This window comes from Amblyomma mixtum, chromosome 1 (assembly GCF_055824585.1).
Source record: "Amblyomma mixtum isolate Tamu chromosome 1, ASM5582458v1, whole genome shotgun sequence".
Taxonomy (NCBI): domain Eukaryota; kingdom Metazoa; phylum Arthropoda; class Arachnida; order Ixodida; family Ixodidae; genus Amblyomma; species Amblyomma mixtum.
In genome coordinates this window covers 289,487,738-289,776,095 of record NC_143012.1, presented here as the reverse complement: position 1 = coordinate 289,776,095, position 288,358 = coordinate 289,487,738, and the positions used below count along the sequence as shown (strand labels likewise).

The 288,358-nt window shown below is 45.9% G+C and overlaps 5 protein-coding genes across 13 annotated transcripts in view; 3 read left to right on the top strand and 2 right to left on the bottom strand.

The window, feature by feature from the left end:
• Positions 1-20,501, bottom strand: part of LOC149372000 (cytochrome P450 3A14-like) — a 25,119-nt gene extending 4,618 nt beyond the window's left edge. Inside the window, exons 1-11 of the mRNA XM_089566361.1 lie at positions 20,368-20,501; positions 16,598-16,694; positions 16,353-16,405; positions 15,311-15,407; positions 13,051-13,176; positions 12,105-12,342; positions 10,586-10,716; positions 9,735-9,822; positions 6,288-6,357; positions 4,387-4,495; positions 3,854-3,945 (exon numbers count right to left, since the gene is read on the bottom strand). Of these exons, the coding sequence (XP_089422487.1) occupies positions 3,854-3,945; positions 4,387-4,495; positions 6,288-6,357; positions 9,735-9,822; positions 10,586-10,716; positions 12,105-12,342; positions 13,051-13,176; positions 15,311-15,407; positions 16,353-16,405; positions 16,598-16,694; positions 20,368-20,426 (1,160 nt within the window). The 5' untranslated portion in view covers positions 20,427-20,501. The remainder of the gene's footprint in view (positions 1-3,853; positions 3,946-4,386; positions 4,496-6,287; positions 6,358-9,734; positions 9,823-10,585; positions 10,717-12,104; positions 12,343-13,050; positions 13,177-15,310; positions 15,408-16,352; positions 16,406-16,597; positions 16,695-20,367) is intronic.
• LOC149371999 (uncharacterized) lies at positions 13,875-83,407 on the top strand. Its single transcript, XM_089566363.1, has 4 exons — positions 13,875-14,063; positions 14,808-14,857; positions 82,926-83,012; positions 83,109-83,407. Exons 1-4 carry the CDS (start codon positions 13,969-13,971, stop codon positions 83,270-83,272), a joined length of 396 nt encoding a protein of 131 aa, XP_089422489.1. The 5' UTR covers positions 13,875-13,968; the 3' UTR covers positions 83,273-83,407.
• Positions 83,408-85,769: 2,362 nt separating this feature from the next.
• Positions 85,770-94,321, bottom strand: LOC149371998 (chymotrypsinogen A-like). The gene is made up of 6 exons (XM_089566360.1): positions 94,163-94,321; positions 91,957-92,140; positions 89,773-89,902; positions 88,517-88,652; positions 87,440-87,579; positions 85,770-86,064 (listed from the first exon to the last, which is right to left on the bottom strand). Exons 1-6 carry the CDS (start codon positions 94,221-94,223, stop codon positions 85,864-85,866), a joined length of 852 nt encoding a protein of 283 aa, XP_089422486.1. The 5' UTR covers positions 94,224-94,321; the 3' UTR covers positions 85,770-85,863.
• A 24,472-nt stretch (positions 94,322-118,793) lies between these two features.
• On the top strand, positions 118,794-150,758 carry Stim (stromal interaction molecule). 8 transcript variants are annotated; one of them, XM_089566353.1, is made up of 14 exons: positions 118,794-119,122; positions 121,270-121,397; positions 125,057-125,171; positions 126,628-126,739; positions 128,914-129,029; positions 134,018-134,189; positions 135,629-135,707; positions 136,497-136,763; positions 138,589-138,689; positions 138,802-138,983; positions 141,207-141,278; positions 141,821-142,030; positions 143,850-144,099; positions 146,669-150,758. In XM_089566353.1, the coding sequence occupies exons 1-14, from the start codon at positions 118,966-118,968 to the stop codon at positions 147,069-147,071; spliced, it is 2,364 nt and encodes a 787-aa protein (XP_089422479.1). In that variant the 5' UTR covers positions 118,794-118,965; the 3' UTR covers positions 147,072-150,758. The 8 variants fall into 8 exon arrangements, with proteins under 8 accessions (XP_089422479.1, XP_089422478.1, XP_089422477.1 ...); XM_089566352.1 differs by having other exon boundaries at positions 138,802-139,019; positions 143,850-144,078; XM_089566351.1 differs by having other exon boundaries at positions 138,802-139,019.
• A 7,099-nt stretch (positions 150,759-157,857) lies between these two features.
• Positions 157,858-237,407, top strand: LOC149371996 (apoptotic protease-activating factor 1-like). Of its 2 annotated transcripts, none has more exons than XM_089566349.1 (21): positions 157,858-158,022; positions 164,517-164,686; positions 169,214-169,387; positions 171,559-171,936; positions 174,596-174,839; positions 179,577-179,809; positions 180,922-181,086; positions 183,976-184,218; positions 187,808-187,995; positions 196,731-196,857; positions 197,623-197,785; positions 203,666-203,832; positions 205,877-206,045; positions 207,740-208,057; positions 208,569-208,771; positions 214,260-214,406; positions 215,623-215,742; positions 219,000-219,122; positions 220,454-220,585; positions 223,173-223,301; positions 232,308-237,407. In XM_089566349.1, exons 1-21 carry the CDS (start codon positions 158,013-158,015, stop codon positions 232,668-232,670), a joined length of 3,966 nt encoding a protein of 1,321 aa, XP_089422475.1. In that variant the 5' UTR covers positions 157,858-158,012; the 3' UTR covers positions 232,671-237,407. The 2 variants fall into 2 exon arrangements, with proteins under 2 accessions (XP_089422475.1, XP_089422476.1); XM_089566350.1 differs by lacking the exon at positions 232,308-237,407 and adding an exon at positions 223,060-223,080 and having other exon boundaries at positions 223,173-223,294.
• The last annotated feature ends 50,951 nt before the right edge of the window (positions 237,408-288,358 follow it).

Here is a 288,358-nt window from a genome sequence, read left to right as displayed (position 1 = left end):
TCAAATCCAACGTTTCCACAGAGTTTTCGCGACATCTGTGCGGGATTCGTCTTGTGTTTTGAATCAGTGATGTGTCATAACCTTTTCCGGCCTGTAAGCGCTGGCGGCCTCAGTTTAGTTCAACTAAACTGCATGTCCGACAGATGGTTTCACGTTTCATGTTTTTCTGGAACACTATAATGCTTTGCCGAGCATTATTTTATTTTCTAATGTTTCTGATCATCCGTGTTTGTGGGGATTCACGCACGAGGTGCGTTTGTCTGTTCGTTTCCTACTTGTTTGTTATTCTCCACAGTTTCTTTTCTCAGTGTGGAGGAAACGGTTGTACAAAGACTTGATCTTTATGCTCTTTCCTCCGTCAATGTATCCTCTGGGTATTTTGGTTCACCGGGACATGACGTACTCAAGAGAGTACATGAAATGCCTCTCTTGCCATGTACAAAAACATTTTTCTTTAAGCTGCGCACTGAGACATTACCCGTTAAAACATGGCTAGAGAAAAAGGGTATTTTCGTGTCTACGGTGAACCGTCGCCTTTGTGATGCTCCTGAAATGATTGAGCGTTGTTTTATAGAGAGTAAAGATGCATTACTCTTCTGGGACATCATGCAACGGACAATAAAAAAAGACCCTATCTGGCGCCGCATTCTATACGATTTCTAACTGCGCTACCATTTGTTGATGAACCCTTCGATATGTTATTTTTAATTGCATTACACAGCCTGTGGAAAACACGTACGCATGATGAACCGACATTGTGAATCTGTTGTTTATGCTGAAACCTTTTCTGTAGAATGATTGTACGCCTAAAAGACTTGTATCACCAGAACGAGTTTGAACCGGGGTGGCACTCACTCTTAGTGTTTTGTTGTTCACTGCCTTTTTTCTAGTTCTTTGTTGCTTCGATGTGTCATATTATGATGTATTAGCTATGTGATCCGAATTGATTCTTTTCTCGTGCTTCGTTCCTTGTGTGTGTTGATGTGCCACTCTTTTCTTCATCTGTGTAGATAACTCATCTACATAAAACATCGCGCCATTGTAATAAATACCACGTTGGAAAACAAAACCGACAGCATAGTTCTCTCGTTCAGTGGCCAGCGAAGCTGATCGGTTCGCGCCGCCATGGGTTCGAAACTCAGTCGCGGCAATATTTATTTTATATCTGCAGCCTCAAGGTCAGGAATGCCGCTAGATTCTTGGTTGGGTTTGGCCCCTTTAAATATTGTTTTCGCACTAAAGGCATCGATGCCATTAAGTTTCTTCGAAGTAGAATCTACCACGCGCCAGCAAAGCAGAGCGCGGTGGTTGTAGGCCATAACGCTATTTTCACTCAGGACGCTGTGAAAAAGGAAAAACGCGCTCAAAATGTAGAACACATAAGAATCCGCCTTTAATTAATGACTCGTTTCTTTTATTTTGACAGCGGTTGGTTCGCTTGTCTGGTATCTTTCTTTACTTATTCTTCATATATAAAATTTGAAAACCTTGCTCTAGAAATGTGAAACAATTATGCTGATTTCGGTCTAATAAAAAATTGAAACTAGTTCTCTTTAAGAAAAACTTCTGCCTTGAATATGTTTATATTCCTGCAGTCGGTCACAATTTTACTATATCTATTTTGGCGTTTCTGCGATTTCCGAACACAAATTTTTTATAGAAAACTTCGCAAGTATTTTATTTTTTAAATATTTCCCACCCCTAGTGCAAACGCGACATTGTCTTCCTTTGATATTTGTCCAACCTATACGACATGACAAAGAGAAGGTTGCATAGTCCCAATGTTGCAGCTCCCACTTTTATAACGAGACACGTATACGCCGCGGCGTGTGTTGTTTCAGGTTATACAGGCGTGTTAAGGTTATCCTAGTGTACGTGTTTGGCACGCCTGTTGTCGGTGGCTGCAAAGTATAGCCCGCTAGTGTTATACTAGGCAAATACGCCACATTATAAAAAAGACAGCACAGTGGGCTTGGCGGCAAGCGTTCATACTCATTAAACCAGCGTGAAAAACATAGACACCGCTGCGTTAGTCCTCTCCTTTGGGTTCCCGTGCTTCTCACTGTGGTTTAACTCAGAAATAAGAACTATTCTGGTGAAGTGGCATGGAAACTCCTGCATCTGAGCGCGAAAACGCTCTAGGCAAAGTGATAACAATGCTTATGCACCCGAGACTGGCAAAATTATTTTCTTGTGAAACTCTGTAGTGTATTTCTTGGGCCCCAATGATATTATCGGTGCCGGAAATGCTCTACGATTAGAATATTATATACGGAAATTCTTGACATCTAAAACTTCTAGTGTAGTCTGGATCAGCTTAGTGATGGCCCTTCTACAGCATCGTGGGTGCCGGTCCTAAAAAGAGCGCGGAAGTACTCTTGGACACCTCTTAGTATTTTTTTATATGCGCACAAATTATCTGGGAAACTCGGCATGGTTCTACATAGCAGGTATAAAGAATTCATGCTTCTAATAAGATTAAAAAGCGTTGGTGTATGTCTGCACTGCGGTGTAGACCACAACATTTCCCTCGACCACCGAGCGGAAATTGCCGAATTTCATAGGTCTTGGTGGAAAATATGAGATTCTATCGTCTAGCGCTGCACAGCTTTGAGCGACCAACTGGCCCAATTAATAATCATGCATTGTTACTTGAAGCTTTTCTATTAGTGAAGTTTTGCCACCAGCATTCAAGTTTCTATGATTTGTTACCATCTCGTTGTAACTGTATCAACTTCATAGCAATGGCTACTCTCTGACACAAAATAGAATATTATTTCTGTTTGTAATCCGGGCTTCAGACTTCACCTGGCCTTCGCTATATTTTTCAGTATGCGTCCTTACTGTTGTGTACAATATTATAAGTACAACACACAAACGCTCATTATCTGTATCAGTTTCCACGAATTCCTGGCAAACGGGACTCTCCGGCAGGCCTCGCTGAAAGCCGTATGAATGGTGCTACGAAACAGCGCTGATGGACGGGACGGAAGAAGAGTCAGACTCATGCGCCGACTGTATCAGCGCATGTATCAGTGCGTATCAAGCCGTATCAATGCGAGGAGCCCGAATATTTTCCTACAGCTGTATCTATAACTGCTCTCATGAGCTAGAAAATACAAGGTCGTCAATTCCATTCCACACGCTCTCAAAAAGGGCGCGTGCATGAAGCTCACAGGTGTCATTCTACCTCGATTAGTGTGCTTTCTCGTGTATACTTGCTAACGACACCTCAGCTTCCTTCGAATATTCCATGAGGTAGTAAGCAAGCAAATCTCTAAAACCACTACTTCCTAACGTTTGGAAGGCAGTTCTCAGTTGCAAAAGCGTCGTATTTCTTGGGTTAAACAGACATTTTGCCCAAGCTGACACAAGCCTGCTTTGGATGGCTTGGCTCGGGAAGGAGCACAGTAAAATAAATATAGCGGCCGAACACTTAGATGCTTCTAAATGCCTTTTGTTTATATTTTTTGATATTTTTACGACTATTTTTTATATTTTTGTTCGAGTGGAACTCTTAAGCTGCCAAGTTGCCTTCTGCCAAGCCGGGGGGGGGGGGGGGGGGAGAGTGACAAGCAGACGGCATGTGCCGCGATGAGGCGAGGGGAGTGGCCACGCCCCTTTCCGCAGTAACTATCTTGCTTACTGATTGGGATGGCCAGAGCAATCCTGCCGCGCACCCGATCTACGTACGTGTGGTTGACCATCATAGTGATTCACTTTCTGCCCTCAACGCTGTGCCCGGATGTTACGGCAGAGAGTCGATTTTTATCACAGAGCAGATAGTGCGTCAGGTTAGGATTGCTTGCGTAGCACAAAAAAAAAGTATAATTTTTGAATTAGGCTTACGTACATCAATCCCGGAGGAAACAGTCGCAGCGTCTCGTCTACAACTTGACCAAGGTATTTCAGTTTTCGCATGACAGTTTCATAATCAAGGGAGCCCTAGAAAAAAAAGAGAGCAGTGCCAAGTAGCAGTTTATATTTCGAGAGTAATCGCGATGGAGCAGCGTTTCATTATAAGCTGTTTCTTTAAAATGCCCATTGCTGTCACGCTAAACAAATTTCGTGCTTGCGACTCTTTCCCTGAAACACTCTTCTGCAAGATATGTGGTGTTCATCACTGCAACGGCAACATGTATTGGCAAAATCGGTAGAATTGTTTTTGTAACACAGATTTTGACATGCAGACAGATGTAATGTTGTGCGTCTGTTTGATTTTGGGTGATAAAAGACTGCAGGCATTGAACGTCTCTCAGGCTTGGGACGTTTTCCTACGCAGCTTTCGACACAGAAGACGCACTTCGCATGCATTAAAATTAGTTTTTGCCTTTATAAAGCTGTGTAACGAAGATCACTGGCTACTTAAAAATAGAAGCCACTCACCGAATCTGAAACCGCTTCCAAAATTTCATCACGGACCCTTTCTTGAACATCCGGATACTTAGCAAGAACGAAGGTGATGTAGCTCAGTGACGTAGAAGTCGTCTCAAAGCTGCAATAAATGCATCAAACGAGGAAGCTGTGTATACTAGTTTAACTAACCAAGACTAAACAAGCCAAAATAAAAGGGAAAAATTAGTCAATAATGTGAACAGAATTACGCTGCAAAGAATGTTTCTATTATTTTCACTATCGTGTTGCTAACATCGCTGAAACTGCTAACTGGTCAAGTGAATGGACGACGTCTGTCGATTGCCACTGAAAGTGACAAAAAGAAAAATAAGCCTACTTGGCATGAAGCACGAATAAAGAATAGATTTCATGCCCAACTTTCCTACACATTCAGCAGCTAGCGACATCTGTTGTCCGCCGGAAGCGGATACCGCGTAACTCAATGGGGTTATTGTAGACTCCTCATTTTGAGACAACAGAGCCCTGAGATATTCTGCCGAAACATGATGATTATCATGCCGACTGTTCCTCCTCGTTAAAAAATCTCACTTATGCAAGTCTTCTTGCGCCCACACGAACTCTTACCGATGGCCATAGATAATCAATGGGATCTACCAAAAATTCCAAATTGTCGTGGTGATTTTGAGTGTTCAGCGCCACGCGACACGTGGTGGTAGTGGTGCAAACAAGTAGCGTTTATCCAGGTTTTCTGGACTTGAAAGGAAATGACGGGGTGAAAATTCGCTGCGTTACAAATGCGCAACGTCTGCACATCGCTTGTTACGGTCTAAGGATTCAAATTTGGCGTGGGCTATAATCTTTTCAGTTTTAATGAGCATCAATATAGGTCAAAACACAAGCGACTTCAGGAGCTGTGCAGGCTGGCTGAAATATTTTAAACTATAGATACAGCTTTTTACCCTCGCAGCAGCTGCAAAACATCTAACCGTACGTCCCACGTCATGCCAAGTGAGGTCTGTTTCAATAAGCTGCTGGCAAGCAAGGTGTTTTGAGCCGCCTAGTGTCCCGTTAGGATTAGCTCCATGATCTAGATTGCGCCATCTACTGGCGCACACAACACGCAATGTGCGCGGCTTCGCTAAGCGACATTGCTGCTTGTCTTCTTGTGTTCTTTTACTTACTTTATTCGGTACACTATTTACTGTACCGAAGTGACAGACGTGCAAGGGACTCTCAGGTAAGGTATGCCACACCTGCTGGAAAACTGGGCCGATTGAGCCCCACTGGGAAAAGCCTTCGTTCTGAACTGAATCAAATTTTCGGCCGCAACTGATACCGACTATAATGATGATGGCGGTGATAGTAGTATGCAATATAAATCGCGTCGCCATTCCCGCCGTTGTTTGTCGTAACTAAAAATCTTAACATTCGTTCGCCTGCTGACCAAAAGTAACGTTACCTGGCAGAGCACAGAGAAGGGCGCGAGTGAAAAACGTACTTTGCGGGCTTGCATAATCTATGAGAGTCTTGGTTGGGCGCTGTCATTAGGAGAATTGAAACTGGTTGTGCTAGATCTATTACACTTTTTTACCCCTAAGAGGAGCAATAAATTCTGGAAGGTTTTTCATTGTTGTCGTTGACTGAAGGTCGCCTTAGAGCTCTCAAAAGGTGACATAATCAGTTGACGTTATACCTGCCGGGATTAAACCATTATTAACACCGGCTACATTTTTCATTAAAAGAAAATATAATGTCCCCACGGCAGAATTTGTCAGAGATTTCTAAACCGCAATAGATTTACTGCTCCTTTGCTTTCTTCGAACAACTTTTCCACGAACCTTTATAGTACTTCGAAATGTTTGTTTTTCTAATCTCACACAGTGGAAAGAATGGCGAAAGTGAGCAGTTTTTTAAATCTCTTTAGCTCTTACCCGCCGATGAACACCACAGCTGAGCTAGTGCATATTTCATCGGATGTCAGTGCCCTTGACTTGGCAAAACCTGCGCAATAAAACACACAGTCACCACACCCCTTATCAGGCTGCGAATAACTGATGCAGAGGCCCTACGGCACATCATGGTGTTTAGTGCAATTTTCACTCAAGCTAAGCACCATTGCCGGATGGACGAGCTTGTTTATTTATTATTCTGGTTTATTCATCGCATAACAGAGCTCATAAATTGGTCGCATATAAACGCGACAGCTTTAAATCTCCCATTCTGAGAAAAAATCCTTCGTCGTCTGAGGCGGCAGCTGTGGCGTTGTGAGTGAAAAGATAGGTGGCCCACCTATCACCTAGGCGTCGTGACGTTGTGACGTCATCATAATCTGCCCACCGGATTATGAGAAAACTGCCCACCGTGTTATGTGCAGTTAAATTGATAACTGATCGCGAGAGGTTGCTCGGGAAGAGCAACCTGGACCTCACAAGTCCGACGGGTGGCCGTTCTTGAAACAGCCACCTTCCTGGGGCAGTGGCGCATCGCTTAAGCGTTACAACACTCGGTACGGAGACTCCATGCGATCTATGACTGTAAAGTAGAGAATTAACAATTCCGCACATATAAACATGTAGGCAGAACCTAGGCGACACAGAGTAGAAACTTGCGGGCAAGGGATCTCTAATGATATCGCATTGTACTCTTAAGGGTGGGTTAAGCGTTATGTGACGTTGAAATAAAGAACAGTATCAGCTTCTGCGAAATGAGACGCAGAGAGGCCACCACTCTGCTGAAGGGATCCGTTAACGCTACATCGTCATATCCTTGTTAAGGCGGAGCTTGAGTGTCCTCTCAAGTTTCTTTTTTTATTATTACTTGTAAAAATTGTAAGTCAGAATTCACTTACAATTTTTAGGCTTGTATTTCCGAGTAGTATTCCTGCCTGCTGTTTCTTTCTTTATTTATTTATACTCATTACTTTACAAGCTCCAAAAGCACCATCGCATAATGGAATTGTAAACGAATTAGAATTGAAGGCAGCCAAAAAAAGAGTGGAGTATTATCAAGGTACAAAAGCAGTTAAAGAATTGCAAACTAAATTCGAAAGCACAGAGAAGAGCGCAACTGAGGCTTCATGCAGTGTTAGGATTTATTTTTTATGGTGCAGTTACCGGAAGCATATAATTTGTACTAAAACAGGTTTATCCGACTCCTCACCTTGCATCAATGCACCACTGCAGTGCACCACTATAGAAGGCTAGTGGCGGCTCACAATAAATAAATAAAACTTTAAAATATTATCGAATAAGGCAAAAATGTAAGTGCCAAAGGTGTGATGACTGCGACGTCGTTTTCGCTTCGGCATAGAACTTTTTCGTATTTTCTCTTTTTTTTCTCTCTTTGTGATCGCTGGACGACACCATCATTCACCATCTTGGTGGTATAACATTTCTGAACCAATTGATAAGTATTCTATGCACTGCAAAAATGAGCAACTAAATATAAAATATGCCAAAGCAAAGTGCGGAACGTGCGTCAGATATCATCTCTACCTAGGAAGCCTGTTAACGCAGCAACCCCTCAGGTTGAATATCTACCATGAACCAGAGAAATTCATTGCGAGCAAGATAGTAAGAACTCCAAATCTTTTTTCTTCTACATAGGGTGTGAAATGATAGGTGTAACATTAGACAGGAAGAAAGCAGACGAGGTCAGGGAACAAACGGAGGTTAATGACATCAAAGTCTAAATCACAGAGAAGAAATGCGTTGGGCTGGGCATGTAATGCGAAGGCATTACATGGTCGTTAAGGGTGACGAACTGGATTCCAAGTGAAGGACATAATTATATTTCTTAACATTTTGAGTTTTATACATGCCCCTAAAGAATCAACCACTGGTATTTGTGCGTTGAAAACTTTTCGGGGTTTTTTGGTGCACTGCGTCCCGTATCTCGGCAGAGTGTTTTTTCTTTTTTCCAGAAGGGCTAACCAGCTACTGGAGATGTAAGTTAGTAACAGTGATAACTACAGAAAATCGAAATTATCTCGTGACCGTGTCGCGCACCTTATCCTGTTTTTTCATTTATTTCTTGTCGTCATTTCTGTTTTTGCAACTGGCATACGGCGAAAACATGTCACGCAAGGTCTACAGGGGCGGGCGCGGAAAGCATGAGCTGAACACTTGATAACACCGCCTGACGAGCGAGTTTATCTCGTATGCTGACTGAACGGCACTGAAGTAGGACACAGGTTAAGGCGATAATGCACGCACAATGGTGTGTCGTGTCTGTCTTGCCATTCTTCATGTTCGGCTTCCGTGCTGTGCAGGGAGGTTGTTAACCCTAGGCGATTCTAGTATATCTGCTTTCTTCACCCTTCTGGCTTCCTTCGTCAGTCGATTGACTACGCTCAAGTGTTTTTCATTGTTCAATGTAAAAAGGAGGCAATGATCAATAGCGGAGTTTTTTTGTTTCCATCCACGATCGAGATAACGCCCTGTCATATTGCAAGCAACAAATGGTGCAAATGTAGAAAAAAATTATTCACTCAGTTTGGTCGAATGCGAATTTGGTGTTGTAGCACTTCGGTTTTCACATCGGTTTATGTGTTAAGATCCTGTGCTCACGGATGACAGTTGTTGGGATAGCTATAATGGGTTAATGCTCATATATGCGGAATTGGTCGTTTTCTCCTTTACATCCATACATTCCTGGGAGTCCTCGCACCGCTCATGGCGCAGTGGTGCAGCGATCAAGCAAAGCGCCACTGCCCATCTATTCGGTGCTGGTATTCGGTGAGACTTGGGTTGGGTTGAAACCCAGATTACTCTTCCCGAGAAAACTCTCGCGATTTGTCTATATACGCACACACGTGGGCAGGATGTCCACTACGTGGTGCGCAGGGGAGCAGCGTGCTGCAAAGCAGGCTTCAGACAAACAGACAGACAGACAACCACAAACAGCTAAATGCGGGGAATGCTCTAAGTGCAAGAAATGTTTAAGCCCAAAGAGATAAAAGGGCTCTTTTAGCCGACGGGCACATTTTCATGTTGTAAGTAGTAAATATTATTGGTCAGAACCCCACTTAATTCAAACTGGGGGATAATTAGAAATGACACTTTTCTCTCCTTAACATCATTTGTATCAAGAATATTGAGATGAGCGTCTCATTAATTAGAACTCTGCCTGATTTCAGTCACTTTTCGGCCCTCTTCGAAGTCAAATTATCTAATTCCGTTAATATTCTTAGTGTTTACGCACTCTCCGGTGTTTTTTTTTTTTATATGGTTCACGCCAAAATGTAGCAGCCTTTGACAGAAGCAGGAGCACGTGAAGCAGCTCAAGTAGAATACTGGCGGTCAATAAGTGCGTCAACGACCTTAGATCAACAGAAAAACAGAATAGCTGCGCTATAAAAAAATGCGGATTCCGATTACCGTTCTTCCGCCTGGTGCCATCCTTCAGTTCGGAGTCCTCAACGTACTCCGCGTCGATGAGATTTTGCAGTATGTCAGGTTTTCGGAGCTGCGGGGGGGGGGGGGGGGGGGGGATATAAAAGAGAAGTAAAATAATACAGCGAACACACCCGCTAAAACGTTCTCACATGGGCAGCTTTACCTTAAAAAAGCTCCGCTACAGTCGGTCCAGAATATGTGTACGTATCGTCAAGAACAGGGTATTTGCTGCCACCAGCAGTCAAATTTGTTGACAGTAATAACATTCGTGTAGTACTTTACGTTTCTTCGAAGCCGTTTTTTACATAATGTATTTGAGTGTGGATTCAATGACGTCTTGAAGTAAGCTAGCATTGGTAACGACAGCAGACACAGAAATCATGGGAACAGGACAGGTTCTGTTGCTGGTCCTGTTGATGAAACATTTATAGCTCAGTAACGAGGTATCTTCAGCCGATGAGGGAGGATGGGCCCCGCGTCCAAGGCCCTATATTATCTTGCCGCTGCCGTGCACCAGGTGATTAGGTTTATTTGACCTGTCCGTCGTCGTTATTTGTGCTGAATGTTTGATTGTGAACTGAAATATTTATCCCAGCTGCAAGCTGCGCTGTAATGAAGTGTGGGAGTCTGCCCCAGTGGCTTGAACGCTTGTTTCTCACCGCTGCTTTGTACTGCACTGCGTAAGACGCAAATGTTTATTCCCTGGTTTCATACAATATTTGATGACAGGCGATTTATCTTTAAAGAAAGTAAACACTTCTCTTCCTTTCACAAATACAGTAAAAATAAGATGTCAACAGAGAAAAATGAATGGGGAGGAATGCACAATTTACCGACGGGTCTTTTTTTCTCATCTCAATAATCTTGGTCGTCTCCTTGCCGAGATCTTCAAAAGTGAACTTTCCAACGGCAGAAACGAACCAGTAGAACGGCTTCATCCATACTGTCAGCCTCGTAGTACTCTCTGCAAAGCAAAAAATGATATTACAAGTCTTGAGCGAACAGGAAAAGCGCAGTAACTTTATCACTAGTCGAGGACGCGCGAACCCTCTGAGAGAAGGGCAAAAGGGGCTGAAAACATCTGAAACGTAAGCCACCGTAGCTGAGGGCTGACGATTATTTTTAACCGGCTCGAGTTCTTTAAGGCTGCAATGCTGAGGTATTTATAACTTTGGTTGAAATTTACGATATTCCAGGATTTCTTTATTATATTTCCTTAATTCATTGCAGAACTGTAAAAAAAACTGCTAGGTTTATAGTTAAAAATGAATACACGATAATTAAGTTTTGCCTCCCACGAGAGAACTTAGTAACAAATAATTCCTTTATAGAAGAGCACGAAAGACATAATTACTATTTCGAAAAGGCAAGGGTTGCACTGAAATAGCGTAACCCTGTCGCAAAAGAATTTGTGAGTCGACGGAAAACAAGTCGAATTAGTGCCTAAAGTTTCAAGCAAGCAGTTTTGGGCGCAGCTAAAATGCTAATCGCGAGGCGCGGAATGAAGGTGTTTAAAAAACTATACGTACAGAATCAAAATACACGCAAAAGAAAGTATTTGTGACGAGTGATTTCTGATAATATCCAGGTTTTTATGTCCTGTACTAATGACAAAGCACGACGAAAGTTAAGACATTAAAAGCAACCCCATAAAAAGGTACCCTTCTGAAATGACCCCGAAGATCACAGGACGTGCTCAAGGAAGAAGGATGCACTATAAACGCTGCTAAATAATCTAGTAGTTCTTAGTGCATGCCTTGTATTTTCTGTTGATACCCCTTTTACATTTTTGTCTCTACTCTTTATCTGTTAGCCACAGTTGCTTGTGCGCCATAAAACTCCATATAACTAACTAACTATCTTTATCTGTTAAGCAAACAAGGGAAGGGGATGAGGGGCTCGTTATAAATATGACAGAAGCCAACAGCCACAGAAACCGAGGGGCACAGGGGATTTTTTTTAAGTTATTTATTTTGTGGTGTTGATCAATTTAGAATATTACTGAATATGTTATCGTTTAAAGATAACTGATTAGAAAAGCAGAAGAAAAAACAACCACCTGCCGCCGGTGGGATCCGAACCCACGACCTCCGAATTACGCGTCCGGTGCTCTACCTCTCCGGCGGCAGGTGGTTGTTCAGTTATCTTTAAACGATAACATATTCAGTAATATTCTAAATTGATCCACACCACAAAATAAATAACTTAAAAAAAATCCCGTGTGCCCCTTGGTTTCTGTGGCTGTTGGCTTCTGTCATATCTTTATCTGTGTGGTAACAAATGGCCATCTTTATGGCTTCTTAGAAAATAGGTCTTTCGCCTCGGCATAGAGTAGTCTGATGCGTGACGTACGTGCGATCACATGGAGGGCTCCCTTCATGATACCCCTGAACGTTTTCCTGGCCGTGTCAAAGAGAGGGTGGTCGGGCTTTCCCTGAAAGCGCTCCTTGATGCCAAAGGCCCCCCGAGCCGTGTAGTCCATCGCCAGCTGCTCGAAGAGGTGCAGCATATGTACTTCTTCGCCCGTGTCGGCGTACTTCTCCAGGGACTCCATGAAAATGTCAGCGTCTTCTTTGAGGCTCGGAATTGTCTGCGCCGTGAAGAAAACAACACTGCCAGTCAGTGCAAAAAGCTGGGCACACCTAACTGCTGTAGGGCTTCACGGCGACTTTATAAAGCCGTATGAGTGGGAGGAAGACGCTATTCCGATCAAGACTGGGCTCAGTTTATACCGGAGGAATTCTTCATTGCAACGTTGGTTTGCAGGCTTTAGGTGGTGTACCCCGACATACTTGGACGCTTCAAAGCGCGAGCCACACCGTGGGCAACGGAGGTACGTTGCAGTTAGGGTCGAGAGCAAAGTTCGGACTTGGAGTCGACAGGCAGTTCTGAGAGACAAAGCAGCAATATGCTTCATAGAATGCACCGTACTTGGGGCCTTTAAAGAAATAATAAACAAAATATTCCACTCTGCTGGAATGAAAGTGGGTGATAGGGCGCTTTAACGAAACACCTATTAAAAAAAAACTTAATATGACATATTTCATTGTACATATCAGCTGTGTGCGATGCTTGAATATTCACTACAGTTATTTTACTTTAGCTCGTTAAGTGCTGTACACCGTAGTTTAATCGTGATAGGCGACACAAAAATAGCTCAAGAGATTAATAATTAGACAGATAAATTAAGATAGTACTACAATACTGCAGCGTTGACTGTAAGTGCTAAAAATATGTACATAAAAAAAATTCATTGTTATCGTAAGTAGGCAAAATACGAAAGACGCCGGCAGCTTACCATTTTTAATTTTGCGGTGCTCATGCTGTAAGCCACTGCGCCTCGTAGGCTCTTCCACTGAGCGCCTTTGGCGTGCAGCAACGATTTCCCGATGACAGGGTGCATCTGGTCAGTCATCATCGTCAACTGCAAAGTCGAACGTGTTGCTTCTAAGCTACAAAACGGGCGATAAAATCAAAGATAACCCCCTGGTGGCTTATCTTCACTCATTGTTCATTTAAATGAGGGAATCTGATGAACAAACTTGACTGCATAATCAGTTTAGGTTAAGCTGCCGTTCTCTTGCAATGTGCTCAAGAATTTTTTAAAGAATTTACTTTTCTGTACTTTTGTGCTGCATTTTATATCGCATCGGGCACTATAATTTATATATTTGATGTTGATTTTGGCAGTATTGTATTTTTCAGTCACGACAGGCACTCAGTTTGCGTGGGCATAACTTTTTTCTGTCTATTATCGTAATCGTAAGCCAATCTTTCCCTTTTTCTATCTAGTCCTACCCACATTCTCTTAGTGTTGCAACCTCTTTCGTAACAACCGCTTCAGCGGGACGAGGTGTGTTGTACTATGCAAACACTTTATATATTTTACATATACTTTCGCAAAATATTTTTGTGTCTGGGCCAATAAAGTTAAGTTAAAGTTAATTTGTTCAGACAAGTGTGAGCGACGCTGAGCAATTTTAACATATGTACGTACTTCTCAGGATGCAATATTGAAAATTTAGACACCTATCCTAAATTGTAGGAATATTTTGGTACTGTACTTATGAAGGCGGAAATAGATGGTTTATTTCCTGATGCACGTTCCGTGTGAAGTTTTCCTTTTTTTTTTGAACATGGAACCTCGCGTGTAAATGGTTTTCATTATTGCAGGGGAGGTGTATCTTCATCGACCTGTCCGCACGATACCTTCGCAATGTCCAGCCCAACGGTACCGGTACCGGCCCGGTCTATATATACCCCGTCAACAGTGGTGGTCAACAACACGGCTTTACTCTTGTATGGCAGAACGTAAGCCCCTAAAAGCTTAAGATAACTAATTTTTTGCTTTCAAGTTAGTTATAGATGTAGTGTAATCCTTCTTTACGTGGAATTTGCATGCGCACTCATTTCTTAAGGAAACCTGTAAACGAGGCATGCTTGTAAGAGCCCTGGCGGCGTGAACGTCCTAAAGGCGCTGCCGATAGGCCCGGGGCAGCGTGAACCTGTCGAACAGTCCCCGACCTGTGCGCTAATATTATGGCTCTACGTCTGATAATGAAAATTCTCCCCTTTGTAGCATGCTGCGGATTATTATCGCCTAAAATCTCATGAGGTACCTGTGTTTGCATCAAAATTTTAAAGAAAATTGAATTTACGTGTTTGTGTGGGGTCATATGAATAAACATGCCACAGTATTATAGGCGATAAATACAGGGAACAAAACCCGTATCACTTGGAGAGATTCTTTGAGTTAATATTAATTTCCGTGTTTTCTCTTTCTTTTCTAAGCAACTTTGGGATAATCTGGCCGACCGGGAAGAGTAGGGACACGATATCAAAAATGTGGTAACTGCTTAGTTGGAGGCGTCTTAAGCACTTATAAGAATTCAGTGGATTAGACTCGCTCTGAAAAAAAAACTGATAAGAAAAACAGTATAGCGGTTTTCTCTCTATCTTTTTTTTTTTTTGTCTTTTTGAATGAAGACACCAACGCTGTACACCTGAAAGCGCGACTGAATTCACTGTTCCTTTCCTTTCGTGACCTGCGCACAGATGGAAGCTGGTGAAGACGACCGTGTTGGCCAAGGTCACCCTCATTCAAGGTCTCGTTATTTTCCCCGCCATTACCCTATCACGTGACTAACTTCAAAGGCTTCGCAACACACCGGCATTTTCCAAGTTAGGAGGAAAATAGGGCTTTCGCACGAAAAAAAAAAAAGAGACCAGCCGTCCAGGACAGTGTTATTGCCCTATGGTGAAACATACTGCGCGAAGATGCCCCACGTGACCAATGCTACGAAAAATCCTACGCGTGTTTATTTCGCATTTGCCACCGCTGTTCCTGAGCGAGTCATGGCGCTTAAGCAGCAAATGGTTAGCCATCGCAAGGGTGTTTTTGTTTCTCTGTGCCAAATAGAAAAAAGATGGTAATTTCTAACTCCTCCGCCTTCCAAATGAGTTGTGTGCATGTTATCCAAGTTTCATCGACGCGCTAATACGCGCTAATGCTAATAATAGGCAGCATATCATTTGGAAAGTAGGAACGATGCACTTACCCCACGGTCGGTGAAGTTATGAAAATTACGCACGTACACGTATTCTATGAAGTCGAGGTCACTGAGCACGACGAAAGGCGCATCGCCATTAAAGAACCTGCGGGAAGGAAACCATGCGAAACAAATCAGTGGAAGAGGACGTTTGTCAAGGACGTATTTCCCCTGAACTGAGCTGAGGCTACCTTGAACCGAGGTACTTGAGATACTCAGTTTTAGCCTGATTAAACCGCTAAGCAGTTAGGACTACTACTAAGGAACCAGAATGTAGATAATCATTTGCAAGGACGATCGATAGTGAGTGGAGAGTCTACTGCCGCACATCGGAAGTGCTGGTTAAAAAAAGCATTTTGTGGCCAAAGTGCTGTTTTCTCGTGAGTGTCTGTGAGGTTATTGGACGGCAACAACGTTATGTTTAGCGCTGAAACTACACTGGTTGATCTTTCTTCCTGCTTTGTAAAGATATAGGTCTCTGCACGCATTGCACAGCGCGAAAAACACGTAAGCGAATTGCATGTGGGATACTTACATTTTCTTACAGTATTATAGCAGCGGTGAAGAAGACTCGTTCGAATTTTCGTCGGCATCAGTTACCTCCTCACAGATGGCATTCTCAGCATCAACATTAGCCTAAGCCATTTTCACTGAAATACGTAATGTTAGGTCCCCTTGTGAAAGACGTTTTACAAATAAAATGAACACCAGTTGAATGTCATCAATCGCAGACCTAGCGCCCATCAGCCTACTCCACGTGACGCAGTTATAAGAGCTTATATAAACAACCGTTTTTTTTCTCTATTGTTTGCAGCACTCTATACAGATTTTGACTTCCAACGTTTTTTTTTTTTTTGTCATATTACTCGGGTATTGTGATGGTTGTCTTTTGCAATACAACGCCAACCTTTTCTAAGGTATAACATCTTTCTTGAGTTTCGTTGTTCACTACGATAAACAAAACACGAATTATGTGCAAAAATATTCCCCCATACAGCGTGAAGGAAGTTAAGTACACAACAAACGAAATGAGTTGACACAGGCACTTTACCCGAACACGCTGCCATATTTTTCGATCCACTTTCCGATGACCTTGTATCTTTCCTGTTGAGAAAAAAATACCAAGGCTGAGATCAATAGACATTGGTGCTTTATAAATTGTTCTAATATTTTAAGAACTATAATTCGACTATCACTGTATCTCTTTTCTTCCTTATTGCCTAAAATTTGTAGTTTTGTCGTACTTCTGTGCAATGTGAGAAAGAGAAATAAGCTTTATGTTCCGTTTCACCTTACCATGGAGTGGTATTCCCGAAGGTTTCCCCATATCAAGTTTGGTTCCGGGCCGGGTATGCCGATCTTCTTGAAGTAATTGAAGTGATTGCGCCGCCATCTGAAATTGGAACAAATGGTGCAAACTTCATGCCTGTGGCTGCTATGCTTATGCCCTACTGATACCGTACAGAAAATTATGACCTTGGACGGCGTGGAAGTCCGCACATTTTTACTAGGGTAGAATTTTCACAAGGATGTCAATTTCGCCTAGGAGATATGTAAAACTGCTGTACAGTGCCATAAGTGAAGAAATACTAGGAGCCCCTCCCTATAGAGTAACTGTGGTCCCCTGCCGCCGCATTCTTTTATGAGGCGCAGGCACTTCTAAAGGAGTGAATGTACTCCCATTTAAGAAAAAAAAACTAGAACCGAGCGAAGAATCGAACCTCCGAACTTTCACTTGCCAGCCAGCCGTGCAACCTCTTCATTCAGTTTTTCTTGTTTCTTTTTTTTATTGCCTGGCCGGACATATCTCGGAAACAGTATACGTAAAAAAAGAGACGTGCCAACCTGCTTTACTTCGCGCGTCGACACAAAATATTTTCGGAGCTGCCAAATCATTAGATACGCTCAACCATTCGGAGTGCATTCGTTGGGCTCTGGTAACTTCCCGCAAATATTTCACACTACCGGTGAAGTTTTCACACACACAACAAATATTTATGCGTGGCTCCCATTCTTTTCTTCCTCAGGCTGCGTAGGCTAAGCACCATAATTAAATCCTGTTAAAGCCCGCCGTCGTATTGAACCGAAAGGTATGGAATGCCATGAGAAGTTAGTGGTAGGTATTTTTTAAGTGCCTTAGAGGATGTCTCAGTGAAAAATGTCGTCCCAGCAACCATAAATGTATGTCCTATTTTTGCCAGCTTTTTTCCATAAAGTGAAATTGTTTAATCAGCTGATGGCTGATGTTTTTCGCGTCCAGCCATGTTTTTACAGGGAGCTTATCTGTGTGGGGCCTACGCAAAAAAACAATATTTTATCGAACACCTAACAGGCATGCTCTTTAGCCGTTTTTGAAATCTTGTCCTGAGTCTTTATGGTATCTGAACCTTTTTTGCTACACTTTTTTATTATTTTTTTTCCACCGGATTGATTCACGTTGTTGATGTAAACCAACCCGCCCTTTTAATTCTCTTAGTTGTGAACAGCTATATTTTTTGTCAAGCTACTGCAGCACAGCCACTAGCTGACAGTTTTGTAAATGGCCTATGCATACTGTCGCCCTTTCCTGAACATGAGCGCATCTAGTCAATGCCACATTTCGACTGCAACTGGGACGAACATCGTGGCTTTTAAACATATATATGCATTAACGGAGCTGCACTTCGAATCTGGCGTCTTTTTCCTGCGTGCATTTTGGGAACTCAAGTAATTTAACTAGTCAGCAATGGTCAGGTCGCTGCGGCGTTAGTTTGTAGGCGCTGAAACGCTGAAACGATCTACACGATAGCTGCACGCTTTCGGAAGAAATTTCATGACGTACGGTGTGTTGAAAGTTTGGCTTTCGTGAAATCAGATAACTGGTGTCATCTTAATTAAATGCATTAAAAATCAATGTAGCTTCACCAACGTCTACGTCGAGCATTCAGGTCACAATACCACTGCAAATATAAATATTCATAGTGATTTTTAGCAGCGATTTCTCAAGGTTTGCGGCAGTATAGTAAAGGTGTTCTCCTTGAGCCAAAGCGTCGGTCTTTTTTGCGAAGTGTTTTTTCTCGGAAGGTCGTTGTTGTAAAACAGATGAACAAAGCTCGAGTGCCACTTCAGAATCCTGTGGAATGTTTTCACTTTGCGAAGGAGCTGTTGTTGTTTCGCAGAAACTGCGACACCTACGAGGCAGTCTCTAACTTACGTACGCAAGTGCCTACCTTCATTGAATGATGCTTATTGAGAGCCTTTGATGATGTAGATCACTTTCTTTCTACCGGTCTGCGGGAGAGCTCTCTATTTACATTCAGCGAAATCACCGAAGTAATTTGCAGCGATGTAGGACACGGGTGACGATAAAAACTACAACGTTTCTTGCAAAACAAAGTAAGATTTCCTTCTGTCGACCCTTTTGCCTATCACATAAGTAAGTTTCATTAAAAACAAAGAATAGTCACGGGACCTCGGTTACGTACCGTTCTTATCTAAACACGCCCATATTATTACAACACAAAAAAACAAACACAGCTAAATGTACACGTTCACAAACACTGAAGTGCGAGCCGCAAAGATTTACCACAATATAAAATGTAAGCAGTGAGAAAAGCAAAAGGGAAAAAACAGAACATGAATACGCACAATCACACTGAATAGCTTATTCCATTGAATGTCATTTTCTTATAAGTTAAATAACACGTTACCTGCAAAAACAGTATCAGTGTCGTCTGTTGCCTAGTCATATCCCAGGCTGTGAGAAAAAATAGCGGTTCACGCACATTGTCACTGCGCACATGTTATGTGCGAAGAATGCACAGACGAGTAAAGAGAATGAAGGTAAGCCAGTGGAAACAGTGGTTGTGAACCAGCAAGATGTGCAAAAAACCTGCAATCTTGTTTTCAAGATATAATACGCTTGAAAAAGTTTCAAAGTGACTGTAGCTGAAACCGTAAGCGGGAGCTTCAGAATAAACCAAGCAGAACAAAATGACAAAGGCAGGACAAACGACGGGCGTTGGTCTCTGTCTGTTGGGCCGCCGTGGTGGCTCAGTGGTTATGGCGCTCGGCTGCTGAGCCGAAAGATGCGGGCTCGATCCCGGCTGCAGAGGTCGCATTTTGACGGAGGCGAAATGATAGAGGTCCGTGTACTGTGCGATGTCAGTGCGATGTCAGTGTCAGGCTCTTCAGTCCAAAATGGTCGAAATTTTCAGAGACCTTCACTACGGCGTCCCTCATTGCCCGAGTCGCTTTCGGACGTTAAATTCTTGTAAACGAAACCAAATCATCTATTTGCTATGACGTGCTAAGAGAAAAAAAAAGCTGTTTACGCTAGAAATGAAGGTTTTAAAATAAAATCCAGCGAATACCAAGAAAGCAACGACAGTCATCGCCGCTCAAGCCCATTTAAACGTCCAGTATTTTCTCTTTGGGAATACACCTGCTGTACACCTTCAGCGAGCGATCATGATTGCATTATTCTTAAAGTTTAACCTCGTCATCAACATCCCTAGTTCGAATCGAGTGGAAGGAAAAAATGTTTTTTTTTTTTTCAGATCTAAATATCTCGGCAATAAATACGTACTTTACTGTCGAAGGAACGTCAACCGGTCCGCCAAAAAGCCAACCAATCAAACTTAACTGAAAATAAAAATTGGTTTGCCCACTCATTACTGCCGCTTTAACGATAAAAGGTAGTCCAAATGAACGTTTGAAAATAGTTTCAATGTAAAATGCGGCTCAGTTCCCAAATACGCAGTTACAATTCGGTAAATACAGATACCACAACCCCGCGTTTAATTTATACCAGCGAGGATTTAAGCATAGAATGAGCAAGGCTCTGCCGACATCCGTCGATGCTGCGCTACTGGATAATAATCTGCATGGAGGCAAGGGAGTTTTTGTTGCAAAAAAGGCATGAAGGTAGCTAACGCGGGCAGCTGCGTTTGCATGCCATATCCTGCTGTGCCGTCCTTTTGCGGAGCTCATACCACCAATAAATAAATTCAAAACCGGCACTGAGTGTGGCATTACCCATTCTCGTAACAAAAGACGAGATCAGAGCTCTGTTTTTCTTTACTCACATGAAGAGTGCTGTGAAAAGGCACACGCCCAAGCCGAGTAGCACCACTGTCGCCAGCATGTCGACACCGCCGACTCCGCAGACGTGCGCCTGAAGCGGTACTTTTACGCAAGCTGCCCGTGTGGAGAGGGGAATACGCGGAGAGCGCAGATACGTGCTGCGACGACTGAGCATTCACTGCCGTCGGCCATTTATCTCGCGGCACGGAATACTTGGCCACTCGAGTGGTCGATGAAAAAAAAACAATAACATGTTCTCTCTGTTATTTCCATTTCTTGTACTGGCTTTGGCGCAAATCGGGCAAGTGGATAATTTGATTTCAGGATGATTCCATTAGAGAAGAGCAAGCAGCGATGAAGAGACCATGAGACCATCATGAGATCATGACAGACCAAGAATAAAGAGAGCTATATGCCATGCTTATGACGCGAATTGTATTTTTTGTGTTTTACAACTCCCGCCTTCTTATTTGCAGCCGTATTTTCTCATTTTCTGGAAGGCTAGAGCAAAATTCGCAACCCCGTACAAAGCAAAGTTCATAATGGGGTCTCCGGTTTGTAGCTGCCCCAGCGGCTGACGTCAGCAGTTTTCAGGCGTTCAATGGAACATTTCCAGCGCATGCTTGGGTTCTGCAGGTTGTCTATAGGTTTGACTAGCATTATAACCCACGTCTTAAATTTAGGGGCAAGTAGGGATAGCGATCTCTGACCCGGAAGGGCAAAAATTTCGAAGGGCACTTAAGGTTGTTTACGTGCTGTGAAGGCGAAAGCATTAATGTGTCATTGTGAGCGGTCGACCTTGACGCAGGGCGCGCTGAGAAATGAAACGAAGACGCACCTCCGAAAGTTGATTCAACTAACGGTGATTCAACAAAGATCACAGTGGAACACTCAGGCGCTCGGTTCGAATACCTACCACGAGCTAGCCTGCAACCTGGCTAACCACCCGCAGCTGTACAAATGGTTGCGTCGCAATTTTGATACGAAAATTGGTTTTGTAGGAAAAGGAGATGGCGCCTATATGTATCATATCTCGGTGGGAGATTTAAGACGTGATGTCTGGGAAGACATGCAATTCAAGGCGCATATGTCGTCGGTTCCAATGCCTGTCGCAAGCTATCCTGCAACTTGACTATCATGCGTAAGCTGCACCCAACGAGAAATAGTATTACACCACCCTGAAAGCTGTACGACAAGCGTTTGCGTCACAATTTTGGTACGAATGTCGCCCCATGAATGGCACCACATGAATGTCGGCCAGTGGCGGGTATATATAGACGAACGACATGTATAGGATTGTCTGAATTGGCGGTGCTCTGCTTGCTGTGTGCGTCGTATGTCTCCTTGATGACGTCACCCTTCTTGCTTGCCATCGCAGGGATTTTCTTTACCATCTGCGAGTACATATACACGCACGCACGCACGCACGCACGCACGCGCGCACGCATGCACACACACACACACACACACGCCGCCATATTTTCTCGTAATGGGCCTAGTAATGCTTTCGCCTTAAAAAGTGCACAAAGATTTGTTTAGTGACACAGCCTACTGCGCATTCATGGCAACAAAACAGGGCAGTGCACGCGTGCATTCCTTTAGGGTGTAATCGACAGGCATAGCATGGACTACATCGCAATTTGTTTTTCAATAGTACTGTTGACCAAAAGAGAAATTTGGTAATGTATTTATTATTTCGATTAAACACAATTCAAAGAAAGTAAAAGGAAAGACAACCACATGGCACTGGAGGGATCCGAACCCACGCCCTATGCAGTCGCATACGGTGCTTTGGCAACTTATGTACGACGGCACCTCTTAACTTCTACTTTCGCACTAGACCATTCGTCACCAAGGGGGAGCTAAATATTCACCGCTGTGGCTCATTTTCTGCCGCGAAAGCTGCAGAGAGCTCTTTGGGGACGAAACCGGTCTCTACCAGCTGAAAAAAAAAAACATTCATCACGGCAGGCCAAATGGTATGCAAGGAGGAAGTTGCGCTCGCCCATAGCCTGTCAACATCTCGTGGCACGCCATGGTCGCGCCGCCGGCATGGGCGCACACTAGAGCCCAGCAGCATTTCTGCGGCGGAGAATTTTCCCTCAGCCTTGACGCCGGACCCCTTGGTGTGATCGCATTATCACATGCCAACGCACTGTACAGTGCCCTCTGCAACGAAAGATAGGGGCCCCCTTCTCGACCTTTGTAGATGTGCGCGATTAAATTGCGCTGTCTCGGCACCTCGCTTTGTTCACGACTTCGCGCTCGATCTTATCAAAGGTGCACTCTAGGATATCGTGGTTTTCTTTTACCTCTTTACTTCATTTTTCGTAATGCGCCATCATTATCATCATCAACAATAGCAGTAGCATGACTACGTCCGCTGAAAAACAAAGGCCTCTCCCGTATCTCTCCAACTGTTTCCTATGCCAGCCTCGGCCACCTTATTCCAAAAACCTTCTTAATTTCATCCTCCAAGTTAAATTTCTACCACCCATTCCTACGCTTGCCTTCTCCTGGAATCCAATCCGTTATCCTTAACGATCATCGGTTGTCTTTTCTTCAAATTAATTGGCTTAGTCGTATGGCATTCAGCACTCGATGATAAGCAAAAAGGAGTCGCAAGCTCAAGACATCGCCTTCTGAATCTGATACCCTATGGCTTTTACTTGCAACTGAAGTTATCACTGAACAAAAGGTTAATCACCTGTTATGTTCGGATGCTTTATTTTATTTTTTATTTATTTATAGATACTGCGATCTTGTACAGATCATAGCAGGGTGGGACAAAACAAAATACAAGCATACAAACACACACAAATTCACAACATTTACAGGCACTTTTCAAACAGAAGTAAAGAATTTTGATTAACAGTCTCGCTATTAAGTTTATTCCAATCTGTAATTGTCCTCGGAAAAAAAGAATATTTAAAGCAGTTATTTCGCGCGTTCAAAGGGGTGATTGTTAGTGCATGCCTTTGTCTCGTGTTATAACCTGAGGAGTAAGAAAAATAATTAGAGGTATCAACTTTATAATGTCCTTTTATAAGCTGGAAAAAAAACTTTAATCGACAAACACGATTGCGCTCAGTGACGGGGGGTAACCCACTTCGCCTCACGAGCTCACTTACAGATGCACGGCCATATGAGTTAAAAACAAATCTAGCCACTTTATGCTGTATTCGCTCTAATTTCTGAATGTTTGTTAACGTGAAAGGGTCCCAAATGATTACGGCATATTCTAGTAATGGACGGATGAGAGAATTGTAGGCCAATAGACGAACACTAGATGGGGATGACTTTAGGGAGCGCCTCAAGAAAAATAGCTTCCGCATTGAGTTTGCTACTACAGCGTCTATGTGTTTTGACCACGAAAGGTTGTTAGTAATCCATAGGCCCAAATATTTATACTCTGTCACTTCTAATAATGATATGCTGTTAGTACCGTACACATAAGGAAGAGGCATTTTCTTGTTTGTAATTTTCATGAACACGGTTTTTTCAAAATTAATGCACATCTGCCATTTGTTGCACCACGCAACCACTTTCGCTAGGTCATTATTTAGACGCACCTGGTCGTCAACTGAAGACACCACTTGATACAGGATACAGTCATCCGCGTACAGCCTCACGCGAACTGAAAGATCTGCCACAATGCCATTAATAAACAAAAGAAATAAGAGTGGTCCCAAAACAGATCCCTGGGGGACGCCAGACATAACCCGGACACTGCTAGAAGAAATATTGTTCAGAGTGACGAACTGACATCTGTTCGAGAGATAAGCTTTAATCCATGCAAGTATCCTGTCATTTTTAATGTAATAACTTAATTTATGAATTAGTTTGTTATGTGACACCTTATCGAATGCTTTACGGAAATCCATGAATATTGCGTCTGTTTGTTTTCCCTGGTTAATCGACTGAGCAAAGTCATGCACAGTTTCAACTAACTGTGTACTTGTGGAAAACCCACGCCTGAAACCATGCTGAAAATCGGTAAGTACTTTGTGCTGTTCCAAGAAACCTAATATTTGTTTATGAATTATATGTTCTAAAATTTTACATGATGTGGAAGTTAGAGATATGGGTCGGTAATTCTCGATGTGTGTTTTTTTTCCGGTTTTGTGCAGAGGTTTAATCGCGGCTGTCCTCCAGTCATCCGGTAAAGATCCGTCATGTAAAGATCTGTTGAATATTACTGTCAAGTACTTTGCGCACCACTCCGCATAGCGCTTCAAAAAAGTGTTTGGTATGTTATCGGGACCTGCTGATTTTTTGACATCAAGGTTCAAAAGCAAGTTACAAACACCAGTCTCTGAAATTACAACATCAGATATGGCAGGGAGTGCTGCAGAAAAGTTGGGCAGGCATCCATTATCCTCTGTGAATACTGGCTGAAAAAATTTGTTGAACGCAGAACAAACAACAGCCTCATCACGCACACATTTGCCGTCTACTATGAATCCGTTCGTGGAAGAAGATTTGGGCGTGATTTGGCGCCAGAATCTCTCGGGAGACGTTTTAATGAACGAGGGCAGGAGCGTTCCGTAATACTTTTCTTTGTCGCAAATTATTTTCTGCTTAAGTTCCTCTGAAATTGCTTCCACAATTGGTTTTAATGATGAATTCCTGCTTGATTTCTTTTTTAACCTTTTAAGCCTTCGCTGCAAGCGTAACGTCTCCCGAGAAATCCAAGGATTGCGGTACACAGACTTTTTTGCAATTTTGGGAACGAAACGGGCAATACAATGGGAGACGATCATTTTAAAAGTAAGCCATAGGTCATTCACACTATCAGTGCTATTCCTAAAATTCTCATAACATGAATCAAGCATGTCCAGAATAGATTCGTCTTCCGCACGCGAAAAATTGGGAAAAAATTGCACGCTAGTTTGACGATCTGGGTACACATTTGACAAGCTCAGCAGCACAGCTTTGTGATCGGATATTCCGTTTGTGACTTCACAGGCTACCAAATTGCGGATGGCACCACTGACAAAAAATAGATCTAGAATTGATCCCGCGGCTCCTTGCATTCTCGTAAAATTATTTACTACTTGCAGCAGGTCAAATGTGAACACAATGTCGAGCATTACAGTATCAGCATTATGGGCAGAGAATGATGAAAAGGTGTGCCAGTCAATATTAGGCAAGTTGAAATCACCAGCCAGTATTAGTCTATCGTCTCTTTTTACATGGCATTGTAAATATGCTCTTAAGTTTTCCAAGACCGCAACAGAAGAGTTGGGAGGCCTGTAAAAAACACCAAGAACAAAGCGAACCCTGTTGATGTATGTTTTGCAAAATATGGCTTCAATGCCTTGAGCATCAGGCATCCTGAAAAGTTGCAATGATGATTTCATTAAAATTGCCACTCCTCCACCTCTTCTGTCACGGTCACTACGAAAAACCTTATAATATTTATGGTTCAGTGTAGTTTCTTGCTGATTTGTAGAACATCGAGGAGTTATGCTCGTCCTTAGCTTGCTTCCTACCTTGCAGATGCAGGTGCATGAAGCCTAAAATTCCACTGTATTGAACAGATTAGGCTGTAGTTCCGCTTGTCTAGCTTAGAAGACTTAGAGGAGCCTGATTTTTTTTTTTTTGCATGCAAATGCGCCCTTAGCGTGATGTCTGCTAAACACCTGTGCTCACTCAGAGAGCTAACGATGAGACACTGAGAGCCCTAGCGAAGTTTCTGCTGCCTCGTGAGACCTCAGAATGAACCAACCACTTCAATTATCAACTTTCTTAGGCGTCAAAACTGCTCTGGCGATTTTTTCTCAGTTCATTACGAAAGGGTACGTGAAATTTTGATTTTCTCATTTCTTTGTTGTAAACTTCATCCTACAAATACCACCACAAAGCACTGTAGCTCAACAATGTGAATGACGTTATAGGAAATACAAACAGTGCCCTAAAGTGCAGCACAACATCAATGTATGAAGAACGCATATATTACAAGATCTATGTTTTTCTCAGTAGAGCGACCAGCTCTGCTGGTGGAAAGGGTGTCTGATAATAATAAATGACGCTGAAAGTTCATGCTCCAATATTATCAAAGCAGCTTTGTTAATTACATTATTCATTGTTCTGACATAGGTATTTACTCACAAAGTGCCTACAAGCTAACAAAGGCTCTATGATGCACTCTAACCGGGAGAGACAAAGCTTTATTTTCATCCCATGCAGCTCCGCCAAATAGATTTTTTTTAGACGGGTAGAATAGTCCTGTATTTAGACACCAGTTTAAAAGATTTTTAACTAGCTGTCAAAGAAAAAAGTTTGCCTGCATTTGATCTTTTCATATATATATAGGGCGCCCACGAGCGCATTACACGCGACTGCCGGGTTTATGTACGTATTTAATTAAGCAATTTCAACTACGAAGAAGATGATGTGGTCGTAACCTTCTGCGTTAAAGGTGTAGTTAAAGAATTATTTAGGCACGTGCGGCGTGATTGGCTATAATGCAGTGCATAACGATCTTCACTAGCATTCATTGGTCTAAACAGGCAAGAAACCATTCTCAAAGGCCGATTAAAATGTGATAGATGCGCCAATGAATCACGCGGAATTCGACTCATAAATTTTGATTTCACACCAACCTCAGATAAATTCTAAGGATCTCGCTCAACACAAACTAGTCATGTGGCATTGATGCCTAAAACAGATGCTTGGGCAAGTTGGTAACTCATTTTCACCGGAACAGCGCGCACTAAGACACGGACACGAAGGGAGACACGACACACACGAGCGCTGCCGTGTGTGTCGTGTCTCCCTTCGTGTCCGTGTCTTAGTGCGCGCTGTTCCGGTGAAATTGATGCCTACTCATTTGACTTTGTGCCCGGCTTTAGCGCCCGCCAGTAAACCTCATCCGCGTGGACACTGCGAGGTTTTGAGGCTAGAGTCGCCAACTTCATGATAATTGGGCAGCGCTGCCGCGTTGTGCGGCATTGCAACGTCTTAGCGTTTCGTGAGCGTACAGTGGTGAGCAGCCTTGTCTAGAGCGCTCGGGCGGTGCACTTCCTTGCAAATAAATCCAGATTTTGTGGCAGCCTCTAGGGTCCAGCTGCAACGCTTGCATGAAAGTAGCGCAAGATAGCCTCGTAAGCAAAGCAGGCACGAAAACTTTTCCCTGTAATGAAGGGCTGCTCTCTAATTTCGGCTTTTGTTACCAAGTGCGCACTGCTCAAGCGCTCTAGACAAGGCTGCTCACCACTGTACTGTAAGATGCCGTACATTATAGGCGAGTACAAGGAAATTCATGTTTATATTAAGCGTGCTGCGGTTTATGAAGTTTTAGCAGTTCTTAAATATCTTTCTATTCGCATCGTACACTTCTTGCTCGAGGCATATAAAGTTCAATTCATTTCACCTGAGCACACAATGCGAAGTTTTAAGGCTGGAGCCGCCAACCTCACATTAGTCGGCGGGCTGCATTTTGCGCCATAGCAATGTTCTGGGTGTTTTCTGAGCATCCTGAAAAAATGTCATACGTCATAGGAGCGTTCAAGAAAATTTATTTACATATTAAGTATGTAGCTGTTGCAATGTTCTAGCAGCCCTTCAAACTCTTTGTTTAATGTGAAAGTTATTCCTAATCACTAGTTTTGTTCATGCAAAAGAGGAAACTTATGCGCTTAATAGCAATTCATAAGAAATAAGTTCTAACAGCGATATTAAATATAAATATTATAGTGAAACTACGCAGTTTATTTCTGCGCTGGATTAATTATGCAAGTTTGAAACCGGTTGCAGACTGTATGTACATGTCACCACGAATACACATTATGTACTTCAAACATGAAATATGATTCGCTTAAAATATACAGCGTGTTCAAAATTGGGCTGTACGGAATTTTGGAAAAAAATTCCAAGAGTAGTACGCAAAAGTCATTACTGTAAATGGGTTGAAATTCATTAATTAACTTTTTATTTACTGCTGTTAGCACGCATGTTTATATCGAAACATAGAGGCAGTGACATTCAAAGACATTTTAGTGTACAATTTTAGTGACACGCCTTTGTCCCTAGATATGCACGTCTAAAATACAGCCCAGGCCATGTAGTTACGCAAGCGAGACAGCGACATTCAGCGTGAGGCTCCTCCTTGGCGTGTCGTAGCTGTTGCACAAGGCGCTCCTCTTCACAAGAGTGTGGAGTTGCAGCCGACGGTGATTGCTTTTCGTTCTTGGCCAGGAAAACCAAATAGGCTGTGGCTAGAGTTCCGTCCAGACGGAACTACAATTTGCGCTAGAGTTCCGTCTAGACGGAACTACAATTTGCGCTAAAGTTCCGTCCAGACGGAACTGCATGTAGCGATGGGGTTCCGTCCAGACGGAACTGCATCTGACACCATACAGTTCTGTCCAGCATTATCTGCCACAAGAGTTATGTCGAGACGGAATTAAAGCTGGCATTAGGGATTGGGAAACCAGCTTGCTTGCAGACTTTTGCATGTCCATTTAAAAAAGTGGCAATCCTATTCCGCCTAGTGTGTGACAGGATAATCTGCTGCATCATTTTATTTTCCAAACAGTCAGTGAGAAATGGCAACAGAACGAGCTTTGGCTTGGGTTTGTTGGTGCGTTTGCATAATGCTTGTTGACCGTTTGTGTACGTCATAGTCTTTTTCGCGCTGCGTCATCGTGCAGCGCAAATAGCGACAGGGCTTCACATCACTTCGCGAAGAGTTTCTGCCCTCTGCTTCTAACAGTGTCATTTTCCCGATCCCGCATGCATGCACGGAAGTTATACCTTCGAGGATTTAACTAAACGCAATACGCGGACAGATATTTTGGTGCCGTATAAATGCATAGAGAGAACATCTGGATACAGCTTTGTCAACTTGTTATTCCAGAGGCAAAGAAATGCTTTGTGTGGGTAGAAATCACCCATTTTGTATGGTATGGACAATACGGACATTAGACAGTTCTAGTTTTGCGTACGTAGAACCTTCACGCACGTAAACGTGAGCGTACGCTCGTGTCGCTTCGTACAGTTTTAGCTACACGTACGGGACGCAAACTGTGTATATCTGCCATAGAACCTAAAAAATGCACTAGCATGTTGTGCCGCGCCATCTAGTACAGATAAAGAAAACTAATTTTGTTTAGTCGAGCTGCTTGGAGCGGAGCCAGGCCAAGCCACAGTGCGGGCGGTAAATACTTTCCCCCTTTCTTCTGACAAACGTTGAGCAATTTCAGTCCACCGAACCGTATTTTGCATGTTATCTTCAAAGGGGTTGCATTCCTTCACGTCCCGCAGCATAATTAAATCATCGCTTTTCGAGAAGCGAAGGCGCGCTGGTGTCCCACTCATGTTGACGACGTGCGCGTATGGAGCCAAAACGTGCACCTTTTTGCTTTTCCCGCTGACCGTGCCGAGGGTCTCGCGATATCCCGCGAGGTTTTGAGCTTCGCGTGGTCTCGCGAGACCGTCGGCACACTCATTGCTATGACGACCACAAACGCTTCTCCGTCAGGCTTAGGAGCTGCTGAAACGGATTTCTATCTGGAAAACAAAAGCTAGTTCTCACCTAAAACTTCATGCGAGAGCAAGAATAGACCAACTGAAGGCAAATACAGCAGTTTACAGCACGATACCACGTCGTGGGATTAGCGACGAAGCTGTTATCGTTGTGAAGCGGGCGGGCAGGGCGCCGCCATCTTGCCAACGGCACGCACGCAAGCAAGCAACGTGAAGGCCGCAACGCAAAGATCCGAATCTCACGTACGTCCGTGCGACCCACGCAGACACTTCACGTTCTGCGCATGAGCACTGGTGACACGTAAGCGCTCTACTTACGTGAAGCTTCTGTGTACGTGAAACTAAAACTGTCTATTGTATGGACGAAACTCTAGCTGCAGTAAATATTCCTTCTGGACGGAACTGCAGCAGCAGCAAATGTTCCGTCTGGACGGAACGCTAGACACTCCGAACCAAATAATCATTGTGCCTGCGGTGAGGAGTGAGAGCTATTTCTTTAAGTGACTGCTTCTAGAGTATACGTGATTGTTAAACGATTTAAACGACGAACGCCATTTTGAGAGCTTCCTAGCGCCACCTGTTGAACCCAGAGATGAGCACAACTGCTGGGCTGCCATGTAAGGCGATATGACACACGGCGCTTACGGCAGCAGCGACCAAACGACCCTTTGCAAACGCTGCACGTCACAGTAATTAAAGTCATAGTTTCTATTGATTGAGTTCATTATCCTGCGACTTTCGGCGAGGCCACTGTGTCCACTGGCGATGGCTTTTGCAGGCCTCCTGTCCGCTGTCCACCATCGGGGCAAATGCCTCCGGTGAGTGCAAGAAATGCGCATGCGATTTTATCAAATCACGTTTTGTTACAAGTCCGCGAAACGATGACGTAGGCTTAAATAATGAAACGAGCTTTCATACAAACTGTTCAACGCAAATGGGGCCTAGTGGTCTGAGCATCCGCCTCGCACGCGGGAGGAGCGGGGTTCGATCCCCAGTGCCGCAGGGTACCCACCGGTGACACAGTGGGTACAAACTTTCCCCTGGCCTAGTGCTCGGCTCCAATAAGGGTGAAATGCTTGGGAAATGGGTCTTTGACCCCATCTTGAGTAGAAGAAGAAAATACCTTGACGCTCTTTGGCAGCAGACTCCCTTGCGCCATAAAAATCTGTAGTCGTCATAATCATAATGTTCATCTGCATGCCGGCCCTGTGCGCAATAATGCAAGAATACCTGCACAGATAGTAAATCTCACAAGGTTTTGTCAAGCCACTGTCTCAAATTCTCCGAAGCTGGAACTTGTTGCGAGCCACGAATTACGAGCTTGTGTAGCTGTGATGTTACGAAATCCTTGATGTCGATAACTCGGCGAGCCCTGAAAGCGCGTTTCCCACTTACATAGCACGCTATCTATGAATGAAAGCCAGATGGTTACGACGAAAATGGGTTGATGGCTGATCGCCCCACTTGACCACATTCATTGATTTCTATCGGCCATACTCCTACCCAGCGCGCCAGCGGCGTAGCGTGTCGCATTGAGTGTCGGATTGAGAAACAGAAGCCTGGCTTCCACGCTATTCATTTAGTCGGGTGCACCCGGCGCCTTCGGTTTCTGATCGGCTTATCACTGCCTCAAGTTTCTTACACGCTCCGTGAAAATAAATTTAATTTAGACACTACTCTGTATATCCGACCACCAGGCAGAATATCTCTTCGTACTAACCACCCATTCGCCATTATGCCGTACAAATCTAGAATTGACATCTTCAAGTACTCTTCCTCCTGAAAACCATTGTTTGATTTAACAGTCTGGATCCGCACTTTTCTCACGATACCAATACAGCCGAGAATTTCGAGAAAAAACTGGAATAGTGCTTCTTGTGATAATGTGCATTTCTTATGCATCATGTGCCTTCATTCTGTATAAGGTGCCTTTCTTTTGTATTTTTCCCACCCTCTAGCATCCCACAAAGGTCTTACAGTATTGTAAATAAAAAAAAAAAGGTTCGCACTTGCTCTCAGCCACATGTAATGCATCGAGTTTTGCTGCTGATTTGTCTCCTCGTGCATCGACTTGAGATTGTCTTCGGCATTCCGTTGTGGCTGCACCACCGCCCTTTGCACAGCGATTCCTTTTGAGGCCCCTCACCTTCCCCTCTAGAAAAGTGTCAAGCTTGTAAAAAAAATATTTAACTCCCTATTGTAGAGGGACAGCTTAACGCGCTGTCTCCCCGTCTCCTCGAGGAGGCTGTTTGCTACCACCATTCCCTTCTTCCTCCGCCCTCCCAGTGGGCTGAGATGGGTCCATGCTATTCTAGGCTCCTGTCCTATTGGCTTCAATGACGAGAAGAATGATAGAGAGACAGTGTTGTGGTTTAAGAACACGAGGCCATGATGCACATAAAGTTAACGGTATTGAAATGCATGTAATTCAGCCAACGTCACCAACACAACGTAATAAGTGTTCTGGGTGGCCTTGTTTTCTTTAACACACAACTTCTTATCATAAACGGCCAGACTTTGTAGCACTATTCCTTCTGGTACGTTTAAAACGTGCGCAGCCGACGTACAGAAATTCTCTGGAGAGAAGGACTTAAGAACTTACACATGGTAGTTCCGAAATGTATATCAATAACATCTGATCATCTACTCTGACTCTCTAACGCCATCCACATTTTTCCGCCATGATTATTACGTAAGAAATTACTCGTGACGAAAGGGAATGGCAAAAATTCAATAAAAGCATTACAGCGTTTTGTACTCCTTGTAATTTCTTCCGAAGAACATCTTCAGAAGCAGCAGCGAGTGCATTTTTGCTGGTGAAGGAAACATTTGCAGCTATTCGAATTTGGGCGGAAGCGGAAAGACGTTCTTGATGCAGACCAGAATGGGCGGAAAGTATTTTTTATGCCTGCGGCATGCACAGTTTGGTGCGCATGGTTTCCCGTAGTCGACGGGTCTGCACTGGAAGAACACACATTGATATCAAATAAAGCGCTAACAACTTTTATCTATTTATTGCGTTATGATTACTGTGAACCTTAGCACTTGATACATCACTAATGCTTAAATCTCTTATGCAACCACACCGAAGGTATCGTTGCAAAGTATCTCTCTTCGCACTAGCGACGTCTACCAGCTGTACGTTATTGTACTACGACAAATTCAGTAAAAACAAGTTTTTTTTTTCTTAAGAATCGTTTTTTTTTTCTAAGGCCTGTATTTTCGTACCCTGTCATTTTATGGGAGAGGTTCCTCCTAAATCGACACCGAATGGAATAGTTTCTCACGGCGTTTACAGATAAAATTGGTAAAATTATTTCAAACCTAGACTTCTCTTTTGTGTAGTGACGGTTAGCTAAGGAAATAACACCTCTAGTATTTTTTGTGTGTGTGCCGTTGGGACATCTGCGCTCCTTTTTCGGTGAGTAACTTTGTCCTCGGCTCCAAGAGGCTGTTCATGCGACAAAATCTGGTCATATAATCAATGTAGCGTGAATTTACAGACCATGATCAAATTCCTGACATAGTTTGATTCTTTTGTTGGTGCACGACTCTTTTAATTAACATTGGCGCCGACAGCTGGCACTGTCTATAAGCTAGAAACATGTGGGCACACATCTGGCGATAGGGCAAGTTCACTGTAGGCAGTAGCTGGGGTTCTTCCGGTGCCTGTCTGTTGAGTTGGCGGGTTTTTGTAAAGCATGGATTTTAGAGTAGGCTCATAGAAAAATTGGACAAAGAAAATAAGAAAGCAGTCGTTTTAAACTTTGAATAGAAGAAACAAGTGTATTTGAAGCTCTAGCTGAAGCGGTACTAGAAGATGCTCTTCCTTCGCAATTCTCTTGATCAGACCGTCATGCATATGCACACTGTCACTCAAAGTGTAATAGTGTCGTCAGCAGCAGCTCCTTAAGCACTTCGTGCTCTTTTGCTCAGGGAACAGGCTACAAAGCTCCAAAGTCAAAAATTTCGCTTGCCCTGGTACAATTCATGTCTCAGACACACTGCCACCCCTCCATTAGCGTAAGATGCCTCCGCATCCCCCGGCTGCATTTAGTAATCCTCTGACACTAGAGCATGTGATTCATCTTTTCCGTGTTTTCATTGAGAGGTTTCTTGTGCGCGCACCCGTTTTCCCCTGCCTCGAAGTTATTTCCCATATCACAATATACAGTAGTGAACGAAAAGATATATTTTCAATTTCTTCGCACAAATTCTTAATATCATGGATATAAAAGAGTGATTTGCTATTTATGAATATAATGTTACGTAGCGGCCAGCAAAAGAATGAGACGAGTTGACTGATGGCAATGAGATGAATTAATGGCCTCCGGCCTAGCGCCAGCGCTCCGTCCCGCGCCACTGCCAGCTTCGTCTTCTTCGTCACATCACCCGGGGACATCGAGCGATCGTCCCGATCATTGAAGTTCAGAATGGCGCAAAACGCACAACACAGGAAAAATAGGGGATGACACATAGGGGATGACACAGGCGCTCTTTGTGTCATCCCCTATTTTTCCTGTGTTGTGCCTTTTGCGCCTTTCTGAACTTCAATCATGAACCAACTAGCCCCAAAGCAAGTTCTTCTGTCCCGATCATAAATAGAAGACAGCGATACAGTAATGGGCTTCCAGGGCAGAACAGAAATGGCAAGGTGGTGAAGTGCTGGTCGCCACGATGAGAGATATGAGCACATGAGTCCCGGTCCACGAAGCATCCGGGCCGCAGTATGCCAAGAGCCGATGGCCGAGCCCCTTGGACGCACAGAACGGCATGGGCAGAGGGACAGTGTATTTACTTGTCGGCGGCGTCTCGAGTCGGTCGGATCATAGGTTCTGGTCGCGGCAGTGTCATCAGTTCGTCGTGTCTTGTGGTCGGGGCGACGGACGGGGCTGGGATGAGCGACGAGGTCTGGTTGGTTGATTGGTGGGCCTCAAATAAAATGGCACATACCCACTACGAGGGAGCGGCTGGGCACAGCTTCGTCTTCTTCGTCACAATATTATGACGCAATAATGCCCTCTTTTTCCGTCTACGGGGGAGTGGTTGGGCACAGCTTCTTCTTCGTCACAATATTATGACGCAATAATGCCCTCTTTTTCCGTCTACGGGGGAGTGGTTGGGCACAGCTTCTTCTTCGTCACAATATTATGACGCAATAATGCCCTCTTTTTCCGTCTAGAGTTTTTGGGAGCGCAACTGTTTGCCTTCAGTTCTGTTTCCATTTTTATCCTTTCATGGGTGCTTCTCACTGCGTTCATTTTCCGTCTTATTATTAAGTTGCTGTCACTTTCAGGTGTCGTTATCTGCGGTTTCGTGTATTACTTCATATGTTCATAAGCAATGGGCAGAGTGTCAGGTTAACATAGCGCCATCAGGACTCCTCATATTGCAGTTACCTGCGGCAGCAACTATGTGATGAAACACCAGCAGGTTTTACTGGATTTCAGAGTAGCGAAATCCACGCTTACACAGGTTTTGAAGATATGTAGGCTCAGAGGAGGTTTTGTTTCTCGATATTCGCAGGAGACAAGCCAGAACGACGAGCCAAGTTGTTGAGAAAGACATTGTTCGCGCAAGCCTATAATTTCCAGACTGACTTTTATCGACATTTCAGAAAATTTCAGCCCATTATCATGCTCGAGAGTAAAATCCACTGACTGTGAGACGTCATGTACAGTGTGCTGAACGAAACGACAGGAGCCCAACTCAAACCCCGCACATCTGTGAAGTGAATTGTGTTTCCGGGATGATGTAAGATGATGCGGAAAAAAAAGAACTAAAGAGAAGATTAAATTGAAATTTTCTAGCTTCATGTTAGGTTGCTCAGCATGTTCAAGGACGGTGCAGGAGCGTTTGATGTAGGCGTTCATATCCATCGTTAACAGGCCAGCGATGGACAATGGGCACGCTTGGGAAAGAGTTAAAGGCCCAAAGTACATTACATGAGGGGCACGATAGAAATCGCAGGAGGTAGCGTACGAACGCCACCCAAAGTCACACAGTCACACAGTTTTTAGCACGAAAATTCAGAAATATGGCGTGAAAAACAAAAACTGGGAAGATTCAAGAAGATTGATCACCACAGACAATATAGCAGTGATAACAAACTAATAAATCACACAAATGGCAATTAAACACACCAAAATAAGTCAGTGACCGCACACCGAAATATTTTCAGGATGACTTATGGTAATAACTGAGCCAGGGATTTTCTTCTGTGAGGAAGGAAGCCAACAGTCATTGAAACCAAGGAAAGCATTAAGGAACTTTTTTTTTATTTTTCTGATAATTTCAGGGGTTGATCAATGCGAAATTAGAGGCGTAATTTTTTGCCTCAGAGATCATTTGTCAAAAAGTGAAAGAAAAAACATTCACATGTCACCGGTGGGATCCGACCCCACGGCCTCCGTATATCGCGTGCGTTGCTTTCCCAACTGAGTGCTGGAGTGGCCGTGATTTCACCGATCATACAACTGCTCTAAACGCTGCGGCACGAACGCTCAATTTGCGCCCGGGTATGAAGCGGCCAGATTAAAATCTCCAGGCTAGCAGTTTCGAGCTTACAAGCTGCGGTCAAATATATTTGCATTTAGCGGATTAAATTTATGAGAAATGTCTCTAGTACGATGTCTATATTATGTGCTCTACTGGAACAGAGTGAAATCAAGGCCTATTTCAAAGTTCTTTTAGCTGTAGAGCATGCACATCGTAACTCGTGGGATACGCTCGGGCTTCTGTCCCCTTTACTGTTGTCGGGTAGCTAGACCACAATCTCTGCTGTGCTCTGTGTTTCACGCTTCACTCTACCGAGACTTCTCACCAGATAAGCGAATGTCGCGTGCACAACCAGGCCATGGTTATTAGAAGAGCTAAAAGCGAACGCCGACATAGGCCTGGCCATTTTGGTCGTCGCAACAGCGCTATCTTAGTTTACCCAAATAATATGATGCCATCAATTCACCGCGTATACAGAGCGGAATATAATTGCACCACACACACGCTCGTCCTTCGATGTACGCGTATTATGCGCCAAATGTTCACATGGCTTCTTTCAAACTAGCGTGAATGCCTTCTCGCGGAAGAAATCGCGGAATCAAAGTGAACATGCGGAGCGGTCAAAATAAAGAATAATCCACTCCCAAAGTCTGATGTATTAACACCAATGGTAAAAGCAGGTGAGAAGTTGAAAAGCCTAGTCGAATCCGCAGATCGGAGAGTGTCGAAAAAACAATGGAAGAAATTCGTAAATGCGTGCAGTTTTGAAACGTTGCAGTATGATTCAGAACTCTCACTGAATCTACCCGTTGCAGAATGCATTCAAGGATTGCCCCCTTAAATGATCGCTCTGCCAATAACCGAGAGAAGCGAAATGTAGAAAATCACAGGACGAATAGGAGTAAGAGTGCGGGTGAGCAGAATGCAAGAGCTCCGCTACGAGCTGCCTGCTGGTAGCTTCCGGCAAATCTCGGCGCAGAAACCCGCGGCGCCGGTGAGTGCAACCGAAAGCGACCACAGCATCTATACCGCGGCGCCTCTTAATTATTCGATCGCTCCGCCAATCACCGAGCGAGGAGGGAGAAAAAAAATGTCAGCCGATTTGGAAAACTGGGCCAAATGCGGATATGTGCGCTGGCATGACGGCAGTTGTCGGTTGGAACTACGACCTACTAGGTGTTATCAGGCTACCACCTAATTACCACCCCAACTTCTTCCGTTTAGCCACTGTGCAAGCATCATTCAAATCACGTTCTCTTCCTAACTACTTCTGCTCATTCCGCTTAGCTCGGTGCGCTTAAGAGGCGGTGCCGCCTAACTAGCGCCCCAGGTTCTCGGCTGGTTACGACCGCCTACACCTTGGCAAGTAAGCCACCCAGCGGGCAGGTGAGCAGTGGCGCAGTTGTACAAGGCAGGTGCTATGGCAGGTGTCGCCATCGTTCCGATTTGAGTTGCTTCGGTTGGGTTGCGACCAAGGTTGCCCTTCCCGAGCCGTCACTCACGATTAAATAGGCTGCCCCCTGACACGGTGGGCAGGTTTCCCACCACCCGGTGGGCATGTGGGCATCCTGCCACGAAGCAGGCTTGAGACAAACAAGCAAACAAACGAACGAACACACAACAACGGTTTTCGGCGGGCTAGCTGGTGCACGATTTCTGTTGGGAATAGAAGCACGTGCACTACGGCTTCTACAGAAATGTGCATACAAGATCCATTTGAGCGTAGTAAAAAAGCGCCTTGAAAACACGTTATACCTTGAAATGGTACAAGCAAATAGAGATGAAAAAAAAAATGTCTTACAAGATGGGAAGAATGTCTTTTCAAATTTTCTGCAGACATGTGTGTCAGAGACGACTTTAGTGACGCAGGAAATTTGTGATGAAAGCATTCTGTCTTCGTTCTAGAGCGAAACAGATTGTTTTGAAATAGAAACACTGGTTCTTTTAGTTGCCACTATTTGTCTAAAAGGCACTCGAACTATTGTGAGCGAAACATGCAACAGTTTGCGGCGTTGTCAAGCTGTTATGAGGAAAAATTTTTAAATAAAGGGGGGAAGTGGGGTGGGGGGGACGGAAGAGCTACGAGTTCGCTATGAGCAATGTTGCGTGCTCAGTAACTGAAAGTATTGACATCGCGTCTACGCAGAGCTACGCAATGTATGGAGTTCATTCATGCTGTCTATTTTCGCGCGTCGCGCACGCCTATTCGCTAGAGCCACACTGCTGACGTCTATTGTCGTATCTCATGACCTTCGTGCTCCGCCGCGCCTTTAATTTCATTCAGTTTCGTCAGCTATTGAGAGAGGGCGCTAGCGGCGCAAGTCCATGCGGAACGGGTCTTAAGCTTTGAGAACTCGGAGCACGAATGATTGAGGATCTCGGCTCGTGAGGAATGCGGCCTCGAAGGACTCTCCCAGGAAGCACAACGCAGCCACAACAATAACAGAGAGTTGGAACTTCCGCAGAAGTGGAAGGAAAAAAAAATTCAACAGTGCCAATGCAACAACACACAAAAAATAAAATGCATGTGTAATGCTCATGTCCATGTTGCGGCACTTATTTTCCTTATCATGACGAAATTGTTCTGAAAATTGTCTTCTTGTTGTCCTAGCAAACAAACAAAACAAGTAAGGAAACTTAACACTTAATCTTCTTCAAGTGAACTTAATTCAGCAGGTTTGTAGGCAATTTTTCATGTTATTTTTTTTCTTTTCAACTGAGAAATCAATCGTGTTGGTCGGGGAGTTTTATTCGGTACACTTCTTTCGCAAGCCATGTGGAATTAAAAAACGTGAACAACACAAGAGCACAAGAGCCTCAGGTTGCGCACGGTGTCAGGTCTGTGATCTCTCCTACCAATTACACCTGTCTTTAGGCATAAAGAACGCATCCACTGCCGCACACAATAACCTTTCACAGTAAAGCACCCAGCAAAAGACAGTGATTCGGATTTTTTTTTTTTTTTTTTGGGGGGGGGGGGTTCTGCAGTGTTTTTTTAGCATGCAGCACTCCTTAACTAAATATTTAAGAAAAAAAGCTCAGTTTGTAGCCGTGTTGAGTCGCTATAAGGTTAAATTCCACTTCCCCGAAGCAGCCGCCGACTTCTTAAGTTTTAAACTCGCAACATGAACCACAATTTCTTTCTTGAATTCAATTCTTCGCTGAGCGAAACATGGTCTGTCTTGAATATTAGGCTTTATTTGGTGGCTAACGAATGTTAACAGCCATCAAACGTCATGTTTCGGTGCTTTCTGCTGACGTGCGCAGCGTGGAGCCAGCATTGTTATGGTTTACTCAATCATTAAATTTGGAGGCTGGGTGGTCTCTACTTTGCGCTGCTGATTATTTTTTCATTGCTGCTGGGCTTGCGACTGCTGACGAAATTTTCCTGCACATATTATTTACACGTGAATTGATCTTCATAAATTACACGTTGATTTAATCCAATTACCACGACTGTTCATTTTGCCGCGTTAATAACATGCTTCAAGGCGAGTACAACATGCAATGGACAAATTTTGACGAGGTTACAAAAATATTACCGCTGTCATACTTGTACTACTCGCTAAAGTTTCTTTAGCAAGAAACTGTACTATAAAAATTTTGGTTTGTTGGTATTGTAGTAGTCTATTCGCAGTTATGCGCTAATTGCGTTGTTCGCACTTGTCCTCTTGGTCCCATCGCTCACACAGTGGTTATGAGAGCTGAAAACGGCTCTGCGGCGCAGGTTTTTATACACTGAGGGATGAGCATATCAGAAATACAGCAGGACATCCCACCGAAAGTCACTAGATATCTCAGAGCTAAACTTTTGTTTTCATTTTCAAGAATAGCGATTTCTTCCCTTGAGAGTCAAAAAGATGGAACGTTCACATCCTCATCTTTTAATATTTCTAATTTGTCTGGATTCCACGATATCACCCGTTAATTGTTCTCTGTTCCTGCCTGCGATTTTGCATTCCTTGAAACCCGGATGGCACCCATCCGTCTTGCACTCCAGACAGCGCTCGGCAAGTTTCCCTTTATTGTTCGCAAGGCTTCTGTTATGTTCTCTAAGCCTCTCGTTCACGAACCAACGACGAACCAATTTGCCTGAACAGACGCGCTGATCGTATCTGTCGTTTCTCTGCCTTACTTGTACCTCGTTTTACATGAAGCGAATGCATGGTTCTTCTCACTAATCCTACCGATGGCATGCCGAAGTAGTGTCAGAGCATATACAACCGCTCCTGCGGCAAATACCCCGAATTTCAAAGAGTGCATAGCAAGACCTGCAGTCTGAAGAATGCTCCAGGCGACCTCTCTACTTGAGTAAAGCTATACTTGTCCGTGTATTTGCAAAAGATCTCTCGTGTGGAAAATGGAGCAAAATAACAGTTGGATAACAGAATTCCAGTGGGCACTATCCATCTTTTGGGATGCTAAGAAGTAACATACTACACTGTAAGGGATGCGCAGAGCAAAAATTATAGTTTTGTGTTTGAACACCACAATTTCCTAGTACGCAGAGCAGGATTCTTTTGCCCGCCACGTAAATGGGCAGTTCGCACTTGAGGGCGGTACTCGAGGGGTGGTACCTCTCACCTGCTGTGCATGCGTGGTGTCAGGAATTGCCTTGCCTGTTCGTTATCAATCTAGAAGCCCAGCTCTACGCATGATCAAGCTAGAAATCGAAGCGAATTAATAGGGTGCGCAAAAATTCGGAAGTTTCGGATTGCCAACCTAAAATCCTTCTAGTCCTTTCGCGCATGGGGAAAATTATTCGAAGCGAAAAGAATATGTTCTCAAGTTCTCGAATACTTTTCGAATAATTGGCACCGTGTTCGAAAATACTCGCCGCGGTTTTCTTTTACGACTGATTCAAAAACACCGCCCGCTCCAACGCCGCACAACATGCAGCCGCGATCAGAGTGCGCGTGATGGAATGTTCAGCGCCGCGACGCGGTACATTCGTGTAGCGCTGTTCAAAATGCTCATAAATGGCCTCAATGACTGGACGGCAAGAGACGGCAAAGGTAGGTTCAGCAAAACGCGTGCCTTGATGCTCGATCTCCGACAGATGCTAGGAGATGACTGCTAGGAGATGACAGCCCAGGGCTCCCAACTTGAGAGAGCAGGCAGTCCATGCGGTGGAGGTTCAGCGGGGCAGCCGAAAAGGATGTGGGAGAGTGTAGCGTGAGGGTCGCCGCATAGGAAGCATGCAGGGAAGGTGCCACAATAGTGGGGTAACAGCTGAGGGGATGAGAGAGAGCCGGTCTGGAGGCTTCTCCAGAGGATCAATCGGGAGTGGGTAAATGAGGAGTTGGGAGGAGTGTAAGTACGACGGTACAAACGGGGTATTTAAGTGAGCACTGCGAGGGTGAGCGCCCGCTCCATCGAGAAGCCTGTATTGATGCTGTCGTGAGCCCGGCAAATCAAACCTTGGGTCAATTTATCGGCAGCCTCGTTTCCGGGGTTCCCGGAGTGAGCCGGCACCAACCAATGGTATTTTCTTAAATATAATCCATTATTCTGATAGCAAAAACAGATATTTGTTTGTCCCAGTTTATGTAACCTAAACTGTTTAGAGGCCAGTATAGAATTCATAAGAAATAGCGTTCTACTGAACAAAGGCGTGCTTATCTAAGTTATTTTTTATGGCGCAGTGCAGGTCGTATAACATCTCGCTCATTAATGTTGAAAGCGTATGGCCACTTCAGGATGAAACTAGCATCTTTCAGCACAGTGCATTAGACCAATTGACGCAAGACAAGCACAATGAGACACACGGGGAAAACCACTGCTGATAATTTTTTTATATATATCGGCGTACACCTAACAGTATGCATATTAGTGCGTAGTGCTGATTATCCAAAAATCTGCGACAACCAGCAACAAGTTTGCTTGTACCTAGAGTGTTCACATACAAATCGTGCATACGTGTTACTTTAAAAGGGCTTAAGGGACCATGTAGCAACTGAGGACTAAAATTATCCTAATGCATTTCAGAATCAACAAAAATATGTTTTCAGTTCTCAGCTTTTAGATCATTGCATTGTCGCGCAAACTTTTTGTCCAAAGAGCTCTTCTTGTTATTTTTAACGACCGTAAACAATATCCTGTTTTTGCAATGCTTATATTTTAATCAGAGATATTTTCGAGAAGAATTCCGCGCTGTAATTGAAGACTTTTCTTTGACTTTTCTTGCTAAGTACTTCTCAGAGGTAAGCCAGTTTCAGAAGTTGGCCCCAAAGCTCCGCTTAGGCAATGAGGCTTGTAGGAACGGAGGGCACCAAATTACTTTAGACAACCTTGGTTTGTTTTTGACAGTGCAGAATTAAGAAAAATGGCCAGGCTGTTTTCTTGTTATTGTTGTCGATGTCACCGTCGCAGCACGCGGGAAAACTTCTGCGTCCGTCTGATGACTAGTGATCCAGTTACGTGCTGCGTTGAAAGAAAGTAATGCACATTTGACGTCATAAGTCGGCTTTTTTACTGTCCAAGAATTGCATTCTTTTTTTCTTTCAATCCGAAAATAACATTGTGTATTTGCGGGGCTTATGTTTTAGTGAAAAGTATATTCAGGATGAATTCCGCACAGTAATTGCTGGTTTGTTGTTCTTTTCAGTTTTCCTTGTTAAGTGATTCTCGGTATTGTATTATCCTGGTATTGCGGTTTCGTCAGCTTTTCGTCTGGGGTTGCTTTTCCTTGCAGCAGAATATGAATAAATATTGCCTTATTATTCATGCGAAATGCGGTATCTTTTGAGAACTTTTTGTTTTGCGAAAACTGTTTTAGATGCCTCCCTTCTGCTGCTATGGTATGGTATGGTATGGTATGGTACGGTATGGTATGGTATGGTATGGTATGGTATGGTATGGTATGGTATGGTATGGTATGGTATGGTATATGGTATATGGTATATGGTATATGGTATGGTATGGTATGGTATGGTATGGTATGGTATGGTATGGTATGGTATGGTATGGTATGGTATGGTATGGTATGGTATGGTATGGTATGGTATGTCGGGCGCGCGGGCTACGATGTATGCCGTGGTGGAGGACTTCGGATAAATTCCGAGATATAGAAATCTCTAAAGCGCATTATATTGTGACGGACTAGAAGACGACGAAGCGGGCAGTGGCATGGGCAGGAGCGTTCGTGCTAGGCTCGCAGCCATTAAACCATATCATCGCCGTCGGTCATCTAGTCCTGTATTCATCGCTTGCCGTCACGCAACAATATTACACTGCACAGTGCACGGGGATTTTTATTGCGTTCCACCTCCATCGAAATGAAATTACCGTCATGCTTCGCGCTTGGATTCAGCCGCTGAACGACGTATCCACTGAACTATCGTGGCTGGTTAACACTTCCTGGTCCAAGGAAGAACTCTGACTTCTGTGTGAGAAAACGTGATAGTTCATTCTTTTCTCGTTTTTTGCAACAGAATTTCCTTCCTAAAAAAAGGGGTTCCTCGAGCCTTCTCTGAAAGCTGCATCTTTGTGTTCTGTAGCGCTAAGCTATAATAATTTATCCTGCTTCCATTCAGTTACGTACATGAACTTACCTTTTATTTAAATAATCCGTGAAAATCTTTTTGCTGAAACTAGGACGCGGAAGTCGCGATGAGGCCTGATGGGTAATACTTCATTATGATTAAGCGAGGGTCATAGCGAGCATGATCCAATTACACGGGCCGTGTGTAATGTGCCCTATTCACCTTTGAAAGCTATCGCGCAGCACACTTTTCTACGGAGCCCCAATGAGCGGACAATATCAAACGCACACATGGAGCTACTCGACCGAAAACATTTGGTGGAGGTCTGTCTGGTTAGGGACGCAAATTTAAGTAAGAAATGAAGGCGAACCAAGTTCATCTAAGAAAAAATAAAGTTTCCAAAACCTACTCGGTTTCTTCATCAGGGAGTGACTGCGGATGAGTTGAAGCTTGGCTTTTAAGCACGCGTATAATAGCAGTGAGCGAAGCATGGTGGCCAAGCACTGTGAGCTATGTAACCGCAATACTGGTTTTGACGTAGCTTTAGTGAAAGATATCGAGCCAAATCCCGCAGAAGGCTGCTGCTTTAGTCATGGCACATTCAGCGGACGCGAGGAAATGCTAATCACTCCCTCGGAACCCTTCCTTACTCCTACAGTTACCCGACAGTTGACTATAGGTGTGTTAAAAAGCAAAGCTGCTACTGGCCCGCCCACACACCGCGACGAAGAGAGAGAGAGAGAGAGACTTTAATGAATAAAGGAGAGGTCTGCCTGGTTATGAGCCCAGCATGCTACTCCAGGAAGCAAGTAGGTTTCGAAACGTCATGTTTTCTAACAGGAACTTGGAGGTGTTCATTGCTTACTTAAACGCGTAGGGCAGCTAAGTCTCGTGTTATCTCTATCTTCACTTTTGACCTTCTCATTTATGGATTCCTGTAGCGCTCCAGGTGAAGAAGACTCTTGAGGGTGGCTGGAAATCTGTGCTCCCGCAGAGACTGGTAGCAGCGGCACATCTTTGCCTCGGGGATGAGCTGGAACAATAATAGCTTTAAAGACATCAGCCCGTACTGGTGTACCCAGCAAAATAACTCTGAAAGAACACGTCTGCCGCTGTTTGTGATGTCAAGGCGACAAAAATGATGGAGGGCTATAGCGTCAGACCGAATGCAACCACCGACGGCTTTTATTTTGTCGGTATGATATTCATTGCACGTGCTGCTGCCATGAGGTTAAAGTTAAAAAATTAAAAAACTTACAGTCATGCTTCAATTTTTTTTTCTTGAAAGCTGCGGACAATCATTTCGCTAGACACAGTCTATTCTATCTTGCACTCAGAGTCTTTCGCAGGACCATTGATCGCTTGCGCGGGCGCGCTGAATTATGGCATTCTTTATTTCCTGTTTCCCGTCGATGGATCCCTGGCCATATGCGAATCACTGGTAATAAGTTAGCACATCAGCTAAACCGCGCATTCACCCTGCACGCCAGTGAACCAATGGTCTCGTAAGTGGTCTAGGCCACTTGCAAGACGAGGGTGTGATCGTCAAGAAGACCATCAAGCTCACACTACGCACGCATGCGAACACACTTAGCTAACCTTACCCCGCCGCATCCGTCCCTCACGATCCGGGACGCTTGCAGACTATGCGTGCCGATAGCCTGGCGGCACCATTTAGAGTTCGCTAGGACAGCCTCTGCGCAATTTAATAGCTCATATTGCGCGTTTCTGTAAATACGTTTTGTTAAGAAACAAACGGTTCTTGGCCTCTGCAGTATTTTTTTTCTTTTTCACATTAGCGCCGTACGAGTATAGCGATTTGACTTGTTTTACGGTCACAGACGCGAGGCGCCAGGCTGACGCAATCTCGTTATTCGAGCACTGCCATATGACCACAAGGTATCTTTGCAGCGGGTGCTTCCGGATGGGAACGTGACATACGCGTGTCTATTGTAGCACCGAGGACATCCGGTGAGAACGTACACGACGGTCATCGCTGCAGCGAATGAAAAGCATTCCAGCTTGTTGACTCGGGTTGGATCATGCCTACTTTTCACATAGTGACCGCAGGGGCTGAATTTTGATGAGGACAAAGTGCAAAAGACTCCCCTCTGCTATGTGATGTCAGTGCAAAAGAACCCGAGGTGATTGAAATTTACCCAGAGCCTTTTACTATACGGCATATCTTTCTCCTTCCGTCCCTTACTCCTTCCATCCATTGCTTCACAGCGCAGTTTAGGTGTCCACCGTGGAGCGGCAGTAACTGCTCCCGTTCATTTCTTCAAAACCCATTCTTTACACGCCGCAGTGGCTCAGTGGTTACAGCGCTCGTCTACCGAGCCGGAGTACCCGGGTTCGAACCCGGCCACGGTGGCCGCGTTTCAATGGGGCCGAAACGCAAAAGGCGCCCGTGAGCTGTGCGATGTCAGTGCACAATAAAGATCCCCAGGTGGTCGAAATTATTCCGGAGCGCCACTACGGCACCTCTTTCTTCCTTTCTTCAATTCCCTCCTTCCCCCCTACCCTCACAGCGCGCTTCGGGTATCCACCTAGATACGCGAGACAGTTAGTACGCCATTTCCTTCCCTCAAAACCAATTTTCATTTTGAGGTTCTGCAAAACCAAAAGTTAGGTAAGTTTATGTACGTTCATGATGAAAAATATCGCGGAAAGAACAAGACGGACAGGATGACGCATACAAGCCCTTGCCTGCGTCACCCTGTCCGTCCTTTTTGTTCCCTTCGCGTGCGGAGGTCCAGATTATCGTAATTTTACAGTTTAATTCCGCTAAAATTTTGCTTGCCTCTTTCGAGACCATTCCTTCGGCAAAATTCCAGACAGCCGTTTCGCCGTCGCTAATTACGATCTTTGCTTTCGTTCCAACGCATGCGAGCGCTATTTCAACTTCCTCAGCTGTATCTATGTTCCGGCCTCTAATGGATCCGGCGGTGACTGGTACGCCACGGCCGTTGACCACCGTGGAGGCTGCCGCCCTTGACTTTCCGCTAGCCGCGTCTACATAGGCGACTTCCTGAGGTTTCTTATTTTCAGTCCCAGGCAATGAGGCAGCACACGAGTTAGCCCGAGCTCTCTACTTCCGGGTAACCGTAGGGCCGCCCGACTGCCGGGGACTGAATGAGCACGCGCAAACCTACACTGAAATCGTCCAGCACTATAGAGCCAGAAGAAGGTCTCTGCCACCACCGGACCGAACTTTAAGCAACAGAGAGGCTGTCGCTTGGCGACGCCTGCAAGCTGGGAATTTCACAAATCCAGTCTGGTTGTTCCTCACGCGAATAGACGATAGACTTGATGATAAGTGTAAAATCAGCGGAGATAGGGGCACTCTGGATCATATAATATGGCAATGTCCTCACTCCCCAGGCGTCAGGAAGAACATTAAAAGTAGAGATGCTTGGGAGGTCTTCCTGTGGAGCGAGTCCCGCGCCGAACAGCAAGAAGTCATCCGCCTGGCGACCGAAGCCGCGAAGAAACACTGCAACTTCGCCTGTCTTTAGTCGCGGAAGCCCCGCCCCCCCCCCCCCCCCCCCCCCCCCCTTGAGCCTGCGCGCCAGTGGCGGGGAGTCGGGGGTCTCCTACACCGGTGCAAAATTGTTGTTGTTGTCCTCAAAATTATGGCACGTACCCACAGCAGGGGATTGGCCAAGACACAGGCGTCGACTGACAGGTGCTCAAAATGTTAAATATAAAGTAAATAACCAAAAAATGTAAAGTTCTTCTTCTTCTTCCTCTTCTTCTTCTTCTTCTTTTCCTTCTTCTTCTTCTTCTTCCCTTCGCGCTATTTTTCATCATAAACTCAGGTTCTGCACCTTTGCTTTGCAGTGACGGAGTTTGGCTTGGTTTATTGGGGTTTAACGTCCCAAAGCAACTCAGGCTATGAGAGACGCCGTAGTGAAGGACTCCGGAAATTTCGACCACCTGGGGTTCTTTAACGTGCACTGGCATCGCACAGTGCACGGGCCTCTAGAATATCGCTTTGCAGTGACGCTCACTGAGCAAGAGTTCCCTGAACATTGCTACGTTTCTGACTTCTTGTCATTGGATGCCTCACGGTCCCGATTTTGTGAAATTGCTGTGGCCCCACTGGTGAAAACAAGGGGCTTACAGAACTGGGAATCAAAGCCCGTGTGTGTGCCTAAGCTGAGGCCTGCAACCGCAACGGCACTTGCTGCATCCATCTTCTGTGTTCTGGTACTCAACATAACAATGACGAAAATAATTCGCCTCCTGCTGGGCAAAGGACCTGTCATGTCACCTGATTGTCAACAGAACTTCTTAACGCTTGGGAAAATGTTCGCGCGGAGAAATTTGGGAGGATTTCCTGGTAAACGACGAGTTTTGAAAACAAGATGAAGAAGCTACTTGTATCCATCCAGCGCCAACGAGGATGAGCTCGAGCTAGTTGGCTTCCAGGAATGGAAAATGCCAGACGGCTGGTTCTTTCTCTTTCTTTGTTTTACAATGCCTTCTTGGCGCCGAAACCCGGGATTAAAGCAGGTACCTTAAGTCAAGAAATTGTAGGCGTAGTGGCAGACTCAGACGGAGTTACGAGCCTGGAGTTTTTGCTTGAGTAGTATAACCACCGCTGGACCCGCCAGGGTGTTTCAGTGGTTAAGACTCTCAGCTACTGAGCCCGAGGACACGGGTTCAATCCCTCAGTGGCGGCCGCGTTTTGATGGAGGCGAAATGCAAAAGGCCTGTGTACTGTACGATGCCAGTGCATACTAAGGATCGCCATATGGTCTAAGTAGATCTATGTGAAATCGGGCCCTCCAACACGGCAGTCCTCATTGCCCATGTGCCGGTGAACTCAGCTCAATAATGATTGTAATGGTGGCGCTGGTGGTTGTTGTCGTAATAATGAGGATAAATACAATACCAATAGTTACCTATTATAATGGAGTGGTTTCGTATCTCAGAAATGCCCAAAACAACTAGCCTACCAAAATACGTAACTGCTTGTCGAAAAAAAAAAAACACTCGTTACACCTTGGCACCATTTTATAACGGCGGAAGAAGTTAAAGAGCCAGTTTAACACACCACTTGGCGCCCTTTAGTATTTCTCTGAAAGCAACAAGAAGCGAGCACAAACATGACATTGGGTGCTAGATTCTTTGGGGCATAGAAGTCGGATTTATGTTAAAAGCAGAAGAGAGCCTAAGTGATAATTTGAGCAGGACATAGATTTTAAAATGTCCAGCTTTCTGGAAACCAACAACATAGCTTCATCCGTTGGCAACCAGTACCAACACCGTGTAGCTTAATGCGGATATTTTCAACTTGTAACGTTGGGAAAACTGGAGGGTCATTGGAGATTCTGCTCGAGTATTCTGGATATCATGGCCGACACTTCGTGCTCGCTGCAAAATCTTGTCTATAATATGGTTCCTGTGCCCACAACTATATCCGACGGCCGTAGAAAATCAACGGAATGTACCGAAAATTCGAAATACTTGCAGTAAAACAGATAAATATCAGTATCCCCTTTGTGTTGGGGTGATGAAAAGAGTCACGTAGTCAGGTAGCGAGCTCGTTCTATCGAGCGATCTCTCACCAAGCGTACGGAACGTCTTACGGTGCTGGACGCCATCACGCGACTCCGTGGTGCACTACGCGGCAGGTGGCAGTCTCACAGAAGCTACATACACGATTGGAGAACCTGGAAATACGCCATGTCTGAACAATTCAAGCAGAGAATGAATTTACAAGAGTTCCTGGACTTATAGAACAGCAACGCACACTGAGAGCGGACGAGATGCTAGACCAGAACATGTACGCCGTGTACGCCATGCTGGAAAAGACGCCCACAGTATTAACACCAAAGAACGCGTATTCATGATACTGATTGGCATAAAAGAAGATAAAAAGTGAGCGAACTATAATTTTAGTGCGAAATCACAACTCCACACGTACCAGCCCCGAGCAAGAATCTTGTCACCATGGCTTGTATTATGGTTCTTGTCTTGAGCTCCAAACTAACCAGAGCTTACCCAAGTTAGCTCGGGTAAGCTCGGGTTGGTTCGGAGAAGCGTCGTGCCGGCTGTAGCCAGTGGTAGGTGGCAGGTAAATTAATTATTTTCCGCGAGAGGTTGCTCGGAAAAAGCAACATGGGTCGCAAAATCCCTTCTGGTGGCTGTGATAGAAACAGCCACCTGCCAGTGCAGTGGCGCAGCGGTTAAGCAATGCGTAGACCCGTTGCCATATATGGATGTTAAGTTGGTTGGTTGGTTTATGGGGTTTAACGTCCCAAAGCGACTAAGGCTATGAGAGACGCCGTAGTGGAGGGCTCCGGAAATTTCGACCACGTGGGGTTCTTTAACGTGCACTGACATCGCACAGTACACGGGCCTCGAATTTCTCATCCAAAGAAATTCAACCGCCGCGGCCGGGATCGAACCCGCGTCTTTCGGGAGAGAGAGAGAGAGACTCTTTAATGAAGAGCAGAGAATTTAGCCGGCGTTTTAATAATCGCTGGCATGCTACTCTGCGTAGGGAGGGGAATTTGGGAGATAAAGACAGAAGGAGAGCAGAGTGGAAGAGGTAAAAAAAAAACGAAGATAAAATGCGGCCATGAAATGGGTACTAAGGATGCAATGGCGAGTATTGATGTAACCTATGGAGTGATGGAGTGCATAGTCCGTCAAATGGGCTGACGAAGTTCACTGCATGAAGAATGCATGAAGGTGACGTGCAAGTGAATTTAAAGCTTATCGAGATGTCCAATGTCTTTTAAATATGTGAATAGAAAAGTCATTGCAAGTCTCTGTTGCCTAAGGCAGGCTAAGGGACCTAAAACTTTGTCCATTGTAAGGGGCACTGAGCAGAGCTTCTGCATGCAATGTTCATAGTACGCACGCTCGTTAGCATACGCAGGGCACTCAAGCAAGATATGCTCCACAGTTTCTATCGCGGCACAGTTGTCACAGTGCGGACTGTCCATTTGTCTAAAACGGTATCGTAAGCCGTTTGTATATGCAGCATTAAGACGAAGTCGATGATAAAGTGTTTCCAGATGTCGAGGAATTCTGGGTGAGAGTCTTGATCTAAGATGTGGGTCGATTGAGTGAAGAAATTGGTACTGATATGTCGGCAAACTCCAAAGCCGATACATTTCTTCGGAAGCAAAACTTTTGGCCACCTGGGACGCATCAGCCAGCAGCCGAGCACCATAGCCAGTGAGCCACCGCGGCGGCTATGGATGTTAAGTAAAGAATGACCAATTCTGCATACATGAGGATTAACTCACTAAAGCTATCGCGTGATACCCTTAAAGCGGGGCATAAGTGTTCCCTCCAATTAAAGAATAAACACCTGCTTTCGCACGTCTTTCTTAGTAGCTTTCTTATTGTTACAGACCTCACCATGCTTCTCAGAACTGTTCCAGTCTTGTGCCTAAATGACGTTTTCGTAATTTTATACTGTAAGTTTGTACCGTTTTGATGTTCTCGGAAACACTTCTTGATTTCTACTTTTTTAAGGAAATATTTGTGCTGTAGCATTAAGTGACTGTACAAAGGGTATTTTATTTTTAAACTTACTTATTTAATCATTTGTATATATTGTAACGGGGGGTTTAGTACGAGGTACTGGGGCGACGGGAATGGCAACGGCAGCAGTCCGGGATCAGGTCGGCGAAAGACACACAAGCGTAGCTCTGGCCAAAGACTCTCGAGAGCACTGTCACCTCGTCTTCGTCTTTGCAAAACCATCAGACGCATCTTCTTTAGCCTTACAATCGCCCCGGGGACAAGAGGAGCCATCCTGGCGACTTAGGATGATGGCAAGACGGCGGGGTCGTAGTAGGGCTTGAGGCGCTGGACATGAACGGTCTCCCGTCCTCGGCGGCGGAGATCAGGAGACGGCGTGAGGGGTTCCACAACATAATTAACCGGAGAGGTGCGCTCCAGTACACGGTAGGGACCATGGTACTTTGCCAGAAATTTTGAGGAGAGACCGGGAGTGCCTGAAGGGATCCAGAGCCACACAAGTGCTCCAGAAGAATAGTTCGGTGAGGTTTGGTCTTGGTCGATGCGGGAGCGCTGGCGATACTGGGTGTCAGTCGTGAGTGAGCGGGCGATTTGGCGGCAGGCTCCGGCGTGTTGCGCGGCTTGGGAAACAGGCCGATATTCAGATTCATCAGGGTGGTAAGGGAGAATTGTGTCGATAGTAGCAGAGGGTTGGCGGCCGTAAAGTAGGAAGAAAGGAGAGAAGCCGGTGGTGGACTGCGTAGCGGTATTGTGCGCATAAGTAACGTACGGAAGAACTAGATCCCAATTCGTGTGATCAGAAGCGACGTACTTGGAGAGCATGTCTCCGAGGGTTCGGTTAAATCGTTCAGTGAGGCCATTGGTCTGCGGATGATAGGCGGTGGTAGTTCGGTGAATCGTGTTGCACTCTTTGAGAAGCGCCTTCACCACCTCAGATAAGAACACGCGGCCTCGGTCACTGAGCAGTTCACGAGGTGCACCGTGACGAAGGATGAATCGGTGCAAAATGAAGGAGGCAACGTCCGTCGCTGTGGCAGCCGAAGGGCAGCAGTTTCGGCATATCGTGTAAGGTGATCCACCGCTACAATAGCCCAACGGTTGCCGGCTGCAGTGTAGGGAAGCGGACCGTATAAATCAATGCCAACGCGGTCGAATGGGCGTGGAGGGCATGGTAACGGCTGCAGCTCAGCAGCAAAACGATGGGGAGGTGTCTTGCGACGTTAGCAGGGAATGCATGAGCGGACGTACTTCATGATGAAGGTGTACATTCCGCGCCAGTAGTAGCGCAGCCGTATGCGGGTATAGGTCTTGAAAACGCCCGCGTGACCACTGTGGGGGGCAGCATGGAAATATGCGCATATCTCCGAGCGTAAGTGGCGTGGAATAACGAGCAGCCACTTGCGACCTTCGGAGCTGTAGTTACGGCGATAAAGTAGGTTGTCACGAATCGCAAAATGGGCAGCTTGGCGGCGGAGCGCACGTGACGGGGAAGCAGCCGTCGGGTTGGCGAGAAAGTCGAGTAGGGAAGCGATCCACGGATCCATGCGTTGCGCTGAAGGCATGTCGCTGAGACGAAGCAAGGGCAGAGAAGCGCCGGAGGTGGAAAAGGTGGAAAGGCTGGCGATCTCGGCTGGAAGGGGGCAGCGTGACAGTGCATCGGCGTCTTGATGCTTGCGGCCGGTGCGATACACGACGCGGATATCATATTCTTGCAAGCGAAGGGCCCATCTAGCGAGGCGGCCGGAGGGGTCTTTCAGGTTGCAAAGCCAACAGAGCGCATGGTGGTCGGTCACAACGTCAAAAGGGCGCCCATAGATGTACGGTCGAAACTTCGCGAGGGCCCATACAATCGCCAAACACTCCTTTTCAGTTACGGAGTAATTGCGTTCTGCTGGTGTGAGTGTGCGGCTAGCATAAGCAACGATGTATTCGTCAAAGCCAGGTTTTCGTTGGGCGAGGACAGCGCCGAGGCCAACACCGCTGGCGTCCGTGTGCACTTCGGTAGGAGCGGCCGAGTCGAAATGGCGCAGAATGGGCGGCGCCGTGAGGAGACGGCGCAAGGTGTTGTATGCGTCGTCGCACGCTGGAGACCACAGTGATAAATCCGCACTTCCAGACAGCAGTTGAGTCAAAGGCGCACAGCAATGGACGCAAAGTTGCGAATAAATCGGCGGAAATACGAGCACAAACCCAGGAAGCTGCGCAGGTCTTTGATGGAGGTGGGTTTGGGAAAGTCAACCACAGCACGAAGTTTCGTTGGGTCGGGACTGACACCCTGCTTAGAGACAACATGACCTAAGATGGTTAATTGACGGGCGGCAAAACGGCATTTTTTTAAGTTCAGCTGCAGGCCGGCGTCAGAGAGGCAGGTCAAGACGTGCTTCAAACGGGAGAGGTGGGTGTCAAAGTCCGGGGAAAAGACCACAATGTCGTCGAGGTAGCAAAGGCATGTCTTCCACTTAAGTCCGCGCAAAATGGTGTCCATCATCCTCTCAAAAGTCGCGGGGGCGTTACAAAGCCCGAAGGGCATCACCGTAAATTCATACAAGCCATCCGGTGTCACAAAGGCGGTTTTGGGGCGATCGGCTTCTTTCATAGGAACTTGCCAGTACCCGGAACGCAAATCGAGGGAGGAAAAGAGTTCGGCCCCTTGCAAACAGTCCAGAGCGTCGTCTATGCGCGGGAGGGGATAGACATCTTTGCGCGTAATCTTATTAAGGCGGCGGTAATCTACACAGAAGCGTATGGAGCCATCCTTCTTTTTGACGAGCACCACAGGCGACGCCCATGGGCTGCTTGAGGGCTGAATGACGCCGCTCTGGAGCATCTTGTCGACTTGGTCTTCAATAACTTGGCGCTCGGCGACAGACACACGATAGGGACGTTGTCGCAGCGGTGCGTGGTCACCTGTGTCGATGGCATGGGTGACAGTGGAAGTTTGGCCCAAGGAACTTTGATGTGAGTCAAAGGAGGAGCGAAACTGATCAAGTAAAGTGAGAAGCTGTGCCCTTTGCGCCGCTGGAAGGTTGTCGTCGATGGAGCGAAGGAATGCTTCGGTTGAGGAGGGATCGGGCGCAGCAGTAGGTGGGCTGAGTGCGGCTATGGAGAGGTGCTGCGCGTCGTCCGCCTCTTCGCGGATGAGCAGAGACGCGAATGGCTGTACAGTGCCGAGACATTCACCTAGGCGCAAGGCGTTGGGGAACGAGAATGGGTTAGACACGAACAGTACGGAGAGGCCAGCGGATATAGTCAGTACGGCGTATGGCAGAGGCAGGCACTTGCGGTGCAGAAAGATAGAGGACGGAGTGAAGAGGACAGTGTCGTCGCGAAGAGGGCCGCAAGAAAGGGGTACGAGGACAGAAGAGCAGGGAGGCAGGTCAATGTCTTCGGCAACGAGGGCCTTAACACAGGCACCAGAAGGGGGGGCAGTGTCCAAGACAGCTTCGGGCAGGTGAGAGAACTCGATTTCAGCTCGAGCACAATCGATGATAGCAGCATGGCGCGATAGGAAATCCCAGCCCAGGATAACAGCATGAGAACAGCAGGGCAATACGACGAATTCGACGGCATAGATGGTCCCCTGGATGACAACGCGAGCGGTACACGCTGCTGACGGCTGGATGTTCTGAGCGCTGGCAGTGCGCAGTGAGAGTCCAGCAATTGGCGTCCTTACTTTTCTTAAAGAACTACACAGCTTTGCGTCCATGACGGAAACCGCAGCACCAGTGTCGACAAGCGCCATGACAGAAACGCCGTCGACGGAAATTTCAATGAGGTTAGCGGCTGACGGATGAGGCCTTTCGAAGTTCGTTGTGGACGCAGTTCTCGCCTCAGGAACTGCGGCGCCTAGTTTTCCTCCTGGTTAGCGGTGGGGCGACGTCGCATAGGCGAGATAGACCGGCGTCGTGGAGAAGAGGGCCGGCGGCTGGAGAGGGTAGAACGGTCCGGCGAGAAAGTACGACTTTGCGGCGGCGCAGCTGGCACAGAGTACTGACTCGGTGGAGGCCAGTACCCAGGAGCTTGGGGAGGAATTTCCGCGTCCGGGAGACGACGGCGGCAATGCCGAGATACATGACCTGGGAGACCACAAAAGAAGCAAATCGGCCGATTGTCCGTTGTCCGCCAATAATCGCTGACCCTTGGAGTAGGTCGACGGTAAGCCACTGGCCCTCGCAAATGCGCCGGAGGCGCATTATAGATTTGCGGCTGCGGTCTTGCGACGACATCGGCATACGTCACTGGAGCCGCGACAGGAGGCGGTCTCGCGACGTCTTCGGCATATGTGAGCGGAGCCGCCACAGGTTGTGGCCTGGCGACAACGTCAGCGTATGTCAGCGGAACCGTGACAGGTGGTGACGGATGGGCCGGTGGAAGAGCCTCAGCAATTTGTTCTTGAATTGTATGTCGGAGGGCTGGAGCCAGATATGATGGTCGGTCGTGAGCGCTCGGCAGAAAGGAAAGTTGACGTGCCACTTCTTCCCGCACGAAGTCTTTAATCTGCTGTAGCAGCGATGGGTCAGGAGCAGGCGTGAGCCCAGCAAGCGAGTGGTTGAGTGGTTTGTTGGGCGAGTTGGTTTGCCATAATGAAATATACCTGCGCTTACAAGACACGGACTGAAAGATAGAGACACACACACATAGCGCTGGACTTACAACTGAATCTTTATTCGGGAAACACTGCTCTTTATGCACACCAGCAGCTGATAAAAATGGAAGATGGTAACACCTGGATGATAAAAATCGACAAACTGTCTCGTCACATGTCCAGTCCTACCTTCCCTTTTGCAAAAATGCCCTTTCCTTTGATAGTAGTGAAAGGGACGTGCTACTCACGCATGCATCCCCACTGTCCGCTATGCTCATGGCTTCAATTATTTCACGCGCCGTTTGGTCACGGTTCCTGCTTACTATCTTCGTCTCGTTATAGGAAGGTACACATTTACACTCTTGACAATGAACCACCAAATTCCCATCGCTTTTCCGTTCCATGTTCTTCCGATGTTCCCGGAGCCGCTCATTCAAACATCGCCCCGTTTGGCCTACATATGCTTTGCCACATGTAAGCGGCAACCTGTATACCACTCCTTCTGCGCATGCGACCATGGGGACTTGGTGTTTCTTTTTACACCCCTTAGTTTTTCTTTCTGGGTACGTTACTATTTTGCATAAGTTTTCCAATTTGTCCGGGGCTGAAAAAACGACCCTAGTTTTTACCTCCGAACCAATTCTTTTAAGATTATGGGACACCCCATGAATGTACGGAATCACCACCGTTTTCTCCTTTTGTTTTTCTCCCTCCTTGCTAGGCACCGTACCCTTTTTGCCAAATTTCTTGAGCATGCTTTTTGCCACCGACACTAAAACCTGATCCGGACAGCCTGCTTCCCTTAGCCTCACCACCTGCTGCTCAAAACTTTCTTTGACTAATTCCGGGCAAGATTTCTTCAACGCATTTTGAAAGCATAACCTCACGATTGCCCTCTTCACTAATTTTGAATGTGCAGAGCTGAACGGAAGCAAACCTTTGTTACCTCTAGGCTGGTACATCCAAAATGTCCCATCAGACGCCAGTGACAGCTTGATATCGAGGAAGCGTATCGTGCCTTCGTTCATTTCTTCATATGTGATTATTAGTGGGTTAAGGGTTTTACTAAAAACAGCAAGTAGCTCTTGCACAGCAGAGTCATAAATACCGTCAAGGTGATTAAAGACCACTAAAAAGTCATCCACAAACCGGAACACTTTAACGCCAACAACTTTGTTTTGATCTCGCAACAGGATAGCCAACTTTCTGTCACACTGGGCAAGGAAAATGTTACTTAGAACTGGCGCGATACACGACCCGATGCAAACACCTTTCTTCTGCCGATAAACCGCATCATTCCAAGTGACGCACGTGGCAGCCAAATAGAAGGACAACATTTCCAGAAAACTGCTCACGCACATTCCCGTTTCATTTTGGAATGCTACACTTCCAAACTGATCAATGCAATCAGCCACGCATTGAAGCAACTCCTGATGTGGCAAGGAATAATATAGATCCTTTATATCAAACGAGCACGCCATGAACCGACTGTCTTTGTGATTGTCCAGAAAAGTTATAATCTGTTGGGAATCCTTCACCAAAAACGGATCATCGATACTCAGTAGGTTGAGCTTGCCTTTAAGAAATTCAGCAATTGACTTTTGCCAAGTTCCCGACTCAGATACGATAACCCTTAGGGGACAACCAGGCTTGTGGGTCTTAGCCGTAAACATAAATTTCAGACTATTGCATTCACTCTTGTCTATACTTGAAACGAGTCTAGTTAATTCCAGTTTTTCACATAGTTTCTTCCCCTTTGCTTTCAAGCTGCGTAAGGAATTACGGGGAAGTTTCTCAAAAACTGAATTCACAGCCTCCAAAGCTTTTTTACCAAACATCTCTTTCGTTAAACAACGAAACCACCGTCCTTGTCCGCAGTAAGTAAACATAAAGAGTCATCCCTCAGTGTGCTACCGCAAGCAGTCAGGGCTCTCTTCGGTGGTTTCGAGCCCTCTATGGGGCATGGCATGCGGATGTGCAGGATTTTGCGATCGGAGTGGAGGTGTCAAGTCCGTACATTCAGGGATCTCCTGCGGGTGCAGGTACTTGGCTCAACAGGTGCTCCTCGGGCCTTCAGAGTTCTTCGGGACTATCAACGTACCGCTGACAGCACGGCAGAATTTTTGTGGCAACAAGTTCTGCCTCATCTTCGTGCCTGCGTTCCTGCAAAATCAGTGACGGAAGTGAAAGCAGTTCACACCCTAGGCGACGTTCGCCTGCCTCAGGATGTGCAGCGGGTGCTCTCACTTGGCCCCAAGTTCGCCGTGGAACCACGGAAGACCGCGCCTGAACTGCTGTCCCTTGTGCGCCAAGTTGCAAGGTTCGCTCCAACGTCCGAGAGTGAACGATGCATATCGGAGGGAGTGGACGTTCTTTCAAGATGTAAGCCTGCGAAAACCAGTCTTCCAATAGGGCGGGTTATTTCAGTGCTGCGGGATGACTCTTTATGTTTACTTACTGCGGACAAGGACGGTGGTTTCGTTGTTTTAACGAAAGAGATGTTTGGTAAAAAAGCTTTGGAGGCTGTGAATTCAGTTTTTGAGAAACTTCCCCGTAATTCCTTACGCAGCTTGAAAGCAAAGGGGAAGAAACTATGTGAAAAACTGGAATTAACTAGACTCGTTTCAAGTATAGACAAGAGTGAATGCAATAGTCTGAAATTTATGTTTACGGCTAAGACCCACAAGCCTGGTTGTCCCCTAAGGGTTATCGTATCTGAGTCGGGAACTTGGCAAAAGTCAATTGCTGAATTTCTTAAAGGCAAGCTCAACCTACTGAGTATCGATGATCCGTTTTTGGTGAAGGATTCCCAACAGATTATAACTTTTCTGGACAATCACAAAGACAGTCGGTTCATGGCGTGCTCGTTTGATATAAAGGATCTATATTATTCCTTGCCACATCAGGAGTTGCTTCAATGCGTGGCTGATTGCATTGATCAGTTTGGAAGTGTAGCATTCCAAAATGAAACGGGAATGTGCGTGAGCAATTTTCTGGAAATGTTGTCCTTCTATTTGGCTGCCACGTGCGTCACTTGGAATGATGCGGTTTATCGGCAGAAGAAAGGTGTTTGCATCGGGTCGTGTATCGCGCCAGTTCTAAGTAACATTTTCCTTGCCCAGTGTGACAGAAAGTTGGCTATCCTGTTGCGAGATCAAAACAAAGTTGTTGGCGTTAAAGTGTTCCGGTTTGTGGATGACTTTTTAGTGGTCTTTAATCACCTTGACGGTATTTATGACTCTGCTGTGCAAGAGCTACTTGCTGTTTTTAGTAAAACCCTTAACCCACTAATAATCACATATGAAGAAATGAACGAAGGCACGATACGCTTCCTCGATATCAAGCTGTCACTGGCGTCTGATGGGACATTTTGGATGTACCAGCCTAGAGGTAACAAAGGTTTGCTTCCGTTCAGCTCTGCACATTCAAAATTAGTGAAGAGGGCAATCGTGAGGTTATGCTTTCAAAATGCGTTGAAGAAATCTTGCCCGGAATTAGTCAAAGAAAGTTTTGAGCAGCAGGTGGTGAGGCTAAGGGAAGCAGGCTGTCCGGATCAGGTTTTAGTGTCGGTGGCAAAAAGCATGCTCAAGAAATTTGGCAAAAAGGGTACGGTGCCTAGCAAGGAGGGAGAAAAACAAAAGGAGAAAACGGTGGTGATTCCGTACATTCATGGGGTGTCCCATAATCTTAAAAGAATTGGTTCGAAGGTAAAAACTAGGGTCGTTTTTTCAGCCCCGGACAAATTGGAAAACTTATGCAAAATAGTAACGTACCCAGAAAGAAAAACTAAGGGGTGTAAAAAGAAACACCAAGTCCCCATGGTCGCATGCGCAGAAGGAGTGGTATACAGGTTGCCGCTTACATGTGGCAAAGCATATGTAGGCCAAACGGGGCGATGTTTGAATGAGCGGCTCCGGGAACATCGGAAGAACATGGAACGGAAAAGCGATGGGAATTTGGTGGTTCATTGTCAAGAGTGTAAATGTGTACCTTCCTATAACGAGACGAAGATAGTAAGCAGGAACCGTGACCAAACGGCGCGTGAAATAATTGAAGCCATGAGCATAGCGGACAGTGGGGATGCATGCGTGAGTAGCACGTCCCTTTCACTACTATCAAAGGAAAGGGCATTTTTGCAAAAGGGAAGGTAGGACTGGACATGTGACGAGACAGTTTGTCGATTTTTATCATCCAGGTGTTACCATCTTCCATTTTTATCAGCTGCTGGTGTGCATAAAGAGCAGTGTTTCCCGAATAAAGATTCAGTTGTAAGTCCAGCGCTATTTGTGTGTGTCTCTATCTTTCAGTCCGTGTCTTTTAAGCGCAGGTATATTTCATCCAGCAAGCGACTCAACCTGCTGTGGCCGCTGGCGTGTCAGAATCCTCTGCTTGCGCAACTGCTGAAAGCTTTGACACAGCGTGACAACTTCAGCAACGGTACGCAAGTCGCGCGCTAGAAGCATCTGAAAAGCGTCGTCATCGATGCCTTTCAAGATGTGTTGGATCTTGTCGGCTTCCGACATACGAGCGTTGACCCGCTTGCACAAGTCGACGACATCCTCAATGTAGCTAGTGAAGCTTTCACTAGCCTGCTGAGATCGTTCGCGCAATCGCTGTTCGGCTCGGAGTTGCCTGACAGCCGGCCGACCAAATACTTCGGAAAATTTAGTCTTAAAGGTGGACCAGGTTTGAATATCTGCCTCATGGTTGCGATACCAGAGGTTAGCCACACCGGCGAGGTAAAAGATGACGTTGTTTAGCTTCGTCACATCGTCCCATTTGTTGTATACGCTCACCTGCTCGTACGATGTGAGCCAATCTTCAACATCGTTCTCGTCGGTGCCGCTGAAAATGGTCGGGTCCCGTTGACGAAGGGAGCCGGCACAGATGACAGCCTGGCCCACTTGTACGGCCTGGTGTTGGACGTCCTCAGGCATCTTGCGCGTCGGGAGAGCACGACTACGGAGCTCCAGGGCAAAGGTTGGTTGGTTGGTTGGCCTCGAGTAGAATGGCACATACCCACTACGGGGGAGTGGCCAAGACACAGGCGGTGAACTGTTGGAATGATTAGGAGCTTTAGAGGAAAAGGCGAATTAATAGGGTATAGGCTGACAGATTGGACGACGCAACGAAAGGGGTCCTGTTAGCTGGGAGATCGTAGAAGGGAGGACGGCATAATGTGCAGATTTGAATGCAACATCTGGAATGGTTCAATTTTGTATTGACTGAAAGAGAGGCAGAAAAAATAAAAAATAATAATAATAAATTAAGAGATTGATAATCAGAAAAATGAAAACAAAAAGGGGAAAAAATAAATAAATAAATTAAAAAAAAGTAAAAAAAAAATTAGCATGGGAGTCGCTGTGTTTCTAAAAGAAATTTTTGAACTGCACAGCGCGCACTCCTGTTGCTTCGTCCAAGCGAAGTAGCGCCAAAGGAAAGAACAACCTCAGTGGACACAGGCAGACCCAGCTGATGAAACGGAATTTCTAATAGGCGCCTCCTCAAAGAAGAGAATCGGCGGCAGAACAGCAGGAAGTGATCCACTGTCTCAGGCTCGGCACAAAATGAGCACAGTGGAGAAACCGCCAGACCAGATCTGTGAAGGTAGAAATTTAGCAGAGGAACTCGGCATCGCAAACGCGTGAAAGAGACCTCCAGTCTGCGCGAACTCCAGTCTTTGCTGCTCCAAGGGTACAGAAGATGCTTGTATTCGGGGGATGAAGTAAGCGCCGAGGCTGAAAATTCCTGAAATATTGTGTAACTGCGAAACCTCACCGCAGCTGTATATGCGCAGGTTGGCAGGACCGCAATTATTGGGCCACAGAGAGAGGCCCTTGCTAATGAATCAGCAACCTCATTTAACTGAATGCCCACGTGACCCGGTACCCAAAGCAACCTCACCGAATTTAGATGAAGCGGGATCAGCTGCTTAAAGAGGCGTAATGCCCGAGACTCAGAGGTTGATGATAATGAAAAGCAAATAGATAGAGAGTCCGTCATAACCATGACTTTGGAAACGGCAGGATCTAATTTACGTAAAGCTAGAATGACAGCTAATAATTCGGCCAGATAAATTGGAGTGAAGTCAGGGAGACGGAGAGAAAAGGACCATCCCAATGCAGGAGAAAAAATGCCCACACCTGCCTTTTCACGATCCTGCGAGGCATCGGTAGCAATGAGAATATGAAAAGGAAAGGATCTTAGGTGGTCCTGTAACAAACCGAGAAGGAGAGGAAAGGGCTGGAGCTTGGCATTCGATGGGAAAATGTTATCAAATGCAATCTCGACTGAAGGTGAGATGTTATGCAGAGGATGGATATCTGTGAGCTTAATGTTTAAGGGATCGAGGAGAGACTGCACGAAACATATCTGCGGAGTATGCAAACGAGACCAGGTAACATTTAAAAAGACTGCGGGCTGACTAAGAAATATTACATTGGATGTGTGGAGAGGAGAGTCGCACAAATTTAAAAAGGTTTGGACTGTTAAAAGGCGAAATCTGGCTAATAAAGATGGAATTCGCGCCTCAAGGTGCAGGACAACATTAGCTACATACTTCGGAAGTCCCAAGCAGAGGCGCAACGCCTCACGCTCCAAGAGCACAAGCGGTCGAAGTTTATAGGCAGGAGCTCCTGAGAATAAAACACATCCGAACTCCAAAATTGGGCGGACATACATTTTATAGATCAGCAGAAGTGTGTGCCTTCTCATCCCTGACCTAGCGCTGCAAAGACGACGCAGGATGCCAATGGCCCGAACTCCTTTTACAGAAACTTGCTCAATGTGAGGCCGCCAGGACATAGTAGAGTCATAGATCACTCCAAGATACTTCACTGTTTGAACCTGAGGAATTATATGATTTCTATAAGAAACGCAGATATGTACAGGATGAGAAACCGGGAAGACCAGCAAGGCGCATTTGTTCACATTGAGGGACAGATGAATACTTCCTAACCAGTTGTCAAGAATATTGAGGTAATCCTGCAAGATCTGATACAGAGAGTGAATATCTTTTGCAGAAGCAAAAAATGCGATGTCGTCAGCGTACACGTAAGTTGACACATTATGGATGCATGGAATGGAGCTTAGAAAGATGTTAAAAAGAACAGGGGAAAGAACTGAGCCTTGCGGAACACCTCTTGTCTGTCGGAATTTCTTTGAAGAAACACCATTTCGGCAGCAATAAAATTCTCTGTTTTCCAGGAAAGCAAAGATCCAGGCTACGAAATAGTTTGGGAAATTAAGGACCTGTAATCTGTGTAACAGCATCGAGTACTCGACGCTGTCGTAGGCTTTACTGATATCCAGTGTGACAAGCGCGGCAAACTGTTTAGTGCTGCGAGCTAATTTAATACGGCTCTCAAGGTCAGTATGAGCACACCAAATCGAACAGCCCGGCCTGAAACCAATTTGACAAGGATTCAAGATTTCATTTGCAGAAATGAAATACATGATACGACGAAGCAGGACCCGTTCCACCAATTTCACTAAATTCGATGTTAATGAAATCGGGCGTATGTTGTCAGAAGTGAAACCCTCCCCTTGTTTTTTAAGTATTGGAACTATTTCCGCAAGACGCCACTCATGGGGTATCCATGGACCTTTAAGGGAATGGTTAACCAAAGCCAATAGATCTTCAGGAGATTCGGTAAACAAAATTTTAATCATAGATGTAGTGACCTTATCGGGGCCAGGAGCCGCTGGAGATAGGCGCAAAACAATTTGCGAAAGCTCAGGCATAGTGACCTCAATGAAATCACTGGAGATGCATGAGAATGTAGGTGGATAATGAAGTGCAGATGTGAATCGACGTTCTAGGCCACCCGCAATTCCCTCTAAGGCCTTAGCGATGTCAGCAGGGGATTGAACGAGGGATTCAATATTGACAGCCGGTGGAATCACTTTCCTTCTCCTCATAAAATTAAACAGGGCCCGTTTATTCCCTGACTGAGAAAGAAAATCATAATGACTTGTAATATACTCCTCCTTCGCGCGGGAGATAGTGCGCTTAAATGTTGCTGCGACATACTTATAATCCAACCAATTTTTAGGGCATTGATTTAGGAGGAGTTTCTTCCAGGCTGCTTTCCGCCGTCTATAGGCACGCGTGCACTCTGCATTCCACCAATTATTGGTGATTGCATCCTTGGATCCTGTGACTATGAATTCAGACTTTTGCCTTGCGCGTTCCAACACTGTGCATATATGTGTAGCTTGACATTCGGAACTCGTAGTGGTGTTTCGGTCCGAATCGATTGTGAGAGCTGATTTGAGAGTGTCTTTAAAGCGAACATAATTTATGAAGGTGCGCTGTTGTCGTTCGGGAAGAGTTAAGTTACACGCAATCCTGAAACTGATCGGTAGATGATCACTGTTAGTCGCGCAGTCAACAGGCGCCCAAGACGAGACAGAGACTCCTGGGGAGGAAAAAGTTAAGTCTAAAACAGAGCGGCATAGACCACGTACAAATGTAGGCATGCCTGAATTGTTGCAGACTATGTTGTTGTCGCAAATCCAATCAAATAGTCTAGAGCCGAAACAATCTGTTTTAAACCCCCACGTCACGTGGTGCGAATTAAAATCCCCAACTAATAAAACCTGAGATCTGCTGCTAGACATCAATGAGTCAAGGGGCCGAGTGTCATGCACACCTGAAGGGAAATATGCGTTAGCTACAGTAAAGGGCTGTTGACCTGGGATATTGAGATCAACCGCCAGTATTTCGCACTGACTGTCCGCATACTGAAAAGAAATGAAGGCCCTGTGACAAAACTTTAAGGAAATTAGCAGCAACAACCCTCCCCCTCGTGAAGACCTATCTAGCCGGAACGAACGGTAATGTTTGAGATGATAATTAATATCTGAAGTAAGCCATGTTTCCTGTAACGCAATTACATCCGGTTGAAGTTGAGTACATAGGCATATTAAATCTGTTGAAGCTGAGGATATAGATCGGCAATTCCATTGGAGAACACTTAACGACCCTATCTTGGCGGGAGAGCTGCAGCGGCAACTGCCGCTTCGAGAATCCTGGTCTTAGGATTTTGTTTTGCATGACTTTTCTGGGACTTGGACTGGTGACAAGATGGATCCGGGATACTCAAAGGAGACCCACTTCGTTTTTGGGCGCGGGTATCGAATTCCATCTCAACACATTCATCAGAGGATGCGTCCTTAACGCTGTTCGGGAGAGATTTTTCAGGAGTCGTTTGTCGCTCATGCTGACTTTGGCCCTGTGGAGCGCTATTGATGTCCACAGATGGTGGAGGAGCAGCCGAAACCATAGAGGACAAGAGCGGAGCGGCGTGCGCTTGCAGCATATTAGTCATCTGGGTAGCTACTACCTGTGAGATGCACGTGGATACCGTTTCCATAATACGTTCCATTGCATTCGCCACTGCTTTTTCAACCGCAGCGGTAATTGCTTGTGTCCAAGAGGCGTCCATTGCAGGTGGACATTTGGCAGCCACACTAGAATAGCATGAGGCTCTTTCTTTGACTGCTGCAAAGGCCTCTCGTCGCGTGCATCGACGTTTATCTATTATCTCTAGAACCTGCACTTCTTGAGCTCGTGCAGGACAATCAGGACAGTTGGCAGAGTGGGCACCACCACACAGACAACATTTTTCTTGCTGTTCAGGGCATTCTTCTCTAGCATGGCTTTCGCCGCATGCACAGCACCGTGAGCCCGATTTGCACGCTTTGGCGCTGTGGCCAAATCTCCAACAGTTCTGACACTGAAGGGGACGAGAGTTAAATGCGTCAACTCGAAACACTAGTGGCCACACTTTGATCTCTGAAGGGCACACTACTCCTGCGAATGTGGCTATGACGGACTCTGTAGGTATTTTCACCCCCTCTACCATTCTGCTGCAACGATGGACCGCAATGACGCCCGCAGACGAGAGGTTCTCCAGCGTTTCTGAAGGGCTCAATCGAGAGTCAACACCTCGGACTAAGCCCTTGGAACATGCTAAATGAGGCGGAATAAACGCGCTCACCGGGTGGTTGGCGAAGGAGGTACACCTCAAAAGGTCGGCGACACAATCCTTGTCCGGCGACCTGCACAATATCCCACCCTTGTCGAACTGCCGCACATCTGTGATTCGCATGAAATGTGGCGATGTAGTCTGAAGGGCCACCTGCACCGCTTCCGGGTTATTCAAACGAATGGCGCTTCCATCAGCTGGAACTAAAGCCACAGGAATGCTGGTGACTCCACTGCGAAAAAAGACATCGATTGGAAGCTGGTCCTGTGGAAGAGAGGCCGACCAAGGGGAAAACCCTTGGCCGGGAGAAGAGGTAGACATTAAGCCGTCGTCCCGCGCCCTATCACCCTATAACAGGAGCAGGCACAGAAAACAAGAAGGACAAATTGGGCAAGCTAGCACAACACCGCCAGGTACTCAGCCGCTACCCCGCAGTGCAATATGGCCGCTTCAAACCCCTGGCGGCGCCGCCCAGCATTCGTGAAGCAGAGCGGATAGACTCTCGAGAGCACTGTCACCTCGTCTTCGTCTTTGCAAAACCATCAGACGCATCTTCTTTAGCCTTACAATATTTAATTATTGTTTATTTTCTTATGGCGCACTGCAGGCTGGAAGGCCAAAGCAAGAGTGGAGTAAAAAGACAAATAACAGAAGGCAAACACCAAAATACCAGCAAAACAAAATGCACGAGTGGCAGGAAGTGACTGGTAAATCAAAACGTAACAATGGCATGGTCATTTATAAGATCAAGAGACCGCACACAGTAAGCCGGTAAACTGTTCTAATCAGTGATTGTGTAAAGGAAGAGTACTGAAATAAATTGGTCTTGGCAAAGTACGGGGCAAGATAAAGGGAATGGGAGTGTCGTGTATGTCAGGTTCCACGTTTGTACTCAAATAACAAATATAAAATTTTCATTCGCAGGAATTTGTGCCGTGACTATGGCGTTTGTATTAAATTCGATATTTTTTCCCGAATATGCCAGAAATCATTTCGGCTCGGCTTACTTCCTGTAGAGGCGGAGATTAAGGAATGGCAGTGGTTTATTATCACGCAGGCAGGGTTAAGCCACACCGTGACTATTTACTTCGTTTAGCAGCTTCTGAGACGTCAAATGAAAATCCTATTTGGTCCTTCATTTTAATAAGCTTTTATTCTGCAACTACGGATGCAAGGTTTGTTAAAACTACAAAAACATGGGCGTTACGAATCAGTAAAATACAATTCACGCTACGAGCAGCCCCAGCGTTGTTGCGATCACAAGATGGCGAATGACCTTTACGTGTCCGCAATTGGCATTTTCTTACAGAAGTTAGGCCCAACTACGTTGTTCTGTTTTTCGTTGTTTTTCCTCTTTTTCATTCGTCGCCAGATATTGGATACTCTTTTTGCAGTTCAGGAGCGAAAATGGCTACGGCGCCTGTGAAGGCTCATCGCTACGATGGCACACAGGGCGACTTGCTGCGGTGCGCAGACAGCGGAAAAGACCTGTCCGAGAGCGACGACGGCTCACACGCAAACAGAAATGAGAGGTCCTTCAAGCTTGTGCACTAATTTTGTGTTTTCTATTTTCACCAGTTCTCGCGACGACAGAACTTTCAGAGTTCGAAGAGCACTAACGTTCTTACATAATAAACATCGCTTCGAACTATTATGCGCTTTTAAAAATTATGCGTTTTTCGCTTTCACCAACTTAAGATAGAATGCATATTAGATTTGAGAGCACTTTACTTTTGGATTACTGCCGCAGCAATTAAAAAATGGGGCTTTTCATAAAGCCCAAGTTTTCAGCAGCTTGATTACTGGCTAAACCTTTCTTTTCGAAAATATTTGCCCACATCTACTGTGCTTTGTTATGGCAAACGGCACAACATATCGAGCGACAAGATTAACTTAATTACTTTACACTCCTATTAATTTCTCGCTCCAAGTTTTATTCTTGAATGTGCACCTCATAAAGAAATTTGCAACGCCCGCCTACAACCTCCCACCTCATAATGACTTCAGTAACTGCCATTCTTTGTTATTCTTCACTAAAAAAAATCCTTTGTTATTATTAGTTCAAGACTGGTTTTTTTTTCTGAAAACGTAATCTCTTATGGAACCCTCAACAAAAAGCTTTAACTTCGACCCTCATGCGCATGTATGCACAAACACTAGTTTCCGTTTTGCACCCATTGCTCCTACTTCAATTAACAGTGCTCTAGGTACGCAATCTTGGTTTAAATTTTGCCGCCAAAACCAAAATCGCAATTTCAAATAATTTGCATACTTCTGAGCGTAGAAACTAGAAATTCATCGTCTTCCATGTCCAACATTCTTGGACAAAATTTTTGAATATTGGAATATTGTAAGGTATTGTATTGGAAATATTGAAGGTAATGGTGCAGTATTCCTATATGTCGCAAAATCTTTCTTTTAGTAGTGTTTCCATCACTCACATCAAGCAGTTAAGGGTGCCATAAAAAACCAATGGGGAGAGGGCTTAGTCGGGCTGGTTGGTACATGTTGAATGGTTCGACAAAACAGCGCTCGTCCGTCAGCGCTGTTTTGTCGTAACACTCACCATTGGGGAACGCTTTTAACGACAGCAAAAATGTTAATAAGGAAAACATTCAAGCCTGCCGACGGAAGATTGCGGATATAGTGATTTATACAAAAAATTGCGTTCATAAACTGGTTCCCGTTAAAGAAAGCGTTTGTCCAGAATTGTTGGGTATACGCTGTTCACACTGCAACAACGACTGTGCTAAGTATGCAAGTTGTGGCAAAAAGGAAACACGAAACGAATGCTCTACTGGCGTGGTTTCGAATTACCGTTGGTTTAACTTTTTTTCTGTACTCTTTTTTTACAACTATCACGGAGAATTGCTCAAAAGTTATTTTAGTGTGCAAACTATTGAACCAAAAGAACAAAACGTGAGAATGTAATTCTCCCGTCATTGTGGTAATTGACTGAGGTGAATGAAGCCTTCAGTCACTCATGTTGGCGTCCGTATTTTTGCTGTAAATTTCTAGGCTGTTTTATTTCTAGACTGCTCCCTCTGGCAGAATTTTTTTAGCAACCTGAGTTCCGACATACCAGTTTCCAAATCTCCTGCACATTCCGCCTAGTTACACATGTAAGATGATGACGATCAATGCAAAATTCATTCCCGGTGGGGTGTAGCTTTTACGTACCATTTAGTCCGCAACGCCTAAAGCAACAGAGCAAGTGGGTAACTTTTCTCCTTTCATTTCGGCTAGAGGAACCAAGGCATGCCCGACGTTCCCGGAGAAAAATTTTGAAAATCGAAAACTTGTAAGATTCTGTTATGGCAAGATTGAAGATAATTCATTCTCCTCAGAGGTAGCGAAATCTTTCTTTTAAAGTGTTTCCATCGATCGTGGCGAACAGCTAAGACTTCCATAGAAAACCAATGTGAAACACTTTTTATGATAGCAAAAGCGTTACTCGAAGAAAAAAATGCAAGACTACGGCCGGGTAATCTGCGGATATATTGGTTGTTACTGTGAAATCTAACATTATGTGCAAAAAATTGCGTTCATAAAAGGTTTCCCGTTCAAATATGCTTTTGTCCAGAATTGTTGGGTATGAAACGCCATACGTAACAGTCACGTCACACCAGGGAGTAGTTCTGGGCTGATCGCCATCATCTATCATGCCTAATTACACGTACTGAATTGGAATTCTGGGCTTCGATATGCCGAAACAAGGGCGAGGTGCGAAAATTCTACCAAGCAAAATAATACCAGAATGTGGCCGCCTTTCAGTTTCCAGCAACAACGTTCAGGCGAACTGCAGAGGCCAAAAGGTTCATTAACTTATTCTACTTAAAAGATTCTTACGGGAGATATTTTAGACGCTTTTAGTCCTTCTGGTGCCATAACCTATGTGTAAAAACTGGTTTTGTGTAATGCTGAGGGTCTGAGTAAAAAAAACTTCTGAAAGCCCAAATTTGAGCCCCCTGAAAAATATTTTTCTTACTTCAAAGAATCAACAAGGAAAATTTTTAGTGTCTTTCTTTTCTTTTTAACCTCCTGCGGGTGTCACAATCAACCATGCAAACAATAAAGATTCCCATCCATCTCGCAACAAGTGCGAAGACTTTCCTCTCTCCTTCAGGTTATAAAAGGCCTGGAAAATGATATATAAGAGATGGAGACACTCATGAATCTGCTACTGTTTTATGCTCTATAGTCCGGAACCCGAGGACTCCTTGCCAAGAGAAGGCATCTGAGCAGGAGACGACACATTGGTTCTCAGAACAATAGCCAGCAGGATGCTGTCTTACTTTCTCATTTTAGTTCCGTTCATCAATATATTTCATTTATTTATTTATTTATTTTTATACATACTGCAGCGCAATTTGTATGCGCTATGGCAGGAGTGGGAAAAACACAAAATGCAAGGAAACAAAATGCAGCAAAATGTACAAAGTGAGAAATATAAAAAGTTAAAATCACAAATGAAATATCAAACAATAAAGGAACTGTTAACAACAGGGTAAGAATACACAGCTATTATGCGTCTTCAAGGGCAGTTACAAAGTTTTGAAATGGATTAAAACGAATGGACCCAGGTAAAGAATTCCAGGCTTTTATTGAACGGGGAAAAAAACTGAATTTGAAAAAATTAGCATGCGCAAAATACGGTATCAAATTAAGCTCGTGATGACTTCTTGTAGATGATAATGGTGCAAAGTTAATGTAGTGGTTAGCTGAGAGCCTTACTGAGGAATTGACAACACAATGTAAGAATTTTAATGATTCAGTGTGGCGACGGGCAGACAGCGTGGTTAAATTCAATGAGAGAAGTGTAGAAGAGGGTGAGAAATCGCGATCATAACGATGACATATAAAACGCAAAGCTTTCTTTTGGACTGCTTCTAAGATGTTAATTTCGAATTGCTTGTACGGGTTCCACACTACAGCTGCGTAGTCAAGAACAGGGCGGATTAGAGATTTATACAACAGTAGCTTTGTGTCTTTTGGTGAATTGGGTAGCGTGCGTCGTAGATAACCTAGTTTTTTTAGTGCTTTATTACATACGTAATCAATGTGTTTAGACCAAGACATGTTATGCGTGAATATGACACCAAGATATTTGTACTGAGAGACCCTATCCACCACACGGCCATTGAAAGAGTAACTAAAATGGGAAACGGAAGATTTGTTACAGAAAGACATGAGGACGGTTTTGTCGAAATTAATTCTCATTTGCCAGGTACTACACCAACTACAAAACATAGCAAATGACTCTTGGAGGTGACGATGATCATTAGGGCCATTAATTACTTCGTATAAAACGCAGTCATCAGCGTAAAGACGAATGTTAGAAGAAATATTATGTGGCAAGTCATTTATATATATTAAAAAGAGTAGTGGTCCAAGGACGGAGCCTTGAGGCACTCCTGACGTTACATCAACAGCAGCAGAATGAGAAGAATTATAGGAAACGAACTGGGAACGAGATGAGAGAAAGCTAGAAATCCAATCAACCAAGTGAGGATTGTTTAGTATAGCATTTAGTTTAGCAAGAAGCTTGGAATGTAGAACAGTATCGAATGCTTTCGAGAAGTCTATAAAAATGGCATCAACTTGGTTACCGACATCGAGGTTATGTAATATATCATGAGCAAATTCTGTTAATTGTGTTACCGTACTAAATCCGCGCCTAAACCCATGCTGAAAGTTAGACAGCAGATTATTGGATTCAAGAAAAAGCATGATGTGTTTATGAATGACGTGTTCCAACATTTTGCATGACTGTGATGTCAATGAAATCGGTCTGTAGTTCGACAAGCACTGTCTATCACCAGATTTGAAAAGAGGGAGCACTTTGGCTAATTTCCAAGAAGAAGGAACGGTAGCAGATGCTAAGGACTTGTTGAATATGATGGTCAGATATTTTGAAGACCACATGGAGTAACGAACCAGGAACGCATTGTGTATTCCATCTGGGCCGGTACATTTCTTAACGTCGAGGTTTAATACAAGATTTAGGATGCCATCAGTGTTTACTACAACATCACTGATTGCTGGAGAAGAAATTATATTAGTGAGTGGCGGAATGACGTTGTTATCCGGAACGAACACCGAGTTAAAATATTTGTTGAAAGCATCCGATATTACAGCCGGCTCACTGATGACGTCATTATCTAATCTGAACGAAGTGGATGCAGTTTCACGAGGTAAGACGGATGACCAAAATTTTCGGGGGTTAGTTTTTAACAGATCGCGCAGGTGGACACGAAAAAAGAAATCCTTGGCCATGCGCAACTTAAGATTAAGTTCTTTTTTTGCCTTGTGAAATCTGTCTAAGGTTATGGGATCGTTGCTTCTTCTAGATCGCCTTAGTCTACGAACGCGACGAGATAAATGCAAAATGTCTCGAGTCATCCAAGGAACATTAGTATTTCTTTTCTTAGTTTTAATAGGAACAAAGCGTTGGACACAATCCTTGACAAGACATTCAAAGTAATTAGTAAGAAAATTTACATCGTGGCTTGCTGAGAAAGCAGAGAATGTATCGAAACGATCAGCTAAAACCTCAATAATTGAATTGTCGTCAGCACGAGTGAAGTCAGGAAAAGTAGTAAACAAATAGGGTGATTTGGAGACTGGACAAGAGAGTGAAACTAACACGCCTTTATGGTCTGAGAGCCCATCAATTACTTCACAAGAGAAGTCATTTTGGGCCAAAGTAGAGCTTAGAAAAACTAAGTCGAGGATGGAATTCAGCCTAGTAGCACTAAAAACAACCTGAGTTAGTCCAAACAATAAGGAAATGTTTATTAGTTCTTTACAAATTGTAATGTCACGACCAAATGCAGACAACGATGGCCAGTGGATGCCAGGAGTGTTGAAGTCTCCCAAACAGATAAATCTTGATGAAGTAATGTTGATCTTGGTCATGAAATTTGCGACAGCGTGAAGGACATCAACGGAAGAACCAGGTGGACGATAAATAACACTGATTAGAATACTATAATTGTTTAGATAAACTTTGCACCACAAGGATTCTGTATCAGGGGGAGAAGGCAAAACTGAGAATCGTAAATCCGATCTGATAAGCAATGCCACACCGCCACCAGTACTGCAACTTCTGTCTAAGCGCACGGTAACAAAACCTGGTGGAGTGAATTCGGAGTCGTAAATTCCACTATGCAGCCAAGTCTCCGTTATGCCAATAATATGGGGGGAGTGAACAGAAATAAGGGACAGTAAATCGGGAAATTTTTTAACAATGCTGCGAGCGTTAATATTTAGAACAACTAGCTTATCAGGACGGCCAGAGCTAAGTCAGGGAGTCGATGATGCGGCAGTCAAGGACACAGGCGCAGAACAAGCAGGATCATTGTATGCTTTTACCAACGAGTTAGAACTTTCATCCCAATTGTAACGAACCTTGTCAATGAAGACATGATCGAAACTTAACCTCACGACAGAACCGTTGTCACGAAAAGACACTGATGCGTCCCATAATTTTTTACGAATGGATCTTGGAGTCACTGCTGGAACGCCGTATGGAGAAACACAAATGGACGATGATCCCCATTATTTCAGACACCAAGACATCATAAAGGTAAAGTAGGAAACAGTTATCTTACCTATATTTTTCTCTATTTTTTTTCTTTGTGGAAGGCCATATCTTTATACAACGAAGAAAAAAAATGGCCTGGCTTAGCTTATGGTTAAGCCTAGGATGCGAAACATACCACCGGCGGAGGCTGCGCGTCCGCAAGCGAGCGCACGAGTTGAGCCCCAGCTTTCACAGCTGTTGTGACGTCAGCGCCCCTAGCGGAAGGAGCGGGAGTTAAGCCCCAACTACAAGGACACTTCCTGGGCGTACGCGCTCAGCGTCGGCGCTCTTGGCGCCGCGCAACGACAGGCGCTGGCAGCAGTACGCATCTCCATGGTACTAGGCGCTGGTAGCGCTGGCTAGCGCTGCCGCACGCTGCTCACGCTTGTGCTCACGCTGCTGTGTGGTTGCCAGACCTGTCGGCCACTTCTTCGGCCCCGGCACCACTTTTCTTTGCCTCCGTCGCCGCTTGATATATCCGGCAAAATTTGTCTCGTAGCGATTTCCACCGCTTTTGGGCTAGAGCGGAACCCTCTGCACGATTGAAACACAAGCGTTTTCGGGCACATTTCACTCAATCAGCACTCGTCACAAGCAAGATATCGGCTTACCTGTGCTTGGCAGGCTTGGCAGAATTTCCGCTGCCACTTCAAGCCACAATGCTGCCTTTATTAGCTTATTTCTATGGCTTTTATGGCTCGCCTGCCAGAGCGACGGCCACCTTTGTACTGCGGCGATCAGTCTTTCATTTATTATTTTATTTTGGGACATGGCGCGAACAGCCTCGGCACCAAGCAAAAATGTAGACAGCAAGTTTTGAAAAGCGCGCGAAAAGCCGCACCGGATGTCCCGAGAACCGCGTCCTTCCATTGGTGTATGTCTGCCTGAGGTACGCCCATGAGAGACGTGACGGTGAGCAGCTTCCGGCGCGAGCGCTGGCGCAGATATCTAGCAGTGACAGATATCGGCGCCTCGCCGAGGTTCGCTGGCGTCTCCTGCAGTGCGCATGCGCAGACCGGTTCTAGCGTACGCCAAGAGCGCCGACGCTGAGCGCGTACGCCCAGGAAGGGCCCTTGGAGTTGGGGCTTTAGGCCGCCGGTGGAGGCTGCGCGTCCGCAAGCGAGCGCACGAGTTGAGCCCCAGCTTTCACAGCTGTTGTGACGTCATATCACGTGGTGCGCCGATGTAGGTCAAGTGGTAGCTACGCGGCCGCGCGCGGCGCAGCAAGGAAGAGCTCGGTTGTGCGGCTAGTATGCTTCGCATAAAAACGCGGTCGTCGTCGAAGCATGAACTTTTTTTCCGTTCGTACTAGCCTAAAAATTTTGCCGTGAGAGCGTGTTGAGGCTGCAGAGAGCTCAGATACTTTGGAAGTGCTCTTTGATACGTTCTCTGGCCTAGCCGTGGCTCAGATTACCGATTGCATGGAAGCCGGAACTATGACTGAGTGAGTGAGTGAGTGAGTGAGTGAGTGAGTGAGTGAGTGAGTGAGTGAGTGAGTGAGTGAGTGAGTGAGTGAGTGAGTGAGTGAGTGAGTGAGTGAGTGAGTGAGTGAGTGAGTGAGTGAGTGAGTGAGTGAGTGAGTGAGTGAGTGAGTGAGTGAGTGAGTGAGTGAGTGAGTGAGTGAGTGAGTGAGTGAGTGAGTGAGTGAGTGAGTGAGTGAGTGAGTGAGTGAGTGAGTGAGTGAGTGAGTGAGTGAGTGAGTGAGTGAGTGAGTGAGTGAGTGAGTGAGTGAGTGAGTGAGTGAGTGAGTGAGTGAGTGAGTGAGTGAGTGAGTGAGTGAGTGAGTGATGATAATGCATTGCCCACGGAAAAATAAATGATGATGATCTACCTCGGGCAGGTAGTTACCGCAGATGAGGGCCACTAAATGAAATAAGTAGGAGAATAAGGATGGGGTGGATGCATCTGACAGGTCCTCTCCAATCGTGAATGACAGTTTACCAATATCCCTCAAGAAAAGAAGTAAATAGGAGCAGTACCTTAACGGTAACTCACCTATTGGGCAGAAACGTGAAGGCTAGAAAGAAGGGCACAGCTTGTACTGAGCACGACGCAGCGAGCTATGGAATGGAAAATGGTAGGTATAACGTTGAGAGACAGGAAGAGAGCAAAGTGCGTCAAAGAACAAATACGGTTTAATGGCATTCTAGTTGAAATCGGCTTGATGGGACGAAATGGGCTTGGGCAGAGCATGTAATGTAAAGACAAGATAATCAGGGGTAGTTAACGGTAACCGACTGGGTTCAAAGAGAAGACAAGCGTAGCAGGAGGCGGCAAAAGGTCAGGAGGGTGGACGAGATTAGCAAGTTAGCGAGTATAAGGTGGCCATAGCTGGCACAGTACCCGGTTAATTGGAGAGATATGAGAGACGCTTTTTCCAGCAGTCGGCGCAGTCAAGCTGATTATGATGAAGTTTTTGGATTCACTAGACTGTTGTTCAAGACCATGAAGAATGACGTGTTTCAACGATATCTGTCTTCTAAGTCGTCGTTCTTTGACATCAGCCGTGTTACAACAGTCTGAAGCGAAGTCACTTAAGCCCGTAGTTAAGCACAGATATCTGCGACTGCGGGCGTGGGTCTCATTACAATCACGCGAAATTTTAAAGCATCAAAACGTGCAGTGACTGGCGAGAATTTATCTGAAGCAAGCTAGCTTTCATTTCATCGTTTTGAGAGAGAATATTTTTAACTGTGGCTGCTAATGATTATATTTCATTACGCACTTAATCAGTTACAGCTCTAGACACCGAAAGCAGTGGCTCGAGCTCAACAAGGTGGGATTCAAAATCCTCAAAGCGGGAGTCAATTCGGCTATCTTGAGATTGACAATGTCTGGGTTTATGCTGTCATGGCCAGAAAACAGTTCGGCAAACATAACAGTAACGTTGTGCTGAGATTCAGCATCAGTGTGTTCGTCATTGGGATGGTTTGCAACCATGCGCCGATATGTCGGAGGTCGAGGCGACCCCGAATAGTGTAGTCAGCCTTGAGTCGATCTTATCGTTTATTCCTGGAGGGCCCTGGTTCGTCTCGGTATCACCACTCAGCAGAAGGTCAATGGACAAGGCAGAAGCACAAAGACATGGTCGTCAGGACAGAAGCCGTAAGCGTTATGAAGGAAACGTGTCTTTACGAAGGGTATTCAAGCAACGGGATTTGTTTCTTAATCGTTTAATGGAGAACTTACGGCGCCTTTTATTGCGCAAGAACTTCTGTCCTCACTTTTTGAGTTTTTCATTTTCATGGGTGCTGTAAGATCTCCCCGACACGGCTCAGAAGCGAACTCCGTTGCCTGGTTACTTTTATTAAAGACGGTACCTGTACGAAAAGCGGAGATAATCTTAGCATGGCTCCCATGTTGATGTCATCTTGCTCACTGAAAAAGCAAGCCGGTGCGGCGATTATTTTATAGCCACAGACGCCGATGTTGCACCGTTGGGCATTGCAAATATTAGCCAGTCCGTGCTGACGTAGTCGAGCAAAGAGATTTCTTGTCGGTGTTGGTCTAAGCATGACTATCTTCACAAAAGAAGATAGTGCAGGCCTTGCGCAAGCAAAATGAGTCTTGTGCAAGTCGCTCTGGGACCGAATACGCATACTGGAGCGCTGGAGGAAGGACCTGGCTGGTAGAGAAGGCAATTAAAAACAGCACGAAAAGTAGAGATCGTCTTAAATTGCTTGCATGGTTGCGGTCACATTGCTCAAAATCGTAGGTACCTTAATCCGCAGCGTTATTCTGCTGAGGCAACATTGTATGCGCCGCTAGTGGTTTGAATAGACGTATTTTATTCGCCATTATGTTTGCAAGTGGCGCTGGTGAACTCTATCAGGAATACAATGCATACTCAAGCATTTAAATACCAGCGAACGCAGAAATAAACTAACCAAGTCCTTCAAGCGATCGCCGACAAAATCTTCAGTATTATCCACGCAAAACACTTGACGTTTTGTTAAATTTTGGCTTGAAATGCGTGAAACATCTTTCGCGGCATTCGCGGCAATATCAAATACTCTACACATGAAGAGTTGATGTCAATTCCATATTATTTAGGTGTGGCAGATGACCTTCAAGTTTACTGTTACTGTGATGTATTAATTTTTACATAAACACTCCTGCAACGTCTCAAACCCGAGACAGCAGTATTTTAAAATGAATAAGTAAATAAATGTTACACACGCGAGTTTTAAAATTAGGAGAAATGTCTGCCTTTATTTTCTATCTCTTTTTTTTGTGGGTAGTCTTTGAAGTAGTAGCTCTCTGACTTCGTATTTCTGGGTACCGTGGCCATACGAGCACAACCACAGGCTGTAAATGTGAGATAAACCGTAGACTTCACTTTTGCTTGTTATCCTGGTAACATACGCACGGTATGGATACACTGCTACAGCAAAATAACGCATTTTACCGAACTTTCAGGCATTCAACCGAACTGAGAAACAGTGGCTGTATGGAGCCAACTTTCCACCTGAACAAACTGACAAATATAAATGTGTCAAATTCAAGAAAAGCGTTGTGTCTGATCAAGAAATGAACTTCACGGCTCACCGTTTGGAAGGCAGCGAACTGTAAGTACTGCAGTAAATCAACGGCCATGCTAGATAACGAGATAAGTGCTTTCTAAAATGCCTGTCGCCTTTCAGTTGCGGCTGCTTCATTATCTGGGACAGGGAATAAGATTTCATTAAATTAAAGATCGGCTCAGTTGGCTGTTCTAGTGTGGTCCCTTCATTGTGTAGAGATGTAACTCCTCAAGTAAACAAAATAAATAAAATGCTTCTGTCTGTAGAAGATTTTTCTTTTAGCTGGCTGCCTGAATATTTACTCCATCAGGAAAATTTCACAGCGCCGTTTTATGCCTGCTGAAAATTACCACCACATGCATGCTCAGGCTTCAGCCCCACTAACCTTTGTCTCAAAGCGTGTGGACGATGTACACAATGGCTTAAAAGAATGTATTTCGGCATATTTAAATTGATTTAGTAGGTATGAAAGGTAGTGCTGTACTGAATGAAGTTTATAGTTTGTGCGGAAACTTGCGGTGAGCTATATGTCTATGCTGCGGATCGGTATAAGTGTTTGTTTTTTTGTTTTTTTGTTTTTTTGTTGGGGGGGGGGGGGTTGTAATACTTGCTGCATGAACTAAGAAATGTTGGTGCTTAGCTGTCGAAAAGAGGAACAAACGCAAAATACGTAAGTCATATGTGTGATCAGCTCTGACAATTTTTATGCGAGAAAATGTAAGCTCAACCCTTTTAGTTACCCTCCAAGATTCTTCACTGTAGGTGAGTACTAGAAAGATACAACTGTTGTGTACTTTCTTCCTGTGGGAGACCCGTAAGGCGCTATTCAGACCTGGGAGTACAGCATCCCACCCCACTCTCATGCGCCTAGTTATTTCAGTGCAGTGGTCCCGGAAGGGAACAGCATTTTACCAGTGGCAGCGAGGTGCTCTTGAAGTGGTAAGGGAATACGTCTACTTCGGGCATGTAGTGACTGCAGATCCGGATCAGGAGAGCGAAATAATTAGAAGAATAAGAATTGGTGGAGCGCATTTGGCAGGTTCTCTCAGGTCATGAATCACAGTTTACCAATATCCCTCAAGAGAAAAGTATACAACAGCTGTATCTTACGGTACTCACCTATGGGGCAGAAACGTGGAGGCTAACAAAGAAGGTTCAACTTAAACTAAGGGCAACGCAGCGAGCTATGGAAAGGAAAATGATAGGTATAACGCTTAGAGACCGGAATTGAGCAGAGTGGGGGAGCGAACAAATGCGGGTTGGTGACATTCTGGTCGAAATCAAAAGGAAGAAATGGGTTTGGGCTGGGCATGTAATGCGAAGGCGAGATAACCGCCGGTCCTTAAAGGTGCACTAAAGAGGAATTTAAACTCGTATTTTTACCGCGTGAACTCGTTCCGAGCAGTCGTAGAAGCTTCGAATTATTTTCCTGTGCGGCGATTTCCGTAATTTAAATCGGATTAAACGTCCCGGCTCCCGCTTTTTTTTTAAATATTAAAATATTTTTTTCTCTGAACTGAACCTATAGTTGCATCTCAAACAATTATTCTAATCTTTTTCTGTGAACTGAACCTAAACTGAATTTCTCCTTCATAACTGACAGGCTAAAAAACCCCATAAAAGTATTAAGCCTCAGCACATACAGAGGTATTCCCTCATTTCATATAATACAGGGTGTTTCAAAATATTCAATACAGGTTTTTCGTTAATAAACCGCGAAATATCGTTGGGTACGGTGCCAGCAGTTCTATTTAGCGCTAAGGCGGACATTATATGTAATAGAGTGCGGTGAAAAGACTAATCATTAACTAAAATTAACTGATTAACTTTTCTTTTTTCAGGGCAGAAGGTTACATTGCGAAATTGAAGGAAGTCAAAATCGAAAAAAAAGTAGTTGTTTTTTTATTTTAGTGTTGGCGTCATGCTTCGAGATATCAAACGTGAAAAAAAAACGCTTTCGCGATCTCTTCAAGTTGACTTTCCCAAGTTGCATATTTATAAAATGGACTTTATTTGACTGAAATTTTCACGCAGTTTACGTATTTTGGGACATAGATGACATTGATGTGATTCCCGTGACGATACCACATGCAGCGACGCAATTTTCTTAGCATTTAAAACGGAAAAGCCGACCTAACAAACTGCCAAACGCGTATTTTCTACGCTCAATATCTTGCAGCACGATGGTGATTCAGAAATCTTATAAACTGTGTTAACCTTCAATATCTAAGGACTTCAATTTCTCATTAAAATCTTGTGTCCTAATACCAAAAATTAAAGAGTTGATCAGTTAATTTTAGTTAATTACTCGTCTTTTCGTTGTACTCTATTACGTAAATAATGTTCGCCATGCTGTATATCGACCTGCACCGACCACACATACATGTCTTTCACGGTTTTTCAAAGAAAAATCTGTATTTAATCATTCGAAACACCCTGTATACAGTCCACTTGAAAAAGGGACCCAATGCGTGATTTTTTTGCGAACCATCATTCATTCGTCATCAATATGGCCGACAGTCATCACGGTCACGAGACTCTCAAGCGTGTGTTTCATGTACGCCCTGTGGTTGTAACAGGGGGGAATGAGCCCTACCTCTCTCAAACATCTTTATACTCACACACTGGTAGAGAACTAAATCATAGGAAGGTTACGCCAGCTATCGTCATCTTTGGAGGTTTGCCAAAGCACTGCTCTGCCTTTAATCAGTTTTAATCAGCACGTTGTGACGACGTCACATGATTTCTCGTAGAGCATTCACAGAGATTTTTTTACGTCCAACATTTCCATCTTGTTTTGTGAAAGTAGAATTATGTGCACAAGAAAATCAATCATAGGCAAAACACAAAAACCTGGTTCGGATATGATTTCTAGTGAATTTTTTGCACTGTAGTATAATTTTCACCCTATTGATTCATTTCATTAACAGACGCTCGACTGAGTTGTTCGGAAAACTTTCTACGGATCAAGCTGAACCCTCGTATGCCATGCCGAATGAGCGGAGCCACCCCAACAACATCGAAGTCAGCGCAGTGCCAGGTATACTCGTTATTTTTTATATAATATAGCACACCTATAATGTCAGCAAGGCCTGAAAAACATCGTTACATATACAGCAGTGTATCTCAACTAGGGCCGCAACCTAGTTGGGGTTGATGCTGCTTTGTAAGGCATTTCATTTATAACCGATATAGGTATCTCTATAATCAATCAGCTTACACTGAGCAATACCGGGGTGCCGTACCTTGACCCTATCTTATTATGTGTTAGCCCTAAAATTAGAGCTACAGCTGGAGCCAACAATTCAGAACATGAATTCTCGAAACTGTTGGCGCGTTGGAAAGTTTCGTGGATCTCCAGCACTTTTGCTCCTCGCTATCGCGGCTGCTGAAGGGGTGAACCTGAGCCAACCGCCAACCGTTCTCAAGAACCAGACACGGACAGTGGCTCACTGGTTGTAGTGTTCGGCTGTTGCCCTGAAAGACGCTGGTTTGATCTCGGCCGTGGCGGTCGCATTTCGATGGGGGCGAAATTCTAGAGGCCCGCGTACTGTACGATGGCAGTGCACGATAAAGAACCCCAGGTGGTCGAAATTATGCGGAGCCCTTCCCTACAGCGTCCCTCATAGCCTGAGTCGCTTTGGGACGTCAAACCCCCATAATACCAAACCACACATATCTCATGTTACTTGCTGCTGGAAAACGGGAAGAGCCAACTTCATTTTTCCAAGCACTAATTTCTCGGAACAGCCACTTGGGGCGCCCACTTCTCTCACACTATGCTCATCGCTTGTAAGCAATGGAATAAAGGCATTTAATGCCACAGTTGTACGGCCTTTGTGTCGATTGTTCTCTTTGAGAGGTGGTCAAAAGTTGAGTGATTTACTTTATCATAATTAATTTCAATTAGCCCTCTAAACTTACACTATTTAATTAATGAAATTAGCACGAATTCTAAAGTAGTCATATTGGCTCTCAACAGCTAATAACTGTGCAAAATGTTTTAATGTTTTAAGCGAAGCGAGAGAAAATCCCGCACGCTCTTCTCAGCGCGGCAGTTTTTTTGGGTCGTCGGCTGGTCAAACGGCGTTCCGCATGCTGAGTATTAACAAAGATATAACTCTCTATTAACAGTAGCGCATGTTTTTCAGGTGGCCATGGGACAGACTTCAGGCTTATATATTCGAATTATCGTAACTGCTCAATTCTTCGAGTGCCATCTAGACTACAGGGTAAGCGAATACAACTCACACCATCTTGTGTTAGATTGGCAACATTAATATAATAAAATGAGCAATCACCCTCCATAAAACGTCAAATTAACTTCTCCGAGGTTCTACACGAGCACGAGGCACAAGCAATGTTAGGAGCAACAGGCCGACTGCTTCGAAGACCAGACGTGAGGTATTAATGCCTCAACCGTCCTGGGCGTTCATATGTGCAACCTCAAACTTTAGCCAGAGGGAGAATTCAGCGATAAGTATATCTTAGTGTCATATCCGGCTATGGTAAAACACTCTCGCGGCCAGAATCGGTTGCAAGTGCGCGTCATAAGCAATGATGCGGACCCATAATCTTAATGTACTGTCAGCATCAAATGAAACTCTAACAAGGCGAATGAAGTAATAACAGCAAAACGAAAAGATCTCAGTTGAGAGCTACTGAATACTTGAGCACTTGATTTCCGCTTCCATGGTCCCAACATTGACGCGCGGAAGCGGACCCTTCCTGTAGCTCCTCTTCAGTAGTTTTTTTTTTTTTCTTATTTTTGCGTTCCAGTTATCTTCTTCGCGTTTCATTTGACGCTGCCAGTACTTAATTTTCGTAGCCAGTTCTGCCCCTTGACCGTACTGAAGGCTGCACCATGGCCCTGCTCCTTTCTTGTTTTCTAGGTAACGGATGCATCGTTCTTCTCACCATTACTGCTGTTCATCATGGTATGCCATACTACTGCAATACGACTTACCAAAGCGCTTGCGGTAAGGAATACCCTTTTTACAAAGTGTTCAATGACTCATGCCCACTGACTTCAGATCCACCTGGCTGCTGAATAAATAAAACCCCTCTTTTTCCAGCCATGCCTGTATGTCTGACTTTCTTCGCTGCAGACGGCGTCAGCGTCGTAGCACTTCACAACAGAAAACTTCCGCGTTCATCTCCTTGCCAGTCAGATTGCTGTGTACAGGTGGGCCCAGGGAGCGGCCAAGCTGTAAAGCCTGTATCCTTTGTGGTCACGTGATGCAGGTCGTTCAGACCTATGTGGATGTAACAAATGGAATGTACGCTTAAACCAGACGCAAGCAGATGTGCCGCAAGGGATCACTGCGCGGCCGAAAATTCGGCGACATTTGTGGACAGCGGGATAGAGGGAGAAAGAGTCAGGTTGCAGAGCTTTTGTGAACTCATGACAGCCGTAACAATGTTTTGTTTTTCTTTCACACTGCGATTTTTGCTGCTCATCCTGGCAGGAAGGCGCAATTTGATGGGAGTGTCTTCCTGTTGAAGTGCATAATTTTCGTACTGGTGCATTGAAATCGGCAGTACAAACGTAAAAAAAAAACTATGGGCACGCTTGAGTCCCCTACGAATGGGATGCGATAGCATTAGATTCCACATTTTTGCACTGTTTCTGTTGCAACTTGTGTGGGTGTATGCAATTGTCGGTCCACCAGCCACCCCATTTGGACTGCTATCTGTAATAGTAGGTATTCGCTACGCTGTGACAGAGCCGACTTTTCTATAAACACATTTTTGCTGCATGTTTTCTTTTTTTTTATAGAAGGTTATAATGCCGTCAAAAGGTCATGGGACCTCTCTCGACTAATCAGCGAAGTTGATGACATCGACGGCGGATTTTCTCCTATCTATCCCATTTAAAGAAAACGTCAGAAGGCATAAAAAGTTGGAGGGGGCACTTAAGCTCCGTCTTAAGGTTGTGACGCCATAGCGTAATGGGTAAATTCTCGCATGTGCAGAAGGTCATTCTCTACTTTACATTCATAGATCCCGGCGAGTCCCCATACCCCTCCTGGCGCAGTGGTGCAGCGGTTAAGCGATGTGCCACTGCCCTGCGATGGCATTGGGACGTTAAACACCATAAATCAACCAACCATATATATATATATATATATATATATATATATATATATATATATATATATATATATATATATATATATATATATATATATATATATATATATATATACACACACACAGGCATAAAGAACCCTGAGCTTTGACTGGCGAGTTTGTGCACCTTGTGCTGATGTGAAGAAAAAGATTTAAACTTTCACTGTGACGCCAATAGCTCACCTACTGTCAAAAGCCTCCCGTGTCCCGTGAAAGAATAAGCTATCCAGGTTTAATAACGCTGCACACTTCGTTACTACCAAGTAACAGGGGGAATGTGTGGTAGCCTTTTTTTCCCGCACTGAGTACACGATACCGATGGCACTATCAGAGACCAAACATGAAAATGCCTGAACAGTGAGACCCACGAAAACTGTTTGCACTGACTACAGTGGGGCCCGTTGTTTTAACACTTTCTTTATTGGAAGAGTTCACCAAAAGTGTACAAATTTTATCTGACCATCTGCTTTACCAGCTCACGAAAAAATTTTCTTTGAGCAAAACAGTAGCCCTCCTTTGTATATTTTATGTTCTTTTTCATTTTTTTTTAGTTTAAAACACATAATGACAGTTATTACTGGTTTTACGTGACATAACGACTTGTTATGTTAACGGTCAAGGCTCAATCCGCTGTACGACACTATCAACATACTTGATATTGGTGATGTGTTTTCCTTATCCGTGAGTTCTACGAAGGCGGGAAACTTGAAGGTGCAAACATGCGATAAAGCACGGTGCAGCGAATTCACCTACTAGTAGAGCGCAAAGCAGGGGCCAAAAAATTTACTGTGACAGCGTCCGAACTCGAGCGCTGCGTCAAGGACTCGCGGCATTCATCATCATCATCCTGACTACGCTCACTGCAAGGCAAAGGCCTCTCTAATGTCTCTCTAATTAACCCTGTCCTTCACCAGTTGCGGCCACCGTGTCCCCGCAAACTTCTTAATCTCATCCGCCCACCTAACTTCCTGCCACCCCTGCTACGCTTGCCTTCTCTTGGAATCCACTCCGTTACCCTTAAGGGCCAGCGGTTATCTTGCCTTCGCATTACATGCCCTGCACAAGCCCACTTCCTGCTCTTGTTTTCGACTAGGATGTCGAGTAAACAGGTGGTGAATAGAATTGGCGAGATCGTGTCTCCCTGCCTGACACCCTTCGTTATGGAAATAAATTTTATAGCTGATCTTATGAAGTACTATGGTAGCTGTGCAGTCGTTATAGATATCTTCCAGTATTTCCGCATAAGATTCTTCTACATCCTGATTCCGCAATGCCTGCATGATTGCTGAGGTTTCCACCGAGTCAAATGCTCTCTCGTAATCAATGAAAGCTATATATAGGGTTTCGTTATATTCTGCGTATTTCTCTATCACCTGACCGATAGTGTGAATATGGTCTATTGTCGAGTATCTTTTACGAAAGCCTGCCTGATCGTTTGGCTGATTGAAGTCTAAGGTTGTCTTGACCCTATTAGCGATTACCTTAGTAAATATCTTGTAGGCAACGGGCAGTAAGCTGATCAATATGTAACTTTTAAACTCCTTGACGTCTCCTTGTCTCACGTCATTATTACTGCCCATTCATAGAAACATTAAAAAAAAAGACCGCCTGTTGAAGTCATTTATTTCATTCCGTATGACGCCTCGCTTCAAAGACCACTGTTTGTTCAAGGGCTGAGTGTCCGTGCCGTGCAAGCGATCACGCAGAGGCCGTGAGGAGGTCGCACTGTTCCGTGCCGGTGGCGTGCGTGTACTTGTCGATGAGGTCGGCGAACAGCGCCACCCGGGTGTGCAGCATCGGGTGCTCGCCCACTCTGCAACCCTTGGCTCCGCCCGACACCACGCCGTGCAGCGTCCACGCTCCGCCCACTTTGCTCATCACGGGACCGCCCACGTCGTGCTGCGGAGGGAAAGAAGTTTGCGCGCAACATTTATTCGCATAGGCTTATTCACATTGATGGTAGAAATTGTAACTGCAAGAAATAATATAATATAGCCAAGTTCTGAAGACAGACATGAAAGAGGGGTGACCGAAACGACTGTACAGTTTTCGAGCAGCTACTTTCCTTGCCAACTTCTACAAAGAAAATCATGATAACTCAGAGCTTCATTTAGGATATAAATACGAAAACAGTCAGCAGTCCGAAACCACGAAAACGTTTCACCCATAGGCTGTTTCAATCCCAACAGCATTTGAAGGTGTTCTGTCAAAGAGTGTTGGTTTCTTTCGTGTAAGTATACCAGACAAGTAGTTTTATGTAGAAAGGAATACTTGTTCAATCACCAATTTTGTTTGAAAGAGCCTACCCTTCTCTTTCTACAAGCAGCCTTGACATAATTTGTTTGCTTTATTTTATATTATTGATTTGTTTTTTTGTTATTGAGTTTTTTCTGGGCAACACTCGCGAGAGGGGGCTGATAGACGAATTACCTTCTTCGCACTCAAACACAGGGCGGTGACGTAAGGTTACCAGTTCCGGATTTAAAATTGTATTGGAACAAAAATGGCGAATTTATTAAAAATGCCCTTAAGGTGACGGATTGCCTACAGAAATGTAAGGGGAAAAAAACGAGCATGATAGAAACAGCCACCACCCCGCTTCAAAGGGCGCTCTCCTAACGGCCATCCATCCTCGCCACTATATTTTTTTTTTTGTCTCCTGACTATATGTGCCGTGCTGCTGTCTAGAACAGAAGTACCGAACGACAGGTTCACTTTTAGTACAATTATTTGTTCTTACCTAATGCATGCAGCTCTAGACGTTTGTACTTAACTTCAGGAGCTGTTGCGTCTTAGCAAGCGTACCGCGTACATCGAGTTTTCAGGTCGCAGCGTCTGCTTTTCGGCAGCATGCTCTGGCACTTCCAACGCCTACGAATCTGCCAAGTAAGGCTTTCAGAGGGAAGGAAAATACTTCTCTTACCCTCTGCAGAAACCCTGTGACCTGAGAACTTTTGGCGCGCCCTGTGCATCCGATATAGCTGGGATACATCATTGCGGACAGCGCTGGCGTTGCGTTTATTGACAAAATGTTATCTAAGTTGAGTGGTGGTATTGATCTCTTTTTATTGCCCCTTTTGCAAGAACTGCATCTGTATGCATGTCGATGCATCTCCTTTGTTTTAGGTATGAAATATTTTTATCTACTCTCTGAAGACATATTTGTGCAAAATTTTGTGACCCTTCGCTTGAATTTTGTGCTTTCTAAGCAGCTTAATGCTATCAGATGCCCAGCGTAGACAGAGCCCTAATCAAACTCGTCAAGACCACTGACCTTGCACGGGGAGCCATGATCGTAGACAGTGCAGAAGACGCTCCTTGGCACCTCCTCGTCGTTTTCGTCGTAGCACATGTTGTTGGCCACCGTCTTCACGCGGGCCTGGCTCAAGCCGCTCACTGGAGAGTCGTGGTCGTCTGTGCGAAAAAAAAGCGCGCAGATGTGAAGAGGTCTGCCGTAGAGGTGAATCGTGAACTGTATGACGTGAACATTCGCGATCTCAACGCGTTCAGTACGGCACAACGTTAACACCACATAATGGATTCAATGCAGTCTAAGTACACTATCTTACTCCCGCAGCTATTATAATAAAACCGCGCTACAAAATTGTCATGAATAAATTTCCAACCACCTCCGAAGCACTTCCATTTTTGGTAGAAACTCGTTGCTTCACGCAGCTTTGTGCAGCTACGAAAGCAAGTCGGCAGGACATACTTTGTATTTATGAGCCATCCCCGTCCCAACCGTACGTGAACGGGCAGAAGGGTGACAGGAATTTCGGGGGTGCAGAACGAGCAGCAAAGAGAGTGCACTTTTCTTGGCTGTCCGTACAGACTTCCGCTGTGGCCGTACTTAGGAAAGCGGTACGGTCCGCTTGCCTCAGCTGCAATGTGGTCGTGGCGATCATGAGATGCGGTTTTTTATTAATGTGTTGGTTCATAAAATGGCGACGAAGAAAGCGGGACGCATTATATATAGCAAAGAAATAATTCATTCGAAAACTCAATCATTGGCATCAAGTATGCTTCCCTCTCTTTATACTTGTACTCATCGAGGGAGCTCGGCAGCCAAACGATCTGCACTTTCGCCTACTACAGCAATGCGCATCTGCACCTCCCTGCGGCACTCTCTGCCACGTTTCGCAAAAGGCAAAACCCAAGTTGCCCACCTACCAAGGTTGTCGAATAGGTTAAGAAAAAACGTAGTTTATTGGAATTATCTCGGGACCTCCTACATCAACCCCGGCCGTGACCTACGGCTCAGCGACTCCTGACAGTACAAATTTGTCGCCAACTTCAAGACGTAATTTCGCACTGTAATTTACAAGAGCCGGGGTACGGAATCAATACTCACGGTGTGTGTGTCCGTAGCCGGTGGCGTACACGTTCCACCCGCCGACAACGGGCGCGTTCTTGTCAGGCAAACAAATAGGCTGGACGGTGTCGGTGCGGTTCAGCGGCGTCTTCAGCCTCAGGATCGCGATGTTGTTCTTACATGAAAAAAAGTGCGTTTCTTTACTGTCATTCCTGGAGAAACGCTGTTGATGATGAACATTCCTAGTCTTACGAAGGACACACTTTACGGAAACCATTAGCTGAGAGATCGACCTGATGATAAACTCCAATAATATTGCGACTATAAGTACGTTTGATACGTCCAAGAATGATTTGTGCCAGCACGCAACCACATTTTCTGCCATATGCAATCTGCTAATTTAGTTCTGCTGCTTTCCCTTTCATTCTTTTTTTGTCTTTTATTGCTCACATGTTAGTTGTCACAGATCAGTACAATCCAATCCTTGAATAATCAATTCATTTACAAGAGCTTTATATTCTGTTGCTAGTCATTTCTGCTAAAGGTTATTTTATTACCTTTAAGGGTTTGCTAAAAGTATTAAATTACTGGATCACTGTGTTGAGAAGTTGACACCATGCGCTTTAGTTTAGTCGCATATATGTTGACGCTATACCGAGCTCAAATTGCTCTAATTTAAGAGCCGTGCATGCAAGCTTGACCAGCTCAATTACGAATTAAATGACACAATAACGATTTCATTTTAAATTTTAATGTAAGTGCGACCGTAGTAAGCAACATTCCGGTTCTAAATACTCACATGGCGTTTAGCCTCAATTCAAAAAAAAGGTAATTGATACCCCATTCTACGCTACAGCGTAAATACAAGCGATAAAGGCTTACTTATCTGGATTATAATCTACAACATTAATTTCTTCCCATTGAGCTTTTTTTAAGATCCTTGTCTTAGATTTACACTCTTGTATGATCAGTGGCTCTAGGCCCTTTAAAAAAAAGCTATAACGAATAATGAAACATCTCTCTCCATGAAGACACAACTGGAAAATCCACTTTATGTAAATACGATTGTTGAAGCCAGTGTACAATGCCTACTTCTGAATTCCAATATCACGCTCCTCTTGTAAGGCTCTCGCATAAAAACTTCAGTAATATCTATGTGTTTAAGTCCAATTGAGGTTCTAAAGTTAGCATATTTGATATGTGTACACGTTGTGGACGACAGGTCAGGTAAACGAAAGACTTAAAATTAAAAGGCGCGCAGACAAAGCCTGTTTGGAACCGGCGTTCTGGCTTACCACGTGGCCGCCCTTGTAGCCCTTGTGAACACAAGCCTCGGCGACGTCAGCGCTCATCTCTCCCTCGGCGACCGAGTCCCTCGAGTGCGCGCCGGCGAGCACCCGGAGCTCTCCGACGTTCTTAAGTTTCCTGAAACCACAAAAACTCGTACAGGTTAGTGTGTTTTCGCAGGCCCAGTTTCCAATGGTTTGTAGCCGGCGGTTAGCTGAAGGTTCGGCGTTGGAAGGCAATGGGGTCAAAGATGCGCCAGCATGTACCTCTCGGTGTTTAATACAACGCAATGCATTGTGGGTTTGCAGTGTGGTGGTAAGCTGCTGTTTTTTTCTAATTTAATAAAAATTATTATAAAAGAAGGTGACGGCCGTTGTAACTGCCACACTCCTGGTGTAACGTAGAAGAGATAAAACATGAAAAAAGGCAGGCTCCAGAAGTACAGAAGATACAAGAGAGAAATGTTCCGTTTACACAATGTTAACAAATATGGATACGCACACAGGCACACGCACATGGAAATATGTGCTGACGCAATATTCGAGAGTTAATTCTCCCTTGTTTTTTTTTTATTTATGGACAAATTAAGATGTTTTATAACTTCAAACTCTGTACGAATTAGTGAAGCAATAGAATTTGATGAGGCCAACGTTCATGCAGAAAAAGCTTTTCAGGAGTTCTGCCAAGATGCGAAAGTTAAATGCTGCAAAGCCAAACAGAATTTCCAAATTATGGTGAGTTCCAGCAAAAACAAACGTAGCAAAAATTATTTTTCTGCGGCTGTAATTAAATTCTGCAGCAGCTGGAGTCGCAGTCACGGCAGCGATGAAGTGGAAGCTTTCCGGATGATGCCACGCACATATCTATAGCATGATCGCACGGGGGTCAGAGAACGTCAGAGTACTGCGCAGCGTATACAAGTACCCCACAGGCAGCGGCCGCCAGAGGTGAAGAGCAATGCCGTGACTATCGGCTATCTATACGAAGACGTAGTGTTACTCATGTATGCATTCATGTAAAGGATGCATTCAGGGATGAATTTACGTTTCTAAACTTAACATTGTATGATTTTCGTAATAAAATAACTCCTTACTACCGAAAGTTCTAACTATAAAAGACAGCTAGACGATTGGTTTTCTTGCCATACAAATTGAAATGATTTGCAGATGTCCATTATACCGCGACAACCTTGTCCGCCTTTAAAAGCCCTTCATAATGCTTACTTTACAAGAATTATTTCCTATTAATTGCTTTTTGAACCAGGTTTCGGCGTACTTTTCATTTTCCTTTATGTCCCTTTACTTTCCTTTATGTCCCACCGCCGAGGTGGCTCAGTGGTTATGTCACTCGGTTGTTGACCCGGAATACGTGGGTTCAATACCGGCCGCGGGGGTGGAATTTCGATGGAGGCTAAATTCTAGAGGCCCGTGTACTGTGCGGTGTCAGTGCACGTTCAAGAACCCCAGATGATCGAAATTTCCGGAGCCCTTCACTACGGCGTCCCCCATAGCCTGAGTCACTTTGGGATGTTAAACCGCCATAAACCAAACCAAAATTTGCTTCCCTCGTGTAGAATAACTTTAGGTTTTTGATCACAGCGAACCTCTTTGACTTTTTTTCTTCTTAGTTTCTCTCTCCCGATTCCGCAGTTCGACCAGTTCTAGGATGCGATCTGCCATGTCCTTAAAGAAGCAATAAAAAGCGTTGAGAAATGCAACCTTTCCTTTTTGCATGGGCATCAAGAAGGACAAAATGCTGAATGTCAGCTTGGGCATATAACCGAGGGCGCGAATATTCATGAGATAGGTGAATAGAGAGAGGCATTGTTTGGGCTCATTCATCGTCATCATTGCCGTGTTTTTCAATGTGAGGCGCATGAATATTCTTCCTTACGTGTTCAAGGTGGGCAAAGGGAACAGAAGTCGGTGGTTTGATTACACGTTCGCTTCGGAATGTACCGCTTCCCCTGGCTTAGTGAATTTTGTCCGGTAAAAAATAATGGGCAGGTTGACCCAAGCTGTACGAACACTGAGAGCATGGTTGACGCCGCCTAAAACTATTGTTCGCATAGAATGAGGATTGCCGCATCTTATTTCCTACTCGAAGTTTCGTGCAGTTCAAGCTCAGTGCAGTTCTCTTTGCAGGGAAATTTTTCGCATTCCTGAACGGGCAATACAGGCCCCCATCATTACCAGACGCATTGTGCAGCCGTGACCACATGCTCGTCGTCGACCAGTGCTCCGCTGCAGCGGTGGTGGCCGTCGCGTTCGTTGACCTGCACATGCCAGGGCCAGCTGCCGGGCACCGCCTCCTTGCCGCCCTCGATGCGGTCGCCAGCCTCCAGAGCGGGCTGGATACGGGGCACGCCGCACTCGCCTACGTACGTAAGGTTATACACGTGGGCTGAACACAGCACTCTCCACCAGCTTAGCACTCGGCACATAGAACCATTTGTAAGTCCACCGCAAACAGACACAGCAGTCCGTTCCAGGCTCCCACTTGTTGTTACCACATGCTACTACGACAGCCGAGCTTACAGCTTGCAGTGTGGGCGTGCCCACACCGTTTAGCGGTGGCAGCTATCCATGGCGCTTCCCTAGCATTCTCGTGAGGCTGTCAAAGGCGAAAATTAGTGCAAAGGCCGTCGAATAGTATTATGTGACACTTCTGGTCAATGAGAACACTATTCAAATGGACTGTGGGTGTTTTGGGAGTGTTTCCTGCTTGACATGTGATTGATCTACGTGGACCTGGTCCAGCACATTGGAGTGCCAGTTGTCATTGTAAAGGAAATCGGCGCCTGGTTGAGGCAAACGTATTTAGAAACTTGAAGAACAAGACTATCCTTTCAGCGCCTTATGTGCGGCGCCCCACAGCGGCCTCTCTCATGAACCTCAGTTGATAACGTGAGAGGCCTATGCACTGTGCTGATGTTGTTGTTCACAAGGACAGTAACATCCGAATACATATTATTTCAAAGAATGCGTCGCCCTGTGCGGTTACTTCAGTGGCTCATGTCCGTGCCTTGCATATAAGCACGCAAGGTAACAAATAATTTCATGCCCACTCCGCACAAATGTCACTAATTCACACCGTTTTGATTCAGTTTTTTTATGTCAGTCTATTTTTTGAAGTGTTTGCCAGGTTTAGAGGCAGCAGTTAAAATTAAATTCGTATTCTCCCTTAACGCCGTCCCACCGCTGAGCATTTACAATTACATTGACCCGCTCAGTGCCCGGAGCATCATCAGTGCTCAATGAAATCAGAACATTCTGATTACAAACTGGGGACCAAACATGTAATTATACTGAAGCCAGTTCTTATTTTCAGTGGGGTAAGGCTAGGCAAAAAAGATTTGCCAGTGAAACAAGAAGAGCAATGCTTCGCCTACACCTAGCATCTTTTAAAGCAAGGCATACGTTATATATTATTATTAGCCGAGACTTCAGACGCTCACACTTGGCGCGCGTGGCTTTCGCAAGGCTGGCTACGCGAGAAAGCGTGAATGCTTTGTTTTCTTTTGTACATGTATATTTGATGTTCACGTTGACATCTCGCAGTTACATACGGGATTGCTTCTCTTCCACTTACAGATTAAGTGTAAAGGTTCCGTCGCGCTTTTCTCAAAACTGTGCGTTCCTACTTTCGGAAAATGCAATTATTTCGCTTTAATTACCCACTCATGCTTTGCTGCCGCTCTACAGTCGGCATCAGAACACTGGGTAAGTTGTGAATTCAAACGATAGGTCTCATCCGCATAACAGCCACGTACGAGAAACGGATGAACAACTTCTCTCTCTTTCCACTTCCTCCTCTGTAATTCGAGGGCGTATTTAGGGTACACCCCACAACAAACAGACTTTCACGCCCAGGTTGCTGAGAGACGTCCGCACTATATCACCCTAAGTGGTGCTGCCAGCACAACTCGGCAGTCACAGTGATGCACAATGCCACGCCGAAGCAGTGGAAGGCAGCGCTGTCTAAGTTGGGAACCCGGACATCAGCTTTCGCTGGTGGAACGGGCTCATGCTATCGCAGCCACCTAGAAGCCTTGACGTGAGACTCCACCCATGAAAACTCTCAAAACTTTCAATGAGCAACCAATAAACGTTTGGTCTCGTTCTCTATAGTCTGGGCAGAGATTTCTTCTCTGGCTATTTCATACCAAATCGTTAATTTTTCATTGGTAAGTTTTTTTCGGCAACTTTTTTTATTCTGCTTAGTCTCACAGTTCCGTTCCAAAAATTTCAAGTGCTTCAAACATTTTTCATCGTTTCCGGATTTAATTTTGGCGAGTATTAAGCAGCTGAGCAAGGGGTGCGGGGAGGTGCGACTATTTCACTCGTTCAGGTAGCCGAACCAACGTACGTCGTCGCAGAGAAATGCGGATGGTCTTACCGACGTGATGCGCGACGGCCGTGCCCACAAGCAGAGCCAGGCAGAAAAAGAGGGACTGCATTTTTAAGTACAACTGTGTATACCGTCAGGACAACCACTGTGATCTGGGCGAGTACAGGTATATATACCGTAGTCTGTTGTTTACTTTCAACCCTGTACCGATAGCGGGGATGTCCGAACACGTGGTGCGGCGGGCACAATCGGCTCCCACCACGCCGTCATCATCAAAGTTCTTTTTTTTTTTCACTTGCTTCCATTGTGTTCCTCCGCGAGATAGGCTCACTGAGCCGGCGGTCTGTTTAGCTGACGCTGCCCTATTTAGACATATAGTCGGGGGCGCCAGACATGCAGACAGGCAGGGGTATGAGAGATAAGGAAATTTCCCTTGATATGGTGGCGGCCCCTGGAACAGGACGAGGCTGGTTCGAGATCGATGGGAGAGGTCCTTTGTCGCTGGTGGGCGTAGCCCGTCTTTTGCTGCTGCTTCTGCAGTTGACGATAACCTGTAGTACTTACATTCCTACTAGCGCGCATAGAACTGCTAGTATTATCATTTCTATTGGCGTGTACACGGTTCCGACATCGTTTTGAGAGGATGGCATTCATCATCACCTTCTAGCTTTTTTTTTATTCCCACACTTCATCAATACCTAGCAAAAAGGTTAGCCCCGCAAGTCAAAGTTGCTTTCTCATCATTGTGCAATCGTTTGAGTAGGACTAACAGTTGGTTTTTCCACGTTGTTCGCAAAGACGTCTTCAGTCTACCTGAGGTTCCATAGCGCAGAAGGCAGGGACAAGATAGAATACAAGCTCTTGTGTTCTGTCTTGTCCTTGCTTTTCGCACTATGTAACCGCATGTGAATTACCCACTAGCCCGAACAATCACTCTCCTCAGTCTATCGTCGCTTGCAGTGTAGCGACAACGGGGAACCGCCAGCACACGTGGGTCAGGTCAACCACCTCCTCAGGCCGGGGATGTCGAAGCAGTTTCCTTAAGGATATTTTCATTTATTATTAAAATTGGCTGTAAGTCTGTTATACGCAAGTGGTGCGGGCAGAGAAACTGGTTTTTTAGTTACTTTTGAGCGCCTCAATATAATGCTTGTCTTGAAATATCGTTCACAAATATTGTTTCTTTTTCCATCCATTTTGGTTGTTCGAACTTCTCTCCCACTCCTCGGCCACGCTGCCTGATAGTTCATGCGTCAGCAATGCCTTTAGAAAGTTGGAGCTCAAAAGGCAGAATATTTTTTTTTTATTTTAATACTAACATATCACACGCACACACGAACAAGACTATTATTTTACAGCGCAGCATGTCGCAGCTAGCTGAGTACCAGCCCGCGGGACATTTAGTTCATATGTCAGCAAGAATCGGTAAGAGCTACGTGGAAATGGTAAAGCCCGGCCGACGTAAGCGCGGCTGTTTGTACTACGCACCCGTTAAATGTCTACAGGCCGCAGGATTTTTTTGTATTGCGACAGTGTTCCTGTTGGCATAAAGTATACGCACTGGACTCTCGAACGATGTTTAGTAACGTCTGGTGGTGCCGGATTGCTTTTCAGCCGTGTAGTGAAGCATTCAAAGCACCGACAAGCTGTAAACTTCTGCGCAGCTAGAAAAACTGTTGCACTAGCCTTTCATGGCCTTTGATATTTAAGGGTGTATTTGGTGTAGCACTATGACGCTTAAAAGCAGACCATGTGACCGGATACTTTTGACCATGACTGTGCATTACATCCTCTTTCGCGTGCAACTGCTCGCTGATCACAAATTTTGGCTTTTCGTGGTTTAATCGCAGCCTGAAGAACATAGGATAGGAACTATAGCACTATACTTGCTATCATCAGTAAATTATTGTTATCAACGCTGTTATGCCATGCTAATGTTCAAAGCATAAGCTGTTAGATTGAAAGAAAAAGGGAGCAAAGCCGCTAAAGCACAGTGGAATAGCCTCCGAATTTTTCAGCACTTTTGAAGAGTCGTATTAGCCGCCGTAAACATGAACAGAAAGTCTCAGCTCAATCACCGAACAAGGCGGCAAATAAAAATATTTGCCCCCTCTCCTCCTCCTCTGCCGACTGTCACTGTACAGAGATTGCCTAAAAGTAGCTGTTGAACCATGCGAGACGATACTGAAAGACGTTCCGGCTAGTCTAGGCCACCTTCAGGTGTCCAGCATGTGCCAATAGCTCAGCTCACGGGTGGGTTGCATTGCCTGCATCTCAGCGCATTAACGATAATGGCCGTGATTGAGTCACCGTCATTGCACACAGTTGCACGACAACTCTCCAGCCTGTGGGCAATTGCTGGTCCGCGCTGATAACAAGCGTGTGCAATGGCCACAGCAAAGTTGCCACTCTTTGACTCCCCTTGTAAGCAATGACTGCCCATTGAAAGATAGCACTCGTGATCGCCTCCCGGCTGGTATGCAGCTCTAAAAACTTCGGCTGCGCGTTAGATACGGGAAAGTGGCAATCACTTCGCAGAAGCATGGCGCACCTCCCTTGCCGTAGTTTCTACCATTATCGACAACGTAAATGCTAGCGGGGCAATGCAAACGAGGTCAACAGGATAAGATAATCTCTGTGCAGTTATTTAAACAATAGCGCAATCCTTTTTTGTGGAAATTGCTGTTGTTTAGAAATTACTCTTGTGTTTCAGCCTGGACTGTGTGGCTTCCACATCATTTGCCGTCGGTACCAAGTACGTACCGTCTTTGTCAAAAGTAACTAGGCTTCATGGTTTGGTTCTTTGCTTCTTTGCTTGTATAGTGGAGCCCTTGTGGTTTTCCTAAAGATCAAAAGGTGTTGGAAGGTAAGAAGACCCCCAGTCCTTCCATTTAACGACCATTTCTCTGTAAGGGCTCCACTGTTCGAGCTAGAAGCAAACCATGCAGCCTGGTTACTTTTGACAAGGACGGTACATTTTCACCAATGGGAGGAGTCGAACAACCTTGGTACTTAAAGCGCAAAATAGTCGCGTATCGTTTAGTTCTTTCTCCTCTGAGAAAAGATAGATCGAGGTATTGTAAGAAAGAAAGAAAGGAAGAAGGAAAGAAAGAAAGAAAGAAAGAAAGAAAGAAAGAAAGAAAGAAAGAAAGAAAGGAAGAAAGGAAGAAAGAAGGAACGGAAGAAAGAAAGAAAGAAAGAAAGAAAGAAAGAAAGAAAGAAAGAAAGAAAGGGAGAAAGAAAGAAAGAAAGAAAGTAAGAAGGAAAGAAAGAAAGAAAGAAGGAAGGAAAGGAAGAAAGGAAGAGAGAAAGAAAGAAAGAAAGAAAGAAAGAAAGGAAGAAAGAAAGAAAAAAAGAAAGAAAGGAAGAAAGAAAGAAAGATAGAAAGGAAGAAAGAAAGAAAGAAAGAAAGAAAGAAAGAAAGAAAGAAAGAAAGGAAGAAAGGAAGGAAGAAAGAAAGAAAGAAAGAAAAAAAGAAAGAGGGAGAGAAAGGAAGAAATGAAGAAAGAAAGAAAGAAAGAAGGAAAGAAAGAAAGGAAGAAGGAAAGAAAGGAAGAGAGAAAGAAAGAAGGAAAGGAAGAAAGAAAGAAAGAAAGAAAGAAAGAAAGAAAGAAAGAAAGAAAGAAAGAAAGAAAGAAAGAAAGAAAGAAAGAAAGAAAGAAAGAAAGAAAGAAAGAAGGAAAGAAATAAAGGAAGAAAGAAAGAAAGAAAGAAAGAAAGAAAGAAAGAAAGAAAGAAAGAAAGAAAGAAAGGAAGAAAGTAATAGAGAAAGAAAGGAAGAAAGTAAGAGAGAAAGAAAGAAGGAAAGGAAGAAAGAAAGAAAGAAAGAAAGAAAGAAGGAAAGGAAGAAAGGAAGAAAGAAGGAAAGAGAGAAAGAAAAAAGAAAAAGAGAGAGAAAGAAAGAAATGAAGAAAGAAAGAAAGAAGGAAAGAAAGAAGTGAGTGAGTGAGTGAGTGAGTGAGTGAGTGAGTGAGTGAGTGAGTGAGTGAGTGAGTGAGTGAGTGAGTGAGTGAGTGAGTGAGTGAGTGAGTGAGTGAGTGAGTGAGTGAGTGAGCAAGCGAATTAAGTGTGGCGCACAGTGATACGGGAAGCAGAGTGGCCACATTTATTGTACAGTGAGCCCGGCCATGAACGAAAGCAGCGTGGCACAAGTCCCAGAGCTTGGCGTGATGGCTGCCGGGCGAGCGAGGCGCCACAAGCGTCCCGTTGGGCTCGCGCTCCAGGTTCTTCAAGTTCCTGGCGTGTGCAGAAGCGGTGGCGGTACAGAAGGAAGGCAAGAACAAACGAAAGGGAGAGGGTGAAAGAAAGAGGGAAATGATAAAGAAAGGAAGAAAAGGATGGAAGGAAAGAAAGAAAACCGAAAGAGAGAGGAAGAAATACAGAAAGCACTGAGGAAAGGCAGAAGCAAATAAGGAAAAGAAAGAAAGATACAGAAAAATAAAAAAATCTAAGGTAAAAGCAAAGAAAGGGAAAGGTATTATAGATAAAATTATAGCTGGGGCTCAACGTGCCTTGAAACTAGTTATACGAAAGAAAGCTCTGTTAAGCATGGTCCCCACCGCCTCAAATCAAAGGTCAAGGTAAAGGTTAAAGGGGCTGCGAAACACTCCATGGGGGGATACCGGCTATACTTCAGGTGCATTCTTTATGTCACACAGATGCTGACTTAAAAAGAATTACAGGAATCGATGCACAGGAACGAGAGTTATTCAATGAAGAAATTTCAAAATACAAGCAAGCAAAACGCTGCCCTCAACTCGATTTTGGCGGGGCTTCCCACTCCTATTTCGCTCTCCCAATGACGGCACCTGGCGCGACCAATCAAAACAGCCTGCCAGAGCACGTCGCGGAAATTTGCACTCCACGGTTGCCTGCCCTCTGTAACTCGTTCTTGCTGAGTCTGGCAGCGTCGTTTCCATGCCAGAGCCCCTGGTGGTGTATTTTTATTTTACTTGCTTTGCAGGGCTTTTATAAGACGAACAAGTTGTTTTTGTTGATGTAATATAGAACGCAGACAGGTCACAAAATTTTTCTCTATTTATTCACACAATTTTCAGTATTTTTACTGTTTGTACAATCATCAAGCTCGCGCCAGGTGATGTCATATCCGCTGCTGAAACCTGCCACTGTGTGGGGACACCATCAGAGCCATGAATTTGTTTTTGGGAGGATATTAAAATATTAAGAAAACGGAATATACGCGGTATTACCGACGCTAATAGCACCATTGTAACTTACTGTATGCGATCAACAGGCAAAATAGTCAACTAAGGTAGTGTTTCTGGGCCCCTTTAAGGTCAGGCGCACAATGGTCTTAGTCATATGATCACGTGGTCATACTACCATAGCTAGGGCCATACCACCACGCAGTTAAGTTCGGTTTCACCTTGTGAGGAATTGAAGGTCCTTGTATCATTCACATTAAAAACGGAAGTTCTACCCCGAGGAGTAGAACTCTCGCTCTAAAAATTACGCACCTTCATCAACCAGATGAATGCTAGAGCTTGTTACTGAGTCTGCGCGCATTGTAGAATCGTAAGCCAATAATTTTCCAGTCAGTCGTCGCAGTGGGTTGTTCAAAAATGTTTCTATATAACAGGTCTAGAAAGATAGAAGAGTTTGGGCTTTGTTCAAGGTCAATCAACACAAAGATGTGCCCTTCCGTACGTGAGCCAACCGGTCGATAAGTGCAGCCTAAGCTAGCCAGCCACGCCAGCTAGTGAGGACGAGGGCAAATTAAACAAGGATGGGAAGGTTTAAATGCCACCACGAAAGCCCGAACACTTGGAGTAGACAAAAATCCGGGCCAGTCGTTTTTCTCTTGCGTGACGACCAATGTGCTCTGGTTAGAAACAAATGTGCCTTCACTTAACGTCTACGAACGCAACTCTTTCTCTCGTAGCGTTCAACTCATAGCGGCAGTGTACACATAAATTTACACATAATTTAATCATTGCACAAACATGTTACACAATTCGTCGTTGCCTGAAAGTAAGCGGTTGTTGTTGTTTTTATCATTCCATTTGCCATTCTGCAAATAGCCCTTTTTTACTTTGTGCAGTTCACTTAGATAAATGGGCTTGTTATTGCGTTTATCTATATACGAGTAAATTGTGTGCAACATGTGGCAGAAGTGATTCCTAAAATTTTAACTAGACGCTCTTAACTGCCGAAAACTGACCATATCTCATGTCACGCCTGCACCCCGTGTCTGAGCGCACACTTTCAGATATAATAGACACCTTAAACATGCCATATTACCAGTACCGGAGTACCGGGAGCCCGCGCGCAGCCAATGCGCATACACAAATCGCCTTGACGGCGCCAGATGGCGCCAGGCACCCGGCAGCTGCGCGTGCGCCTGAAGCATCGGAACCAATCAGTGCGTGCTCACCGGCGTGGGCGGGCTTCCCGGTACTTCGGTAACGGTAACGGTAACGGTAACACGGTGCACTGTATGCTAAAGGTGTCTGTTTAAAATTGGCTCTTTCGTGGTAAAAACTTGGCAGTTTCTCGAGCAGCAGAGGACGACAGAATTGAAACAGATCCGAAGTGATTTTAGTAACTTTTCTTTTTTTTTACTGCAGTCGCCGCCATTGAGCGGCTATCTTCGCACATGTAGCGTGCCGGGGCGGCAGCAGACGCAGGGCTGAGGCTCGCCACTCCAGCTCGTGCGCTGCAGATAAGAGCTCGTGCCAGGCACTCGCAGTGACCCACGAGCAGTGACGGGTACTCGTGGGTGTGGCTGCGTGCGTTTTTCTGCCAGCCCGTTTCAGTGTAACGCCGGCGGACTACCACTATTCCATGCAGCGCTGCTTCAAAGATAATCGCGTTTTCAAAAATCCCAAAGCTCTTATGGCGATTAGTAACAGCCAGCTGCTATTTGCAGTGTTATGTATAACTGTAATAATTAGAAAGTTAACTAGAGGATCTTAGTTAAAAACGATCTTACTGATTAAAACTTTTTACCTGCTTGCTGACGTCCGAAGGCGATGGGCGCTTCACTACTATGTCGAAGAAATGACTGGTTTGCCTCAAAAAGCGTCTTTGAACCTTATAGAAAGGCTGCCCCTAAACACCGGGTACAGGCGTTGTACAAAGGGTGGTCAACTTTGACTTTTTCTCTCTCTTTGTTTTTTATTTTTTATTGTACTGTCGACTACGCCCTTCAGAACGAATCAAGGCAAGGAACATGGTCCTGTTTGGACCTATATACCCCGCATACCGTCAAGGCAGAGCTATGTGAAACTTCTCTTTCGCAGAATGAATAAGTGAGTAATCATGACGAGAACAAAGGCAACTCCAGTTCGCTCTTGCCCCCCTTCTGTAAATTCTGATCTCAGTAGGAGATTTCACTCGCGCCAGATGGAACAGATTTCCCCACAGACAGGGGTATCTGTCGGGGATAAAAATAATGCCAGAACACTTTACAGAAGGAGGCTCTGCAAAGAGCGTCCATAGAATTTATGTCCCTCCATGCTTTATTGTAAAAAATCCCTATGTTATGTTGCGCGGATCCGTTTTCCACTGCGTTCCTGGGCACTAAATATGTTAAATCCATATCCTTCAAACGCCTTCTCCTGCGGAGAAACACAGTGACTACACTCTCCAGCTTCAGGAATTAGGGTAACCGTACTGCAGCCCCACCCGTTCGCTGCTTCAGTCACAATCTCAGTCGTGCATCCCGTAGATACATCTCTCTATGTGGCAGCCTCTGCTACAGGCCAGTCGGTATGGACGCCTGCTGCAGAGTGACATGACAGGTTGCCGCCTCGGCACAGGAGAAGAGCCGGTACTCGTCCTGGAGATAAGGGTTTTCCGAGTAAGATTCACGCAATCATGTAATCATCTTACCTTTGCCCCTCAACTGCAAAAGTTTCTCCGAAGGCTTGTTCTTACGTTTGTCCTACTTCGTTCTTTGTTTTTCATCTGCCCTACAAAGCGTGTTCAGAGTATTGCGGGGAAAACGAGACAGGTGAGGGGGCAGCGAAGCAAGAATAAGTCGACTCGCCATGACGGGAAGAATTTCTGAGCTTCCTGCCGCAGAAAGAATGCCTCGTCGCTTTTTTTTTTTCTATGTGTTTGTCCTTTCTTATGTGGATCGGGGAGTCCACCTCTATTGGACTCATCTATTAACTGTGTTTATCCTGTAAGCATGGGCTCATCGTTTGAATGAGCTGATTTACTTACAAGGCATGCAGTTTCAAACCGACCATGTTTTTTTTTTTTTTTAGCACCATTATCGCACCAAACGTTTCCAACTTTCGATTCAAAGTTTTTTCATTGCTGATTTCGTTGTTGTGCTTAGAGGCATGTTTTCCTTTTTTCCAGATTCAGGGCATCGCATTTATTCACAGCATATCCCTCTTACGTTAAATTCGGAGATTCAACGCCGAGAATACTCGCTGAGGTTAACTTCACCTGACAGCTAAACGCTGTTGTTGTTGTTTATATATCCCACTGACTTCTAGGTCAAATAAAAATGAATGTTCAGGTCTGACGAAAGTCTGAACAAGAATTCTTGCTTTTCGTTTGACGATAATGTAAATGTGTGAAATGTTACTTTCAGTAAACTGGTGCTCATTTTGAAGTAGACGCTGCTGTTCGTAGCACGCTGGCAAGTGCGCCAGGCAGGTTCTAAGCTTCTTCGTCTCCATGCATTCGTGCTTGACAAACATTGGACTTTGCTCTGATGCTTAGATCCATGCTTTGTGGCAAAACGCAGTCAGTTCGGCTAAGCATGAAACTAATTTTTTTTTTACCTCCACAGTGAGTACCACATCCACAGAAGTATGTTTTCTACTTAAAGTTAAAAAGAATTTTATTTTCTTCATTTTTATCTGTGTGTGCAGAACAGAATTTCTAAATGCGCCGGCGGAAAATACATAGAATTGTGGCAGCAAATTATTATGTCACTCACGTATAATCGACACGGCAACTATCCATCAGCAAGAGCTTCAACAACGTGACATTCACACCCAGCCAACACTTCCCAGTGGGAACTTGTCTCGTCCGATGCTGTGCGACTAATTAAGTTAGCCTTGTGAATTGGCGCGGTCGATAGACCTACGCGGAGACGCAGACTATTTGTCACGTCAATTATTTTATCAACGAAATACAATAAAAGCTTGATCCTTTGCCAAGGTACGGCTCAGGAGAGACTTGCCTCGTGTGTGCACGTTATGTTGTCTCAAACATGAGGCTCTGCACTCTGTCACTGTCTTCGTTGTGCCGCAATAGCAAAATATGTCAACCCATTATTTGATCCCTCTGGGGTAACGGACAGCAAGCACAGCGGGCGAAGTATTGTTTTAAGGCAAACCTCAGTGACGGGATGCAAGCCGTATCTCGGTGAGCCATTGTGCTTTAAGGTAACTGACATCATTGATCTTTAAAAAAATGCACACCATCGACGCTGAAAACACACTCAGCGTTTGTTTTTGTCCCTTCTTGCTGAGCGAGGATGGACGCTGTAGGCTGAAGGTTTGAACGCGAGACCTCAAAGACAATAGATGATGATGAGCACGTGCTTATAGGGCGTTTTCTCCTAAATTAAACCAAATTTCGAAACTTGAGGGTTATTCTTGCCAAAAATTCAAGTTGGCTGGCAATGATACATTCCGAAACATATTTGACTTCTTAATCATGTAATCGTTCAATAATTTAATTAGTTTGACTCACTGCAGGTAGGGAAAAATTCAAATATAGGGGAGCAACCCTTAAGATCTTAATTATCGAGAAGGCATTAAATTCTTAAAAAACGCGCGCTGATAGCAGCTATGGGGTAAATTCTATAGACAACTGCTGTAACTACCGTTCCAGAGCACGTACTATAAAAAAAGGAAATAAATTGAACTCCGTTGGCCCTCTAAGTCGGTTTTACAGTTGAGCCGAGCTTCAAGTGCTTCCCGTATCAGCCGAAAGTGGACGACCAGACAGAAATGCACGAGGCTGATACGTGTCAGCATTGTATCACGCCCTTCTCTTCTTGTGCCGTCGTTCCCGTTCTGCTGATGCAGAAACTCTTATTCGAAATCAAATAGCTGAGTTCCTGAATCTTGATCACAATGGAGATGTGAAAAAAAAAAATCCGACGTATTGTACTGGGTAATTCCTGGATGAAATGCGATAGCATGTCCGAGCGTTTGGTGTTCTCTTTGATTCATTTCTAAAACTCTGAGAGGCACTACGTTCTGTAGGTGCGTTAGGTTCCCGTCAACTCGTTACCCAAATTTTTTACTGATGTTCAGAAATGTTTCTGCATTTTATTGTGAAAGCACTAATTAACACAGTTCCAACCGCAAATCTTGTGTGAAGCCTCGGAGTAACTCGAGTAAGCTCGGGTTAGTTCGGAGGTTCGGGAGTTCGGAGGAACCGGCGTCATAGCAGCCGCATCTTCCTGACGTCGCATCGCGAAAGAGTTCGATAGAGCTTTTCACGGCTCTCGGAGGAACCGGTTTTGGGGGCCATAGGGAGAGCGGGGGGGAGCTTAATCCTCAGCTCTTGTTCTACGATGGCGAGCAGCACGCGGCTATTACAATAATTAACAATGCAGATTACGAATGGGCCAGCTCTTCGATAACGTGTGCCAACGTCATCGGCGCGGAGGAGGCTGCCATATTGCCCTGGCAGTCGACCTCGGCAACCAATCAGACCAACCGCTCACAATCTTAACAGACTCCCAAATGGTTTGCCGAAACTACACATCCAAGGCCGTGTCATGGCGCAGACTGCAAACGGACAAATATCCGTGCCTGTATACATCGAAAATAAGACTCAGCCAACAGACTTCCGGGGGAACTGCCCCTGGTGCGGAGACAAACCAAAGCTCTATCATATAATGTTGAAAAATTTCCAGCGCACACAGGACAGGGACGAAGAAGAGGACACCACAAGCGCTGACTCGCAACTAAGCAAGTCAGCGCTTGACAAGAGAGGTATCAGAAGCCTATCATATCCACAAAAACCAGCCTACTTGTGTTAGTGACCCATCTGTTGTCCTGCATGAACGGGAATTTTCATATCTGGATGCGCCTGCGTGATTGCATAAGTTTTGATGTTTTTGTGTTTTTTTTCTTTTGAGCATATATTTTCTGCGTTTGCGAATAAACGCTTAGTTGCGAGTCAGCGCTTGTGGTGTCCTCTTCTTCGTCTCTATCCTGTGTGCGCTGGAAATTTTTCAACATGCTTTACCAACTCGCTCGAATGTCAGTCTTACTCTAGCATATAACATGGTGTTACGTTTCGCCTTCGTCCTGGGGAAGAAAACGGCATGGCTGCAGCGGAACGCCGACTAACCCCGAGACGCGCGTTGGGTGAGCGCCTGGATTGCCACGGAAGCCGCGTCCGTCTGCCCGGTTGAGCGAGCGCCTCCCCTACACGGCGTGCGAACGCACGTTCGATAGCATGAACTGCGCGGGAACGCCGCTCGTGGACATTCCGGCGTCTGCGCTACGTGGATGGCATCGTTCCCCCTCTCCCAGCGCGTGACGGCGGTGTGATCCCTCGGGAGTGTGTGTGTGTGTGTGTTTGTGATTGGTGCCACTGAGAACTTCCTTCCTCGGTAGGCCCGGCCCCCATATAGGGAACCTAGGGAAAGGGAACTCTTTAAACCCTCGGCAGCGGTACGGCCGAGTGAGTGAGTAGAGTAGAAACTTTATTGATTTCTAAGATTTAGCCTGCGGTGGAGGTCTTCCTCAAGTCTTCTCTTCAAGTCTTGAGGTTGCCTCCTTAGCCTTGGGTGGTCCCCTAGTCCAGGGCTCCACTGAGTCTGGCCACCTCGCTTGCGTGTGCTATGAGTGCCCTTTGGGCCTCTAGCTCGCAGCTGGTGAGCCGGCTCTCCCATTGCTCCGCACTTGGTGTGTCGTGTTTGTGGAACGATATGTTTCTATCGCATTCCCATGTTATGTGGTATAGTGTTGGCCTCGCTTCGCACCAAGGGCATGTGGCGCGGTATTGTGTCGGGAACATCTTGCTTAGTATATATAAGTTGGGGAAGGAGCCTGTCTGTAGCTTCCGCCATTTTGCGGCTTGGTTTTTTCATCTGATGGTCTCCTCATGTGCTGTCCTCATGCAGCGTTCCAGCAGTGAGCGTCTCGTTTCCGAGCTCACTTGTAAATAATGTAAATTTCGCTGTATAAAGTTTCTCTCCTTGTCTTTTCCCGCATCCTCGTCTCCGACGTCCTTCATTCCCTCTCCGGCGCCCGACCATGCTACCTCATCTTCAACAATGGGATTGCCCAGAAATCACCGAGCTCCCATGCATGAAGGAGCGCTCTAGAGAACCAGCTTCAATTGGTGACTCGAGCGGAGGCGGCAGCAAGAGAAAGTCGGGCCCTAAACCCAGGACTCCAACCGCAGCTCCAACATCATTTATTGGGAAATAGATTTTCTCCCTCTCTCTCTTTTCCTATTCTACGTGCACAGCCAACGTCTAACATGGCAGCGCTCTGCAACCTCTTTTTGGAAAGGCTTTGTTTTGCGCAAGTATTTCTTGCATTTTTTCACAGGAACCACTTTTGGTTATTCTCACTTTTGACTGCTTCTTTCTTTGCATGGCTTCTGCGTGCTCCTCTTTGTTTTTTGTGAACGGACGAGCCGCATGTGCAAGCGGAATCAAACCATGTATTTTATTTCGTTTTACAGGAGGCAGCCAGGTATAGGGACGTCAGAAGACGTGGATACCATGCAGCACGGGCGTGGAAGAAAAATCACGCGACATATACATGGCTGGCTGGCTGGCTGGCTGCGCGGTAGGTCGGTCGGAACCCGGATCCTCCGCTTAAGCAGCCACGTTAGTCTTTCCGAATACGTTTCACTGAGTGTTATATCGGGAACATGCACGCGCATTAAACGCATTTCGATGAACACGGACCAGCACGTTAATTGAGAAATGAGACGAGGAATTGTAATAGTTATTTCTTCTCTCCTTTTTTGACATTCTTGTCCTCCATGGCGCTTGTCCTCCCTATCTAAAATGACTTCACTGCACGCACTTTTGTGCTGCGGTAAGGCAACATAATTCACATCGTTTAGCGAGGAGCCGCACCAGCCTAAATGAAAATGAAAATTGGTTTTGAGGAAATGAAATGACGCAGCAGCTTTCCCACATATCTCTGTGGACACCCGAACCGCGCCCTAAGTGAAGAGATAAAGGAGGGAGAGAATGAAGAAGGGAAGAAAGAGGTGTCGTAGAGGAAGGCTCCCGAATAATTTCGGCCACATGGGGACCTTTACTTTTCCTTTTCCAGCTTTTAATCTCACGCTCCTGATCGGCGTTCTGTTTTTCCCTTTAAAGTGGTTTCACTACGCAACGAAGCGAGATTTTCGTCACATTATTGACATGATCAAAGGTATAAATCACATCTATATGAGGTTCCGCGTAAAAAACTGCTTGCTGCCACACTGTGCAAAATAAACATGCTAAGCACTACGCATAAACCAACTTTCTCAATCGCCGTCGCGGTGGCTCCGTGGTTATGGTGCTCGGCTGCTGACCCGAAAGACGCGGGTTCGATCCCGGCCGCGGCGGTTGAATTTCTTTGGAGGAGAAATTCTAGAGGCCCGTGTACTGTGCGATGTCAGGGCACGTTAAAGAACCCCAGGTGGTCGAAATTTCCGGAGCCCTCCACTACGGCGTCTCTCTCATAGCCTTAGTCGCTTTGGGACGTTAAACCCCAAAAACCAAACCAAACCAAACCAACTTTCTCAATCGAATTACATATCTGCACGGTGTTCTTTTACCCAAACGTAGTCCTCACCCTCTTTTTTGTTTCGTTCTTTTTTTGCCATTAGAAAGTAGTATCCGTGAGGACGAGATTTTAGTTCGTCTACTGGTAGATAAGAAATCAGAATGTACAACGTGTCCCGCAGTATAGATTTCGTAAGTAAATCGTCAACGCACTAATCGCAGCTTTTCCACCCTATTCTTTCGTGTTTTTCCAGGCCTGTTACTAAGACGCAGTTGCCACTTATCGCCACGCCTTTTGGTCATGTAGATATTTATGGAGTAGTAAGCAAGCAAGCATTCAGCGGGAGTGACGTGGAACGCCGGCGGCTGGTTCATTTAGTCAATTACATGAAAAACATCGTTTGTTTCAAGATATAACCTTTGGCTGCGCGTCAAAGTGGCTCAGCCGGGTGGTATTGTTCTCTCGGAAACTACGGATAAATAAGTTATCGTGGCGGCCACAGTTCTCGGCCTACTGCCAGAGCGCTGCACACAATGCTGAACAACAAATAACACGAAGATAAGAGGCGTATCCGCTGGAAACGGAACACACTTTGGTGATTTCCATGTATCTGTCAATCACCAACTTGCTAGTACACCTGCCGCATGCTGGGTAGAACTGAGCCTCACTTGTCTAACTAGCTATAAGCCTATCATGTACTAGACGAGCGGGACTCGACTGCTTCAGATTAAATTTCAGCCAGCCGTTCTTGTATGGCTAGGTTGACTTCTGCCTGCCGTAACTAATAATCCGTGAATCTTTGTGCGATCAGAAGCTGCATGTTCGCTGCCTCATCGTCCCACCGTGGAAAACTTTTTTGTGACCACTGTGAGCAGCGCTCTCCGGAAAGTACCGGGCTTGCATGCATGCAAGCTGGCATTCTCCCGAGAAGTACGTGCACTTGGCCCTTCGTTTTTATTTTGTTCCGTGAACATGTTGTGTACGCCGGCGCATTCAGTTGCTATAACGCTCCAGTCGGGTCATACGGTCCCCGCCACATCGCACGGTATAGCAAACGTGGCTGTGTATGTGCACACACGTTATAGTAAACATGGCTGTGTATGTGCACACACGTTGTCAAAAATGTGCAGATCATCAGTTTGGCTGCTTGGTCGCACCGTGAGGCTCTTCTAGCACACTTGGTAGCTGGCCTATAAACTTCAGGATGGTTATAACGAGTGTCCCCTTCAAAACGAGCCGCGGTGCACAGCCATCGCAATCGCAGGAGCGGCCGCCGTGGAAGGAGTACATGGTCGAAGTCGTATCTAATATCTCTGGGAGCTCTCAAAAAGGAGGGGGCAGCAGTGCGAGCACTTTGACGATGGCAGTCAGAAAAAGCAAGCCGGTTAAGGTTTCGAAAGTAAAAAAAAAAGAACGTTTTAAGCACTCGTAGCAGTGCGACACACACACAAGCCCATATCTGAGCAGAGAGGGGACTCTGTTTTTGTTCTTTGCTTCGGAAATTTTATTGTGTTCTCCATATTGTACATTTACCGGCACACAACCAAAAGTTCGGAAAGCGGCAAAATATATTTCAGTCATGTTTGGAATAAAAGTTATGGTATTTGAAGCTTTTGAGTCAAATCGGGGACACACTTTAAGCCTCGAGACAAGGAACGAGATTTTTGTCGGATGCTGTACGTGTATAGGTACATCCTGCAGTTACGTGCACAAGACTCCGCGCTCATTGGTGTGCGTGCGAGGTTGCTCAGCGGCACCGAGGAAGGCGAGTACGAACATGACTATGCCCGCCACGTTGACTCGGCAGCTATACGGCGTTCTGTCGTTGAGCAAGAATACGCCGGTCTGCATCCGGCCTCGGCGACCTCATTTGCATAGCGGCGAAGTGTAAGAACGCCCGAGTACCGGAATATTTGGCACGTGTCAAAGGCCGAAAGGTGGTTGAAATCAATACGGAGCCCCACCCACATACGGAGCGCCTCGTAGATCTTGTGTAAGCTTTGCATCTAAACAATTTTTTTGTTATGATGAAGGCAATGGTGATGACGGCAGTGACGTAAACAATTAGTCGGCAAGTGTAAGATGAGAGAAAGTTTAGAAGAAGGATGGATAGCTGGGCAAGTTTGTAATAATACATCGTGGGAGGGAACAGCGCGAACAAAACGACAGACGAAGCAAGAGGACACAAAGACTTTGTGTCCTCTTACTTCATCTGTCGTTTTGTTCGCGCTGTTCCCTCCCACGATGTAGAAAGTTTAGAGCATACAGTTAGTATACTACCGGGTGTTTCACCTAAAATGTCCTGCAATTTTTTAAAATAGGCTTTTTGATTTGGAAGAGTGCTTTTTTTCGGCATAGCATATTGATCGGTGTAGTGAATCAGAATACAGCTAAGACGTGCTAACTAGAATCCCTGTTAACTAATATTGAGTAGTTACCTTTCTAACTGTTGCTGTTAGTCTCCTTATTTAATTGAGAGGCGTGTAGCAAACTGCGACTAGTATCCGCATCAGTTTTTGGAATTTCGAAACCCAACAAATTCTGGCTACATCGCGCCAAAATACATGCGCTTTCGAAAAGCTTGCAGGCAAAGCAACCCCCCTCCCCCAGTGCAAGTAACTCGTCGAAATAGCGTATGTTCATATATGTTGTGCATGCATATACTCTATCCCTGAGCCGATTTACCACGGCTTTTAAACATTATTGTGTTACGGGCACAGAGTCGAACAGTGAATCTCCAGATGTCCGTGAGCTATCCTTTTCTCTTTTCTATATGCAGCGATCTGTCTGTCCGATATACGATACATCTGCAACCTGAAAAAAAAAACAATTTTGTACACAACACCTTCAACAGGGAGCACACGACGCATTCTGTTGTTTGTCGATCAACCACCCTTACTTTCAGCGTAAGAATTCGTCTACTTGCAAAGAAGCGATAACTTCTTCCGAGTCATAACCCCATGTTCATATCCACCACTGCTCGACTTTTTTCACGTTGTGCGAAATTCAGGGTGTCTATGGGGCCACTGCCTTCCCTTCACTGCATGACTTTTCTTTCTCTGTCATCCACCGATCCACTTTGGCCTAGCGAACCAACCGGATGGGCTGGACTGGGCCCATTCGGAGCATGAGAACTGAGAGGCATCTCGAGTGTGCAAGACTTCCGAAGCGACGCACAAAAGCAAATAAATACCTGCCATACTTGTTTTTACAGGCTGCAAGAGAATCGAATCGACAGACAAGGTGCCTTGCCAACCCTGAGCTCGTAACACCAAGTATGTTTTTTTTATAAAGGGAAGACTTGAATATATGACCCCGCTAAGGAGTTTTCTTCTGACAGCTCATGTCCTACTCACTAATTGAACAAGGATAAAACACAGCCACAATTTCGGGAGAATCCACCCCCTTCAGCATGAGAGATGATCTTATAGTTTTCCTGAAATCTAAATCTTCTTATTGGTCTTTTACTCGCACAGATATCCACAAAGCTTGCTACAGAGACTACTCAGAGAAACGGACCAATGCGCTCTCCTCCCCGTCAAGCTGAAAGAACGGGGCAACGCTCGACAAAATGAACATTCTTAGAAATTAAGTACTTCGAAAGCAGCTCTAAACCACTTGAATTGACACGTGATGACTTCTGAAATCTTGCAGCACTTCGTTCACCACTAGCGTTATCAACTTTTCTGAGAACGTCAACGTGTGATAAACAAATGAAACGAATTTTCGATAACCACTCCGAATGGCATGACGTTTCTTGCCCTCATGTCAAGTCACTAATTAAACTACATCGTTATAGCTTACAAAAGGGTCGTCACTTTGCAAAAGCTCCCGGTAATCGGCCAAGAACAGGGCAACCGTATTTTGCGACATCCTGGCCTTCTCAACAACTGATACAGTTTTCTGCTTCTTTTTGTAATGTTCGTTATGACTTGGTAAAATTAGGGAATCAAGACGAACTGTTTTCCACTGATAAAACCGATTGGGCAAAGTTGTCATCTGTCCAAGGAAGGCTCCAAGCCTCTCCCCTTCCAACCATCGCGTCTGAACGTGTTCATCACACGTGCTTGTTTGAAGAGCCGAACCGAATGGCACTTACGGCACTGTCTGGAAGGCCTTACCAGTGCCTCGAGACTTCTGCCGGAGGCTTGACAGTCCACGCTTGTGCGAGCAATGTGGTCACAAACCCCGGCCGTCACGTTTCCGTTAATGGCTACGGTCGCTTCCGAGCGAACGATTGCAGAGTCTGTAGGCCTTGAGCGGAGCATCAGGCAAGCGACTTGCACCAGGTATTGCTTGCACACACATACAGCGATGGGCCAAGAGCGCTCGTTTTCTAGTCGTCTAACGAACGTTAAACGGCGCTCGCCTGGCCAACTATACCTGAACGTATTTGCTTAAATTAAATAACACACCGAGCGACACAACCACTACCGCGCCGAAGGCCCGGCGGGTCCTCACGAGGCTTGAGTCTCTCCGAACTTGCCTCCTCAGCCTGGCCAGTCGGGCAGCGTTTCCCGCAGCCACGTAACATTCCAGTTCAGAACTTGGGGGCAATCACTAGAAGAACAGCTAAGGGAGACACGCCAAGACTGGAAAGCATCGCGCTGCTCTCGCTAGGTGTCCCGTTAAATAGAAACTGACGACAATTCCATCCAATTTTTTCTTCTTTCTCTTTCTTTCTTTCTTTCTTGGTGCGTTGGGTTTACCCCGGCGGAAGAAGACGCATTTATTGCTGAAAAAGTTGCGTTTGAAAATGTACTGCTGAAAATTTGGCTTTTAAAGTTTTCCAACCGCTGGATTAAAATGTGTGGCATCTACATCAAAAAGGACTCCGCGATCACCGTTTTGAAGTCCCGTTTTGAATGTAACTTGTATCGTGGCAATGGCAGTGTATCACAAAATATGTATCACAATGGCAATGGCAATGTATCACAAAAAAAAAAATTGTCGACGCACCGCAGTTTAATTTCGAAATCGGCCAGTGATGGCGACACTACTATTTGTTTTCGTGGGCCTTTTCTGGCTTATAAAATCTCCGTTTTCAATGAAAGCTTCGTCTTTGTCGTCAGAATCCGGTACCGTGTAGATCCAGGCCAATTCCCATTTGTCCTACGCAGAGGACATATTGAAGTCGAAAGGTCGATTGGTCGCTACTTTCTTGTGACAAAGAGGTTATTTTCATCCGAAGCGGAACCTTCATAAGCTAGAAAAGAGGGTAATCATAGCATAAGTCGTTTCTCTCTACTGAACTGAGATGACTTCGGAGGAGATCATTCCTTGCGAAGAGAAAACAATAGTTTACGAGCCTAGACATTAAGGTCTTCCCTTTGTGTCCGTTCTGTACAGAACTCGAAACGATCGATCACGTTTTGTTGTCCTGCCGCCGCTTCTCCTCTGTACAGAGGCGCGTACTAGAAAACCCGTTTCAACAGCGCGGGTTTTTTTTACCGGTGTTGCTCTTTCCCTTGCGGGTTCAACGTTTGGGCGCAGCAGCAGAAATGTGTGCTCCGTCATTCGAAACTTCCTTTTAGAAACCAAACTAATTTCCGAATTTCTACGTATTTCTGCTCAGCACAAAATTCTTCCTTAATCAAGTCATCCAATATTCTGTGCGTAAAGCCCGCGTCCCATATTCAATCACCCGTCTCACAGGAGCCGATTTGTACTTAATTTTAACCTTCCAATGTTCACTAAAACACTTTAACGAAAAACGCTTTTGATCTTCTAGCCGTCAGTTGCCGCCTATGTCCTGGATAATTCCCCACAGTCGGTATGCGCCATTTATCCTCTGAGGGCAACAATAAGTACCTTTTGTTTCGCAACCACCAATGTACTTTATCGCGCGAAGAAGGCGAAAAGAAAAACTAAGTGTGGAAAATGAAACAGAGCTAACGCACAACGCTCGACACCATGGCCAAAGCCACGGGTCTGAACCGGAGTGGCGAGAATAAATGACCTGCAACTCCAATTTCCAGCGCAATGGAACTGTGTTTTGGTGGTCACAAAACGTTAACAGAGGCAAGAAGAACTCAGAAACTGGATTTCACAGACTAAAAAGCCAATTGTTATTGCCCTCAATGTTCCCCTGAGATGCTGCTCGGCGCGGGGGATCGCTGTGGCCCGTAACTTCCACAGCAGTTAGATGTGGTAGCTGCAGTTACACGCTATACAGTGCCATGGCCGTGGCGGCGCAGGAGGGCTTGGCGCTATAGCGGCGCTACCTCGCCCGCCGACTCGCGTACATTTGTATCATTCAATGTGCGAGTCTTGAACAATTGGAACTGAATTTAAACGGCCATCCCACCAAAATCACCTTATTTAGGCATGGATCCCCACCAATTTAAGTCCGCCATCGCATATAATATTCAAGTGTTAAACGCCGTACTCGTGTCCATTCATTACGTAATTCCCGGTATATTAGCCTCTGAGGCGCAGTAAAAATGAAATGAAGCTACCTGACCACGACCTGAAGAACCTTCTACGTGACGCTGAAACTTAACACACACACTCTAGAACACGCATTCCGGCTGGGCTTCTAAACGTTCGTATTGATCTGAAACGCTGATGCGGAAGCATCTGCGCTGTGTCACGTGTGCGTGCGTGCGTGCATTTGCGTGTGTGTGTGCACATGTGTGCGTTTGTGTATGTGTGTGTGTGTGTGCGCGCGCGCGCGCGTGTTTGCTGTCAAGCTTCTTGCTTCATTTCCTGCAAATTAATTTCCTGCACAGTCAGTGTACACAGTTAATTACAAAACAAATAACGTGCCAGTTTTTTGACAAGACAAGCTCTGGCAACGACGAGGTCAAATCTCAGCTAAGTTTTTCACCTGCATCTTCGTGGATCACTTTTTACGTCGTTTTGACCCTATTTCAGCCGGGTAAATTAGTGAGCCAACATAGAATCAGTAAGTGTCATTGCCCGGATCGAATGACACGCGATGCAAAAATACAAAATCAAACAGTTGTTCAATGCTCCACAATAGAATACGTGCAGAGCAACGCAGTGAAGCAGGCGCTCGAGAGAGAGAGAGACGAAATATAGCAAAAACAAAAGACGCGAGCGAATAATGACAGCCCTATGTTTCCGCGCCAACGAACAGCTGTGCGCCCTCTTCGAGGCGACAGTCATGAAACCAACACAGCTGTTTCGGGCCTATGGCTCCGCTTAAGCGTGTTCAAAGAGGAAAACCAACAAACGGATAAGGAGGAACGACCGCCCAGGAGCAATTTTAGCCCTTGTACATGCATGAGGAAAGACTGTAGATGAGCCGACGGCGTCCACTCTAGTGCTCCTCTGTGCTTGCGCTGCTGTTGCAGCCATCAAAATATATCCTGCATTACAGCGCCCGCACCTTTCGTGAATGTTTAAACTGGGAGACACATCAATGCCAGCCGTGCCTATCAGACGACCGGCTAGCGAAGGGCAACTTTCAGAAACTTGAATAACGCAGACAGTTGTTTTTCCTAAATCGTAGAAGGCGTTCGACTCTGCCTTATTCATAATGGAAACAAAACGAGGAACTCATGCGAATACATAAGTATATGTATAGGCCACTCCGAATCAAGATGCCGAAATCTCTTTTTTTTTTTTTTTTACAAATGCTGCCGTCTCAATTGTGAGACATCGCTGCGTGGATATGATAATGGTCGAACGGCCAGAAATACAGAAACACATACATTTAGTAAGATTACAAAGCCGCCAATGTGCACTATCTCGCAGAATGACACCCATATAGCTGTCCCTGCAAAATCATAGGTCGCTTAGCAATCGCAGTGACCTTTAGTATGCTGTTTAGTCGAAGTCGAGCATCTTGTACGTGCCTATATAACAAAATAAAAGGCGGGAATGTTAAGTTTTCGCGATTAGGAAATTGATCAACAAACTTATTACCTATATCATTCACCGCAGGCACCCATCCATATCGTTCCACAATATATAATTAAAATACATAAAGACAAATTTAATAATAATAATAATAATAATAATAATAATAATAATAATAATAATAATAATAATAATAATAATAATAAGTTTATTTTCCATCGGTACAACGAAAGGAGCAGCCGCAAAACGCTGCTTCGAAAAGTAGCTTGACGGGGTCACTGCTCCCATAAAGCGCATCTGCCTGTTCTTTACTAGTAGACAGTGCAAATAGCTTTTTTCGCAATTTATTTACCCAAAAAGCCCTTCAATGCTTTGAAGGACTTCATTAACTTCGGCAGCCTTGCTCAACAATGTCGTTTCCTGCAACATTAGTCCTGTCTCTTCTGTCTGGCTTAAAATGCTAAATAAGTCACCGCCAAGTTCGGAAGTTAATTTCATAACCTTTGCTTTAAAAACAAATATAAATATATATTACCATATTGAGAAGTACGGCTGGGGCTGTCAGGCAAACCCTTAACGTGACGCGTGATATTTTTAAGCCGGTAGACTTATATGTCAACCCTTGAATGCATTTCAAACAAGCAAATCTTGCGGCGTGTTGGATTTTAGGCACGCAATATTGAAAGGCTTGTAATTAATATCGACTACCTGGTGTTCTTTAACGAACGCTGACAACGTACAGCCCAAGGGCGTCTTAGCATTAATTTCTTCGCCGTCGAAATGCGGCCTCTATCCCGCTGCTTAAATTGGCGCCCTGCTAAGCCGAACGCCTCTGACCACTCAGCCGCTCAGCCACTCAGCAACTCTTGTTATTCTATTATTTCAGGTATTAATTGGCAGACAAAAATTCCCTTGCTCTTTATCGGCCGGTCAACATATGAAACATGTACTAACGGCACAGCGAGCAAAAACTAAGCTGTGGTTTGGAAAAACAAAATTTAAAGAAAGGCGATTACAAAGAACGCGTCGATGCGTACAGAAATTATCTACAGAATACGTACATAGACAATACGCAAAAGCCGAAATTATACGCTCTTCCAGGAAACCAGTGAACAAAGGTAAGGAACTAAAGTAAATGCAAAGTTCGCTTGGCTACTTTCGAAGCAGTATCGTAAAGAGTTAAGCTTTCAAAAGCGCCTTGATTCAGATGCAACAGAGTTAGACGACAGTAGCAAGTACTTTCTCAGTTGTAACCACCGCATTGTTGGGAACTTAATAGTATAGTACTGCATACAGTACTTATTTCTGGTCTGTCCACGTGGATATTTGTGCGATTTATCAGTTCTGCTTTTACACTCGTAACGACAAGCTTTTATTGCCTGCTGTGACAGAATAGATTGCTATATATATCATCTACATTAAGCAAATTAATAAAGTACGTACAAAAGAAAATCAGTCTCACTTATTCCCCAGAGCAGACAAAGTTTAAAACGCTCACTGTTCCGTTTCGAAGTCCCCGGTTACGACGAAACGTTTCTAAATGCGCAGGCGGGTTCGTTTTGCACAGCATATCTATGGATGCCTCGTGCACCGACCGCTCCTCGGAGGAAAACGCTGTGCGGAGGTTATACCCTTTCCGCCATTCCGTTTTAGACTCGTTCCTTGCTGGACATAGTATAAACATAGGCCTACAAACAAACCTCCGCCTTCTCCGAAGAGCAGCGTACGGCAAGGAAAAATAACGCTGACTTCACGGTCGCAGACGTCTGTGCGTGCAGACAAGGGTGAAGGTCAGTTCTGGCTCAACATTTCTACTTTATTTATTTTACGGTGAGTTTGTATTCGGCGCGTAAAAGCGAGTTCAGAAGCGTTTGTCTTGTGGCGCCATCTGTACGCGAGACGAGATACCTCGTGTGCGTGTTTCAAAGCGCCTGCCCCGAGTTAAAAGGGATTAGGGCCTCTCACTCACTCATTCACACCACCTCCGGTTGCCGAACTGTTGGTTTGTACTGTAAACTTGCTGGCGAGCGCAGCGGTCTAAAAAATTCGTTTGCTCGTAAAGCTTGATCGCTGCGGCGCCACATCTAGGAGGACAGCAAAAATGGACCCATTTCTTACCTTTCTTCCTTTTTTTTTTGCGCTTGACTGGCAGGCGCTCAGAAGCCGGAGAGAAATATGATCCACTGGCATTATACTCAACGCCATCATTGATCGTCAAAGAGAATCGCAGCAAAACGCAGCATAAATTTTCAGAACCTAACCAGAAGTGCTTATAGCGGGTAACAAGACGAGACGGAAAAAGAAATGTCCTTTTATATATATATATATATAGGCTGCGCCTTCAACAGATGACTACTTCCATTAGTTTTTGTTCAACATAATTGTTTCCAGCAACACAAGAGGTAAATGTATCTTACCGCACGTATGAGTGCTCCTCTGATAGAGCCTGCAATATTATTGTTGGTTCTATGATGTAATTAAACGTTATTATAATAAACTGAAACTGAAGACTGTGCGCTCATACAGGTTGCTCAAATCCGCCAAATTATAATCACCATCATAGATTACTGTACCCTTAAAAGCCGCGGATAGGGGATTGCATCAACGTGCATCAACGGTGCATTACATGAACGTAAAGCAGTTACTTGACAACGGCCTTCCATTAAAACAGTAAAAGAGAATATGTGCTGCACAACAGCTGTTTCTGAAGACGGGAACTAATGCGACTACCCGGTGGTGCCGCAGCTTCTTGTGTATGGAATGAAACAGTCACATTTCTGGCTGCAGTCACTTTGCCCATCAACGCACTCTTCTAGCTGCACCTCTCTGCCTAAGTAGCTTACAGGAAAATTTCTTAGAGTTATCTTTGGAGAACTGACCTGTCAGATGCAGGTTATAGAGGTGTACGTGTCAGGAGAAAGGTGTACGTGTCTCACCCTGACGAAGTAAAACCACGATGCGACTATAAAACTTCAAATTTACCGCCATAGGATCATCTGATCTCGAAGTTATGATCCTGCACTTAAAAACACTGTTATTTTTTAAGCGCGCTAAAAATTATAATTTATTTTAACAATAAACTTTAAAATTTTTATACAATATTTATAAAAGTTTAAAAAAATTGTAAAATTATTTTCTGCGGAGCTGCCGCTTGGGGCCGTATACGGCTGACGCCAAGTTTCACTGTGTTGGTTGGAATGTACTCGCTTTTGTTGGCTCCCTGTGAATTTAGTTATCAAAATAACTCATGTGTCGGTGCCGCACCGGTTCAAAGTTAACGCCAACTTATGTAGGCGCGCGTCTCGGCCGCCGGACGTCTACGCCTATAAAAACATGAACTGGCTGCGCCCGCGCTGCATCTTTGCCGTGTTCCTATTCTCGGAGCTTCTCGGCGGCGTACTCGCTCAAGAGCGCTCGACAAATGCGCTCACGAGCGACAAGGATGCATCGGATCCCGCACAAGGCAGTGCGCCTACGGCCGACGAAAAAGGTAAACTGGGAAAATTCACCCCGCCACCTTAGGGCCGCGCTCTGGCAAGAGCTGTCCTGCGACATTTGGAAACACCGAGGCTGCGGGTCCGAGGCTCGAGCAAGGACGACTCGCGGTACCGTTCTCGGCCTACTCGCGAAGTCAGCCGAGCGTTTCGCCAGTTGCTACGTCGCCTGCCGGCCGGTGCGCGGAATTGTCGCACTTAAAGTCTCTATAAATATTAATATAGCGCACCGCATTGTTCCTTGGGGCGCACAAGTCAAACCACTGCTGAATCGCAAGTGTCTGCGGCGCAACGTCGTCAAGTGTGACAAGCGACTTAGCTCTGCGCGGCACCGGTGCTTCTGCTAGCTTAATAAGCAGGTTTCAACACCGATCGAACCGCTGCTGAACAGTTTCAGTAATGTAGTGCATGCCACGCCAGTTTGTTAGTTATTTTACACGTATGTGCTTTGCTAGAGAGCAGCTTGTAGCCACTTTCTCTTTATTTTTGTATGTATCTGTGTATTTGTTCATTGTGAAAAGTCGTGCCCCATCTCTCTAAGCACCGCATGCTATTTTTTCGAACTACTTTGTCAGCGCGCGAGGTCTTCGTAGCGCAGCACATCACGGATTTTCGTGGTTAGTTGCGAACGGTTTCTCACGCCCCCATCAGCACTGTGGTCTTTAGGCGCTTGTAGACGATGCGCCGATTTATGAAGTGCTGCGGGTCGCCAGTCAAATAAATCAACATGACAACCCCGCTACCACCCGAAGCTTCCTTCTACCTGTCGTTTAGTGCGCCAACAACAAATGTGGGAAAGCGTACACGTGTGAACAAAAGCGTGATTCCGGTGCCGCTTCCAAGTTGTAAAAGCGCGATTGAAGGCTGCCCTCGGCGTGTGACGTGAGCGACTCGAGTTAAATGTCGGGGGTCGATAGCGAAAAGAAAGTAAAAGGATGTTCGTGCTGTTTCCGGTATCGGTAGAGAGGTTCAGTGCAGACTATCGGCGACCTTGAAAACCATCTCGCGGCGTTTGACGGACCGCGCGGCGGCCGGAGCGCCTTTGCCGTACCGCGATCGTGCGTGTGGGGCGAAGGCAGCGTTCCCCGAGCAACGCAACGCATTCCGCCGCCGGTCCATTGGCGCGTGACGTCACACTTGAAACAACAGCAATTGAAGAACGTGAAGCCACAAGAGTGACTGTCGGGCCCCGGTCTGCAGCCGACCGAGGCGCGTGCACTTTAGACAGCCTTTATGCGTTTTGAAGGCCAGCCGAGTTGCGGCGCTCATTGCAGGGCTTCAGTTTTATTCCGGGAGGCAATCTTTGATTGGAGTGTGCCGTGATGAGCCTTATTTGTGGTTGGTTTCGTTTTTCTGGAATGGGGCAAGCACTTGAGATGCATTGCATTGAATGACCATATTGGACGTCCACTTGAATATACTTGAATATGGCAGCTTTAAGGGCAACTAGGGCAACTATACAGGCAGAATTGCAAACTTGGTATTAATGATTATCATTTTCTGAATGCTGCAAATGTTTTTCCAAAAGTAGATTTTGTATCTTTGCTTTGCTCTCCTCGTATTAACACAAACATGGGAAATTTTTATAGGACACAGCAGTGTACCAGTGCTGTTACAAAATTACTTTGCAGGTAATGTTGGAGGTGGGGAAAGTGCCACACATTTGCTACCTTGTATCTGGCTTTGCTTACAGTGGTGCGGTTGAAAGTTCAGATTTGCAGAGTTCTTTAACCATAGGCTAAACAGATTGGGCATGGCAGAATAATTTATCCGTATTATCATGTGAAATTTAGGTCTTTTATGGCATGTAGGTACCTCTTTTTGGACAAAACCTTCTTTATCATGGCATATTTGGTGCGGTACTCGATGTATAAACTTGCGCACATGTAGATGTTACTATACATCGCAGTAATCACACCTGAAAAAAAAAAAAAAAGATCATGAAGAGTGGAAGCATTTGACCGGTACGATTATCTAAGATAGTCTGCCTACTTGTATTTATACACTGTTTGTTTTGCCTTGTGTGTATGGATTCAATTTTTGTGCTGCCGCATATTTAGATGCTTGACCTTTTCAGTAAGTAACTCATTCACGAGTTGAACTTCCCGATATATTGTTTAATTTCATCTTGTGTAAACTGCAGGGAGCGCAACAACTTGTGAGAAAGTGAATGCATGCGACGACTTGCTGGGCTATGAGGCTATCCAAGCGCTACATCAACAGCTGGATGATGATGACAATGGCAGTGTAGACATCGCTGAGACGGATGAGGTTTGTCTTGCCTTCACTTTTTGCACAGCTGATTGTCATGCTGCATTGGTAGTTGCATTGAACAGCTGCTGCTGTTGCTCAGAAGGTCATGGTTCAGAGCATCTGGCAGCAAATGCGACATTGCATGTGACGTGTTGCATTAGCAAAAACATTTAAACGTTTGCTTGACCTCGTTGACATTTAAATCTTGCACACTTTCTTTTTGTGTGTGTGTGCTGCAGTCTGCTTCACGCGTGAGAAACAAAAGCTTCACATGAAAACTTCATGTAGCACAAGCAATGCACTGGCCTATTTCATCTACAAACTATCTATCCAAGCCTGATATAAAAGGCCACTGCAGCAGTCTCTCTCACTGGAGTAGAACAAGTATGTTCTTTGAGATATGGTAGTTGAACTTATAAAGGGGCTTGTAAATGTATAATCTTAGTCAAAGAAGACAAATGGCATTATATAAAGGTTTTTCTTTTTTGTCTGGAAGTCTAGTGCAAGTGAAATGTTCAGAGCAGTAAAGGTGCATACCTATTTTAAAGTGCAGTAATATGCAATTGATTTGCGATCGAGAAATGGTAGCACTTTTTTCATCGCATTGATAGCAGCCCCATTAGTGTACATACCCCTTTTATTCATAGTTTATAACCAAGTGGCATCACAAAATATCAGAAATTCATTCTTCCCCAAATGTGGTTATGGTATGGTATCAAATCTCGGTTAAAGCAAATGTTTCGATGGAGGCAATAAATAAAAGACACCTGTGTGCTATGTGCTTTAGAAGAAATTAATCTGCTGCCCTGCACTGCAGCTCCTCTTTCACTCCCCCACCTCTTTTCCTCCTTTCCCTCATGGCGTGTTTGGGCTGTATACGAAAGTCCACTTTAACAAGTACCACCATGTTAACTCTCCAATGCCGTCTCAACTACTACAGCCTTTTTCAAATTTGGAATCCAAAATGTTTGCTCCCAACTCTGTTTCCTCGTTTGTTTCTTTTTTAATGTTGCTTACTGAGATCTCTTTATTGTTTCATGCAAATCATGTTGTTCTCATAATGTTATGATGATTTTGTAGATCTCTGCTCATGTTATATTGTGCTCTTGTAATTATTTTTTTCTGTATTTTAAAGGAGCACATTTTAACATTTACTTTTTATTCTGAGGTCTGGTCATCACTGCCTTCCAAGGGTTACCTGAGCCTCGTCAAGCTTTTTGATTAGTGCTTTTAGCCAGAAATTCTGGTAATGAATGAATGAATGAAAATGAATGAATGAATGAAGTCAGTTACTTCACCTTCCCTTTCCTCATAACCAGTTTTAATTTTTCTGAATTGGTTTTACCTGCAATGAAAGGGTGAAAAAAAGAGAAACAAAATTCTATAGAATGATCCATGTTCATGTAAGCTCAAATGCACTTGGTTGAAATGAAAAAAGGTTGCCGACTCTTTGTTGCAAATAAAAATTAGTGATTTCTCTGAGTTCAGGTTGCCAAAATGCTTGGCACCTATATTGGTATTAGTTTGGGATAGAGATGGCCTACTTACTTTGCATTAGTTGTCCGGCTCCAGGTGTGCTTACCATTTACTGCGGCTTCTCTGGTTCAGAAAGCAACAGTTCCTTTGCAAAGCTTGTACATTTTCACAATGCTCCAAGCCGCAACGTATTGCTGTCACCCTTTTAAAGTTCGCTGCTTTAGATCAGTACTGGTGGTCTTGTTCTTTCATATGTATGCAAAAATGATTCTAGTCCTACTTTTAATATTACTCAGCTGTACAGGGATTTACATCCCGGCCGCGGCAGTTAAATTTCTTTGGAGGAGAAATTCTAGAGGCCCGTGTACTGTGCGATGTCAGTGCACGTTAAAGAACCCCAGGTGGTCGAAATTTCCGGAGCCCTCCACTACGGCGTCTCTCATAGCCTTAGTCACTTTGGGACGTTAAACCCCATAAACCAAACCAAACCAAACCAAACCAGCATTGCCCTCTTGTAGTTGGGTTTTTCTAATTTGTCTTTGGTTTGGTAAGTTATGGGTACCGTATTTTCCGATGTACAAGACGCACCCGCCATATATGCAGGCTGTCATTGAAAATATTGGTATATAAGACGCACCCGTGTATAAGACGCACCCCAATTTACCCAGTTAGGCTAGTGAGGCTTAATTAAACATGCTTATGCGACCATCGCAAAATGCACCGTACGTGTGAGAAGTTCTTAAGCAACGCTAAGTGATCGAAAAAGGCAACACTCACGCCATACCAGCCCACGTTTTAGCACAAAAGAAAAAAAAGCGAAAGAACTCTCTTTATGTCCATAACAATTTATTTTTACATAAAACCTTCAAAGTCTTCACCTTCGGATGCGCTATCGAAAAGGCAACACGTCTGAAGCATTCTCTTCGCACTACGTACTTGCAAAGGGTGACTAAAAAAAACATCGGCTTCTCGTGGCTTGTCTTGACAATGGCGAGAAGCGCGACTGTCGCCATCTTTTGGCATTTCACATTACCTTTGCTTGGGGCCTCCGAAACGGCCGCGTGTTTAAGATCCCGGAAGTGGTCACCCCGCCGTTTCATGATAAAATTCACCTAGAAAAGTTGCGCACGGCGGTCTCCGTATTGAAGTATTAACCATGTTAAAACCGCGTTATTGGTAGTAATATTTTTTCGGTGAAAAAAAGCTTGAACATGAACCTGAGTAATTTCTGAACTTGCAAAAAAAAACCCGGAAAATTCGCATATAAGACGCACCCTTGTATAGGACGCACCAGCAAGATTTTTGCAAAAAAACCGCGTCTTATACACCGGAAAATACGGTACCCTTTGGGGAGACAGATTTTGACCTTTAGCCAAACTTGTCTAAAATGCCAGGAATTTTAAGACTCTTTGAAAGACCAAGTAATTGCAAAAACTTACTGTATGGTTGAGTAGGTCAACGAAAATTATGAAAGCATCCTTGATGTGCAAGCTCATTGGCCTTGGCTTGGAGTGTTGTGCTGAGTAATGATGCCTGGCATGCATGAGTCTTCTTTTTTTTTTCCTTCCCAGTGGTCATTACTTATCACAATAAGTCATGAAGTGACGACCTCTGTTGCTGGGTTTCACGCAGGCGCTAAGGGTCAGGTGTAGAGTTGTCTTAGACTCTGCAAGTTACGCTCAAGCAGCCTTTGTTAGGCCCCATTTTAAGTAGTATTTCAGCTGAAATGAGTAAAAACAAAAGGGTGGAGTTATGAAGTAGTTAATTTGTTCACATCATTTAGCTAATGTGCCAGCTTGGTATCGCATGATTCATTCCTCTGTGCAGATATTGAGGAGCTTGTGTTTCTTACAACAGGTCACTAGTATGCAAGTGCTGTATCATTATGTATGGTAATTGAATAGCTAGATTATACTTTACATGGCCGTGTAATGTATTTTATAGTTTTTGTTGTGTTCTTTGGCTCAAGCTTTTTGTTTGCATTGTATTTCCCTGTGTTTCGGTGCTGTTTTATGCCTTAAAAAAAATGTCCTGTTCTTACAAAAAACATTTGTGATAGCGCTTTGGGGTATTTGGATTATGGAGCTCGACACATGAAGCCACCACACTAAAGAAATATTTTGTGCTGCTGGTTTTGCTTGCTGTTTGACCTGCTTTGTTGTGCACTGTGCATATAGTAACTGTGTCGTTTCCATGTCCAGTTTCTTAGAGATGAGTTGCAATATGAGAATGGCTATGAGCGGCAGAAGAAGTTTCACGGCAATGACAAGTACATATCTCTTGAGGAACTGTGGCAGTCCTGGCAGGTTTCGGAAGGTTAGTTCATGCCTTTCAAGTAAACTTGCACGCTAGTCACTACTCTTCTGTGTCATTGGACAAATGGTTGCCGGGTGTGCTGTAGAAATGTTTTATATACTTTGTGAACGGCTGTATCTGTACGTGAACAAAATTTTGCGTGTGCATTGTTGTGTGCATAATCATTTTCTGACAGTTTTACGGATTGCATGCTTCATTGTGTTTTGGCAGCGCTGCTGTGTGCAGTAGAGTGCAGTGCATACTTGTGCAAGTTCTTGTGCATCTGTGTGCTGAATTTGATTCAAGCACAGTTTTTAACACTGCGTGAAGAATAAGGCTTCCATCCGGTTTCAGCTGTTAAGGCCTTCACTCAGGCTTAAACAGACCTGGAGGCATGCACTATAATAAAAAGTGCTTTGCTCCGTACCGAAATATACAATTTTACAGTTTAGCAAGCAGCATATAAAAGTCGTGTTTTGAGTTCTCTATGTTCGTTGCAAAATGATAGCAGGTTGAATGTACAAGCACATATTCATGGTAAGGGGGGGGGGGTTCATGTGACAACAATGAACAGAGGAGACACAGGCTATGTTTCTCTTCTCATCTCAGGCACATGCAGCCATTATGACATTGTGCTGCTTTTCTGTTATATTGAAGAACCCATGAAGCTTCAGTAGTGCCTATTCTTTGCCAAAAGTAACCAGTCAATGGGGTTTGCTTCTTAGCTGTATAGCAGAGCACTTATGGCTCCCCTTGAGCTCTAAATCTGTTTGACCCTTTCAGGCGCTATTTTTTGTTTTAATCGAAAACAAATATTTTTCACTTAGTAGCATATTCAAGCCTCAAGAAAGGGAATTTGTTAGTTTTCCAGAGTGAGCGAGCAGCGGGTAAGTTATTACAAGGATATCCTATATTTCATACAGAGTCAGGTTGGTAAGAAATAGTAAGATCGAAATGCCCGGATTTGGCAAGTAAGCACCCGACGGATCGCGGAATCACACTTGTGTTTCGAAGACACACATTGCGCTCGACGTTGAGCAAAAACAATCGACGTGATCACCGGCGGCAAAATCTGTCTGCATTTGAATGGCGGACAACGCGCTACCCAGCTTGCTCTTTTGCGAAATATTATTTACTGAGTTCCCTATATGTCGCATAAAAAAAAAAAAAAACTTTTTTTGCGACCTAAAGGATGCTAAATTCGACTGGAACAATAAAATCGCTGCTAGGTGCAGCACAGGCTGTTAAGCAAAAGAAAGAAACTGGTGTATGTTGACAGAACTTGCTTGGCATGCTTTGCTAGATGGCTGCATATGTGTGTTACAGAAGGAAAGATCGAGTAGTCGAGAGTAGAGGCTGTGTCCTATTTTCCTTCTCTTTTATGCTCCTTACAGCACAATGCGTACTGTTTCTGCAGCCTTCTTCGATTCACAGTTCTTGTGTGATGTAGTCTTCTCCCTCCTGCCTCACTGTGCAGTGCACAACTGGACGGTGGAAGAGACGATTGAGTGGCTGGTTAACTGTGTTGAGCTCCCCCAGTACGCAAAGACCTTCGAAGAGAATGCAGTGGATGGCTCAACTCTTCCCAGGTAATAAACATTCACTTGGGCTCTGTTGCACTGAAGGGAAGGCCCGCACACTGTCAGATTTGGTCTCGCATTTTATGTGTGAAAAGATGCAGAGTTGTGTGGTATGATTATACTTCAGCGGTTTAATTGGTTTGGTTTGGTTTATGGAGTTTAACGTCCCAAAGCGGCTCGGACTATGAGGGACGCCGTAGTGGAAGGCACTGGAAATTTCGACCACCTGGGGTTCTTTAACGTGCACTGAAATTGCTCAGGGTTAACGCTGCGCAAAAGAACATGTAATTTAGCATTGATAACTGAGTGAATTTGGATGTAAACAAAAAGTATGTGCTTACACTTCAAATGATCTTTCACAAGAATTCAGAACACAGCTTATGAAAACTACTTCTCATTAAGGGTGAACGAAAACATATTATAGTCGGGGACAGCTTTCTGTGGCTATGCAGTGGAAGCTACAAGCGTATGCTGCCGGCTTCCACAAGCGCTCTGTTCTCGTGTGCTCACGAGCCAGAGAAGCAGCCTTGTAAGCTGGCACCGTGCACACGTAGCTTCCACTGCATAGCCACATGAAGCTGTCCACGAGTATAGTGCACAAGCCTGCCTTTCTCTGACAATTAAATTTTTGTGTGGTGCTGGCTGACACTGAGGAGTTTGTTTTATCATTATCTGGTGTTTTATTAAAGCATGTCATGATAAAACACTGCTCCACCTGGCATTGCTTTTGAGGGGCATTATTTGTCTTCCAAGTGCACATGCATTAGTTGGATGTTATGTGCATGGTTAGATATTATGCATATCCTGCTTTTATGGCAGGTCATGGCCAATTAAAGACGTGTCCCCATTCTTCGTTTGTTTCTATCATTTGCAATGCTGACACTATACTCGTGGACAGCTTTATGTGGCTATGCAGGAAAGTATCTATCATTTCATCTACCCAAGCTACATGTTAGTGCCATATTTTTGTGCACCACTGTGATGTGAAAATGTTCATTGATCTACATCCCAGTGCAGCAAAATTTCCAATTTTAGGCTTAAATTCCCCAAGCTTTTAAGGATGAAAAATACCTATTAAATTAGCCAGGTTATCTTTAGAGAAATTTTTTAGTCATTGGGCACTGATAATACCTTCTGATGTGTTCGTATTGAGGTCCTTGCAAGTTCATCTCCAACCTTTTCTTCGGAGTTACCCCAAATTTATGGATCGGATTTTTAATTCCTTAAAGGGCCATTTCTTTTTTTTTTTAAATACTTCAAAGTGGTTTGATATATATCTTATATAGGCACTTTCAGTACACACATCGCATTAAGCCATTCTGGCATGGAATGGTTTCCATTTTTTCTTGTTTTTTTTTGTTTGTGTTTTTTTCCCTATTTGTAACCCTGTGTTTGGCGCTTGGTAGCCTTATTCGCTTATTGATCATAAAACCCAGCACAGCTCAGCATAAAATGTCAAATCATGCATCCGCAGTTCTTGCAGTGTTTGGTCATTTTTGATTTCATCAATAGACTGAAGTAGCACATAAAGCCGCCACAGGGGCTCAGTGGTTATGGTGCTCAGCTGCTGACCCGAAAGATGCGAGCGAGTTCGATACCGGCCGCGGCAGTCGCATTTCGATGGAGGCAAAATTCTAGAGGCCTGTGTACTGTGCGATGTCAGTGCATGTTAAAGAACCACAGGTGGTCGAAATTTCCAGAGCCCGTCACTGTGGCGTCCCCATAGCCTCAGTTGCTTTGGGGCGTTATACCCCATTAACCAAACCCAAGTAGCACATCATGCCACTATTCCAAATACATTCTGACAGTTTTGATTGCATCTGACATTTTTGCTCTTTATTACGGCCTTCTTTTGGGGGCCATGACTTAGTGTCTTGTCTTTGCCAAGAAAAACCAAGAAAAGCAGTTCTTGCAAACATGGACACTTTTTGCAAACACGAACTCCAGCAAACCTAGACATAGGAACTTCAGCGAGCATATGCTGTTTCATTTGCTTTGTTGTGCATTGTGCTGTGAGTCGTGTACAACAGTGACTCATGTACAACAGTGAAACAGGGCAAACCAGAATTATAAATCAGAAATGGTCTGCAAGCGTCTGCTTTGCTGCTGTGCACTTTTTTTGTTTGATACACCAGCATTGTCACCTTCGACTGCATGTAAATGTCATCGTGTGACCTTTCCAGAATGGCTGTGGCCAACAACAACTACCTGAGCAGCGTATTGGGCATCAAGGATGTCATCCACAAGCAGAAGCTTACCCTGAAAGCCATGGACGTGGTACTGTTTGGGCCACCAAAACGTGAGTGCTGCATGCACACAGACATCCTGCCTTCTTGCATCTCCTTGGATGACATTTTCAAAATTGTGCCCACTATCTCTTTAGCAGCTAGTGCTCTTCCACTCTTTGATGCTGGCAGTTTTGATGGACCTGTCGTGTGGCTGTATTGCTCTGATACTCTGCTGCTGAGGTCAAGCTTGTGGGTGCAGTCCCAGTCAAGCCGGCTGCTTTTTGATTCGCTTGAGATGCAAAAATGCTGTCTCATATATTGCTGCGTGTTTATGAGCCTCAAGTGGTTCAAAATAATCCAGAGTCCATCACTATGCAGCAGCCCTCAGTGTTTCCTTGGCTCAAAAAAGAAAAATTTATTTACTTAGTTCTGATGGTCTTCGCGGCTCTATCTACTGTTACAACCTGAAGCAGGTGTTACTAGGGTTGTTGCATAGAAAAAAGATGAGTAAATGGTGCCTTATTCAGAAATCAGAATAAGACAGCTCAAGGTTAATTCATTGCTAGCTGCTGTTTGTCTTCACCATCCTGTCATGTCTTCGAAGGGGGCCCAGACTGTAAATTTGAAAGGCTAGAAAAGGACGCAGAATTGCCCCTTGAAATGTAGGGGAGCCTAACACAATTTCCACTATTGGCTGGCAAGAACCATCGGCTTTTCATCCACTCTAAAATGAGCATGCCATCTGGGCAGAACGAAGTATTTGTACTTCTCGGTTGTGCATCTGTGGTTACCAGTGACACGAAACTTAAGCTGCTTGCCAGTGAGTGGAGGATGTGCAAGTAAGCAGCCTTCTTCTTGTGTCAGGGATTTGTGAGCCCATATACATTGTCGCCGATTCTGCAGCAGCTTAAAATCGATGCGATGTCATGCAAAAGCTATATGCTTGCATTGACCACAGGTAGAACTGATGGGGGAAAATAACTTCTAAATAATTAGTCATGCTACCCTTTTGCGTTCCGAGTCTATTTTCATGATTGCCATGATTGACCACAGGTAGAACTGATGGGGAAAAATAGCTTCTAAATAATTAGTCATGCTACCCTTTTGCGTTCCGAGTCTATTTTCATGATTGCCATGATTGACCACAGGTAGAACTGATGGGGAAAAATAGCTTCTAAATAATTAGTCATGCTACCCTTTTGTGTTCCGAGTCTATTTTCATGATTGCCATGATTGACCACAGGTAGAACTGATGGGGAAAATAGCTTCTAAATAATTAGTCATGCTACCCTTTTGCGTTCCGAGTCTATTTTCATGATTGCCATGATTGACCACAGGTAGAACTGATGGGGAAAAATAGCTTCTAAATAATTAGTCATGCTACCCTTTTGCGTTCCCAGTCTGTTTTCATGATTGCCATGCCTTTAGTGGTCTTCCGAGGCAAAAAAAAGAAAAAAAACATGCAGAAGCTTTCCTCCTTTGAGATTGATGCAAATATTTTAATCTCCCCCGTATGTAATTCAAGGTTCCTAGAACCCTGCCATTACTAACCTTAACCCATTAGGACCCAGCGTACTTTTAACAGTACAGTTAAATTTCTTAAAATTTCAACACCAAACGCTGAATTCTTCTTTTCAAGTAGGTCAGCTTTTTGTCACCAGGGGATCAGTCGACGCCCTTTATCTAAGAAGGCGCATTTCCTCTCCTCCGTATGGCATTTTTCAATGATGAAACTTTACGATGTTTGTTTCCCGCAAAGTGCACCGGTAGTCACCGGCTTATAATTTTCTCGTGGCCGCGTACATGCCCATATTATGCTAATTTACAAGTATAGTGCAGCACAAAAGATGAAAATAAACAATGGATGCTTTGAATGTCTCGCACCTTTACCCTTTTTTTGCGCTATGATGAATTGTATGCTGCTGTGCTTTCTATAGTACGCTGGGTCTTCCTGTGTGCACAACGGGCCTATCTGTTCCAAGTCATAGATCTCATGGTCCCATGCAGTTTTTCGAAAAAAAAAACTACTTTGTCTGCTCAGCGAGGCCTCGGGGGCTGCTGTACTTGTCTCTAGCTATCCTGAATATTAGGATAGTGTGATTTTAATTGGTTATAATAAAGCTTTGCCTATAAGAACTGGATGTTCTGCAGAGCAGACTGGATTGCATTTCTGTTATACACCGCATTTCACACCTACTGTGGAAAGTTCTTGAGTTCCTTGAAAGTCCTTGAAAGACACCTTTGGAAGCACATGCTGTCCTGTCGTTCCTCTCGCTGATTTTAACGCTTGGTGACCATTTTGTCTTATTTTGCAACTTTTATTACCAGTCAGGACATTCTTGTAACGCTCCGCCAGGAGGAATTTCGGGCTACAGGAACCGTTCGCCAAAACGGGTTTAGGAAGTGCCAGCTTGGCCCAAGCAACTCAATAGAAGCAGACATGGAAAATTGGTTCTTGCTTCAATAGTGTAGGTTACGTGCTTTTATTGAAGTCTGAGGACAACAGTGTAGTCACCAGGGCCTGCAACTATAACAGCATTGAGCCTACGTGTTTTGTAAAGCGGTGGTTGCCTAGAGCACACGAAAAGCAGGACTTCCGTAAGCCAAAACTCCTTTCCTTTTGCAACAATCTTATCGCATGTGTCGACCTTTTAGATCAACCTGCTAGCTGCTACTACATTGGCATCAGGGAAAAAAAATGGGGCTGGAAGTTGACATGAAAACACAACTTTGTAATTGTGAACGTCTGAACAGTCTACCAAATTGCTAGAGACGAGCCTGCTGACTGTATTCCCTTTCGTAAGAATGTTACTTGTCATAACCTACGCGTTGACATGCAGCAACTAGCGGTTCGCAGACACTCTGGCACAATCGTGTCTGATGCTTCTTTGAAAAAGGAGAAAGCTTCTTGCGCAAATTAGAATAACTGCGGTGCCAGTATAGCCAGAAGAGATTCATGAGGGCCTTCGAGAAGTGTTACATCACCCTGCGCAAAAATCACGAGCATATTAGCAAAATTCACTCCACCAAGTAGGATTGCAGCGGAGTAGCCACAGGTGCTGTGGGGAGGACCCAGCGTACTATAAAAAAAGTACGCCCCTGTAACTTCGGAATGAATAAAGCAATCATGACGAAATTTCAGTAACCTGTTCTGCTTTATAAAAGAGCATTAGGTGCTAAGAATGAACAAAATCCCTCCGTTAGATTTTTCTTGGTCCCTAATGGGTTAATTAAGGAAACTGGCTTGCGACTTGGATGTGAACCTCTTTTCTAGAATGAAATGCAAAAGTGCTCATGTTTGGCATTTTGTTTGCTGAAGTACACCATGTGGTTAAAATGTAATGTGGAGACTTCCATGCTCTTTTTGCATTTTTGTGCATTCAATCATTTTATTTGTATTTTTATAGTCCATATGCTTTTGGTGTTGGATTCAGTAATAGGCAAGGCATCCATGTACTGTACAGTGTCAGCGCACATGTTAAAGAACCCCAGGGAGTCTCAACTAATACGGATCCCTTCACTACAGCATTTCCCTTAGCCCTTGTGTTGCTTCGGGACATTAAACCCCGTATACCACACCATACTTTCATTTACGTTTAGCTCCAATATGAAAGGAAATGCATTATGCACATTCAACCCATGATTACTTGATAATTATGAGTGAAAACCACAGCTTTTTTCTTTGTTCTAGTACCGTATTTACTCGAATCTAGGCCGGCCACGATTCTAAGCCGAGACCCGATAGTTGAAGGCCACAGAAAAAAAAAAAAAACTTACCTCGATTGTAGGCCGGCCGAAAAAACAACTGCGAACAAGAGGTACAGCACGCAAACGACATTTATTGCCAGGAACCCGCTCAGGCTGATCCCGGGCTGGCGTTTGGGCGAGGAGACATATGCAACGCCAGCCTGGGATCAGCCGCCGAAGTCCCGCCCGGCTTGAAGATTTGACGACTGCTCTGCAGCGAGTATAACTTTCCGCTTGAAGGCAGCACTATAATGGCACCGCCTGTTTGGTGCCATGGTGTTGGTGATAAAAACCACGCACGAAAACTTCACTGCTGCGAATGTGCTCACGCCACCGCACGAGAACAGAACAAGGCCAAAATGGCAGCCAGTGCTCATGTGTGCTTTGATCAGTATCGGCTACGGATAGCAACGGCTACAGTGCTGTCTTTCGTTGGCGTTTTGTGGGGGCGCCACCTGCGTGCTACATTTATTCGTATTTTACGAATACGAAACCTCGAAACGAAATCCTCGAATCTAAGCCGACATAAGAGTTCTACATCTCGTTTTTTTGAAAAAACTATCGGCCTAGATTCGAATAAATACGGTATATTGTTTTCCTCTAGGCTGTTAATGCCCATGAGACATTTTCAACTTTAGTGCAACAGAATTTGTTCTTTTGTAAAAATTGATTGTTGCTTTCATGTTGAAGCTAGAAATATGTAATGTAAAATAGAAACACTGCAGTGACTCATGCTTTTCTCTTCTTGCTTAGCAATAACATTGTGTGGTACATGAGGTGAATATCAGTATGTGACCTCACCTGCATTGGGTTACAGGCACAGTGCCTAGCTTAATTGATTTATTAATTTTCTGATTAAGAGAATGTGTTTGTACTGGTTTGTCATTAGGCTGTGATGCCTACTGTGAGAAGCATTACCTGTGTTACCTGTACATGTTAGGATCATATTAGATTGTTAGAACGATTGTTGCATTTATGCTGACACTGAAAAAAAAAATGTTGAATTTATGGCACAATTGATTTTAAAATAACGGTGTAATTACTTATCAGCAACCTCCCATGTGTAGCTTTGTGGCTACAAAGGAAAGCTGTGCAGTTTTCGCAGTTGAAGGAGGGGAAAAAGTGGCTGGGAGTAATCAGCAACTTTTTTTTAAATTTAGCCCACCTCGGGGGATTCCTCTAAACTTATGCGACAGTTGATCTCAGTTTCCGGTGTGCATTTTATATGAGTGTGTTTCTTTTCAAGTGTGCTGCTTGGGCAGATTCACTGGAGCAGCCGCATGTGTTCTGCTTTGTGTGTGTGTGTGCACAGATCACAACTACATCAAGGATGTGCTCTTGGTGCTGTCGCTGGTGATAGCCATTGGTGGCTGCTGGTTTGCCTACGTGCAGCACAACTACTCCCAGCTGCACCTGAAGAAGATGATGAAGGACATGGACAGCCTGCAGAGGGCCGAGGAGCAGCTCTCCGAGCTACAGAGGGAGTGAGTGCCAGATCTGCTCCTTGAAAGAGGAGCACCACTCGGAAAGAGCTGGTAGCCTCTAATTTCGCAAATGCCGAATACTTCTGAATCTCATTCCTCGTATCAGCCGTCGAACTTCACATCAAAACTGATGTCTGAGCATCTCCCAGGCCTGTCCATGTCTTCCAAGCTTGCTTCAAGTTACCGTCAAAGCAACATCTTTTTATTGTGCACTGTGTGCATTGTGGCCATCTCATGTCAGTGTCTTGGTGTAATTTTTCAGTGTTTGCCAAGTCAGTTCGACTGAAATTTATTATGAAATGCTGCATCACGCATAGTCTTAACATGGTAGCTAACACCTGTCCTAGCAAAACACATCCAGTTTGGCAGACTTATCAGTTATTGTCACGCACTGATTAGTGTGCCCAGGTGTTTTGAACTGTGCGGGTTAAGCTAGAAGGGTGAATACAAATAACTACTCCGCGGTGGTAGCATTTGCTACAGCGCTGTTCTAAAGGCTATGTGCTCTCAACATGGTAGAGCTACCACAGAGAGGAAGTATGTGATGCCCACTCTTGTTTAGAGAGAGAAATTGTTGGTTGTTGTTGTCCTTACGCAGAAGTCATCTGAGCACTATAACTCGCAAATTGGTTGGTTATTTTTTTACTCAGTTTAACAGTGCTACCAGGGATCTTCTGAATAAGTAGTGTGGAAAGAAATGTCACTTTTTGAACCGACAAAATCTAGTTGCTACCATCAGTTCAGCACATTGAGCTGCACAAGAAATGCACAGATTTGTTTTGTCTTTTATTGTTTGCACTGTATTGCTTGATCATCTGTGCGTGGCTTGTGTATTACAAGACAAAACGTGCATTTTCCCAGTTCTGCACAATTTTGTCCAGCATCAATTGACCATGTGTGTATGCATCAGCAACCCCTCTGTACTCTGTAGTAAGAAATATAGCAGGGAAGGTTGGCATAAAGAGCACATGTGGTGTCTGCTGTGGCAAAAAATTATGAAGTCATGAAAAAAAAAAAATAAAGCCCTGATAATTTTTTGTCTACACTTTTAAGGCCTGAGATATCATCCCTAATTCACTAAATGTAGCCACATTGTTGGTATCACAGCAACTAGTGACATCTCGTTCACTGCTAAAGTATCACAAGTGATGCAATGCTTTCAAAAAGTGCGTTTCAGTCTTGCATTTTTTTGTCGAAAGTATTATTTTGTTATCCTCTACCGCAGCTGTTATTTAGCCTCAAATTTTCTGTCGTAAAAATATTGGGAGAGCATCCTCTTATGCCACCAACTTTGTTTTTCGCAGCGATGTGGGAGCATTACTTGCCCATGGCCGGGCAGGACTTTACGCTGCAACAACTTCGTATTCAGTGTGAACTGTTTTACATGCTGATTTGGTTCAAAAGTTTCATTGTTCTACTTTTTTTTTTTCTTCTTGTAGGTTGGACAAGGCCAAAATGGAACAAGAAACGGCAGTCATACTGAAGCAGAGACTTGAAGACGAAATTCTTGCTGCCAAGGTGGGAGATACTGTTTATCAAGCACTGTACCAGTACTTAGCAGAGTGCCTTATACTTAAGTTGCTCTTAGCCAGTTGTTCATGTTGGTGCCACCTTCTCTGTTTAATTGTTTGTTGTTAGCTGCATTACTTCAAAAAGGTGAGTTGCATGGGTTTTCAACTACTGAGACGCCTTTAGCTTTTGTTACGGAGACAACGGACACAATTTGAAGTACATTGGACTCAAGGGCGAGTAAGTGAGAGATTTCTGTTTTTGAAAAAAGCGACAAAGACTACATGTCTTGAAAAGTTCTGTGCAGCATTGTTTTTTGACAGCTTTGTCAGCATGGAAGTTTGTTCCAACACCTGCACACAGTTCCACATCTCGTGATTGGCATGCATTTCCTGGTTGTGAAAGTGCGTTTTGAATTTTACCTGTGTCCTGTCTGCATCTTTTTCTGACTAGCATGAATGCAATAAAGAGTATGCAAAAACACTGCCCCCTCAGAAAATGCCGAGACTCGGATAATAGTGACTGGCCGTATAGTGATAGTCAGCGATAAGCAGTTAATGTGGTTTGTTCCAAAATTGCTGTGGGCAGTGGAAAGGTGGGGTTTGAGGCACGCACGGATTCAGGTGCTTGGGCAACTGCAAAAGCACTACTTTGAGGGTTCCGAAAGTACTACTTTGAGCGTGAGGGTTCCGTGGAACCCAGTTCAGGAACCCCACCTGCTCTGACCTGCTGGGCTGCAGGTGAGCGTAGCAATGCTCCCACCCTCTGATCTCTCTCTCTCTCTCTCTCTCTGTGCAGCAAGAGCGCGAGTTGTGGAGCTCGGCCGACCCTGAGCAGACGCGGACCGTGGTCGAGTGCCTGCAGGAGGAAGTGCGCACGCTGCGCGAGCAGCTGTCCACCGCGCAGTCTGCCCTCAGCTCGGCTGTGCGGTCGGGGGGTGCGGGCGCCTGGCTGCCCCCACCATCCCTGCAGCACTGGCTGCAGCTGACGCACGAGCTGGAGCAGCGGCACTACAATGCCAAGAAAGCAGCAGCCGAGAAGCAGCTGCTGGCCGCCAAGGAAGGGGTAGGTTCTGCCTGGGTTGCATTCTGCAGGGCTTGATAGGCTGGTCTGCTTTAATGAAACATTTCTTGGGTTTCATTTCATTTCATTTCAATCTGTTACCTGTTCTTTCGGAGTATCACACGAGGGGTGGGATTATCTGGAGATTATTATTATTATTATTATTTGATTATGATGATTTGCATCTGAGAAGTTGCAGTCATCGCAAATGTCAGTGGGCAGATGATGGCAGCAACAAAGTGAGGAGGTCCATTCCAGATGATAGGTGTTTTGGGGGGAAAATGAGGCAGCAAACATAGCAGTTCTATTAAGTTTGAAATTGCTGAGTGCCGTTCTGAATCTATGTTCCGCGCATTGCTATCGGATGTATGAGTGCACAGCTGACTTCTTTTTTTTTGTACTTTCTTGTCATGCCTTGTTGTTTCTTCATATTCATTCATTTTGTACTTGCTGTGTCATGCCTTGTTGTATTGCTTTTTCTTCCTTTTTTTCTTTTTTCTGGCCTATTCTTCTGTTATGTATCCTCACCCCACTGCAATAATGCCTATGGGCGCTGCAGATATTTCCAATAAATAAGTAAATAAGTGGTCAAGCAATGCGAAAAGGAGCGTACTGCAGTGGGATATGCATGGCCGGGGGGTTATGTATGCGGGATGGTTGTGCGAACTGTGTAATACCTTATGAAACAGGCAAAAGCATGCAATGCGATGAGTGCCAAGGTTCAGAAGTTCGGATTGAAGCTTTAATGCTGTTATTCAGATATACAAAGAGCAGTCAGAACGAATTAATCTTGCAGCAGGATTCTGTAAATCTTTAAGTGCATTAGATAAGTTTGATGTAGGTGCCAGAATTCCAGCCTCGAACTGATAAGTTATTTATGTGTTCGTAATTTTCGCATGCCGTGGTGCATGTTGTCGGTGACTTTTCAGAAATCCAAGAGGTCTGTGTGCAGAGTACAGCTTGCATTTTCTAGAGGTCATGGAAAATGCCAGAGATGCATACTAGCAATATGCAAGCAACACAAACTTCCCGGCCCTTGTTGGTTTTTTCCTTTCTTTTTTTTTTTTAAGCCTCTTTAACAGGATGACTATTTCATATTGCACTAGAATGCATAACAGGGAGCTGCATTCATGAGCCAACTTGACAGCAGTATTATTTTGAGTCAGTCAGTTTTACTGCCATCATTAACTATGCTCAGAGAAAGAAGGTAGGTGGGGAAAAAAATGTCAAGCTGCGGCTTAACAGGAGTTCGTCATGACTCTCAAGAAAAGTGATAGGCTGCATTACTTGGGTCGTCGTGAGGAAGATAAGAGATGTAGACGTGGGCACTAAAATGTAGCAAGATCTTTCAGATATGGCAGTTTTTTGAAAACCAACTTAACAATGTTGAAATATATGTGCCGTGGCTGCTAGGATGTGGCCAGCAGGTGTGGTCACGTCTTGACGATAAGTTTATGTCACTGGTTAGAAGGTGTCGTCCATAAAGGGGATTTGCCACTTCATCCTTGAGTTGTATCTGGCTGTATTTGGGGCTGATGTGAGCGTTCCAAAGGCCATGGTTCCAGATGCCAAATGAGCCATTGAACCCTCTGAGCTCATGAACCCCAACCACGCCACAGCGTAACCATCATTATTCTTGAAAGAACAGCCCATCATCTCAGGAGTGCAAAATTTTACGATCGGGCCGTATTGACAGGCTTTCATTGTTGTGCATTTCCTCGGTTACCTTTGCCAATAGAGGTCTTTTTTTGTGTGTGTGTGTGTGTGTATTTGTGTATGCTGTGCTTAGTAATGTTCTATGCTTTGTGCTTTGCATTCTTCATCACAGTGCGAAAAGCTTCGCAAGAAACGTGGGAGCTTCATGGGGTCATTTCGTATCGCACATGGTAGTTCCATCGACGACATCGACAACCGAATCCTTCAGGCCAAGTAAGACTAGTGAAATCATCTTTTATTTTTTTCCAGAACTGTGCCTAGACTACACATGCATTCACTGCAGCATGCGAGCAACGTCCGAGTGGGAACTGTTTTTTGTGCGCAGGGCTGCGCTGTCGGAGGTGACGAAAGACCTGCAGGAGCGACTGCAGCGTTGGAAGCAGATAGAGCGGCTCTGTGGCTTCTCCATTGTGAACAACCCCGGGGTGGGGTCCCTGGAGAGCATGCTGCGAGGTTCTCTCCTCAATGGCAGTGCCGCCTCCTCTCTGCCCCACTCCTATTCTGTCGGTGTGTTTGGCACTTATTGTGGCACTCTCAGAAAGGGTTCGTGCACCCCCCACCCCTTGGAAAGTCTCTGCTTCGCTTCTGTCCTCTTTTGTCGACGCTGTGACAGTGGCCATTCTGCATGGGGGCACTGGTGGTGCATACAATTAAGTGTTGAAGTCCAGAATATCTGTTGCTGTTGAAATTTAGTCACCGGAATGGATGGTGTTGCGTTTGTAGTGATGAAAAAGCTGTGTCGGGGTCCAGACACTGCTTCTTCTTGTCGCAAGTTGTCACTGTCCTTAACCCCCTGGAGGGACTCAGATGGGCCAAGCTCGTCATAAGCCCCTGCTGTCATTTCTTGCTCCCAATGAGTTCAGCTTGTGGTATGTTTTCTGGCAGTGTGTGTCCGGTTTAAGGCAAATAGGGCTTGTCCAAAGCATCTTTTCCGTCCGCCAACAAATGGTAGTGGGTACTAAATGACAGTTTTGACATCATTTTCTGAAAAAAAAAAAAAAAAAGTTCCCGTTTGGGGGGGACTGAAGGGCCACTAAAAACAAATTGAATTTGAGCTTGTATTTCTAAATTACAGCATTCTATTGACTGACACACTACTTTCACTGAAATCAGAACTATTTTGAGCTAGAAAATCCAGAGAAATGAAAAATGGGTGACGCCATTACCGGCCTATTTCACAAGTAAACTGCAGCACATTAACAGTCTTATAGACATAGAATTAATTTTTACCTTGAAAAAAAAAGTTGATGGAGTTGGCCTATGTATCCCTTTAATATTCTGTTACATAAAAAACAGCAAGCTTCTGTTGGAGGAGAATGTACCGTAAATTCCTGTATGCAGCCTGTGGGCTGCACAAGTTGGAATGTTAAAAATTTGGGCTTTTTGGAGTTTCTTTAGGTGCAGGCTGTATAACATCTTCTTTTTTGCCGCCATGGTGGCTCAATGGTTATGGCACTCAGCTGCTGACCCGAAAGATTCGGGTTCGATCCCTGTCGCGGCGGTTGCATTTCTATGGAGGCAAAATGCTAGAGGCCCATATGCGATGTCAGTGCACATTAAAGAACCCCATGTGGTCGAAATTTCGGAGCCCTTCACTTTGGCGTCCCTTATAGCCCGAGTTGCTTTGGGACGTTAAACCTCCATAAACTATAAGCCATCTTCTTTTTCAATATGGCCTAATGATAGCATAAAATACCCAACAAGATTCTGTGTACCAGGCTGGGACAGTGAATGTACCATATGTGGACTATGTTTAGCTCTGCAGACAGGACACTGAGTGCACACTGTATGCCAGAAATTATTGTACTTCTTTTCATTTCTCAGTATAGCCTGAGAAATCAGGTGGACTGAGCACAGTATGAGCATGCTTTTATAAGCACCCAAAGAAAGCGAACGTTTAAAGACACAGTTGTAACCCAAGTGAACAGCATGCTCTTTAACTGAATAGCTGCTTGCATTTGTAACACCAGTATGACTTGCTAATGGCAAGTGCTCATAGGCCATTGCAAAACCTCAATGTCAGACTCTCAGCCATAGAATAGTAGTTAAGGTGGCGAATCATCGTACTTTATGTAATGCTTGAGCAGTCAGCGGTAGTGCTGATGCAGTTAGCTATGTTGTGCTTTCTTTAGATGCTGCACAATCCTTGTAAGGGGTACATTGGTAACGATGCTTTTCAGTGCAGAGCACATGCTGTCTGTTTCTCTTTGTGTGTGTGTGTGTGTGTGTGTGTGTGTGTGTGTGTGTGTGTGTGTGTGTGTGTGTGTGTGTGTGTGTGTGTGCGTGCGTGTGCGTGCGTGCGTGTGTTCTTAAAACTGAACCTGAAATTCTTTATGAAGTTAGCACTAAAATTGCAGCATATGTGTGAGAACATGGTTTGATTAACATACGTCAGATAGAATTATATGCGATACACAGCAGCCTCTCGGGGCTGTGAATAGCTTACAAACGCACGAGAAACCATAACTGCAAAGGAAATTGCTTCAAGTAACATGCGTTTATTGAGGGAATGTGCAGGCAGTTTGGGCTAGTATTTGGGAGTGCATTTAGTGCTAGAGACAAGAGTTTGGGCTGCTTGTTCATTTTCAGCAGGAGGGTTCAGCACAGTTTGCATTGTTGCAGGGTTGTTGAATAGCAAACTTGATCTGCATTCTCTTGATGCAAAGCTGCCTTTAAAAGTGTTCCCTGCTACTTTAATTCTGCTTGGCTGAAAGCTGGCCCTTCTTTCAGGCAAGAAAATGAACCGTTCAGGCAGTGAGGGCACTTTGGCCGAAGAAGAGTCACCCTATGGGATCAGCGCTGGTGAGTCTCCACCGATGCCACAGACTTGAATGCTTCAAAGGCTCTGCGCTAAACAGGGTTCAGAAGATGTACACAAGTTTTGATCTAAAAGTGGCAGTCTGTTCTGAAATACCATTAACTGCACTTGTTTTTATCAAATTGAAAGCGGAGTTACAAATGCTACTGGAGTTGAGTTCTTTAAGCCTTTTAATTTGAGGCAAGTCATGTTTCTTTTATTGGGTATTCGCATTATATGCTGTTGATAGATTATCTGTCTGGCCATGACTTTGTAGGTGACATGTTTGCTTATCAGGAACTGTAAGGCTATCCTTTGCATCCCTGCTTGTCTCAAAGGGCTGCTCTCTCTTTGACTCTGTTGTTGCTTTGCATCTTGTGCTGCTGTTGCTAACATCACTCATTTCCTGTTTTGTGGCGCACTAATTGGCTTGCAGAAGTGTGCCCTTCTGCATCCTCTTGCTTTCTCCTGTTTCATGAGCTGCGCTCTAATTGCCTCTTTTCTCCTTGCTTCCCCTCCCTCCTTCTGGATTCCGGCGACCAAATAGTGCAGCAACTTGTGCACAATTCGGCCGCTCTCTTTCTCGCCTCTGTGCCGCCAGCTTGCGACTTTGGCGAGTGCACGCGGGCCGCGGCCATAGCCGCAGGCTTCCCTCCTTTTCGCGTGGTGCCTCTTAACAGCACTAACCTTGCTCAGTCGGCTGCTGCTGCCACCACTGCTAGTGCCAGTGCGCCCCCTTCCATGGCCTGCCACAATGGTGAGTGCCTCCTCCACTCCTTTTTTTCTCCCCACAGCTCTCTGCCTGCTGGTTTTATTCCTTTTTGCCTGCCTTGCACTCAGTCATTTGGATACTCTGGAATGGAATATCTAGCTACTAGAGAAGCCGCATAGATGTGTAATCTAGAGGGGGGTGCCCAAGTCATCAACCAAGCTGCTGCGGTGGCTCAGTGGTTATGTCGCTTGGCTGCTAACCCAAGAGGTGCGGGTTTGTTCCCGGCCGTTGCAGTCACCTTACGATGGAGGCGAAAGGCTAGAGGCTCGTGTATTATGTGATGTCAGTGCATGTTAAAGAACCCCAGGTGGTCGAAATTTCCGGAGCTCCTCACTACGGCGTCCCTCAAAGCGTAAGTCACTTTGGGACGTTAAACCCTCATAAACCAAACCAAATCAAGTCTTCAACCAAGTCTTCAAGAAGAAACATGCGCCGCTTAAAAAGCCTCTAAATGTAAAAGACAGCCAAGAAGAGGGAAGTGAGCAAACAGTAGAGAAATGAGGTGTAGTTCTGTAAGTCTTGAATCCAGTTTACCCTCCTTTTTGTTCTTGCTTGGATAGACAGCTTCTTGGTCTAAAGTGTCTAAAGTAGTGTTTTGGGCATGTGCAGTTTTTATTGTTCTCTGAAAAAATGGAAATATGGGCGGTACTGTCAGAACTCTACTAACCACTGCGGAGTGGTGTCGTACGATGTGAGAAGACGTGCTAGTTGGCTCTAAAAAATAAAGGAAGAGTGAGCGCAGACTTGATGATTGCTATGTTGTCATCTCTGCATGCTGTATGCAATGAGAACCGAGGCCTTATCACTTGCCGCAGGCCTTGCGAAGCCTCTTTGTTGGTGCCTCTTGGTTGTCATATGCAAGTCTTCTTTTCAGCGGATCAGGATGGCAGGTTTTTAGCAATGCACTGCTTCATGGCTTGTGAGTGGAAAAACCTTCACGTCATATTAAGGCTAAGCCGTGGTACTATCATCTTTGAATACAAATTTATTATCATTTATGATGCTTAGTTACCTTTAGTGCCTTCAAACTGTTTTAATGGGGTTTTTTGTTCAAAACTGTTGTATAAGCTGCGTGATAAAGTTCCCCTGCATATGACACTTTGCATTACGATATATGTGCAAGGAAGGTGCGTTCGAAGGTAACCACTTTGGTTTTAGTGCGTGAAGAAGCCCAGAAATACAGTTTTGGTTCGTGAAGAAGCCCAGAAACACTTCAAGAACATGACAGGAACATGCAGGCCAAATGTAGTCTTAATGCGCAGTGGAGGACTCGGCAGCCTCGCTCCAAAATTCGCTTTCCATTTCCTGCATCTAATTGAGACCCATGCCTTTGACTCCACTTGTGTGGTGTCATTTTTGCTGCCACCACCTTCAGCATCATGAACAGCGGGTGCAACGACTAGAGCTGCAAAAAGAAAGCAGGCCTAGCGAATGCAATGAGTTGTGCCACTAAGCTGACAGTAATTGCCTCGCACATGTGAGCAGAAGAGAAGAAAATATAGACACATCTCTGGAAAAAGCACAGTGTGAGTGCCTTGCAATGCTGGCATTTACGCATAACTTCCGGTGCATAAGAAATAACAAAGAGGACAGGGAAAGCCTCACGGACACTAAGGGGCAATTTTCAATCGATGGTAAGTCTGCTGACACAAAGCAGTTTGTAAAAATTTTTGGTTTAGACAGTTCCACACACACGGTATTCCTTCATACTCGAAAGGTTTTGCAGGTTTGACAACAGGTTTGCAGGTTTTTTGGGGCCCTTTTAGCACATGCCTGTTGTAATGTGTCTGTCATTTCTTTGCAGGCTCAGTCTCAAGTGTTGCATCGCTGTTGAGCTTGCGATGCCCTGAGCGTCCTAGCACTCTGCCCCTTGGTGCCACGACCAAGTCCAATGGGGCCTCCTCCCCAAGGTTGGCCCTACTGGATGAAACCGACGACGATGCGGAAGAATTCACGGACTCCTCTCCGCCAACTGCACTAGCGGGGGGAACATCGGGGCCCGGTGCCGTATCGTTCGTGGTCGGGGACAGCAGGTTAGCACTGATGTTTAGAAGGTAACTTCACAGCTGTCCGCATTTCCTTGGGAACTGTATCTCTCGTTATTAGTTGACCCTCAGCACCAAGTGAGCATAATGTTGTAACCCCTTAGCAGTTCATAACCAGCTGAACTTTTTATGAGCTGTTTGTTCTGTGCCGAGGCATTTATTTGTAGGAAGGTTTATTTTGCATCTATTGTTGTAATTTTATTGTGGAATAAAAAAATTGGCGGTCTAAAGCTTCAAGTAGCCACTACGTTGCATGGACAGGGACAGTCCCCTGCTTTATAAAATAAAGTTGGAAAGCTAAGGGGTTAATGCTGATGCATGCTTGAGTGAATGAAATGATGCACTTCTGCTGAAAGAAAAGCTTAATCCTTGTGATTTTTTTTTTCTATTTATTCTTAAAGTGTGGGCTTTTAAAAGAAGCCAATGGAAACCAAGGAAAGCATATGGGACTGTTTTCTTAATGGTGGTTGGTATTGACTAAGGTTTGATCCCACTCTGATCAGTGCCACCATTAAAAAATAAAAACAAAAATTTCACTGTTCTTAATTTCGCCGCCGTGGTGGCTCAGTGGTTATGGTGCTCGGCTGCTGACCCGAAAGACGCGGGTTCGATCTCGGCCGCGGCAGTTGAATTTCGATGGAGGTGAAATTCTAAAGGCCCGTGTACTGTGCAATGTCAGTGCACATTAGCCCTACAGCCATGCAGTCGAAATTTCCAGAGCCCTTCACTACGGCGTCTCTCATAGCCTGAGTCGCTTTGGGACGTTAAACCCCATAAACCTCTTTCTCAATTTCAATGGCTCTTTGGCTTTTTTGATATGCGTATTTTAAAAAGATTGTCCCCCTGCTCCGAAGTAGTACGGACCGTGATACTGCTGTTATATCCTGTCACATTGGCAACTTCGGAGTCTGTTGAGCCAACGGCCATCGAAATTTTTTAGGGCGCTTTTATTTGTCATTGAGAAATGTACATGTGATCTTAGAGATGATGCCAGGTGTAGAAAACTTGGTAAGTTACAACCAGGGAAAACACTAGGAGTAAGGTAGCAAGTAAACCAAAGGGTGCATATTAGCAAAAGTGCTATTTTTAATTTAAAGTTGTTTGGAAACCAAACTATATATATGAACACCTCTCCATGGTGTATTCTCTTGAGTGCTAGTTCTGCTTAGGATGTAATTGCATGAAATATTCAACTTATCTTCCAATAACTCTCACGCGTTGGTTGCCTACTGATGACATAGGGGCTTATCACGAATGCCTCAGTTTTAGTCACATTTCAGTGAAGGCGAAATGTAAAAAAGCTCATGTAATCACGTTTAAGTGCATGTCAAGAACCCCAAGGGGTCTCTATTACCTGAAGCCATCTGCTGCGGTGTTTCTTGCAGCCCATGATGCAGCAAAGTGCGCATGTAGAAGTCAATTAAGCATTGGTGCTTACAATTAGACAAGTGTCCAGCCATCGTGCTTAAGGCCCCTAGTTTCCCACAATAGAAAAATGTAAATTCTATGAATTGAGAACAAAGAATGTGCGATACTTCGCTAGAATCCTCCCACACTTTAACAAATGTGGCCTTTCTCGCAGCCAAACTCTGGCACAGCAGTGGTTGCCATGCGGCCGCTTCTTATCTGGCTGCTTTATGTTTTGTTCAGCGTAGTTGTCTGCTCGTTCTCCACTTTTTTGCCGTTCCCTACTCCTCACGGAGCTTTCACTGCTCTCTCATTTTTACCAACGGCCTGTACCGTTTCCTTTTCATATTTGTAGCAACTATTTCACACCAGTACATGCTGCGAATTTCACTTCGATGGCCCAAGGTCATTGAGAAGTTCTCTTTTCCCCACAGCTCAATAGCCTGGTGGGTGAGCTAGCTGTGGGCATCTCAAACAGGGGCAAAAAAACTTTTCCCTATATATTCCTAGCTTGGTGCTTACTGAAGCACATGATTTAGGGAAAAAAATGTGCGTTATATTCGTGAAAGTATGGCAATACTGCTTTTAACAAGCACCACTATCCTCACTCCTGGTGCTTCATACAAATGTGTCAGTGCGCATTGCTGCCAGAGCTGCTATGCTTGATACGTTGGCTTGCTTGAACAGAGGAGGTGCAAGCATATCTAGTCATTAGCATAACATTTTTACCGTATTTTACCTTTCAGGTGATTAAATTAGTTACATTTTTATCATTATATTATTCCTACCAGTGTCCACAAACACATCATCACAAAAAAAGAATGTGGCTGCTAGCACACAGTCCGGTGAAAAATGCTGAACTCCGCGATTTTTTGTGGAATCGAGGAAAGCTAGAGGCCTTAATCATGCTAGTCTTGTACATTTAAAGACAGGAAATGGCGGCAAGTTGGGCTTTCTGATTTGGGCATTCTAAGCGAATAAGCTGCAAAGTGTGTGTGTATCACAGGAAAGCTTGCGATTTACACCCTTCAGCAGCATGCTTAGCCAGCATTACCTATTCATGTCCCTGGATGGGAACCATTGAATCAGCTGCAGCGAGTTTTACTGCTTGTATGACGGACCAGTACACTGGTGCTACAGATCAAACTGCCACCCATGCCTTTCTTGGCAGCCCATCAGAACCGCCACAGCTGACACGGCCCAAAAGCAGCCATCTGCTGAACAAGGCCGCCAGTGCAGACGACGCACCACCTCGCCGGATCCTGACGTCTACTGAGCTCATGGTCCAGACCGAGCCGTCTTCGCCGACCACCTCAGAAAGCACCACCGCTTCCGAGCCACTCCTGCTTCCGCGACCGCCGCTCACATCCGCGTCTTCCATAGAGCGACGCAAAAAAGCGGGCAACATTCTGGTGGCCGCACTGAAAGGCAACTTCTCTGGCGCTGTCGTCGATGAGGAAAACTCGACAGACTCAAACTCAACAGCTGACGACGACAGCTTAAAAGAAAAGAAGAAGACGAAGGCATCGTCTATCTTCCAGCCACTCAAGAAGAAAAAGCCGAAGGCGTCGTGACTGCGTGAGGAAAAAACTGACACTGTTCCTTGTATTCCCACCTCGGCATACTCCCAGTGGGTAGTTTAGCTGCCGAGTAGTGTCGGCAATGATCCGCCTGTATTTCCATTCGTTTCTTTTTTTTTTTTTGCCCAACTTTGCCGGTGTGTTGCTGAGCACGTAGTGTTCAGCACGATTTCCTGTGGCTCTGCTTTGTTTCTGTCTCACCTGTAGGTTCATTGCAGGGCAACACAGCTTTGTTTATGTCCAAGCTGTTGTTGTGTTGTGCAAAAGCAGGCCATGAAGATCTGCAGAGTTGTAAGGGAGACAATCCCTGTGCTTGCAACTGTGCATCATTAATGCAGTTCAAAAGTACCTTGTTTCATTTTTCTTCGTGCTTTAATCAGCATGTGCTGTGCAAAGCACAGTGGGAGTGAATGAAAGTTGTCATGTTTTTGGCCTCTTTTATTGTCAGCCATGGTTCTTTATTACTGTGCGACTACACACAGCCCTATGTCTGTCCCATGTTTTGATTCCCTTCCCATGTGCCTTCTTTTTTTCTTTCATTGTTTTGAGAGACACTTGCCGATATTTTATACATCTGCATTTCTTGAAGGCACAGATTATTATATATATATACATATACTTTTTTTGCAACAGTCTCTTGGCAACAAAGATGCGACTGGCACGTGAAGTACTGTATTTTTCTAACTTATATTTTTTGATATGGCATGTGAACTATATTGTTTGTGCTAGAAGCCATTATCTGAAGGTGTTGGCATGCACATTTTAGAGTTTTTGTTCCTTTTTTTTTTTTGCACTTTGTTTGGTAAAGTGTCGGTGCAGTGATTTGGACATACAGTTTACGATTGATAGAATTGGCTTTTTCTTGGTGTTCTTTGTTGTACATCTTTGATTTAGTAAGCACTTGCACTGTGACTGAATAAGCAAATTGAATGCTCTTTCTTGAGTAGACCATTTTGAACTTTTGATTTGTGAGCATTTTTCTATCAGGAATTTTTTGTGAACGCCTTTTTATGCAAGAATTATTTTGCTGTTTTTTGTGTGCTTCTTTTGCTGGCGTTGCATGATTTTTTTGTTTTAAGTTGACATCCGGGCTTTTTTGCCTCTCTATAAGCCAAGTGCACCTTATGTTGGCCACTTTTTTCAAGTCAAGCTTGCTAAGAGTATCTGTGGGATTAGGCGATTCACTGCCCTTGAGAAATAAAGTATCTGAGCTGGAATGCTGGCACGAAAATAATGGCTGTCCTCTGCATGTACAGTTACGCTACGGCACTGACTCCCTGATGTATTCTGAATGCAAGGACTTGTGATAGCTGTTGAATCAAAGCAGTTTTTGCCGCCAGAAACTAATCCTTTTCTCAAGAGTCCAGTGAGGTTAACTTTGAGGTCATCATGCTCAGCCGTTAAGTTTAACTGCTTCAAAATTTAGCAGTGTTATTGCATGTTAACTATGTATCTATGACATGCTTTGGTTGTTACTAAAGTAGCCACGTATGTAAAACTGGGTGTTAACCCTATAACCACATATACAAGCGTAAAGCTCTACCATCTCTTACATAAAACTTGATGAGTTATGACTGAATAGGAAAAAGTAGCATCTCTATTAGTGCTTGCTAAAGGGAATGTAAGACCAATGTGTGCAAGTTGCCCAATTTCTAAAGGATTTGTGTTGTTGTTGTCCATGAAGATAACCAGCATGTTCTGTGTTGTATGCATGTTTTGGTACAGTTCCATTGTTTAGAATTTTTTTCGTTGGAGAGTTTTATTTTCTGCGATTTTGAATGTTGTCGGTCTGCCATGATCCGTAATTGTTCGTGTGTAACCTGCGATGTGAATGAGTTGGCTGTGTTGCTTCCACTCTGTCCCCTTGCTTCAAGCCATTTAAATGGACGCTATGCTTTAGACTTGGAGGATGAGCATTGCACTTGGTGTGGTGCCGGATGCACTGCTTCACGATCTGTGATATCGGCTGAGGGATCTCTTGCTGGGAGCTTTGTGTCATACATACGCAATACAGGATGGATGTCGCCATTCATGCAATCTTGAACCGTAATTGTGCTCATTGCTCCTCTGGGAAGGGTATTACTAGAACTGTTGTGCATGTTGCTTCAAGCAAGCCAGGAGCTCCTCGGGAGCATTCGTTTTCTTTTGCTTTTGTCACCCAACTTAAATCTGCATTTCGGCCATGCACATATAGGTTCTGCAGTTTTTTAAGGGCAACTGCACCACTTTTTCAGAATTCTGCATTATTCCAGGATGTAGGCTGCCGGTAAAGTGTTTTTTTTTTTTTTGAGCTAGCATCTGAAATGGTGACGTAATCAACTATTAAATTTCAGGCTTGCAGAGAAGCTTGATACAACGTCACTGGCACTAAGATTTCAAATTTATGCTGCCGTCTACCACACCCTTCCAAGCTTTGTTTTGTGCTCCCAAACAACTCTCAGTGGGCTTTGCCTTCGGTGATGTTGGTTTTCTTCCTTCAAAGCAAGCGTTTATGCGTCGAAAATGTACCTGTATCTTAAATGACGTCATCGTACACTCCCCACTTGGAGCTGTGGAGAAGCCTGAAGGCTGTACGGATTTTAATCTGCGATTACGTGACCATTTAAAATGCTAGCCCCAAAGGACTCTGCATGCTTTACCTGCAAGTTTCACATATTCGACCCGTTCAAGCTCGTTGAATTCTAAAACCTGTGCAGTTGTCCTTTAAGTGCATTACGCGGCAGAAAAAGAATGCCCGGTCAGAGGCACAGTTTTTGTTACCCTTTGCATTTATTTGACCTTGGCATTTAAGGGCATGCCGATGAAAGAGGGCTGAAAATGTTGGAAACTTCGCTGCAAGATAGGGCACAATAGGTGTTGTGCAGCCGTGTCTTGTGGCAGAGCGCATACAAGATCTGCTGATTTGAATTTGTGTTTTAACCTTTGTTGTTAACCAGTTAGATTTGTAAAGTTCTTAAATTGTCAACACCCTTGTAACAAATGTCTGACATGCAGTTAATTGATGCAGTCTTCTTTTTTGAAAGCTGTACATGGGATAGCTTTGCTCAGCAGGTGAAGTGAAGGCTGCGGGCATCTTGCCGCCTCACCACCGCGTCTGCATTTTGTTTGAACAGTGCACCAATATAATATTGCTTGGCACTGGGTGCCTTTACTTCTATGGGGTGCCAACAGCTACCTAACAGGCAGGAGTGACCCAACAGACGTTGAGAAGCGACGATTAGGTGGTTCTGAAGTATGCATGTCTCTTAAGCATAGCCTACTGCTCACACTTGGCAACAGGTCCTGAACAAAACAAACACCCGATCAATTTTCGCTTCTCCAGTGGGCCAGGAGATTCTGCATAAGTATTGTGTTGCACACAAAGGTGAAGACCTGTACCATCTGTATTAATTAACCTGCAATATGTTTGCTATGCCAATCATGGTCTTGCTGAGTAATGTTGCCCCTTTACAGCTGAAGCCTTTGGCCTTCTATTTGGTGTGTGAACTCTGCCTAGCATAGAGCTTGTTTGGAATGGCTGTTGTTGCAGCCAGCTTCTGCAGAGCAATTACAGGGTGAGGGTAAAGTTTAGTAAACTTTTATCTTCGTTTACACGGTGTGCTGTTTTGTCACTGAATACAAAATGGCTGATGGAATAAGCGATGTGCTGCTGCGAAATAAAGTCAATCCTTTGTCTTTTCATTGGTGGCATTATTCATGCAATGGAGGTTTAGCATGCGTTGCAATGACACCGGAGTTCTGTCACTGTGCAGGATTAAAAAGCAAGCTGAAAAAAAAAAATGCAAAGTGCGTCACTGGTAACCAGTTCTGGGTTTTGTTGCAAAATAAAAGAAGGTACCAATGTCTGAAAGGTGTGACAGCTCTGCTGTAGTCTGATACAACTCAAAAACGGAGCCGCTTTTCCCTGTCAAAGGGCCCCAGGACCCCCTTCCAGCCAGTGGTGTCGGCTGATTCTTGCGAACCTGCTAGTGTGACAGTACAGGGAAGGGGCTACCCCCACCATGGAAGGAGGGGACTATCCCCTTTCATCCACCACTCCCTGCACTGTCGCGCTAGCAGGCTTGTGAAAATCTGCACACGTCATTGGCTGGAGGGTGGTCCGTTGATGGGGGGAAAACCCGCTTTGTTCTTGAGTTGTATTCGACTACAGCTGCCTCTACTTTTAGCTACATTACGGCAGGTTTTCGCCTCTTCGCCGTCGTCGCACTTTGAGCCGTGGCAATACCTCTAGGAGGTATTGGCCGTGGCCGCACTGTGACGTCACACCACGGCCCTCGATCCTCCAGCAACTCGGCTCGTCATTGTCTCGTCGCGATCGCCGCGCGGCTACCGTTCCTGCCGTTGTTGGTAATTATCGAGGGGCTTTAGTTGGTGGGCGCTCACCGCGCCCTCTGTGTGACGTCACACCACGGGCGTCAATTTTCCGGCAACTCGGCTACAGTTCACTGTAGCCGAGTTGCCGAGAACCCGGAACGGCGTGTCGTCTGCTACGGAAGTGACGTATGCAGTAGAGCGAGCCAATGAGCAGTGGCCTAGCATATGATGCAGGGGTTCTCAAACTTTCTTGCTTGGAGGAACCCCAAAAGCCTTCACTAATGGTGTCTTCGGCTGACGGCACTCGTGGAGTTTTCTACGCACTCGTGCGGTGCCCCACGTTCGGCTGGATGCCACTCGTGCAGTGCCGTACATTCGGGTAGGACGAGCACGACACGCGTGCGCGCCACCGCGCCACCGTGGAGACCGACGGTGGAGCGCGGTGCAATCCCGTCGTGCAGCGCGCGCTAGCAGACGACGCTGTTCACGCTCGTTGGTTGAGGCAGCATCGACGAAGAGTGGGCACATTTTAAAGAAATGTTGAATATTATAGCAGCTGCAGTACATTTATTCGCGCTGCAATCACGCAGCCGCCGGCCGGCGAGCCGTGTGCCTTCCATTATGAGGAAATTAAAGGTTTGTCAATATTTTTAGTCTTGCAAGTTCTGCCTTAGCTCTTGCAGTGAACGGCATATCCTGTTCATCCGGCATGCCTGCACTTTATAACATCGTACTTTTTGCCAACGTATGCGCAGGTTAAAGGATGTCATTAAGAATCACCCGCTGACATTTTCGGAAGTTACTCTAGCTGAAGCTCTAAAGGCGTATGCATCGAAACCGGCGAGCATAAACGCCTTGGTGTGGGGTCTTACAAACCTGCGCTCCCATAATTAATCGCAGTATCTCACGAGCAGGCTCGTGGGTCCCGCGTTTCCCGCCGATTCTATCAACGCCTGTTACAAGCGCGGTACTGCACTGTTCTGAAGAGGCTGTTGCGAATTGCACAAACTGCGCTCGTTGGCGTCGGTCGCTCGTAGGAATAGCCTCTGAGATTATCGCGGGTCTTGGAGGCCTCGGTTTACAGACGGCAGAAAGAGCAACGGCGCTCTGCGAGTTTTCGCACGTTCGGCTGATGTGCAAGGAAACGTGCCACTCGTGTAGTGTTTGACTTCCTGCGCACCGGCACGGAGGCCGTGCGTGTCAGCCGAAGACACCATAAGTTCCAAAGAACCCCCCCCCCCCCCCCCCCCCGCTTTCACAAGGCCGATTCACACGACGGACCGTTCGCCCGCGGCCCGCGCACTACGTGTGCATACGTCAGCACTTTGAGGGGCGCGCTGTCGGCCGCCATCCATCCATGCATCCAGCGCGCCTCTCAAAGTGCTGACGTATGCACACGTAGTGCGCGGACCGCGGGCGAACGGTCCGTCGTGTGAATCGGCCTTCATTTTTGCAAAGGGAAAGTTGCAGAGGCTAAATGTTTATTGCACAGATTAATACAAATACTAATGTGATGGGTGGTACTGCTTCCCTTTTAAGAGCAAGTCAAAGCGTGGCTCAGTAGCACTCAGAGCCAGTCTCATATCAGCTGCCGGGTCAGGGCCGGTGAGGGTTCTCGCGGAACAGAAGACAGCCCGCGGAACCCCTGTGTTCCGCGGAACCCAGTTTGAGAACCCCTGTTAGAGGGTGGCAGTGCTACCGCAGTTGGTGCAGGTGGGATCTATGAGGCGTGGTTTTGTTGCGACTGTAACACGGTGTAACTGTAATAAGGATGAAAAGGAAATTGCACGGGCCTGCTTACTGGCTCGAGCCGAGCCACAACCGCTGCCACATGCAGATAAAAGAGAGTTGTAATATATGAGAGGAAAGAGTAAAAGAACCGCGCGACAATCGCGTCCGCCGAAGCGACAACAACGGTTGTAACAGGTACCCCCTCCCCAACTAATTCTCGCTCCCTTTCATAGTTCGCTCTCTCTTCATTCTCATTCCTATTTTACTCACTCAGAGGTTCTGATAGAAGTTCTAATAAGTTGTAAGTTGCGGTATGCCTGCTATGTTAAAGCACGCCGCTTCACGAATATTGCCCATCAAGAATTTTGTAGCGAAAGCTACATTGGCCACGAACTTGCGATTTCGCTGTTTTTAATGCGCTTTGTAGAAGCTGAGTTACCCGTAGACAAAATTTCAATTTCAGCGTCTTCGCGCTTTTCCCTCTCCTCTAGTCTCTTTTTGCACGCTGAAAGGCCGGCTTCCAATAACAGCGCGGTGGGTCAGGAAGCTCCGCCTCCGGTGGGGAGGAGCTTTCTTACCCTCCGGAGCTACACGGCTTATTGGTCGCGGCCATGGAAGATGCCTGACGACTGAAAGAATCTAACCAATAGCCACCTCTCAACTTAATTGTATACGCAGGTGCGAGCGACGGAGGAATGTGCCAGCATGAAAAAGTCGCCGGTAAGGGCACGTCAACTTTCGCTTGTGATTGTGGGTTCTGTGCTGCGCATAGAAGTGTATTATGTCTCGGTTTTCATGACAATGTGCTCTCCTCGGAGGGTGTTTCAGAGCCCCTATTCCTTTAATAATAATAATAATAATAAACTTATTTAGCATTCTTGGTAGGTGGCTCAGGCATGCAGGATGCTAAAGGCAATACTGTCCAAACCACGTAAGCATGCCGACACTGACCTAGAGCCCTCGGCTACGGAACTCGAGTACCCGGGTTCGAACCCGGCCGCGTTTCAAGCGAGACGAAACGCAAAAGGCGCCCATGTGCTGTGCGTCGTGTGTGCACGTGAAATATTACTGCGCCTTTCATTTCCTGAAAAAACATTTTTATTGCGAAAGCACTTAGCTCGTCGCGTGGTCCGTGGCCCGTGGACCCCTCTCTCCTCGAGGAGCTGCCGCCGCGCCTAACAGATGGTGTGACGTCAGCCTCTCCGACGCGTGACGTCAGCTTGCTCTCTCCACCGCAGATAGGAGGAGGAGGAAATTCACATGACGTCATCCGCAAGGGGCGCTAGCGGCCGGCGCCGCATTCGCCATGTTGGTGGTTGCGCGCGCGGCCGCCGCAGCCAGCCGCAGCGTTAAATAGCCGGTGATGGGTGAAATGTGAGAGTATTTCGCGTCTCGCCATAGATAAATTACTGTCCGGCCCGTAACACCGCGTTACTGAGAGGGTGTTCCGGGAACTGCGCGAAGCAGAAAAGAGCGGCAACGCTCAAAAGATTCCACTTTGTGAAAAGGTCGGCCCGTAAGAGAGCGCAGGCGCCGGCGCAGTGTGAGACGTAGAGGACTGCTGCCGAGCGTTGAATTCACCGGTATCGAGGCCCACCTTGTGCACGGCTTAGGTTTGCTGGCAGGCCAAGGAATTAAAGCATACAAACCTATGAGTGGGTGCAATTACTTGGCAAGCGGGGGAGTCCAAGAAGCGTGCATAGGGTGCCGACGTCCGCGGTGCCGGCGGCCGAAGTGCCGTTTTTGAAGAGGTGAGTAATTCGAAGGGTCTGTTCACTTAGCTGTAGCTTAACTTGTCATCTGTATCTGCTGAAAGTGACATGCTACTACTGAATCTAGCTGAATGGCTGCACACTGCGTTGCTGCGAAAGCGCTAGACGTCTTGTGCATACGAAGCAGCGCTACGTAAAACTGCAAAACATTCTCACTGTGTCTGCCGTTCGTGCTGCGAGCGCATCGCAGTATTTGTTTGACCGTTCTGTCGCGTAAATAAGGCAGTTATGACGCTTTGCCTTTTTGCTGAAAGACCGTCTGAGAAGCGTCAGCAGTTCGCGGAGGCGCTTGAATTATCAATTTCTGCGGCGGCAGTTTTGGAATTTCGGTTAATAATCGTGCTGTTTATCCACGAAGTGCCCTGCATGACTAGCTGACAGTTATCAACTGATATTAAAGGCTGCAAGTCGTGTACATTTTTGCGTGCAGCGCAGCCAGCCAGTTTTGCTGCCGAGTTGAGGCAGCTCGGTTATATCACGGCGCAGAAGAATTCTGCTGCAAACTTCATGCACAATATACGCGCTCCACAAAGATAAGTGGTCGCTTATTCAACAACGTACAAATATGTTACGGATCACTAACAGTTCAGGCCGGGTACCTCACGGCGCAGGCGCACCGTGACACTGCGCGAGCTCGTCTGAAACGACCCCAAACATGGCGCGCTTGCCGCGACGACGCTCGCTCCGTCTGGTAGCGCGGCCTCAGTGAATACCCCCTATTTACAGTGAGAGGTCGATGGGGCGAGCCGGAAGGGCCCGCCCCTTACAAACACTAGAAGGGATCCCTAGTCCGGGATCCCTGTAGCTTCCGCAGCGGCCCGGGCTCTAGATACCAATGCCTGTTGGGCATGGAGTTCGGAGCAGCCGCGCAGGGCAGCTTCCCAGCCCTCTCGACTGGGGTGGAGGTGGGGTGGGTAGGCAGGATTGGAAGGGCATGCCCACACCATGTGGTAGGTGTTCGGAAACTCCTCCTCACAGTGTGGGCACGCGCCCGAGAAAGAAGAATTGAAGTGCTTAAGTACTGCCGGGCACAGTACAGTATTGGTATAGAGGCGGAGAATTAAGCCAGCGCTCCTCCACCCTGGTGAGGCCTTTACAGGGAGGTGGATAGAGACCATGAAAGTTTTCATAAAGAGAGGTGATCTCTGTAAAGGTGATGGCCGGATTGAAATTGAATTCCGGATCAGGCTGCGGATGAGGCGACGCCCGGTGAGTAAACGCGCGGGCGGCAGCGTACGTCGGCTGCCTCGTTTACCCTCAGATTTGAAAGGGTGTGCGCTAAAAAAGACGTACACAGGAAAAAGATAGAGACGACAGGAAAGAAGCGCGTCGTCTTTCCTGTCGTCTCTATCTTTTTCCTGTGTACGTCTTTTTTAGCGCACACCCTTTCAAATATGAATATGTACCAACTAGCCCGTCAAAAAGCTTTACTAGTTTACCCTCAGGACCCGCATGAGCCGGAGCCCACACGATGGTACGATGGGTCGGAAACCCCGAGTATTCGCATGCGTGGAGAATTTTGAAAGCACGGTCTGGAATATACCCTTGCTCAATATTGCGGCAGGCGCCCCTGGAGTCCGTGATTCGGGACTCTGGATCTGCGGCGGCCAGTGCAATGGCGATCTCTTCCGCAAATGTAATGTTTGGGGCACGGAAAGTAAGGTCCTGAACTGTAGTGTTTTGGTGGATTACGGCCGCCGTGTACCAATTAACCCCCATGGTGTGGGCCGGCCGCATCTACATAGAAGACACCTGGCTTATGGCCATATTGTTGAGAGATAGTCCGCCCGCGCGAGACGGCGACCATCATGGGGTCGCACCTGCAGTGGAGTGCAAAGCTAGGCTTCAGGGATGCGGACCCGTTCTTCTGTCTGTGTAGCGTAGGATATGTGTAAGCGGGTCAGAAGGCGGCTCCCCGCAGGTGTTTTGCTCAGGCGCAAGAATTGATTGTTAAGATGAGCTTCTCGTAACTCCCCAAAGGTGATGGTCATCCGGGCCCCAGACCGAGGAGACGCTTGTTGGACGTCGTTATGGGGAGGTCGAGCGCTCTCTTATAAATCTTGCGGAGAACTACTTCTAAGGCATCCTCATCGCATTTGCGTAGGTGGAGGTGAGCCGAAAATAAAATCCGGCAAAGATGCCCTGCGGCTGGCAGGAGGAGCGAGCCGGTCGAGCCGCGCTCCTCGAGGAGCACTGTATTGCTTTCGCAGACAACCAGGTTTAACCAGAGCTAAACTACACCAATTTTTTCTTGTTCTGTCCACCGAGTGACTTTTTTTAACTCCCTCCTTTATCCATTCCTTCATGGCGCGGTTCGTGTTTTCCCACTGCGTCTTTCCTTCATGACCATTTTATTATTTACTTACATGTGCCGACACCCGTGAAAATCTTTTTGTAACTAGTTCTTTGCAGCGGTAACTGGTAACGAACCAAGCTGTAAGTGGAAACATTTAGGGAGGAGAGGAAGGACGAAGGGACAGGTAGTGATCGAATTCATTGAAAAATTGGTTTTTGAGGAAAGGAAATGGAGCAGTAAAGTGTCTCACATATCCCGGTGCACATCGGAACCGCTCCGCAAAGCAAGGGAGGAAGTTGGTAGAGAAAGAAACCATTTGGCCATACTTATAATTGGTGATCGTCTACATAAGCCATTTGATATTGCCCTAAAACTACGACACATAAGAGAACACAGAGCACAGGACGAGCTCACTTTCTAATTTGGCGAACGAGGGAATGGTGTGGTGGTGAAAAACTTTATTTTGGTGAAAAAGAATGCGGCCTATAGAGTTATTGTATATGCTACCAAATGCTATCTTTGGTAGCATATTTAATTAATAGTAACTCGGCGACACCTGTTGATACCGAAGGTAACTGTATCCCGTAGAAGAGGCGCTGGCGCTGCATATGCATCCTAATCGGCTGATACACAACACTGCCGCAGCATCTATAAACGTTGTGGCAGCGCGTGCTTGCTACCTGCTATTCGTAGTTGACTGACTGCTGATAGCTGGTTCTTTTCTCTATGGCTGGTGCTTTAGCGTGGGCTTGTTGAGACGTGTACTGCGACTGTGAAAATTATGTCAATTCATGCGATTCGTGTCACCGCGACGGTTTACCTATGACGATCGGTGAGTGAACGGACGGACTTGTTTCCGTTACCACGCGTAGCGGTGGTCATTGCGCCACTGTGTGAAAGCGCGCCTGGTGAAAGTGGTCAGCTGCCTTAGCGGCCGCAACATTTTTGAACGCTGACTGGCCAAGCGATTAACCGAGTGTGTTGACAACTGCGCTGTGTACGGCGTCGGTGGGGTGTGGTGCACTGCGTGATGTAAAATATCACTTTCCCTTGCGTTTGGCGCCTTTTTGTGTTGTGAATCTTGCTTATTTGGAACTGTCCTTGACCCCTTTTCACCAGGGCGCTTCAGTAACCTCCGAAGTGCAGTGCCCATTGTGTAGCTCCAACAAAGGCAGGTTCACTTGGGTTCATAGTGGATTCGTGAACCGTTCAGACCGCGGCGAGGTAAATGTGTGTGTATTGCACATATGTGCGGTAGAAAAAACGTCGTTGTGGACATCAGCAGAACAAAAACATGTGCGCATATTTCTGCGAAACCATTCACTGCGTCAACTGCAGGCGTGTTCATCTGTGTCTGTTTCATTTGTGCGCCTAAAATGTTGCTGAGTTAAGGAACCTGAGGCTCGAAACTGGAAAACACGCACATGCTCGCATGACATTTACAGCCCCGTAACCCCGCTTCAGATAGTACTATCGAACAATATTATCTGATTCAATTTGTATACATAGTTTTCACCGACATTACAGCGGCCGCCGTGTCTGGGTCCCGAAAGCGCAGCGAAAACCTCGGCGTTTTATTAATATCAAAGTGGCTGGACTCTACATAGTGACAATTCACCGGCGTTTTCTGGTGTAGTACTTGTGCTGCCATGCCTGTTATTTCAGTAGAATCTTGCATTGTTGTCGGTGTTGGTAGTAAGAAAATAAATATTGTGCCAATGCATCTTGCTCATATATCCTCATTAACGAAAGTGTCTTGCTTCATTGGTATTCATATTTTTTTCATCACATATCTTTGAATTGGGGCTATAAATGTTTTGAATGACTACACACTATGTATAATAACGCACTTGTCAGAAAACCACGAGAGGCAAGGCTGAGAGATAAGGGAAGGGTTTCTTGTCTGCTTTTCTGGCCACAGTCACCGACTGATGCCGTTGTGGTATTTCGTCAATCCAGGTGATGCATTCTCCACACATTAGACGTTTGCACTATACTTTGTTTCATACATCAGGTGCAGTGCTGTCGAAGCTAGCGTTCTTGTTTGCGCTGCCAACAAGTGCGATCAAAAAGTAGTGCTTCCCCTGTGCTGAGCAAAAAACAATAAATACTTGGCCTGCAGGCTTGTTATGTGATACATTTGTCAAGAGCTTGATTAAATGGGCTTTCACTGGTGGCGAAATACTATCACTTTCTCGTGCCTTAGACCACTCGGCCACGATAGAAGTGCGGAGTAACGCGCCTCCCGTTATTTTGTCATATGGACTATTTGTGCTCCTTTCATAGTGTTGCACCTGATGTATACTATAAGGATGCATATAGTATAGTTGCAGCTGAGTATAGGTATGGTTGATATGCAAAACACTTCGTCCTGCAGAACGATGCAGTCGTCATGTGCTGGGATAGTTGACCTGTATCCAATTATTTCTCTGTTCATTTTATTCTTTAGCATTGTTTTGCTGCTGATTCCTTGTTCATATTTGAAAAAATTCACGATTGACTCAATTTAGCACTGCATTATGAGTACATGTTCTGAGCAATGCATTTTCAGAATGGAAAACATTTCTTATACTGATATTTAGTGAGAAAGGTTGCGTTGCAGTGCAAGTTTTAGGCTTGATGCACTATGTATTGATGTGACAAGAATTTATCTGTAGCTTTCACAGTAAGGTGTCTTGCTTTGTCTATAAGATAACAGTGCTAGGCGTTATTTTTGAAATAATTGTTTTTATTGGCTTTGTGTGCTTTTTTCAGAGCAATTCTCTGCAGGTCTTCACATGACACTTTTACCGCTGCACTCATTTTTTATCCAGTAACATTGGCTCTTGCTACGTGTGAGGTGGTACCAGAGAACATATTTTTGTTGCTTTCCTCATTGTCATAGGAAATCATTGACTGCATGCTGTAGCAAACAGTCATTGTTTAAAAGAGATCAGGCACATACTTGCCATGAGGATATGCATGAATCAACTACATGTCAGTAACCAGCACCTGTGTAACAGTAAAGTGCCATTAGCCCATCTGAGAACACAGCAGATGATTTAATTAGAGCAAAGCAGTTACTGCGACTAACTTCTCGAGAAACTAAGGGGGTATTCACATGACATCATGGGGGCCCTTTTGGTGTACATCCTGCAGCTTCAGCGGTGCCTGCTGGAGCAGGTAGCGATAAGCTGTTTAGACACGTATGTGGCCTTTCGCAATGCTCCATGTATGCCTAAATGGCGGCCTATGCAATTTGAGTGCTTTCCACCTAAAACACAGTAGTGTAAAGCAAACGCCCAGTATTCTGCCCTACACATGGAAAGGGAAACAAAGGGAGAAGGCAAAGTGCAGTATGCTAACTTCATGTATTCGCAACTTTTACCGCGTCCACAGCTGTACTTTTATATTTTCATTCCTGCGATGTTCATGTATGTACAGGCGTGTTCAAAATATTGCAGGGCACGCTTTGGCATTTGACATTTTCTCACGTATTTTGTAGAAAAGATATGATGGTTTCATTGGTTCATGCAAAAGCGCACTATAGTAGGATACAACTTAAAAAAACAGCAGTTGCTAACACTGGGCCGCGGCCCGCGGCGTCCTGTATTACTCCGCTGGCCACTCGCAACTGTAAACGAAATCAGCTTTTTAATGTTTGACTATATAAAACAATCAACGCATCGAAATTATAGAGCTCATATAGTTTTTTCTTGTGATAAGCTTCTTGTTTATATAACAAGAAATGTTTAAGCAGCGGACTACTTTTTTGTCGTGGAGGAATTCTGTGCACGGAGGCTGTATGTGGGCAGAGCTTCGCTGCAGACTTAAGTTGTATCCGACTATAGTAGCATGTGCTAACAAATGTATAAAGTATTTCCTAACTTACATTAGGTAAAGCATGAATAGAGTGATCGCTGAAGCGTGCTCTGTAGTATAATAGCCGAGACTGTACAGCTGGCCAGATCTTTAGCTGGCTTGCGTGACAGCCACATTTTGCTTTCTCCTGCACTTTATGACGGACCAAACTTGCCAAAATATCAAATATAACAATAGGCTCACCAAGCCGGGGCTTTATATTCATCTTTCCGCAAGTTTGCTTCATCTTAAAAAACAGTAGCAAGCAAAAAGCGGCCGCCATGCACGCCAGCTAAAGATTTGGCCGACTGTACAGGGGTATGTTATCGAAGAGGGCCGATTGCTTCTGCACCTAATCTAAATCAAAAGAAAGTAACGTTCATTTCTAATTTTCAAGCTGTACCATGCATGCTCTGTGCAAGTTTGAAGCTTACGATCAGAATAGAGGGAATGCCTGTGTAGCTTCTTTGAAAAGCTAGTTTTGAAACTTGAGGGTTGCACTGTTAAATACTTACCTGTGTAATCTGTAGTCTATATACAGGCATCTAGCTTATTAAATTAGGTTCCTAATCGTAAAGTAGATTAGGTACCACAGGTTAGTTGTGGTACCGCAGTGGTGGCCTAGTGGTTTGAGCATCCACCTCACATGTGGGAGGTGTGGAGTTCGATCCCCAGTACCGCTGGATGTCCACCAGTGATACACTCAGCACAAGATTCCCCTGGCTTGGTACTCCGCTTGTCTCATCGTTTATAGATCCTTTTCAGTTCCGCATCTCCTCGCCGCGCCAACAGGGAGCATGCGGCCCGCCGCCGCGCCCGCCACTGCGGCGCTGCTGTCGAAGTTTGCGCCAAGGAAGTGCGCCGTCTGCTACAGGCGCGTACCGTTCCGCTGTCCTCCCGCAAGGCGTTTAACCGAAGACACTGCTCACGCTTCGTGGCGTCGTTATCTGCGCTTCGTAAGTTTAAGGAGTTAAACTGCGTGTGCGCAGAAGCGACCAGTGCTTTAGAAAAAGATGGACACCAGTGATTACGTTTCGTCTTGGGCAGAATAGTCGCTTTCGTGCGTCTGTAGAATGCGGCGTTTCCATCGCATTGCGTTTGAACGGTCACCTTACCCCTCTGTATCAATGCCATTGGTCGCGAGTAATGTTTACTCTTGCTTTCCAAATGCGAAATGGAGCAAGATAAGATTTAACAATAATTGAAGTTGCAAAGCCTGAACGTCTGCCCCGAGTTTATTAAAGATTAGAAGAACCCTCCAGACTAGTCTCGAGACGACAAGACAACTAGACTAGACGAGAGACTAGACGAGTCGAGATTAGACTACCATATGAGTAATGTTCTGGCTTGCCTGCCGTATGCAGTTTTATGCTACCAATTGGGCAAATTTGTTTAGGCCGTAGCCACATGGAAGACCTTTCAGTAGCTAGCTGCACAAGACGGTTGGCACTTGGCAGGGGCGAAATCTGAATGTCAGACAGAGTTCTGTAACACTTTGGGCTTGTCAGCCTCAGAAGCAGACAGATCATAAGCCAGTCTGTAGTATTGGTGCCCACGCGGCGACTTAGCCGCTTGTTGCATGACGGCTGCCTGTATAACCATCTTTTGTGCTTCTCGTAGGTCTTGTGTCACTTCACCTAGACCTGTCGAAAACGCTTTCTTCAGTTTTTCACTGAGTTGGCTAATTTCTTTCTTCTTTTGCTCCCGAGCTGCAGCGGCACGAATGAGCCTCTTCCTCAAAACAGGTGCTGCAAGGCACACCTTTTTCTTGGGTTTCAGTCCACTTCTTCTTTCGAGGTCGTTCGTCATTTTCGCACACTTTATACAGACTCCGTTTTCTGCCTCACTCAGAACTCTGCACTGTTTGTGGTATACAGTTCCTCCCCTGCTAGAAGTGCAACCATGACAGGCTTGCATAGTTTGTACAGCCTGCACAATTGCCTCTACGTCTTCTAACGAAGTGATTGCCAAATCCACGGGCAGCGTCGGCACCAGTTTTCCGCGGGCAGATACAACTTAACTCATGTCTTCGCGAACTGAGTACTGAATATACATCTGCCTCCAATCCTGCCTTGTAAAAAAGTCCGTGATCGGTGCCCATTTTCATCTTCAAGAGCTGCCGATCTCCACTGACGAGGTAACCTTTTTTTCTGAGAGCTGTGTACAATTAAGTTAGAACAATTTTCTCTTGCTGTATGCCATGCTGCCATGTAGAAAAGGGCCGTGGGCCTAGTCAAGCCCATAAAGAGGCTTTTTGTCCACGACCCTCAGCATTTTTGCGGTGCTGAAATAAAGATTTGATTTGATTTGATTTGAATCGCTCTTCTCCACCAGCCTATTAACATGCAAGCAGCTGACTTGCACGGGCTCTGGTTGCTCACGCTCGATATCTTCTGCAGCGTCGCTCTGCGTTGCCACTGCGTTTCTTGAGATGGTTGCTCTCTTTTTCGGAGATTTTCGCCGTTTACGATTTGAGAAGTACAGCGGGAGATTAGGAAATATGGTAGGAATTCCATCACTTCTTAGAGACCATGCACCGCGCTCGATTTCAATCACTTCTCCGTTGATTACATGCTTATACGACTTCACAATATCCCCTTCTTGGAAGTGGGCGTCGCACACTTTGCATGTTTTCCCCAACGCCTTGTCTGCACGGGGTATCGCTCTCGACCATTTTGCAAGGAGAATAGGATCGGTCGGCGGAGAAAAGAAGTGCCCCTTCTCCGTGTTGCGCCGGTACCCGCTGGTACATCCCGGCACGAAACACGTTAGCATTTGGTTGCCAGTCCTAGCACATCCTAAAGAAGATAAATGACGCACACCGCCTACCCTCTGACAGCGAAAAAATCCAAAACCTGGCGTTCGAGAACATTCGGCAGCCCACGCTACTTGCAGGTTGGGTTCACACCATGAGCGTCCGCACCCAACCACACACCGAAGGCTGCTGAAGCGTAGTGCACGAACACTCAACTCATAATGACAGGATCATTTGATAACAAGAAAACGCAACGGAAATGCGCTCGACTACCGGAGCGTCAGCAACGTTGCCGCACCGCAGCGTGGCTAGCTAGCGTCGAGAGCGGCGCAAACTTCGACTGCAGCGCCATCTCAGTGGCTGGGCGCAAATCGCGGCCGCTTCGGGAGGAGCAGTTTCGAAACTGAAAAAGCTTTATAAACGGTGGCTTGTCTAGGGTGAAATGCTTGGGAAATGTGTCTTGGACCCCACCCTGAGTAGACAAAAACACCTTGTGCCCTTCCCCCATCATCATCATCATAATAATAATCAGATTTGGTCTTAATGTGCTATTGGGAGTTACGAACCAAAAAGACAAGTGGAGCTGGCTTGGGCTTATTTAGTGTGAACATTTGAGTGAGTGTGACCTGCCTGTGTCATTGAAGCACGAATGAACATGTGCCCGAGTGCACGACTGTTATTCTGGGCACCTACTGTAAGAGAATGCATGTTATTTGTTCCTTGTCTTGCAGGAGATCTAGTGCCAAAAGACATTATGCATGAATTGGACACTGCTGAGAAGATATGCCTCAAAAAACATAGAGACGCCATAGTCGCAGATGTGGAGGCCAAGTTTGTGCTTCCCCACTTGGAAGAAGAAGACATCTTTTCTAAGGAGGAGTCTGCAGATGTCCTGAGACAGGTAATAACCGCATTATTGTGGTAGTTCTGGCATATGATGCCTTGCGCTGGGCTGAGGGCTGCTTATTGCATACTTTCTCTGTTTTTTTGCAAACTTTGTGGATAAAGTAAAGTTCTTTCAAGTTGCATTATTTAACTCTTTCCCTACCGCGCCCATTGAGCATCGTTAGCCCGCTAACGATAATTTCATGCCCCGATTTCAAAACCTTCTATGTTGCTAATGACCACGCTGCAGATGTAGTTTGTAGGCCAGGAACCAATGTTTTGTTTTCGATGTAGTTTTCTTTTGTCTCGCGAGGGGGTACTTTTTAACGCGCTGAGAAAAAATGAAGACGCGGACCTGCGCTCATTGCCCGCCATGTTGCCCGCAGATGACGCCTTCGCCGCTCGACTTTGGAGCCCTCCGCGTTGCTTACAGGCACGATGCGCATCTGGCTTATAGCCGGAGAACTGAAGTTTTGTTTCCGATGTAGTTTTTTTTTTGCCCCTACAAAACGGCATTTTTTGAAACCACTACGAAGATACGGTACCATCGAAGTCGCTTGGCAGCCTCCGCATGCGCGGCACGCGCTCTAAGACATAGCAAATCTCAGGACTCCGTTTCGTCTGCGAGTGATTTAATCGACGTCCTGTGCAACAACGAGCCTGAAAAATGTTGCAAGGTGCTGAAGATGATTCAGTTTTCACATCGGTGATGATGTAAACCAGCCTGAAATACAGGCGGTCGTGCTCCAATGCACAACGATAGGGTTTCCAGTTATTCTTTTGTGGCAACAATACTATTCAAGATAGAAATGATTTTTTTTTGCAGAGAGTGGCCAATAGACAAAAAAACATTTTGCATATTTCAGAAAATTTTTAACATTTTTTTCTTTTAATATACAAGCGTGTTTTTGCAAGTTTTGTTGAATTTTTTTCTAAAGTCTCGTTTTTAGCAAATAAAATTTTTTGTTGCAGCATGCAAGTTGATGTTTAAACGTATGTTAACAGAAAGCACCTTTATTCAGCTATGTTTTTAGGTATTGCAATCAATACTGAATTCAGTAGTTCTTACAGAAAAAAAAAAAATGTACTGAAACCTTCAGAAAATGGTCATTTTCCCCATGGTAGGGAAAGAGTTAAACATCATTTCCTGGTGCTCTCATTTAGTTGGTGAGGCTTCTGAGCTAAGCAGATGTCACAATGGCGCAGATGATACTTATTTGATTATTCCTACTACAATTATACCAAATTCTTCTAGAAAAACACTGTGCTAATGCCTGACTTCAGTGCCGAAGTTCATTCAATTTAGTCAGACATATTTTGTCTCCTAATGAGGGCTGTAATTTCTGTAGCCATATTTAAATTGCAGTCAAGAGTATTCATATCTTGAGTTACAGGAAACACTAGCAAATGTAAATAAAACTTAAATGCACTCAACTTTACACAGTTGTTTACCTTGTGGCTTAAAAGCATTGGAACAAAGTACAAGCTTTCCCCTGGCCTGGTGCTGGACTTCTTTGGAGGAAACGCTTGGAAAATGGGCCTCTGACCCCGTCTTGTATGGACAACACCTTGTGCCATGGCAATTTTTGGCCATGGCTGTCCTTGCGCCATTAAAACTCATCACCATCATAAGTTTGAGTGTAGTTGGGAGCATAAAGCTTCGAGCACAAGCCTTGTAGGATTTGGTAGTTCACAGCTTTTTTAATTTGTGTTCTTGGGCGATTTGAATCACCTTCAGATTCCAGCCTAGTAGTCGCATTATCATTGTGCAGTCCTAGCGACTAGTAGTGGTGCTAACATATGCCTGCCTGCCTGTATGACAGCTATGTTGCATTGGCAATTTTGTTCTCATGCAGGCATTGTGCGTTGGAAAGTTTAGTAAGAATCCATTCCTGCTGTTCGTTTGTTTTTACCTGGTATCACCTCAACTTTTTTTTTTTGTAATCAATAATAAAGCCAAGTAAAGCCAATAAAAACTGCTGAAATGCTTTTAATAATTATTTTCATTCTGTATTTGCTTGGGGTGACTGTGTTGTCCTTTCTGTTAGTAATGGAAATTCAAACTGCTACGCCCCCTGCAGTGGCTATGGTGTTTGGCTGTGCGGTCCAAAGTCGCAGGACCAGATTCCGGCCATAGTGGTTGCATTTCAATAGAGGTGGAAGTGCAAGACACACCCTTGTGCTGTGAAGTAGCAGTGCACGCAAAAGAACCTAGGGTGGCCAAAATTAATCCCCTGCCCTGCAGTGGTGTCCCTCGTAGCCCGCATGCAGCTCTGGGTTGTTAAACCCGATGTACCTTATCAACTTATACTCATGGTGCTTCCATCTGCTTTGGAGGTATTTCAAACCTGGGCCCGTATGCAAACTTCAATCCTTGCAAGGTCTGATCTCTGCAAGCAGTCATCTCTCGACGCCCATGGCAAGCAGAAGCCATGGGTGTCCAGAGGAGTAGGCGCTCCTGGAATTTCATATATTTTTATGCACTAGCAGAAAACAACTGCACAGCTTGATTAGCATGCTTAGATGGTAGTAACTTTTCGCATTTTGCTTATTAAGTTTAATTCTTTGTTCATTAATAAAATCCAATGTATGTTCTCTAAGCCTAGCACTAATTTGCTGTTCCTAATTTTTGTTTCAGGTAGGTAGTTTGGACCACAAATAGTGCCTTTTTGGTGCTAACCTACTGCCTCCCCCATCCCCCCATCTTATATGCTGCTTCTTGAAGGCTTCCAGATGTCTTGCCTTTATATTTTATAAGACTGAACTGCGCTGTCCTTCCCTATATCTGGGAACTTGAAAAGCTCCTTCCAGTCTTTCATTCAGATAATAGACAATGCTTAGCTAATGACAGGCCCATTTTCTTAACATTGTGCTCTGGTAAAACTCTCAAACATAGGCTTCATAAACATGTTGTAAACTTTTAAAATCCATGCTCCGCTGTCGGCCGTCCAGCATGGTTACAGGCTGGGTTTCAGTACGGTGTCTCTACTGAGTTTGTGCGTGACATTGCTTCTGTAGTATGGTCACGAGAGAGCAAGCTGGTGCCATTTTATTGACTCTTCTAAAGCATGTAGCATAGTTGTTTGTCCTAAGCTTAGGTTAAAGTGGAATGTAATTCTGAATAACTCTCACCTGGTATCATGGTCTACTAGTTTTCTTTGTAGTTCATCACAATTTGTGAATTTTAATTCTACAGACTGTGGTGTTACGCACATACAATAACTCATTCCTCAAGGTTCATTCTTTGGGTATGCTTCATTTTAGTTCGAGTCATTGGCCTCTCAGTAACATTACATGTAATTTCTGTTTGCATTCTGGCAATAAAATTCTGCACCATGTCAACTGACCAAAAAGCTGTTCTGCATATAATGCAACGCTTGGCAAAAATGTACCTTAAATCTTCATTACACTCCTCGTGTTCCTTGTTTGGTAGTGCTTCACCATTTGCCTTAGACTACAGCCTCAGGTATGCATCTTTTGAAGGGGTAGTTGAATATGAATATTTTTGTGTTGTCCCCCCATATTATTTGTCCTTTAACCATACATATCAATGCAGTGTGTAATAAGGCACTATTCAAACTTGCCTACTTGCGTCATGCATAAATCCGTGCTTGAACAGGCTGCTGTCATTTGGTGGCCTTACACATGTTGCAATACCACTAATATAACCGCCCCGCCGCGGTGGCTCAGTGGTTACGGCGCTCGGCTGCTGATCCGAAAGACGCGGGTTCGATCCTGGCCGCGGCGGCTGAATTTCTTGAAGGCGAAATTCTAGAGGCCCGTGTGCTGTGCGATGTCAGTGCACGTTAAAGAACCCCAGGTGGTCGAAATTTCCGGAGCCCTTCACTACGGCGTCTCTCATAGCATCAGTCGCTTTGGGACGTTAATAAACTAAACTAAACTAAACTAACTAAACTAAACTAAACTAATATAACCAGTATATACTGAGGAAAGTAGTTTGCTTTGGCTTTCATTGGTATATCGTCATGTTTTCAGCTTCAACAACCTTTTCTTTGTGGCAGTTGACATTTCTGTCTTCATGTCAAGTTTTTGTATAGTCAAGATTTCTCCACCTCAAGATTAAATCTTTTTCTTGCTTATTTTTTCTATTGTTTAAAATTAGCTATGTCATTCACGACTTGTCGCTATCACACGTACCTTTAGTGTGCGTGCTATTACCCTCACATGCAGTTTCTCTCCATGGAACTACGATTACCGAAATTCACTGCCTCGTGTTATTCGTTCACCATCATTACAGCAGTCGCACGTATGCTTCACATCAAATAGATCTTTAATTTTTTTTTTCTTTCAGTCATTACCATTGCTGTACTTCTTGCTCAGTGCTCAGTTATGCTTATTAAGTATTTTGGGCTAATATATTGTGTCTTAGTGTGTTGTATACTGTTTTCATGCGCCAGTCTTGCTGTTGAGGGGCTACTGTGTATGCATGTAAACAAACCTTGCAAATCTGCTGTTTAATAATGGCAAACATAGTGTGGTGCATCCTGAGTCTCGCATCGTGCGTGCATTATGTACACTGCAGGACTCTGTGGAGAACAAGGTGCGACGCCTTCTTGATATTTTGGCCAATAAAGGTGAGGACGGCTATGTCGTATTCATCAAGGCCTTGAAACATGACGATGCCTACAGCTGGATTGCAAGAAAGCTTTATGATGAGCACAGTAACATCAAGAAGGAGAATGTTTACGTGCACAAGGTAAGGTTCTTTTTGTGAACTGTTCAGAGTCAGCAAACTTGAATTTTTTGCTTTTGGTGTGGTGGAATGTAAGTTTAAAGTGTGGCCCAAACCCTTGTTTAGCCGTGTTAAATTTATGTGCGCTTTTATTTTTTTCCACGTGACTCTATGTTCTGTGTACATGTTTAGTTATTTGTTGAGTGAGTGATAGGCAATGCACAATTCATGCAGATGCGGCTTTTCGTCATGTGACTGCTTCTCTTTGGGTCTGCTAGCAGTGATAATGAGAGACCCTCTACAAGATCCTCTTTCTGTGTGATACCACCCACCTAATTGCAGTAAAGTCTGTCATCCAGACTTTCGAGAAGTCAGTAAAGCTTTCTACTAGCCATCGAATGTGAGAGGACAGTTGGGGTTCCAGGCCACGATGTGCCATTTTCATCTGGGTCATCATACTCACTGGAACAAGGAGGGAACTGTGGGCAGTGGAATTGTGCAATAAATACTCTGCTCACGTTGCCTGTTTGTGTTGAACAGCTCTGATGTGCCTCTGTGTTCACCAGACATGATAGCATTCTTAGACACTGCACACCTTTGTGTTTTTCTCTCTTTGATGAAAAAAAGATGGAAGTTCCTCTACTGGTTCACTGTGATGAGTACTTTTTACAGTGATGGTTTCAGTTAGAACTCTCTGCATGGTGTGTGCCATTTTTCATTGTGATGCCTATTAACCCAACACTTAGCATACTTACAGTCACATCTTTTAGTATCATTTTTGCTTTGTTGCAGCCATTAAGTGTCATTTTGATGCAATTCTTGTACTTTCGGTTTTCTTTTAAGCTGTGTATCTTTTTTTGATATCTGTTTTTCATATTTGCTCAACATATCATATATTGTATTCTATCACGACTGTTTAATTATGCACTGATAACATGGGCTACAAGCATCTGTTTTTCTTATTTCCCTGTTGTTACATTTATTACTCTGTTCTTTTTTCATGTGTTCATGTAATTTTGGTATGTGATACATTTTTTTTTCATATCATTCGGCCTGTTCTGTTAGAAAGTGTTCAAAATGTGGTGCCCCCCGTACACAATGCCCTATGGGCCTGTAAGGTATTGCAAATAAATAAATAAATAGCATGTTGTAACTGAAAACTCCTGTGTTCACCTGGTAGTCAAAGAGAGTGCAGTCGAGACAGGCCTCGGCCGTCTGTTTTTAGAGCAGGTACCCTGGAGAATATGCAGTCTGTGGTCTTGTGGCCCATGTAGGTCTGGCCACTGTGAGCCTGCCTTGGGTGCTTTGGCTGGGTGAAGTGTGTGGTGTAGCTCTAGCTGTCACTTTTTCACCCTAGGGAGGGGCAAAAATCTGGGAGCTTAGTTATTCACCCTGGAATCTATAAAAAAGTAAAAGCTTTATTTGGGAGGATATCTGGAGTTAACTTGGTGTCATTGTCATAGTTTGTCATTGCCAAGAACTGCAGTGCCCGCCTGCTGGCTTATGAGAATGTGCGATCTGTGGTCATGTCACGTAACATGTGAAACATGTCACACAACTGCGTCTGAAATCACCATATGTCCAGGCCTGAACCTACTTTTGAAACTAATGGGTGTTTGGCAGTCGGCTTCAAACCAGCCAGCTCTCCTGGCCTTTTCAGCTCTGAATTATTTTGCACCATCCTGGTGGTTTTTTTTGGGTAGGAAGTTTATTTAGCCTTTTTACCACCCATATAACCTAAAAAGTATTGAGATATTGTGCATATACGTGGGGTCTGAATAATGAGACTCTGTGCTCATAAGAGGATGTCAGGGCCCAGTGGTTGCAGTAGGCATGTACTTGGCACAGTGTACATGCCTACAGTATGATCAGGACCGTGAAAGCGGTGCACCCAAATTGTTGAAGGTCATGCAGTTAACTGTCTCTCCTTTGCATAATAGTGATGGAACTAGTGGGAGGGAAGGGGATGATTAATATTTATCTTATTCAGTGCATTTGTTGCATACAGAATTACCGATACTGTATTCATCGGTGTTCTGGTTTTATTTACAAGCCATGAAAGAATGAAGTCATCACAGAATCATTCTTTAAAATCAGCGGTGCAGCCGTCATCTGTTTACTTCAATTAGTCCCGCTCAATGTTCTGCATGTGTGCTATATCATGTAACCAAGCTTTTTGTAATTTCTTGTTGCAGATGCTCCAGAATGGGGGAGTCCCATTTCGCCCCGCACACCTGGTGAAACGCACTGAGGTGGTGCAAAAAATTCGACAGGCCCTGCGGTCTTTATGCTCACGCGAGCATCGCAGCAATGGAGCTGTGGTCCTGCATGGCATGATAGGCTGCGGCAAGTCAATCCTGGCTGCAGAGGCCCTGCGGGACTACAGCCTCATCAGCGAGTGCTTCCCAGACGGCGTCTACTGGCTGCCCATTGGCAAGCTGCGTGAGCCCAGTGATGTCCTGCTGAAGATGCACCTTCAGCTTGACCGCTTGAACCTTGGCTCGCACAAGGATGTTGGCACAGTGGAAATGGCTACCTGCCGGTTGAAGCGGTGGTGCCTCAATGATGTGAAAGTTAGTGTCATGTGTGGTGCATTTTTGGAAGCTTAGGTGTGACGTGTGAAAGATCTGTGATGGATGAGACAGGTGTGAAATTAGCAATAAGAAGAATAAGTAGGTAAGAAACAGTACTGGTCATGATGCTGCTGGAAAGGGATGTGGTTTAATGGAAATATTTAATGATTGCTGACGCAGCACTTTATTTCGTACATTTATGTATTGTAATGTCTGGTATACAGCCTGCACCCGGCGTATAGTCGGAAGGGCTCAATTCTCATGGGGAAACAAAATATCTTGCAGGCCGCATGTCTGCAAATTTTGTGTACAGGTCATGAGCACATAAGGGCACTGAAATGCCAATGTTTATCTTGTTTTCTTTGGCTAGTACGTATACCTTTTTTATACTCATTGGTGCAAAAAATTATTCAATCTCACAACCCGTCAAAATCTGCATTTTCAGGTCTGTTAGGCCAAGCAAAGTCTGTCATTTCATATCCGCAGCAGGCCAATCTTCACTGACTTCTTTGCTCGGGTATTTTTTTAGAGAAAACCTCTGTAGCCCTGACTTGAAAGCCTTCACTCCTGCGAGGGGAAGCACAGAGCAGAACATTGCGTTGGCTGTTTGGGATACTAGCTAGGCTACGTGAATGCTTGAAGTCAGATGCCAATGATCAGCCTTGTGTGCTGTATTTTTACTACGTTTTCGCTATGTCTACAACCAGCAGACTGCACGATGGCAAGAAACATAAATATAGAACAAGTATGGCAGTAAAAACTTGGTAGTGAAAATTGTATAGGGCAAGGCACGTTATTTCATTTCATTTATTAACACCCTCAAGGCCATTTAGCATTACAGAGGTTCGGGGGTATATAAACTGTTACTGTACTGTTTATAGTCAGCGGACTGTATGCGGGAATTTATGGTAATGGGCATTTAGATTCAGCCACATTCTTTCTACCGTGCATGTCCTTGTGTTATTACCTTTCTAGTCAAGCCACCGTGATGAATCAATAGTTATGGCACTCGGCTGCTGACCTGGAAGACGTCTTTCATGATATTGTGTTATCTTTTTTCTTTTTATTCCACTTTCTCATGTAGAAGCTAATAGTCATGTTTGCTTGCACAGACAATAGAAGTTCAAGCTGGTTGAACTGCATAAAATATTCAAATGAAGTGGGCTCTCGAATGATCTGAAATTGAAATTGAACCCAGAAGACGAGCACAAAATGTTGTTTAACGTTAATTTTTTGAGTTGCTGCCGTAGCACTCTGTAAAGCTGCGGCCAAAGTTTTGTGATTAACTCCTCATACGGTGGGAGTTTGTTTAGAATTTCTTTGGTTCTACATCATTCCGGTCACCCAAAATTCGGCCACACCGGTTTAGATGTCCATAGGACGTGGTCATGCATCTTTCGTTGTTCCTCAGTGATTGTCAGAGCTCTTGCCGTTCACTGGCACAATTACACAGCAACATTCTCGGTGCATGCGAGGGCGATAGGCAGGTATGGATGTGCCAGGTAATTGGCTTGGCGCAGCTCTCGGGAGCATGTGTAGAGGTGTTTGCAATAGGGGAAGGTTTCAGTTGAAAAGGACCAATCAGAAGAGAAAGCACAAAGTCCATCCGGCCAATCTAGGGCTGATGCAGTGCATTTTGTATTTGTGAGTTCAGTGCGATGCAGGCTCTAAATGGAAACTATGTTTTGTGTCAGTACATTGGCAAGGTCTGAGTGCGTCTTGCACTGAAAACAGTAGCAGTCCAGTGTTGGTGAACTGCAAAGGGTCGCTTTGATCAGCATGGCGTCCTGTGCGCCGAGTCGGAGTGCCACTGCTGTCTATGCGATGATGCTTGAAACATTAAATGTCTGATTAAGTATCATGCTGCTTAATCATCATCAGCCTGACTACACCCACTGCAGGGCAGAGGCCTCTCCCATGTCTCTGCAATTAACCCTGTCCTTTGCCAGCTGTGGCCACCGTATCCCCATAAACTTCTTAATCTCATCCGCCCACCTAATTTTCGGCCGCCCCCTGCTGTGTTTGCCTTCTCTTAGAATCCACTCCTTTACCATTAAGGACCAGCGGTTATCTTGCCTTTGCATTACATGCCCTGCCCAAGCCCATTTCTTCCTCTTGATTTCGACTAGGATGTCATTAACCCGCGTTCGCTCACCCACTCTGCCGGCTTCCGATCTCTTAATACAGGCTCATGAACCTATTTTATAAGGTGCTGAACCCCGGTTGAACTTGAATGTTCCCGAGTTCATGGCAAATTCTGGTGTTCTGATATAACACCACAGGTCTTCGAATTAACTTTGTGCTAACGTTGTTGATACAAAACGTTTTCACGTCATGTTTGTGAAAGTGCTCTATTCGGCTGGATGCCATATTATTTTCCGAGACAAATATCCGGAAACTGGATGGAGCCTTATGGGCTAGTGGCGTTGGCAACCTCTTGACTGTTTGCTGCCTTACCATCTCAAGTCACCGCACCTGCAAGACCGCATAGCATGTGGTCCTTAAGTGCACACTTGTGTGTGCTTGTATTGCCAGTACTGTGGTCTGCCTCTTTGTCCTACTACCCTTTGCATAGTGTACTAGTCGGTGAGGCTTGGACCTGGCCTGTCTTCCTGCTTTTCCTTTTTCTGCTCCGTCTCATACCTGCGATCTTGTGCAGGCTCTTCTGGTGCTCGATGACGTGTGGTCTCCACGGGTGGTGGAGGCTTTCACAGTGGGTTGTCCCCTCCTGGTGACCACCCGGGACCACAATGTTGTGGATGACATCCACATGTTTACGTACCCCATCCAAATCGAGGAAGGGCTGACTGTCAGTGAAACTCGGCAGCTTTTCTCTAGTGTTCTTGGTGTACCTGAGCACGAGCTGCCTCCACAGGTTGAAGACATCTGCGACACTCACAGAGGTATTGGACTCTAGTCAGTGTCACTGTCAGTGTTTTTGTGTGTGTGCCATAATTTCCTGCCAGTAAATCACTCCTGTGTGTACACAATTGGTGTGCTCTTTTCAAGAAAGGGGTTGGTGTGTATGCCAGGACTTTATGTGATGTTCATCTCTGTGCATGCTGTTAAGAAGAACCCTTGTTTGAAATTCGGATTTTGTATGTTTTTGCGGGGTTGTTTCATTCTTCTACAATTGTTGCTTACTTTTCATTTTAACTCCCCTTGCACTGCCACAAATTAAAGAGAAAAGAAAGAAATCTGCATTATAAGACAAATTTCAGTAGATACTATGGCAACAGTCACTTTTACTCTTAAGCCAAAAGTTAATCTTATGATCCCAGCTTTAGTTTTTCTGTAGAAAGGAACTGTATCCATAGGTCCACATAGACATTTTAAAATGGTAATAAAGTTTGACCTTTGGAGTTTTATTGTTATAACTTTTAATTATCGTCTTTTAGGCATCTAAACAAAAATTTTTTTGCTAGAGATGTCACTTCATCACATACTGCTGAGCATCAAAATATGAGCAGTTACTGTATTTACTCGCTTAATGAACCCACTTTTTTTTTTTCCAGAGAAGTTGATATCAATTTTGGGGGAGGGCTCATTTTATATACATGTGCCTGCCCACTGGCTCGTTTGTCTGTTCATCCATCGCAAACAAAAGCACGCGGTCAGCCGCTTTCATATCGCCGATGTTCAGCCGCGGCAATGGCCAGTTGTGGCTAGATGAAGTGAACATGCTGAACAGCAGCCCTGAAGGTCAGGTGCATGTTTTTTATGTGAGGTTAAAAAAAAACTCGCACTGTGGTTACGAGCGTGTAATGCAAATGTTTAAGCATTAGCTGCGGTTTGAGAGGGATTATAGGCATTTTCACTCCCTATCTCGAGCATGCCTAATCGCTCGAGGGTCTGCTTCTTCCATAGAATTTCAGTGTAGAGGATGTTTTATAGCATTCTGGTTTGTGCTCCTCTCCGATGCTTGAGCGCTCGCCAGCTTTCTGACCGCATACTGGCACAGCCACAGCATGCAGCAGCGTGCTGAGCAAGCCACTACCGCCAGTGCTCCTGTCAAGGGCGCACAGCGTCTTGTGTGCTCTGCCAAGTTCGCTGAGCGCTCCACAGCAGCTCTAGATAAACACGCCGTGATGTTATTGGCACGCTGCCAAGATCTGTGCTGCCGTGGGAATGGCAAACGCTTAAAAAGAAGGAAATTATCAGTGACAAAAGTGGGGGGGGTTTGTTATGTGATTCGTTATGTGCACTAACTTAGTGCACGTTAAAGAACCCCAGGTGGTCGAAATTTCTGGAGCCCTTCACTAAGGCATCCTTCATAGCCTCAGTCGCTTTTGGATGTTAAATCTCTATAAACCATAAACCTCTATATAATGAAAGTGACAAAAGTTCACGAGTTTTCACTGCATGCAGTGTTTGTGTGAATACTCAAAAGGTCAGTGCAGAATGGAAAACAAAATGGGGAAAAAAAAAATTAACGGGCAATTAGTGCGATTGATGCGGAGGGGATTAGCAAGTCAGCTCCAATTTTGTTTTACAAGCGCATTGACTTGTGGTGCCCTCTTTGTGCAGTTGCGCAAACTAACATATGCGCCAGGGATTTGTGGCGCCCTCTGTGCGCGGCTGCTCCAACTGTTGCCGCAGCACATGTTGAACGGAAAGCTGCTTGATGTGTTCTTTAGTTTTAAAAAATAATTTGGGATATTGTTAAAATTTCTTGAAATGAGATCTCAAGTTGTATCAAGCGTTTGATCAAGTGCCATGAAGCATAGGCTTCAAACCGGACACGCATTCGAACTTGGTCTGGCAGGTGCAAGTGGTCACGTGATGTTAAGTTTGGACTGTATCGCAAAAGTTCACGAAGATGACAATTTCTAAAGCGCAGCTTGAGAGGAGTTTGGCCTGAATCGCGCACGAATGAAAGCGGATAAAGACCACTTCTAAAGCATAGCGCAGGATGCTGTAAGCTTAACATATGGAAAGAAAGGCAGCGGAGATGGCGCAGTATTCTAGAGCAGCAACTAGTGAAACTTATTCGTTTGCGCTGCCACGGGTTTGAGCGATAATTATGGTAAGCTTTCTTCCTGCTCTGCCCTCTGTTGGACGTACATCGAACGCCGGATTTTCTTTCACAGAACCGTTTTAATATTAATAAATGCAGGTGAAATCATCTTGCCTATGCTCACTCAAGCCCCCGATGAGAAACATTTCACAGTTGCATTGGTATAACCGCAGCAGCAGCCGCCACCATCTCCGCCATGGCTCACATGATGCTGCTCCGTGTGTGGTGGGGAGAGTGAGGGAGAGAGGGGAGTGGGAAAAATCGTCATCTTCGTGCATATCCCATCTCTTGGACTGCCCAGCTATTATTGTCCTAAGAAACGAACTCTTTGCCGTGCGTCGCTGCTGCGCTCTGCTGTCCCCCACTTCTGGCGTGCGTCAACTGTTGGTGCCCAAATCATGTGAACAATCGAGCAGTGGCGATGGGCATGGAGTGTTCGTCCCGTGCCATCTTTACTGCATCCTGCTGTTTTGTACTGCTTTCGAGCATGAACCATTGCAATACAGCTTGGTGCGATGTTACAAGAGGGAAAGCTGCAGAGACTGCTGTGTTTACCACGTAAAGCTAATGGTGCTGGAGCACGAAGCGTTAACTGCATTCACTTTTGATCGCAGACGTTCCTATTATGGTAGTTCTTGTTTTATAATCGAGAAACTTCACAATATGAAGGAATTCAATTACAGGGAGGTTCGTTACATCCAGGTTTAACTGCAGCTACTAGCACTTATTGCTTCAGGCTGTCATTTCCTGGGAATGTTTTTTTGATTTCTTTGTTCTTTCATAGACTCTGTAGGCTGTAGACGTAGTGGCTGTTGGAGTTGCCTGACGATGGACTGACTGTTAATTCTCTGGACTGAGTGCTGAAAGACTTTTCAAGAATCAAATATGGCACTGGTATTAGACAGAGGTTCTTTGTCTAGTTCTGTCCAGTACCCTGAAAAGGTGAAGTTGAGTGGAGCATGCAAGGGTACTTGCGAGAGCAGCTCAGTGACGATTTGTACCCTGCTGCTGAGCATGATGTTGCGCCCTTGGTACTTGGCAGTTGTAGCCACATTTTGTAGGAGACAATGTAAAAAGTTGCCTTTAAAAATATTCCTTTAAAAAGATGCCTTTGTGTTGAGACTTCAGTGTATTTTAAAGAACCTCTGCTGGTCGAGTTTAATTTGGAGCCCTCTATAGCATCATAACCCTGCAGTCTGAGTACAGTCGACGACCGAAAATTCGGACGCCTGATTTTTCGGACATGCTTAATTATTTGGACTTTTTCGCAGCACCGCGACATGGCCCATAGAGCCAATGTATAAGAGTGCTTGAAATTTCGGACGCACTGCAACTGAGCACCCGATTTTTCGAACCTCGTTAGCCCTCGCCGCCAGTACCCAAGCCACCATGTAATGTGTACAGTGGAACCTCATTAGTTCAAACTGCAGTAGAGATCGAAAACTTGATTTAACAAGACGAAATTCAAGCTTAAAGGGAGCCTCTTAACTTGCGATGCTTAAATTCTGCGCGAGTCGGCACATTGCGCTCGCGTGGTTTCGAATTCGTACTGTTCTTGAATGTCTTCCGCCGCACGAACTTAAGCCATAGTCTCAGTTCACGGAACTCATCTGTGCCGACTCTTTCGTTCCGAATATGGAACGCGAATACGTTTGCGGAGGCTACGCGCGCGCCGTGACCTCCGTGATTAAAACGCGCTTTTGCCGCCGGAGCAGATTGCGGCGGCCACGGCGCGCTCAGAGGAGCTTCCAAGTGCCGTCCATGGATGGCGCCCGAGGCCGTGATCATCATCATCAACTTTTTTCTCCGCCGTGATTTTCTGCTATTTACATTGGCATCAGTATCGCCAACTCCAGCCTTTTGTGGCTTGTTAGCGCGTTTGCCGTAATAGTTGTGGCTTTCGCGTGCTGCCGCCGAGCGTTGCAGTTTTAGCCCGATGGGCAAACACCTTAATAGCTAAACGGCTGGGAGTTAGCTCTTGAACACGGCAAGCGTGCGGCGGGCGGGAAATTCGACGTGGCCAAGAAGTGCGTCTGATGATGGTGCAACCGAAAGAGAAAGTGCTTTCCGAGGCAAGCTGTGCGAGTTTCCCGAACTGGAAGAGCTGCTATGTGATGGAAGTGCGGAAGAACGGCTACGCGTTGACAGCAGACATGCTGCGCGGCTTCTTTTGGGATGAGCGCGCGCGAGTAACGATTGAACGTAGAATAAATGTTGCTCATTCCCTGGTTGGTGTTTTTTTACTTAAAATTTTTTTTTTCATCGCACATGGCGTGTATGGGCCGCACCCTGAAAATTGGCCCTCGAATCTGGAAAAAAAAAATTTCGGCCCTTATACGCATTCGTACAGTATGTCACGCGGCGAAATATAGTCATGAGAAGCTTTAGAATGTGCGCAATACAACTGGCCGCTTCCTCCGGCATATTGGTAATAAGTTCGTGATTTTTTCGGTGAAATTTGATTTGCCGGACTGCCCGATTTTTCGGTCGTTTTCGCGGTCCCTAGAGAGTCCGAAAAAATCGGTCGTCGGCTTATAACGTTTGAAGTTGAAAACCCATACATATAATTCATCACCGTCTCGAAGCCTGAGTCATCTGTAAGCTTATTCCTTGTGTGGTCCAGGGCTGCCGCTGCTGATGGCCAACATAGCAGCAGTGCTACGGCCTTACCCCAGGCGGCCCGACAAGTGGAGGCCGTACATTCAAAACGTGCATTTGAGGGGTCGTGCACGACACGGATCCGGCAGCAGCTTTGACTCTGCTCTGGAGCTCATCATCAGCAACTTGGACCAGGAACAGCTGACGTGCTTCCAAAGCTTTGCCCTCTTCCTTGAAGATGTTGACATCCCGAGCTTGGTAAGTGCGACTGGCCGCTTTTTTGACATAGTTCCACGTACCATATCTAATGAGAGCTGAGGTTATAGTGACTGCCTGTTTTCAACTCATGGTGGTGAAGCAACTAGCTTGTTATCGTCACTCTTCATTTCATTTATTGATCCCTTAAAGGCCCGAAGGCATTACATAAGGGGGGGCATATTGGTTTACAGTGGCGATGATGGGAACATGCATAACAATAAAAAGAACAAACATACAAATAAACATAAAAGGGGTTGCAGTCATGTCAGGGTTTCCTAGCAGGTGATACATCATTTAATAAAGATATGTCAAGCAATCCTGTCATGCCTGTCATGCTGCAGTTCTGCTCATTTAACCTTGCTTCGGTTGGGACAGAGAAAACATGTAGCAGTTTTTTTGGCCCGTAAAGTGTGGCAATGAGAAGACGAATAACTTTTGCTGCCAAAGTTCCATGCTGCTCTTTACATTGTGTTGGTTTTATGTTGCACACCGTCACATGCACAAAAGGGTTTGTATTTTGACTTCAAGAAGTACTTCGGTTTGGGCTAGTTGGTTCATAGCTAAGGTTGATTCCGAAGATGGCGCAAAAGGGTCAAGCCTTCCTTGTTCTTCTCCCTTTTGTGCCATCTTCAGAATCAACCTTAGATGTTTCGATTTCAATCTTCCACTGAGACCAATCCCTCAGTACATGCAATGTTCACTGAAGAAGCAGAAGTGATGGCAGTGCACATTGCTTTCTGAGTGTTGTCACGCCAACTGCTCTTGCTTCCCTCGGCTTTGCAAGTTTACAGTGTGTTAAATGTTGTGAATATATTCATTTACTGTAATGACATGTGGCGCTGTTGCAGCAATGTCTCATTTCTAACAAACTGTCACAGCCACTTATACTACACCGTCTGCCAGTCAGTATGCAAGGGTTCTCATGAAGATTCAAGTTATGGTACCAGGTCCGTTCTTAACTAAGTGGGAGGTGCTGATAAAAACGTTTCTAAGCCAAGTCACCAGTCCTTGTTTATTTTTTCTTTAGATGGCTGTCCTTGCTTTTCATGTGTGGTGTGGCTCTGTTGCTGCTTTATCCCCTGAGACCTAAATGCTCTGGTGGCTGCTTGCAGGTGTTTGAGGTGCTGTGGGACATGGATGCAGTCAGCGTGGAGCATGTCATGACAGGCCTTGTGCAGAAGTCTCTTGTGCGTATGGAGCCCGTGCATGACTCCTACACGTACGGGATCCATGACGTCTACCTCAGCTTTCTCAAGAGGAAAGCAACATCACTTCAGGTCTGTAGAGGCTGCTTACTCATCTCTACTGCCTATTATTTTTTTCTTGCTACGTTTTTCGATTTACTCAGAGTTTGATGACACTATATTCACTCTCACTGAAGGGATACTGAACAAAAATTGGAAAATATTGAGGAAGGACCGCATTTGCATTCTTACGGTATACAGTCATCATTCCAGTTATTTTTGTGTAAATGGCTGAATATTTTATATTTTTTGAGCAGCTGCTGGGCTGTATTCAGTGCACTCCTTGCTACGAGCTGGTGGAATTGACTTCATGCCTGCCCTTAGTGGTGCTGTAGACTCGCTAGGTGGCAGTGCACAGTGCACGATTCCCCTTCTCGTGTCATGCTTTCAAGCGACAAGCATTGTGGACTGCGAAATGTAAGTGAGATAGATGGTACAAGCGGAGATGACTGCATATGGTCGTTCTGGTTAGCGAAAACTTCAGCAACCTGCTGCAATTCCCCTACGTGGTGCCAGTGGAGCCGGGACTTTTAAGTGCGGTTTCATGCATGAAAGCCAGATGGGCGAAGACAAAGCCTGGCAAAGTGTCGAAAGCTTGCTCCGTGCTCGCTCCTCACTGGAACAAAAATTGGAGAACAACGTGATGTGATAGTATCAATGGGTTAATGCCCATATATGCGGAATTGATCATTCTTTACTTTTTATTCGTATATCCCTGGGAGTCCTCATACCACTGTTTGTGCAGTGGTGCAGCGATTAAGCGATGCACCACTGCCCTGCGATGGCAGGTGCTGCCACCTGTGGGGGATTTTGAGACCAAGGTTGCTCTTCCCGAGCAACCTCTTGCAAGTAATCATTAATATAACTGCTACCTGCTGCGGTGGTCAGTTTGCTTACGATTCGATGGGCAGGTTGTGATGATGTCACAAGGTCACATGACGAAGGATGACGTGGCAAGGTCACGTGACTAATTCTTCGACCTTTGCGGGTTGCGCGAGGCCGAGCAGAATCTTGTGCCCCAGGTTGGCCATACAGTGGCCACCCTACCTCGGCTGATTTATCGCTCGCAATGCCGATGCCTTTGGATTTTCTGCATAACGGGAGCCTTAGCACACAATCGGCTGCTCGATTTCTCCAACCTCACTTACGTGGCATGCAGTCACATGACCACGCCGTGCATGCATGATCACGCTGTGCATGCATGATCATGCTGTGCATGCATGATCACGCTATGCATGCATGATCACACGTTCGTACCATTGCCGGATGTCTTCCCTATGCGAAAGTTGACAGTCGTCAGCGAAGCAGCTGCGCGTGTGCTGGAGGTGGCACATCAGCTTACACTGACTGGAGGACATGGTAATCGCAATCACAGTTTTTTGGACAGGTCCTTGTGTAGACCAACTTTGAAATGCTGCACATTACGCTGCTGCAAATGAAGGCGCACTGTTAGCGTGGACCAGCACAGGGCACGAGGAAATGCGTGCAGGCTGCATCTATGCATGGAGTGCAAAGCTGCAGTGGAACTGTTCGGACTAGAGTCCTTTCGTCCAAACACACGAAAAGGTATAGCAGCGGAACATGTGGGTTGCGTACCTTACACTGAGACCTTGAGAACAAGAAAATGGTGGTGCTCCTCGAAGTGAAGACTGCAGACCAACATCAAAATGCTTTGCAGTCCTGCTTTCTCATCATGGTACTTACAGTAACTGGCATTTAGCCACTCACCTAATTTGAGCTGTTGAAAGGTGTAAATAATAGCATACTGCCGGGTTAAAAGTTGGTTTCCCTCTGCACCGCAACTATGAAAGCCAACAAAGTAAAGTAGAGCTTTTTTCTCAGGCATGTTGGTAGTTTTGCACTCCTTTCATTTTTGTCATCAGTTTCGGGCAACCTTACAGCGGGCGTAGTGTAGTTCCCTCTGTGATGTTCTTGCTTTCACGTCTGAGGTTTGTTGCATCTCGTATGCTTGTTGGCGACGGGCTGAACAGTGCAGCCGTCAAAGGCCGTGTTTGGGGATGCAGCCGCTGGGATTCCGTTCGTCTGTGTACCGTGACATGTATTATTTATTATAGTAACTTTTTAAACTCCTCCCACCTCAACCACTCGCTTGCTTGCTGGGAAACCACACGGAGCTTGCATGTTGTGATAACTTTCATCTCTTACTAAGTTTTGTAATACTTATTTGTTCAGCTGCGTATGATGCGAGCCCAGAGTCATCTGCATCTCTGCAGATGGCAAATGACACCACCACCACGGTTTAGCGGCTTTCAGTCTCCCAATCTCAATTCAGACGATTCTGGGCTGATGACGTTGACGACAGTCAGTTGCCACTACAGCTTCTCCGCAGTTCACTGCTGCAAGAGGGTGAAGTATCGAGAAACAAGGTAGAAATTGTGGCTACTTCTGCCATTGCCGTTGACGAACTGGGTGTTTTGTGAAGTTAGTTTTTTCCGCGCTGAAGACAATGCGAATCGAGACTGAATCCTGCAAGCACTATAATGGGAGCTGTCAGGCCTTGTGCCAAGAAATGTTGATCGAATATTTTTTGTAAGGAAATTGTCAATAAATGCCTTCATATCTCATTGAGCAGTTGCCTTTTTTAATATCAGGCGGTTTGGATCATTCGTCTTTCTCTCATTAAAAAAAACTATCGACGAGGTTTTGCTGTAATTGGTCACTGATTGTTTTTTGGGGTTGATTTTTTTCATTGTCTCTTGTTTCCATTAGTATAGATAATACTGTAGGGCTGGTGAAAAACTATGTCAAAGCAAAAACTAAACTCCTAGTCTTTGTGAAGATGTGTACAAATTGCAGGACTCTGTGAGAGCTTTGAATGAAAGTGGCTGAATCCATGAATAAAAGTTTTAGGCTTAAAATTCAAGTGAGTGTAGTGAAAAACCACTTGTTTTGTGCCACTAGGACCTCCACCGGCAGTTTGTGGAAAAGTTGCTGAGGCGCTGGAAGCCTTGGGAAATGCCCTGCGCCCGCGGCTACTTCTACTGGTACCTGGGCTACCACCTGGATGAGGCAGGGATGAGCCAGGAGTTCCGGGAGATCTTCCTTGACCTGCGCTTTGTCGAGCGCAAAGTTCGGTGCAACTGCCCCAGTGACCTTGTGAGCGACCTCCAGCGCTACGAGCACCACTTCCATTGTGACCCACAGGCAAGGCTGCTTTTATTCCGCATCAGAGTTGTTGTGCTCTCCTTGGTTTCCTTTACTTCTCACTAGTCTATACCTCTGAAGATGCGCGCTATCAAGATTCTTTGAAGGATGCGGAAGTAGTTATGGCTGTATGTTGCAGACCAAGGTCCATCAAGGAGCTTTTATTTCGTCGTGAGATACAAAACTGCAGGAGAGTCTAGGGGAACCCGAAATTTTCACTAGTTTGTTTTCAGTTGTTTCAGAGTTTAAATTTAATTAAATCATGCTATGGGTATTGATTGGTATCTTGCTTGCAGGGGATGAGCTGCTTGTGCATGTGCAGTTGCCAAACCTTTGGCTCTACGCATTTGGGGTCGCTCTTTAGGTATCTGAACATAAAACCACAGCACTTTCTAGTGGTCTTGCTGTAATCTGCCAAGTGAGGAGGGACTGAGACCCGTTGATTAGCCTTTGTCACTGTCACACTCAAGCAGAATAGATGGAGCGGAAAGACGGGAAAAGATATGACATGTGTTGCAGCCTTCTCGCGTGCCAAAGCGACAATAGGAACTGCATGCAAGCCATTGCTTCTGAACCCAGTTCTAGTACAGTAGACCACCCCCCCCCGGTCTACTGGGGACCCCGAAAAATATTCGTATGATCTAAAACAAGCCAAGTTGAACATGAGAACAAAACAATTTATCTGGCCGGCCCAATTATTCACAGCCAAAAAAGCCGGTAATACTTGTTTGCACCTCCTTAGGTTCGATTTCGCCGGTAAGCCCAGCCTGAAAAGCATAAAACCGGGCTGCAGTTTCATTGCTCATGCTGCCGACGCTTACAGTCTGGGGCATAACATCAAGGGCATTGAGAGTTATCAATAGCAGTAGGTCACCCTCTCCTTCATGGGTGTCGGATGACGATCGTTCATTTGTTCCATGAATTGAATCTTGAATGGTCCTTAATCTGTAAGTCACATCGTTGTCGTTCGCAGTGACAAAGTCATAAGAAGAAACTGTCCAGCGTCTCCCAGTGTTCAATGGCCAAATCCTCGTCGGACTCTTCGCCAATGGGTGGTGCAACCGGTACCATCATAAATCCACATTTACGATAACAGTTCGTGATTGTGCTTGTGGTCAGTGTCCCAAGACACGGCCAGAAAATGAAGTGCATCTAACAGACTGATTGGCAAATTGTCATCTTTGCGACCAATCTTCAGGAGAAGTTGCTTCACTGTTTAAAGTCCCTTTAAGTGGTGTTTTACGTTCTGGGCTATTTCGGCGTCCAATGGCTGTAAATGGCTTATGTTCACAGGCAGGAACATGAAGGTGACATTGTTTAATGTCACTTGCTTGGGGTGGGTGGAACACTGATTGAGAACTTTTCTGTTGTTTGATTTCTGATCTAAGCTGATCAGAAATTGCAGAACAAGTGCGTTGTCATCCAAGCTTTCTTGTTTGCTTTATGTAAGCAGGGTAAATGTCCGGCCGATCGAAAGCATCTTGGTTCCTTAGCCTTACTGATGACGATGAGCTGCATTTTTTCCATTCCATCGGCACTGCAGCAAAAAAAAGTACAGAAATTCCTTACTTTTCTGGCCGCCCTGGCAAGCCTGGGCCTTCACACACGCACACTCCTGTCAGTTTGCAGGTTGAAGCGGGCACCTGCCTCATGGGCTTTGGAAATGTCACGGGGTGCATACCAGGGAAGTCAGCACCGGCAAAGAATTAATCCAGTCATCGATGGTCTACTCACCACTTTCTTGGCTTCTTTGCAAACGGTTTTATAAACAGGCCCGTGCCATCCTTTGAAGCGGTGCGGCCAACCCCCAGATGCTTGGAAATTCTCGATGCCAAGAGAAAGGGCTATGCCGTTGGCCTTTTCACGTAGCACCTTGCCATCCATGTTGACACTGGCTGCCGTCACCTCACGAAACCATGTCCGGAGAACCTTCTCTAGCTCAACTTTCATAGCCGTCTTCGCTTGCATCATGTTGATGCTGAAGTGCTGGACATTCTTCAAAATAATGTCCCACTGCTCAACAGTAGTGCAGTGTGTCGACAGTGTTAGGCCTAGCTTATTCGCCGAGTTGACACATTTTTTGGGGGGTTTTCGTCGACCTCCTTCATAATTTCCAGTTTCTCCTTAATAAAAGAACCTTCCACTTCCGAGATATCTCTTGGCACGCACTTGGCTAGAGTCCAGCAGGCACTCAGTGTCGATGTCGCGCCACACGAAATGTTCCAAGACCACAGTGCATGAAGGAATGTATCGGTGGGAGCAGTGGGAGGGTGGCAGCGGCAGCAGTAAACTCGTGCAGTTTGCAAGACTCCTTTTCCAACAGGCCAGTCAGCAACTGGGTGACGTTGCCCATCCAACTCACCTTGACTGACGTGAAAGGAGGTGGTGTAGAGAGAGAGTGCAGCTTGGGCCCAGGAATTGGGGGAGAAAGGGGTGGGTGTGCTGTCCTGTCTGAGACCAGCTGCGGGTGGTTGCACACGCGCTTGTATCATCCATGCCGGGTTTAAAAGCTGTTTGTATAATATCCTGAATCGTAACATGTTCTGTACAATGTAGACCATCCGAAAAACTTCCGAAATTCGTATTGACCATAATTGTATCAGTCATTGAAATTGTGCTGTAGTGAGTGTTCCAATGCATGTATGTTGCCACTTAGAATGCACAGTGATGCTCAAGTTACTGTTTACGTGAAGTAAAAAAAAAACTGTTCTAATTTCCTGTTGAAAATTAATGCATACCACCACTGAAGTTTAACAACTTAGTTAGTGTACAGTAATAGTCTCAGACTGGGCTGGTTGGCATCAGTGTCCTGGTTTGTTTCACCTGTAGTCTTGTCAGTGTTCCTTCGACAGCGCAAAGATGCAGGAGCATACTTCTAAACAATTTACCATGCCATTAATAGTGCCACGAATATAGGTATCGCGAGGGTGTTAGTTACTAGTGCTGGTCATTAGCTGACACCAGCCTTCCCTTTCAAATCTGGATGTGTGGAGGGAGCAGTGCGCTACTTTGAAAAAAAAAAAAAGGGGGGGGGGGGGGATTATAAAACAGATTAGCCACGTGCTATTTATTTACCTTGTCATGAATGCCTCCTGGCCATGAGGTAAAGGGGGCGTACTGCAGGAAGGATCGAGCTAGGGGACAGTTACTGTGCCTTTCTTTGTCTCTCAGTTGAGGCTCCACACCAGTTACTGAAAGGTGATTATACTTGAATACATCTGATTATCTTGAAATAGACTTCCCTTAGGCTCCCGATGCTGCCAGGATGTTTTCTATTGCGCTAGAAAATGGGGTTTCAGTGGCTGCTAGACTGCGTCATGATCATTATGAAAGTTCTGGCAGAAATTGCGTTGTTTGCTGCCTCAACTCTGGAAATCAATGATCCCCTCAATGCTTGGGAACATATCACCCTCTTGATATTGGAGACCCTTGCTTCATCTTGCGGTAGTTCAGCAGTTTATGATAATCAAAGCTAGGTGGACATCTCTGGCTTTTATTTTTTTAGGCTAGCCCCTATTGACGTTCTGTTGGGCATGCTCCTTTGACATGCATGGTTTGGGGACACTGAGGCTGTGTTTTGCACTTGCAGGTTGCCAAGGAGAGGCAGGACATGCTGAGGTTCCTGCAGCCCAATGCACATTTGCTGTCCAACCGCGACTCCAGTGTGATTCAGCTGGCACTGAGCCAACCACGGGGCTCCACCGTGCATGACAAGGCCCTGGCCCTAGCCAAGCAGCGGGCTCGGGGAGGCTGTGAGACACCATACTTTGTGTGGACGTAAGGCTTTTCGGCTTGCTTCTTACTATTTTTTTCGTCGTGCTTGGGGAAGTGAAAGAAAATCAGTTAGAAGTGCAAACTGCTACCCAACAGCAGTGGCTAAACTGTGTGGAGAGGCAGAGATGACACACGGCACACGTGAACGCCACTTGGCTGTCCAGCATTATCTTGGGCTGTCGCATCGATAAGCTTTAGCACATTTTGGATTAGATTCATTGCAAAATGTCCACAGATCGCTTCTTAGATGTCCTGTTCACATGTTCATATGAGAAAGCTGTATAGCTTTCCTTTGTAGCCGTATGGCTGTGCTCGGGTGGATGTCAATGAGTAAGTACTCCCTTATTACAAATCTATCCTTGGGGGATTCCCCTAAACATTTGACCAACACAGTTCCCACTTCGAGTTATAGATCATTTCGCTCTCGCCCTGCCATGAGCTTGCCGTCCCGGCTAGATCAATTGGTAGAGCGACTGCTCCGGTGGAGCGGTGGTCTCAGGTTCGAGTCCCGGACCAGGACGAATTTTTCTTTAACTACGAAGTTTCTGAGAAAGCTGTATAGCTTTCCTTTGTAGCCGTATGGCTGCGCTCGAGTGGATGTCAGTGAGTAATTACTCCCTTATCACGAATCTACTCCACCTTGGGGGTTCCCCTAAACATTTGACCATCATATGAGAAAGTAAGATGCAGCTCTATTAAGTTAAAGCAAACATGCGTGGTCACCAGGCCTTTTATTCCTCGCCCATTAGCATATTTCAGCCCACCACATTATTTCAGCCTCGCGTTTAGGCTACAGTAGAACCGCGTTCATACGTTTTTCACCGGACCGGGAAAAAAAAACGTAACAGCCGGGAAAACGCAACAGTGAGGAAAGCACCGAAAATTAATGAAAACAGTGCAGCTTTGACTAGAAACAATTTATTTCCGCAAATTGACCCTAGGACTTTAAAAAATCGAGAATGGTGGATTGCAGTTTCTTTCGCTCGCTGGAAAGAACGCGTTTCTCAATAGTAAAGGCCGCATTGCTGTCAGCGTCGCTTTGCGGTGCGGCCACACCGCACGCACGCAGCAGTGCTGTGCAGTTCACGCGCTCACTGCAGTCCACGCTGAAGCGACGTTGTGCACAGCGTCAAGCACTGAAATGTTCGTAGGCTGCTCGCCGCGCTGCTCCACGTAAGCCGCCCTGGCTGCCTGTCGACTGCGTTTAGTACGTCCAGCTTTTCCTCAAGGGAAAGCCCTTTCGGCTTACTCAACGCTATCACGCCATCAAAGCACAATAAAGATGTTGTTGCGACTGAGAAGGATGAAAAGGAAATTGCACGGGCCCTGCCGACTGGCTCCAGCTGAGCCACCACCCCTGTCACTTGCAGATAAAGGAGAGTTAAAAGATAAAAAGAAAGAGTGAAAGAAAAGACGCGCTGATAAGCGACCGCAGCCGCCCCCTCCTCCTCACCACCTCCCACGATAAAGATCGCGGCGTTCGGCGCGCGAGGCAGATAGCCATCTAGTGGCGGTCTCTCCAACTCGCCTGCGGCTTCTTGCAGCCAGTTCCGTAGCCAAGCCTGGCCAAGACTCGTCAAAAATCAAAATGCTGGTTGGCGCGCATTGCCCGGTTGGGTTCGGGGAGCCCGGTTGCGATGTATCATGCGGGATCGTTTTCTCGGCTACGACGTAACAGCGGGGTTCCCAATACATTGGATCCTATGGAAGCTATGCCGGGACCCGAAGAAAACGACGTAACAGCCGGGAAAACGCAACAGTGAGGAACGTAACAGCGGGGTTCTACTGTATATGGTCTTGGTGAAAAGCTACTGCTGCTTATTGAGCTGGTCACAGAGTTTTGCATCCTGTTGGTGGTGGTCACTGCATGTTGTCACATTTATGGGCAGCGGGATGACATTGAGCTACAGCTGGTAGTAACAGTTAATCAGTTGTCTGTCAGACATAAAATGATTACACTACTAATTTCCCATTGATCAACACCACAAATTTAAAAAAAAATTCCCCTGTGCTTTCCTTGGTTTCACTGACTGTTGGCTTCCGTCATGTGTGCGTCAAAGCAAGCCCTTCATTTCCCTACCCTTGTTTTCTCAGTGGCTTAAATCTTTCCTTACCGTGGGAAAAATGACCGTTTTTTGTAGGTTTCAGTAGGTTTTTTTTTTTCTGCAAAAACTGTTGCATTTAAGATTTAATGCAATACACGAAAACAACACTACCTAAATAAACATGCTCTTTAAGCATATAAAATTGAGTAACGAATTTTGCGTTGCAACAGAAAATATTTTTTCCCAAAAACAATATTTTAGGTAAAAATTGAACAGAAATTGTGAAAACACACTTTTATCTAAAAAAAAGAAACAACATTAAGAATTTTTCTGAAATATACAAAATGTTTGAGTCTGCTGCAGTGGCTCAGTGGTTACGGCGCTCGGCTGCTGACCTGAAAGACGCGGGTTCGGTCCTCGATGCGGCCGATTTTCGATGGAGGCGAAATTCTATAGGCCCGTGTACTGTGTGATGTCTGTGCATGTTAAAGAACCCCAGGTGGTCGAAAATTCCGGAACCCTTCACTGCGGCATCTCTCATAGCCTGAGTCGCTTTGGGACATTAAACCCTAATAAACCAAACAAAACAAAATGTTTGATATTCTCTTGGCCACTAGGTATGAAGAAATTAAATTGCTATCTTGAATAGTGTTCTTGCTAAAAAATAAATGGAAACCGCATAGTTGGGCACCAGTGCGTGGCCGCCTGTAATTCCAGGCTGGTTTCTGTCATCGCCGATGTCAGAGTTTAATCCTGATGAAACAGCGATATCTTCAGACTCACTGCTGTTCGGATCATGACAGAATCAATCGCAGGCAAAGCAGAGTCCTGAGAGGGCAGATGGACCGCCTAGGTCATGTGAACTTGCGACGCCATCACAATCTGTCCACTGGATCATGAATAGGATAGGATAGGAAGTCCTCGTGGCTAGTAGAATATTACTGATAAATAGGAAAATGTTTCATGTTATTGTGGATCCGCCATTACGTTTCTGTGTATGCAGTCGCCAACCGATTTTTCGGACCCGGCGGGACCCGAAAAATGGTCTGAATAGCCGAACAGTCCGAAAAATCCCTGAACTTTAAAAAAAAAAACTTTTCTGTGAAAAACTGGCTTTCAAAATCGTGAAAACCGGCGCTTCCCATGTTCCGCCTACAAGCAATAATATTAGCCCTATCTGAGTCATAGCCATGCTTTCTTCATGTCCACACCCTAACACATCATGATACCAGACAGTGCGACGCGGCTCCAGTCATGCTGCGAATGAATGCACTTGTTGTGCGAAGCATGAATGATCAGTTTGCATGGGGCAATGACGCTCGCGAAGACTGAGAAGCAACCCATGAGTAACCTACGGGAAGACGCGAGCAGAAGCGAGTGCCTCCAAATGCAGTCTCCCCCTCCCCACTCCTATCATGTTTGCTGCCTCGCACCGTGGGGGCACCATCCAAGCCGCGGTGGATGCTACAGCTGTCCCACTGTACTGTTTTCAATGTGATCACGCGCTCTTTGTAGCCTATCTCAATGGCAACATGTGGAGCATTCCACTATCTCGAATGGTAACAATAAAGAGCAAATAGCCAAGCCTATCCAAGCCAGTCTGATTGCGCCCACCGATTACGTTTACTGTATTTACACACGTAATAGGCGCACTTCTAAAAAAAAAAATCCGGCTGAAAGTTCGCGGTGCACCTATTACGTGGGGTAAACTTTCCGGAAATTTTTCCACTCGCAGAATTGAACATGCTGCATAAACGCACCTGTGTACGGGCCACATCCTTTCTCGAAGGAAATATTAAAAAATTTGCCAGAGGCTTAGCTTGGTTAAGCCTAGTGGATTGCGAAAGCAAGCACCCAGATCAAGAGATGTTGAACGCATTCGCCTGGCTGCTTAATATGCACGCCGTTTAGCTAAACTTTGTTCCTGCTCTTCATCCGTTTCTTCCGCACGCCTCCGCTTCTTAGCTGCAGCACATCGTTGCAGCTTCACCTTATACACATCATCCGACGTATCGTGGAGGATTCGCTGGGACGATTGCGACGAGCCGACTTGGGGGGGCCGCTTTTCAACAGCTAGCATGACGTCACGTAGAGCGAGCGCCTCCTTCACGGCAGCGGCGCGTGGAGGATTCGCTGGGACGATCGCGACGAGCCGAGTTGGGGCCCCGCTTTTCCACAGCTGGCATGACGTCACGTACAGCGAGCGCCCCTCACGGCAGCGCCGCGCAGCTGCGGCATGGAGGATTCGCTGGGACGATCGTGACGAGCCGAGTTGGGGCTCCGCTTTTCCACAGCTGGTATGACATCACGTACAGCGAGCGCCCCTCGCGGCAGTGCCGCGCAGCTGCGGAATGGAGGATTCGCTGGGACGATCGTGACGAGCCGAGTTGGGGCCCCGCTTTTCCACAGCTGGTATGACGTCACGTACAGCGAGCGCCCCTCACGGCAGCGCCGCGCAGCTGCGGCATGGAGGATTCGCTGGGCAAATCGCGACGAGCAGAGTTGGGGCCCCGCTTTTCCACAGCTGGTATGATGTCACGTACAGCGAGCGCCCCTCGCGGCAGTGCCGCGCAGCTGCGGAATGGAGGATTCGCTGGGACGATCGCGACGAGCCGAGTTGGGGCCTCGCTTTTCCACAGCTGGCATGACGTCACGTACAGCGAGCGCCCCTCGCTGCAGCGCCGCGCAGCTGCGGCATGGAGGATTCGCTGGGACGATCGCGACGAGCCGAGTTGGGGCCCCGCTTTTCCACGGCTGGTATGACGTCCCACATAGGTCATGCTAAAGGTCAATGGTGGATTCTCCGGGACGACGGCCAAGAGCGGAAACCTCGAGCAGTATTGCTTTCGCAATAAAAATAAACAAAAATTATCCGTGTAATAAGGGCCCCAGCCAAACTTCCCACGACCCACGCAGGAATCGCCTTCAAAATTCACGCGTTGGGTCCTCTGTGATCTGCTCCTGCTGCGAGCAACGGGCGCTTGATCGCGGAGGTCTCACGCACGCACAGGAGCTTCCAGGTGCCGCCCACGGATGGCGCCCGAGACCATTTTCCTCCGCCGCGAGCTTTCACTATCCATATCGGCATCAGCATCACCAGCTCCAGTTTTTTGTGGCTGTCAAAGGCCTGGGATCTGTGGTAGTGTGTTAGTTCATCGTAGTTGTGGCTTTCATGTGCTGCCACCGAGCATTGCTATTTTAGCATGGTGAGCAAGCATCTTAACAGCTACACGGCTGGGAGTTTGCTGTCGAACACGGAAAGCATGTGGCAGGCCGGAAATTCGACGCGACCGAGAAGTGGGCCAGTTGCGACTGTAACATGCAAAAATTTTCATATGCGACTCCTATCGCCGAGGTTTTCGTGGGCCTAAGCTGAGAAGGCTTCCGGCTGGAGGTGGAGCTTTCCGAACAGACGTTTAAAGTGAGCATCCCTGAAAACTCAGTGCGGCTGTTCCACGCGATGTTGTTGAACGTGCTGCAGTTTGCAGTCGTGTAATGGTATGAGGCGTGTAATGGTATGGTGGCGATGGTATGGGGCAGGACAACACTGCGGGTCAGTGCGAGGTCAAGGACTGGCGCAACGATGTAGTCACCATCGGGAACAGGGTGAGAAGGTATGAGGGAAACGAAAGATAAGGCTTGAGGGGGCAGGTGGGCATAGTCAGGGCAGGTCAACCGGAGCGACGAGTCGATGGGGTCAGGATTGAGTTGGGGAAGCTCAAGGTGAAGGACACCCTGCGAGCAGTCAATGAGGGCAGAATGATCCGACAAAAAGTCTAAACCGAGAATGAGGTCATGGGCGCATGTGGTAAGGACGGTGAACTGAACCGGCGTACTGTGGTCACCGATTGTCAGGCGAGCGGTGCACAGTCCCTCGACAGCAGGCATAGCACCATCCGCGACGCGCACACAGGACGTTGCAGGCGTAAGGACTTTGCGTAGGCGACGGCGGAGGGCAGCACTCATCACGGAAATATGGGCACCGGTGTCAATAAGGGCTTGCACAGGAACACCGTCAACTGTAACGTCTAGCAGATTGGGTCGAGTCGTCAGTAGAGGGTTTGAGGTCCGGGTCGTTGATGCAGCGTCACCTCCGGGAGCTGCATCACTTAGTTTTCCCGATGAGAGGGGCGGTAGGACGCAGCAGTCGAAACACGAGGCGACTGCGGTGAGCGTGAGCGGCGGGCCAGCGGCGAAGGCGAACGGGAGGACTGTCGTGGAGGTTGATCGGCGGCCTCAGACGTCTCGGATGGGCGGCGGGGTGAAAAGCGGCGTGTGTAGTTTGGACGGTAGTAGGAGATGTCTCGCGGGGGTGACGACCAGGGGCTGCGGCAGTGGCGGGCAATGTGGCCGACCCGAGAGCATTGAAAACAGATTGGGCGGTCGTCTGGCGTGCGCCACTCATTCGGATCGCGGTAACGCCGTGGTGAATAATAGGTGGGACGGAAAGGGACTGGAGGTGGTGGCTGTGGGGACGAGTTTCCGATTGCGCACAAAGCCGGAGGGAGGTTGAGATGGGCGAGTTCTTGCCGCACGACAGCCTGAATAAGCGACACGGAAGGCAGTGTGTCATTAGGTGTGGTCGATGATGTTACCACAGGGGCTAGGGCTTCGAGTTCACGGCGAACAATTCTTGTCACAGTGTCGGTGACAGGAGGAGACTGTGAGGGCACTTGAGTTTGAAGTCGTTGGTCCTGGCAAGAAGATGTAGCGGCCGTGTTTGGAAGTCGGGAAAACTGCTGAGAAATGCGACGGCTTTTGACTTGTTCGAAGCGACGGCACTCCTTGATAATGCTGTCAACAGTTGTGCAGTCTTTGCAAACGAGCAGATGAAAGGCATCGTCAGCAATGCCTTTCAGCACGTGGCCCACCTTGTCGGACTCGCTCATGGTGGCATCGACTTTGTGGCAAAGTGCCAATACGTCCTGTATATAGGCCACGTAACTTTCCGTCTACGACTGCGCACGAGAAGCAAGCTGTTTTTTCGCAGTGATCTGCCTATCGTCAGGTCTTCCGAAGAGTGCTCGCAATTTCTCTTTGAATATATCCCAACTGGTAAGTTCTTCTTCGTTGGTTTCAAACCACACCCTCGCCGTTCCATTCAGATAGAAAATTACGTTAGCAAGCATTAACGTTTGATCCCACCGGTTATATGCGCTTACTCTTTCGTAAAGGCTTAACCAGTCGTCGACATCGGTGCCGTCGTTTCCCGAAAATGTACCGGGGTTACGGGACGAAGCCATGACCACGAAAGGAGCAGCAGAAGTTGTCGGCGACTCGCTGGGTGGGGCCATGATGGTAGTAGCACCGGTTTGACGACCGCTTCGGAGCTCCGTGGTACTGGGAACGATACCCAGCACCTCCACCAAAGATGTTACGTTGCCCGAAAGGCTAGTCACAAGCAAGGGCGACCGGAGCGCAGAGCGAACCACACAGGAGGCACGGAACAATAGCGCGTGCACACCAGTCAGGCACTTCCTTCTCATCGTCTTCTGTGAATATCCGTTGCAATATTGATCACAGTGTGAAGTTCGGGGTGCTCCTGTTATGCGCGGAAATAAAAAAATCTGGTTTTTCGCGATCAAACTGGGGGTACGCCTATTATGCGAGTAAATACGGTAAATCCAAGATGGCGCCTTTCACGGCGGGGAGCGGGTTGGTTGCAACAGCGATGCCCGCTCGTGTCTACGTTAGGCTGAAATAACTAACTTTAGGTTGAAAAACGATCTCCACAATATTGTTGGCGTCTATTTTAGTCCAAAATATTGGTCATGAAAATGTATACGTTCCTAAGAGGTGCTTGACGGTTCCTGAGCGAAGTCCGAAATACTGCGTGAGTCCGAATTACTGGAGTCTGAAAAATCAGTTGGCTACTGTAGTGTGATATTTCTGTGACAAATCAGTGACATAAGCTTCTGTGTCTCTTTTCAGAGAGCGCGATCAGTGATTCTTTCTCTGCTGCACATTAACATTTAGACGTAACCCTTGCATTGGAAAAAAAAATAGGGGGGCATGACAGTGGCCAAAAAATCTTTTATCGTTGCATGGCGACATGCAGTCGTGGTTTCAAAAAGGCTGTGTAAAAATGTGAACACTTACGCTGTCGTCTGGTAGGGTTGTTAAAAATGTGACTTGCCAAAATGCTGAAGATGCATGTAATACTTAATCAAACTTGGTAGCATCTCGTTTTCTCATGTAGCTATGGTAGAGATTGCAGGCACTATGGAATAGAGGCTGCGCAAGTTGCACCAGTTGAGAACCATTTGGGGGCACATAAGGATTATTTCACCGCACGCTGTATGACCTCACTTCACTGGCTGTGCATGCTGTGAATGTACCAGCTTGTTTATACGGTTTTAAAATGGAGTCTGTGTAACTTTAAAGCTAAAACGACTCATTTTCAGTGCCCCCAACCTACTCCAAAACTTCGTTTTGCCTGCTCTAGGCCTGTTCCAAAATGCAGTTATTCCTGCTACCAGGATTGCTCCTGAAGACAATTTGTCAGTTCCACCTCTGGAACTGGTTCGGGCGGGGAGATGCAGCATAAAGAGCAAGAATGCGGCTACAGTCAGCGGTGCAGAGATGGATGGGATGTGTTGCAAAGTTCCTTCCGTGCTTAGCTCTTTCCTTACCGTTTTGCTGTTTGAAAATGGGCTGGTCAAGTGACAGATGTCTGCTGGCTTGTCTTCTCAGGAACGTGCCTGACAACTGGTCCCAGGCTGCCGTCAGGATGAAGACCCTGAAGGGTGGAGTAAACCATGCAGAATTCAGCCCTGATGACAGTGTGATTGCCTCAGCTGGGGAGGACAGTTTCGTCAGGGTGAGGGCTTGCTCCACAGATAACATCATTCTTTTGCAGAAGGTTTCCAAGGGGATGTTTTGACTGTTCGTTATTTGCAGTAATTCGATATAGTATCCGGGTTTGATATTTCTGGGATTGACTGTATCACTTATGCAGGCAGCTCTTCGAGGTATGCATTGTGGATGTACCGCCAGGGCTTCAATACACTCTAATTTCTCTCTCTCTCTTTTTTTTTGCTTTACTCAACATGTCAGGATACAGTTTTCTGGATAGGTTGTTGAAGAGCTAGGTATTGATTTCAGCAATAATCTGCATAGATGTTTTTTGGTCAGAAATTGTGGCTTTAGTTTTGCGTCCCTGCTTTAAACTGTGCACAAAAATTAATGCTGCAGAATTAGCAAAAAATGCAGATTCATCTCATGTAGCATGTTTTTCACAGAAGTGCCTATTGATGTGTCAAATTCTCATCTTCAGGTATGCAAGTCTCCCGCGTTCATTGTACGGTGCAGTCTTGAGGTGCTCCTCATCTCTTTAGTTGCATTGACATTGTGGTTCACATTGTCTGCTGTGAGCATATGTATAGTGGTAATGTTTTCTCTCTCTCTCTCTCTACCTGTGTGTATCATGGTTACTTCTCTGTTTGTTGCTGTCATTTTTTTTGTGCCTTCACTGCAAGTAACTTGACCCGTTATAGCTGCATTTTAATCACCTTTTTGCCATCTTTAAAAGACAAGGTGACACGTGTGTTTGTTCTCTCTGTTCTGCCTCCGTCTGTGCTTGCAGCTATGGCAGAGCCACTCTGGCAATGAGCTGCAGACCCTGAGTGGCCACACAAAGGCAGTCAACTTCTGCACCTTCAGCCCTGATAGCCACCTGCTTGCATCAGCTTCTTCAGACGGGCTTGTCTACCTATGGAATGTTGGTGAAAGCATCCAGACTGCCCCAGGTGAGCTTTGTGCACGGGGCATGCCTTGCAGCTTCTCCTGTCACCTTCCTTGTTCTGTGCACATATAGCTCATAGTCAGTTCATTGTGTAGTGACATGTGAGTGAGTTTTATCTTGCAGCTGCATGAGTAACGAGGAAGGACCATATTTTATTCTGTAGTGAGCGCTTTGTTTTATTCCAAGCAGTTAAGAAAAGCATTCGGTGCATTTATTATTAACAGTAACAAATATTAACAATAATTAAATAGCGACAAACGAAGTACTACCGTCTGTGCTCATTGCACAAGTGTGTCCATCAGTTAGGACTGAATGCCTTATGTCTGCGAAAGAAAGCTAAATGGTGTTCAAAAGTTGTTGTTGGGCAATGCGCATAACTGAAGATTAGTTTGGTATTGCTTAGGTGATGGCCACTTCAGTCTCTGTTGCGCTGGGACGAACAAGTCTCACAGAAGCAATGAAGCAAAAAGAAGCTGTTTGAGATGCAATCATGTTATCTTTGCCAATCACGCGTGCTGACGATGTTAAACACGCCGCCGAATGAGATGTATATTTTTAGGGACCCTAGCGGATGACACGCGCATCCTGACGTACATGTCAAGCGCACCATCTACAGTAAAACCTCGTTAATTCGAACTCGGTTTATTCGAAATCCCGCGTAATTTGAAGGTTTTCGGCGGTCCCAACAGTTTGCATGCAAAATTTGCCGGATAATTTGAACAGCCAGCGCGCCCCTATCTGGATAATACGTAGGTTTAAACCGTGGCCTCCGTGATTCGCGAAAAGAAAAATGTGTTGCCAGTCTCTGAGGCCAGTATAGTTGAGTTGCCAGAGTGGCAGCCAGGCGGCACTGTAAATCAATTTTCGGTTTCCGGTGGTTTGTTGTGCCTCAGCTATCTGCACGGTGTACTACTAGTCTCGGAGGCTAGCTTTAGTTGACAAAGCAACAACCAGGTGCCACTAGGTCACAATTTTTCTGGCTCCGTTTCCGTTGTTTGTCTAGCTCATGGCAGGCACTGCTCGTAGCGTTTTGATTGTTCGGTGCCGCGATCAAACGTGTTCTATGTTCAGGCGCGTTTATACTCCAACGTAGCGCGCGCGCGCGGCACGGCGATGACCGCAGACGTGTCCGGCGGCTTCGGCGCACTCTGACCCCACCGTGGAGCATGTCTCTATTTTGCGCCGAGCGCGCCGAAGCCGCCCACCCAGAATGCACTGCGCACGCCTCCCGCGCCACTCCTCCCCTCTACCCCCTTCGCCACTCGCCTCCTCTCCCAGGCGGCGTGTCGAACGAAGAACGTTTTGCGCTCGCGTCGGAGCTCCGCTCCAAGCAGTGCCCCTAATCAAAGGGTGGCAGAAGAGCGAGCGCCCGCCGCACCCCCCCCCCCCCCCCCCCCTCCCCCTCCCCTCCCGTAGCCACAAGTAGTAGTCGTGTCGGAGCGCCTGGCGTAGCGTCGCCGATCTGACGTATCCGACCACAACCGGCTCTCGCCCGCGCGCCGGGAACGTCGGAGTATATACGCGCCTTTAACTACCGCGCCAAGCAGTCGCGCATCGATGACTACTTCAAGTGACCGTTTTTCAGGCAAAATAAAGGTGCAGTGTTGATGCAGCCATGTTTCGTACGTTTATTTCTCATTTTTCGTCGATTTTTGATAATTCGAAAACCCGGTTAATTCGATGATTTTTCGCGGTCTGACAGACTTCGAATTAACGAGGTTCTACTGTATGCATATGGGGCTAAAACAGCTGATCACAATGCTGCTTTTGTTACTTTTTGATTGCCTAGTGTACTTTTAGTTTTGCTCAGAGAAATGCAGTGTTGTAGCTATCAGAAGCTTTGATGCCTTCTATTCATGGAGATACTGTTCGTGTTATTCATGGAGATACTATTCATGGAGACACTGATATGAATCTCACGGACTCGCGAAAAATATTCGTATCATTCGAAATTTCATACCATCCAAAATGAACCAAATCAACATGCAGAAGCATGGGAAATGCATCAGCGTAGCTCTGTTCATGGCTGACAGGATTTACCTACGGCCACAGCTCACTACTTGTGTGCACACAGCACGCCTTGTGATCTTGACATCGGCGATGTACAGGCTCCCGCCCGCTCCCACCCGATGATTTCGTATGCAGTGCTAAAAACCACCACTGTGTGGTGACACTATCAGCGCTATGAATTTGTTCTTGAGAGCTAATTAAAATATTAAAAAACTGGAATATACACGGTATTTCCAATGCTAATAGCGTCACTATAACTCATTCTATGCAACCAACAGGCAAAACAGTGCACTGAGAATGAGTTTCGCGGCCCCTTTAAGAAAACATATCAGCTGCTACCACTGTTACCACATGAAGGTTGCATGCGCCCCTCCTATTTTAAGAGAGCCATGAGAGAAAGACCAATACGAAGATAAGCACACAGTCCCACTTCACTGCTGCCACGTTGTCTGTGCGCTTTAGAGGCCTCATCATAAAAACGAAACTTCTCCCTGTCGCGTAACCGTGTGGCATGTCATGACCTGTGAACATTAATGACCGTTCTCAGCAGCATTTAACCCTTTCACTGATACGGACATATCGGTACGTCTTCGCGCTTCCCCCCGACAGTGTCAGTGACGTACCGGTACGTTCTCTATTGTGCGTTCGAAATTTCGCGCTTGAGCGCAAAGCTGGTGCTCTTGGACTGGCCGCACCATCTGATGAATCTTTCTACAAGTTCGTATTTTCGCCCCGCACTGTTTGGTACATGTATTGAAGAGTACGGAGCAACTGCCACCCCACCCCTCTCTCTTTGCTGAGTGGCGCGGTTGCGTTCGCCGGATCATGAGGCATGCGCGCGTGGTTATGGGTTCAAGGGTTGTTCTGCCATCTGCCGCTGTTTTGCAGGTTTTTATTTTTCTTCTGTCGGCGTGTGTGCTACGGCTCGTCAATTTCAGGGGCACGCGCCGTTGCCTCTCCGAGAGTCAAAGCGACCGACACATGACTCGATTACTGCTTTCGCTCTCTCATCGCACCCTCGCTTGCGGCTTGCATCAGCAAACGTAAAGCCTCTCTAACTTTGTTTTAGCCTTTTTCGATCTCCCTCTCTCATCTTTATTACACGGCGTCCCATTTCTCTCCGTTCTGCGGGCCACTGAAAGCGCACCCCCGCTGCGCGCGGTTACTTTCGGATGGCTGACCGCGCGGGACCTTCGTCTGCGTATTGAAGCGGTGGCTCCTCCGATTCTGAATACGAGCCGAGCTCGGATTCGGACTCTGACAGCGTCTTATCTGAGGAAGAGGCTAGTTCCGCATTATCAGATTCTGATCTTGAAACGGCGGGACCATCATCCCGGAAGCATGCGCGGCAAACGAAAAATATCTGGAAGAAAGGCGATTTCTCTCCGATGTTGTTTCCTTTCGACGCGTCACGTTCCAGACCGTCTGCGAGCACAACTCTTCAGCCGTATGCTCAAGAAGGTGACTATTTCAAGCTGTTTTTTGATGAGCCAATTGTTACACACATCGTGAGTGAAATGAATCAGTTTACACGAGTGAAGACGAGCGCACAAGGAGTTGCACGCACGTCGCGGCTGAGAGCTTGGGTGGACGGATGTAACAGAAATGTGCTGTTTCCTTGCGGTCGTTCTGCTGATGAGCCTGATAAGAAAGAATGCCTTGCAAGACTACTGGAGCACGAACCCTATTTTGCACACGCCATTTTTTGCTACCGTTTCTTCGTTGAACTGCTTTCTGCTCCTCCTGCGGCTCCTCCATCTGAGCGACTCCACAGATATCACAGATCGGCTGAGAACAGTGCAGCCATTTATGGAAGCAATTCAGAGCAAGCTGAGCAGCCTACTGATTCCACACCAAGACCTGTGCATAGACGAGGCTATGATGCCATGGAAAGGGCGGCTGTCATTTCGGCAATACATTCCTTCGAAGAGGCACCGCTTTGGTGTCAAGTTCTTTGTTCTGTGCCATGTCAAAACCGGCTACATTCTGAAATTCGCTGTGTACACTGGAGCCACGACAGAAATGACCATGGTCAATGATTTGGGATTTTCTGGCTCTATCGTTCTAGAGCTACTTGAACACTACATTGGAAAAGGACATTCGCTATATGTGGACAATTGGTACAGTAGTCCACCACTGTTCAACTGCCTTCAAGACAAAAAAAAACAAACGCATGTGGAACTATTCGGCCCAACAGGAAGGGGCTTCCAAATTTTTCCAAAAAGATGAAAAAAGGGGACTCGGAGTCATATCATACCAACAAGCTTCTTGAGCTCAAATGGCATGACAAGAGAGATGTGCATGTCCTGACGTCCATGCACGATGCACATCTGGAAGACACAGGGAAGGTGGATAGGGTAACAGGCGAGAAGAAGAGAAAGCCTGCATGTGTACTCGAGTACAATGCGAAGGTGGGATTAGTGGACAAGACGGACACGATGATGAGTTTTGCAGAAAGTATTAGGAAGAACCTCAGTTGGTACAAAAAGTTTTTTTTTTTCATATCTAAATGCCTTCATCTTGTGGCATGAAAATGGGGGATGAAAAACATTTGGTGAATTTTTCTTGAATGTCATGTATCAACTGATATACAAGAGTTCCATAGTGCTAGGAAGAGAGGTGGAAAACGGAGCAGCGCTGACCCGACGAGGCTCACGGCACGACAGTTTCCGCAGATGGTTCCTCCGAGTGAAGCCAAAGGGAGCCGCACCCAACAGAGGTGTCGTGTGTGCAAACACTCTTCGAGGGCAAAAGAAAAGGAAGGACACCCGTGTCATGTGCGCTGAGTACGACAAAGGCTTGTGCCTGGACCCATGTTTCACGATCTACCACACTCTCAAGAAGTATTGAGCAGTGTTTTTTTTTTTTTCATGTTGTCCTCATTTATCTATTTATAGTCAGGCTGATGATGACGATGATGTTTACTGACAACAACTGCAGAACACTGAAATGTGCATATTCCATTGACTCTATTATTTGCGCACCAATCATAATCACAAATAAATCGCTATGCTCATTCCCTGAAACCAAGCCGACACTGGGGGTGCGTCACTGGCAGAAACACCCGACAGCAAAGCCTTCGTTTTACGTGCAGAGGCTTGAAAAACTGCATGGCTTTATGTTGAGTTCTGATGTAAAAAATTGAGTCAGATGCTGAGGAAAGCAGCTAGGGCAATGCCTAGCTTTCCATGCACCCATATAGGATCACTACTCTTCAATTTACGACATCGGCGGCGTTGCGGATATTAAGGGTGTCTGCTGAATTTTATTAGAATGAAATGGCAGCGTCCATGTCTCACGTGTTCAATTGCGTGTTCCTCGGGTTGAAGCGTTGAATTTGTGTCCTGTACGCAAGTGTTTCGTCTTTTATGCTTAGTTTTTTCTGCATCGCTGCCTCTGTGATATGTGACGTGCTGTGTCAGTCATCGTAGTTGAATGTTGACAGCTCAGAGCCTATTGGATGACCATACATTTATTACATTCCAAATTTTTCTTTTCCTCGGCAGCCGAAGTTTGGGGTTTTCACTACTACCTCAGCATAAGATTTTATTGTAATGTGGATGGTGGCTTTACACTTCTGTTGTCATTAAAAAAACTGGCATTACATTTGAGTAAACAGGCTGACATGTTTTTCTCCATATTAAAAAAAAAAAAATGCATCGATATGACTGTATATTTCACCAACCTTTCGCAACCAGCTGGCATTACAGATGTGTTGAAATTTGCTCTGAGCTTACATTTTATTCAAAATGATACTGGAAGTCTCTCATTCCAGGGGAGAACATCAGAGGACTCATTGCTAGCTTTAAGAATAGATCTTCTTCATTCCACTGAGCACAGCAGGTGTGAGGACTCAACTATTGGCGTCTTGCAGCATCCCCCATGAGCGTGGCAGCAAAGGCAGCAAACCGGATAACGTCACGTCGGAGCTCTCGTTGCTCGAAGTCGGCACGCATTGAGCACAAAGCTCCGGTGCTCTGCTGCGCCTTCTCTCCCGACGGGAAGCTGCTGGCGTCTGGCGATGAGCTCGGCTTTGTCAAGGTAGGGTGACTCCTCTCTGCAACATGGTGGTGTACTGAGTCACCAAGGTCTTGCTGGTGTACTTGTGAGCAAACAGGCAGTTCTGCTCATTGTCTAAGGATGACGTTGTAAATTGAGTATGTGGTCGATGTGGTATTGGGCAATTTTTTATTTTTTTCTTCCAACAAATTACATTTTATTAAGGGGCTGTCTAAGCGAGATCTTTCACCTAAGGGGCTCGTAAAATGTGTGGGGGTACTTTCAGGGAGATAATAAGGTTGGCTGGTGCAGAAAATGATTGCAGAAACTCAACCATTGCAAGGCCTCGTCTTTTCGCCCTCAAGCTTCACCCCTTGGAGGTTAGCCTTTAGGAGAAGTAGAATTCTTAAAAAGTAAATGCACTGAGACCATCAAAAATCTTTACTATTCAGTCGAGCCCAGGTATATTGAACTGAGATTTTTTGAATTATTGGCTATATCAAAAACACAGGTTATGCATTTGGAAAAATTTTGTGTAAAAGTATAGGAAAGTCGCATAGTTTATCTGACTCCAGTTTCATTGGTCGTTTGTTATATCAAATGGCAAGTGGTACTTCTGGTATTGGTACTCTTTGACCATTTTTCGTGCGTGGAGTTGGCTTGGCTGCTCACCCTTGAACACAGCACTAGTGCTGTGAAACCGTATGACGAACTGAAAGTGAGGTGGGCTTTAGGGTGGCCTCGGTCTTTTGTATCTGTTTTCCGCGCCACATCACTGTCATGCGGTGAAGCCAACCAAACTGAAGCCTAGCGGTAGCCCCCGCCTGGCTTGCTTCGCTCCTGAAGGTGCTGCAGAAACCAGCCTTATCTCAGTGGCTAGGGCGCTTGGCTACTGAGCCAGAGGACCTGGGTTCAATCCTGGCCGCAACGGCCGCGTTTCAGTCAAGGCAAAGTGCTAAAGGTGCTCGTGTGCTGTGCAATGCAAGGTCACGTTCAAGGTGCCTAGGTGGTCGAAACTAATCGAGATCCCTTATAGCGCATGTGCCACTTTGAGGTGTTCAACCCCACAAATTGGCAGACTGACTTAGCTTCAGTTAGATTTTTCTATTTATAGTGTACTGGTATGAATACTGACATCTTATGATAAGCAGCGGCTAGTTTCAAGGCACTGTCGTCTGCGGCTTTGATATGAAGCAGGTTAGGCCGAGCAATTTCTAGCAAGTGGTGCGCTTCTAGCATGCCAGTGGGTGGCACATCACTTCAAGAAGCACACCACTAGTGTGGGTGCAATGTATCCTTTCTTCTAGGTCACAGAAAAGCTTTTCTAGTGCCATTTTTAGAGCGTTTGCCCTTATCAATAAGCCCATTCTTCAGTTTTGTGCCACTGTCATCCGCAGTGCCACTTGCCTTGTTTGGCAGGTGGCAAAGTGAAGGGAGGGAAACCCCCTACACTTTTAAGGGAGAGAAGGAAGAGAGGATTCGCCTTGTCCATCGGCTTCTGCCCTGACTGCGGGAGGTGGTTAGTTCAAAACCCATTGCAGAGTATCGCTGCCATCCTGGGCATCCTGCCATCCTGGCTTTGTGAGCTTGTGAGAAAAAAAAAAAGCTTGTCTGTGGAAAATTGTTTGCTGTCACATCACGGCAAACACTCAAACCCAAACACAAACATTCACGTTACACGCTTTTATCCATCATGCTATATTTTATGTACATCACACTATCTCGCGGTCCCCTTCGAGTTCGATATATTCGGATCCGACAAGTGCTCATAAGGGTCACAATTTAACAGCGGTGGACCTCACCGCGTTTGTCAACAGCATGGCTTTTGCTGGGCAATGTCGAAATTCATAGCAAATAATTAGCATTGCAAATTCAAATGTGGAACTTTAAAAATGAGTTTAGTTCAGGAAGGCCCGAAAAAGGTGTGGACATTAGAAGCAAATTCTTTTCTGAGAAGCTTGCACCATCATTTGCTGAATAAATTGCCTTAATTTTTTTCATTTTATTCGGGAGAACTCTAGTGGCATGCAGGTAGTAACGTGGAGATGTAGCTGCTTTGGAATGCGTTGTGTGTCTTCTGTTGCAGATTCACCGTGTCAACAGGACCGAGCTTGGGGATGAGCTCGTGAACGCAGTTCCCAAGCAAGGTGCAGCTGTTCACAGCTGCTGCTTTACGTGCGACTCTCGACGGCTGGTACTGGCTCTGCATGGCGAGAATGTGGTCATCTGGAAAGTCCCCAGTGATGCTCACACAGGTGATATCCCCGTTAGATAGGCTTCATTCTTGCACGTGCTTTTGGCGCAGTTACTGACTTCATGCAGAAGTGCCAGTTGTACCGATTGTGGCTGTAGCTTCGCAGTGTATGCACGGTTCTTTTAATCTACCATGCCCTTTTAGTTGATACATTTCCTACTGAATGATGTTTTAAACTCTGTTTTCTTGTCAATGATGTTAAAAGCTTGCATTTTTTATGACTAATGTTGGGCTGCTTTTGGATTAATCGTGTGTTACATGCATGTATGCATGCTCACACATACTGTATTTGCTCATTTAATTTACGCACCCCCAACTTTTTACCCAAATTTAAAAAAAGAACACTGGCCATAAAGTGTTATGAAAGACAATGTGTAGGTGTGTCATGAATGATATGAAGGACAGGAGCATGAAAGAATTCACTGGACGATTATGATACTTGATAATGCAAATTTGGAGCTCAGCAGCTGAGGTATTTGAAACATAGGTGATCCTCTAGAGGCGGAGCACGCTAGGCCGAACGGTGGCGGTGCTTGGTCTCGGCTTCAGGCGCTTATAGCAATGGGAATCTCTAATGTGACGCCGCCGCTGCTCTGCCTCTGCTCGGGTGGTGCTTTTCGAAGCAGATGGAGCATGGCACCACTCTTGCCTAACCCCACGGTATCCTCCTCCTCTGCTTTCCTCTTCATGCTCTCGCTGCACTCTTCTCATTTTATTTCCTCCTCGCGCTCTCTTCGCTGTCACCAGATTTTCATCCTCCACTGTCCTCTCTGTTCGCTCTGTCGGTTACGTCGACAGCGACATCAGTGCCTCTCAACCCAGGAACGGGCACTTAAGAGCTGCTCTCTAGAATATGATAGTGGCCGGTCTAATAACGATTAACATGAAGGTGGCACAACAGTCAATGCTGTATTTACCTCCTGTACTTAACATGCTCTGTCCTGTTCATACACCACATTTGTTGCACCAAGGGGAGCTAGCGTGTGGCACATGGAGATGTGTTGGGTGCCCCTTTCCGAAGCCTGACTCAGGGTGGTGCTGGGCATTGGGTGCATGGTGCATACGCATAGCAGGTGCTCTTAGAGTTGTTGCTGCGCAGGGACACAATACAAATTAAGACTAGCGATCGAGGTTCTCATGGTTGGGTCTCACACCCCACAAATACCTAAGCTCCACACGTAGGTCAACTTCGCCAATTTCCACTGGCCATTTTTGCAGGACATTGATGCAGCTTCAGTGAGTGTGACGAAGCTTCAGTGCATTCTCTCATTTTTTTCATGTGTTCGTGTGTGTCTTTGTGTCGAAAAATACATGATTCTGAAAATGTATCTTGTGCCGTTCAACCTTTTTTCTGTGTCAGAAATATTGGAAATATTTGCTTTAAAATTTTTCGAAGAAAATTACTATTCTTTTCGAACCAAGAAACCATTCACACATGCCTTGCACTTTCATTTTTGTACGCGGTATCTATGATGGGTAATGTACATACTGAGCGAATATGCTAAGTGTTTGTTGGTGCATTAAAATAGCCTTCCTCACTATATCTACAGTATACAGGTAGCCCCGACATATGCCTTGTGGCAAGCCTTTTGATCTATTTATTAGCTTATTTTTCGTGATTGAAGTATTAGATTCACTTGTGGTACGGGAAGGAGCAGCCTTACCTTGTACTAATCAGTTTGTTGTGTTCTGCAGCTGAAGGAGACCAGCAGGAGGAACCGCAAGTTCTTGCTCACACCAGTGGCGTCGTGGACTGCTGCCTTTCACATGCCCAGCGGGGGCCATTCAGCACCAAACAGCAGCTTATATCGGCTGCTGGGCAGCACATTTGGACCTGGGACTTGCACAGTCCTTCGCCCAGCGTTGCCAAGCGCTACAATGGCTTCTGGTCGAGCTACAACCTGACGTGCTGTGCAGTGTCTCCCGACAGAGAACTCATTGCAGCCGGAACATCACTGCATGCCATCCTGCTGTGGGATGCCAACACTGGTGCCGCTTTGGGCAGTTTCAAAGGTGAGCTGGCTATCGTCAGACAGCAGAATCTCGTTAATACGATTCCCATGGGGTCGAAAAAATTATTCATACCACCCAAAATTCGTATCATTCAGAAACAAACAAAATGTCAAAGAAGTGCAGGAAATGCATTCGCATGGATCTGTTTATGGTGGAAGGGATTAATTTACAGCCGCGCGCCATTATCACTGCTTTTAGTGCGTACTGCTTGACTGGCGATTGCAGTGTCGGTGATGTGCGTGCAACACTTAGTGCTCGAGGATGCTGTCGCAGCTCACTCGTTCGTATCATCCGTCGTGGCGCAGGAGTGTTCTGATCACCTGCAATTTCGCGCATTGTACACAATCCACTCCGGCCAGAGAATTCTACAAATTTGCATCAACCGTGATTTTTTCAATCAATATTCTACTCGTATGTGTGCAAGCTACTCATAGCTACAGAGCTGCTCTGGTTGATGTGAAGGGTACAGACTTGCAGCCTGAGCCGTTTTCTTCTTTGCACTTGTGCACAGGGGACGCTGAGGATGTGAACTCGGTGCGCTTCTCCCATGATGGCAGCCACCTGGTGTCCTCCTCTTCGGACGGCACAGTGGTGGTCTGGGACGTCGCCGAGTACCGGAGGTGCTCGCGAGTGGCGCTCATGCCTCTGCTGGCAGTTGTTTTCGAGGACCAAGGTCCCCTGGTGGCCACCTTTGATGAAAACGGTGTCTTGCAGGTAGGCTGGTTAGGCTTTTTTTTTTTCATGCAGCTGTTGTTTTATTAGTGGAGCAGCGGAGGGAAAAATCGATGGAACTAGAAATTGTGTTTTCTGTGGCATAGCAGTGTTGGAAACATTTTATTAAGCAGTGACACGGGGATCAGATCGCAGAAATCTCGAAACGAAAAAAAAAAAGGATTTTAGAAAAACATCTCACTTAATATCTCTAAGGCCTTTTTAGCCGCATCTGAAAAAATTTTACCATGAAACAGTCCAGAAGTTACTTTAGAAAATGTTTTTGCGACTGTAGGTAGCGAAAAAGCTGGTGGAAATCCCAAAAATGGCCAATTTTCAAGCCCGATGTCTCCACTTCTGCACTGCCGCCCATAACAGATGAAGGCTCATACAATCAATGTTTTTTTGTTTTCTTTCATTTGCGATACTTTGTGAAAAAACATTCATATCCATTGGTTAGTTTTTTCTGCTTAAATTGGGCCATTCTGCTCTTTCTCTTTGTAGATGGAATTCATGCTAAATGGAATATATTCTCCTGGTTCCTTGTGGCTCCGTTTAAAGAGAGAACACAGTATATTCTTTCTGTTTGCCTCAAGCCACATAGAATAAGCCCTAGAATAAGTGCAAGGCAACCACTACTTCTCGTTCAGTGTTTTTGAGCTTTGTGCACTGTTAAACTGCACATTGTTGAAAAGGCATTTTCCTTTTACCTTCCATATGAAATGTAACAATAAAGCCACTACTACTACTACCACTTTGGATCAAAGGCATTTGGATCAACCCAACTCTTAAAGAGACAGTGAGGAGAGCTCTATTAATATTTTTTTTATAGCAAAATCCGATAGTTCGGTATTTCATTGCTTTGTTGCCACTTGGCCGGCAGTGAAAGATGCATTTATTTCGAAGAAATTTGGATTTGAAGTTGAAAAAGTTTTTCCCGCCGCTTGATTCACACTTAGGACTCTCTTATGACGACACAGGACTAAGTGACGTGAAATATGACGTGAAACATGACGTGCACATGACGCAACGCAGACTCCGTGATTTCTGGCAGCAAGCGGTGCGGCCTAGCAGCAGCCGAAATGAAAGTGACCACCGGCCGCACGTTGAAGGCATCTATCGGCTATTGCGGCCGTCGCTACCGTCGCTTCGTTTACTTTTGCACGGTGTTTTGCCAGCGTTACGATGGATCCCGTTCTCGAAGTCGTCAACGAAGTTCTCGCAAATAGACACCTTTAGCATACCGTGTACCTTGTTACCGTTAGCGGAGTACCGGGAGCCCGCCTACCGCTGGTGAGTAGGCGCTGATTGGTCCCAATGCTGCAGGCGCGCGCGTAGCTGCCGGGTACGTGGCGCCATCTGGTGACATAAAGGAGATTTGCGCATGCATTGGCTGCGCCTCAGTGATTTGTGGCATCTCGGGTCCTAGAGTTGCTAGAACCTTTGGTTCTAGCAACACTGTTTTGTCCTATGACATCATCATGCTTGTACTTGCAAGTTTGTCCTGTGGTGGCGATACCTGTATTTTGGTTCTTGCTCTTTTCTACGTTACATGAGTCTTGTTGTCAGTATGAGTGGCGTTTTTGAAATCAGGAGCTGGTATTCTGTCGATACAAGCCAACTTCAATTTCTCCTCAGTGTCCCTTTAAGGAATGTACTCAGGGTACAAAAATCGGGAGAAAGTAGGTTTTACCTGAAAAAGAAAAGCTGCATAAGTGAGCTAGCTCCCAGAATCGAGTGATATCAGGACCTCTTTTTTTTTGTACACCAAAGAACATGAACTAACAGTTACCGTATTTAGTCAAGTAATAGGCGCACCCCCAGTTTGGTCGCGAAAAATCAATTTTTTTATTTCTGCGCTTAATAGGCGCACCTCCAGCTTGGCACTGCGATCAATACTGTATTTACATGATTGCAAGCTGACCCCGTCCTCCCAATCTTGGGGGGAGGGGGGGGGGGGGGGGGGGAGCAAAAAAAAAACGCACATTCTACAACCCAATCTTATTTTAACAGTTTTTGCTGAACTGACTACTAGTTCGCACTACTTTTGCTGCCTTCGTAGCTGCTGCGGACCCACAGCAGGTACGACGACATCGTGTGGAACAGCCGCGCATGCGGAATTCCACACACAGTTTTCAGGGATGCTCACTTTACACGTCTGTTTGTAAAGCTTCATTTCCAGCCGGAAATGAACCGGAAAGGAACCTTCCCGACTTTGGCCCACGAAAACCTCGGCACTTGGAGTCACATACCGTATTTGTTCGAATCTAAGCCGATGGTTTTTACTGAAATTCCGAATACGAAACTGAGGTGTCGGCTTAGATTCGAGGATGTGGCTGCGCAAGCACCATCGCCATCGCCAACACGGTTTTTTTTTTTTCTCCATGTGCGTTGTGGCTTTGTGGCTAGCGAACTCTCCGTGCGGTGCGGTTCTTTTGTGCACTTCGTCGACTTCGGTTCACGACGCGATGGCGCCGACAAATAGGCGGTGTCATTATACCGCTGCTTTCAGGCGAAAAGTTGTGCTTGCGGTGGAAAGTTCGTCCAACCTTCAAGCACAGCGAGAGTACAGCGTGGACGAAACAAATATCCGCCGCTGGCGAAAACAACGGGACCAGTTATTCAACTGCGCTGCAACCCGAATGGCATTTTCCGGGCCCCGCAAAGGCCGTCACCATGCGGTGGAAGATGAAGTCGCAAAGTTTGTTAGGACGCAGAGGGCCGGAGCACTTCCTGTTACGACAGAAATTATTCAGGCGAAGGCAAGGGAGGTCACGAAAGCACGCGGCATTCCCCGCAGCCTAGGCAAGCAGAGGCTGGCTTCAAAGGTTTATGAAGCGGTTTGGCTTCAGCCTGCGGCGACGAACATCAGTGTGCCAGAAGCTGCCAAGAGATTTTGAAGAAAAATTCATTTCTTTTCAATGGTATGTCATAAAGAAGAGGCTTGAGAAAGGGTCTGGACTTGGGCAAATAGGAAATGCAGACCAAACCCCCGTTTACTTCGACATGCCCATGGCGTACACAGTGGCCGAGAAGGGGTCAAAAGAAGTAAAACTGCGTACTGCGGGCTACGAGAAGGCAGGTTGGACTGTGATGCTCTGCTGCACTGCCGATGAATGGAAGATGCCACCGTATATAGTCTTCAAGCGGAAGACACTTCCTGCGAAGGAAGTGTTTCCGAAAAACGTCATCGTTCGTGCGCACGAAAGCGGATGGATGACCGCGGCAATGGTCGAAGAATGGATTAGGCTCGTTTGGCAACGTCGACCAGGTGCATTGTTGTGTCGAGATTCCCTCCTGGTCTTAGACTCGTACAGCGGACACCTGACGGACGCACTCTCACGAGGGGGGACAGATTTGGCTATAATACCCGGTGGCATGACCTGTCAACTTCAGCCACTCGATGTCGCCATCAACAAGCCATTTAAATCTAGACGCGCATCGCTGAGTCAAGTGGCCAAATGGGTTGCAGCAGCGTGGGAAGATATTCCCGCGGAGATGATCGTGCAATCATTCCGTAAATGCAGCATCTCAAACACGCTGGATGGTACCGAGGACAGCGCGCTGTGGGATGAAGATAGTGAGAAGGAAACCTCCAGCGAGGAAGATGACGCCGAGTGATCAGTCGGTCTCGTGAAGAGCACAGCCAGCTTTTATTTCAATAAATGTCTTTCTTGTTCAGGATGGTCTCTTTCCGTCGGCTTGCATTCAAGTTTTTTTTTTTTTTTTTCGGGTTCGCGAGTTTTGGGGGGGTCGGCTTGCAATCGCGGCCGGCTTAGATTCGAGCAAATACGGTATGAAAATTGAAGCACGCTGCAGTCGCAACTGCCGCGCTTCTCGGCCACGTCTAATTTCTGGCCCACCGCACGCTTGCCGTGTTCAAGAGCAAACTCCCAGCCATGTAGCTATTAAGGTGTTTGCCCATAGTGCTAAAATTGCGATGCTCGGCGGCAGCACATGAAAGCCACAACTACGGTGAGCTAGCTCGCTACCACAACCGCCACAACTCCCGTGCCTTTGACAGCCGCAAAAAAAGCTGGAGCTGGTGACACTGATGCTGCTGATGCCAATATGGATAGCGGGAGCTCACAGCAAAGGAAAAAGATGATGATGATGGCCCGCGGCCTCTGGTTCCATCTGTGGGCGGCACCTGGAAGCTCCTGTGCGCATGCTTGGCCTCTGCGATCAAGTGCACTGTGCTCGCAGCCGGAGCTGATTGCGGAGGCGACATTGCGTCCATTTCGAAGGCTATTTCCACGTGTGTCGGGGAAAGTTTGGGCGTGGGCCCTACACGGATCTTTTTTTTTTTAACATTTCCTTCGGGAAAACAGGATGCAGCGTGTACACGTATGCGTTTATGTGGTATGTTCAGTTTTAAAGCGCAAGATTGCGAGTCGACAAATTTTACCCCGCGTAATGGTGCACCCCGAACTTCGAACCGGATTTTCTGGAAAAAAAAAAGTGCGCCTATTATGTGAGTAAAGACGGTATTTGTGATGCCCTGTCAGCCATGTCAGCCCTGTTGCAAGGGTCACTCTCTGCAGCTGGCAACAAAGCAGCAGTTAAACTTGGTATGCCAGGAATGTCATGCAGCTGCTGTTACCTGGATCACTCTGCAGTTGTAGTTGATGCTGCAGAAATTATAAGCAATATCTACATGCCTGCCTTATCAAATGTCTTGCTTTGACCCAACTACTGCAATGCAATTAGGCATGTGCAAGAGTGAGCAGGGCAGAAATTATCCAAGGCAAGGCCTGTACACAAACTGAAAACAATTAAAATAGTCGACACACTCCTCCCAGATTTTCTCCACTGTACCTAAGCCTTACCTTATCCCTCAGTCAGTAACTTTAGGTGTGGAAAAATGGTTGCATTTAACAAACATTTTGCTAAGAAGGGAATAGATGTACCCGCTGCGGTCGCTCAGTGGTACTGTGGGGGCCGCGTTTGGATGGAGGGGAAATGCAAGAGGCGCCTGTGTGCTGTGGGTTAAAGATCCCCAGGTGATCTTATTCCTGAGACCTCCACTACTGCACCTCTTTCTCTCTTTCTTCTTTCACTCCTACCTTCCTCCCTTCCCTTATGGTGCATAGATATGTGAGACAGATACTGCGCCATTTCCTTTCCTCAAAAACCAATTTACCAATTTTATGGGCAGTGTAACCTTTCTTTGGTTTTCTATTTCGAAGCATTCCAGTGCAACCTTCAATATTACTAAACTGAATTTTACATTTTTTTCACTGTTGTTCACCCCTGTTTGATTTGAACTTGACTCATTCTAAAACATCTTTGTGCTTTGCACACTCCTATTAAGCCCCTCATGCTTTTTTGCATCTGTATGTTTGAGTTTTGTCTTTTTCACAAAATACATAAGCACGGTAGCTTGTGTAGCTGCATCTTGTGTTGAGTGCCCTCATGCATCACCTTTTCTGTATTCACACGGAGCTCTGTGCTGTGACTAACAGAAACGTTCCTGCTGCTTTGTGGGTAGGTTTCATCGGGGCTTGCAGCGCAGCAGCAAGCCAAGCATGCTTTTGATGGTGCCGACAGCAACAACAGGTGTGAAGAAGTGTCATGCTGTTGCTTCACTCATGACAGGAAGGCCATTGTCCTGGGCACCAAGAATGGCCACGTCAGTGTGAGTGGCCGCTGTTCGTATTCTTTGCATTAAAGAATTGTCCTTCCATGTTGCTGTCTTCCTTTTCAGGGTAGCAGTTGACAGGTACAGGTTTGTGGATTCTTTGGGTTCCTTGAAGGCACTCCTAGGTTCCTTGAAGTGCAGTCTGCTTTTCTTGGCTGGATAACAAAACCAAACAGACCTGCTTGTGCGTACCAAACTCAGCTGTATTAATTGAACAAGGCCTGTGCATTTCAAGCCTTTAGTATAGTGGCACGTTACACAGATGAGCCACGAAACTGAACAGGTACAATACAGTGAACTCTTTTTTAGGAAAAGTTCGGGAACCTTTTAGAGGACCATAGACACCAAATTTTTATTTGGATGTGTTTATTGTAATGATGCATAAGATGGTATTTCAAATGGATCACCATGTAGTATTTGCTCACAACTACTAAGTTGTTTGTAGTCGAATTTCTTCTCTTACCGGTTCTGGTTTTGGTTTCAATGGCCAAGCGGCAGTCATGATGTCAAAGGCTAGTGTAGGCCACGTGAGGCATGAAAAAAACTGCGATATACACCTCCAGGTGCCCCACCTTCAAGTGCCGGTTGAAACTGATGAAAGGAAAAATATTTTTTGCATACATCATGATCAGTAGACCAAGTAGAAGTGAAGTGTAAAAATTGTGAATTTTCCTATTTGAGCACATTTTATTCACATTCATGTCCACATATTTGGACATGGTAGGATTTCCCCAAACGCGTTCTGTCTCTGCAGCTGACGCCGTCCCGTTAGTGCACTACACCAGAACCTCAACTTCAAGGATGTTTCACAAATGGTTGTCTTGCGGGAAAAATACAAACTATGCAAGTAACAAAAGTAGAGTGTCTAAACCATAAACTAGATGGCATAACCAATTCTCGGCAGCCCTGGTACCACTGAAATCGTGCTTCGGATCCGTCGATCACCGGTGATCGATGCGTAGTGGCATAGTAACGAATAAAAAGCACAAAATAAGGCGCGTGGTAATAGTAGATGAAAATTTCGCACGTATGCACCCTCTTAGCATGTCAACATATTGCAACATGTTGTAGTGGAATGCCAGGAGATGAGGTCGTGGCGGTTGATGAGGTCGTGGCGGTTGTATAAGTTGCGGTTGTATAATTTGTATTCTGCCTTGCAGATGCTTTTGCGTGTTGCGTTGTTTGCTGAATTTGTCTTTGTTTTTTCTTGCAGCTTTTTGATTTGTCCAACAAGGAGTGCAGAGCTCTGGGCAGCCACAGCGACAGTGTGACATCGCTGTTGGGATGGGCACAAGGTCTGGTTATCTCTGGCTCCCGGGATGCAACGGTGAAGGCAAGTGTCATGCTCTCTTTGACTGCCAATTCCTAAACAGCACCATGTATTGCATTATGAGCACACAAAACTATCCAGACAGTGCAAAGGTTCTGGATGTTGACTGCTGTGCACCTAAATTTATTGCATGTAACATTGTCGGCATGAATTCGCATGCGTACAACACATTGAAAATGTGAGGAGAGGATGAAAAGTATGGAAGATTTTTGTGCTACCAGCCTGCCTTGAATAGATGAAACGACATCATGGACGTGTCCTCTCCTTGGAGTGCAGCTTTTAGGTAACTGCTTGCTTGTTGTACACATGCATGAAAATTTCAGGTCACATTATTATTAGGGCTGTGTGAATATTCGAGATTTCGAATCCGCATCAAATATTGTGTTTGTTACTCAGTTCATATTTGATTAGAGAATTTCCGAACATCCGGCAGCGATTTAATACTGCCGACTTTCATAAATTTGACCATGACAAATCCGCATTATGTGCGCAAATTATCCAAAGATCAAGTTTAAAGTGTCAAGAAAAGAGCACAAGAGCGTCGCTTTCTGTGTTGTTTATTGCGTGGATGGACCGGTCATGTTCGGATGCTGGCAGGTTTGAACCTCATGCAAAATTCCACAAGTGGGCTTTTTCACATACCACACTTCATGAATATTAAATTGCTGACCACCCACTTCATATAATCGCAACACGAAAGCCTGCATTTTTGTTTGTTTGATCCTTCTACAGTCTGTTAAATACTTAACACTCGCATCTAATACCACTCATCCTGTCGCTTTCACAACTTCTAACATGAGCTTCACCACCTCGTTTTGGTCAGCTGTGATATGCGGGAGAGCGCACTTGTGGAATTTCGCATCAGGCCCCCAAAGGGAGCCAAATTGAGGTGTCGGTGACGGTGCAAGTGGTCGTGTATGGCGCCTATTTCATGGTGCATTGAGGTCCGTGTACATCTGACACGCACGTGATGTCAGGCATGTCAACTGTAGGGGGGCTTCTGTCACTAGGCCAAAAAATAACCTGGCCGCATAGTTTCGGTCCTGAGCTTCGCCGAATGGCAGTTGCCGGCTGCAAACTCTCCACCCAGCCGAACCCAGCTGTGCGCTACTTTTGGGTGCCGACTGGAGCGTCGTTGGCCATTTTTTTTTTTTTTTAGAAGATGTTTCGCTGCTTCGGTGCGAGTGGTCGTTCCTGTCGCTTAGGTCCATGTTCTTTTCTGCATGCCAAAACTGCCCTCTCCTCATGGGCTGTTCACTGTTTGTGTGATGTAGCCTCCTCATAAGGCTTCACCTCATTTTAGCATTTTGGGCTTGGGGAAGAGGCATTTTATAACTCGTCTTTCAAATAATTCAGACATCTCTCTTGGTCCTTTGAAGTCCAAATTAATGAGGTTTTACTACCCATTGTGATATTTACTTAAGTTGGCGGTCGTGTCAGTTCATGGATTTCATTTTGTCAGTAGGACGCCAACCTGGGCTCGTTGGTGGATGCTCATCTTCAAAACTGCACTAGAAGAAGAATAAAAATAGGGTGGAGCACAGGTAGTGACAGCTGAACCAGATCATGAGAGGGAAATAACCAGAAGGATGGGGTGGAGCGCATAAGGCAGGTTCTCTCGGATCATGAATGGCAGTTTACCAATATCCATCAAGAGAAAAGCACACAACAGCTGTATCTTACTGGTACTCACGTATGGGGCAGAAACATGGCTAACGAAAAGGACAGCGCAGCGAGCTATGGAAAGGAAAATGATAGGCGCAATGTCAAGAGACCGGAAGTGGGCAAAGTAAGTGAGGGAACAAATGCGGGTTAAAAGGACAGTGAGGAGAGCTCTATTAATATTTTTTTTTATAGCAAAATCCGATAGTTCGGCATTTCATAGCTTTGTTGCCACTTGGCCGGCAGTGAAAGATGCATTTATTTCTAAGAAATTTGGATTTGAAGTTGAAAAGTTTTTCCCGCCGCTCTGATTCAAACCTGGGATTCTCTTATGACGACACAGGACTAAGTGACGTGAAACATGACGTGCTCATGACGTAACGCAGACTCCGTGATTTCTGACGGCCAGCAGAGCGGCCTAGCAGCAGCCAAAAAGAAAGCTACCGTCGGCCGCATGTTGAAGGCATCTATCGGCTATTGCGGCCGTCGCTACCGTCACTTCGTTTACGTTTGCACCGCGTTTTGCCAGCGTTACGATGGATCCCGCTCTCAAAGTCGTCAACGAAGTTCTCGCAAATAGACACCTTTAGCATACCGTGTACCTTGTTACTGCTAGCGGCATACCGGGAGCCCGCGTATTGCCGGTGAGCAGGCGCTGATTGGTACCGATGCTGCAGGCGCGCGTGTAGCTGCCGGGTACGTGACGCCATCTGGCGACGTCAAGGAGATTTGCGCATGCATTGGCTGCGCCTCAGTGATTCGTGGCTTCTCATGTCCTAGTGTTACTAGAAGCATTGGTTCTAGCAACACTGTTTTGTCCTATGACATCATCACGCTTGCACTTGCGAGTTTGGCCTGTGGCGGCGATACCTGTATTTTGGTTCTTGCTGTTTTCTACGTTACAAGAGCTTTGTTGTCAGTATCAGTGGCGTTTTTGTTATCAGGAGCTGGTATTCTGTCGATACAAGCCAACTTCAATTTCTCCTCAGTGTCCCTTTAATGATAGCCTAGTCTATATCAAGAGGAAGGAATGGGCTTGGGTATGGCATGTAATGCGAAGGCAAGGTAACCGCTGGTTCTTAAGGGTAACGGAGTGGATTCCTAGAGAAGGCAAACATAGCAGGGGGCGGCAGAAAATTAGGTGGGCGGATGAGATTAAGAAATTCGCGCGGATACGGTGGCTGCAGCTGGCGAAGGACAGGGTTAATTGGAGAGACAGGAAAGTGGCTTTTTCCCTGCAGTGGGAATATTTAGGCCGATGATGATGATGATGATTAATGGTAGTGCTGTACACTTTTACATGGGATTTTGAAGAGGATGTGTGAGCTGTTCGATGTGGGCACTGTTCAACTTATCCGGGTTCAGTATATCCAGGATTGACAGTACTAGTACATTGAGTTTCATAGTATACTGAATTATATGAGCAGGCGTACTCACCGAAGGTTACCAGTCGGGAGTTTTGAATAGGGTGTTGTATGTCCAACTGGTATAAGTGAAAAAAAAAAAAAATCCTAGAGAGCCAGCTGTTGCTGCTATTTTGAGCTTTGCTTTGGTTCAAAACTTGCTGTGGTCACAACTGACGGCTAATTTCTTTGCAGGTCTGGCACAAGGATGGGTCTCACTTCACACTGACGGGCCACCAGGGCCCAATCACAGCACCATGCTGCTTGTTTACCGACAACCTCAGGCTTCTGTCCTCCTCAGACAAGGGCGAGCTCATGGTGAGGGGCCTCACTGTACAAACAAAACAGCTTAAAGGGATACTGAATAAAAATCTGAAAATATTGAGAAAGTGCGACATTTGCATTCTTAACATATGATTACACTAGCTTGTGGTCATCATTCCAGTTATTTTTGAGTAGATACCAGGATGTGACATTTTGTGAGGGGCCGCTGCATAACGCTTCGGGCAACGAGCTGGCGGATATGACGTCGCGGCTGCCCTCAGCAGTGCTGTTGAAAAGCTGGCTGGCAGTCTGTGACTGAGGATTCCCCATGTTGTGCCGTGCTTTCGAGCGTTGTAGAATACAAAGTAGAAATGAGAGGGATGGCGCCAGCGACCACCTAACTGAGTGTGCACAATAAAGGTGTAAGCTTACATTGACAATCCGTCGCAGTCCCCCTATGTGGTGCCAAGGGAGCTGGTGTCACCAGTGGGATGTTTATGGTGAACCTTACATTAAACTGTGCTTTAGGTTTGATATCATATGTGGCAGCTTGATATAAAAGCGTCACAAGCTCGCTTTTGCCCAGTGCAAGACAGCACTCGGTCCTCTGCTGAATGCGAGATGACACTGCTGGTCCATCTCTACGGAATGCTGCTTTTTTTAGCTTGTCGTCGCTGCATGTGGTAGGGATTTCCGATCTGTTCTGATCGAATCACACAGTAAGTTGCCAACCAACTTTTCGGAATTTTACGGGACCCGTAAAACTGTCCGAATAATTGAGCAGTCCTTAAAATCCGTACACTTAAAAAAAAAAAAAACGCTTTGCTGTGAAAAACTGGCTTCCAAAATACTGAACTTCGCCGTTTCCCAAGTTCGATTTGCAAGCGATGATATTCGAGTGCATTCGAGCCAGAGTCAAGCATTCGTCATGTTCTCACTATGTAACATCACCAATACCAGGCTATGCAATGCAGCTGTAGGTCACGCAGTGAACACAACTCGATGCACACCTTGGGCGCTGCGAAAAGAACAGAGTGTTTTTTAGGGCAATGACGGTTGCTAGGATCATGTGAGGGAACCCACTGGAAGAAGCAAGATGAAGCTTATTATTTTACTTATTGTTTCTCTTCGGTGTCTCTCTATGCCTTTGACAAGACCCGGCAACAGAATTTTGGTGGGCACTGGTTTATGATATTTGTGATAATTTTTATAGTATTTTCTACTTGAACATGCTTAAATCTTCAGTGTGTTAAACTATTGGCGTGATTAGTACCTTTCTTATCATTTAGTCCTGCTTGGACATTGTATTCATTGACCCGTAATTGTTGTGCACTCTGATGACAATATGACATTAAACTGTGTGCTTTGCTGTTTTCATTTTCTAGATATGGAATCTGAAGTATCATGACCAGCAGTTCGCCCCCATTGAAGGTCACAGTGGCAATCCAATCTTGTGCTGCGATGTTTCATCGGATGGAGCATTCCTTCTTTCTGGATCCACTGATAAAACCATTCAGGTGAGCCATCAGATTAATTGTCTGTTGTCTCATTGATGGTGTGAGGCTCCTCTATCATTGTTGCATCTTTCCTGCAGTTCTTGGTAGCGTTTTAGTATTACAGTTATACCTCGATGCAATGAACTTCAGCGTAATGGAATCCTCAATATGACATCCCGCATTTCCCGGCCCGCAGATGTCGAGCATATAGCATATTTGCAGATGAAAATGGGAGGAGACTGAAGCACGTAAATCCTCTTGTGAATATGAAAATAACACTGCACTTTGAACTTTTTTTGCAGAGGAGCTTTTCTTTCCAGCTTGCACTTTGGAGTGCTCATCGGTAAAATGCAAGCTCTGAAAAAGGTCTTTCTCTGTGGGTTTGTTTTTGTGCAGTGAGCAAGTTTTTGCATCCTTGTAACATAAGGCTAGATCCTTACAGCAATATGCTATGATTGCAAAGTCTGAGCACTCAATAATAATCATGTAAATAAGATTTAAACTATGGGGTCTAGCGTTCCAGAGTGACTAGTGGCTTATCAGGTACTTCGTGGTGGAAAGCTCCAAATTAATTTAGACCACCTGGGATTCTTTAAACATGCACTGAAATCACAGAACACAGGAGCATTTGTGTTTCGTCGACGGGCGAGGAGAATCAAGGAAAAGCTCAGCATGGAGAAGTGTTGGTGCTGTCAAATCATCGAGGGATTTGAGGAGCATGCTGCCTGCCGTGCCATCTGGGCTAGTACGGGCGAGGCACACAATATAATCCCTGAGGGCATGCGAATAATGGTTAAGGTCATTGTTGTTGGCAAATGAAGGATAAGTAACATACAGTAAAACCCCGTTAATACGTAGTTGGCGGGAACGCGGGAATAGTACGCACTATCCGGTAGTACACCTTAACCAACTAATAAAAATTTGCCATTATTCACGCCCCAAAAGAGAAGAAATTCAGGCACAGTAAATATCCAACAAATACACGTACGTACGTGCACTTTATTCTTGTGCCGCCGACCAGAAATCGGTCATCTTCAGTTGCCGCCGTGGCGGCCGTGCGGCGACAACAGCAGTCTCAAAATTGGAGAGACTGGGGGCAAGCTTTTCCATGAGGCCCCTCATCTCGGCGAACGCCCTCATTACCGCCAATGCTTGCGAAGCTTCCGCTACAGTGGGGCTAAAATCTTCGGTTGGCAATTCGTCGCCGCTGTCCTCATTCTCAGCGTCTTCCTCACCGCCTTGGGGTGGTGCAACTGCGGCGACAATCTCGCTGTCCGACCAGCCTGGAGTGGTTGCAACGTCGCTGTCGACCTCACAGAACATTTCGAAGTTCACAGCCTCCGCACCACTCTGTCGTTCCAACACCTCCGTTACTAGGGTGTCGCAGTCATCGGCGGGATCGCAGACTTCGGAATCGCTTGCGCTTACTATGAATTTTGCGCGGAAAATTCTTCCACTTCCGGAAAAGCTGATCCCCTCAAGCGGCACCTCTTCATATTCGATAGGGCCCCGCTTTTCAACTTCTCCCGAGCATTCCAAATGCCGCAGACCGTTGTTAACGGCAAGTCCCACGCACGCGCTTGTGCACTTTTCGTAGTTCCATTTTCAATTGAACGAATAATGTCCAACTTCTCGTTAACTGTTAGCACGCAATACTTCGGTCGCGTAGGCTTCGGCATGGTGCCCACCGTTCGCGTGCACACGGAACAAAGACTCGCTTCGCCTAACTGCAACACATCCACAACACGTCAGGCGCGCAGCGAGGTTTCCTCGAGGTGTAGCGAGATCACATGACATGGGTAGAGTGGGGGGGTGACGGTGATGGTTACTGCGATAGGGCTGGCGACGATGCATTCGCGCGCAAGAACGCAGAAGCGGCCGACGCTTCTCGGGCTCCCCATTGACATGGACATCGCCGCGCTCGTCGGGACATGGCCGAAATGGCCGTAGTGTTGAATCGCCAGCGGTTTGCACGTTGACAATGCTCTTTGGAAAGGCGGAAAACGTTTTGCGTAATAGCATGGCGCCAGCCAAACCGCGACGGCAAGTACGCATTAAGCGGTAGGCAGTTCATGGGCTACTATGTTTTAAACGGTCAGCCAATACATTGGTTTCAATGGTGGCTACGCCGGGGAATTCACACAACTACATTTTAACCGCAACTACTTGGTAAGCGGGTACGTATTAATGAGGTTTTACAGTACAAGTTTCGCCGAAAATTAAAGTTTTTCCCGTGAGTGATCCATAACAGTGTTTGGGGGATCCTTTGCATACCAGGAGATGCATTTCAGTCTTGCAAAATTTCAAGTCTGCGAAGGAAACTACACATTTTACTGACTTCATTGTATCGAGGTTCAGCTGTATCGCAGTTTTGGACTGTTAGTGTGCGTGTGCTTGTGAAAGTGTTCGATATGCATGAATCCATTGGTCAATGCTATTGTATGGAATGATTGCTTGCGCTAGTGACTTATCTTTGCCTATCTTTCTTTTTTTAGTAATGCAATCTTGGACACCTGGTTAGTGTGTGTTGCCCTGTTGCTTCTCCCTATTTCATATTCTTTTATGCATTCACAACTGAGTAAAAGGAAACCTTGTATGCATTCAACAGCTGTGGGATGCCAGAACTGGTGGACAATGCGGCATCCAGACGCTTGATGACTGCGTCCGATGCTGTCGGTTTGGACCAAGCTCAAGAGGTGTTATTGTGGCAGCTGGCACCGACAGTGGATCTGTCTATGTAAGTACAATTAAGAAATCTTATTTTTTTTTTTTACTATGTTGGGTTGAATCCTTAAATGCTGATTAGCTTTTTTTTTTTGCACCAGCTGGTCATACTTGCTCCTGATAATTGCAGCAGGGTATTACCGCTGTAGCTGTTGATAAATAAAAAAGAAATTCAAGCTAAAACGTTGAAAAGTAGCAGTTCAGATTGCATGTGTCATAGAGATTTGGTGAGCTTTCATTGGAACCTTCAGTTGTAGCTGACATGGATGTGGGCAGAAGCAGCTTCTTAATTTTATTTCTGGTTTTAAGCAGATATAAGAGATCCGGATGAGCATAGCTCCTTGTTCATTGATAAGCACTTCGTCCTCGGGATGCTGCATTTTAGAAGAACTTCTTTTTGGACGAGTTGGTGCACAGCTATTGTTAAGAATGAGTTGAACTCTTTCCATCTTTATCGTTTTCCTGTGTTCGTCTTTTATGTGTGCGCAACTCGTTCTTAACGATGCTGAGGTATATCTTTTGTCAAAAGTTTACAGCCCACATCCTGTGCTTCTGCCATCCATGCCCATGCAAGAGATTCCAGAGGGATTAGGGCAAAGGTTTCTTCTCACTTTCAAAGCGGTTGGAATTCTCACGATTCGAAACAAGTCTCACTGCTTGGCAAATGAACTCAGTGGGCCGTACATGTAGAAGGACCCATGAGGAAGGTATGGTCATGGCCTTTCGGTCTGCTGATGCTAAGTGACTTTCTGCAGTCAGCAGTATGAAAGTTTTTTTATTGACGGCCATTCAAAATGGCCAGTGAAATTGTGGGTTTTTGGCTGTGTATGCTTGGGGGAAAGGAAAAAGTACTTTATAGTATCTTTAACCATCTTGAAGTATTATTGAGTTATTGCATGAGTTTAGTTTTATATAAAAGTGGTTGAGACATCAAATTTTGAGGTTATGGAAAGCTTGTTATGGGCTTCCTCTGTATGTAGGGTCACTCACTGTGAAGTATTGGATGCAACAAATGCTTAAAATATATTTTAATTCAGTTCCAAAGAGCCCTTAAATACTTTTACTCATGATTGAGACCCATCATTAGCGCGATAGTTGGTGACATATAACCGTGGGAATGATATCAGTGAGCCGCCGCAGTGGCTCATTGGTTATATATAGCACTTGGCTGCTGACCTGAAAGACTCGAGTTCAATCCTGGCCACAGTAGCCACATTTAAATGGCAAAATGCCAGAGGCCCGTGTGCTGTGCATTGTCAGTGCACGTTTAAGAACCCCAGGTGGTCGAAATTTTCGGAGCCTTTCACTATGGCGTCCCTCTTAGCCTGAGTCGCTTTGGGACGTTAAACCCTCATGAACTACAAACCACGATATCAGTGAATAGTAGTGACATCACAGCACAGTAAAGTGATGTACTATGAATGGCGACACGCGACATCGGCCAGGCACTGCGTTGGCGACTCGGCGGTCTGTGTGCTGATTGGCAAATACAGTTGCCGACAGATTTTTCGGACTCGGCGGGGCCCAAAAAATGGTCCGACTAATCGAACAGTCCGAAAAATCTGTGAACTTAAAAAATAAACTTTTCTGTGAAAAACCGGCTTTCAGAATCTCGAAACCGCTTCCCATGTTCCGCCTACAAGCGATAATATTAGACTTTATCTGAGTCATAGCCATGCTTTCTTCATGTCCGCACCCTATCACATCATGATACCAGACAGTGCGACGCGGCTGCAGTCATGCCGCGAATGAATGCACTTGCTGCGCGAAGCAAGAACAGTCAGTTTGCATGGGGCAATGACGCTCGCGAAGACCGAGAAGTAACCGATGGGTAACCCACGGGAAGACGCGAGTGGAAGCGAGCACCTCTGAATGCAGTCCCACCCCCGCCCTCTACCGCGTTTGCTGCCCCGCATCGCGGGGAGCGTTGTTCAAGTCGCAGCGGACACTGCAGCTGTCCCGCTGTCCCACTGTCCTGTTGTACCGTTTTCAATGCGATTGCATGCTCTTTGTAGGCAATCTCAAAGGCAATGATGGAGAACAAATAGCCAAGCCTATCCAAGCCAGTCCGATTGCGCCCATCGAGCAGATTCAGTTTAAATTCAAGATGGTGCCTTTCACGATGGCGGGGAACAGGTTGGTTATGACAGCGATGCCCGCTCGTGTCTGTATTACAGTGAAAGCTCGTTAATTCGAACCTTGATAATTCGAATTTCCGGATAATTCGAGCTACACTACTTGGTCCGGCCAAGCTCCATAGAGATGTGTATAAAAAAAGCTCGTTAATTCGAAAGCGAGTCGTTTCCGCTACGGATAATTCGAACTACGCGCCGCCGCCTCTGGGCGGCTTGGCACACAGCATATGGCCCAAAAAAAAAAAAGCACCTCTGCAGAGTTAGAGGCTGCGCACGTCCTACACGAGGACAGATCGAACCAGGTAAAACCGTGGAAGGGTGGGTAAAGCTTAAATAGCGCCATCACCGGCGCGACCGCCGCGGCCGGCGGCGCCGGAGGGTAGGGGTTGGCGGCCGCGGTGGCGGCTGCCTACCCTCTTTTCTACGCAACCTCCGGAACTCGCAACTAAATACTTGTTAATTCGAGCCCTGTTAATTCGGAAATACGGATAAGTACTGTCAGCGCGGTCCCAGCCAACGCCCATGAAGGCTGTGACTTCGGACGGGCGCTACAAATTACGTGCGAAAAACTTATTTTTTCTTTGCGAGTGTCGTCCATGCTTCCACCTATCAGTCGCCAACGGAAGCACGCGGTCAGCCGCGATCATAACGCCGGCTTTTAGCATCGTATGCTGCAAAAGGCGTTTGCTTCTATGGCGCGTTCCAATGATTGAGTGGCAGTAGACGGCGTCCGCCCCAATCGCCTATGGCACGATAAGGCGAACGTACTGAAAACGAGGCTTGCACAGCCGGACAAGCGCTGGCACTCTGCCAAAGTTCGCTTCCCCCCTTGCTAGAGCTAACGTCAAAAGTAAACACACCCCGATGTTATCGCTGCACAGCATCTTGGCGCGCCGCCAGGAAATGCGTTGTGGACCGTGACGGTGCGAAACGGAGGGAAGCGTTAACAACTGGCACTTTTTTTTTCAAATTCTTAGGCAAAAATCAGGGGTGGGTGGGTTCATTATGCGAGCGGGTTCGTTATACGAGTAAATATGGTACATATACCGTAATGCAAATGGTTCTTATCAGTTTTTTTGCGGCCATTCGATAATTCGAACATCGGATAATTCGAACTTTTTTCCCAGTCCCGTAAAGTTCGAATTAACGAGCTTTTACTGTAGGCAGAAATCAAGAACTTCCGGTTGGAAAACGATCACCACAATATTGTTGGCGTCTATTTTAGTCCGAAAATTCAAACTTTTAGACTCTACAAAGTCCGAAGTATCGGTCGTGAAAATGTACACGTTCCAATGAGGTGCGCGACGGTTCCTCTGCAAAGTCCGAAATATCGCGCTAGTCCGAATTATTGGAGTCTGAAAAATCGGTTGGCTACTGTATATGCCGTCGCTGACGCACCAGCTGGCACCTGCATCAGCAGCTGAGTGAAACCTTTATGTTGATGAGATGACGACCTAGCTAGTTGCGCTTGTCTATACCTTATCCTTATTATTATTAGTACTACATTTGTTATGTTCACCCTTCGACACTCGTCAGCAGTACGAGTAGCATACCTCGGCACCAATAGAGGTGGCTCAATCACACTCACGGCCACTCGCACTCACATCCACTCATTCACACTCACACTCATGTCCACTCACCCTCACAACCACTCACTCACACTCCCACTCATGACCACTCGCACTCACAACCACTCACTCGCACTCATGTCCATTCACACTCATGACCACTCACTCGCACTCGTACTCATGTCCACTCACACTCACAACCACTCACTCACACTCGCACTCATGTCCACTCACACTCATGACCACTCGCACTCACAACCACTCACTCGTACTCACACTCATGTCCACTCACACTCACAACCACTCACTCACACTCGCACTCACAACCACTCACTCACACTCATGTCCACTCGCACTCACAACCACTCGCTCACACTCATGTCCACTCACACTCATGTCCGCTCACTCTCATTCACGTTCACTCACTCTTTCCTTCTTTGCTAACAACGGAGGGGTTGAGAGATTTACTGCCGCGGCCGACTGCCCTCGTGGCTCCCTTAGCATAGCCTGAGTCACAAAGATGGGGTGGCGAGCCGCCCAGGCTTTGTCGGGCTATTGGCCAGCAGTATCGATGCTCGAAGGAAGTGGTCACTCATCACGCATATTCCATGCACCGAATGCTACGCACGTGCGCTCCCGGCCTTGCTGCTGAGACGATGAGTGCCTGCTCTGCGTCAGCTAAGATGCTTAGACAAGTTTTTGAACGGTGGCGCTCCCTCCTCCTGCGCGCAGCTATGACGGTATCTAAGTAACAATAATGAGTTTGCCTTGACAATAGTCTTGGATAGTGCCTAATTACCAATATTTGGTCTTCCTTGACAATGATGTTCCGTGAGTCGGCATGAACACATGGGAGTCAAGTGGAGACTATGAATACTTTCTGCTTCATGGAAAATGGAGTGTATTTTTCAAATGATCAAGTGATTTCCTCACGGAAAGGAAAATGGCTGGCATGGGCCGCAAGTAGAAGATTTCTTCGTGTAATAAACAATGCACAAGTAATACTCTTGTTTGGGCGAGTTGGTTCATCTTTGAACAGGTACGTACTTGCGCGAAGACGGGACACAACAAAGGTGTGTGTTCCTTTGTTGTGTCCCGTATTCTTCACGCAAGTACGAACTCATTCAAACAATGCTCAGCACCGTGAATTTCATTATCACCATCGGGACGAAACAATCAGTCGTGGCACCAATTAAAAATAAAATATTACCATTTTGTATGTCTCCTTGGGCATCAACGGCATCACCATGTCTGATGCTATGCATCAAAAAAATAAAAACCACTTGCTTGATCTGCGATGTTGGGTGCCTTCAGGTGCATGATAGAAACAAGACCCTTCTGGTGTTACCGAAAAGCGCACTTGGTTTTCGCGTCGTTTTCGGGCCTGAGCCGAGCTTCTGCAGTTCAATAGCATGGGCCAAGTAGGTCAGGTTTTCGCGTGGGTCCGACCCAATTAACAAATATATTGCGGGCAGCGCAGAGCTCCGCAATGCGCACATCTGGGCACAGGAAAAAGCCTAAGAGTCCACTGCAGCACTCGAGATCCCATCTCACTGTAGTTATTGCCGAGAAGCGGACAGTTGTTGTTTCAGTAGTAAGCATTGTAACTTGTGTGTATGAGATCGAGCTGTGTGGGGAGCGTGGCAATATTTTCCTGTCTATCTGTATATATTTTCAGGACTGGCAATGTGAAATTTGATAAAGTATCTCACAAAACTCGTAGCAGCTCATTACATCCACGCTCACATTACATTACATTACATTACATTACACATTACATCCGCGCTCACGTCCACTCACATCCACTCATCAGTCTCAGTCTAATCCCGTTCACTCCAGTGTCCCGCAAGGCTCCGTCCTTGGTCCTCTTCTTTTTCTAATCCACATTAATGACCTTCCTCCTTCTGTTTCCTCACATATCCCTTTATTTGCTGACGATTGTGTAATCTTCCGGGAAATAACATGCAGCGACGATATAACCACCCTTCAATCAGACCTAAACGCTGTTTCTTCGTGGTGTAAAACATGGCTAATGGAACTTAACAAGAAGTACCCCCACTTATTTCCTGAATCATATTCTCTTAGAATCAATACACTCGTACAAGTACCTTGGTGTGCACATCACTTCCACTCTCACTTGGTCTTTACATATCACATACATAGTTAACAACGCCATTCGTATGCTGGGTTACATCCGCCGCAACTTCGCCAGAGCTCCTTCATCCCTCAAACTGCTATTGCATAAGACATTAATACGTCCAAACCTAGAATACGCTGCATCCATCTGGGACCCTCATCATGAAAACCTTATTCATTCACTGGAAATGGTCCAACATAACGCAGCCCACTTCATTCTCTCCAACTATAACAGGACCGCTAGCATATCTTCAATGAAATCAAGCCTTAATCTGCCATCCTTAGCTTCACGTCGCAAAATATTTCGTATCTGCCTTTTCCATAAGATGTTTCATCATCCACATCTGCGCACTGAATTAATCTCTCCCCGCATCACCTATCACCAAGATTAGATAGTCTGTGTCCCATTTTGCAGAACTAACGCTTTCTTTCAGTCGTTTTTACCTCGAACAGCAGCAGAGTGGAATCACCTTCCCGCACCAGCAGGAACCATCAAAGATTACCACCTTTTCAAGAACGCCTTAGCTAACATTGTATGATTAGACACATCTGAAACTTTTTTGATAATTGCCCCATTTCGTTTATTGTATTGTTTGTTTTCTTTTTTTCCTGTAACCACTCCCCTCTCTAATGCCAATGGCCTTGAGGGTATATGAAATAAATAAATAAATAAATAAATTAAGGGTCTGCACCCGTGCCAATGGTGAACTACAAATGCAACGAAAGATTGCCGTTCTCGTGCCAGCGGAATCCTCTGCTGCAGTTGTCCAAAGACACCGGCATGATGCCTTGTGCTGCCTCAAGCGTCCTCAGTAGTGAAAATTTGCTTCCCTCAGCTGTCAACAATATGAAAATAGCTAAGCGGGTATTGTCGTCGCGAGACATACGCGACCAACTTCGCTGTCGGTTCCACCCACCACTCACATCCACTCACGTCCACTCATTGCCACTCACATCCACTCATCAGTCATGTCCACCCACCACGGTACTTCTTACACCGTACCACCCACTACTCACATCCACTCGTTTCCACTCATGTCCACTTACATCTTCTCATCAATCATGTCCACTCGCCACTCACCTCTACTCACGCTCACATCCACTCACAGCCACTCATTTCCACTTATGTCCACTTACATCTTCTCATCAATCATGTCCACTCGCCACTCACCTCTACTCACGCTCACATCCACTCACTCACACTCACACTTATTGCCACCCATGCTGACATACACTCCCTCGCACTCACAGTTATGACCACCCACACTCACATCCACTCATGTACAATCACACTCACGACCACTCACTCACACTCACAGACGTGAGTGTGAGTGTGAGTGAGGCAATATGAGTGCACTCATGAGTGAGTGTGCCGACCTATGACGAGTAGGCCTAGCGAGTCCGTGGGGTTTGTATTTGCAATGTCAGCGATAGTGGAGAGCGAATTCACAAGTTTCAGCAAATACAAATCATCATGAAGCATAGTTTTGACAATGGTGACCTGAAATCGACGATTACTGACATCATAGGACACACATACATCGATCGGAAAGCGCCACTGCCAGGCAGTGTCACCCAGTCTGCCTGCTAAGTCTGCAGCGCCCGACAGCAGTCATCGGCGTCTTTGTGGGCAACAATTTTAGCCACTTTAATTATTGAAAATGGGCGCCAAACATACTTCTAGATAAAGCATTTTAAAGTCTGGTATTCGACACATTGGAAAAAGCAGTTACAATAAGCTAGAAATGCTAGACTACGCGGTGTCAACAACCTGGCTAATGAAGCGACCCCAGGCTGGCACTCGCATTCATCGGCGATTCTTGCTGAGTTATTGCACTGTGTAAACAAGTAAACGTACAGCCAGTGAAAAAAAAGAAGGGATTGTTGATCCTAAGTAGAACATAGCTTTACATTTAATGCCGGACGAACACGCAATTGTTGCCTAGGCAGCAATGTAAACAAAAGTAGCTCTGAGGTGCAGTTGTCAAGGGCGCATTCCTGGAGGATTTCTGTACTCGCGCAGTAAATGTCGAATCCTTTAGAATTACCTTGAAACATTCATTTAGCGAATACACAAACTGTTTGTTAAACAAGCAGCAGAAAAAGGTGAACAGCAGATGTCAAAATCAGCCGCCATGGGACCCGGAGCAGTCTCACAGAGCGGCTGTGCGGGCAGAGTGAAGACAGAGACAGGTATTGGTCGGTACGGACAGGGAGGTATGATGTCGTTGTAGTGTAACCTGGGAATCAGCCGACATACGTGCTGTCAGCTGCGGGCCACCGACACAGATGTTTGGTGAGCATTTACGTCGGCGTAGTTTGGCAAAGCTGAATAACCACACAGAAACCATGTTGGCATACGCGGTATGCCAACTGGAATCGGCCCAAGCGAGCCACTTGGTTTCAAAGCTCAATGTTGTCCCTCGCCTGCTTGGCTTTGCTCAGCGTATCGCAGTACCGGCCGGCATTTCGAAAGGCGCTGGTATGCACAGCATGTGTATGAGAGCAGACTATACAGCGGTCCGTGTGTCATTACATTTGGGGCCCATGTGACCATGGTTGCTGCTCTTCCCTGGGCGTGACATCATACCACACCTTGGCGCCCAGAAACCTAAACCAAAATCACTCATTTTAAAGAATGGAATAAAAAAGTGCCAGGGGAACTTAAGTCTCCTTACATGCTATGAATGCAAAAGCTCCTTGGGTTTATGCCCATACATGCAGAATTGATTCATGGATAGCAAAGAGTCCATACCACTACCAGCGCAGTGGCGCAGCAGTCGAGCAACAGTGGCAGGTGGCTGTTCCTGTCACAGCCACCAGTAGGGAAAGTGCGACCCATGTTGCTCTTTCTGAGCAACTTGTGCAGCTCGCACGACGCTCCTCCGAGCTTACCCAAGGTTACCAGATTTACTACCGAGTAACCAAGTTGCCGGAGTGGACAGGAAGTGTGTACACTTCTTGTGTACACTTTCCATGGACACCACACATAAGCCAAGTAATGCTTTTGCATGAATAAAATATTTATTGTGCATATATGAATTGCGGAGCATGTATCATGCACTCTGGGGCAATACGCAATGCTTGCAACAAAGAACACGCACGGCAACCAAAAATTTGGTGTTTCCACCCTTTTTAAATCACACAAGAATTTTCAAGAATGCTCTTTGACACTCGCAGGTTTACTCTTTCGGAGAGGACACACTACTCAAGCTTGGGCAGCACAAGCAGTGGGTCTGGGACCTGGCATTCGCCCCTGACGGCTGGCAACTTGCATCGCTTTCGGAGTCCATCTGCTGGTGGTCTCTGGAATCTGAGGAGGCAGCCTTGAACTCGCTGGACGATGCTGGAAGCATAACGTCCGTGGAATCGCTCGTAGAGCACCATCGGCCTCAGCGTCTGCTTCAGAGATTCCAGCTGCGCAGCTCCAAGGCCGTGGCCCTGTTTGCATCACCCGATTTCAGAACCTTTGTCACAGTGGACGACTCTGGTGTACTGTATGTGCTCAATAGGCTGGCTTATGAAAGCACTGCAGAGAGTTGATCAATTTTGTTTTAGGAGAAGAACGGGAAGGGGAGAGAAGTGTGTGTGAAGTCTGCATTGGGCTTGCCCTGCCCACTCACTGAATGCTGTTCTTCCACATTTGTTGTGTGCCATATTTGGCAGAGGTAAGGCCAAGGGCTGTTCAGCTGAAATTCTCAAAGTGTACCACTACTGGAGGAGCGCCTGGGTAGCATTCACTGCAATTATTGGCCAGTGCTAATGCCCTCCACGGAGCCAGTGCAGATCATTCATAAACTTCCAGCCCAATCACGTCTACACCTGTCATAGTCTTGCATGATGAAACCTGAGCTGTGCATAGGCCTACTGGCAAAGAGCAGCTCATGTCATGAGATTGCCATGTTTTTTACCATGAACAACACTGGTTTTCTGTTGGCTTCTTTTTTTTTCTATCACTGCTGAAAGCCACGTAACCTAGTCTGGTCTATCTGGCTATGCTTGAAACATTCTGCATGGTCATTGTCTGGATGTCTTCTTGTTTTTTTTTTTCAAGCATTTTTCTAGTTCCTACAGTGTAGATGTCCCCCTGTATGGGTACATGTGGACAGTAGTGCATGCTTTAGTGCCCATGATGTACGATGGGAACTTCGTGGTAACTGTCCAAACTTCTGGTCCTTTACGAAGGGTGTTTTACTTTTACTCTCGCGCAAGTGCTCACCTTTCGGCATGTTGGTTGGTAGAGGAACCATCAGTGACAACTTTTGTAATACCTGCTTCTCATCCATGCAGAAACCCATCATATGCGTTGGTGGATGTCACTGGAACATTTGTGCTATGCACTTCTCCTTTTCAAGAAAACTAGTATTCTTTGAAACATTAAATGACAGTAAATACCTTGAGGAGAATGTTCAGTGATAGAGAGTGATAAAAGATGCAGTGTGCTCGACCTGTTAGGTGCGTTCAGGACAGGCTTTAGACAAATGATGTAACTGCAGCTGTGTGCACAGCTGCACACAGCAGTAGTAACACAACTGAGAGCTGATGCAGAGCACCAGAGCAGTTGATTTTCAGGCTTCAAAGTATTCTGACAGCAGCAGCAACTTGGAAAAGAGGGCAGCACTGTCTGTACTTAGGCATAGGTGTACCAGAAGTGACTTTCTAGCCCACGCACAGTATGATGTCACCTTCCGCTGTAGGTGGCACCCAGGTTTTATAACTTGTGGCCATTCTTGGCCTGTTGCACTGTTTTCTCATCCCGTCTCTAATCTTTTCATCTTTGTGAACAGACAGTTCAGCATTCCACATCTCATGCCTTTTGTTTACATTAAATTCTCCTTTTGGTTGATCTCTTGACTGTGATTTTGGGGACTTTTATTCTTGTGATACACCAGTCAAAGAATTGTAAGCTGGGAAAGAAAAATTAATAAGGAATGACTGTGTGATAGCATTAGATTAAATTTTAAGCTTTTTTTTTTTAGAGGCATTCAGAAAAACTCATAATTCAAAGTGGTCACAGCTGTTCACAATTTATAGGGATAATAAAGCGCAAGGCTTTTGACTGTGCTAGAGGCGAACCTTAGCATGGCACTGAGGACGTTAGGGGAAAAAAATGTTTGCTTGAGGTCTTTGTTAGTAGCATCTTATTGCATTATGTTAGCAGAGGCATGTGTAGTGGCTGCAACTATGGCATAACAGTGAGCTGTTTTGACGAGCATGGTACTTCTACATTGCATGAAATGTTAGCTGAGCTTGTAGTTTGACCAGCGTTTGTTTCTTTGTTTTCGTTTCATGGTTTTAATCACTACAGAATGGGATTGTATAAGCCTGTGCATGCAAAGTACTGCAGCCCAACTTTTAAAATTTTTCGTTTCATACCTGCTACAATTCTCCGCATATTAAAAAAAAAAAGCAACCTTATTTTGCCATTGGGCAAATGACAGTTTCTTATTCTTGCTTTTTGTGTGCATACATTTACTGTGTGCTGTGCTAAAGTGTGTTTGTAGCCGTGGTTTCAACTGAGATATCGAACAGTTTTCTCTTCTCACTTTTAGAACAAAAAATGTTTATACACTTCTTTTACTTTGAAATAAGCAACACCATGATGCATTGTATAATGCTGTCTGTGCCATTTTTGATTGATGTGGGCTATGTAGTATTGGACAAAATTTATTGGTTACCGCGAGCCACCAATTTTAATTTACTATATTGTTAATCCAGTTTATTTTTTTACATTATAAAACCAATGTTTTCATCTGCGATTGCAGGATGGTTTGTACTGCCCCACAAATGTCTTCAAGAGTGATTTGGGCTTTTTTGTGCTTTCTTTATTTGAAATATGGCTACAGCATGAGTTTCCGAAGAATGGTTTTGTGAATTGCTTCACCTTTGTGCCTTGTGCTGCCCAAAACAAATAGCAGCTTAATGTTCAGGGGCCAAACAAAGAATACTTGTAAATACTTAATGTGCTAAGCTTGGCTGCGCTTTCAAGAAAACGTTCGATTGCGTGCTCACTAGTTTTGCTTAGCTTTGCTTTATTGTTGTTGTTGTTATGCTGTTTGCATTGAGGGAAAAATCATTGCCAAACTTTTGTGATCTCATACAAAGCTGCTTTATCCCATATGTTTGTCATTTCTGCCAACAGATTCAGATATGTGCCTGTGCTTAGTACTGAACTGCTGTGCTGATTTCCTTTTGATCCTATGGGTGCCTCTTACAAGGGTGATGACATTTTCGTTCTCACTTCTGCTCAATACATGTCGGGGGCCAATTTTTTTTAACGATTTTAAATGTTTCTATACAGTGTGCACGTAGCCTATTGATCACTTTTGTGATCTAGTAGCATACTGTTTAAACACTGTGAATAGTAATATAAGTATGACATATGAGCTTCTGTACATAATGCTCTCGTGTAGTGTTTATGATGGCACACAGTATCCGTGCAACATGTGCTTTGTTTATTCAAAGGTGCAAACATCACCAATCAGTGGCCACAGGTTTAAGCATTTATATGCCTCGTAGGGCTGACAGTGAAATATTTGGGCTCATTTTGTTGCAAAAAATATCAAGCAGAGCACCATCAAGCTGATATTTTTTACAATTGATAAACAATAAGCCGCCGCGGTGGCTCGGTGGTTATGGCGCTCGGCTGCTGTCCCAAAAGACGTGGGTTCAGTCCTGGCCGCGGCAGTCGAATTTCGATGGAGGCGAAATTTTAGAGGCCCGTGTACTGTGCGATGAAAGTGCACGTTAAAGAACCCCAAGTGGTCGAAATTTCCGGAGCCCTTCACTACGGAGTCCCTCATAGCGTGAGTCGCTTTGGGACGTTAAACCCTATGAACCGAAACAAACCTATTGATAAGCAATGAAGGGATGACTGACAGCTAGGCTTGTGGCGTGTACACTTAGGGAGTACACCAACATGAACCATTTGTCAATCCACCTACCATGCCCTGAGTAGGGCTTTCTTTTTCGTTTTTTTTTCTTTTCCAAAATTGTACTACCTCTGCATGTGCTGTGGTACTTTGCATATGCCTGCAAAGTCCCTCTATTTTATTGCTCCAAATGCACCTATTGAAAAATGTAAAAGATCGGCAGTTATTTTCACTACATAGAGGAGCAGTGACTGAAAACATTCAGGCGCACTCACTAACCTTTACTTCTGCAGCATTTTTTCTGGTGGTGACTCTGCAAGGCTCTCTCTGCCATGTTCACTTGTAATTAATTCAGCTTTTTAGGAAAGTTACTACAATTCACAATGGGAAATCGAACTGCGTACACAAAAAGGACAACCCAAAGGGATGCATGAACATTACCTTGTCTGTGCGTGCTCCTTCTTAGTTTCCTTTTTGTGCTCTTTTTCTTCTTTATAATAAATGAATCAGCTTAAGTGAGTACAGTATTCCTATTGGGAAACTAGCCTTTTTTCTTGCATGTGTAGTAGATGGGTATCTGCGATTTGTTAATTTTGATTGTGCATGCGAAAACTGCTGCCTGGTGAAATTTTATATGGGGCTATGTGTGCCAATTTGCTCCTTTCCTAAGGCATCGAGTACTTATGTGTGAGGATGTCAGAGAGATTGCATGTTTTATGCAGTGTCAGTAATTCTCTCCATTTTGGAGGCAGGATTTTATTACTATGTCAACTAATGTGTTCACCTTTCTTTTTTTTTTCGCCTCACTTTTTGAGTGCCCCAGAGGTGCTTGTGAATGTGCATGGAACCCAGATTGTAGCATGTTGCATGAGTGCAATAAGAGGTGCCACCAGTATTCTTTATGTGCAATCTGTTTTTAAGCAAAGCGTGTTTTTGACATGAATTTTCTGGTTTGTTCTCACTTTTTATCCTTTGGATCTTAACTGGCTAGAAGTTTGTGCAGTTTTAGCATGTGGTATCGTATGCAAACAAAATCTTTAGTCGTAGCCTTTTAGTCAGCCACGAAGCTTTTTTGGAGTGCATTTTGCGTGCTTGTATGTCATATGTTTGTGTGGAAATTATGTACTGTTGAACAGCTGTTGCTTATTGAAGGACAGTGCTTGCAGTTTTTTTTTTTAACACAGGATAAATTTGTTTTAAATGGTAGCCAATCAATGGGCCAATGTGTTTTTTGGAACATGTGTCCTTTAAATTTGTGTATTTGTTATGCACTGTAGAAAGACAACCATGTTGTTTCTTCATTTTTATACATTATGCACTTTGAATGTGGTCTTCTTGAAGCTGAGAGAGTGTGTGCCTTGTGATGTTTGGATGGTTTTTATAAATCTTTATAGTGTTTTGCTGGAAAGGTGTGCTTTATTTTTTTTATAGAATGGGTGACTGACATACTTATATATGCAGATATACGCTACACAATTGCTGTACTGTCGTATCCTACAGTGGGCTGCCGCAGTGGTTCAGTGATTATGGTGCTTGGCTGCTGACCCGAAAGACACTGGTTCAATCCCGACCTCGGTGGTCGGATTTCGATGGAGGCGAAATTCTAGAGGCCCGTGTACTGTGTGATGTCAGTGCACATAAACTCCAGGTGGTCGAAATTTCCGGAGCCCTTCACTATGGCGTCGCTCATAGCCTGAGTCGCTTTGGGACATTAAACCCCATAAACCAAAGCAAACCATATCCTGGCAGTGTTAACAATCACCTCTCTGGCACAGAGGGACAGACCTTTATGCCATTTACAGTATTTTCTCTCTTGCTGGCTTCGTAAGCTGGTTAGTTCTCAACAGTTGCCACAGCTAGGTCGGGGCACTGTATGGAGCTTCTGTATGAAAGAAATCTGCATGCAAGGCTGAGAAGAGAGCATGTCACCCTTCTTATCCAATTGTTGTGTCCTACTGAGTGCCAACACTCACTGGCATTCGCTGGTGTGCCCAACACGCAGGATGTTTAGGGAAGTACAGGAGGAGGCTTGCTGTCCTCTGTTGTGTGTAACAAATGGAGTACCTCAAGGATCAGTTAGAGTTAGGGAGTAATTGGTTTTTGAGGAAAGGAAATGGTGCAGGAGAAGTGAAACATTTACTGCACCATTTTTTTTTCCCTCAAAACCCAATTGTTTAATATCCTGGTTTTGTTGTATATCAGTGACAGCTGAAATTGGTAACACACCTCATATAATTATTTTTGGGAACGATACTAACATACTTTTTACTTCACTGACAAAATATGAACATGTGATCATGCCTCATCAATAATTATTACGGATGTGTGAATATTTAAATTTTCTAATACGACCCAGTATGAATCAAATATGAATATTCAAAATTTCAGAAAAACATAAATAGGCAAATGTTGCTGCCCTTTTTTAAATATAGTGCACAGTATTCACAATTGCAGGAAACAAATATATGCTGATTTAGCACCATAAAAAAAGAAACGACATGCACAGAAATGTGAGCAACTTTGTTAGACAGCATAAATGGAATGGAACCTGTACTGTGCATACAAAATGAGTGACAATGAAATCTATGGATGATATATGACTAGTGTTATCCCCCCTCCCCTTTTTCAGAAAAAAAAACTGCAGAAAATTTGAAAATCCAGTGAATCCTTTCGAGAAGGCTCCATCGCACAAACAGCGAAAAGCCCATGACGAGCGCAAAGTTTGGGCATGCTGGAGGAACAGTGTGGACGTAAGCATGGGGAACGCACATTAGCGCTGAATGTTCGGTGACGTGTTGCATGCTCAGTACGCATTTCGAAAGCTGCCACAGCACACGTCGATGGCACACTAAATGCTGGCTACGTTGTTCTCGGTAATCACAATGGCAGGCAAGCCTTTTGGAGTGTGACAGGGGCAACCAAGGTTGCGTGCTGCCATAACGAAGCAGTGGCTATAAAGAAGATTTGTAGTGGAACAGTGCAATGGCACGAGGCCAAAGGAAGAGAAGGGACGAGATACTGCGCTGACTAACTACAGATAGTTTATTCAGGAAGACAAAGCTTATAAAGCCAGAGGCAACACTGAAAAAACAAAAGCATTAAGAACATCAACAGAAATATTTCTGTGCATACGAAACATTCCCTCTGAGCATGCATATTTTTTGAATCCATGAAGCAAAACTACCGATTTATAAAATCTTGTGACGTATGAAGTGCCTGTTAATGACTGTATAACATTCCTTGACTTGACCTTGTATTTTACTCCCGCTCATGTGCGCTGGTCCTTTGAACGAAGAAGCAAAAAGCCGTTCCGTACAGTTCCGTACATTCAAAGCTTGTAAAACGGGGCATTGTCGTGTCTTGTTTCAACAATACCATGCAGAAATGATGCAACCACAGGACTGTCAACAGTTTTTATTGTAAGGTTGAGAGGATTGTTGCTGTAGGATACCATATTTTAAAGGGACAGTGAGGAGAGCTCTATTAATATTTTTTTAATAGGAAAATCCGATAGTTTGGCATTTCATGGCTTTGTTGCCACTTGGCCGACAGCGAAAGATGCATTTATTTGTAAGAAATTCGGATTCGAAGTTGAAAAAGTTTTTCCCGCCGCTCGGATTCAAACTTGGGATTCTGCTGTGACGACACAGGACTAAGTGACGTGAAACATGACGTACACATGACGTAACGCAGACTCCGTGATTTCTGTCGGCCAGCAGAGCTGCCTAGCAGCAGCCGAAATGAAAGCTACTGCCGGCCGCACGTTGAAGGCGTCTATCAGCAATTGCGGCCGTCGCTTCGCTTACGTTTGCACCGGGGTTTTGCCAGCGTTACGATGGATCCTGTTCTCGAAGTCGTCAACGAAGTTCTCGCAAATAGACACCGTTAGCGGAATACCGGGAGCCCGCCTCCAGCCGGTGAGTAGGCGCTTATTGGTCCCGATGCTGCAGGCGCGCGCGTCGCTGCCGGGTACGTGGCGCCATCTGGCGACGTCAAGGAGATTTACGCATGCATTGGCTGCGCCTCAGTGATTCGTCATTGGTTCTAGCAACACTGTTTTGTCCTATGACGTCAGCACTCTTGTACTTGCGAGTTTGGCCTGTGGCGGCGATACCTGTATTTTGGTTCTTGCTCTTTTCTACGTTACAAGAGCTTTGTTGTCAGTATGAGTGGCGTTTTTGTAATCAGGAGCTGGTATTCTGTTGATACAAGCCAACTTCAATTTCTCCTCAGTGTCCCTTTAACATTTTAGCGTGAGTAGCAGAGGCAATGTTAGAAATGTTGAATGCTGGCTCCACAGTCAACCAGAGTAACCGCGAGAGCAATGTGTCAGTGATACCTTATGGTCGAGTGATCTCCCACAATTTGAAAAGAATTGGTAAGAGAGCGGGGGTAGATGTCTTTTAGCTCCTGTGAAATTGAGAAGCATGTGCGCGCGTGTAAATGGTTCCAAAAAAGCAGGTAAAGCTGGTCCCGTATGTACAAAAAAAAAAGACAAAATTTTGTGAAGTGCGCAGAATACCTGGTTTACTCAGTCCCTTTGACTTGCATGTTGGCCAACTGGTCGTTGTGTGAATTATCGGCTGAGGGGGCATGAAAACAATGTCAAGAACGCCGCCCGCCGCATCGGAATTCACTGCAGCGATTGTTCTTGTCAGCCATTGTATGAAAAGAAAGCAGCCGAATTGTAGATAAAAGCAAATACAAGCTCACAAGAGAAATCATCGAGACATCTGAGATTGTGTTAGGTCTGAGATGTGTAAGCACCCCACCTGTCGCTATCTCTAAGAAAGAACAAGATTTTATAAATCGGTAGTTACGCCTCATGGATTCAAAAAATATGCATGCTCATAGGGATTGCTGTTGCTGTTTCGATGTTTTTCTGTTTTTTTTTTCAGTGTTGCCTGTGCTTTTATAAGCCTTGGCTTCCTGAATAAACTATAGTAGGATACAACTTAAAAAAACAGCAGTTGCTAACACTGGGCCGCGGTTCGCGGCGTACTGTATCACTCCGCCGGCCAATCGAAACAGTAAACGAAATCAGCTTTTTAATATTTGACTATATCAAACAATCCGCGCATTAAAATTCTAGAGCTCACATTTTTTTCCTTCTGATAAGCTGCTTGTTTAGGTAAAAAGAAACGCTTAAGCAGTGGACTACTTTTTTGTCGTGGAGGAATTCTGTGCGCGGAGACTGAATGTGGGCGGAGCTTCACTGCAGACTTAAGTTGTATCCGACTATATCTGTTGTCAGTCAGTGCTGTGCCTCGTCCCTTCTCTTCCTTTGGCCTCGTGCCGTTGCACTACAAATCATGCCTGACCAACGTGCCAACCAGTTCACGTTGTATAAAGAGATCGTGGGGCCCCTTCGACTTCGTTGCAACGTGGTTTCAAACATGATTTTAGTTTCGATACCTGGGCGCCGCCATATTTGTTTTACTCGAGCGCCGCCTACCGCCGACGCCATCTTAGACTGATAATTTGCAGCCGGTTGGCTGCAGACGAAGCAGCGTGCGATCTCTGAAAGTGTCATTCGCCCGGGCCAGGGCTGTGGCATGTTGCAAGTTGCGCGTCCGCGCCGAGGGTGGCGCCCCGGTTGAAACGATTGCAGCGATCCTGGTATCGGCGGTAAACGGGGCTGCACTTAAGCCTAATAAAAGCGAAATTTTTCGACCACTATCAATAATAAAAACATGCTTATGAACTAAATTATAACCAGCCATAGGTATTAAAAATAAGACATCAAAGAAATTAGTTGCGAAGATGACGACGCGGGTAACGCGGCAGCAGACGACAAGCAGACGACGCACGGTCAGACGCGCAAGCGAAAACGGCGACGTCGGCGACATTTGCACTGCAGCAGCGTCATTGGCGTCATGTCCAGTCACACAGTGAGCTTTTCTTGGAGTCTTTATACTAAGAACTAGCACTGCAGCATATTATGTTGTCCCTAGCCCAACGCACTGTGATTTCTTCTACACGAGTCAAAGGTTGAAAATTTTCTCTGCTTTTCTCTGTGTGTGTTTATTCATAGCCACAGACTGATGCGTTTCAATACAGGTCAGATGTTTTACTTCCCTGCTATTTACCTAAATCTCTTACAAAGTCGCGTACAAACGTATATTCAGTCATGTAGCATTTTATTATGTATACTGTACCTTGATACCTTTTTTTATACACTATATATTCTCTGTGCGCTCATGTCTTCTAGGTTTACATAATGGCGTTTTTTTATTTTGATTTTTAGGATGCCTGTTACTGATACTGCAATGTCACTCATACTTAAAATCACTTTTTGGACATCGATTGTCACTGTTGATGTTCTTTTAATAAACTGTTCTTTGTACAAAACCATTAACGCTTTTCGTTCTCGATCGAGCGCAGCCTAGTCGCGCCGCTCGCCACCATACACCATGCTACATCAACAGACACATCGAAATACAAAAGCGAGTGAGCAGATTCCGCAAGTACTTAGGAAATCAAGCGTGAATGCAGCGCGGGATCAGTTAATCACCACTATTTACAAAGCTTGGATCGAACTAGCGGCCGCCAGCACCAGGAACGCGCGAGTACAGTGCACTGTAGCGCGAGCAACCGGCCACAACCAGCCGCCTAAACGCGCGCCGCCATATTGGATTTTTGATGCGTTTACCGCCTCTCCCAGGTGCCGCCACCATCGCCTTCGAAAAAAAACGTCCCTATTGGCTCTATGAGAGTGTCACTCCCTTGCCCGGGCTGCTGGCTTGCCGCGGGCGCTTAAAATAAGGTGCGCTTTTGTTTTACATGAGAATAGAATACTAAATTTTATTGGAGACCCTTCTGCTTTTAAAAACGGGACACGTGCACACTTCGGTCTCTTGGTGGCCTTCGCTCTTTAGGATATTCTGGAAGCAGATAAATAAGAAAAAATAGGCACATATTTAAAATAGTGGTCCTTTTGCAAAACTCCGAGAGTAAGCCTTTCTGCATTGCTAAGGACTCTTCACCATGGCGGCCGATCGTAATTCAGGTGCAGCTGTTTTTCACTCTCTTTCAGCAGGAGTGGCTAGGCAAAGCTGGTGCTAATTCCTTTATCCCGACAGCGTTTCGTGTAAAGGAAAGGAAAGCGGAATTGTTTACGCTATATATGTCTGCAGCATTGCACCTTTTTCTGACCCACCCGAAAGCTGGTTTGGCGGCCAGGGTGAAGGAATTTTGCTGTGCCAAGAAGCTGGCCTCCAAAGTTTTGAAAAGGGTCCGTAGAAGACGCGCCAGAACATTTTTTATGTATGCGCACCAATCACTTCATCACGCAACGTTTTCAAATGTCGACGACGAGGCGATAAGCAACGTGGCAACAAACACCAAGGTTAGGAGGTATGTGACCTTTGAATAGGAACACCGTTGGGACAACATTGGGCTTGAGCTTCTTCCATCCGTCCGCGCGGCTTTGCTCGAAGCTTTTGTCTTCAAAATGAGCCTGCAGATGAATTTGTTACTGGAATTAGCCCCACATTTCCTGCTGGAGAATGAAAACAATGAACACAACACACAAGAAAACAAAGTATTCCAAACATATCAGTCAAATTACTCGAATGAGCACCTCAATCTGCACATAGCAACATATTCTGTTAATCTCATTTACTGACCTAATGGGGGTCGTTGGACGAAGCATCGCACTAACAGGCAGCGCAAGCTACCCAACAAAGCATACGTGTCAAAAACTCAAAAAATCGTAAGTAAATTAATCCGTATTGCTTCCTAGACGACCCAGATGCACAGGAATTGCCACAGCTTATGTGCCCTCGCTTGTTCTCGTGCTCTGTGCTTTGATACGTGCCGGCCGCGGTTCGCTGACAAGCGCCTCGTAAAGGCAATTATTTTCTAATGAACAGAAGCGGCGAAAGCACGTTTGGTACGCATTCACGAGTGAAAACATTGTGTCATGCAATTTCGGATGCAAACAGGCAAGCGGCAGGCAGTAGCCGGTTCGGCGCTGAAGCGTGCCGTTCTTTTTTTTTTTACGCTGAGCAAGACGAATAGTGCGGAAATTAAAGCTGACCAATACAGATGTTGTACTGCACTTCGCTGACTAAACGCCTGAACCAGCATGCGGCACTTACACTACAGACACATGAGGAGTTCGTCGGTTGCTACTTGTCACGCTTGATCTGGACCAGCCTCAGAAGCCTCCTTTTCGGGTCTCTTGGAAAATGGAACATCCTCCAACCATTTCTCGCATGGTTGGAGCAGTGAGGAACACAACATCCGGGCATTGCACTGCGATGAAAGCCGCGCGAACACAGGCACGCAGCAGTGACGCCCGCACGACAGCAGAGCGGCGAGGTTGACGCGGGCAACACAATGGCGGAGGTGTGCGCGCGAAAACAGGTTTAGGCGGCGCCGAGTAGTTCAAAGGGTGACCTCACTCTAAGCGGGGGCGCGCGCATCGAGGCACCCTACGGTCTAGAACACAGAAGAGCGTTTGTCTTTCTGTGCTGAACACAATGTATTCACGCAACTGGTGCTCTTCACAGCCACTCGTGTGACAAGCAGGGCTATTGGCCAGGTCAGTGTTTGGCGTTTACCGGTTTCTAAAACCAGCTCCGAGCCATAAACGGCAAAGTATATGCTTGCCTCACGCCACGGTAGATAAAGTGGCTGCCTTATCTAACGCAAGACGAAGGTGGGGTCAAGGTGCAGTGAACTAAGGCGAGTGTTGAAAGAAATGGCCCGAGTTCCATGCGGCAAGCGTGAGCTTCGGCGCAACCGCCTCGTCAGTGTTTGATATTGGGACAGCTACATGAAGACCGTCGTTGTGGGCAGATCGGGCGGCTCCGTCCACGTACACCCTTCCAATTTTTTAACGGTATCACGCGAGCATCGACCGTTCGCTTGATCAACGCCCTATGACGGAAAAAATAGGCAAACTCGCCGAGAGTTGCCGCACGTGCACGAAGCACAGGCCGCGGCGGCTGTCGTCTGCCAGGCTGTTCCTGGAGTTGCGATCTGCCCCCGACCCATTTCATCGCTTACCGCACTGCCTGGAATTTTTTCCCCCGCTTATCAAAATTGTGGGCCACAGCCATATCCGCATACAGCTGCAAACAAAACAAAAGCAAACGAAAGATTGATCGGAAGGTTCGTTCGAGAAACGCTGAGCAAAGCTGTTTGCAGCTGGGCGGCACGTGGCTTATATCGGCGGCGCGTATGCCAGCAGTATTACCATGGAAGAAAAGGGTCTAGGGCTGCGCGCAGCTCCTGGAACAGCCTAGCAGACGACAGCCACCGTGACCTGGTTAACCTGGTCTTTGTGCGCATGCGGCAACTCTCAGCAAGTTTGCCGATTCGTTCCGTCATAGGGCGCTGATCAAGCGAACGGTCGATACTCGCGTGATACCGTTAAAAAATTGTAAGGTACGCGGTGGTTTGCTCTGACGTCGCAGTGTACTGGCTGCCGTTAGAAAAGTATTCCTGTCTTTTGATGATCGCACCCTGTTCAACTTCGCTGTTTCTTGGGGTGAGTTGTTCAAGCAATCTGCGCCTTAGTTCACTTGCACGCCTTGGAGGGTTGCTGTAGAATAAAAAGAATAACAGACTATTCCAGTGGGTTTTGCTGATGAACTCAATGCCAGTCCGAAGAGCAGCGAGCTCCGAAACCGTTGAGGAAATGTGGTACCCTTTTTCACACCTTGATCACGACGGACTTTGCCGGGAGGACCACAGAACCTGGAGAACTGGTGTAGTTAACTGAGCCGTCTGTGGAAAAAAGCAGAAATTTTAGGTGGCCTTTTTGAGAGCCACAGGGTGTAGGAAAAGAACACTCGAGGTCGATGCACACTCCATAAAGGCGAGGAAGATCTCGAGGATAGGGCAAACTACGAGGGCAGAAAGGCGCGGTGAGTATCAAGGATTTCGGCGAACGTAGTGCGCGACCTGGACTAACTGGAAGGGTTTGCAACTTACGAGATGGCTACTGAGGACCAGAATGATGGGCGAATATGTGCTATGGCGTCAACCGCAGTGTACGTGTTAATGGGATGTTCCTGGACGGCGGTAACCGGTGCCGCCGTAAAGGCACATTTCGGCAGGCCGAGACACGTCCGGAGAACCTGCACTTGGATATTCAAGAATGACCGGATGTTTGTCTTCCCAATGTTGTCAGATTCAGGGGGCTGCTCCGCAGGAAGCCTAAGATTAGCGAATCTTAGACTAAACAACGATCACTCTGATGCGCCCCATGACTTTCCCCCGACAACGGACAGAGCGTGGATAATGGCGGCAAGTGACTTATCTTTACGTACTAGAGAAGAGGACTCCATGGGAGATTTCATTCGATGATAAGTGTAAGATAGCGATGGCTTCTTTCGATGACTTCACCATTTATGTTCTATCGGCCGGAAAAGCACATGAACCACCGCTCAGGGCAGCGGAGCGGCTGCGGGGCCGCACCGCGGCGCTGTTATCTCGCGCCGCTTAGCGCCGCTTAAGCACCTCCAAGGCCAGCGCCGCTGGCTTGCGGAGGCGCGCGGACAACAAGGCACTATAGTAAAGTGACCATATTCCTCAGACCCCAAAGCGGGACACTGAGGGGGGGGGGGGGTCCCTCTGAATGACACGGCTAGTAGTTTAGACATGCATTAAAACATTAAAACCAACAAAAGTAAGTACGCGGCGCGAACAGCATGGGCGAACGCATGGGAAAACGAGCTTTGGACCAGACTTTGACTTAGGCTCGCTAGCTAGTCAACACACTAAAAGTTTCTTTGTATAGACCTTTCCATCGGGCGAGGATGTTGTCGAAACACCCCCTCTCTGGACTGCCGAAAACGAGTTGCCTCCGCTTCCACCGTGCTAGCGCTAGGTGCCCACTGCAGTTCAGTGAACAATATGGCAGCGCCCAGGGAGCCCATTTTGGAAAGGGCGAAAAGGCGCGACTCGTGGTCGCGGGTGCTTTTCTGCGAGCCGCCTGGCTATGGCTTGTTTCTTCCATTATTTAGGCTGGTTCGGTGGAACTACGCAGAGCGGGTGTAGCCAGTGCAGCGAAGGTGGGACAAAACGCCGTCCCACACGCATGCTGGTGGGACAGCGGGACTACAAACGCAAAAGAGGGACATGTCCCGCCTAAATCGGGACGTCTGGTCACTTTACACTATAGCGACTCTCGCTTGCAGCCAGAGTGCCCCGAGCGACGACAAGCCCCCGCGCGAGTGCGAGTACGATGTTTGTCGTCACTCAGGACACTCTGGCTGCAAGCGAGCGTCGCTATAGGAGGTATTCACTGAGGCCGCTCTACCAGACGGCGCGAGCATCGTGGCGGCAAACGCGCCATGTTTGCGGTCGTTTCACGCCAGCTCGCGCAGTGTCACGGTACGCCTTGAGGCACCCGGCATGAACTGTTAGTGATCCGTAACATACTTACACGTTGTTAAATGCGTCAGCGACCACTTATCTTGGTGGAACGTTTATTGTGCATGAAGTTTGCAGCAGAATTCTTCTGTGCCTTGATATCTGAACTCGGCAGCAAAACTGGCTGGCTGCACTGCACGCGCGCAAGAATGTACACGACTTGCAGCTTTTAATATCAGTTGATAGCTATCAGCTAGTCATGCAAGGCACATCGTGGATAAACAGCACAATTAATTGCCGAAGTACCGAAACTGGCGCCGCAGAAACTCTTATTTCCAGCGGCTGTAGTCCGCGAACTGCTGAAGCTTCACAGGCGGTGTTTCAGCATGAAGGCAAAGGGTCATAGCTGCTTTATTTACACGATAGAACGGTCAAACAAATACTGTCATGCGCTCGCAGCACGAACGGTAGACTTAGCGAGAATGTTTCGCAGTTTTTATTGTAGCTACGTAGCGCTGCTTCGAATGCACAAGACGTCTAGCCCTTTCGCTGCAACGCAGTGCGCAGCCATTCCGCTAGATTCAGTAGTAACACGTCACTTTCAGCAGATAGAGGTAATAAGTTAAGCTACAGCTAAGCTAACAGACCTTTCGAATTACTCACCTCTCCAAAAACGGCACTTTGGCCGTCGGCACCGTTAGCACGGCTCTTGGACTCACCCGCTTGTCAAGAAATTGCATCCTCTCATAAGTTTATATGCTTTAATTCCTTGGGCTGCGAGCAAACTTAAGCCGTACACAAGGTGGGCCTCGATACCGGTGAATTCAACAGGCGCCAGCAGTCCTGTACGTCGCACATCACGCCGGCGCCTCCACTTTCCTACGGATCAGCCTTTTCACAAACTGGAACCTTTTAAGCGTGCCCGCTCTTTTCTGCTTCGCGCAGTTCACAGAATATTCACTCAGTCACGCGGTGTTACGGATCGGACAGAAATTATCTGCGGCGAGACGCGAATTACACTCACATTTCACTCATCACCAGCTATTTAAACGCTGCGGCTGGCTGCGGCGGACGTGCGCGCGACCACCAACATGGCGAATGCCGCGCCGGCCGCTAGCGCCCCTTGCGGACGACGTCATGTGAATCCGCGCGCCTCCGCAAGCCAGCGGCGCTGGCCTTTGAGGCACCCTAAGCGGCGCGAGATAGCCCCGCGGTGCGGCCCCGCAGCCGCTCCGCTGCCCTGAGCGGTGGTCCATTTACTTTTCCGGCTGATAGTGCATATGACTTAGGCTTACATTACTTTGCGTCTAAACGCCTCAAGTGGACATTTTTCGGTTGAAATCCCCGGGCCTTGCAGACGAGGGTAAGACGTCAGTATTGATGCCGCCTTCTTAAGTCTTGGGCGAACTTGGGGGCGTGTCACACTTGATGCACAAATACGAGTACAGATATCGCCCGCGCAGACGGAAAGGTGGGCTGGTTATGGCAGTAATTTGACCCAGCCAACAAAGGCTATGTGGAAGAGAATCGGCTCAGCACTCAACCCTGTGGTTTAGTGGTGAGCCCTGTAAGGTAATAAGAGCGACTTGTCAGAAACATTTCGCACCTAGCAGAACATGCAACCACCGATTCGGCAGCGACCAACGCGTCCAAAATGGTCCGATGTGTAAATCCAGCTTTTCTGTATATTCCTTTTAATTGTCTGGCAACTGCAGACTATCGTAATATACTGTTGTGAACATATTGATGAAAATGTTCTAATCTTCTGATGCTTAGCAAAATCTTCCTTCTAAAATTTATTCTGTCTCGCAATCAGTAGTTAAGATTGCCACCGAAAACCAGCTGGGCGGGTCTTGGACAATAAATAGCAGAAAACTATAAGCGTCCCTATGAAGGATCTGGGATATATTGATTGCTGTTGTGCAATTTTACGATATGAGAAAAAAATTGCGTTCCTAAAAAACTTCCCGTCAAAAAAATGCGTTTGTCCAGAATGTTGCATTCTCCTTTGTCGTCCAGAATCAACGCCACGGTCAATCGCTTCGAAGTTTTTAGTGCGGAGGACATTACGAGGTCAGCCACATTATCGACTGACGAGCGCCCGCGTCGAGAGTTCGACATGTAATCTTTATATATTTGGTAACACTGCGAATACTATTCCATGTGTGTAAATGATATCACTTCATAACTTTGCCGACGCAACTGGCGGGTGCAGGTGGATCGTATAGGATGTAAGTTCGAGTGTTGGCTGTCAGGTTTTAGTAGCGGGACCAGACCTCAGAACATCCATTCGCTAGGAACCGTACACTCACTCCATGAAGTGTTATAATGGTCCATAAAAGCCCTTCGATTCTCTTAGCGAATGTTTTCAAGACTTGCAGAGCTTTTAAGCCATCTGCTGGCCTGGATTTAGCACAGTTACAGGACGGCTTGTTGTACACGTCTACAAAACATCTGACCGGAAACTATCGTGCGTAGACATTTATTAGACGTTAATTAGCCGTGTGTGTGTGTGTGTGTGTGTGTGTGTGTGTGTGTGTGTGTGTGTGTGTGTGTGTGTGTGTGTGTGTGTGTGTGTGTGTGTGTGTGTGTGTGTGTGTGTGTGTGTTGGGGGGGGGGGGCGGAGAAGCTTGTGTTGAAAGTTTTAGCTCCGTTTTCACGGGCAGAACAGCATTCTAGAAGCAATGTTGCGTTATACAGGAGCGTAGAGGCAGTAAACGGGAAGTAAATGTCTCCTTGTATACAATTTTATTTCGATAAAGTTTAGTACCCAGGAGAGGGCGTTAGCGAAGCAAAAAAAAAAAAAAAAACTTAACGGAAGATTGTGGTCACCTCTGATTTCGAAATTTCGCCGGGAACAATCTTGGGGCGGCCACGCTAAGTGCTGCAAATGTACACGAAGAGAGCGGGAGGCTAAAACGACCGAAGAAAACAAACCCTCGGCCGCTGACCAGCGCTAGGCAGGCGACCGGCCGGAGGGCCCCTCCCAGCGCCTCTTCCACGCTACTGTAGCCTGCGGACGGGACGACCCTTAATCCCATTGCGGCGCCAAAGTAAACGGCGTTGCTGCGGCGACAAACGGCGACCTGACAGAAACTCGAGAGCCGCGCGGCTGCTGGGACGCGCCCAGGTCGGCCCGGCGGCGGCGGCGGCGGACGTGAGCGGAAGGCACGATGGCCGCTGCGCCGTCGCTCACTCCGAGGCGCGCCGTCGCCCTTCGAAAGCCCGCGGGGCATCTTACCTCCGCGCTCTTCCTGTCCCCGCCCGTGCGGGGGAAAAGGGAGCGGGGTAGAGCTTATTTTTGTTTTCTTGCCGTGTGTTTACCTATTCGGCCGCGCCCAGGAAACTTTATGCCCTACAACAGGAAGAGGCGACCGGACGTTATTTGGGGAAATAAGTTTGTGAAAAGCAGCAGAAAGCGCTATTTATATAAAAAAAAATCTTATCTGGTACCCTCTACGCAACGTAAAGGTCATCGAGGCTAGCACCTCGTGCTTGTGAAGAGCACGGGATTTAAAATTAGGGACAGGACTAATTTTGTGTATGTGTCCAAATATCATAACAGTTGGTATTAATCCGTGGTGACTAACCGGGGAGGCAGCCGGAGAGCCGGTAATGCCTTCCGAAAGCGAATCGTTACCTTCTGGGCAAAATACAGGGCGCACTGACTGCCAACGACGGTCTTTACAGGTCATCTTATTCTAACCAGTCGGTACCATGATGGCCACTACTACCGTGAAACTGGAACCTGGGACAAGAGGTAAACACTTTTATTGGCAGTCTTCATATGGACTGAAACCTAGAGAGATAATTCCTGCGAAGGTTTTCAATAACAGGATGCTTAGAAGTGCCCAAATATTCCGTAAACATATTTCAATGCTTGCTGAAGTAGTGAGTTTTTACCTGATTTTGGGCCAGCATTCTGTTCAGGGGAAAAAAAAAAAACTTGCTGTTCGGATCATCGCTGGCAACTGTGGCGGTGACATATTTATAGCGGCACCGCAGTGGGTCAGCACAGCCTTCTGCCCCCTGCCAAATGTAACTTCCCCTGTGTCTCCTGCTATACATGCACAAGTATTGTGCAGGCTGAGAAAATTATGATCGTTCGACTCCACAGTGGCACGGGCGTTTCTTTGCGCTCTTGAACAACTGCTGTGTAATTATCATCATCGTCATAATTATTTTTTTCTTAAAAGCCCGGATATGACATACGAGTAAGGGAGGGCAGGGGTTGTCAACCGAGCATACATAGGCGTACAAAAAGAGAAATAATTTGCAGAAAAAAAAAGATTAACAAGATTATCAAGAGAAGCAGCAACGTCAGATCATCAATAATCAAGTCAAAACATAAAAAATATGGCAAACCACGTAGCAATGCAGAAATATTTCAGATAATGCAGTTAGTATTGGAAAATTGGACTGCAGTAAACAAAATGCGTCAAAACATGTAGAAATACAGAAAAATGGAAGCTAATGCAGTGCTTAAAGAAAGTCAAATTGCTGAGGAACGAATAGGAGTGAAAATAGATATTGCTGGTTTAAGTGGTCAGTTAGCAGCTGCCTTAATCTGGAAGGGTTAGTCTCAGTAACAACGTTTTTCGAAACGTCATTCTATTCTTCTGCGACAATGGGAAGGAGAGATCCGTTTCGGGCATTGGTTGAACCGTGCCAACGTTGTATGTTCAAGGAGCTAAACAGGTGGCGAGATGAGCAGAGAGGATCATGCAACAAGTTTTCCACGAAGTGCTGGAAAGTTTAAATAGAATTCATACAAAAGATAAAGCGTCGAAATTTTTTGGCGGAGCGCTAAAGGTTCAAAGCGGAGAGATGATTTCACGTTGGTAACGCTGAGCCTAGGTGTATACTGAAACGTGATGACACCTGCTGCCCGGCTTTCTGTGGCTCCGAGTGAGTGAATCTAGTAAGGCTGGGGAGGGTTCGATACCAGTGAGACGTATTTCAGTTTAGTACGAGTGTGCGTTTCGTAGTCTGGTTGTTTGATGGATGGAGAGGACACAGCAAGTGCAAGTGAAATCCAGATAAAGCCAAGGGATCAGGAAGCACTAGCATAAAGTTTGGTGATGTAGTCCAGTCCGCCCAAGTTAACTTGTTCGTTATCTCGACCCCGACGTAACTGCATGAGTTAGTTTCAGACAGCGCCATGGATTTCTGGGTATACGGGAAATCAATAACGAAGCGTTTGCGCGCGATATACACTCATTTACATTTTGAAGCATTAAGTTGCGCGAGCTAGCCTGAACACCGTTCTCGGATTGGGTTGAGGTCGACTGGTAATATTTTCAGATCGGTATTATTGGAGACGCGGCGATAAATGACATGTTTACGCAAAAAGCGTACTGGCGCTAAAAGAAGAAGACAAAACACACAACACACAGGACTGGCGGGGACCATGCTACAACCAACTAGCTCAAATCAAAGTATTGCTGGAACGATAAATGAAGTAGTCGTTCGCGAAAAGATGGACCGATGATGAACTACCAGACGTCAGGTGGTTGATGCAAATGAGGAAGATGAGTAGCGGAGTAATAATAGATCCCTGGGGTACCTCGGAGGTTACTGTTGTAGTTTCAGATGCATGTCTTGCGATAGCGGTGAAATGTGAGCGGTTAGTTATATGGCAGCGGATCCATGAATAATATTAAGCGATCAAATGACAGACGTGCGTGCGAGTTTAGACATTAGATGTTGGTGACGGATACGATCAAATGCTTTGAAAAATCTAAGCAAATGATGTCTGTTTAAAATAAGGAGTACAGGTTTAGGTGATGATCGGTTTTAAATGCGGAAGGTTGTGTTTCGCACAAAAAACCCGCCCTGAGACCATGCTGACTGGGAAAGAAAAGGTGTCGGGGTTGGGGGAAATGCAATATGGTAGTATAGGCTCTCACAATTTACATGACATACATGTTAACGAAATGGGGCGATAATTTGAGAGGTCAGTACGGTCTCCAGCCTTAAAAACAGGCGCAACACTGCTTCATTTCCAGCCGCCTGCGATTTTACTGGTGTTGAGAGACTGAACCAGGATGAGCTTCAGGATGGGGGTTTTGAAATGTTTTTCCTTTTAGTATATTAGCGGGGTTGTTATCAGGTGCAGGAAGAGTATGAGATTATCAGTGCGTTTTTAAATTCCCGCGTTTTTCAATTCCCTCGGTTGTTATCGTAACAGGTAACGTTCGAGTAAAATTTGCGTAAGGTAATGCTGTTTTCTGTTTGATCGTACGTAAAAATGAGGTTTAAGATGGAATTCATTGTGTTAAAGCGCTCGGAAAAAGTAACGTGGGCTGTCTTGTCTCCTCTACGATATGTTCTTTTATTTTTGTGCATGTTTGTTAAGTTTACGAGGCGCTATAATGTTTGCTTTTGTGTTCAGCATCATTGAAATGGTATCCCCGGGCCGTAATACTTTGCGGTGGTGAAATTTTTAAACAACAACATCAGAAAAAGCTAGTAAGTACTTAATAGATCTACGCCAGGGCCTAATGGACTTACTCCGGGTGGTCGAAGTGAATCCGGACTCCTCCACTGTGCGAGTCGCGACTCTTCCTCTTTTCTCTGTTTTACCTCCGTCCCATCGCTCACGGCGCAGTTCCGCTGTCAGTCCTGAGCGGTGCATTTACTGCGCCTTTCCCTTACTCCTAACCACGCACACACGTGCGCAAACAGAGAAATAGAGAGATCTAATTCGTCGACAGCACTCGCTTACTGAGTAATGCATTTTCAGAGTTTCTCAGTATACCTTAATGAATGCTGAGTCAATTCAGACTTGGTCCACAGACTTTGTACATATTTTACTGCACCAAGCCTTCGAGTGCGTCAAGGCCCCTGAAGGAACGTCTATTTATTGATTTGATGAGAAAACGTTAGATATCACTGCGGCTACCCGCACTGGAGGAATGCGAAAGCACTGACGCCTCCTCGGCACTCGTCGCCCCTCTTTGCCTTGGCTGTAACGTGACGTCGGAATGTTACTTCCTCAACACCCTCAAAACTCACTGGCAACCTTCTTGTCAGACACATACTATATCGCTCACACAATTATTCATTAAAACTATCGATCACTTATCAATTCATTATCGATCACTCATCGATCAATTATCGATCACTCATCATTTCTTATCTATCAGTCGTCAATCATTTACCGACCACGTATAAATCACTTATCAACTCTTTATTTAGCGCATAATCATTTCAATCACATGATTACCTTAATTCTCAATTAATTCAAATTATTGCAACTAAATTCACAATTAATCCACTTTAATTCGCATTTAATTTAATCAAATGAACCATTAATTAGCATTATAATAACAGCAATTCACCTTAATTGGTAATTAATTCACCTTTATTCACAATTAATGCACCTTAATTCAATTCTCTTGGCGTTTCTATAATTATTAATTATTGATTGGATTTAGATTAACTCCACTTTCCCTTCATTTCATTGATTGTAAAACATTTTATTCGCCGGAAAGAGCTTGGTAAGAGGTCGCGTTAAGTGGTCGAGAGTACGCAGCCCTCGACGACTTTGTCAGCCCACTCCACCGCCAAAACTTGCGTTCTGGGGTTAGAGCTAGCCAGCACGGTCTCCCACCGCTCGAGAGAAGGAGCGGTAACTAGATCACCCGGAGGTGGCTCTATTTTGCAGTCCCACAGGATGTGATCATAGGTGGCTCGTTGACCACAGTGTTTACAATTTGGGTTGTAAAGATCTGGATAAATGTGCGCGAAGAGTGATGGGGTGCGTATCGATCTCGTCTGTAGACGACGCCACGTAACCTCTTGTTCTTTAGTCAGGCTTTTGTCCAACTTGCTTGCAGGCGGCTCGAGCTGTGCTGACATCACTTTACATCGAGGTGGCACCGGTTTGCTTGTAAGTTGACAACCCTGTGTTTGGCCCGCACTTTATGCGCATCACATAGTGACGCCTGTCGTGTCCGGTCGCTGTGTTGAATGCAGCGAAAGACGCACACGGTACTTTAAGACTTCGTTTATTTAAAGCCGATGAGGGTGCGACCAGCGTCGACCGAGGCAGGAGCCGAACTGGCCGCCCGAAGAAAGGAGGGACCGGAGAAGCGTCCACGGGAGGGAGTGGCTTCCCAGAACAGGAGGAGGGTGCGGGGGCGCACGGGGGCGCACCATGGGGGGGCATCTGGCGACAGCGTGCGACGAAGGGCAAGTGGTCGTTAGGAGGAGGATGCGAGTGGTCGTTAGGAGAAGAATGCGGGGGCGCACACACACAAAAGCAATAAGGGGACACAACACTTCCTTCCCCCTTAGAAAGTTGCCTGGTATCGTGCAGGGGGTCGGCGCTCACGCGTGGAGGCGCGCTGGCTTTGTGCGCTCGGGGGAGAAACACTTGTAGGCTGGCTGTTGTTCGCTGTGTCTCCTAGGTCTGTCCTGGGCGAAGTCTCTTCTTCCGGGAAGAGGTGCCAGGCTATGTGGGAAGATGGTGCACGTGTTCTCTCCGCTGGCGGACAGCTCTCAGACGGCGTCGTAAATCTACGCAGCTGGTTGAGATGTCGGCGTGCTACTGTGCCATGTATGTTGACGAGCCAAGAGCGCAGGCCTATGCGTCTGACAATTGTAGCTTCCTCCCAGCGTGGCTTTTTCAGGAACTGTCGGGCGAGGACGCGCTGCCCCTCATTAAGCGTGCCGCAGCGCGGAATTGCTTTTTATTCCCGGAACGTCTCTGCCTTTGGCTCCGGGAGGATGGCTGTGAGCTGGGTTCGCATTTCACGCTCGAACATCATTTTCGAGGGGGTCTCGCCTGTTGTGCTCTGAACCGTCGTGTGCTGCTTGAAGAGAAAGCGCGCAAGGCGGCGCTGCAGCGAGCCTGTCTGATCTCTTTCAAGGGCGCGTTTTAGCTCGGCTACGTAGCGCTCGGCTTGTCCGTTTGTCGCTGGGTGGTAGGGGGCCGATGTAACTGATGAGATCCCGTTGTCGCGATAAAACTTGAGGATCTCCGCAGACACAAACGGTGTTCCGTTGTCCGACACTACCTTGCGCGGCAGGCCGAACGTTGCAAATAGTGATCGGAGGTTGTCAATGACTGCTGCCGAAGTCGTCTGTCCCATTTGCCTTATCTCAAGCCACTTTGTGTAGGCATCTACGACCACAAGGAAAGTGCAGCCCTCAATTGGTCCTGCAAAATCAATGTGCAGTGTGTGCCATGGTGTGTCTGGCTTTTCCCATTCTGGGACAGGAGCTTTCGGCGGGGCGCTCCGGCTGCTCTGGCAAGGCTTGCATTCTCGCACCACTGTTTCGATGTCGTTGTCAATGCCAGGCCACCACATGTAGCTTCTGGCACACTTTTTCATTGCAACGATGCCCCGATGTCCGGCGTGGATGAGAGACATAGCTTGTGCGCGTAGTTCTCTCGGCATCACAACTCGGGACCCAAATATGATGCAGCCGCGATGGGTGCTCAACTCTGTAGCTCGCCTGCGGTAAGCGTCGAAGTTGTCCCCTTTGAGTTTATGCACGTTGCCTTGTTGAACAGCTGTGTAAACTAGCCGGAGAGCTGCGCACTTCTGCGTAGATGCTGCAACTGTGCCTGCTGTAAGCGGAGGTTCTGGCAGTGCTTCGAACATCAGAACGTCTCCTGGTGGAAATGGTTCGTCAACAGTTGCGTCTAGTGGCAGACGGCTTAGCGCATCGGCGTTTTGATGTTTACTCCCATTGCGGTAGACCAGAGCGTAGTCGTACGCTGAGAGTTTGATGCACCAACGTGTCATTCGCGGAGACAAAGTTGGTGGCATAGGCCTTTGTGGTCCCAGAATGCCCAATAGCGGTCGGTGATCGGTTATAAAGGTCACCTTCCGGCCGGCAATGTACTGGTGAAAATGTGTCGCCGCGTAGACGATGGCTAGCCCTTCTTTGTCAAGTTGCGCGTAGTTGCGTTCTGCTTGCGACAACGTACGTGAGGCGAAGGCGATGGGAGCTTCCCTTCCTTGCTCGTCAGTTTGCGATAGAACCGCGCCGCCTCCGTACGGTGATGCGTCGCAAGCCAAAAGCAGAGGCTTCCTTTCGTCGTAGTGGCGGAGGACTGTACATCTTCGAATCAGGTCTTTCACGGCATCGAATGACTGCTGATGGCGTGGCGACCATGTCCATGTCACATCTTTCCGAAGGAGTTGGTATAAGTCGTTGGCCACGGTAGCTCTTTGTTCCAAGAACCGGTCGTAGAACGTCAAGAGTCCGAGAAAAGCCTGTAGCTCCTGCTTGTTTGTTGGAGCTCGTGCTTCTGTGATCGCTCGCACTTTGTCCTCGGTAGGGTGAATGCCTTCCGCATCAATTCGGTGTCCCAGAAATTGCACCTCTGGCACCGCAAAACAGCACTTCGATTTGCTTATGCACAAATTAGCGTTTGCTAGCCTTTCGAGAACGAGCTCTAGGCGCACTGCATGCTCTTCAGTGGAAGTGCCACTGATGATGACATCGTCAAGGTAGACACAAACTCCTGGGATGCCCTGAAGCACTGTCTCCATGAATTTTTGAAATATGGCCGGGGCTGCAGCTACGCCAAAAGGCAGTCGCTTGACTTTGTACAAGCCTTTCAGTGTGTTAATTGCCAATAATTCAGCAGTTGACTCGCTCACCTTCAGCTGCTGATACGCCTGGGTGAGGTCCAATGTGCTGAAGACTCTTGCGCCACGTAGTACACTGAATACTTCTTCAGGTGTCGGTAGCGGGTAAGAGGACGCTTTAGTCGCAAGATTGACGGTGCTCCGGTAGTCTCCGCAGAGGCGTATGGTTCCGTTCTTCTTGCGAACTACGACAAGTGGTGTGGCCCATTCTGAATGCTGCGTCGGCTCGATGACACCTTGCTGCTCCAGTTTGTCCAACTCTTTTTCAACTGAATCTCGGAGAGCAAACGGCACCGGCCTGGCCTTCAGAAATTTTGGTTGCGCGTTGTCCAACAACTCCAGTGTGACCGGGGGCCCTTCGTTTCCTGGAATCTCTTCCGAGAATACTCTTTCGTATTTCTCTTGCAGTTGCTCAACCATGTTGTGGCTCGGCGTCTGGTGTATGCCGCATATCATCACGCCTAATGGAGAAAACCAGTTTCTCCCTAGAAGGCTTGATCCTGAGCCCTTCACAACAAGCAGAGGTAGCGTATGGGTCTGGCCGTTGTAGTTAACCTGCACGTTGGCAGAGCCCAATAGTGGCAGATTCTGTCCTGACCACGTTCGCAGGTGCGTGTCGTCTTGTTGCAGGGCGGGTGCGTCAGATGGCCATGAAGTTCGGAACGTGTCCTCACTGATCAGAGTACAGGCTGCGCCGGAGTCCACCTCGAACTTAATCAGCTGGTGATGTACGCTTACTTCTGTAAAAATCTTCGGTCGCGTGCCGAGATTCATGGTGTTCAGGTCGTACAACACAGATGGTGTTGCTGATGTTGTTCCATGGAGATCAGATAGCGGCGTATTCTCTGAGGCGTTGACGCTGTGATTAGGCTGGGAAGGTGACTTTATCTTGGCAAGTTTCCGTTTCGTAATGCATGCTCTTTCGATATGCCCTCGCTTGTGGCAAAAATTACACGTGGCTGACTGGAATCGACATCCCTGGGGGTTGTGTTGGTCGTCACACCGCCAGCAGCGTTGTGCCTTTTTGACCGATTTTACAACAACAGAAGGCTTGCGCACCTGGTTGCTTGTCTGGTGTACCGGCTCGGTGTTCCGGCGAATCCCTCTCTGCTGGTGACCGGCGCTCTCCGCTCGAACGGCGATGTCGTAAGCTTTGCTGAATGTGAGGTCCTTCTCAGCGAACAGGCGCTGCTGCAGTGACTCGTCACTCAGTCCGCACACAAATCTGTCGCGTAACATCACGTCCAAGGGAAGCATGGTGGTGTTAGCAGAAGAAGCTGCGTCTCCCTCCTGCCCGGTAGCTGTTGTCGACAGCGTTCCAAAATTGCAGTCGGCAGCGAGCTTCTTGAGCGCGGCTACGTAGGCGCTCACAGTTTCTCCTCCCAGTTGATCTCATCGTTGGAAGCGAGCCCGGCTGTAGACCTCGGATGGCCTTGGGTCGTAGTGCTTTTGCAGCGCTTTTACGATGTCGTCGTAAGACACTGCCGCTGGTGTGCTTGGCTGAATAAGGGCGCAGACAGTATCGTAGGTCTGCTCCCCGCACAGCGTCAGCAGGTTGGCCCTCTTCAAGGCTGGGTCTGTGATGTTGTTAGCTTCAAAGTAGAACTGAAGGCGTCCAACCCACGATGACCACGATGAGCCGTTGAACTCTGGTATCTGATTGGGAAACCCTCGCGTAGCCATGGCTTGTCAATAGCGTTGCGTAGCGCGGGTCGAATCCACTTTCTCGTCGCCACTGTCGTGTCCGGTCGCTGTGTTGAATGCAGCGAAAGACGCACACGGTACTTTAAGACTTCGTTTATTTAAAGCCGATGAGGGTGCGACCAGCGTCGACCGAGGCAGGAGCCGAACTGGCCGCCCGAAGAAAGGAGGGACCGGAGAAGCGTCCACGGGAGGGAGTGGCTTCCCAGAACAGGAGGAGGGTGCGGGGGCGCACGGGGGCGCACCATGGGGGGGCATCTGGCGACAGCGTGCGACGAAGGGCAAGTGGTCGTTAGGAGGAGGATGCGAGTGGTCGTTAGGAGAAGAATGCGGGGGCGCACACACACAAAAGCAATAAGGGGACACAACAACGCCCCATTGTGGTTGAAAAAAATACGTTATTGTTGTGAAAGCAGCACTACGTGAGTCGCCGAGCCATTTCGCGGAGCTGACGAAAGGCCATACTGCGCATGCGCGAGGAGCAGTGACGTCACACGGCGCACAGCTGTCACACGACGCACAGCATGTGAAGTCAACGCTCTGTACTTCACATGGAAAGTTTGCCGAGGACCAAGTAAACGCAATTCGAGTTGCTGGTTGTACAGTCTATCGCGATTCGAAAATGATAATTTTAGCCGTAATCTCATCCGATTAAACTGCTCTAACACGGTTTCATTTCTCAAGAAAGTTTCAACGAATGCATGAGCTTAAATAGCCGAAGAATTCTTCTATCCCGAACTATCAAGTTTGTTGCAGACTAAGTGACCGTCACGGCAGAAAAAAATTATTGATCCGTTTCAGCTGTTTCAGCCGCGATAACCTTTAGATCGTGGTAGACTGTACACAGGTTACGGTCAGACAGCATCCGTACTCTGAACTCATGCCCGATGAAATACTCGAGCGTGCGCACCTTATCATACTTTTCTATTAACAACAAAATGCACAAACATAGAGACATGCACAGAAGACGAGGTTGACGGGACGAGCGTAAACTTTCACCTTATTTTATTGCCATCAAGTAACAGCTTGTACAGGCATGATAAAAAACGACGTCAAAACAAGGATGGTGTGTCAAGATTGTGCGCATATCAAGCGAAACGCCGCGACAGCCGGACCTTCGGTTATGCGTAAAGTATTCTCACTCTCTCCTCTCGGTATTTGAAATGGGTAGGAAGGTAGTACAATTCCAGCATACTCCAGATGTAGAGTTTGTGGACATGCGAGTCTCGCGATGGTCAGCCTTTGGTACATGTGCTATTTTTTTTTTTAGCTCCTCACGATGTGCTTTCCTCTCGTCGTGTTTAAAGGTGCACTGAAGAGGATTCTCAACTTGTCTTTTTGCCGCGGGAACTCGATCTACACGTTCCTAGCATTCTTAGAAACTGCGACTTATTGCCCTGTGTGGCCGATTTCCGTAATTAAATCTAATTAACGTCCGGCTCCCGTCTTTTTTTTTTTAATTCTCCCTCGTACGGTGGGCGGAGTCGACCAACGCGTGAAGTGCCTTTCAGCCAGCTCCGTGGAGGCTTTGCTTTCGCTTTATTTTGTTTTTTTAGGTTTCCATGAATAATTAGTTTCATTCGCAGATAATATGGCCGCAAAACAAGCCCGCAGAATTAAAAATACGCGCGGACTATTTGCTACTACGGACTACTACATATTGCTCCGCCGATGGCTGAGCGGCAAGCCGCCACGGGACTGGGTGAAAGGCAACCCACGCGTTGGTCGACTCCTCCCACCGTACGAGGGAGAATTAAAAAAAACAAAAGGCGGGAGCTGGACTTTAATTCGATTTAATTACGGAAATCGGCCACACAGGGCAATAAATCGCAGTTTCTAAGAAAGCTCGGAACGTGTAGATCGAGTTCCCGCGGCAAAAAGACAAGTTCAGATTCCTCTTCAGTGCACCTTTAAAGAAACCGACCAGTGATTGTGTTCTCTAATTAATTACGATAGCAGAATACGAAGCAAGTGAGGAAAAAATGACAGGAGTGATAACAAATAACAAATGAGGGCACCAAAACACGCTCAGCCCGCCGCGGTGGCTCAGTGGCTATGGTGCTCGGCTGCTGGCCCGAAAGACGCGGGTTCGATCCCGGCCGCGGCGGCTGAATTTCTTTGCAGGAGAAATTCGAGGCCCGTGTACTGTGCGATGTCAGTGCACGTTAAAGAACCCCAGGTGGTTGAAATTTCCGGAGCCCTCCACTACGGCGTCTCTCATAGCCTTAGTCGCTTTGGGACGTTAAACCCCATAAACCAAACCAAACAACACGCTCAGGTATCAACTGTATTGAGGAAGGAGGGGCTAGTATTAGTGCGCTGTCATTTCCTTAATCCACGTGCCGTATTTGCCCGTTTCCAGCGCGCAATTTTCTGACGAGAGTAAAGTCTCGAAACAGCATACGCGTTACAGTCGGGTGCTAAACCGGAACCACGCTACAAACAGTTCCAGCGTCATTACTATCACCCGGCTAAGCGTATCGGCGCAGGCAGTTGATATGAATGGCAATTTGGAGACGTTAGACCGAACTACCTATGTTGTTGGCGCATATAAGTCAAACTCTGGTCAAAAAATAATGACCATCGGAAATTGCGGGGCCCCACCACGCGTTGTGCGCACCCGGTGTCGGTTCCCTCTCCCGCCAGGATGCCTAAAACTTCAAATGGGAAAAAATCTTAAGCTGGCATGCAAATCAGCTCCGCTACAGAAAACCGAAACTGCCCGTTATTTACACGGCTCGCTTGAAGTGGTGGTCGCTTTCCCATATGAGCAGTATGTAACGTGAGAGAAAGCTTCTATTTAGTGATTTCACTTCCTGTAACCCCCGGGGCGTGATTCGCGCCTGAATCCGGTACAGGTGAACCGTTTGCACTTAGGTTCGCCGCTTACCAGGCTAGCCGGCTACGCCGCACGCAAGTGTGGTAGACATGGAATGTGCGCTGTGTTATTGCCGTCGATGTCCATTAGCCTCCAACTGCTGATATTGCAATTGCGCTGTTGCAGGCGTGTTGCTTTGAGGTACGTTCGATGCGACGACAGCGAACAACAATCCAAAGAGAGCGACGAGGAGTGACGCGAAAGCAGGTATGAACGTCGCTTTGATGTTCTGCCCAAATTGCGCTTTTTTTTTTAAATTTTCGTTACCACGAACATATGGTGCACGTTAGAATCTGGAAACTGCGCTATATTGCACTGTTTTGTACCCTATACAGGAAAGAGCTGAGCCGCTACGGGAGATGGGAGCTTTGTCAAGCCGCGTGCGCGGCTTTTTTTTCCTTTCTCCTCAGCCATTTCACATGACTGAAATAAATGCACTGAACTGAACTGAACTGAGGTAATTTAGGCTCTCTCAGCTAAAGGAAAATGATAGGTGTAACGTTAAGAGATCGGAAGAGGGCGGAGTGGGTGAGGGAACAAACGCGGGTTAATGACATCTTAGTTGAAATCAAGAGGAAGAAATGGGCTTGGGCAGGGCATGTAATGCGAAGGCAAGATAACCGCTGGTTCTTAAGGGTAACGGAGTGGATTCCAAGAGAAAGCAAACGTAGCAAGGGACGGCAGAAAGTTAGGTGGGCGGATGAGATTAAGAAGTTTGCGGGGATACAGTGACGGCAACTGACAAAGGACAGGGTTAATTGGAGAGACATGGGAGAGGCCTTTGCCCTGCAGTGGGTGTAGTCAGGCTGATGATGATGATGATGAACATTGTCAGGCAATGGACCCCACCCTCACCCAATTTCAGTTCACGCGTTGTTGCTCTGTTTAAATTAAGGTAGTTTATTCACAACAGAAGAGAACAAAATACTATGAAAAGCTTGTTTTTTTTTTTTCGGTGACTATTCCAACGATACGCTTTGAATACAACTATCGTCCTTCATCAGCCCAGCTCGTAATGTTGTCTCCACCTCACTAACTTGCTTTGTACAGCAAAGCATGCTTTACAGGAGCAAAATATCTGCAGTTGCGTCAACGCTGGACGAGACCACTGCGAGACTGTGCTCCTTCTCCGCGTATCCTATTTCTCATCGCAATTTAAGTTTTACCTGAGACAGTTCCTAAACCTGCTGCAGTGGCTAAGTGGTTAGTGCGTTCTTCTGTTGAGCCTGAGGTCGCGTGTTCAATCACGGCCGCAGCGGCCGCGTTTCGATGGAGGCGAACGTCAGTGCACGTTAAAAAAAATCCCAGGTGGTCGAAATTAATTCCGGAGCCTTCCACTGTGTCACCTCTTTCTCTCTTCTTTCTTTCACTCCCACCTTACTCTCTTTCCTCTCGGCGTGGTTTAGGTCTCACAAAGAACGGTCTCACCAAGAAGTGAGACCGTTATTGCGCCTTACATTTCCTCAAAGCCATTTTTTCCCGGTTACTGCGACCTTTCCTTTCCTAAAAACTAATTTTCACAGTTTTCGCTTTGAGAGACGGTTACCGCACATTTTCTCTCGTCATAACCTCCCCCTCCTTGCAACAATAAGGGGACGAGCCCGAATGCTACCACGTTTTTCCTCTCATAACCTACGCAAATGTAGACGCTAGATGCGTTCCTGCGCTTATAAAGACGTAGAGTACATTACAATGCGAGCTCGCAGAGAAGACCTTGCATCCTCTCGAGGCTATCTTATTCTACAAGGCGGCCTAAAAGAAACTTTGTGCTCGGAAAGAAAACCGCAGACATGACGGACATTGCGGCCCACGGATGTACACGTTAGATGCCTTCCAGCATTAAAAAAAAATGCAGTATGCGAGATGGGGACTAAGTCGAGACAGAGAAAGCGACACACTACAAGAATAAAGAAAAAACGACGAAAAATGGAGTTTTGGCACGAAATATTTGTGCTCATTGAGAACCTCCTCCTAAAGTTGCATGCAACGGTTTCTCTCTCTGTTTTGAAATACCTATAAGACAAAACTGTTTCCATCGCGGATACAACCAACTGTGATCTATTGTTCTATGAAGCAACGCTGTAGATTAGAAAGAACTATTGGTGCTGTTGCACCATCGGCGATTCAGTATAATCGACTCAATCGTACATTTGGACAGAACAGCCTGCGCGGAAAGCCCTTTAAGACGTTGTACAAGGGGAGCTGTGATTAGGTGGTCGATGGAGGCCTAGGCTACGACCGTGAACATCCGCAAGCAATGCAAAGAACACAAGTTCGTTCCATATCTCCGTCGTCACCACCACGTGGCAATTTGAGCTTCCTTAAGTCACACGAAAATCCTCAGAGGATGATGGTAGTGTAAGGCAGGTAATGGGACAGCCAGCATGAAAAAGAAACAAAATTCCTGGAAAGTGACACGAAGTGCAGGCTTTTACGGAGATGCTTACAAAATAATGTCATCACATCCACAAAATCTATAACTTTTAACGGACATCAAACGTCTAACAGTGTAGGTATTTTGTGTTATGGGAGAATTCAACTCTTTGTGCCAAGTGCTGTCTTCAGACATAAGCCTGAGCTTGAAATACAGCTCGCACGTTTTTGTGATAAAAAAGATTAAACTTCTACGGGCTTTATTCAAAATCGCAGATGTTTGCGGAAGGTTTGGACAGTTCTAACTTGTCGCAAAGCTTTTCAGGTTTCCTTTCATTTTAGTCAACATTACCATAACTGCTGAACGCAAAACCTGAAGATTCCCATGCTTTTCCTTTAAGCATATCAACAAGGAAGACGGCGAGGCCTCCTTTCTTATCAGCAGGGAGCAGGCACAACGATCCCGCCCTCAGATAAGAGGCCACCCGATGGTAAGATCTGCTGTATAGGAGCGAAAAATGGCAACACATATGTATATACGCATCAAACGAAATGTTCACCGTCTTTTTCACAGCTCTCTGCTTGAGACAGTTTGAAAATAGAAAGGCTGGCTCGGCTTTGGCAAAACCTTTACATTTCAGGACAGCGGTCGAACACATTTTCATGGCGCATGCTGATAGTACAACAGCGTATTGTTGACAGTTTCAAAGAGAGGTGTACAACAGATAGAAACCATTTTTAAGTGTAAAATCACGTCTAATATCTGCAGTAATTGGTCCGCAGAGAGAAAATTTTCGACATTCAGATATCTACAGTACGCGCGCGCCATCATAATATTCATAATCACAATAATCACTATCAGCCTGGTTGCGTTCCCTACAGGACAAAGACATCTCCCATAACTCTCCATAACCTGGTTTTGTACCAGCTGCGGCCAGTTTATACCCGCAGACTTATAATCTCGTACACCCACCTAACTTTCTGCCGCCCCGTGCTACGCTTGCCCAAAGAACACAGTAAATGGCACTAAACGCTGGCAAACAACGCCATCTTTCCAGGACCTGTTGTAAGCTAGAATTATAAGATGCATTTTCTCGTACAATTAAAAAAAAAACTATACAGGTGTATTCATTTGCCACTCAGCCGCAAATATCCTTCGCATAAAAGTCAATACATGCGTATGGAGTGGAAATAACACATTGTGCATCCTTACTTGCTTCAGGGCGCTTTTAGCATAATCAGTTCGCGTAGCAAGCTATAAAAGAAAAAAAAAACTGAAAACGTTTTTATAATATCAAGACGCCTAAAAAACGCACACTGTGTTCAAAGCGGCCTGCAACAGACTAAAACGTGTTTGATATTATCAAGGAAATGAAAAGATCCTACTTCGTATTGAAAAATCGAGCGCTGTAGCATCGATGAAGCGAAGATTTATATTTATTTGGCATCGAGCATTGCACACAAAAAGCTGCAGTTGTGCAGTGAAGCCTGTTTTCATCATGTTTTATTATCGCCTACGCTTTCTTCAATCCGTCCATCGATGAAAAACGATGCTTTCTTCGCATCACCGATGATGGATCTTGAGTTGTTGTCACTGGCATCACAATTTTCTGAATTTTTTGGTTTAGAAGACAGAAACGGTTCACTAAAGCTATCGTGAACGAGATCTACGTCACTGTGTCCTAACAGCTTTGCATGTTCGAATACAAGTGGACGCTACGCTACACTACTAAAATTGCCTAATTACTGCCTGGCAGCTGGGACCATTACAGTTCTGGCTCCTCACTTTAGGCAGCATGTAATCGCTATCGCACTCGCTGATCATGGTTTCCAGCATCGGGATACGTTAAAACGAGCGCATCTATTGATCGGAAAGTGCTCGGTAAAAAATTTCTACGGCGTTTAAATCGCTGCGGTATCGGCCACCTTGAACACTAAGCTTTCCTTTTCGCCGAAAAAAAAAAAAAATGGATCCTTCAAATCCTCAGAACTAGAACTCATTAAGTTCTAGTTTTACTTGAAGTTTTACATAGATTATATTTTATGCCTTGAAATTAGGGTGTCGAACGACAAAATTGCCATCCTGTGATAAATCATAATAAAGTGGTATTTAAAATGGCTATGAAACAGCTGAAGTATGGTTCAGGCATACAATGATTTTATCCCCATATGCTGAGTAAGCACAAAAGTTTGGAAATGCTGCTCCGTGAACCGTTTTTTTTTTTTTTTTGGGGGGGGGGGGGGGGGGGGGGATTCAGCGTCAAACCAGCGGATCTTATATTATTACCAATCTACTGCCGTTTTCCTCGCAGCCTGATCTGTCAAGAACGTTGAGTTGAGTTTTAGTAAGCGATTCTTGAATAACGTTTGAAATAATGTAAATCGCACCCATTCTCGTATAGTGGCGTCCGTTTCACAGACCAGATGTCTATGTTGCAATTTCTTCTACTGAAGAGTTCGCTTATATGAAAACAGTAATTCTATCAGCAAATACCTTTCTTTTCTTTCTATAAAGTTATTTTCTCTCTAGTTTGGGCATATGCGACATTAAAAAAATGTAGTGCACAAAAACGCGTCGGGAGAAACGCACTCAGGACACAAGCACAGTCTCATCAATATTTCTTTTGTCTGCTTTCATGCCGCACCTGTCTCGTCAGTGATGCTCTTTCAAGGTGGGTTTTTGTGCGCAGTTATTTCCTGAATGTCTGATGCCTAACACCTTGTCGCTGAGTCTAGTCTGTCACCTCTGCTGTCGCAGTAGTACTGAGCCTGCTGAGTGTGCGAAGCAACATGGTAAGAAGAGCCGAAGTACGCGACAGGACGAGGTCGCGAATGAACCTTGAACTTTGTGCCGATGTCACGAGAACCTACTGCAAAACCTTTGCTTCTAGAGCTCGTTAAATGTTTCCCAAGGCTAGCGAAGCACTCGAGCAAAGCGCTCGAGGCCAATATCGCAGTATTATAATTGCGAAAGATGTTTTTTACGCATTGAGGACTGTACAGCATACACTATCGATTCAGTTGTGCTCAATACGACGAGGTGAATTGAATAGACAAACTCTCAGAATTCGCTTGATCGGGCGTGTTTGGAAGCTCGTTTGGTCGTCTCGACGTTTCCTTTAGTGTTTTAGGCATCGCCTTACTCAAACATGACATATTTTTCTTATTTTTCCGCATGTTCCCCTTTCACAGTGAACCTCCGATAAACCTAAAGAAGAGGTGTTTGAACAGATCGAAAACGAACGCGTCAGGCAAAGAAGGTAGTGGCTCCGATGAAAGAAGGAAAATTAGGCCTCGAATAAAACTCGTGAAAAATGACTTCCATCCGGCTGGGCGAAGCCGATTTCGACATAGTAACAGTAGCAGCAGCAGCAGCGACAGTAGCTTCGAGGGAATATGTGCATATATATTTGCACAATTTATTAATGGACTGCGCGGCAAAACTGGCGCACTCCGGAAAGCCCCGGGGGAAGTGTTTGCTTTGCACTGAATCAGGGGCTGGCGGCGAGTCGCAGCGCGAGCGCTTTGTTTAAGCGAGTCTAATTCTACGCGATGCAAGTCCTCTCCCCGGGCTTCTTCTTAAGCGGACCGGGACCCGCGTAAGAAACGGGAGAGCAGAGCTTGTGCAGCGTAGACGCTGGCATCTGTCCGCTATTTATCTTGCGAGGCTGCTTCGCGAGGCTATCTCGGAAGATGACTCGAGCGTTTAGGAGAGGCTGCGCCACAGTCTCGTTGCGAAGCTTTCATACGTTAGGAAACAGAGGAAGCGGAAGGCGGAAAAAAAAAATGAATCAACGCAGAGTCGCGCTAATACCTTCGTATTTCTTTTCCTTTCGAAGCGAACAACTCGCGGAAATTAATGATGTGTCTCTTCCTCCTTCTGGCACGGGATGTTTCTGCGCATCCCGTGAGTAATTTCTGTTCCGGGGTGTATAGGCGCGCAGCCCGCCGCCGCAGATACTTGCGTTGCCGCGTGTTCGCCTTCTAGTAGACACTGGTTTTACTCTTGCCGCGAACGAGCTTTGGAGGAAAATCGTGTGAACGATCAGGCCTAGAACGGAGGGCAAAATGCGAGCGCAGAAAAGAATGCCTATGCAGCTTTGCAGAGTAGACGGCTGCTCTCGTAAACAAGGCGAAATATATGATAAGTAAAAAAAAAGAAACAAATTTGACGGAATCAACTGCGTAGACGCTCGAATTCTCGGTTCGCGGGAACTTCGTACAATTGCATCGCCTCCGGCGGCTGTGCGGGCGTAATGCACCTAACGCGTAAGAAATTCCTTGCTCTCGTAACTCGCTATTTTGTCGCCGCACACTGGAGCCCTCGTCAGCAATCTGCATAACGGGCGGCAAAACGCTTTGGAGCGTCGCTCAGCAGCGAGTCCTGCGGGTGGTGTATATTGAAATGCCCGCTCGAATCAGGTCGCCGCCGCTGAAGCGCGGAGCTTGTCGCTGGGAGCCGCGGAAAATTTCGTCGTCCACCCTCTTTCATTTCGGGCGTTGATTGCCTGCCGGCGACGCGAGTAGCGCTCTGTTGATCCACTCGAATCGGGCTCGGAAATTGTTTCACGCCTGCTTCTTGCTAGTTCCGGCCCAACACCGCGTCACCCCTTTTTCCCCCCTACTTCGTGTCCTCCCAACCGCTTATTTTGCTCTGTAAACAAAGCAAACAGAGCTTTTTTTTGCAGTATCAGCGAGCGTGGCAAACTAGGTCGCCAGGCGCGAGCGCTTGCCGGCGGCAACCCTGCCTCTGCCTGCGAGTCGCTTAAGTGGCGCGCCCTCCTCACCACACGGGCAGGGCGCTAGTCACTGAGCGAAGCGAGATTTCGCGGCGCCTCTTCTGGTTCGAAATTAAGGAAACTTCGCCCCGGGGCTGGCGCGGGCTGAAAGGCGCGAGCGGGTAACAAAAGCCGCCCGCAAGACGAATGCGCCGACTGCCTGTGCCGCCTGCTTGTTCACCGCCTCCCCATCCTCCGTCCTCGCTCGCGTCGAGCAAGGCGTGCATCCCTGCGGAAGAGCTTGCCGCGCTTTTTTTTTTTTTTTTCCCCCGAGCGAGCACGCGCGAGAAAGTCGAGGTGGGGCTGGCTGTGGGCTCTCGAACCGCGGCCGAGGCGGTGCGGAGGCGCCCTTGGGTCACGAGAAGCGCCTGCAAGAAATACATTCCGCTCGCTTAACTGCGCGCAGCGGCCAGTCGTTATCAAATAAATAATGCCCTCCCTCGTCCTCCTCTCCACCCCAATGCGAGCAATGCTCGACGGCCCCATTACTTCTGGCGGCCAGGGAGTTTTTTCCCCCTCCCTCCCAGTTCGTCGTCACCGGACCGCTTTTTGGTTCTTTATTCTCGGCCGCAGCCCGGCCGCCGGCCACTTTCTCAGCGTCCACTGCTTCGGACGGAGGAAGAAGGGTGGGTGAGGGGTGCAAGGGCGCTGCTCCGCCACTTCGCAAGCGCCGTAATGCCTTTCAGGAGAGTAATTAGGGTGAAGCTTTGTGGGCTCGCGCTATTACTATTACTCGAATAATGATTGTATTAATTAACGGGCTACTTAAGGGGCTCTCCGGAACCCGCAGAGGTGTCACTCTTCCTCTCACCACCGCCCTCACTCTCACCCTCCGCCCTTCTCTCTCTCTCTCTCCCTGCTCTGCCCACGTACTCGTCTCCATATGCGGCTCTTCTGACCCAGAAGATGTGTTCGCTCCTTGGGCGCGCCTGCCATTAGCTGCCTTCTTCCAAGTTTGCTTCGCTCGCTCGGCTTCTCTCCGCGCACTTGTTCCTCAACATACGCGCCGGAAGAGCAGCTTTATTCTTCTCTTTCTCGGTTTCTGTCTGATAAGCAGTTAAAGAAAATGCGCTTGGTCTCTCCCTGGCGAACGTTAACACTCCGAAGCGTGCGTTCAAGGCCGGCGAATGGAAAGGAGCTGCGACGCAGCTTTTGCTTATTTTTTTCCTTTTCCCCGTCTGCTCGGACGTCTGCACTATCTTGTGATTCGAATGAGTCGAGGAACGGCTCTTTTCTTGCCCTGCTTCTCTGTGTGTTTGCGCTTGCGTTCTGCAGTATGCGAAATTACAATAGCATGAAGCTTGTTAAATTTCGTGATTTCAACTGCTCTAACCGCGCCACGTATAATGAGGTATGGATCTGGACTAGTTGGTAACTCATGTTCGACATGAAGCGTGCAGAAGGGCACGGATGGACGAAGACGACAGACAAGCGCGCACTTCCAACTAATGTTAATATGCAGGAACATCTAATATACAGTAGTGAACAAAGATATGATATTTTGAATTTTTTCGTGTAAGTCCGAAATGTCGCGAGTGTATAACAGGTATTTGCTATTTTTGAGTGTATAATGATGCAATAACCTCCTCTTCTTTCGCTAGGAAATGTTGAGGACTGCTTGCCTTCAGTTCGTTTTTTAATTAGGGGTGTGCGAATATCAAATTTTTCGAATACGAATCGAATACGAATACTTGGCTCCGAATATCGAATCGAATATCGAATAATCAAGGACAGACGCATTTAACCACAAAACATTTATTTGAGCACCCAAGAACATCACAGTTCAACTATCGATGATTAAATGAACACAAAAGGTGTGTGTGACTGCACAAAAAGTATCAGTCTCGAACATTATTCTTAGAAGAGTGGAAATATCAGAGAAGACGGCTGGTACACAGCATTGATTAAGGCTAGCTTGCCATCAGCACGAACGTGCGTTGCTGGGATGAACATAAAAGGTTGTCGTGAAGGAAAACCCGCTGCTCCACATGGTAAGGCAGAAGTAGTTCCCTTCTAGCTGAAACGACTCCTCCAGCCACAGAAAATGCCCTCTCACTTGGCACTGAACTGGCACGTATTGCGAGGCACTTCGTGCACAGCTCTGACTACACCAGCTTCGCCACTAAGAAGCTCGCCAGCGCAGTCAGCTACGGCATGGCCCTTGGAGGAAGGAATGCGCATTGCTCTGGGCGCCGCCTTGTTGTTATGTCTCTGTCGATAGGGCTTGCGGACCGAAATGAACGCCGGTGCCCACAATGAATATTCGGCTAGATACGAATATTCGCGTCGGGTCGAATATTCGAGGCAACACGAATACTTGGATTTCGAATAGAATATGAATACTAAAAATATAATATTCGAATTATATTCGAAAATCTCGAATATTCGCACACCCCTATTTTTTATGCTTTTCCTTTCATGTGCGCTTTCCATGGCGTTCCTTTTTCCGTCTGTTCTAAATAATTATTAACTTGCTGCCATTTCTAGGTAACATATTCTGGGGTTGCATGCATTACTGCATGTTTTTATAAGCAGTCGGCATGATTTAATCATCAAGAGTAGCGCAGTCCATCCCTTCACAAGTTTTGAAGCGATATAGGTTCAGAGGAGGTTTGGTGTTTCAATCTTCTCAGGAGGCACGCAAGAACGACCACGCAAGTTGTTGAGAAATACATTGTTCGCGCGAGCCTAAAAAAACTCTAAACGGACTGTTATCGACATTTCTGAATATTTCTCCCTCTATTGTAACTCCATGGACTGTGAATGTCATGTGCCGAACCAAACAACAGGAGCCCATCTCAGACCCCGCACATGTGTGAAAATAATTGGGTTTCCAGGATGACGTAGGTAAAGAAATGTCTGGTGTGGATAAGTGACAAACGGAAAATAGTTTTTCATTAAGCGAATCGAAGCTCTTATCGTGTGGTAATGGTTGGATTCCTTCTCCCCAAACGCAGTTTATGTTAACTCCCCACGTTAAAGCACAGAGGTGGGAGAGTAATGACATGGGGCTGACTCTTCGTCCGCGGTGGTTGTCTCCTTGAGTGTATTGGAGGTACAATGAGCGAAGACTTTGATCAGGCCATTCTTGAAAGGTTATGCTTCCATATACGCGCGCAAGAATCTGGGATTTCATTATGTGTTCCAAAAGAATGGCGACCTCAAGCACTTTTCTACGTTTGCGAAATACTGGATGAACAAGAAGATGGTGGACGCTGTGGAGGGGCCAGGCCGGTCCACTGAAGTGATTTCATTGGAATTACTTTGGAAAAGCATCGCGCATCGTTAGAGGGACAAAAAAGCCAACAGCGCCACGCAGAAAGTCGAGAAGCTGCTGCAGAAGTGGGGAAACATGTACTAGACGTTCACTGACAACTTCCTGAACTCCATGCTTCGGCAGAGTCAAGCAGTGATCGACGGGAAAGGCTTGCACGTGAGGTACTGACGCATTAGGTTATTGTAGAAAGGCATTCTTGATATTAATGCCGCATTTTGTAATTAAAAAAACATACTACAGCCGATACTGGCAAGCAGTTTATCAATAAATTTTCTGTGGGATCAAATTGTCGCTTAATACGATAATAAAAATTGGCTGATATTGTGTAAAAAGTCTGACATTGTCGTCTCATCAACCTCCTGTGCTAATTTTAGAGCGGTAAGAAAAGTTAAATTCGAAAAAGTGAAATATCATGACATTTTGTTCAATACTGTATAGAGGAGCATCAAATCATGTGCACCGTCACGCAATCTAAAAAAAAAAAAAACTCACAGGGCGGTTACCACTGTTTAACGCGAGATTCAGCAACAGCTGTTAAGGTATTTATGTTTCACGATATATTGGTGTCGAGATTATGAGAACGACTTCATATTTGTATAAATAAATGGCACACTTTTTAGTTTCCACGCAATAGGCATGCTTTGTAAGCCGACGAGCCCATCGGGAAATAGAAACGTGGGCTTCTACATGCACCATAATAGGCATGGGAATGAGCAGAATGTATTGTCTGCAAAATACACTTGTCATGCGGTCGCTACTATGTTGGCCAGATTGTACGTTGTTTATTTTACAGTCTACACGAGCAGGACAACAATCTATGTGAAACGCATGAAACAGCGTCATCATCATCATCGCAAGCCTGACTACACCCACTGCAGGGAATATGCCTCTCCCATGTCTCTCCAATTAACCCTGTCCTTCGCCAGTTGCGGCCACCGTATCCCCGAAATTTTCTTAATCTCATCCACCCACCTAAATTTCTGCCGCCCCCTTGCTATGCTTGCCTTCTCTTGGAATCCACTCCGTTACCCTGAAGGACCAGCTGTTATCTTGACTTCGCATTGTATGCCCTGCCCAAGCCCATTTCTTCCTCTTCATTTCGACTGAATGTCATTAAGCCGTGTTCGTTCCCTTACCCACTCTGCCCACCTGCGGCCTCTTATTGTTACACCGATCATTTTTCTTTCCATAGCTCGCTGCATACTCATTGACTTTAGCTGAAAACTCATCGTTAGCCTCCACGTTTCTGCCCCATAGGTGAGTACCGGTAAGATACAGCTGTTGTATACATTCCCCTTGAGGATTATTTGTAAACTCACTGTTGACTGAAGCTTTTATCTGTGCTCATTAGGCCATTTGCTTCCACAACGGAAGTGCAATTAAGCCGGAAAAGAAACCTTACAATGTAAGTCCCCTGTATAACACTTTAATTCCATTGCATTCCGCTTTAGTGCTCAAGCGCTACTTCCAGGGGTCAAACCCAACCAAGAATCTTGCGGCTGGCATGACCTTGAAAGCGCAGAAATGCAATAAATGTTGCCGCGACTGGGTTTTGAACTCGCGGCGATACGAACAGACCAGATTCGCTCACCAGATCAGCCACCAGACCAGCTTAGTGCACGAGACCACTATGCTATCGCTACAGCCGATCACGCCTCATGTTAAACTGCAACGCACTCATTGAACATCGTCGTATTCGTAAACATTAATCTGCGGCGAGAAACTTAACCGTAGTCAAAACTTAACCCGTGTCTGATACTGTCGCCAGACTTGCCGACGACCCAGCAAAGCAAAACCATCAGCCAACCAGGCTAAGCACACGCTTTCGGCCGTCTACCTGGTTTAACTGTGTTGAAACCATACTACTTTTTTTTATAACATTTTTGCCGAAGTGTCTTCTCTTTTTCTCGTCTCAATAAAGCAAGGCTGCCCCAACATCTGCGAGAGCGGTCGGAAGTCCTGCCCTTACCCCAGTTTATTTTATGAACAAACAAGCAAACATTAAATGAAAAACGATATGCCGCAAATTAACGATCGTGATGCTCCACTTAGTGCGCACGTACTACAAAAATAAGTGTCATCGCTCATGGCCTGCAAAGCATGAAAACAAAGGAACGCCCAATATGAACGGTCCGTGCGGCTATATCGCTTTTATGCAGTCATGTGCTGTAGGCCACAGGGTACCTGTAAGATAGCGAAGACATCAAATATTCCTTGGAAGAGTGGAGGCGACCGAGAGGCCAACACGAGCATTAGCAAGCTTTTGCTACTCGACTGTTAAACTTTCTTCTTTGTGAGCGCCTTTCTTCGTATGTAGCTTCCGTTGCTGTGCCAATGCATCGGCCATGTCATGGGTTATTAGGCCGCGAAACCATACAAAGCCTTTCTCCGCGTCCTCATTAATTGTGACGGCGCTTATCTGGGGACCAGGCCGCTCACTAAGTCCGCCTCTCTTCGCATTCAGAGGGACGGGTGGGCGCAGGCTCTCCTGATAGGTTATGCAAACGGCCGGAGCATAGTCAGTTCGCTCTGTCGCATTGCGCAAAGCAGTGCAACCGGCGCGAAAACATTTGCGGTCACCGAACACATATGGCACCTCACTTCTTGCGCAAACCGAGACCACGTTGGTGGAGGCTGCTAAGCGAGGTGCGAAATGCTCGGTGAAGACAAAAGGGTTTGTCAGGGTTGGTTAGGCAGCTGTCACCGGAGCGGGAAAAGCACCGCGAAGGAAGTGTGCGTCCGTTGTGGAGCCACGGTCTTGATGCTTGCGAAACAGAGGAGAGTGCACGCCGAGATGCGTTAGCGCGGAGCTGCTGGGCCCGTTGGAGAACAGGCCGTTTCTTACGTTTGCATTTCATTCGTTGTTGTGCCTATGGTGAAAAAAACAACAAACAAATGACGTGTCAGGAGAGCTGACAACGACAGTAAGAACTAAAGGCTGGAAGCGCCGTAAATCACGCGATTATCTCGGTTTTGCAAGAGGTCTAGTGGGCCAAGTGGTAAATAGCAGCGGTTGGGAGGGGGGGGGGGGGGGGGAGCAGAAGATTCGCTGTTGGCAAGGGATAGGGAACGCTTCTATGCACGTCCCGTTTCATTCGGTATTTATATCTCGTGAATCGAGAATGTTGTCATGTTAGGATGAACTAGAAATAAATAAAAAAAAACTTACGAAATACAGGTACGTGTTATAGGGTCGGAAATGATCCAGTGTTCCGGGCGAGGGGGAGGGGGGTGACAAAACCACCGAGGTAGTGGGGACAGAGAGCCCACTCGCTCATGCATGTTCTTAAGCGTCCGAAAAAAAAAATGCCACTAGTCCCTTATGTGAACTTCTCCTCTTGGTCAAAATCGAGGTCTTCTGAAATTCGCCTGATGTCTTGTCAATATCGTTCGGCATGCAAATTTTAGCGACCACTGAGCGCCAGCGCTGCTTCTCTCGCGGAAATTTTGGACGAAACGAATTTCAGCGCGTTCAGTAAAGGACGTCGAATATCTTCTGCGTATCACCAAAGAATAAAGACGAGCTGTGTATTTACAAAACCTGAAGTTAGCGGCATGATAGCTCACAAAGTGCATATGTATCAGGCTTTTTAGGGCTTCAGGAGCTAAATAATACCATACACTGTGGGAAACTCGTAGTGAAGTTTAACCGACTAAATATCAATAAGTAAAAAAGAGCAAAATTATCACATGGTTTCTGGCAAAAAAAAATTAGAAATAATTTTATGGCTGTTTGGATTGAGCACGATGAGACATGTTTCCATACGTCCCCCTCTGTTTGTTTAATCGTGTTCGAATACACAAACGCCTGGCACCCGCAAGAAGCGTCCTTGAATCTCTAAATGTATAGCAGAATGCTGGCCCGCTGCTCTAAGATGTCGCACTGAAAAAAAGCTTTTGATGTGGTTGAAATGAAATGTCTGGCATGACCTCATCAGAGCCGCTAGATGCTGTGTAGACATTCACTGCGCGTATTGCGACTTGCAAATATGCTTATGTGTTGTCGCTAAAAGTGACACTCCAGTGCGCTGCGTCTGGGATGATCAGCACTTAAGCAGGGACACGGGGCTCAAATCGCTACCCCCCCCCCCCCCCACCCCCGAAAAAAAAAAACAAATTTTAGAACACATCACATTTGGTATCTACATGGTCTCTTTAATCATATATCGAAAAAATTTTCACCAAAAACAGCTCAGAAGTGACTTTAAAAAATGTTTATCTGAGCGTTGATAGAAAAAAAACGCTGAAATCTCCGAAAAATGCCAGTTTTTTTAAAAGTGCCTCCTGAACTGGCTGCCCTGCTTGCAAAAAGCATAGCAGGACAGTGGCGTCTCGGATTTTCATGCGGTTTGTTGCATTGTGTTCCTTAATAAATAATTTATGCAGTTATTTCCTATATTACTGAATTACTTTCTCATTTTCTCACTCTGTCAGTAATTTTACATAAAGAAATGAATGCATTATGCAGGCCTAGATATAACATTCTGTGCAGAAAAATATCAGGCTGCTAAATATATTTGAAAAATGTAACTGCATTGACCATTCTTTGGATCTAACTCTGTGCACTAATCTTGCTGACTATCTCCGAGAGTACATGGATCTGACTTTCGTTCGTTTCACCTTTGGGATATATAGACCTTATGCGAAATGCACTGCCATCTAGCGGTCGCGGCGCGCGATCCGCCATGTTGGAGGATAGCCGCCACATTCACAGCACGTACAGGTACCCGCTCGTCGCACGCGCTCGAGTTTCACCGTCCTCAATATGCGCACATACGGTTCAGTGTTTTGCTGTACGGGTCACAAAGACGTCCATGAAAAAAAACGCTTGATTTGAGCGCATTTCTAATTTTGGACTGCGATCCCCGACATCCGCAGCACAAATGTTGCAGAACCGTCGCTAAATGTCGAGGCATCGCGCAACGCATTTCGTTATCTCCATGCAGCTAATGAAATAAGAAATTGTAGGCACGAAGAAAATATCACACAAAAGCTGTTTTTCTCCTGCGATTTCCCTTGAAGTGCTGCGATTATCGGCCTCGCAAGAGAGTAATCGTGATCAGCTGTTCAGTGGTACCGGTCGCGCTTTGTGAGAACCGTCGCTCTTAGCGTTATCCGCCGCAGCGGTTACACGCGTTAGTTTTTAGTGTGAATATTTGTTTCGACGGAAACACTAGCAAGGGTCAAGTGCCCGTGGCACGGAACGTTTGCGCTCTGCAAGTCAGTCAGTCGTTTCTGTTAGACCAGAGAAAGGTGCCTATTTTGTGGAGCGACGGCTTGTATGCGTGTAGCGATTTCACTTAACCGGCCGGTTTCCACGAAACCGTGTGTTGTGTAAAAAAAAAAAAAGAAAAGACCGTAAGGGAAGCCGCTCAAGCGGTACCATAGTTCCAGCTAGTGGCGGAAATGCATAACGCGTGTAGAATCCTGCAAAAATATCAGTGCACAACTGCTTGCTCGTCGTGGTAAAACCATAGACACTGCTGCATTCTCGGGCTACGTGTTTTTAACGGCGATAGTCCAAGAATGGTAAGCACTTGTGTAGTGGGGTCGTGCGGGGACCTAGGGGTCTATGTGCCCGGTAATAATAATAAAGTGTTTCCTCTCTCTGTCTAGGGCACTAATGCAAACTAGGGGCTCTAGAGCACTAGTGCAAAAAAACAAATGCTGCATAAACTTCAGGGAAAATGAAAAGCGCCGCATGTTGAGAGGCCACTTTTTTCGACACTACCAACATGAGCGTGAAGTTAACTATCGTTTGCTTTCGGCGCCGACTCAACACACAGAAAACGCTACCACAACAGCAATTCAAGCGGCACGCCCGTCCGGAAAAAGTATCGAACCAAATAAAAACTGACTCAAACTAGACCGAAATGCGCACATTTTTAGCCGTAAACGAAAATTACACTTGCTTAGTACATTTCTTGGTGTTCAGCGTCGGCAAACTGACGTAGGACTCCGTGAAAAATTTGTAGCTCCGTACTCGGTGGCGTTCGGAAAGTGGTTTGGACGCGTAGTAAGTGTCTGCGAAGTCACTTGGAAACTTGGGCAGCAGAAACACGTCGACTGACCATTCAACTATGTTTACAGGCTCAAGTGACAGTAAATAAGATTTTAGAGCCAGCACAGCAGTAAGGAAGCTAACGCAGGGCACGCCTAAATCCAGAGAGCAGAGGCGGAACGAGCTTCTGTCATCCTCCAACATGGCGGCTTTCCACTGGTTCTTCTTTTCTCCGACAGATAGCAGCAATTTTGCATAAGGATGGCAGCAATTTTGCATAAGCACACAGCGCGACTGACAAGAGATATTAGTGAAGCGTACCTCGTGAAGAAAAAATCACGATCGTGCGTCATCAAGCCCTCCACTTTTCCAGAAAATAGTGTAGTTTTATGCCATGACTGTACGTAGAAACACGTGTGTTTGTTTGTTCGTTCGCTTGTTTGCCCGCGGTTTCCTTATATTGGTCATGTTTACTCGGAATAACCTTCAGTTGTGAATCAGCGCTCGTCCTGTGTTTCCTCTTTTTTTCGTCCGCATCTTCCATGCTGTTGCCCCTAAAGAAAAAATTGACCATTCATGTGGGCAGGGAGAGAGAGATGATCGGAAAGGCAGGGAGGTTAACTAGGCGACGCCCAGTAGGTTCCCCTACAAGTGGGAAGGAGGACGAAGGTTAAGATAGGAAAGGGGAGAGAGCAAAGGGAGATCGCTTTTCCACGTGTCCGTTGGCCATTGCTTACAGGACACACACTGAAAGTTCACAACCTTGCACTCAGTCCTGAGTCCTTCAAGAACTTGAAAAGTGCCATCACAGCTGTCCTCTGCGATGTACCGAGGGCAAAACGCATGTCTAGAACACGTTCTGAGCCTGTTTCGGGCTGATCACGCGATAACTAGCGATAAGATTTGGTTAAAAATGGTCTGGATGTAAACATGTGCAGTTAAACTCATAGAATTTAATCGTCAATTTTTGCCTTCTTTGTCCCAGCGGCTTTGGAAGCGGCAGAACACACAGTTTGGTTGTTCTAGGCATGTGTTTTGCCCTCTGTAGGTTTCGTCCAAGGACCCAGAACCTTGGCTGCAGTAAAGGGCCGAGGATCTTTGCGGCGGAGTATTGCAGCCAGGAGGACACGCTCACGCTCAAACCGAGGGCAGTCACAAAGTAGGTGCTCTATTGTTTCGCCCCGCCGCGGTGGCTCAGTGGCTACGGCGCTCGGCTGCTGGCCCGAAAGACGCGGGTTCGATCCCGGCCGCGGCGGCTGAATTTCTTGAAGGCGAAATTCTAGAGGCCCGTGTGCTGTGTGATGTCAGTGCACGTTAAAGAACCCCAGGTGGTCGAAATTTCCGGAGCCCTTCACTACGGCGTCTCTCATAGCCTCAGCCGCTTTGGGACGTTAAACCCCAATAAACCAACCAAACCAAGCTTTATTGTTTCGTCGCACCCGCAGTGCTCACACGCAGGAGAGCCTGGCACTGCGATTAACTGCGAGTAGGCATTTGCAAGCGCCACTCCAAGCCACAGGCGACACGTCGTTGTGTCCTTTCCTTTGGATAAAACTTAAGACTGACTGCAGGCTCCTACCATGTCTCGTAGACACGCCAGGCTTTCTGCAAGTTTAGTATAACAATTTTAGTATAATATTATAAAACTTTATAATGTCAAAACTACTAAGTATATTTCAGTTAAATTTTATATTAAATATTTGGTGGACTTCTCAGTGAGCATGCTAAATCCCACAGCTGTACATCAAAACACACACACTCACAAAAATTACCTTCGATCCTCGCGCCCTCTCTTACAAAGGGTTATCTCAAGAAAGGCCGGTGCCGTCAAAATAGAGAACCTACCTCTTTCGGTTCTTTCTATTTTGCATTCTTGAAATGGGAAACCTTTTGTTTGTATCCTAGGTTTCTTCACAGTAACCTTTTGTGTTTTCTTCTCAATTTATTCCACTTCTCAAGTTTCCAACGGTACCCTGCAAGTAGTTCTACCGTACCATTTATGAACTAGAAGCACTAAAAGAAGCTCCCTAAGTTTATATATCGTGGAGGAGGGGGTTCCAGTTCATAACCTAGAACTGAGATTCAAGTTTCTTCTGTCACTGTCTAGGTATTCGCAAGCCTTTTGTTACGTAAGGATAAGTAATCACTGGCCAGGCGCAATTGGTGGTTCAAATTAAAAAATGTGTGTTTCGAAATAAGACCTCTCTTTTTTTTTTCGCACAATCGAGCAAAGAGCGCTGCTGTCCTGAATTATTTGGCTGGGGCTCTTCTCGAAACTGCGTCGAGCTAACCCTTAAGGCCGAAGAGATTTGTTGAGAAAGAAGAGGTCGGCAAAATGGCCACAGTTCGTCACGTTGCGTAAGAGTATTATTTTATTGTGAAAGAAAGGAACGACCAAGACGATGCATGATGGCCATTCCTATAACCTGGGCAGCCTAATGGAAGTGTTGCGTAAAGAGAGCCTATAGACCAGATTTTTGAGCCTCTCCTGGGCGCGGCCATTTTGCGCCGACTGGCGCGCCGCGGTGCGGGCGTTTCTTTGGGGACTGCGGGGCTGCGGCAGTTCCGCGGCCGCGCCTGCATATAGCCGCGCTTCGGGCGCTAAAAAAACATTGTCGACCATACTTCCGCTGCGTGGCTGTGTTGCAGGAAGTATTAACGTTATCTAAGCGATAACATTGACGCGTTTTAATGACATTTAGTTTGACATTCAGGTTAATTTTGCCGGCGCATAGAACGCGCTCGTGCTTATATCGAATTCCGTCTTAGTGCTCCACCGCAAAGAAACTTTTTGTTCAATATCAAGCATTAGGTGTGCGGCTAGCATGCAGTTCCAATTCCCATGCACTCTTATTCCTTCCTGCCGGCCGGCCATAAAGCCCCCCCTCCACAAACAGGGCTTTCTTGTCGCCGCGCCAGTTTATCAACAAATTACCGCTGTGAGCTCAACTGAGTCGGAGCGCCAACAGAAAACAAATTTTGTCATGGTTTATGCAACCTGGTGCATAAAAACGTACTTTCGCTTAATTTATAAAAGCTTGAATAGATATGAGCAGCTAATCCAGCTTTCACTAATTCTGAGGTCCGAAGTCGCGTTATTTTATTCAGGAGCTCTCGCCGCTTGTGAGAGCGTTGCGTAGGCGTTTGGCTAAGTGTGGAAAATGTAATGAAATCGCGCATATTTTCCTATGAATAATGTAGATACCGCACCGCTGCGGTGGCTCAGTGGTTACGGCTCTCTGCTCTGGCCCAAAAGACGCGGGTTCGATCCCGGCCGCGGCGGCCGAATTTCGAAGGAGGCGAAATTCTAGAGGCCCGTGTACTGTGCGATGTCAGTGCACGTTAAAGAACCCCAGGTGGTCGCAATTTCCGGAGCCCTTCACTACGGCGTCCCTCATAGCCTGAGTCGCTCAGTTGGGACGTAAAACCTTAATAAACCAAACCAAGCTAAGGTAGATACCAACAGCAGAAAGATACTATAGATAAACCTTTACCCCCCAGATACCTCTGACATGCGTGCGGAAAAAGCAGCTGAAATCGGTAGCGGTCGTGCTTACAATCCTGTGCATGAAATGTTCTTAATGGGAACAAGAGCAAGCTCAGCGCAAGGATGCTGAACACGTACTGGTGATCGAAAACACGCGCTCCGTCGGGACAACCTTCAGTCTGCAGCTCGCCTATCCAGTTACTACTCCACTGAGTCAAGTCAATAGATCTACATTCTGATGCATACTATAATCATAGATGATATCGCACGTAAAAGGCGACAACAAACGACACGACAGCGCAGAAATCTGCTTCGAAGTGCCGGTTTCCAGTCCGTACACTACCTGGTCGACTACCCTCGGATGTCACGTTAACGAGTAACTGCGCACAAGATAACCGCAGCACTGTCTGGAAGAGGGCAAATGTGAGTAGTGACGCACAGCACACACCCTCATACGTTAGCTGATGGAGCACAACACGGCAGAAGCGAACACGTAAACATGCGTTCTATGCGCGGCGCCGGCGCGACCCGCAGTCCCTCGGGCCGCGCGCGCCGACAGATGGCGACTGGCGTCGAGAGTAGGCGCGCGTCCGCAGCCTGCGTGCGAGGGTAAAAAAATCTGGTCTATATAGCTGTGGCATTTTATTTAGCTTTTGTCCGCCCCTACATTGTCATTGGAACTCATATTTGCCCGCCAGGTGAAATTTATGCAGTGAGAGTAGGAGCAACGGACAGGGCACTTTCTTTGGGCTTGATCTGCTTTGACCTCGATTATTCACTGCTGCTGGTTGCTCTAGAGCACTCAGCAAAATTTGCATTGTAGGATTTGTTAGGTGTCACGAAGAAGTTGATTTTTACGTTTGGGGTTATCGCGTGCAGTTTATTAGCGAGCGCCGCACCGTAAGACGAAAGTAACCAGAGCTGTTACGTTTGACGAAAGCACTGTCTCTTGTGAAGACCTGACTAAGAGAGTGGAAGAAAGGTGAGCGAACTCTCATTAATCTGAGCGAGGTATTATATAATGTGAAATATTATTAATCCGCAGAATAATTTCTTCAAAATAAATAAAACACCTGTAGGTCGAGCCATCTGCTCGGCGTAAGCAAGGTCCCAGGGGTGCTTTTAAAAACGTTCGCGACATAACGTTCGGCGATGAACATAGTGGACGAAAACACTGTCCCAGAACTGCACGCGGAGAACTGGGTGCTTAGCTTTTGTTTTCGGGGTAACAAAAAAAAAAAAAAAAGAGGATGATCATAGTTTCAATATACTCGTGCTGTTCGTTTCTCGTCTCTTGTGTCCTCGTCTTTTGCTGCGCTACAGTATATTGAAACTATGTACCAACAAGCCCAAAAAGCCACGCTACTGAGGATGATCATAAAGCCTGATGCGAGAAAGCTGCGATCAGTTGGATTTATCCTCGATGATGGCTTTGATGCATTTACTCTTATGACTTACCTTTGATGATTTTGCTTTTGGTTGGTGAATCTCAGGATGCTGCACCTCTGTGCATGAGCTTGTGCTGATGATGTACTTTGTTTTATCTTGACATACACGGTTGCATTGACTAACTAAGTGATGGAGAGACTTTGTACATGCGCGTAAACACCTTTATTATTCATTTGGTTGACGTTGATTTTTAAAGTAGTGATGGCCCGCCTCCATCAGTATAAGCGGATGTTTTCGCTTACACCCATCACTCCAATTGCGCTTTCATTTTTCATCATCCTTGCGCAAAGCCGGGTACATATGCGGTGTATTCAGTGCGGTGACAGTAGGCATACCTGTGGACTGGCCCAAACAGTTGTGGGAGTGTACTCAGAGTCACGGTCATGGCTTTGTGATCAATGATGCGGGATTTGACGTAGTTTACGCCATCTATAGCATTGACAATGGGGAATGCCACATCTATGCAGGTTCCGCGCTTTGTTGGCAGTGCGTCAGGCGGACTTGCGGGCACCAGGGCCAACCTGTATTGCAATTTATTGATGAATTCAGGCTCTCGCGTTGGATCTTTCTTCAAGTCCCTCAATAAAGCCATGTGACCTATGCAGACATGGTGTGAGATTGGGAGGTGGATCGAGTGCGGCGGCCCCCTAGTTAGAGGGGCGGGAGTTCTGCAGGATGGAAGTTTTACTCACAAAAGCGCCACACAGACACCTCCACTATTTTCCCGAAGAGCCACTGATGCTGCTACCGCAGTAAAAAAAAAGTATATCGATGCACACGTGATATATAGTGGATGCAACTGCTCCACAAATAAATTCCCATCGATTTCTCATAGAATGCCACGTTTTCTATCAAGGCTGTCTTCTTCTTCCTCCTCTACCACATTTCCTCTTCTTCCATGGTCACATGGACCACATGGGTAACCTATCCTCTTCCTCCTACCAACGCGGCCATACATGCAGTACAGGTTCAACGTAGTCATAATTCCCATCTCTCCAGCTTTGCTTAGTAATATCACTGCAGCGTCAGCCACATGGTCGTTCAGCGTCCCACGAATGATTGCAGCGGCGAAACGGACGAGATTACATGCACGTGCACAGTTGCAGCGTCGTCTGCTCGGCTATACTGCTCACGTGACATGACTCCCGTTGCACGTATGTTCACGCTTAGCACACGTTTTATTCGTATGCTGCAGGCTCGTTTTCCCCTGACCGGATGATCACAAACTCACGGGAACAGGGACAACCAGTACGGACATGGCAAGCACAGAACACACTGGCATGGAGAACTGTGTTACTCCAACCGCCGCCTTGCTTTTACACCTTCCCCGCACCTGAGGCTAATGGAACTTGCTTAAGCCCGACAAGTACAGACTTATTGGCCTCTGTGAGATCTCCAACAACCACATTCTTAAGCGCCGAGGAAGTCCCCGTCGTAAATTTTATAGAGCCTACCATGACAATATATGCTAGGTGTTTCAGGAAACCTTTCAATAATTCTCAAAAATAGGCTTTTTGAGGTAAAAATATGGCTTTTTCAGCATAGTATTACCAGTATTGGCGGACATAAGAAAACCATTGAACCGTCTTAAGTAGTTAGATGGTTGACTAATTTTTAATGATTAACTTTTTAACTAGTAGAATTAAGCCCGTAGTTGTAATTAGTGATCTGTAGCCGGTCGTTAGTAATAGCCATGCCAGTCTTTAGAATGTCGAAAACGTGATAATCCTCGGTGCTGTGGCTCGACAAAATCTGGCTACATGTGCCAAAATAGAAGCGCTTTCTATAAGCATGAAGGCAAAGCGACCTTTTTAGTGCACATAACTAGTCAAAAAGCCAAACTTTGTCGAGCCACAATGCCAAGACTAATCGCGTTTTCGAAATTGTAAATAGTGATATGGCTGTTACTGACGACCGGCTACAAATCTCTAGTTACAACTAGAGACCTAACTCTATTAGTTTAAAAGTTAATTATTAAAAATTAGTTAACCATCTTACTGCTTAAGACGATCCACCGAATTTCTGGTGTCCGCCAACACTGGCAATACTACGCTGACATAAAGCCATATTTTTGCCTCAAAAAACCTATTTTTAGAACTATTGAAAGTCTTCCCTGAAAAACAAAGTCTTCCCTGAAACACAGGGGTAACAAATCTTCATAGATTGCATTTGCTGCAGAAAAAAGCCGTCCGGTCCATAGCAAATGTGCCATTCCTTTTACCCACAAGAAATATCTTTATAAAGTATGATATCCTTCCAATCTTCGCGTTATACTTTTACAGGCTTCTATTATGCTATAAATACTCTTCACAACAACGTGATAATCCCTTCACTGTACTTGGACAACTGAGAGAAAATAACAGCTGTCGTAACACTCGATACAAAGAAACTTGGATCATTCCAACACCAAAAACTTACTCTATGAACCAGTCCTTAAGTTACAACCTTCCCGTCTTGCTAAACAAACTAATCCCTGACAATTTTGATATTACCACAAATTCAAAACACAATATCCGTGACTACTGCCGAGACAATTTCAGTCTGTGAAAGAAGCAGACATGAATTTCATTGTCCAAAGTTTGGGACATCTATCCTGTATATTCTAGTTATGTTAGGAGAAGGTAAGTGACGCCAACCAAGTAAAATACAGGAAAAACACGACGTTTCGGGACCGGCTCGGCCCCTTCTTCACGGTGTGACTACGGGCGAGCGCAGCTTGGCTTTTTAAGCCCCTGTGTGGAGGACCTATGTATAACATTTGTTTTGAGTACATTTGTGTATTGCGATTTTTTTTTCATGTGTGTTCGCGCTTAGCGTAAATGTGGATCTGCATCACATACCCATGGCATTACTAATTCATGTAAATGATGTGACCCTCGCCTTCCTTCTGTACTGCCACTGTCTCAAGGAGTCGGGACCTTCAGTCAAGCTGTTACCACAGCTTTTAGTCCCGGCTCCTCCTTTGTAAGAAAGGAAAATAAACTTGAACTTGAACTTGAAGATGAAGCTTTCCTGGCTCTAAGAAGCTCGTTGAGATGTTGGACACTTCCTACCAATCTGTAGCACCTCTTGAATTTCCTAAAAATATCGCTATATCTCACACAAAAAATTTTCTGTACAGCAAAAATGATTTTTCGTTCAGCTTGGTGGTCGGTAGCCTGGTTTTCTCTGTCTTTCTATGAGGATCACATCTTACTGCTGCCTCTGTGCACCGCTTACCGCCGATCTACTCGGCGCAGAAGTGGGCCCTTATAAGCCCCATGCTTTTCGCGTGTAGCTCTTGAGTGATCCAGGTAGTTCCAGTGGCGGAAAGTGGCCGTAGAGTGGCGACGCAAAAGCGCGGCACATAACTTAAGGGGACACTTAATTACGTACATTACGTGTTGAGAATGCGATAACATTAAAGTAGGAAGTCCGCTTGGTCTGCTTCACCTTCTCCGTCATTGTTGCTCGCCGCATACGCTAAGCCTGGGAAGTTATCGATACTCCATCTTCAGCGACATACTTTCGGGGTCTCCCTGTCCGCTTGCGGAGATTTTTCACTGCGGTAGACACACGTGGTGTTGATTATGGCTCCATTTAAACCTGATACGCGGAGCTGACTAGACACGTCTGCATGCTGACACCTGACGCCGAGCCCGCCACCATGCTCGATCATGCTACGGCACCGGCGCACCTGTCAGAGCACCTGCCAACTCGGTCATGTAACGTGGTCTCATGATGTCACACACCACTTCGACCAACCCGCGAATTTTATAGCAGACGATGCCGGACGCCGCCGAGCTTTTTGTTTTCGATGTGGCTTTCAATGCTGTCGCACTAATACATCCGACCAGCTCTTCTACCGCGATGAGTGAGACAGACGCAGATGCAAAACGCGCCACCCGAACAGCCCTAGTGGCGCCGACGTCATGATCCAGCTATTCCATCACGATAAAAAGAAACGCGAACAGAGCGGAGCCTAAGCACTCCGCTGTTCGCATTTCTTTTAAACACGCTTGAACTTCGGTGGTAGTAAAAAGATGCTAACGTTGTCCGTGATGCATTCTAGGACGACTCTAACGTCCCTTTCTTGCAACCCAGGAAAAAGCGCCATCAAAAGAAATTCGAACAGTGAAGGCGCTTAGGCGCGGCGCTGTTCGCATTTCTTTCCATCGTGATATTACATGCGGCCGTCATAGAAGCGACTATATAAGCGCGACGCAGAATGCGGCCGCAGTGATGACGCACGCGCCGCCGCTGACAAAAGCAGCGGCAGAACTAAACGAGTCACGCGTGATGATGCACGCAGAGGTTACAAACCACAAGACCGAAAAAGTACGACGATAAGCACGAGGAAAAGGCGGGGCACAATACAACCGGCCAGTTCTTCTACAACGATGGTTTAGACAGACGCAGCTCTTTAACTCGCGGCGAGAAGAGCTGCGCTCATAATCGCATTACCTCAGGGGTAAACGTCCTGGAAATGTTTTTTCTC

Coding starts and splice junctions, on each gene's coding strand:
- LOC149371999 (XM_089566363.1), top strand. CDS start 13,969: ATGTCCAGCCCAACGGTACCGGTACCGGCCCGGTCTATATATACCCCG. Junction 14,064..14,807: donor TTACTCTTGTATGGCAGAAC/GTAAGCCCCTAA, acceptor ACCTGCGCACAG/ATGGAAGCTGGTGAAGACGA. Junction 83,013..83,108: donor GACTTACCAAAGCGCTTGCG/GTAAGGAATACC, acceptor CTCTTTTTCCAG/CCATGCCTGTATGTCTGACT.
- LOC149371998 (XM_089566360.1), bottom strand. CDS start 94,223: ATGCAGTCCCTCTTTTTCTGCCTGGCTCTGCTTGTGGGCACGGCCGTC. Junction 92,141..94,162: donor GGCCGTCGCGCATCACGTCG/GTAAGACCATCC, acceptor TTACGTACGTAG/GCGAGTGCGGCGTGCCCCGT. Junction 89,903..91,956: donor ACGGCTGCACAATGCGTCTG/GTAATGATGGGG, acceptor TTGTGGTTTCAG/GAAACTTAAGAACGTCGGAG.
- Stim (XM_089566351.1), top strand. CDS start 118,966: ATGAACTGGCTGCGCCCGCGCTGCATCTTTGCCGTGTTCCTATTCTCG. Junction 125,172..126,627: donor GTCCTGGCAGGTTTCGGAAG/GTTAGTTCATGC, acceptor CTCACTGTGCAG/TGCACAACTGGACGGTGGAA. Junction 144,100..146,668: donor TTAGCACTGATGTTTAGAAG/GTAACTTCACAG, acceptor CTTTCTTGGCAG/CCCATCAGAACCGCCACAGC.
- LOC149371996 (XM_089566349.1), top strand. Junction 181,087..183,975: donor GGAAAGCAACATCACTTCAG/GTCTGTAGAGGC, acceptor TTGTGCCACTAG/GACCTCCACCGGCAGTTTGT. Junction 219,123..220,453: donor CAGACAAGGGCGAGCTCATG/GTGAGGGGCCTC, acceptor TTCATTTTCTAG/ATATGGAATCTGAAGTATCA.